The following is a 288358-nucleotide window of genomic DNA, read 5'->3' as shown; positions in this document are numbered from 1 at the left end:
GCCTGTAGCTGATTTTGGGGATATAGAAGTGAGTTAAGCCTTTTGGGTTCCTAAAACTGTGTCATGCACCAGTCTGTGAGGAAAAAAAGAGCAAAATCTTAGAGAGAAAAAGTAGATTAAATCTGTTACTTGTGAGGGCAAGGGAGTGCTGTGTTTCCAAGACATATTGCAGTGGCAGAATTAGAGCCATCCTTACTTTATTTTAATTCTGTGTGACAAGAACTGGTGAAATGAATACACAGGCAGGTAAAACACAGGGAACAGTTTGATATGGTTATGAAGCATGCAAGCCTGATGCATGTGCTACAAAATACTGCTAGGAACTGAAGAGATGTGCAAAACAACTAGAAAACACCTTTAATTTCACAAATAATGTAAAATTTCCACTTCTAAACTCGCAGATTTTATAATTTTGCAGGAAATAACTCTTTCAATCTGTGTTGTTTTCTGAACTCTACTTTTCAGTACTGAATCCTGAGCATTGCCCTAGGGTGAGAGTCGGGCATTTTCCACACCAGTGCTGGCTTCTCCCAGACTGGGATACACAAATGGGGTCTGCAGGGTGAGATGCAGTGGGAGATAAAACAATATTATTATTTGTGTTGTTGATGAGCTGCCTGCTGATGTCTCATGGTAAATATGATTAAGAAACCACAACACAGAGAGGCTGTAGCCTGCTCTCTCTGGTTTTGGGTTTCAAAACACTAGTTTTGTGTCTTTGGCAAAAAAAAATGGGGGAGTGGTAGTGGCATTGAATGAGAGGGCAAACTTAGGCTGAAGTGTAGTTTCCTTTTGCCAAGAGCAAAGAAATTATAAAAACAAATTCTTGGCTGAAAACTTGAAAGGATAGGTTTGGAATGTTATCTTAAAGGACGTTACAATCCTGGAGCTTCCAGTCATACCCCAGATAAAGCACTTTGTTTATACATTACCCCATTTCACATACAATGCTTCTATGGGAGATGGGCTGCAGGGATTCATCCTGGCTTTGGAGGACAAAGAGTTTAATTAGAGGGGTTTTTCTTTCTGTAATCTGCTGGTTTTATACATGACACATATCATCTACGTTTTTGCAGCAAGTGCTGGTGAAACTGTTCAAACAGATTTCACGCTGTTGTTCTGGGATTTGCTCCCTTTCAGGAAGCCAAGAGAAACTTAAGAAATACACAGTATTTACATCAGTGTGACCTGGAAAATAATCCAGGGCAGAGTTTTTAGTAACGCCTTTACCATCCACTTCTGACTTTAATTCGAGCTTTTGTTTTTGTGGTTTGTTTTAACAAAAATGAGACTTTTGGAGCTGTGAGCATTAAATTGGTGTTGCCATTTCTATACTGATAAATTACCTGAAGTTGGGCATTTTCAGCAATATGGGTACCTTCATTATTGAGAGAGATCACAGTTTGAATAATGTTTAGCAAAACCAGAAAACCTCACTGCCTTGCAGCAAGTGTTGGCACCCCTCTTTATTGCTGAAAACAAACCACAAAGGGCTGGATTTTGGGTTTGTGGGCTTTGATAACAAAAGAGGGCACAGTTCTGGCTTCCAGTGGAGCTGAGAGCAGAACTCCTGCTGTCCACAGCAGCAGCAGGATTTCTCTGTGCAGCAAAGTGTGGGAGAGCTGGAGAAGATCTGTAAATGTTTTTGAAATTCAGCCCTAACTTCGGTTCTCCTACATGCTAAAGAAAAAAATTCGCTTTTTGCCTTGAATGCGTGGCATTTCCACTTCTTTTAATTCTTGTGCCTGCCTTAAGGGCCTACAGAACAGAAGGTGTGGTCTTCTAAAATAACCTTGCATTGTTTTTGTGGGATCCACTTGATGCTTTGCACTTTTGCTTTAGCAGTAAAAGTGACTTCTGCTGACAGCTGGAGTAATTGCTGTGCATGGAATAAAAATGCCTTGGTTTTCTTGCCCTGCTTCTAAAATTTAAGTGTGTTCTTGCAGATCTAAGCTGAAATACAGAGATAAATTTTTGCTCTATGCCATAAAAATGGTTTATATATTTTTCTGATGCTTGAATGTGCAGAAGACACATGTAATCATTATTGAAAGGTAAAAAAGAGAGCGGGGCAGATTTGGAGGCAATGAATTTTATTTTTATATCCCATTCTTTCTCATTGTTTGTTATTTATATAAGCTTTACTAGTCCCTTTTCCAACTCCCCTTTGAATTAATGAGAGCCAGAACAAGTACAAAGAGAGTTTTGTGGAGGTTTAAAAGATGAAACACTCTTTTCAGAGGTGACAAAGCTGTAACTTTAAAATGAGTCCTGCTAAGGGCCATCTGCTGGAGCAGCAGGTAGGCACTTGCTCTGAGGACAGGTAGAGCTTTAAGCAAATATCAATAGATGATGGTCCTGTCATGATATTCATTACAATTTTTGCCTTTTTTCACATTAGAACATTGTTAGAAATTATGGAGAATTGAATCAAATGCCATTGAAGATTGGGCATTGCCATAGTGATCAACTCGCTTTTGAACTTGACAAACCACACACTTTGAAGATCACCTTGTCCTGTGACTCTTCACCCCTCACTGGTCATTTTTACCATGTCATTACAAACTGGCTACTCCAAAAGTTCTATTTTTGGTTTTTGGCTTCTTTTTCTACACTGCTGTGTCAGAAGGTGAGGGGAGGATCTGTTTTTAATGCAGCACACTGGAGGCAGATAGTGATGCTGTTTCAGCTTTGTGCAGTTTGGCAGAAGGAAGGAGCTCCAAGGATTCTTTGCAGTGGTTCAGTTATTAGATATAGGATTATAGGATTATTGGTGTCTCTAACAGGCACCACTGGTAGCAGCTCATGGGGAGTCTTCCTCAGAAGATCCTTTGCTGTTGGCATCCCTTTGTTCACAGCACAGGAAGGTTTCAGCCAAAAGTGGGGGCACAAGAAAAGTCAATGCTTTGTGACTCTTTAGAGAGACAGAAAAATCCACAGGGACTTGAGGAGGCTTTTTGGCTGATCATTACTGATCATTGGAAATTGGTGGGAAGATCTACATGTGATAAATTTGGCAAAACTTCTGGATTCTGTTTGGCTGTGGGAGTAGAAAGCCTGAGACAACATCAAGTCAGGTATGCCCAGTATATTTAGGCTTGCACAGCCAGAAAATAAATGTGTGCTCTTAACAGTGACTTAATTTTTGTGCCCTATGATGCTGGCTGACATGAGAAGCCTTTCAAAGAATCTTTGTTTAATTTCCATTCTTTCATGTAGAGCAGTGTTATTCTGTGAAGCTATCTAGCTGAACCACGTACATGGGGGATGAATTCTTTTTCCTAGAATGTAGCAAAGCTTGTGATCAGCATAAGTGGAAAAACCCACATTCTTGCTGCCTGCTGGAATGCACAGCTGCATTCCCAGAAGAACCAGCCAGTCCCAAACCCTTCTCCTGTCTTTTCTTCTTTTGTTTGGCCTTGAGTTGGGTGGCTACTTTTTGTTTGTGGATTCCATTTTCATTTCAATTGCATCTCTTTTGTCACACATGTTGATGCTGGGGTTTGGTTCCTTGCTGACGCTTTCTGAGAAACAAGAGAACAACATTTCCCTTAGGTTTCAGATCCCTGACAGGAACAGGTAAAAGCAGCACATGTTAAGTGTCCCCCCTCTGCAAGTTCCAATAAACATTGGAACAACCCAACAGCTTGGTTTGGAGATAAAATCCTCAGGCTGTTTGTCAAGTTACTCTGTAGCTGCTATCAGTAATTTTTCCCCAAAATTATGCACCAAACTTGAGTTAGGGTACATTAAAAATAATTCATTGTACTCATGTAATTCATATGTGTGTCATATTTTCCCCTTTAAGCAGATAAAGTTGTCATTCTTTTCAAATTAAAAGAACTGTGAAAAATAAATGAGGGGTCTCTTTTCTGGTTGTCACCGACAGAACTGTAGTTTTCAGTTCCATTGTTTGAGTTGCAGAGAAAAACTTATTTGTCTAAACTGAGGTAATTTTTAGATCTCTGAAATCTGCATTTTCTCTCAGGTCCCTCTCCCCCCAATTTTAGGGCATCAAGAGAAAACCTAAAAGTGTGAAATAAATCTTCAAATGCTGCAGACAGCTGAGCATAGCTTTTATTACATACCTTTGCAATTAGAGCTAATTTACTGCCCTGTGAGATGGGGGAAATGTGCAAGGTACTCCTTGGGTAAGCAGAGCACAGTAAGAAAAGCAGAGCTGCTCTGTAAAAGTTATCTGCTTGTATTCAACAATTATCAGGGTCATTCTTACAGCTACATACCGCAGAGCATTAATTAATGGGGCTGCAGCTGGTGGTACCACTTTGGCTGCTTCAGCCCAGCTCTTATTCCATATTTCTCAGGTTCCTATGACCAGTCTTGGACCACATCCCATCACCTTTTTTTTCCCCCCCAAAGTACAAAAAGTACTTAAGTCTCTACTGGAAAACTGCCAGGCTTTCATAAAAAGAACAGAGCTGTCGTTTCTTTGCTATTTTTATCTCCTCTGCCAAAAAAGACACCATGTTGCATTGGCAGTTGTATATTTTAAATTGCTTTCTGTGTTAAGCTTCTCAGGTCAGACTCCAGGCTTTCTGCAGCCATTGGAGCCTCCAGCATCTTGCTGACTGCAGCTCTGGGGGCACTGGATTTTAGGCAATGATTCCCACACACAGCAGGACTGAGCTTCTCAATTTCCTTTAAATGTCAGGAGGCCCACAAGTTTGAAAAAGAGCTGCTGGGGCAGGTGTATGGAGAAAAGCCTGTGGTAAAAAGCTGATTCCAGTCACAGTGTCTTTGGCAAGAGGAGGGTGCAGTTGTGACTGGGCTTGGCAGAGTGGCAAGATTGCCCTGGAATTCCCTTTCCTGGAGCCAGGATCGCAAGGTCTGAAGGACTGGGGTGGATAGAGTGGTTTGTCCTCCTGTAGTTTGTGTAATCCTGCACGAAAACCGAGTCACTTCACCCCTCTGGGCCAGGTTTTATTGCTCAGGAGTTCTTGGGATGGAAACTGTGGGCACAGAGTTTGTGGTGGTTGGGAGTGGGGCTGTGGCTGATCCCTAATTGGCTGCAGCTGTGAAAAACAGGTGAATGACATTAAAAGTAACAGCCAGGGAGTGCCCAGGGGTGCTGAGCAATCACACAGAGGGCACACAGGTGCAGGGCATCAATGGCAAGATTCCCCTGGAATTCCCTTTCCTGGAGCCAGGATCTCAAGGTCTGAAGGACTGGGGTGGATAGAGTGGTTTGTCCTCCTGTAGTTTGTGTAATCCTGCATGAAAACCGAGTCACTTCACCCCTCTGGGCCAGGTTTTATTGCTCAGGAGTTCTTGGGATGGAAACTGTGGGCACAGAGTTTGTGGTGATTGGAGTGGGGCTGTGGCTGATCCCTAATTGGCTCCAGCTGTGAAAAACAGGTGAATGACATTAAAAGTAACAGCCATGGAGTGCCCAGGGGTGCTGAGCAATCACAGAGGGCACACAGGTGCAGGGCATCAACAGGAGGGCATAAAAGGGTGAAGAACAATAAAAGCAGCCTCCTGAAGGGCTGTGGTGGTACTCTGCATGGGCTGAAGCCTTCTGGAATTGTGTGGTGACACTCTGTGGATTGCGGCCATCTCAACTGTGGCATCTGCTGTGACAGGAAACAGAAATAAGGTAAATCTGTTCTCATTGCTCTATGTCCTTTCAGCATAAACGGTAATTCCACACAATTCTAATGGAATTTTAAAGATGGAGTCAGCTGCCAAAAGCACTTAAAAATAAGAATGTATGTAAGCCCAAAACACTTACTTTGTCAATGCTTTTAATTCTGATGAATTGTCATTTAAGATTCTACTTTGGACTGTGAGAGGTAAGATTTCATTGCCAAAATACAATCTGTTCCTGCAAAGACTGACACTTATATTTAAATTTGAATGAATAATATGAGTGGCCTTTGCTGTAATTGCCACAGCCTAATTTGGGATGTGCAGAAAGCTGGTGAGAGTAAAACTTTTTGGAGAGTATTAGTAATTCAGACACAGTCTTCAACTCTAAGCTGCCCTGGAAATATTTGCATTTAGTGGTACAGCACCTCAAAGTGTATTTTTACTGTAACCTATAATGTTACTTATTGTCTCTTAAAAAAAAATACGTATATGTTATAGATATAGGTGTGGAAACACAAGAGAAAAGACTGGAAATCACTAGAATAGAGAGAGATGGGGAAAGGCTTCATGAAAGCTCTTCTAGCACAGGAAACACAGTTTGCTGTAAAGTGCTCAGTGGTGAAAAATGTAACCACACTTATTCTCTGCTGTTTGAAATATTCCTTTCTCCCTCCTCCCCCTACATTCTCCTGGATCCTCCAAATCCTTGTAACAACAGGTTTTGTTCAGGTCGCTTTGATCCTACAGTTCCTACTGTGGAAAGCTTTGTAGTTGAACACCTGCTTTATATAAGTAAAGATGAACTAACTTTCACACTTAAAGAAAGGCTTTATCATCTTTGGTATTGATGCCAAACAGAACACAGCTAGAACACTCTTCTTCAGAATGGAGAGTGAACTTTCTGAGAATTTAAAATGATATTGGTGAACATCACATCTTTGGCACTCTCTGCAAAGTGTAGTGACTGCAGGGTAGCTGGTGATGCCCTGAAGAGAATTAGCAATTAGGAAATTTGAGGGATAGGAGATACAAATCTGATAAACTTCTTAGATGCTGCTTTAAACCTTTTCCTGGGACCACACTGTGAGGAAGCAGATCTTCCAGCTCTTAACCCACATGCAAAGCAAACACTCTGGCTTTTATTGCCTTGTTTTATTCAATCTGCTCCATGCTAGCTTCTGTTAATGCAGGATTTGGTGCTGGGAGTTGAGAGAGGGCTCCTTTGTCTTCCCCCCTGTAAATCAGCTAATCCCAAGCCCTGGGCAGCCTGCCTGCCCCACTCACAAGTGCTGAGAGGAGGGATTCTGGAGGGAGCTTGCAGGTTTGGTGTTTTAACTGAGCGCTGATTTATGGCTTCTCACTGAGCTCATTGCTTGGCACATGGTGATGGCCAATTTGATGGATTAGGAACTCGAGCAACTCAAGGGCCCTTAACATTTGTAACCAATCATAATCTGGCTGGCAGTGACCACAACAAAAACCCCACATATTCTTCTTTGGATCTATTTTAAACTAGTTTAGCTTGTTTGCCTCTTGGAGACCTACTGCTGCCATTAGATACTCTTTGATTTGGTTCCAAGGATGGGTCAGAGTCACATTTTTCTTTGATAAACCTATTTTGGTCCCCTCATTGATGTATGCTGCTGAGAGTTGCACATTTCTTTTTGGTCTACTATTGCATTACCACATCAAGGAGAGCTGCAGGAGGGTTTTGCACAGCATCAGAGGGTGCACTTTTGTGTCATCTGAGGATTAACAGCACCTCAGGTATCACCAGGTCATCAGTGTCTGTGAGGTGTGTGAAACAGCATTAGAAAACTGCACTAAAGGGGTGGGGAAGAAGCTCTGAATGAGGCAAACTCTATGAACAGACATTGTTCACATATTTAAAATTAAGCCTAGTTCAGGAATGAAATTGTGAGATCAACTGTAATTCCTAGCCAGGCTGATGCTAATGGCAGTGAAGGTGTAATAAATACCCTATGACTTTGATATTGAATTGAAGTTAGGCTTTGAAAGTTGTCTTTGCTGTTTTAAAAGTGTCTTGCTGTACTGCATGGAGATATTTCTGTCACATTTACTGTAGGCAGCTCAAACAACAGCAGTAGGAATCGATAGTAATCAATAATTATATAGCACTTTTTACCCACTGAAATAGCATCTCCTGCACAGGAAAGTCCTGTTTTATTTAGGAAGAGTTGCTCTTAAGGTGGTGATTTATTTTTCATCTATGGTATTTCACAATCCCAACAGTTTATTAGAATATTGATATATCTTTGGGGTTTCACTCTTCTCTGTTACATTTTGAATTACTGAAATATAGGTTGAAAATAAATTGTCTAAATGCTGGTGTTTTCTGTGCCAATGCCTTGGAGCCATGCTGCTGGCTCCCTCTCCATTGGTAGGGGCTGTATAAATGCAGGACAAGGTGCTTCAGACAGAATGAAAATATATTTCTGTGCCATGCAGAGGAAGACAAGTACCAGGATGGCTGTTCTTTTGCTCAGTGCAGCTCTTTCAGAGTGACTTGCATGGATGGATGTTTTTGCTGAGAAGATCCTCTAGCTCAGAATTGTGTGAAAATCCATGCTGGAAACACCAGCATGGGCATGCTATACTCCTGAACTAAAAATGCAATGTTCCATGCTGGAAACATCAGCATGGGCAAGCAATGTTCCTGAGCTGAAATTCCATGCTGGAAACATCATGTTCATGCAATGTTCCTGAGCTGAAATTCCATGCTGGAAACATCATGTTCATGCAATGTTCCTGAGATAAAATCCATGCTGGGAATATCAGCACATGCATGCAATGCTCCTGAGCTAATTCCATGCTATAAACACCAGCACATTCATGCCATGGTCCTGAGCTGAAATTCCATGCTGGAAACACCAGCATGGGCATGCAATGCTCCTGAACTAAAAATCCATGCTGGGAATCCATGCATGCAATGCACCTGAGTTGAAATTCCATGCTATAAACATCAGCATGTGCATGCAATGCTCCTGAGCTGAAATTTGATTCTGGAAACATCAGCATGTGCATGCCATGCTCCTGAGCTGAAATTCCATGCTGAAAACACCAACATGGGGCATGCATGGCTCCTGAGCTGAAATTCCATGCTGGAAACATCAGCATGTTCATGCAATGTTCCTGAGATAAAATCCGTGCTGGGAATATCAACACATGCATGCAATGCTCCTGAGCTGAAATCCATGCTGGAAACACCATCCTGTACCTGAAACACTTTTGGGCTCCAACTCCTCTGTTTCCTAGAGCTAAGAATCCTCCTCCCAGAGCGCCTCAGATGTGGATGTTCGTGTTGGAAAGTGCACATCCTCCTCCCTGCAGATGAAGGGGGGAACCAAGCACACTTTGACTGTGGCCGTATGAGCTGCTGCAGCAAGAGCTGGGACCAAGACCTGCTGCCTGGTAACCTACTCACCTCTGCCTTATTCTCAGAAGGGTGGGGATGAAATGAGTTTTCTTCAGATCGCCAAAAATGTCATCAGACTCCAGAGATCTCCAAGCCTAAACTGTCTCCAACGCCTTCTCATGAGTCCAGGGCCTCACCTCTTCCCCTCTGTGCAGCTGCCAAAACCTCTTGCTTCCTTTCACTGACAGCTTCACCAGTGCAGCTGTGTATTTTCAATGAGTAGCACTAGGAAAATTTGGGGATGGAATATAATTAAATTTTTAAAGCCCACAGGAAAGTTTCTGGTTTGAACATATTAGTCACTCATGTTCAATTAAAGCTTTGTTTCGAAGGATGTTACCTGATGCTACCACAGAAGATCCAGAGAGCTGCAGAATGATCTCTGCTTTGTCATTCACATCCAAATTTGAATCCATAGGAGAACCACGGTGCTGAAGGCCAGCGACAGATTCATGGAAGGATTTGTGTCAGAACCAATTTGGATCTCGGGAACTTTTGGTTACAGTTGCTGTGCAGAGAGCCAGGGCAGAATTCCCTTTCTGAAGCACAGCAAAACTTCACCTTTCCTTGTCATCTGATGAAGGGAAGGTAAATATTAAAAGCACTTCAGTTGTGGGCTATTCTGAGCTAGGATTCATGCAAGTCTTGTTCAGCAGAAAAAAAGTAGTGTTTCAAATGCCTTGTAATCCCCTTTATCCTTTCAGGCAGCCCTAGGTGCTGCTGCATAGAGGTAGATCTGCTGCTGAAGCACACCCCTCTGGAATCCTGCTGGCTTCCTAAACAAAGGATTCTCTAGCTCCTATGTGGCATTTTCTTAGCTGGTGTCTCCTCCTATATCTGTTTGAACATAAGGGGAGTTAGTGCTGCATCATGTGAGACACTGATATACTCTGAATTTATTTGCTGGCTGTGGAGTTGTTCAGCCCTGTCAGAGCCCTGGTCTGGACTAAAGGAAATGTAAGAACACAAGTGCCAGGTGAGTGATCTGGGCCTTCTTCACATGTTCAGTTGTAGCTCTGTGCGTGTGTCAGTTCAGATGGAAACCCAACGGGGAAAAATTGCCTCCAGCTCTGACCACCAGCAAAGCAGCTGTGCATTCTCTGGTGTGAAAGTCACTCCTCCCCACCATGACCACCTTATGGTTTTTATCTTTTTTCCTTCCACCACCCATTAGGTGGCACCTAGAGAGCAGAGAAGTGACGGGCACACTCTGGACAGGAGATAATGGCAGGAGAGTGAGTGCAGCCATCTCCCACAACTGTCTTTAACTTCCCCCCAGAGCTTGCATCTCTCCACACTCCTGGAACAACTCTGCTTCTCTTCAGCAAAGACTTTTTGTTCACTGTTAGAGGTCCATGAGAGAGTTTGCATGGTCCTTTCTGCTCCTGCACCTGAACTTTCCCTTAGCTCTGCAGAACACAGAACCCAAGTGATAACACTGTTCATGGGCAAATTCTGCTGCTTTTCTCTCTAGGAAGGTGTTGCATGGTACATCTGAACTCACTGATCAAGACTCTTTTCCTCTCTGCAATGCAATGTGCTTTGGCCCCTTGTTCTGAGAATAAGTGGGAGAAAACTCTCTTTTTCTGAGAGAGCTGGGCACATATCAGTATTCTTCATTTTCTCCTATTCCCACATCTCAGCTGCAGTTGAGAAGGAGCCCCCAGAGGTCCTCTGGAAGTCAAATTGGTAACTCAGGGCCAGGTTTTCAGGACAAGCTGTAGGAGATACCTTCAGAGGGTTTAGGCAGACACAGCACTGGCATAGGACAATTTATCAGGAAGATTTAGACTTTCTAGGCCCACCCAGTAGCTGGCAAGGCATGGAAGAATGGCCCGAACTTCTCCCTCCCATGGGTATTGAACCTGCTCGTTGGGAACCTCAGCCACTACTGGTATTGGAAACAAACCTTGGGGAAGTTAAATTTCTGCACTTAAAATAAGCAGAAAAGGCTTTCCAAGAGTTTGTACCACTCCTTCAGGGATTCTTTTTTTAAAAGAAATAACAGCTGAGCTGGAGTTTTAAGAGCCAGCTACTGATCTGATAGACACTAAACTCATAATTCTGATCATTCTGTTTCTGTCCTTGTCAAGCACCCTGTTAATGGCTGGGTCTCTGCCCTACCTGGAGCAAAACTGAAGCTGATTTTTGGATATCACTCATGCTTAATGGCATTCAGAATGAGGGGTACCATAATAATGCAGCTGGTGTCACAGGTCTTGTCACATGGGAAAAATTGAGAGATTGTCCTTGCAAGACTTTATATTCTAGAGTGACCTGGCTACTTTTATAATATCTAGTCAGTTTTTGACAGAGCAAAAAATTTATGTGTAGCTCACAAATACATGTGTCTGGGGTGGTTTCTGTCAACTGGGCTATTTCTTTTGTGGATGTCACAGGACAACTTTTTATGGGGTCCTTTACAAGAAAAGGAGGAGAATCAGTTTACAGCCCCCTTAGAAAAAATGGCATCAAACAACTTCTTCAAAGTCCAGCATGTTTCTGTAAGAACAAGTAAAAGCCTCAATGGTTAAATCAATCCCAACTAATTCAGCATTTAGTAAACTTTTTCCTTACTCACACATTCTACTATTCCCAAGCAGAGTAAAATGTAGGGGGACATTGGTGCAGATGAAAAGAAACAGAAAATACCCCCCTTTGGAAGGAGACATGTTCTCTGGCATATTTAAAGCAACCTGATGTTTTCACCTCTAGATTGATATCATTATGCATCTTTTCCTTCCCCCACTCATGCCAATGTTTGGTTCAGTTTGCTGAGGACTGATCAAACCTTCTCCCTGCACAAGCCTCCATGGGTGGAGGCAGGATCCAAAATGCCAGCAAATCGAGGTTTAGAAAATGCAGTATCAACAGAGCTGTGCAAATAACTCCTTTCAGTGCTTTCTTGGCTGAACTGTAGTGCTGAGAAACAAGTTGTTCTGTGACAGTGGAACTAATGAATGCTGGCTGCCTGGATTTGAATCCTTGCCTCCCAGCTCTTTGCCCACCCCTCAACCCCTGCTCCCTCCGTGTCCCCTGTGATTCCCTCCCCTCCAGCCACCTTTGCTTCCCTCCCTTGTCCCCAGCTGACAGCTGGGCAGTGGTAGCAGGGATTGCAGCTGGCCCTGGTGGGGAGCTGGCCAGGGGGAGCACGGAACTGCTGAGCTCACTCTGCAGAGCTGCTCTGGTGGGGGCACTGGGGTAGCTCCCTCTCTTGCATGGAGCTGCCAGCTCCTTGAACTTTGTGCTCACTCAGCTTTGCTGGGAATGTCGTGGCTGTGCAGGATTTGGCTGCAACAGGCCCGAGGTTGAGAAGTTATTGGAGAGACAGATGGACTGGCGGTGCAATCACACAAGCCTCATTTCCTAGGGGAACCTGCCTTCAAGTGCTTTGCTTGAACCAAGATAAAGTGGTTTTGCTTTGTTTTCCAAGACTTGTTAACTGCTTGGATTAAACTAAATATATGTATTAAATGATACTGTAAGCATGTGAGTGCTCTTCTGCTGGTTTATGCCTTTTTTTTAAAATAGCAGTGGCTTTATTTCTTTACATATTTTATAAGCAAAGCATGGCACAGCTAGCCCTGCCTAGTTTATGTTGGCTTCACATGACTTTTGATGTTATTGATGCTATTTATTTTCTATCCCTCTTCTCTTTCTCTGCCCTTGAAGCATCACCCAAACATTGCTGTCTTTATGGGAGGAATGCACCATGTCTTTGAGCACTTGCTGCCTTCTTGAAAGGTTATGCCATTAGTCCAAAGGTATTTTTCTCCTCACCTTTGCATGGTTTCAAGAGTTTCAGCTTTACCTGATACAGAAGGTCAAAACTTGTAAGGAAATGGCTAAGTACACCTTAAGTACTGATAAACTTTAGAAATGACAAAGTATTGATAAAATTTAGAAATTACAAGGCCTGGTTTGCCATTTCCTTGAACAGACATTGTGTCCAGTCACTGTTCTAACAGACACAATGAATACTGGGATAGAGTCTTTTTCCTCATATTATCATATCATATTTAATGATAAAGGTATTTAGTTTTCCTCCTTATGAGCAGAGCATCCATCAATATTAACAGATGGCTCATCCTCATTCAAAAAAAAGGCTCTTAAATTCGCATTTTATTCACAGGACCCATTTAATATCAAATGTTTATCTTCTTTTCCTTAATTCATTCTACAATTATGACCAGCACATTGTCATACTGCACTGCAGGGCATTAAGTACAGAGACACAGCACACTTAGGGTTTCTTTTCTGACCAAGGAGTTCTGTACTGTAATATAGAGAGAACAATAACAAAAATATAACTTCAGAGGGCCATCAATGCTATCATCATCTATCTAACTTTAGAGTAAAAAGAGTTGTGCAAACTATATAGAGGATGCAGCTGGGAAAATTGATCAGTAACTCAGAATTATGTTGAAATCCAGGCCCTAATTTCATAGTACCAGAAGTTAAGCTAAGCTGTTAATATTTTCTAATAATCATCTGCTGCTGTTTTTGGAACCCTGGTGGCAGACCAGTGCCATACTGTTCTAAACACCATATAAACGCAGAGCAGAGTGAACATTCTTGCATTTAAGGGTTGTGAATTCTCTTAAAATAAGTCCCTGCTTTGAAAACCATCAGTCATGACACTATCAACTATTAATCTATTCAGGAAACTGTATTTTGTCTTTTCATCTATTTTTTAAATTTTATCTATTCATCTATTTTTTGTCTGTTCATCTATTTTTCAAATACTCATTTCCAGATCTCATTCAGAAACATTTTTCTCCTGTGTATATATTTAATTTTTGTCTTGTATTGAATTTAATGCATTGTGTAAATCTACTCAAAGAAGTTATACTTTGAGAGAATGATGTGATTGCTCCATTCAGCAGGTGAGTTTTAGTGCATCTGCATTGCCATGCAAAAGGAAGGAGATGATTAGTGAGGCAGTTAAAAAAGGAAATGCAAATGTAGATTAGTAGGTTACAGTGTCTTTCATTATTACTGTACTCAAATCCTGTCTTGACTGTATTAAATGCATCATTGTGACACTGCTGGCTGCTTGGTGCCTGGTAAATGAAGTTCACAGGGCAGGTCCTGCTCAGGGGAATAGCCAAACTTGATGCTAATTGCCAACTTTGTTGCCATGGTTTTGCAGAACAAACATGTCCCTAGCCCCCTGGGCAGGAGTCAGGCACAGCACAAAGGTAGCTAATTTAGTGCTCTCAATAGAAATGGGCTGCACAGAAAGCTGTGGTCAGCAAGGGTTTCTAATCCAGTTCCAGTCATTAAGCATCCCTGTGCAGAGAAGTGATCTTAGGGCTTACAAGCTGTTAAAAACCACACAGTTCTGTTTGGATTTTCTCTATTACAAATATCAAGCCCATTTGTATTTTCTGTTCTGAAATTTGGCAGAGACAAGACAAAGTTTGGCCATGGAATAATTTCTACACATCCATCAGGTGCCCTTGTTAATGTATAGAGGGTGTTGGCTTGGGGAAAATGTGTTGTATTTTTTATCCACCTGCTCAGCTCTACAGTTTCTCCCAGTGGTGCTGAACTTGCACAATGAAATCAGAGAGTTTTGGTTTGTCCTGGTGTCCCCAGCTAAGTCCTGGCTAAACACTTGCGTCTGCTGGAGATCCCTGTGTTGGTAACAGCAAATGGAGCTCCCAATAACAGTGGGTGAGCCACAGAGATAGGAGAGAGCTTGGCTGCTGCTTCTGGAGACAGAGCAGAGTGAAGATCTGCATTGAGGTGGTGAAGAGCAGGGCACACGTGGAAGGCCAGAGCAGTTGGTGAGGGGCTGGGAAGCTCCTGGTGGGCTGCACAGGGAACCACTGTCCTTCAGGGGGATTGTCCTCTTCTCCCAGCTATAGCTGCAATCCCTGCTTCTCCTGTTCTGCAAAAGCAGGTTTGGTAGATGCAAAGAAGATGACACTGAGGTGATTTTGATGTTTTGACCCACTTTGACAAGATCCCCTGTGGCCTGTGCTTGGAGGGAGGGCTGTGCACAGCCATGGGTGCTCACAGAATGAAGGGATGAATAAACCTCGTGCCTCCCGCTGATGAGGGCAAAACTGACTCTATCCACTGGCAGCTGTGCATGTTCTGCCAGCAAACTACACAAAAATACATTTTTAATTAACTTCTTCAGTTATAAAGGCCATTTAAATGACATATGACTTTCAAAACAAGATATTCTGTGGGGCCTGTATATCTCTCCCCACTGCTGTGTTTGCTTTTCCTGCTTTAGCATTTGACATTAATGTCTGTCATTGAACATCTCAACCTTTGTATCTCTCTCATGGGAGACACAGATCAGAGTGTTCAAGCTTTGTAATTTGGTGCTGCTGGCGTTTTTGTTCACCACAAATGTTTCTGATGATCCTAATGACATTTCAGCAAGTTTGGGAGGAAAAAAATCATTAAGAGTAGAACAAAAAAAAAAATCCCTTGTTGATGTGAAGTGCTCTCTGAATGAGTTCTGGGAAGTTTAAGTTCAGACATGGAATCCAACCTTTCCATTTGCACTAGAAGCGAGGCTATTTGTAGTTACTGTTTCAGAGAAGCCCAGTGTTGAAATCTTTAAACAAAAGGTTTCGGGTTTGTTCAGCGGAGGGATGACTATTGATCAAAAATACATTCTACGTGTTTGCAGTTTACTGAGGCACACTCATTTCCAAGACCAAAACTGCTGTCTTTTTATTTTTACAGTCTTTGTTTGAACTGAGATCCACATTCATTGTTACTGAGCTTTAATAATCTAAGGGTCACTCGAAGGGCTTTTGTTTGAGAGACCTTTCAAGCCAAGCCAAGGCAGCAGTTTAGAGAACGTTTCTTGTTTGTAGACAAAAATATATTAAAACAACCAAGGGAGCTATTACTCTTCCACATAATTATTTTTAATGTCTCATTGGACATGTATGAAATGCCTTTCAGTTCCTGTGGGAGAATTACTTTTTTGCCTTTTGCAGCGTAGCTTTTGTTAAATTTCTGCGCTGCTTTTCCATTGAGCAATGTTCACCCCAGAAGACTTTATAAACACGAACAGTATCTCCAGGAATATGCTTCCAACATAATCCACAGAAATACTTAGAGATTTGTCAGCAGTCATGGGCCTGATACCTTGCATACCTTGTGCCATCTATTTTTTTTTCTGGAGAGAACGTGACCCCAGTTCACAGGGGGAGAAGTCAGAGAACAGCCAAGAGTCCTGCAGGAGGTGAGGCACAGCCATGTGCTGCAGCAGCCCATGGTGAGGGCAGGAGGGCTAAGACTCTCTTCACCCCCTTTTTTCCTGGTAAATAGGTGCCAGGAAATCAGACCACCTTGCTGCTTTGGAATAAAAAGTGTTGGCACATGTTCTGTGCTCTGCAGCTCCTTTCAGTTCCCTGGCAAAGACTGGAATGGTGTGCACCCTTCTTTTTTATGACTGGAATGCATTTGTGGGGAGGAAAACAAACACAGAAGCGGGGGAAAGAGGGAAAGAGTAGCTTTATGAGAAGACAGAAACCATCCTGCAAAAACAGAATTCTAGTGAAAATATTTGGGCTTGGCTTGGGAAGTGCCCATTTTGTGCCATTTGTGCTCCACAGAGGTCCAGGCTTAGCAGGCAGCTGCAGGTGCTTCACTGGGATGTCTCCTCCTGTTGGGTGTCATTGGTCCTTTAAATCTGCCCGTTGCCCTTTTCACTTTGAAAGTTGCTCAGAGGTTGGGAGCTGCCACAGATCACATAGTTAGCTGTGTTATTTCTGCAGCCATCACCCTTCTCCTGGGCATGGCGAAACTTTCAGTAATGCCAAATGGACCTTCTACGTCTCATCAGAAAGCTCATTAATGGGTATCTATCTAGGTGATCATATTGTTAACTGGATATAAACCCAATTCCAAATTTATAGTGCTCTCAGGTTTCAAAGAGATAAATTGCTATGGTCATCATCTTCAGATGACTGAACTTGAAGTCTTTCAAGCTAAGCTTATAAAATTAAGTTATGTAGATGAAGCATGATTTGCTTTGTGGAATGATCTTGCCTTGTTTATGGCTAAACCCCACATTCTAGCAGGTTCCAGCAGGGAAAGGCTGTGGAAGCTGCATCTTTGAGCAGGATATGATGATAGAAGCAAATTATTGTAACTCTGTAGCACGGTGATGTTCTAACATCTGAAGCATGAATTGCTCAACAGCAAGTGATTTAATTGTGTAAAAAGTTGCCTTGACATGGACTGCAGTATACATCTTGGAACAATAATTATGTTGTAGCTCCAGAATATATTGTAAGACTGTAAGGGTGGTATGCACTTCCCAGTATCTGCCTGATGTCACAGTGGCAGAGTGTTTCTAAAATATTTTGTGCATAAAAATCACTGCAGATATGTACCTAACAACGTATTCCTTGAGACAAGAACTGTAAAGCAAACTTGGGGTTATTATTAATATATCATTATTTGAGGGCTTCCTGTGAAGTTGATCTTTCAGTGTCATCCAAAGTTCCCTGTCCTGATTTGACAATTTTATGGCTTTGAACTCTCACTCAGTTGTTCAAGGTGATTTAATCATTGGGTTGTCTCTATGTGTAGAGACTGCCAAATGTCATTGTTTGTAGAATATCTGTTCAATTTGGAGTGCTTCTATTCAGCAGAGGTGCTGGAAAAATGGGAAGGACTAAATATGTGCTGCCTGAATAAGGGGTAGGAAAAGCTTGGATGAAAGAATTTAGTGGTCTACATGTAAATGAAACATGGAGGCATGAGAGAGAGAGACAGAAGAATTATGTGGAGTTTGGCAGGAGGATGTAATGAGTAATAGATGGAATGATGAAGGGGAAATAAAATCGGCTGGATGAAGAAAAGCTTCCTGACCACGAGATCTTGTTTGATTACTGAGGTTTCCCAGGGGACTTGTGTGATTTGGGAAAAGTTGTACAAGGCTGCTCAGAGCCTCACAATGCACAGCTCTTAGTCACCTCACAACGTGGCACCCAGGAGTGGAGAGTGCTCCCCTCTTTTAACTGTGTTTGAGGTTCCTGGGATTTGCTGGGCAGCCCAGAGCATCTCCTGAGCTCTGTCTGACCTCTGGCTTCTCTTTGAGTTAGGCTTGATAAATAAAATTACAGATCTTGAAGAAAATCTACCTCCTCTGAGGTTGTGGGCTTGATCCTGGTTCTTTGGTGCTAAGGGCAGGAGGCTGCAGGGTTGGATTGAGCTGTCCAAAGTGACAGGAGCTCTGAAGATGCATTCGGTGACAATTGCAAATGTCTTTGTGTATGTCCTCAGAACTCTGAGCCCAAACCTTCCCAATATCTGCATTGATGTTAGTGATACACAGTGTTGGAGTGGAGCTTGTTGCAAGTGTTAAATACTCTGAAATCTGTATTTGGCCAGAGAACTTATCCAACTGATTCAAGAACTTTCATTCCACGATAAAGCAGATGTAGCTGTTATGGGGTGTTCGTGTTACCCAATCACAAAATTATTTCATTATAGATCTGGTGTCTGGCTAAAGCTGACTCCAGGAGTTCCTCAGAGAAAAGTTTATCAGATGAAAAATTAAGTGTGCTTGTAGCTGATATCCAATCAATTTGCTGAACTCATTTTGACTTCTGCCCAGAGGTTCTGAGAGTAGGTTTATAACTGAGAGTCCATTTGGGTTTGAGCATTTTAGGAAAGGAGCATTCAAAAACCCAGAGGCAGTGAAGACCACATGGCTTCTAGAAGCTGGGGAGCTCAGATCATGAAGTCACAAAAATGGGTTTAGAGGCTGCTTTCCTGGTGGGTCTCTGCTGCTTGGCCTTTCAGTACATTCCCTGTTCTCAGGCAGCTTCTCAGAGCAATAGGACCCATTTCCTCAAAAGCACATAGAAACTGCACAGGCTGCTGCTTCCCAGGGTGGAACTGAGATAAACTGGGATCAATGGCATGGTCAGTGGGGTGGAGGACACCAAGCTGCCAACAGCACACTCAGTGTGTGCAGGGATCCATCCAGAGGGACACTGACAGCCTGGAGAGGCTCAGGAGAACCTCATGGAGTTCAGCAGGACCTGGCAGTGCAAGGTCCTGCACCTGGGCTGGGGCAATCCCAGCACAAACAGCCTGGGCTGAGGAGGGATGGGATAGGATGGAATGGATGGATGGAAGCAGAGCAGCCCTGAGGAGAAGGGATGGGGGTGTTGGAAGCTCAGCAGGGCCTGGCAGTGAGCAGTGAGAGCCCAGAGAGCCAAATGTGCCCAGCAGGGCAGGGAGGGGATCCTGCCCCTCTGCTCTGCTCTGCTCTGGGGATCCCAGAGGAGCTCTGCTCCAGCCCTGGCTCCCCAGCAGTCAAAGGGCCCAGAGCTGCTGCACTGGGTCCAGGGGAGGCCATGAGGGGCTCAGGGGGCTGCAGCACCTCTCCTGTGAGGACAGGCTGAGAATTGGGCTTGTTCAGCCTGGAGAGCAGAAGGCTCTGGGGAACCTTCCAGCAGCTTTCCAGTTAGGAGAGAGCTGGAGAGGGACTTTCACAAGGACAGGAGGAGCAGGACATGGGGGAATAGCTTCACACTGACAGAGGGCAGGGTTAGATTGGTTATTGGGAAGAAATTCTTTGCTGTGAGGGTGGTGAGGCCCTGGCACACATTGCCCAGAGAAGCTGTGGCTGCCCCATTCCAGGAAGAGTTCAAGGCCGGGGGCTTGGAGCAACCTCATGGACTGGGAGGTGTCCCTGCCCATGCCAGGAGGTTTGGAATGAGGTGACCTTTGTGGCCATCTCCAACCCAAAGCGTTCTGTGATTCTAAATATTGCTAAGAACTCGATTTTGAAACTGCACACGATCCAATGTCTACTTTGCTCCTGGGAACTTTCAGAGTTTTGAACTGTGGAAGCCCTGAATTTGAAACAAATCCCACAGAAATGTGAGATTTTTCATGCCAGTTCATCCACGAATAAATAAAACCAAATTTATTGTGAAGATAGTTTTGAAATATCTTCTTATTTGAATTTAATATTTGTTATCTCATGGGTGCATGATTAACTCCATATCAGTAGGTACATAACTTGTACATTCTGAGATCTATCTAATGTTACAAAAGGAACAAAAATAAATCATTTAGATCTGGAACAGTGATCACAATGGAAGTTTCATTTGCAAAGGATTTATGGGGACTTGAAGTGAGTATTATGTTTTGAATAAATGCACCATTGACCAGTATCAGATTTCCATAGGCTTTATCTTGGTTTTCCTAAGCAACTGCTCATAAACTTTTTAATATCTTGACAAACATGATGGTGCTACTTGCAAATCTGTTCATAGAGCTATTAATCTATGATACTGCAATCTAGAGAAAGGAATCACACTTACTTGCTCATTCCTTTCACTATTTCATTTAAAAAACATAAATAACAAGGTGACAGGCTTCCTTTGTGCTTCTTTCTTTCTGGCTAATATGTGATAAATATATCAGGAAAGGTTTGTCAAGGCATCACAAAGCAGGTCTTGGTTCCGATGTGAACTTTACTGAACTCTGCTTTCATGTAATAGGAAGAAAAACAAGAGGTAGATTTGATCAGTCTGCACCCCTGACTCAACAGCTACAGCAAACCCTCAGTGCTTTTAATTCCTGTGTCACAGCAGTACTCAGATGAATTTAGTGCTCTCAAACAGACATAAAATCTGAAGGGAAAGGAATGTCCTTCTCGTGAAGAAGAAATTTGACTTCTGAGGCAAGTTCAACACGTGGGTTCCCTCCCTCCTCTCCTTTCTTCCCCCACCTCTCCCTGCAGCTTTGTCCGTAGCTGTCCCTGCACAGCCCATCTCAGCGTGAGCTGTGGGGGCAGCAGAGGCTGCAGCTGGACAGTGACAGTCACAAATCTGAAAACAGCAACAGCTACAGCCCAACTGAACTGTGTCAGGTACTGAGATTTCTGTCCCTGCTTGTAGCAGCTCTGAATTGTGTCAGGTACTGAGATTTCTGTCCCTGCTTGCAGCAGCTCTGAATTGTGTCAGATACTGAGATTTCTGTCCCTGCTTGCAGCAGCTCTCTCTTGGGGTGATGTCCTGAAACCATGGACTTTTCCCACTCAAGTCCACACCAGATATCCCCCACCCACACAAGGGAGAGTTTGCCCGTAAACCTTCAGGTCTGACCGAAAGCCACATTGAGTGGGAAGCCTTGGAATTAAGAACTGGGGAAGAACTCTTCTTTCAGTTGGGGGTACATTTTTGCTGCCTGTTTTTTTCCAGCAATCTGGATGAGTAAAATGAGCTTCCCTGTGGATTGTTGCTGCAATCTACACATAGCAGTAGGTGCAGTCCAGGGAGAGGAGAGACACGCACACCTCCGTGGAGCTGTGGTTACAGAGGACTGGGTTTGCTCTGTTCCCAAGGAAGCCCAAGGGCTGTGCTGGAGACCTGGGGGCAGGGGAATGTCTGCCCAGGCTGGGAAGGAGCTGTGGGTGTTGGCTGTGCTGTGCTGCTGGCCTGGCAGGAGGGACTTGCCGTGTTGCAACAGCCCTGCCACCCCCTCACAGGTCACATCACTGACGCATCGCACAGGGCCGTGCTGCAAAATGCAGCCATCTGCCTTTCTCTGCTTACACAAGGTCTCCAAGCGCTCCAGAAATGCTGCAGGAGTCCCCCATTGTTCTGGCAAAACTGCTGGCACCTCTTCCACTTCTCTGGGAAAGTATTGAACAGAACCCAGGGGGTTTTGGTTCTCCTCTGCTTTAGGCATTAGGCACATTGTCCCCATTCCTTGTCTTCTACGCTCCCCAAACATCCTCAGGCAGGGGCCATGCTTGGCCTTCCCCACGGTGTGGTACAAGTCCTGGAGAGCTGACATCCTGTGGTTTCAGTGGGAACACTTGCCCTGCAGCACTTTCAGCCAGGGGCTTACGTGGATGAATTCCTCGGAGGTGTGTACAGTGAACCAAACCCAGTGAAAAGGGGTTGAGACCCTCAGCTAAGACAGAGCAGCTGCTGGAGCCCTCTTGTTTCCCACTGAGGAAGAACTGATCTCTGCACAGGGCTGCAAAAGGGCTTTGCCAGAACAAAGGGAGATTTGGGGTTCACATTGTTTAAGTGTGCTTGTTAAAGAACTAAGTTGATAGATAAAAGGCACGGATGGGTAGTGTTTAGGATAACGTGTTCATGGCCAGTCTGTGAAGAAACTGGGAGAGGACAATTTATCTTCTGTCCCTGTGCTGTAATACCCCACAGTTAGTGAGACCTGAGGCTGTGGGTGCCTTCCCTTGCCCGTGAGGTACCGAGGACACTGCAGTGTTTGTCCACTGCAGCTGGAGCCTTTCTAATTCTTCTGAATGTGTAAATGTTTGGTTTACATTTCCAGTATCTACCTGTGCTCAAAGATGGTGTCCCCAGGTGGCACAAAGAATTCTTTGAACTGGTGCCCATGCCAGGTATTGTTAGTGATGTGTTTGTATATCATTGCATTTAGAGTTCAGTGTGCCTTTACAGTGGGATCTGCATGCTACAACCTGGGAGGAATTAATTCCTCAAGTCTCAGTTACCAGACACCCATTTATAATACTCTGCATTTTAGAACATTTTTATTTTCTCCTGCCGAAATAATAATTGTATTACTTTCAAAGCCATTAGCGGTAATGCCAAGAACTGAGCATATTACCTAAGAGCTTTTTTCCCTAAAAATTTCTTTTGTATGTGAGTAAAAAATACTTATAAAATTCCTATGTAATGGTTTTATTATTTATATATATAAATATAATAAGTACATAAGTACATCCCTGATTATATATCTAACTGTATATTGACAGATTGTTGTATATCGATACCTAAGACTTCAAAAACGTCACATACTCCAGATCTAAAAGACGTTTCCAGCTTTCCATGAACTCCTCTTCACCAGAGCCCCGGCGAGGGCGGGACGCTCAGGGATGCTTTATGGCCCTATGCAGCTCGCTGATTTATACCGAGCCCCGTCCTAGCAGCACGCTAATAAATTTCCTGGAGCCCGCGTGGTGCTCCCGGCCGTGGGCACCGAGGGGGTGCGGGCCGGGCCCCGCAGGTGCGGGAGAGGCGGAGCGGGGCCGCCCCCGGGTTGAACGCGGGGTCAGGGCCGCCAGTCCCGCCGGGGCCGGCCCGGGCCGGGCCCATCAATTTCCCGTGCTCGGTGCCTGCGTCCCGGCGCGGCACTAATGCGGAACAAATTGAGACATATCCTCTCCGTAATTAGTTCCAGCGTTTCCAAGATTTACGGTACAATAATGGCCCGAGCCCCGTCGGCCGGGCCCGGCCCCGCCGCTCGCCGGGGCCGTGCTGGGAGCGGTCCAGCGCCCCTCGGGGGATGCTCGCATCATCCCCGCAGCCACCGCAGGGATCCCCCGCCATCATCCCCGCTGCCTCGGGGGCACCGCAGCGCCCCGCTCCCGTCAGCGCGTCTCTGCTTCTCAAAAATACCCAACAAAACTCTTTCACCCTCAGGGGATAAACAAAATGTCCTCTAGGCAGCTGGAAAGCGTTCCAGTGCCCACGTCAGCCCGCACTGAAGGGGAAGGCTGGTCCCGCCGCGCCGGCTGCCGTGGTGCTCGCAGCTCTCGGCAGCGAGGAATGAGAGATTGGGCCCGCCGTGATGAGTTCCTGCCCCGGTGCCCTCTGCGCTCCTGGAGATGCTTCGCAGCTTTGTTTCTGCGCTTAAATAATCAAACTCCGATCAGCTCCCTGAGTGAAAGGAGACAGATCCCCCTGCGTGCCGTGAGCGCCGTGAGCAGGAGGGGAAGGGCTGGGGATTTATCTCTGTTTCAGTCAGTCTCGCCCACCTCCGAACCGCGGGGGGATCGTTCAGGAGTTCAGTGAGAATTGCCGGTCCCTTAGCTGGTTAGCACAGCAGAGGGAAAACGCCGGCTGGGGAGGGAGGTGCGGCGGCGGTGCTCAGGTTGAAGCAGCTTCCCGAGCCCGCTTTTCTCGGGATCTCGCTTTTCTCGCTGGAACAATCCTCCTCCGGCTATTGCTTAACCTTGTAGAGCACAATCGAGGAGTGAGCGTTATCAGAAATTAGCTATGGAACCGCGGGCAATGAAGCCTGTCAGAGTTTTGGGTCGGGCCGCGTTTGGAGGGGACGGGGCAAAATGCTCCGGACCGCCTGGCTCTGGAAAGCGACAAAGGAGGAGCTGTCCCCTGAGCTGCCATCTCCTGGGCACCCAAACCCCTCGATGCAGCGCAGGGCTGAGCTGGGCTGAGCCGAGCCGAGCCGAGCCGGCAGCTCCGGGGCCCACCCAGCCTCGCCAGCAGCCGCGGGGAGGAAGGATGCGCTAATGGCCAATGGGTCGTGTTGTTTCACTGCTGGAAAGTGAGAGAGGAGGAGGTTTGGAAGGACTTGGGCAGTTCTTCCTCCCAGGTGGTGTAATGCAGAGCTAAGCGATCAAGAAAACTTTATTTTTTTTCCTTTTCAAGATGATTTATCAAGCTAGGTTATTTCAAGAAAATAGAAAACCCCTGTGCTAGCTCGAAAAACAGCCCTCTAAGGGAAACGCATTTCTGTTTGCTCCTAGAGAGCTCTAGTTTTTATGGGAAATTAAATACCCCGCTTAGGCTGGCCAAAGGCTTCCGTTCCTATATGTAAGGTGTCCATCGCCGAGCCGGAGATCATAGAACCAACCATAAAATCGTTTAGGTTGTGAAAGACCTTTAAGGTACCGAGTTCAACCAACCTGGTGCGTCGGTCCGTCACGGAAAGGAGCCGAGCCAGCAGCAGCCCCTGTCCCGATCCCGCAGGGCAGGGGTGCCCGCGGTGTGCGGGAGCCCCGGTGCGGCCAGAGCGGGAGGCAGAGCCCGAGCCCGCGGGCAGCAAGGTCAGCGCGATGTCCCCGCATTCACAAGCGCCGTGTCTGAGTTTGCCGTGGGCTCTGAGGTGGCACGTCCTCCTGTGAACTTGGAGGATATTTAATATCGTCAAAAATAACGAACAGATATTTCGCCCTTAAAAACACGTGGAGTTTTGTAATAAATAGATGTATGCGCCAAAAGAGAGATTTTTAAAGAGAATTCCATGAAATAGTTAGTGAAAAAATAATTTCACTAACAACAAAAACCCGACCGTTATGACTAATTACTTTTAAGAGAAAATGAAATTATACTCGGCTGCTCCAATAACGACCTATTTTAATTTCTTTTGTTGTAGCATTTACCCTTTGAATCTTAAAAACATCTCTCCGACGCTGACGGTGCCGGCGATAACCTTGGATGCCGCGAGGGATAGGAAATCACCGGGAACACAAGGGGCTCGGCGTGTCCTGCGGCAGGTGAGCCTTCCCGGCGCCTCTGTCGCCGCTGTCGCCGCAGGGGAGAGGGTGAGGGTGCGCGGGGGTGACCCCGGTTTGCGGTTGTGACAACGCGCACGGGACGGGACCGGTGTGAGAACCGCGCAGCCCTGGGTGATGGATTATCTCGGTAATCCATGGGTAGCTCTGCAGGAGGGCGGCAGGATTCCCCTCCTCGCCCTCGGAGAGAGCGCGTCCTGCCCAGGCAGGCACGGCGGGGCTCTGGGCAGTGGGGCTGGGTGCGCTCCCGAGCCCTGCCGTGTGTCCTGGCAGCGGGACGGTCCGGGATAGCGCGTCCCCTCCGGCCGCCGCCCCCGGGATGGAGGAGCCGCTGTCGGGAGGCTGGGGAGGAAGGAGAGGCTCCGGGCCTCCCCGGGAGCAGCGCCAGGTGAATGTCCCACAAGCAGGTTACTCCCAGCGCTGCTGTCCTCCCCCGCCCGCCCAGCTGCTTCCTTCCCCTCGCACTCAGGCAGCTCCGAGGGACGGGGCTGGGGCCGGGCACACGCCGGCCCCGGGGTCCTTGTAAAGGGCTCCCAGCCCTCGGTGGCCCGGCCTGGCTATCCCCAGGGACAGGCGGCTCTCAGGAGCTCCTGGAGCCGCTGGTTCCTCCCGCAGCGGGAGAGGCACCTGGAAAGACACTTTCCCCTCTCGGGAACGGGGTCCGCCCGGCCCGGCTCGTGTCACCTCCCCTGGTTCCTGCAAGGGCGGAGGCTTCTCCGCGCGTTCCCCGGGGCCTGGGGCTCGCCGCCCTCGGGAATCCCCACGGACACGCACGGAGCTGGCGGGGGAAGTCAGCCAGCACGTACTTACTGGCCACCTGGATCCCTCTAACAGTCCCGCCAGCCTCTCCCAAAGCGGAGGGACGTTAGGGTGAGATTTAGTGGCGCTTGCACCAGGAGAAGGGTGGGAGTGATGTGTAGGGGAGATATATTCTCCCCCAGCCGCCTCTCCCCCTCCATCCCCGGCCCGGCCGTGCCTCCCCTCCCTCCCCCCGCGCGTCTGCTCCGGCCGGGTTCCGCAGAGCGGGCTGTGGGCAGCCCCTCGGCGGAGGTTGTGTGAATGGAGGATCGGCGTGGCTGACTCCTCCTCCCCTGCAAGCGCCTCTATTTGAGCTTTGCAAACTTGAGGGCGAGCAGGCATCCGAGGTGAGGCGTGCGCGGCGGCTGTGCCCCCCTAGCTCGGACAGGCGGACATTCGTACGGACAGACAGACACACAGACGCACGCACACCGCGCTGCGAGCGGGTGCAAGCCCGGAGGCGATCCTGGAGAACAACCTTTCCCTGTCGCTGCTGCCGGCTCCCGCAGGGCTGGACCCGGGGAGCTGCGTCGCGGAGCAAACTTCCCCCAAAGGGCTGAGCTCGCCGGCCTGGTGCCTGCAGCCGGAGCCGGCCTCCGGCTTGGCGGGCAGGGGCCAGGTGTCCTGGAACAAGTGCGGCCCGGGGGGAGACTGGCTGCCCGGCGGCCGGCAGAAGGTCTGCGAGCAGATGGGCTCCGACGTGCGAGACCTGAACGCGCTGCTGCCCTCCGTGCCCTCCCTGCCGGGCAACAGCAACTGCACCATGCCCGTGAGCAGCGCGGCGCAGTGGGCGCCCGTGCTGGACTTTCCTCCGGGGGCCTCCTACGGCTCGCTGGGGCCGCACTCCTTCATCAAGCAGGAGCCCAGCTGGAACGGGTCGGACCCGCACGAGGAGCAGTACCTGAGCGCCTTCACCGTCCACTTCTCCGGCCAGTTCACGGGCACGGCGGGCGCCTGCCGCTACGGGCCCTTCGGCGCCCCGCCGCCCAGCCAGCCGCCCTCGGGCCAGGCTCGGATGTTCCCCAACGGGCCCTACCTGCCCAACTGCTTGGAGAGCCAGCAAGCCATCCGCAACCAGGGTAAGGGCCGCGCTGCCGGCATCGGGGGGCGGCCCCCGGAGGAGCCCGCTCAGCCCAGCAGGGCCGCGCCTGATGGAAACCCCGAGCCCGGTGTTTGTCCGAGCCGGGTTTAGGCGAGGCGGCCCCGCCGTGCCTCCCTTTCCTCCCTGTGCGGCGGCCAGGTCGCTCCCTTTAGGAGCTTTAGGAGCTTTAGGAGCCGGGAGTTGCTCGGCCCCCATCCCTCCTGCGGGGCAGCGGATGCAGCGGGGGCTCTGCCAGGCGGGCTGGAGTCCCCCGGCCCCCTCCCCGGCCTGGAGCAGCCTCTCGCCTTCGCAAAGGTTTGTTCGGGCTGGAGACAGCACAAGTCCTGCAATGGAGCTGGGGCCCGTGGCCCGAGAGAATTCCTGCTGCGTATCCCGGGGCTGATGGGGTGGTGGCGGGGGTTAAGCTCCAAACTTCGTCCTGAATCCGAAAAGCGCTGTGTTTTCAAGCCCCTTGTCGAATTAACCTCGGGAGGGATGAGTATTCCCGGGCTGGAATGCTCAAGCGGGGATGCCTCGTAATTCCTTGTCCGCATCTCCGCGGCCGGGAGCGGCTGTGCCGTAACTGCCCGCGGTGCCCTGCGAGGCTCCCGAGGGTTGAGCGGCCGGGCAATGGGGTCACCCGCGTGTGGCGCCGGGGGCAGACCTCATCCTTCTTCTTCCAGCGCCTGCAGTATAAACATTTGCGCCAGGGAGAAAGGAAAAGGGGTCAGAGACCTTTGGGGTCTCGCTCGCCCTCCTTCAGCTGGGCCCGGAGCGAGCGGGGTGTGCCGGGCTCGGCCCGCACTGCCCGGCCGAGGGCAGCGGGGCAGCCGAGCCTCCGGGCACCGGGATGGGCAGCGAGTGCCAGAGGGGCCCTGCCCGAGCGGGATGACCCGGGCCAGGGTCTCTGTGCTTCCAAGATGGGGTTCCCCGCACCCAGCTCGGGGTTGCTGTGCCCCGCGGGGGCAATCGCGTACCCACGGAGGGGCTGGGACACACCGTCCGGGAGGGCCCGGGGGGTTCGGGCTGCAGGGCGAGGGGCAGAGCAGCGGCCGAGGCCCGGGCGATGTTTGCAGCGAGGGGCAAGGGCTGTTCGGCGCACACCTGCCCCGGGCAGGGGCTGTTCGGCGCACACCTGCCCCGGGCAGGGGTTGTTCGGCACCCACCTCACCCAGGCAGGGGCTGTTCAGCACTCACCGAGCCCGGGTTATTCAGTTCGGCACCCACCTGCCCCGGGCAGGGGCAGTTCAGCACACACCTCACCCGGGCAGGGGCAGTTCAGTTCGGCGCACTCCTGCCCCGGGCAGTACCGGGTCGCGGTCCCGGTGCCACCGCGCTGCTGCCCTCGACTCCCGGCCCCTGCCCCATGTAGCAAACTGCAGAGCGGGGTTCCTGGGCCTTGCTGCCGATGCCGGCCGGGAAAATGGGCGGCATCCCTGGAGCTGGGGAGAGGCTCGGCCCTGCCGAGGCCCCGGAGCCGCTGCGAGCCCCGCGGGGTCCCAGCTCCAGCTGCGGGACGGGAGGGGAGCGGCCCGGAGCCGGGACAGGGACTCTGACGGGGAAAGATGTATTTCGAAATACAGCTGAAAAGATTTTAGACCTTGCAGGGGATTCATAATCGCCGGGCGGAAATAGGGACGAGAAAGCGGAGAGAAGGGCGAGGGAGATAAATTTGAGTTGGCGAGGGACAAAAATAGCTGCGAGCCCGCTCCATCCTGGCGTGCGGGTTTCCCCAGCCCGGGGAGAAACCGAGCCTGTAATGGCCCAAGCCACGGAGCCCACGCTGGGCTCTCCTCGGGCAGGCACCGCACCTGGGGCTCAGCCACAGCTGCGTTCGGTGACACGCACAGAGAGGGCTCCTACGGCAAGGAGAAATTCGGCAAAGGGTGTTTGCTTATTTTTCTTTTTTTCTTTTTTCTTTTTTTTTTTTTGTTTTATTTTCTGGTGTATGGATAAAATGTTCCTGCTTTGACTCTCCTCAAGGTTGAACTCCTTTTTTTTTTTTTGCTTTAGAGGTTCCTCCGACCGTGGGAAAGACGCTACCTTGGCTCTGTGATGACATTTCTGCCAAGTCTGGGATGGGATGGGGTGGGGGGTAGGAAGCTAAGGCTTTGAAACCTCTGCCCAATTTCCCTCTTCTCGTTTGCCTGCCTCTTTCATCCAGCTGGGCTCCTCCAACAACTGGATGCCTCCAGCGGGCCCCGTTCTCCACCAGATGTACAACTTTCAATTATTTTCAGCACATTTTAATCAGGCCTAGTTCTGATAACGCCCTAATTAAAGAGACCTCACTATCGGCAGCTCGGTTCAGAACTCAACTTTCTTATCACATTCCTGAAGCTTTGGGTCAGGCAACACCGGAAAATGCGGCCAAAACCTCGTCCTGCTCCGAGCTGAGTTTTGAAGGTCACCGAAACTCTGTGGCGGGCCAAAAGTAACGTAGAAAGTGTCAGTGTTTTCTGAAAGCGAAAAAAGAGACGGAGGGAAACGGGGAAAAGGGAGGTGAAGGCTGAGCCTCTAGCCAGAGGGCTGAGGGAGGAGATAAGGGGCGAGAAGCAGCTGTGGGATGGGAGCCCGCTGGGTACCGGCCTGTCATCGCTGCCCGGCGAAAGGAGCTCTGCTCCCGGGGTCAGCGCGATGCGAGGCACATCTGGCCGGTCCCGCTCCCATGCCAGCCCCGCAGCCTCCGGGCCGGCTGAAAATCGCAGCCAAGGCGAAGGTTTTAAAGCCTTGTGGAGGATTTTCATTCCTCCGCTCCTCCCGCTCAGCCGCGCGGGTTAATGAAGTCCCGTAATGTCGCTGGCCCCAGCCTGGCCGCGGAGAGAATAAAACGGAGAAGCAACATTCGAATCGCTTTCATTGCTGCCTCTCGGTTTCATTCTCTCCGAAAGCCGCTGTGATCACGGATCGTTCCTGGAGCACAGACCTGCCCAGCGCCGAGCATGCGGCGCCGAAAGGGAGCCCCAAAACAGCCCCGAGTGCTCCCCCTCGAGTGACAAAACCCCAAAATCCCTCTCCAGCCACACGCTCCATCCAGACGGGTCCGTGAGGGACGCCCGAGCTGGAAAAAGCGGGTTTAGGGAGAGGAGAGTGACGGAGAAAAGCGCTCGTAGTCCCTCTGCTTTCTTTCCCCTGTCCGCGTCGGACTTTTTGTTTTGTTTTGGTCGGGGTTTTTTGTTTTGCTTGGTTTTGTTGGGTTTTTTTTGTTTTTATTTTAAGAGTGACTCTCGGAGGGGCTTGGTTCTCGGAGTAAATGCTGATGAGCCGAGAAGCCGCTGAGATAATATTACTTTGTAATTACTTTTTTAGCTGAAGTTGTTTAGCCAGCTCCAAGTCATTAATGAAAGTTGGTGTCCAAGCACCTGATTTACGATTCTGTGCCGGCCGGGGTCAGCAGAGGTGGTCTCTTTCCATCTGAATCTGCTCGGTGTAGGAAACAAAATAGGCTGTTTATTATTTTGGAAGAGCAATTTTCGCTGAAAGGAGGAGTTTTATTTTTGCACGTAATATTCCGCCTCTTTATTGCAGACTCTTCAGAAAGCCGCCCTTAACAAAATAAAAAAAAAAAAAGCGCAAGATTAAAGGCTGACTTCTAAATTGGAAGCGCCAGATGACTACACCGAGCAGATGGGAATCTTCCACTTTTAATACGAGCAACAATTAACGAAAACATCCTTTTTATTACCGAAACCGAGCTGTTCTCTTTAAACACGAACGAGACTTCCGACTTTGCGCTCCTGGCCGCGGGCTCGGCACGGCTCTGCCCGCACAGAGAGAGATGTGCGGGCGGTGGCACAGGGGACAGAGGGGCTCAGGGGGCCTGGCCCTGTCCTTGTGTGTCCCCAGGGGGATCGGAGGGACCCCGCTAACCCCGCTGTGCTCTCTCCGCCAGGTTACAGCACCGTGGCCTTTGACGGCACCCCCAGCTACGGGCACACGCCGTCCCACCCCGCCGCTCAGTTCACCAACCACTCCTTCAAACACGAGGACCCCATCAGCCAGCAGCCCTCCCTAGGTAATTTCTGCCTCCCGAGGAGCCCTGGCACGGAGCCCCTTTGAGCCGCAAGGGTTAACCATGTGCCGCTCTCTCCGCAGGGGACCAGCAGTACTCGGTGCCTCCGCCGGTGTACGGCTGTCACACGCCGACCGACAGCTGCACGGGCAGCCAGGCGCTGCTCCTCCGGACGCCCTACAACAGGTACCTCGGCCGGCGGGGAGCTGGGCTCGCCCTCCTCCTTGTGCGCGGGTTGCTGCCGGGACGCGCTCTCTCGCCCCCGCATGCCGTTCGAACAGCTTTTCCTTTATGCTAGGAAACGGATTTAGTCTTCCCTTCTCAGAAAAAAAACCCAACCAAACAAAACCTTAAAAACCCCCAAAACACCCCAAAAAACAAAACAAAACCAACAAAAAAAAATCCCCAAAAACACTCCCCCCCCAAAAAAACCCAAACCCACCAATAACAACCAAACCCCAAAAAAGAAGATTCACACGTAAAAAAAACAAACCATACCAAGGCAAAACCGCCCCAAACAAGCAAACAAGCAAAAAGCTAACAAAAAAAGAGAAACCAACAAAAATACCCCCAAAAAATCGATATCCCCAAACCCGCACAAAACGAAAAAAGGATGCCACGCCTTCCGTGGCGGGCCCCGCTGTGTCCCGCAGGTTTCCCGGCCGGCCGGCAGAGCATCCCCGCTGCAGGTGCCGTGAACGGGGAAACGGGAGCCGGGCTCGCTCCCCGCACTCCCCGGGCCCGATGGATTTGGGGTTTGCCCTTCCCGAGGCCGGGAAGGTGTGGGAGTGCTGGCTGGAGAGCAGCAGCCATGGGCACAGCGCAGTGGTGCAGGCAACCAAAACTCAGCTCCGACCGAGAGTTTCGTCCTGGGAGCCGGCCTGCAGGGAGGTTATTTATTGAAATCGGGGCAATAAACCTATGGGATTTCCTTGCTGGGAGAAAGGTGCGTCTGGAACTTTGCTGCGAGCAATGAGACGTCTTTGCCAACAGACGGGCCCGTGGCAAGCGCTGCTTCCCGGTTGGTTTTTTGTTTTGTTCGGTCTGACATGGGGGCTGGGCGTTGGAGTTTTACAACGTGTTTAGTGAGTGAAAGAAGTTCCCCAAAAATTTATTCCTCAACTTTTTGTGAACTTGGAGCCAGTCCCGTATCTCGGAGTTGCTAAGTAACTCTCGCACACAAAACAATGTGCGCCTCTGCGAAGGAAGCCGCGAGCGGCTCCTCTTGTAGGCCACTTCTATCACCTCACATTAATCGACACTGGACGTGAGACAACAAAATTCTGTCACTTCCAGAAGCCACTTCGCTAATGAACGTGAGTTGACGTCAAGGGAAGGAGGGAATGAGGTAATGAAGGAAGGAAAGAAGCCTATCCAGGGAGATTAGCTTGCAGAATAATTGGCGGGGCGAACTCCTGCGCTGAAGTGACAGAGATTGCGAGCCGCGCAGGGAAATCTATAAATATGGTTCGGAGGGGGCTTGGGGAGGGCAGCTCCACGGGCAGCGCCCCCTTCCCCGGTCCCCCCGGGCCCCGGCGCTCGCCCTCGCCCCTCTCCTGGAAGCGGCAGCGCCTGCAGGTGTGAACGCGATAGGGGAACGCTGATAGCGTCGAGAGCTCTCTCTTGCATGTGCCTCCGCTGCGGCAGGGGTGAGCAGAGGTCGCCTCCTAACGCTGCCACCTCCCTCCCAGCCCTGCGCCACGGGGACCGAGCTCCTCCCGACCTCAGCCTTGATCCTGCCCCGCTCGCTGGGAGGTTTACGGCTCACTCCAGTGAGATAAGGATTTAAGCCTTTAAACCTCTCAGGAGCCAATACTGGTGCGTGGGGGTGTGAGCGAGGCAGCGCTTGCTCCACTGTCGAGGGCAGCCCCGGTTGTCCAGGGACGGTAGTAGAAGGGCTGGGAATGTTATTGAGATGAGGATTAGTGGGATTCCTAGGAAGGATGGACTTGAGAATTGGTCAAACAAGCTTACGTTCATGGTCAGGTTCAGGGGGTAGCCCCCAGGCTGCTCCCGCAGCGGGGCCCGCACAGGTGGCTGAGCTCGGCACGGCCTCTCCTTGTCCCGCATTGAACACATCCAAACCCGCCGGGAAAATGTGGCCAGGAAAGCGAATGAGTCGTTGCGGTACAGAAATGGGCGGGACTCCTTTCCCGCATCGCCAACGCCCTGAAAACGGCCGCACTGTCCTTAAGCATTTATCTTGATTTGGCAAAATCGTGATTATTTTTGGTTTTATTTTTCCAAGACCGTATTTATCCCGCGCCTCCTTCTTGAAGATTTCTTTTGCTTTTCGCAGTTCAGGTCAAGCTCGACAGCTCTGCTTTGTCAAGTGATTGCTCGGTGGCCGCATCCAAGCCCCGGGGCTGGCGAGCCTGCCCACTCCCAGAGCGCTCAGGGGATGGGGCTCAGCCCGGAATGGGGTTTGTCCGTCCCCACACTGCCTGGGGACAACAGGCGCTCCCGTCCGCCTTTAGCAGTGGAGAGGGGTGGGATGTGGTGGAGAATACGAGGTGGCGAATGGGAGGTGGCGCTGCCTCTGCCCCCGGCGGGATGCGGCGGCCGCTGTTTCCCTGCCCCGCTTCCTCTCTGCGTCTTTCGGGACGCCCGAGCAGCGCTGGTTTGGGGTCCCTCGCCCTCTCACCCCAGCCAGGGCTGCGGGTCCGCTCCTCCTTGCAGCGCCTCGCAGGGACGGCCACCCCAATTTTGGGCCAGCAAGGCCCGAGGGGTGATGCTTCGGGGGGCGGAGGGGGAGGCAGAGAGCAGAGGGAGAGGATGCGGAGGGAGACACCTCCACGTGATGCTCTGGCTTCTCCCTCATGGCCGTCTCTCCAGCTGGGTGCGAGGGACCCTCCCGGCCCCAGCCCGACCCGCGGGAAGCAGCGCCGAGGGCAGCCAGGTCCCGCCCGTCGGCAGTGCGGGGACTCTCGGGGCCCAAGCGCCTCGCCCTCTGTCTCAGCAAGAAAGAAATGGTTGAGCCATCGTAATTCTTAGGCTGGAAGCAAAACTATCTGTGAAATCTCTCGCCCCGGCCACTGCTCGCTCCGTGTTTATGGCCCGGCCCGTGGCTGGGGCTGGACGCGGGTGACAAAGCCGCGCAGATCTCAGGCAGGGCTTTGTGGCTCCATCACAAACGGTGATGTGAACTTTTCTACCTCGCGCTGTTTCATGTAGTAAACATGCTGGATGTTGAAAATTTACTGTGAGTCACACTTGCAAAGACTTTAAAAGTGGAGGAGGCTCGGTTCAGATTATAGCTCTTTCTGTGCAGAGGTCAAGAACTCGGTAATACTGCAGTGCAGGCCAAAACAAACTCTATATGATCTACTACTGGTTTCCTTTTAAGTTCCCTTTTTGCTCAGCGTTGACTTCCTTTTATTCCACTCCAACTTACATTAATCCCCGCCGTAGAAATGTTCCCCCCCCTTCCTCTCGTTTCTCTTTAAAAGCATCTTTGTAATGAAAATAAGTTATTTTTAGTGTCTTCTTTGTGGCCGCTCGAAGGGCCAAGGATTCAGATTGGAATCAGCGCAGGCAAATCCCTGGAGCCCTCGCTTTCCTCCTCCCCATTCAAACCCCATCCAAAGCCGAGATTCTGAGCGGAGCTGTTGGTTCCATGAGATCATCTCACGGTACCGCCGATAATAAACCGCGGCGAGGCGTAAATAGCGTTAGGGATGTCCTGTTCTCTCTCGCATGTCAGGTGTGAGGTGTTTAATCCGAGGCGCTGCTGCGAGCAGCGAGCGGACAGGACCGTTCTTATCTCCGGGTTCAGGGGCTCGAAGCCCCGCGGTGCTTTAACCAAAGCTCCGGCAATTCCGGAGATGGGAGAATGGGGATTGTTCGAGATGGGAACCTCGCAGCTCCGTGGCTCAGCACAGAAATGTTCCCCTCGTCCGCTGCCGGCTGCAGGGATGGCTCAGACCCCGCTCGTGGCAGGGGGTGCGGCTCACCCAGGGGGTGCAATGGATTTGGGGACCCTCCCCAGACCCCGTCCGGGCTGCTGTGGGGTCCGGGCCAGGCCGGGCACCTGCTCGTCCCTCACTCAGCCCCCGGCTCTAGTGGGAGGACAAGGAGGGGGCGAGGGCCGGGGGTCTCTCCCCGCTCGGGAGACCCCAAACGGGGCGGACAGAGCGGGGATTAGCGCGGATAGCGGAGCTCTGCTCCCAGCGCTTCCCACCACGTCCAGCCTGCCCCGCAGCCGCTCCGGGCTCCCTTCCCAGGCTGGAACCGGCTCGGGCTCCGCCGGGGAGCCGCGGCCGGCGCTGCAGACCCGGGAACGGGGCTCGGGCAGCGCCTTTGGCCGGGCGGGCACCGGGAGAGCTGCGGCGGCACCGGGGCGCCTCGTCCCGGACACCGTCACCCAAGGGCGGCACGGAACACAGTGGCCCAGCGCTGTGACAAGATGAATAAGTGTATTGCTTTATGAAAAAGAAAAGGAGGAGAAAAAAAAAAAAAGTGGATATTGTGGGGGAGGCTCTTATAAATGAACTGTCAAGGGAAAGAAAGTTAAAGGGAAATCTCCTGCTGTAAATGCATCGGGCGGGCACTTCTAATAAAAATCAGGGTCCTGGAGGAATTAATTACAGCAGCATTACAGGAAGAATTCGTGGAATTGCAAAACGTAGTTGGCACAGACCAGCACGGACTGCTATTGCAAATGGGGAAACTGCAGGAGAGTTTAACAATTCCTGAGCTGATATGCAGGACATTGTAGTAGCATAATAGCACTTCAGACACACTAATGAATAATAGTGTCCAGTGATACTGACAAATGATATTACGCATACTTCGAGATTGAAGTCACTTCATTTGTTTTTATATGCAAAAGCTTCCCCCTGGATTCTGGCTTTTTTAGGTCGCTTCTACCTGCCACGAAGTTAAAAAAAAAAATTAAAAAAGGAAAAAGAGAAAAAAGGATAGATATAAATTCACGGCGTAAACCCAGCGAATTTAGGTGTAATTAATCAGCGGGGAGACTTGCGTTTATTGTGAGCGGCGGTGCCGGGCATCAATCACCGGAGGGGCCGGGGAAAGCTTGGCCCGGGGGATCTTGCGGCATCTCCCCGGCCCTGTGGGGACCTGTCCTGCAGGGAGAGCCTGCGGCACCTCCCCGGCCCTGTGGGGAGAGCGCTGCCGGGGCTCCGTGCCCGCCTCCTGCCGCCTCTCGGCCGCTGCTCCGAGCGGGGAGCGGGGAACGGGGAGAGGAGCGGGGCCAGGCGCGGCTGCATCCCGGCTGCCCATGGTGTGTGCCGGCCGGGAAAGAGCGGGACAAGGAGCCCTGCATCCCGGGCTGCCCGCGGTGTGTACGGGCCGGGAAAGAGCGGGACAAGGCGCCCTGCATCCCGGCTGCCCGCGGTGTGTACCGGCTCCAGCGCTCAGCTCCGCTTATCGCTCAGCCACTCCATTTTTCTCCCGCTTGTCAAGCCCCTCTGTGTAGCAACATCCATCACGAGTCACGATAGCTGTTTCACTCCGTTACCCACGTGGTCTCTCACACTCCTGGTTAAAACAGTTAACAGATTCGGGTTTTTAAAACGAATAATCCTTTGCGTTACCCCGCCGCGCTGCTTGTATTCGTTTCAGTCATTTCGACGTATCAATGTCGGATATTATTTTTCGGGAAGGAAAAAGTTTTATGTTTTGATTTCCAGCTCTTTACAAAGCGTCAGGCTAGCAGATTTAAAGTGTCTTTTCTAGCCACAGAGTTCCTTTTATTTAATTTTATTTTTTAAAATTCGTAATGCATCGAAAAAAGGGATCATATAAAACAAATTCACTTACTACTGTTATATACTTAAAATAAATAACAAAGAAATCGTTGACATTCTGATGTTTTGGTTTTTATTTGATAGCTGCAATTTTAGTCCTAACCCTACATCTTTTCACAACAGTGACAATTTATACCAGATGACCTCACAGCTTGAATGCATGACATGGAACCAAATGAACCTGGGATCCACACTGAAAGGGTAAGCAGCTCTGTTCTCTCCTAACCTGTTGCCCTAGAGAAGCTGCATCGCTGAGCTAACTTCATCTTGGATTTTTGAATTCGAAAAATTGTACGGAAAAAAAAAAAAAAAAGTACTGTCCGGTCCTGAGAGTGGCTCATCACATTGGCGTGTTTCTGATGATCCTCGCCCCAGCCTGAGCGGAGCAAGCTCTGGGTGTGCCGGGCTCCGGTGGCACCGGGCAGGGCAAGGCAGGGCAGGGCAGTGCCGGGCTCCGGTGGCACCGGGCAGGGCAGGGCAGTGCCGGGCTCCGGTGGCACCGGGCAGGGCAGGGCAGGGCAGTGCTCTGTCCCGGTGCCCGGGCCCCTCCCGCAGCCGTGGCCACTTCGCGCTCCGCTCCTTGAGCTGCCGCCCCTTCCTACCATCCCTCTTCCCTTTCCCTGCCTCCGCCAGGTCCCGCGTCCTGTTTCCCGGCCCGGCCGGCTCCCTTTTCCTTCCTCCCGGCCATTGTCGCCCTCCCACCTGCCGGGAAGAGGCTCCGGCCCGCCTCCCCCGGGCGCTTCCTGCGCCCGCCCCGCCAGGAAGGCTCCGAGGCGCCGCGGGGCCCCGCCGGGGCGGCGGGCAGCGCTCCGGGGCTCCCATCCCCGCACCCACCATGCCCGGGGCCGGGGGTCCCCGCGGGAGCCGGGGGAGCAGCGGGGCTGGAGCGCTGCCGCATCCTCACCTCGGTGGGGCAGAGCCACCTTGTGATGTTGGCCAAGGGAAAGGCATTGTGCTCAGAGCGGATAATTCACTGCTCTGAGCAGATAACCCACTCTGCACACTCCCCCGCTGAAGGCAGGTATTGGGGTGTTCTCAGTGTCCAAGGTGTGCAGCCTCTCTTCATCAGCAGAGGCTGATGAAAGCCTGCACAGATCTGTGCTTTCAGCCATAGGTGTGAAAGTCTTGTTCAAGATGGACTTTGTGTACACTGCTGTAGTGCGATAAAGGAAAAATAAATATTATGGGTCTCCTTGTAGCTCATAAAGCAATGGTGTTTGAAGGTTAGAGGGAGTAGTGTAGTAAACTGTATTGAGGTGAGCAAGGGAGCTGAGCCTGGAGAAATCCATCAAGGAGGATTGTTCTGGTTAGAGAAGATCTCAAAATCCAAACTATCTGTATTGAGGTTAGCAAGGGAGCTGAGCCTGAGGAAATCGATCAAGGAGGGTTTTTTTCTGGTTAGAGAAGATCTCAAAATCCAAACTATCTGTATTTTAGTGAGGAAGGGAGCTGAGCCTGAAGAAATCCATCAAGAAGGTTTTTATTTTTCTGGTTAGAGAAGATCCCCAAATTCTACACTTGTGCACAGTTCGCTGTCTTTGCTGCCTATCCCCTCTTTTTAAAGGTTATTCCTACTTTACTTTCATAAGTCTTTTTGGTTTCCTCTTGAAACTGGAGCCTTTAAAGATCAGTCATTGCAATATTAGACACTGTTTTGTCTCTTCTGAAGAAAATATCCTGTAAAATGGAGAAACACATCAACCTTGACCGAGGTCCAAGTTATTAAAGCAAGGAAGAGGTTATTCTTTGGGGAACTCAGTGAAAAAAATAAAAAGTCACAATAGAAATATTAAAGGAGCACTGAACAAAATAAATGGCTTCTTACTTGTCCAGGAGTCAGACTGTTAGCAGTGTAAAGTATGTGACCTAGGATGCATGAAAAGGGGGAAAGAATCAAGATGAATGATCTATGGTAAAACAAAGCTGAAAGTTTTGGTATAGGCCAAGATTGTAGAATCTGTGGAAAATCAGTGCTAGACATAGCCTCATCACTGGTAATATGAGCCAAAATAGTTATCTGTCTTTTCTGGCTGAGAGTTACAATACACAGTACCTCCAATCTCAGTTGCCATGAACATAAGGTATTCTTCCCAAGATTTACATCTTTAAAATATATGAACTGTTCATAAGTGATTCCCAGGCGTTTAGTGTTTCAGATGCTTTTCTCAATCTCCTAGTTGTAATTTAAGAATTTTGGAGTCAATCTTCCTGTTGAAATATGGAACTTCTAGATTCTGTCCAACGATGACAGTCCTGTTTAGCTCCTTGCCTTCAGTTCTCCCCAGCACTTCTTCCTGGCTTCAGTGAGACTTTTGCACATTCTAAGAAGGAAGAAAACGTTGCCAGTAAGTTCTGCAAACAGTTAGAGAGCTCTACAGTTATATAAAGCTTATGGGTCACACACTTTATACTTGACAGCAGACCAGGTCAGTAGCTTGCTTTTCTGGGTTCCTGTTTAACATGAGTTTAACAGACTGAGATGAAGCTTTCGCAGTGCAGTTTAGGTGGAGTTAGTTGGCAGTGTCTGTGCTGAAATTGTTTTGCAGTTTATCTGACAGCATCCTGGTTCTAGCTCTTGTAAAGAGCCAATATTTGAGGGACCAGCTCCAGAATTAAAAGTTTGAAATTGGCCAAAGAACACTGTCAGGTGGCCAAAGCTGATTGTGAAAATCATTCCTGTTGAGTTGCAAGCTTATGGACTTGTGTGTCAGCAGCAGCAGCAGCAAAAGCCTGGCACCTGAACTCTTGAATGATTTTATCTGCTCGGAGCCTGCTTCAGCCTGTGGCTTTAAGGCCATGGAAGACTATTTTTCCTGAATTATTTTTCATTCATGGCTATTTTAATGTTGGATCTGAGAGCAGGAAGTTTCTGTGTATGAGTGGAGTTTGGTCTGAGTGCTTTGAGTAGGGGGAAGCATCAGGAATTTGTGGAAGGCACGGCCTGAGAGAAAGGCAGAGGTGGGCAGTGAAAGGTGTGGAGCAGAGATCCTGGCCAGCCATTGCTGGATGGTGAAGAGAGACACCTGAGGTGGGCTGAGATGTTGTCTGAGACACCTGAGGTGAGCTGAGATGTTGTCTTCTGCCAGAGTAGAGCACTGTGATGGGCTGGCAGGGGAAGGGAGAGCTCAATCAGAGCACAATCAATTTGGAATTCATGACCCAAGTGGAAATCTAAAATGCAGATTCAGGTCACTTGGACTGCATGGGAGCAGTAGTGGCTTGTCTTCTTCTCAAGGGGCAGCTCTTGGCAGAGGGAAGGTCATCCTGGGCCATCAGACATCCTTTTGGTTTGTCAGTGAGCAGAAACCCCCAGAACTCATGGCTGCAGCCTTTTCTATCTGCTGCCCTTTGGCACCACTGTTTGCTGATGATTTGTTCCTCATTTGTGGTATTTTGTTTGGAGCTGCTGGGATCAGATTTATTCTGTTGCAGGAAAGTCAGTGGGTCTCAGACATCTCAAAATTAATGTTCCACATTAGTGGACACTTTTGCCATTGGTTTCTCTTTCATATTTTTGTGTTGCTTTTTAAATTGTCCAATATGAAAAGCGCTGCTTCCTTCCACAGCAGTTCTAGAGGAAGTTCTCAGGGAGTAAACCCCTCCTTTATGTTTTGATGAGTTAAGTGTAAAAATGATATGGAAATAACTGATATCAAGCAGAAAGTGATACAGCATGGTAGACAAGAACTGTAGCTACATTCCCAACAGCAAGACTGCATGTAATTTTCTCTTCAGCTGCTCGAGTAAAAAGCTTTGATCCAAATTTCTAACAGTCATCTGAAATCAGGCATGGAACCAGACAACATTTTGGTTTTCCTCTTTTGGTTTTGCTTGGATGTTAAACACTCAGCATGTTCCATGGAAATTGGTATTTATTGCTGTTTTCTCAGGCTCACTGTAAGGAATATTGGGTATGATCTCTGTAGAACACTATTAAAACCACATCTTAAGCAATGCAGGGAAAACCTTTCTTGTTTAGGAGTGGTTTGTAAAGGCTTTTCTGTTTAGCTTTGGTGGTATTATTAGTAAAATTTGGAGGTGTGAAACTTGGGTTCAGTTCTGCAATCAAGATGAGCTGAAAATGAGCAATAACCTCCAGTAACATGGAATTTATCCTTTCCCACCAGTCTTGTCCTGAAGGGAAGGGTTTGGTGAAACCCCGATTCCAATCAGGTCTGTGGTAAAAAATCCCAAACCAAAGAAAGACTGTTGTAGTCAGAAACACAAAGATCCCCTGAAAATTTGGAGCCTTCCTTTCATTAGGCAGCTGATTCTCCCACTGAGGATGGCAGAAGGGCTCAAATCTGTGAAATTGCATTTTTTAATATTCCTTTGCCTTGAAAAGGGCAGATAAAAATGCAGCTTCATACTCCACCCTCCATAATAGCATCAGACAAAAACCAGGCAGAAACAGGATCTTCTATATAACTAATCAGGATCTTTTTCTGTCTCCATACATGTTTTTCCCAGGGTGCTAGGATGGTAAATATTTTAGCCGAGGGAATTAACTCTACTTCTCTTCCTTTATGTTCTGTTATCAACGGGACTAGCCCACACCCTCACTTTGCCTCATTTTTGGCTCTGTTTCTAAACCCTAAAATTCCTGTTCCTGCAGTGAAACACAATTAAATTGAAGCTTAATGTGGTGCCTGTTTTATGTAATCTTGCTTTCTGGCTTTTTTTTTTTTATTCTTCCAAGTCTGAATCTCATGAATCAATGTGCATTCACGTTTCATCTGAAATTTTCTAGCTCTCCTCAGTGTGTCCTAAAGCTTCCCTTTTTTGGTTTATGAAATAATAATAAAAAGCTTAACTCTTCAGATTAAGTTGTAGCTGCTTTATACATTGGACAGGCAATTTCAGTTTTACACAGTAAAAATGGTGTGAGAGAGAAATTGCAGCTTGATTATTTTTTTGAAATATTCAGATTAGAATGTCATCTTTTATGAGTTTTTTTTTTATAACCACTTAGATTGATACAACTCTCTAAAGCTGCTCTGTTTTTCATCACACATTCTCATCTGTAAACCCTTCATTTTTATTAATCTCTGTACAATCTGTACAACTCTGAGATTAATCATTTTAAAAGAGCTACTCTGCGAGTGTTAAGGATTTGCTGGGCTAATGGTAAATGCAAGTGCTTCTAAATACTCCACAGCACAGAGCTCTTCCTTTGCAAGTCTCAGCCTTTGTTTCCCAGTTATCTAGAATTCCATTTTATGGCTGTGCTTCCAGCTCTGGCTGTCTAGATCCAAAGAACAAAATACACCAAGTCCTTTTTTTCACCAGCTAACCCAAACTCTAAATATTTACAGTGCATTTCTGGCTCTGAGCAGTTCTGATTGAAGTTACAGGGAGTTGTATATTTACGAATAATGGCAGAGCTGGACTGAGTGAGGCCAAATCCTTCAGTCCTTGCTCGAACAAAAATTTGTGTTGGATCCTGGCAGGGCAGTTTGGCTGCATCTGGTCCTGCTGAGCTTTGAGTCCTTTTAGGACCTGCAGAGAGATCACCCCAATGTCTCTCTTAAGGGTGACTCTGGGCCTCACTGGGGGCTTTTTCTGGCTTTTTTTTCTTCTTTGGTTAACTCAGCTGAGCTTATAAGGCATTGTCTCTTTGCCTGCTTTAACACAGAGTGCCTTACTAGAAAAGATGAAAGTTAAGGACTGTGCTACCCTCTGGAGATTTCCATTTAGTTAATGTACTGCAGGTATAAATTCACCAGTCACTTGTATTCCTCGTGTATGTGGCATTGCATTATCTCCTGCATGCAATAAAGCAGGGGTTTGAGTTTAATAATGGATCTAGATTTGTATCTCCCCTTCTATCCCTGCCTTTATTGTGGGATATAAACTGCAGCCATATGAAACAAGCCAGCTGTGCCAGCTGTGATGTACACCTTGTGGCATAAATCATGGCTAAAGCGTGGAGCAAAGAGGCTGGAAGGGAAAGAACTCTAATTTCCCCACAAGGATGCAGAGTGAAGGCTGAACTTCCAGAGAGCAGCAGTGCAGGGACAGCTTGTGAAAACTCCTCCTTCAGTGTTCCAGTTTCCCACTAAAAGGAGTATCCACCTGTTAATTCCTATCTCCCCAAAGTGCACAGCACTCCATAATGAATAAACAGTGTTTTAACCAAGAAATCTCTCATGATCCATTTTGCTGTCAGCAGCCATATGGCCATGCTGAGTGCCAGCCAATGCTGATGGAAATGTGCCCAAAGTAAAATGGGAAATAGGGCTCCTGGTTATTAAAGCATCTCTCCTAGGGAGCTGGTTAAGGACTTAGTGTATTGTGGGTCAAGGGGCTCAGAAAGCAGATTTTAATCTTCATGGATTCTTGTATGTGCAGTTTTAGTGAGGTACAATTAGAAATAAGGGGAGGAAATGAGTAAAAGGCTGGTTGTGCAGGAAGGCTTCCTAACTGTGCAGTAAAAACTGAGCTGGAGATCACCTGGGGGATACCTCTCATTCATGGAGCCATTCCTTAGGGCACAGACAGGGGCTTTGTTCTGCCTCTCATTCCTGAGAGGAATTATTTCAGAACTAGCTGGTCCTTACAATAAGGGTTATCACTGAAAGATGAAAACCATGGGAATTTGGAGGGAAAATGGGGCTGTGTTTTATGGTATAAGATTTTACTACATATTCCTGCTTCTTCTTACAAAGTTTGTGTCCTGGGAATTCTTATCAGCCTTTGTGCCTGTTGTTTATTGTGGTGTTTAAGGCTGTCAGGACAGGCGTGAAGGGGAGGTTACACTCGGGGTGACCAGTGCTGAAGTTCACATTTACCCTTGATTTACTGCAGGTCAGCAACAGCTTCTGCTGCAGAGCTTCCTCCTTATCAGTGGTGGCTCCCATTCCATTCCATTCCATTCCATTCCATTCCATTCCATTCCATTCCATTCCATTCCATTCCATTCCATTCCATTCCATTCCATTCCAAAAAATGCACAGTGTAATTTGTGATCAACGTGGGTATCACCATGGCTTGGAGGATTTCAACACCCCTCTCCCCATTTTTAAAAAAAAAAAAATTATTTATTTATTTATTTATTTGTTTATTTATTTATTTACTTGTACAGACTTGTTGCCTTTAAACAGAGAGGAAAATTTTGATGTTGGTGGGGAATCTGTGCTGATCAAATGGTGATAGCAGATGGTAATTTGTTACTTGAATTAGGCAGCAAAAGCCACTTGTGGGCTCTGGGCAGAGAGGAGACCCCATTTATTCGGAACATGGTGCATATCTACAGCATGATTTAATCCATTTAAATCAGCTAATGGTATCTTTATCTATTATTACAGAATTAATTACAGATATTACTACAGAACAGAGATTCTTTCTTGTCACCCCCCATTAACTAATTCCATTATGACCACCTTAAAACTGAATTAAAATTGCACTAAGCAGAGCACGCCTTCCCAAAAGATGTGGCCTTTGATGTGAAGGGACAGGTGGAGGCAGGATTTGAAATGAGCTCTGCAGAGCGGTGGAAGAGCTGGCCTCAGAGAACACCTGTGGCAGGTCGAGCCAGGGCTGAGGAGGGCAGCCCGCCCTGGGCAGGCAGAGCTGCTCTCATATTGGAATATGAATCCCAATATTACCAGTTAGATTGTGCCTGGGCCAGTCTGACCCTCGCTGCTAGGCCGAAGGCGGCATCTGTGGTGTATCACCCCAGAGACACCTTCAGCTTGCCGGTGGTTTCAGCTGGGCTCTAAACAAGTCCAGGCTTGTTAGGAGCTCTGTTTACCTCAGGAAGAGGCTTCAGGCGAAGGTGAAGAGAAAAAATGAGAGGATTCTGCTGGAGGGTTTAATATCCAGAGGTTTATTCCATGGTTACAGAGGTCTGAATCTTAGGAACAGCTCCAACAGAATCTCGACCCCATGGCCTGATTCACCTTTTAAGCTCAGGGGGAGGGGAGGGGACAGGTGAGCCACCAACCAGGTGGGGGGGCGGGGTCTCAAGGGACGAAGGACACCTAGACAGGCCAATGACCTCTGGGCCTGAGGGGCATCCTTTGAACTTGCCCAACCGCACGACGCCTTGTTGGAATGTTAAGCCTGATTGACAGGACTCGCTCAGCAAGGGGGAAGGGGGGAGTGGAGACCTGTATTGGCACACACACCTGGGGAAGGGACCTGAAAGTTTAAAACACACCGCAACACTCTCAGACACTGCTTCCCTCCTCTGCAGCAGCCCCACAAACCCTGTGCACACCTCCTGCATTCCAGCTCCACTGCCTGCTCTGCAAATCACTTAAGAGCTTTAAAACTTCCTTGTAATTCTACTCTGCACATGAACTTTGAGTGGAGGGAAGGGAAGGACCAGTGAAATGAGAGTCTGGACCTCAGGGACCCCTTCAAATTGCTATTGCAAGCACTTGGCAGAGGCTGGGATAACATCCTACATATCCATCTCTGTCCCTAGCTGTGTGCCCTGGGGTTTTGTTCTGGGCTTTCCAATTTCTGGTGCTGTGCAAAACATGTACACTTGCCATTGCCAATGTGCACCTCCACAAGTGATAATGTAACATGCTCCTTCAAAAATTAAACCTAAAATGCAGTTATGTGGTTCTGACATTAGGAAGGCTGCAAACAGGAGACACAGCAGTGTTCCAACATTCAGGATTTTGAAGACCATAATTAGACAATGGCTGTGGCAGCTCCAAAACACACCAAAATTTGCAAATTCTTAAAATTATTCTGAAAATTTATATCCAGTGGGGATAGCTTGTTTTTTTTTTTCCCCAAATTTTATTTTTATAAAGGGTTAATTTGTAGCATATCCTGCAAGCTGATACATGGGATAAATAGTTTAGACACTGATTTGTAATCTCTGTTTATGAGTACATGACTGCTATTCTTATAAATGTCATCACTTGCTTGGTAGTATCAGGTAATATCTGAGTCATGAGGTGCTGACAAAAATCCACTGCACTTAATGTGAAACTTGAGGCATTTTGCTCATTCCAAAAGATATTAGCAATAGCCAGCCCCACGTTTGACTGATAAATAATGTGAACATGTGCACATGACACCGTTGTGCTGCTATGTGAATTTTCCCCTCTTACCTAAAATCTTTGTGGAAATACATCAGAGTTGAAATCATGACCATTTCTTTTTTTTGCTGTTGTTTTTTCTTTTTCCCCTGGATGTTTTAATGGATGCTAATAGATGTATGTATGGAGTCAGTGCACTGTGCCAGTGGGAGCAGATCCATGTGCATGAAGGCAGAGCAGGTTTCCTTTGGTGAATTTCACTTGAACTTGAATATCATGGCTGCAAAAGCAAACTCTGCATTTGTTACCACTGACTTAAGGAAAGAAACCTCTCACATGGAGCTGTGTACTGAAAAAGATGTGATTTTTTTGTTATTGCCCTCTTTACTTGCAGACACACAGCGGGATATGAAAATGAGAACCACAGTGCTCCCATGTTGTACAGCTGTGGGGCCCAGTACAGAATACACACCCACGGGGTCTTCAGAGGCATACAAGTGAGTATTGGGGGGCATTCCTCACAGGGAAGCAAAACTGCAGCCTGTTTGTGGTGTTCACTCACTGCTTGACTGGTGTTTGTGAACCCATCCTGATTTGTGGCTTCCCCACCTTGTCAAGAGATGCTTTATGTGAGCATCCTGACCTCACTGAAGCCATTGCACTCTAACATAAGATTTCCTCCTGACACAGTCCTTTAAAATTGCTCATCTCTTCTTCTGAAATAGTCTGCAAGGCAGTGTTCCTTTCTGTGCTTACTTACCTTTCCAGCTTCTCAGCATGGCCCAAAATGAGTGATCCACTGTGCAGCTTCCAGCTCCAGTCACTCTGGCCATGAGTGATATAACCTCTGTGGTTATATCTAATGTGACCACATATCTAATCTATGTTTATAGGACTATATCTAATAATTACATATATCAAAGTGTCAGATTTCATTTTGCTTTTACGTGTTTCTCAAACTTTACTAATTCAAATGGATTTCCTTAAAACTAAATATGTGATTGTTTCCTAATAACTAAGTAATTAGTGAATATTTGGGAGGAACTTACCATTCACGGGAGTTCATTTCCTCCCTTTCTGAGACAGTCATATCATTATTAAATACCCCTGTAAAAGACATACCTTGTTAAAACTGATGGCAAAGTCATTACAGAGTGTCTGTCTCTTCTGTGTTGCTCTGTGTTGTCCACGTACATCTGTGTTTTTAGATAGCATCTTCTCTCGTTTTCCTTTTGTGTGTAGTTTAGCAAGTCATTATTCAGTGGCAAGCTCTCAGAAACAGGCTTCTGAACCGGCTTTTGTTGGGTGAATGAAAGTAAATGGTCAACATTGTTTAAGGAAGTTAATTATCCCAGAAGGAGGAGATCATCTTTGATGGAACATTGTGACAGTGGCCAAAATGCATTAAGGCTGACCTATTCACCAGCTCCACCTAGACAGTTGTTTTTGTTTTGTTGTTAATCAGTTTGTGTTAATCCAAGATATCCATTTCCTTGTCCTTTAGCTTTATATGAGTATTTAAAATAAAAAGGACAACACTCGTCTGGCTCACACTCTTTCCTCTCACCCTGGTATAAACTTAAAACTATTTTCTGTGGCAACGGGAGTTCTGCCAGGGCTGTGTGGTTATACATGAGGTCAGTGTGGGCCATTCAATCTCTCATAGAAACACTGGTGAGAGAATTCACTGAGCAGAGCTCACTGTGCTTCACCTCCAGATGATTTTAACGCTCTGCAAAGAACCAGTTAAGGCGCACTAAAGTCGCTGACATAGAATAAAGCAAAATTTCCCGTTTCCAGCACGATCCATCCAAGCATCCCTTTGTGAGGGGTGTGAGCTGGGTGTGAGCTGAGGACCCCCAGGTGGGCTCAGCAGGTCTGTGTCCCCGCAGGACGTGCGGCGCGTGCCCGGCGTGGCTCCCACCATCGTGCGCTCGGCCAGCGAGACCAACGAGAAGCGTCCCTTCATGTGTGCCTACCCTGGCTGCAACAAGAGATACTTCAAGCTGTCCCACTTGCAGATGCACAGCAGAAAGCACACTGGTGGGTATGAATCACAGCACAGCAGAGTGGGCAGGGGGGGCTGGAGGTGGCACAAGGGGCAAGGAATGCGCTGGCAGGTCAGGGAGCGCGAGAATCCGTCAGATCACAGAATCACAGAATCACAGAATGATGAGGTTGGAAGAGACCTCCAAGATCATGGAGTCCAACCTGTGCCCTAACACCTCAGCCAGATTACAGCACCAAATGCCATGTCCAATCATTTTTTAAACACATCAGAGATGGTGATTCCACCACCTCCCTGGGAAGAGCATTCCAGTACTTTATTATTCTTTTGGTGAAAAATTTCTTCCTAATATCCAACCTACACCTTCCCTGACGTAGCTTGAGACTGTGTCCTTGAGACTGTGATGAGTGAGCGTGTGCTCTGTCACCTGGGCAACCCCTCTTTGTCACCTGGGCAATTCCTCTTTTTGTCACCTGGACAACCCCTTTTTTTGTCACCTCCAATCCCTCTCTTGGAGCTGAAGCTCTCTGGATCCAGCTAAGGAAAACACACAGCAATCAGATCACCTCCCTCCCTCTCTCACTGTTACAGGGCTGCGAGTTGTTTTCTCTTTTAATTATTTTTTTTTATTCTTTCCCCTCTCATTTGAGATCATTGAATCTCACTCCAGATATCTTCTAATGTTAATTATGAAGAATTTTCATCTGCAAGAGGAACTTAGACATTCAGCATCCTCTGGCTCTCCTGTGTAAACCTTTTCTGGTAGGCAGGGATTGGCAAATCCTTCATGGGATCTTTCCATGAGGGATTGAGCCTGAAGCCAGTCATTTGCAGGATAATGTCTGGATTCTCTCTGAGTTCAGGAAATAAGACCTCAAAATGTGGAAATCAAATACTCTGCTGCACCTTGCCAAAGAGCAGACAGAGTTATTTTCCCTGTTGGGAGATTGATGCTGTTGGATGTATAAAATTATGATAAATCTTTTGATTTATCTTACGGGTTCTCTTTTTTTTTTTTTTTTTTTTGATTGCCTGCCATATTTTTATTTAGAAAGTTCTTTCTGTGCTTACCTAGAAGTCTGTGGATGTAGTCTGTGAATATGGATGTATGGATGTTGAGTTAACCATTGATGTGATGGAAGACCAAAGGGATGGAAGAGAGCAGGAGGGCAGCCCATGCTGGGTGACCTGGCAGAGTGTCTAACACCTCATAAAGACAGCTGCAATCTTCTCCTTTTGGAGGCCATTCCGTCACTTAATTGTGTCAACTGTGAGAAATGCACACAAAGCACTTTTAATTAATGAATGGGCAAGTCAGAAAATATTGAGACAGCTGTCTTCAGAGCTGCTGAAATGAAAAATTTAAGATACTTCAGACTGTAAGTGCAAGCTCATCTTTAGAAGGGAAGGTCTACAGGAGTGCTATTCTATTTCCTATAAATAAATTGGAATCAAGAACATTGGGAAATCTTTTGAAGGCCATTAAATTCAGTATTGCCTAAACAGTTCTGAATTTTTTTCCTCATAATCCCTGTTTCCTTCATTCCTAAATTGATTTACTCTGTGCTTTAGCAGTCATTATTTGTTTGCTCTGGTCCTGTATTTTATTCCATTTAGTTGCTTGGCTTTCCCAGTGTTATTTCTGGATCAATCACAAGGACTTCAGCTTACATATGTTTTTTCCTTAGCTGGAGAAGATTTTTAATATTATATAATATATAATTTAGGCTTGTGGAGTCAGAAACCCCCAAAAGACATGGGGGATAGGCCTGTAGAGGAGGGTTAGAGGGGTCCCATTGTCTTTGGGGCCTCTCTGGTTCAGGCTGCAGTGGAACTGGGTAGGGAAAAAACACTTTTTTCCTTTCTAACACCTTTTCTGTACAGGTGGGCACAGATCCTTCTGCACACACACTCTGATATGCAGACAGGAAATATTATTTGTTTCTCAAACCTTCGGAAGTTTCTTTCCATAAGAGGCCAGCTTGTTTCCCGAAGCAAAATTTGGAACTATTTTTTTTCCAAAAAGAATGTGTCTGTGTTTGTCACACCTTTCCTAATCAATCAAACAATCAAACAAACAAACAAATTAATCTTCCTGCAAGGGGATTCTGGACTCACTTACGGGTTTGGAGCTCTTCCACCTTATGCTGTCTGTGTCTAGTGCTAGGTCAAAGATTTTGGTCATTTTTTAAAATGATGAACACATGATTTGAAAACAAGCTGTTACATATATATGATATGAAACCAACAGATTGTATCTTTGCAGGATACTGCTGGCTCTAGGTTATATTTTTTATTTCTGTAATAGATACATACAAAGGACTGGCTCATCAGATCTTCCATCCTTCTTTCCCACTTGCTGTATTGCAAAACCAAGCAAGGCCCTGAAACACAAAGTTGGATTCTGTAATCAGTTTTTACCAATGTTTCAAATAGCCTCAGTTGAAAATATGTTAACACTTTGTACCCTCTGAGGCTGCTTATCTGTTCTTAACAATGCCTTCATTGAAACATGCACAGCCAAAAAAGCTTTTTTCTTATCTTGGTGTATTTTGCTGCAGCAGATAGGCCTCTGAAAGGAAATGCAGAAATACATCTAACTTTTCGACTTTGCAGCAAATAATGTGAGTTGTCATTCCATGGCAGGCTTCAGGCTCTTCCCTGCAGAAACAAATTGATGTCTAGACCTCCATAAATTTCACTTTGGGTGGAAGCATCAGCATTCCTGCCAGAGACCCTTTGGATTCAGTGCCACTCATTGGGAAAACTGGATTTATCCCAACACAAAGCTGAGCAGGAGAAAATCCTGCAGATTTTCTTTGCAGAGGGAAAATCCTTTGCCTGTTTGCCAGGGATGTTCTTTAGCCTAAATGGGTTCATGCTGGCAGGTATGGGCTGCAATGGAGTATGAGAATCATAGCTCAGGAAGGTTGTCCTTTATGGGTGGGTGTCAAGCTGCACCCTTTCAGGCTGATATTTCTACAGCATAAAATAAAAAATACTTCAGGAACTAAAGTGCAAAATTAATTTCAGAATAGTAATGACATGCCACAGCTGAGCTATGGTGTGAAGATGACAGAAAATGTTAACTGTAAAGGCTCCCTAGTAAATAAATCAAGATGTATTTTCTGTGAGTTTGCTAAAGCAAATGATATTAAATAAAAATGTAGCATTAGCAAGGCAAAGGTGTGATCATGGGACTTGTTTGATTAAGTGAGTACACTTATTTAAGAAAAGGGGTTTAAATTGGTGAAGGATGTGTAGACCAGCCTTTGGATTCTCATTCCCACTTGCAGGCTCTGGTTTCAGAATCAGCCTCCTTTTCTCATCTGTTCTTGTTAGCAGCCGGCTTTTACTCTTGCAGAAGTCCTTAATTAAAGCAGTGACTGTGAATATTTTGTGCAACTGCTACAGCAGTAGAATTTTCTGTTTTCCCTGCATGGGAAATGAATTTGCTCCAGAGAAAACATGCACACTTCCCTCAGTTTAAATTAACTGCTTTTGACAAAAATCTATTTTATTAGGAACATTTCTTGCATTATGTGCCAAGGCAGATTCACGCTTGTTTTACAATTCTTGACCTTTTATTTTAAAAATTTTTTTCCTAAATATTCAAGGCATGCCATATTCAAGACATGCCATTCCCTCTATCCTCTCCCATCTTTATTATTTCATTATGCCCTTTTTTTGCCACTACTTTCAGTGGTGTAAGGGATGATGTCTCAGGCAGAAGGGCTGGTGAAGCTCCATCTGCATCTCCTGGCCTGTTTTGGGGCTGTGTGTGCTCACAGGAGGAGGTGACAGCATCACTGGATATTTTCATACACAAAGAGACTTCAGCCTTTTACTGGAGAGGCTTTGGCAGGGCTGGGGAAACGAGACACTCTCACTGTGGGAATTTCATGGGGGACTGACCGACTTTTTCTCATCTGGGATGTTTCTGTCGTCCTGTTCTGAGGAAATTTATGTGGCAGTCAGCTTTGGCAGCTGACACAGAAGATGAAGAAGGAAAGGGGAATTAGGATTTCAGTCTAATGTTGTGCCTCTTTTTGTTTATTTGCTTTTTGTTTTCTTCCCAGTGTCATCATATCCCTATGTAAACATTTTAGATTGCTTCCTTTAATATCTTCATGGGTTAAATCTGACTTTAATGTAACCAAGATTATTTTCCAAAGTATTTAAAGAAATACTTTCATGTGCATGCCATCAGAGCCTCTATGCTGCTTTATTCCAATGCCTCCTTAGCCATCTTCTAAGTTTATATTGCAATTAGCAGACAATCATCCTGTCACTGCACTCTGCTCTGCTGACATTCCCCCTCTTAAATCTGCCAAAGGGCTGAATTCCTTGGAAGTAAGTGGTTTCTGGAAAGCAGGCACCCCCCAGGGAGTCCTTGTGGTCAAAGAGTATGGAACTATTTCAAACACCTGTGGCAACTTTAATCTCCTATGCTAATAAATTAAGCCCAGCAGACATAGAAATTGTCCACACCTCGGTTTGAGAGTCACTAAACTCCTTGGGGGTGGCTGCCACAGGAAGTCAGCTTGCTCTTGCAGATTTAGTTGCTTTTGTAAAATTTTTATTTTCGCTGCACCAGGATGAATTTGGAACGCTCTCCTTAATATGTTCTCTGTCACCTGGGTCCAATGCATCTGCTTTAAACTAAACTGGTTTGCTCTGGTGTCTCAGAATACCAGTGCAAGCAGGATGAATGTCCTCACCATAGAATCAGACATGCAGACACCTTCAGTGGAGGTTAAAATGAAACAGGGAGAAACCAACCCCTCTGCCCACTCCAGGTGGTGTTTTCCTGTAGGAAAAGGTCCCACAGGACCCTTGGTTTACATCTCAGCTTCCCACAGCAGGCAGAGCTGCTGCCTCTCATTTAATAAAAGGGGTTTAAATTGGTGAAGGACATACAGACCAGCCTGGATTCTCATTCCCGCTTGCAGGCTCTGGTTCCAGAATCAGCCTCTTTTCCTCATCTGCTCTTGTCAGCAGCAGGCTTTTGCTCTTTTTTGCTCTTTTACTCTTGCAGAATTCCCAGACAGATTCCAGCATCCTCCCAGCTCTGCAGCTCCACTCCTGCTCCTCCTGAGGCTCTGTGCTCTGCCCCTGAACCAGACCTTCTGTGGGCAGAAATGCCATTTCATGGAATTTAGATTTAGTAAGACATTTCTTAAATGTAATAGGTGGCTGAGGCTTCAGCAGGATTCCAGGGCTGTGCAGAGGGATCTCAGGTTAGGAGTGAGTCAGACCTGGAAGATCATGGAGCTGCTCCTGTAGCAGCATAAGGATTGTTGTGGCTGAACTTTCCCAAATTTCACCCCCCCCTGTGCTCTGCTGGCAGCATTTCCCTCTTTCCTCAGACTCCTCAGCTGCTGCATTTCTTTTTGCATGTTTTTGTGCATTCCCTTGCATTGAAATCCATGTCCATTTGAGACACTGGCTCGTCATTTTCCTAAAAATCTCATCCCAGAGGAATCCCACCCTGAGGATCTCTGCTGAACTGCATGGCAGGAGGAGAAGAGTTTATATTTACATGAGGTTTTGCAATAATTCATAGCTTTGCATCTACATGAGAAATTCTATTTAATAGCACTTTATGGAAGAAACCTAATTTGTGTTTTGGGGAAGAATATGTCTTTTTTCTGAGGTTGAATTTTTTTTTGCTCAGTTTTTTTTCTAATTTCTAATTCTAATGTGGTTAAAACTGTCACCTGTGTGGATGGAACTTATTTAGCTTTTTCTTTAAACCCAATTTAGTTCAAACTGTGATTTGGTCCTCTGTATGAATTATGTGCTGCTGAGACAGGTGATACTGAAAGAGTTTAATGGGGTTTTTAGGCAAATATAAACCAAGACATTCCTGTTCTTGGTTTCCAGCAGAAAAAAAAATTAAAAATTTTTATTTTTGCAGCTTTAACTTCTAATTTCTTTAGAGTGAGCAGATTCAGTCTCAGTGTCAATGCAGTAGAATTTTGCCAGCCTTTCCAGCAGAGCTGTATGGCTTTATGACAAATCAGTCCTGGTGTGCCACTAGACTGCTTCAGGCTGCAGAGAAATCTTTCAGAGCAGCACATTTCATCTTCTGGTTCAGCTTGAGGTGCTCCCTCATTTTGCCACATTTTCTAACAAACTGTTTCTCCTGCCCAGGTGAGAAACCCTACCAGTGTGATTTCAAAGACTGTGAACGAAGATTTTCTCGTTCAGACCAACTCAAAAGGCACCAAAGACGACACACAGGTTTGTGGACAAGACCTGCCTGCAATTAGAGTTCATACAGGAACTGTGATCCTGAAATTACACTCCTCAAATTTCTATTTTTCTGATGTTGTCTGCTCACAACACCAAATTCTTGAAGTTAATTTTAGGGGAAGGCCATGGCTAGGTTTTTAACTGGCCTTTTAGCACTACTGACACCATCATCCTGACACCATCTTTTGAAACAACTTTCACAATGGAACTGTCTGCTCTATATTCTGTGAGCATTAATTAAGAATAGATTGTGCTTAAAACTAAACGGTTCTGCAAGAAAAATTTGCCAATGTGTAAAATTTGCCCAAGACCTATGTGTTGTATGTGAAGTAAGTTAAACCTGTTGGGAGCACATGAAAATAAATTTCTGCACGTTGATTTTCTTCTGTCCTGTTTGCTCCTGCAGGATACCCTGAGTGGCAAACCTCAGGGTCAAGATTAACCATGTTTGCAGATGATTTCAGTGAGGGTTTGTTTATGGTGGAGCTGTTCAGATGCTTCAGAGCCAGGCACTGGCAGGGGAGGTTACAAAGGGTGGGGGCCTCACCAATGACCAGCTTTCTGTAATGTGTAGGCACAGGGATGGGAGGAGCAGCAACTAGGACAAAAAAAAAAAGAAAAAAAAATAAATCCAGGCTTTTGAAACTTCAGAAATATCTGATTTCATGCACCCTTTCAAAAATGTTGGGACGCAAGAAGAATAGAATTTTTTTTTTTTTTTGTCTCTTAGGTGTGAAACCCTTTCAGTGTAAAACCTGTCAGAGAAAGTTCTCCAGATCTGATCATCTGAAGACTCATACCAGGACTCATACAGGTAAAACAAGTGCGTAAACTTTTCTTCACATTTATATTTCTTTTTTTTTTTTTAATTTTAAATCAATGTTGTTGTGAATGACATGGTTAGAAAGTGTCTTAACCAAGATTTAAATATTCAAAACAGCAGAAAGAATTTCAGTGTGCTGAGTTTTCAGTGTGGCTGCTTTCCCCAAGTGTGAGAGTCACTTTCCACAAAGGGATTTAGGTGATTTTAGAAACTATGCTTTCTTCCTTTGTGTTTAAAAAAATTTCAGCTTGGCAAAATAAATTCTGTCAGTTATTATGAAATGAGCATCACGGTCTCAGCCCACAAATGTCAAGTTGATCTACTGCCTTTACTGAAAGAGCCCTACAAGACAGAAATTTTAATTCTAGCTTTAGCCACAGGTCTGTAATCTAAAGTATTTGTGCCTACTCATGCTTCTCCCAAGTGTCAGCTGAGCCTAATGCAGGATAGCACAGCAAAGCTCCTGCTCTTGCTGCTGCTGCTCTAATCTCTCCAGCAGATAAAAGCAGTGCCTTTTGCAAACTCACACTGACAGACACTAAAGTAAAAGCTTACTCAAATATTCAGGGGCCTTTTAATTTTTTTTTTTTTTTTTTTGGTAGAAACCGTAGTATTTCATCTAAAAAAGGGGGGAAAAAAAGGGAGGCCATTTTAGTCTACTCTGCCCTCACATGAATGTAAACACCATTAAGGAGCAACTGCAGCAAGTTCTGTATTTTAGTTTTAAGTTTTAGAATTAGTCCTGTGTACTGACATCTGCTGTTCCTTCTGCTGTGCATGCAGTGTTTTTACCAAATAATTGTTTACCAGCAGTGTTTTTACCAAATAATCGTTTACCAAGCACTTTGGCATGTTGTTGGATGTCACGGCGTTTTCCATACTGGTCTTAACCTTTTAAATTCAGTCTCTGTACAGATGGACAAGGAGCCTGAAAATCTTTTTCTCCCTGCTCAGAATTCTTTTTTCTCTTCTGGACCATAAAAAAAACACCACACATTTCAGACTTCCAAAAAATAAAAGAGAAATTTTAATAAAGGAAATGATTCACCTGAGAACAGTGGAATTTTCTGTGGCTCTGGCCAAATAAATGCTTCACCCAATGGCCATGTCTACACTTGCAATCTGCAAATGGCAAAGGCTGTGCTCCTGGGCTGTCCCCCCGGTCCTGGTGAGCTGCAGGGCCTGGCTCTCTGTGCATTTCCATGAAGAGAGATGTTTTCTTAACCAGCGAGAGGTAATGTTCTGGGAGAGACAAAATGGCACGTGGTGGTAACACTGGGATGAGCTGCATTCCCCATCACATTTCACTGCTAACTGAGCTGCTAATTCAGGACTTGCATGACTCCAGCCGTTTTTTATAGCCCAGATTAGCTACAGTGAAGAATTTGCTCTCTTTGGTGCCAGTGAAGCTCCTCTCCCTTACCCCAGCTCCCCCTGGGATCTGAGCCCCACCAACCCTGCTGTGGCTTTGCTGCCTGCCACTGGCACAGCACCTGGGCTGGGGTCATGGAGCCAGCACTCCATGACAAGAGTTTTGGATGTGTCATCTCCTGAGGGGGATGAGCACGAGTGGTGGGTGGGGATTTTTCATCCCCACCTTGCCCTGCAGCTTCCTTTTCTTTTCTTTTCTTTTCTTTCTTTTCTTTTCTTTTTTCTTTTCTTTTCTTTTCTTTTCTTTTCTTTTCTTTTCTTTTCTTTTCTTTTCTTTTCTTTTCTTTTCTTTTCTTTTCTTTCTTTTCTTTTCTTTTTCTTTTCTTTTCTTTTCTTTTCTTTTCTTTTCTTTTCTTTTCTTTTCTTTTCTTTTCTTTTCTTTTCTTTTCTTTTCTTTTCTTTTCTTTTCTTTTCTTTTCTTTTCTTTTCTTTTCTTTTCTTTTCTTTTCTTTCTTCTTCCTTTCTTCCTTCCTTCCTTCCTTCCTTCCTTCCTTCCTTCCTTCCTTCCTTCCTTCCTTCCTTCCTTCCTTCCTTCCTTCCTTCCTTCCTTCCTTCCTTCCTTCCTTCCTTCCTTCCTTCCTTCCTTCCTTCCTTCCTTCCTTCTCCTCTTCCTCTCTCTCTCTTCTTTCTCATAGCCCTTGAATGATGTGACAAAGCACCCAGCCCAAGTTACCTTGCTCCACATTGAGGAAGAAAAGCAAAAGTGGCTGCCTTGCAATTCTATCCTAATTTTACTCAGCTCCCAAACTATTTGTTAGGATTCAGGGATTTTTTTCTTCACAAGCAATTTCACTGTGACAGCAATCTTTGCTGTTGAAAGCAAAAAAAAAAAAAAAAAAAAAAATAATAATCAAAGGAAGTTTTATCCATCCATAGACATGTTCAGTAATGGAAATGTGATCCCTGATATTTGCACCATTTCCCCCCACTCTTTTATGCACTTGTGGGAGATAGTTGATGCTTTTGCCAGTAGATAAAGTAGATTTTAGGAATTCCCTTTCAACTTAAATACCTCACATAGGAGTTTGCAAACAGAAACACACATTTATGCAAATCTCCTTTTGTCTGAATTTGGATCAGGTTTGTGAAATGCCCAGAGTGTGAGGTAAATAAGAAGAGAAGATGCCTGGGTGAGGTTGTACCACCATCCCAGCCTGTCTGGAGTGTGTTAGAGAGGATGAGGTGTGTAGACAGCACTGAAGAGCCCAGATCCAGAGCTCAACATACTTTAAAATATTGCATTTATTTTGAGAGGAAAAAAAAAAAAAAGAAGAAGAAGCATGAGTCACTGGGCACTGCTCTGAGCTAGTGAAAGAAGCATTCCATCAGCATTCCTGCAGCATCACAAACACAGCCTGAAATTCCACTTACACACTGCAGGAAATCAGGAGACCAGGTTAAACAGTGAAAAAGTGGTGGCATTTCTTGTTAAATTTGAATGTGCTTTGCTTAGAGTTATTTGCAGTGAATATTATGCCCATGAAAATGTTAGAAAAATGCTATTTTGAGCTTTTGACATCTCCCATAGCTGTGAATCCACTTTATTTAGGTAGGGCTGGAAAACTTTGCGTTTGGCTCAGCAGACTCTGTGCTGAACCCCGTTGCTTCTACCATATTCACTTACACTCACCAGTTTCAAAGAACTTCAGCCAAAACTCGTTGAATTAGCTGGGAAAAACTCCCCTTGACTGGAGGTCAAGCTCTAGAAAGTCCCTGACAGTTTCCACAGTGACTAACAGTGTGCCTGCCCCGCCGCGGAGGTGTGACTGAAGCCTGTGCGGATGCCAGGGTGACTCTGAGCCTTGGTCATTCGAGAGCTAAGAGCAGCATAACGATGGCAGCAGGGTGCTCAGCAAGGGCCTGTCCTCAGGAGTGAACCACTGCAGAGTGTCCTGCACCACCTGGAAAGGCTGCTGGTAAACATCAGCTGAGGCAGAGGTAGGAAGGCGCCGAGCGCTGATGTGAGCAGGAGCTGGGGGCACTCCCAGGCCCTCTCAGGACAGCCCAGGGTGCCTTTCCTGCTGACAGGGGCTCTGCCAGCTCCTCACAGCCCCACAGGAAGAAAACAACCAGCAGTGTCTCGGATGAGCTGTGTGCTCAGCTAATAACAGGGTGTTTTGTTAACAGGTGAAAAGCCTTTCAGTTGCCGGTGGCCCAGCTGTCAAAAAAAATTTGCCAGGTCTGATGAATTAGTTCGTCATCACAACATGCACCAGAGGAACATGACTAAACTGCAGTTGGCCCTTTAGACAGTTCAAACAAGTGACAAAACCAGATGGGACATTATAAGCTACTGCAAACTTTCTCAGCCATCCTCGATCACCTCTGTCAGAGAGCTGCAGCTGCCTTCGCATCCTATCTGACACAAGTTAACTAAAACGTAGGATTCTGCTCAGCCTGCCCTTCCTTTTGGAGCTGCACCAGTTCCTAGCCAATAAGTCCAAGAGATTTTTACTTGTGGTTTTGTACAGAAGTAGGCAAGACCTCCACAGTTTCAAGATTACTATAAACTGTGCTCAGCTTTCATGTCCGTCTCCAGCTCTTTTGTGTTGTTTTCACTTGAACTTTTCCAGGTACAAATTGCTGTACCTTTTTAATTCCTGCAGTGGGTAGGATGATTCCTCCCTGTTGAAGGTCTGCTCTACACTTACATCACCCCTGCATTTGCTGAGGCTCCTGAATGCTAGTACAGCTTTCCTCACAAGATGAAGGAACAGTCACCTGACACACTCCTGGTAACCCTTTTAGAGTTGGAAGCTCTACTTTTTAAATTTCACTAGTCAAACCTTTTTTTTAAGGTTGTCTTTCTAGAGCAGCTAAAGCCAGATGAACCAGAGCCTCTCTGTACAAAAAAATAAGAATCTTACCATTAAGTTAACTTGGTTTTTAAAGAATTGCATAACTGAACCCTTAAAACTGTTTTGTTTGTCAATTAGCTCTCTCTTTCTCTCTCTCTCTTTTTAATGTATTGGTTTAAATTTATTCTATCATGAGATGCATAGATCTCCTTTACACAAAACTAATTTCAATCATTGTAGACATTTGGGATTTGTTTACAATGTAAAGCCACACTGGTTATGTGGCTAGCAAGCTGTATAAACTTAAAACTGAACTTCTAATGGGGCTGGTCCAGGATCTCCATTAACAGATTTCTCTTAAGATAAGTAACTTAAAAAAGACTCTTTGTCAAGTATATGTGAAAAAGACATTATTAGTGTAAGGAAATATATTATTTCAGGGTTTTGGGAGGAGGGGTTTATTATTTACTTTTAATTGCTTGAAATTGTGTGTATATATATATATCTGATAATGTATTGCTCTTAGACATCTCCAACTAGAAAATGTATAAATATTAGAAGCATCACTGTTCTGATGTTGTTGCTGTTACAAACTATTGATAACACTAAGAATGTAACCTGCATTTTTCACTGAGCTTTCAATTAAAGCCCATTCAAAGAGAAACAAATGAGAGTCCAACAGATGTCTTGTTTCATGTCTGGTATTAAATTTCAAATGCCCTGTCCAATAGTATCCTTTTTTTTTTTCTTTTTTTTTTTGTATATAAAGGTACCACCAGCACTGATGACCACTAGTTAACCTGTCCAGGTCTTGACCACAATTTATCCATCTCACTTGGGAATCATACTGGCAGCAGAAAACAGTGTCAAGTTTCATATTGTGCTATAAAGCAGTTGCTTCAACCCTTCGTCTCCTTAGCCAACCATTCCTTCTCTTTCGAGCCGTGAGATTTGTGCAAGAACTTTAGGGAACAAGCAAAATCCCATTTATAAATAGCAGAACTGGCCTTCTGTAGAACTGGGCTGAAACCATAAGCACAGATAACTTCTTAGATTAGGATGTCATAGAGTGACTTTTAAGTAAAAGTTAATTTAGAGTTGGGGTGGCTTAAATCAGTTCAGCAGGTTGGAAAAGACAGTCTTTCATAGATGATGAAGTGTGAAAACGAAGATAAAGAAATATTACTGTTTCTTTGTCATCCTGCCTGCTTTTCTCTGGAAGTAAGTACAGCCTGCCTCAGCGCCCTTTGCCCTTGCAAAATATTTGTATCTCTTTAGCAAAAAATCTTTAATGTATCTTGCCAAGCTTTTTTTCTCTAATGTACACAATGGAGTCCTATGATGGGTTGAGCTTTCTCTCTTAGAGTGCAGCTGCATCGTCAAGAAAACTCAACAGTTAATTCTTCAAGTCCTCTTTTTCGCCTGGGTATTGCATCACTGTTAATTACTGTTGGGGTACTGTGACTCATTTGTATCAGTCAACTTTATCTTTTGCTGCCAAAAGACAGCATCTCTCTGGAGAAACTCATAACAAGTGTGGCAAACATCAAATATTTGGAGCGAACGGTGTACGTAAAACTGCAGAGAATTAAAAAATAAAGCAACTCCTCCTGCTCTCTTGAAAGAAAAGCTCAGCTGCAATAACAATGTCCTCTGGTTTACCCAGCAGTTCTCGGCAACTACAAAACAATCTGTTTTTCAGTCTGCACCCAAAATAGAGAGCTGCCATGAGTGTTTATACTAAAAGCCAAAAAAAGAAAAATCAGCCTCCGGTTTTTGCCTGCATCAGTCAAACATAAATAAAACTATCTTCTGTGAAATACAACCAAAACTCCACTGCAGCACAGGCCAGACTTCCAGTGACCTGTAAATAGCTACAGCCATGGTTTGCTGCCTGGGGAATCACATGCCAAATAATAATAGTAGATGGCTACAAAAAATGGAGCGTGGGTTGATGAGTGACAGAGCATGTCCTTTTGCTTGTGCTGTCACCACTTTCTCAGTCAAAGACTTACTGCTGCTCTGCTGTTTGATGGCCGTTGTGCCCCCCAACCTGCCAAGCACAGAGAGGATGATGGTAAACATTTACAAGATTTTTAACATTTTTATTCCCGGTTATTTTACGGTGTTTGTTAAGAGAGGCATTCACGTCTCTGCCTTTCATTGCCCTGTTTTTGGGATTCTATCAGCAAGGTAAGCCACTGTTATGGAAGTGCTTTAGTGCATGAATTTCTCAGAAGCAGCCCCCAGATGCTGGCTCTTGCAGCATGCAATTCCTCTTTTTGGGACATGCACAGATTGATCAGCCGGCTGAGTTTCTGTGAGCTTGACCTCCCCATGAGCGATGAGGGGGCTGCACTCTATTATATCTTACAAGTATCCTCAGCTCTCTGGAAAATTTTCAATCCCACAATTAATTGAGCAAATCTTTTGTGCCTCTGCCCTGTGTTCTTGAACTGAGCATGGTGACTGATGTTGTTTTGGCTGATGGTTAATGTCTCAGTGGGATTGGCACCCTCTTCCTGTCCCAGGGCTTCTGTAGCTCCCCCAAATGGAGAATGTTCATTATATAGAAAACATTTCTCCTTTTTCTTGCCACTTCATGAGATACCATATGTTGAGTAGGAAAGGGAATGTGATCTCCTCCCTCTCTGATGGTGTCAACCATCAGAGCTGACTTGGATGAATATTTTTGAGGGAGGTGAATCCAGCAAAGCACCAGAGTGAACCTGCCTGGGTTTGTAGCCCCAGGATCTGCTCCTGGAGCATGTCTCCATGGCTATGGACTGTGCTGGCCAAGCAGGAGGCTGCTGCAGTTAGGGAACCCACCTGGAGCTAACCCATCCTGCAGACAGGTGATGGTGCCTGTAAGGGAAGGGGGGGCGTGTAAAGAAGCAGCCCTTTCCTTCTCTTTCCTTCTCTTTCCTTCTCTTTCCTTCTCTTTCTTTCTCTTTCCTTCTCTTTCCTTCTTTCCTTCTCTTTCTTTCTCTTTCCTTCGCTTTTCTTCTCTTTCTTTCTCTTTCCTTCTCTTTCCTTCTTTCCTTCTCTTTCCTTCTTTCCTTCTCTTTCTTTCTCTTTCCTTCGCTTTCCTTCTCTTTTTTTCTCTTTCCTTTGCTTTCTCTTCTCTTTCTTTCTCTTTCCTTCTCTTTCTTTCTCTTTCCTTTGCTTTCCTTCTCTTTTTTTCTCTTTCCTTCTTTCCTTCTCTTTCCTTCTCCTTCTCCTTCTCCTTCTCCTTCTCCTTCTCCTTCTCCTTCTCCTTCTCCTTCTCCTTCTCCTTCTCCTTCTCCTTCTCCTTCTCCTTCTCCTTCTCCTTCTCCTTCCCTTTTCCTTTTCCTTTTCCTTTTCCTTTTCCTTTTCCTTTTCCTTTTCCTTTTCCTTTTCCTTTTCCTTTTCCTTTTCCTTTTCCTTTTCCTTTTCCTTTTCCTTTTCCTTTTCCTTTTCCTTTTCCTTTTCCTTTTCCTTTTTCCTTTCCTTCTGTCTTCTTCTCCTTGGTGTGTTAAGCACGTTGCCCATCTCAGCAGCCACTCCAACCAGGCCTATCTGTTTCAGGGTGTCAGTAGGATTCATTTCCCTGCTCCACCAACCCACCTTTCAGCAGCTGGGGACAGTTCCTGGAGGTGCAGGTAGGTGCCTTCAAACCAGTGTTTTTTTCCTCCTCCCTGCTCCCCAGAAAAGGGAGTTTTCTGAGAGAAGCCTGCTGTGTTTTTGTCACCCACAGGACCCCACAGCAAACCCAGCACGGTAAGCAAGCTGCTCCCTGCACTTTCTCTAAAAGCCCAAGGGAAAAACTCTGGAGCAGGTCCTCAAATCCTCAGGTCCCCCTAGCAGCACGAGGTGGCACCCAAAGGCCACCAGCTGGCACAGGTGGCACCAGCTGCCAGAGGACCTGGGGAGGTTCTGCTGCTCTGCCCTGCTTGAGCCCTGCTTGTAAATTCCCCCTGGGACAAGCAGGAAAAATCACTGAGATTTCCCTTGTTTGGGGAAGACCCTCATTCCCCTCCCTGCCCTCCAATTATCAAAAAAGTAATTAAAGGCAGTGCATGCAGTTCAGAATGGCACTAATGGACAGGAAAGTCCAGCTGCAATATTTGGGAAGATCCAATAAAAGATTCATTAGGATTCTTTGAGTTATTGGAAGCCCTGATGACACAAGGGAGCCTAATGAAACAGAAGAGCTGGTCACAAGAGTGATGAGTTAAAAAAAGCCCAAACCCAAACCCCAACCCCACTGACACCATTCTAAAAATTAGACAATTAAGAGTAAAACCAGGAATGCAGCCAGAACTATTCCACCTCAAATAATAAACACAAGGATAAGTTGCCAAGCGAGGTCAAAGAAGCAAATGGTAAAGTGAGTTTAAGAGACAGCTAGACACTTTTATGGGGAGAGAGGGGATTGAAGGATACAGTGACAAAACTGGGGGTAGAGCTGAGATAAACCCAGAGGACAGTGGTGGGCCAACAGCCTCAGGGAGTGCTCGGAGCCCCAGCTGCTCAGCAGAGATGTGGAGCAGCTCTTGGTGCTCAAGGGAGCCTTACCAGGGCTCTGGCAGTGTCCTGTGAGGGATGAAAAAAAACTAAAAAAAATTAAAAAAATATCCCAGGAAGAAAACTCCCCCTTTTTTTTTGTTTTTTTTGTTTTTCATGAAAGTCTACTCTTAACACGGGAAAGAAAAAGGTTGACTAGAACATGATTCAAATGAGGCAAACCCAAAATATACAGAGGTTGTGTTCTCTGCTTGTACAGAGCTTTGCATAATTTCACGTTTTCAGCACAGCTTGGGTGGATCCCACACAAACAAAAGCTGGCAGACCTTCCCTGGCTCCACACAGCAGCATGGTGAAACCTGGTTTGAAGTGCTTGGCTTGGCCATCCCTGCACTGGCCAGCAGGTGCAGGGTGGTAAAATGAGGGTGGGGGAAAACCAGGGAAGTGAGGCAGAGAATCAAACAAACAGAGTGCAGTTTTCTATCTGATTGCAGTCCAAAGACAAATGCCAGTTTCTGGGGCTAAAAGAAGTTGGCTCTGGTGCCCCAAATTGCTTTGAGTGGTGAGGATGGTCTGAAGGATGGTGTTCTCCCAGAACACACATGTAACATGGACAGAGGTCTGCTGGGTGCTGCAGGAATGGAGCAGCAGGAAGACTCTGCCCCAAAGAGGCCACAGATAAGGCTTGAAAAGACAAATGTTTAAAGGCATGGAAAATCTTGAATGAGAAAGTCTTCTTGCAGGCAGGACTTTCCTGTTCCTGATAGCTAAATAACTATCCCATAGGTATAAATATAATTTAATTGCATCACTGTTTTTTTCAGTGATGAATAGACTTGTTATGTTCTGATGAACTCTGGCAGAACTGAGATCCTAATCTTCAAAAATAGGCTGAGCAGTGACAGAAAGACCTGGCTGACCATCCTGACTAGATAAATAAAACTAACTGTTCTTCCCCAGCATCAAAAAAAAAAAAAAAAAGCCCTTTTAATGCAAAGGAATTGTAAGAAAACACAGGGCACTGAGGCACCTTAGTATGGAGGTGCAGGAGAGAAATACAACTGTATTTGTTCTCAGGCTGTTTCTTTTTATGGCTCATTCTCATCTGAGTCATGCCCCAGAACTTCCCATTCATTTAAATGAAATGTTGAAAAACATAACCACAAAAAAAAAAAAAAAAAAAAAGTAACATCACTGCCTGGAAAAATCCTGCCCCAGGATTTCTTGGGAAATGGCGTGTCCTCCTTCACGTGCTCTCTTGCTTCAGGAATCACATCTGCCTAATGTTTCCTCCCAGGAAGGTCTCTGACATTTTTAACTCTATCACTGAAGCCTTGAGGTTCAGTTCTGGTGTGGCTGCACAGCAAAGGTGCACTGGAAAGGCAAATAAAGGGATTTTATCAGCTCTGTGGCCACCAGAGCACAGCCCAGAGCAGGAGGGTGCTTTTCACAGAATTCACAGAATTCAGAGTCACTGGGTTGGAAGAGACCTTAAAGATCATGGAGTCCAACCCAGCCCCAACACCTCAACTAAACCCTGGCACCCAGTGCCACATCCAGGGATGGTGGCAGCACACCCAGGGATGGTGGCAGCACACCCAGGGATGGGGACAGCACACACAGGGATGGGGGCAGCACATCCAGGGATGGTGCAGCACACCCAGGGATGGTGCAGAATATCCAGGGATGGTGGCAGCACATCCAGGGATGGTGGCAGCACACCCAGGGATGGAGACAGCACACCCAGGGATGGTGGCAGCACATCCAGGGATGGGGACAGCACATCCAGGGATGGTGCAGAACATCCAGGGATGGGGACAGCACACCCAGGGATGGGGACAGCACACCCAGGGATGGGGACAGCACACCCAGGGATGGTGGCAGCACATCCAGGGATGGGGACAGCACACCCAGGGATGGTGACTTGTGCTCCCAGCCACAAGATGGCCTGGCCCATTGGGATTGATGGCCCTTGGAACAGCTGCCTTCCCGGGAATGTGGGGCCACCAAGCCCCTGCTGCAGCTGGGGGAGTTTCCAAACTCGCAACACAAAGCTCCAGCCTGACAAGCAGCAGGCAGAGCTGGAGGCTCTCGTGTGATGTGGCTCCAAATGCAGCTCAGAGCCCGCGGGTGCTGCTGTGCTGCTGTTCCAGCCACACATTGACAATTAACAAAGCTCAGATCTGTTTGCCTGGGGTGTTCTCCAAAGGCCGAATGCTCTGCTGTCCTTGAGGCTCCCTGGGCTGGTGCTGCAAGCTCTGAGGGGCTCCAAAGCTCTCAGTGCTGGTACCTCAGAGCTGTGGGGATGGCTGCTTCTGCTCTTGGGAGGAAAAATGACAGAGGATGGAGGAAAGGGAAGGTTCAGGGCGCTGGTGTGGCTGTGGGGTGGGTGAAGCCCTTGGTGAGCTGCTCCCCTCGTGTGCAGCCAGCCTGGGAAGGGCGAGCTGCAGTTTGCAACACTGAAGGTCACGGCACAAACAGCCTGACAACAGTCCAGCGTTTCTGAGCTGCAGAAATTCCTGGTGTCTGCTGCAGGCAGGATCCAAACACTTGTGTCAATTCTGTACCATGCCCCAGACTGCCAAAAAACATTAATATAAGCATATTTATCTGGGCTGCAGTGTGTTACAAGAATTCATTAGGACAATATGTGATATGGTGCTGAAACAGAAGGCTGGGTTTCTCTGGCCAGAGATGAGGAAGTCTAGTCCCTGCTGAACTTTTACTACTGATAAAGACAATGTCTGCTGGCAGCATTCATTTTTTACTAGGCCATCTGCATCTAGTCAAGGATAACTTGACTTTCTGAAAAAGTCATTCATCAGAATCAACCCAGCACAACTTTCTCTTGATGAGTAAAGCAACACAAAGAAAGAGCAAGATGGTTAATAAACTTCTCTGGGAGCAAAAGGTCAATGCTGCTGTAAACAAAGCAGTGTCATAGTGCTACACAGAAGCATTGAAGTTCCCTGTGTGTTTATGTGGCTGATGCCCCATTTATTTTTTTATCTGTGTTTGTTATCGTTTATTTTGCTCTGCTTTAGCTGATCTATAAATCTTTATAACAGTGCTCTTTATTTTCTTAATTTTTTCGTCTCTCTTATCGCCCTTTTATCACCTGTTTGTGTCCAGTGTTTGCCACTCTCTGCTGCTTGACGGCTGCTTTTTAACCCTTTACCTCCCATCTGCCACACACAGGTACAATGCTCAGGTCTTTCAGAACTTCCCTAATCTCAAAGAAATAAAGAAAGTGAATTTTTCATAGGGAAGAGTCTCTAGACTTCACTTTCCTTCTACTGGTGTGCTATTCTGTTATATCTAATTAGATTATGGGAAGTTTTGTATGGACCAGATATCCAAAATAATATTAAAAACTGTGTAACTGAAATCAATTTTTGAGGGATAGGCTCAGCAAAGCATATATTGCTCTTTTTAAGGTTTTACATCTTGAAACATTTTACTTAGTAGACTCTTGTGCAATGTAATTACTAATAGCACTGGAGTATTTATTGAAACTGGATCCTATAGGGAACCAAAAATGCATAAAGGCCCTGATTTAACCATTAATTTTGAGATAGCCAGTTAAAACATGAATCTCCTTTGTTAATAAATGTAATATAATGTAATTTACTTGTAACAGTGTGAGCCTCTGCTGGAATTGCAGCCTTAGACTCCTACTTAGAAACGCCCCATGTTCATTGATTAACACACATGAGACTTTTACCTGAGGGAAGAAATTGCTGGGTTGGATTCCAAAGTCAGTGTTTATTCCAGATTTGGTGTCCCAGCTATTGCACATGAGCAGATTGTTGGTGGCTGTGCTGTCACAGGGAAAGCAAGACCATAGGAGGTTCTATGTACTGGGATTATATTCTGTATATTTCATAGTTCAGCTGCATTCCAGTACCTCTGGTAGGTGTTTCTGCCTTTAACATGGTAACATTTGTAAATTAGATACAAGCAAAATGAAATTCCAGGTGACAAGAGAAACCTAGGGCAGGTTTTTTGTTGCTTTTGTTGGTTTAGTGTTTTTGGTTGTTTTTTTTTTAACCTTCCCTCTCTGCCTGGAAGGATTATTAAATTTTAGAAGATAGGGGTGAGCTAATTTTCAGACCCATACTGTCCCAAACCATGAAGTCACTTTAGAAGAAATGTAGTGAATAATCATGAAAAATATAACATTGTTCTCAGTCAGAGGATATTTTGTCAATTTGTATTGTTTAACTTGGCCATTTGCTGGAAATAACTTAGTGCATTCCTGGCTCTTTTTGGCATCATCTTTAGATGCAGGGTTGTTGGTTTAGATTTTAAAAGTTTTTATTAAGACATATACAAAGCTAAAAAAAGAAACCCTCAGAAACCTAAGTAACCCAAAGGTATTTTTCAATTATACGTTTAAATAAAAAAATATTGTGATTGAATTTTAAAATCTGTTTTATATCAGTGCATTTGGAATTCTGACCTTCTCTCAAAATGTTAATAACTGGTGAAAACAATTTTGCCTTCTATTGGAGACTCTTCTGCCTACTGCACAGATTGCTTGAGCTGACTGGCATAAAATTTAATTTGCATTAATTAGCCACAGACAAGGGCAAAGTGAAATGACTGTGACCTAAAAGGGTGGGATTTTAGAGTGAGATGGGCTGCAGAAATGCTGCATGTGAGAAGGCTGGGAGCCTTGAGTTGATCTAGACATGAATTTTCCCACCAGCTGATAAATCCAGCCCATATTTACCCTGCAGGTGCAAGTACCTGCCCGACTGAGCTGCTCCTTGAGAACCTTTCCAACCACACCTGATTTAATTTCCATACCTTGCCTGGGGTCTGCACCAGCCAAGAAGTGACAAGTGGAGGATAAAGACTGTTTTAAAGCCACAGAATGTAACTGTGCACTGACAAAATCATGTATTTTATTTAACCATTTTTTTCCATTTTATTTTTCCATTTAACCTTTATTTCCAGCTCTGTGAATGCTCCACATAGCTCAAAGTTATGATGATTGTTTTTTGCATGTGGTCCTGCATTTGGTGCTGCTCAGTGTGAACATGCAAGGGAAAAACATCACTACTCTGTTTCCATAAGGAGGAAATTTCCTGATTTTTAACTAATTTCCTAAATTTTTACTAATTTCCTAAATTTTTTACTAATTTCCTCCATAACATTAATTCCTCCTGGCTTCTGGTGTGGAATAAATGCATTATTGTGGTATTGATATGGCTATGAACTCTGATACATTGCACATTTCTAAGTTAATTAGGGTTATGAATTAATTTTTCAAATGGGGCATCCAATTCTTGATATCTATCCCAAGTTTCAAATTAATTGGGCCAAATTTACAATTAATCTTTTGGGGCCTTTTTTTTTAGTTTTTAGAAGTAAAATACTGGAAACAGTTCTGTCGAGTTGAACAATGTGTTTCTCTCAAACCCCAAACTAAATGTTTTGTTTCAGTATCTTGAGAAAAAAAGCAAAGGGATTGAAGGGTACAGATCTGCTCAACAAAGAAGTCTTGTGTTCAGAAATATGGAATGAGAGCATTTGGGCTGCAGAAAGTGCAAGTTCAATTTTCTCCTTTTCTTCTGGTGCAACTCCAGTGAATCATTTTCCTAACAAACAAGTACAGCACGGAGATTTCCACCAGGCAAGCAAATCACATTTTTATCTACAGATACAGGAATGCTGGGTTTTTTATTATTTTTTTTTCTTCATTACACCAGATAAATCAGAAAAACTGATCCTGCTGGTGCTGGGAGAGCTTGGTCAGTGCCCACCTACTGCAGACCACTGAATCTGTCAGGTAACAAGGCTGCAGACACTCAGGGCATCATTGGTGAATCAAACCTTAAATCACTTCACTTTTGATTTACAAGTTGAGCTCTCAGTCAGCCCAGAGAAGAACAAAAACTGCTGCTCTCTGCAGGATGCCTGAAATGAGGCTTTTAGCCTGTGCTCTGCTCTGCAAGTTGAATTCTGGCTGACAGCACAGTGAAAACTCCATAACTGAGCTGCAGAAGCCCACAGGTACCTGCACTTAAGGAACTGCCTTGAAATTAAAAATATAAGAGATGCAGAATTTAAAGCCATGGAAGAGTCACATTCCATGTTTCAGAGACCTGCTGTTTCCCACCATAAACTAACCAAAGTGGGTCCTGGTAAAACAGGGATGTGGGATGCACTGGGAGAAGTGTCTGCTGCAGAAAACTTGAGGGAAGTGCTTATCTCCTTTATTTGTTCCCATTATGTAATGAGCAGTCAAAATAGCACTTCAGCATCCCATTGTGCCTCAATTATTTTCCAAAATAAGGCTCTATGACAGTTCTCTGCAGCAAAAAGAATTTTCTTCTTTGGGAAATATCTCAACGTATCTCAGCATTTTAATAAAAACTAGGGAATGACCTGAAAGGCTCTTTCCCTTTATAATTAAAAAAAAAAAAAAGTCATGGAAACAAACAGTTTTTGTAAATGGCATCTCTCATTGCACTCTGCTCTGTTTGTTAACTTAAGGCTCACAGTCATTATTATTTCAAAAGATGAATTCTGTTTAAATAATCAATTGAGCAGAACAAGATGTTAGTGGGGTAGTTAGCTATGTGTCATAATATACTAGATAAAGGATTATACCCCACTTCAGAATTAATAACATTTTAAACCTCTACATAAACTATTTTTTTTATCAATAAACATGTCTCTGACAGAGGGCCAGATGCACTCACAGGTCTTAATTGTTCAATCCAGTGACTAATCCCCTCTTGATCAAGATTTTACTGACTTAGCAGCTGTCAGGAGAGTGACAAATTTATGATTCAATTGCAATTTCATCTTCAGCTTGAAGCTGCGTGATCATTTGTGGGAATTAGCCCCTTGATAAGATAAGGAGGGTGGAAGAAGTGCACATAATTCTGTGCAGCACAATCGGGGTGCTGCAGAACTCCTGAGGATGCACTGCAAAGGCACAAATGGCCATTAAGGGATTAGCCCATCACTGATTGAGTTGGGCTTTGCTAAATCACTGCAGTCCCAGGTCATTATCCTTGGATGCAGGAGACACTTGGAGCTGTGTCCAAACACACCAGCAGTAAATTGGAGTGAATGGATTGTGCCAAAAAACGAGAAACGAAAACCGCTGAACCCTTGTTCCTCAAGTGTTCACATTTCCAGGTCATACCCCAAGTTTTTTTTCCTTTCTTGGCATAAAAAATATTTTTTCACTGCCTTTAGTATCAGCATATTCTTGTCTCTGTAATCTCTTTTGAGTGTATTGCTTACCCTCACTATCAAATTTGTGCTTAGTTAACAAATGCTGAAACTCAGATAACATTTCAGGAACGGATTAGGAAAGCAAAGTTAGGAGTTTCCCTCTCTGCTTTCCATGGCTTGTGCACAGTTCCTACTAAAAATTTAATTAAAACAAATGAGTTTCCCTCATTTGGGTTTTGTAATGATAACGTTTTGGTAAGCCCCTCCATTGCTTTGTGTGCCATTGACATGTGAATCAATAGTGCTCTAATAGCTCTGCTTATTTTCAGAAGTTTATGACAAAAGTAGTGCTCTTGTTAAAAATAAACACAAATCCAGTTGTTTTCTTTTCTGAAGGAAGAAATAATAAAATTATCTGCAGGAATAGCACAACATTCCTGCCTTCCTTGACCATGTGTTGACGCAGCTGATGAGTAAAATTAACCAATGAGCAATTCCACTTCAGGGCTCTGTAACAGTATGCCTAAAGACCATTTGACAATTCAAATGAATAACTTAAATATGTCAAATTTTGGAATTTTTGCAGTGCTGGCCGTGGCCTTTGGCTAGCCTGAATAAGCCCAGGGTCCCTTGGGGCTATTTCTCTGTGAGTTGAACTTAGTGATCTCTATTCCCAGGGTATAAATGCATCTAATATTGCTCAACTTATCTCAGCCTAGAGGGACACAAAAGTTTAGAGGGGCTCGTTTCCTGGAGCATTTCACCAGAAATTTGTGAGCTGGTAGATTGGGAAAATCACCTTCACAGAAATATGCTTAATTTTCATCATGCAATGAGCAATTTTCACTTCTTAACATGGCAATAAAATAGGCAGTATGGAACAGAGATGGAGGCCAAACTTGAGAGAAGGAAGGTGAATGTGTTCAGCAATAAAAGTCTAAGGCCAGGTAAACTTTCCAACCTGAGCCCAAAAATGTTCTTTTTGACCCAATGTCCAACAGGTGGGCAATGTTTTTTTTAATTTTCCAGTTCTTCTGCCCTCTACCAGCCCCAGTTTAAATGTCAAAAATCTACTGAGGTGCTGAGTCTTTGGGAACATGCTAATACCTTAAATAGAAATGAGGAGAATTCAGTCCAATTGACTTTAGTGGGAACAGGAACAAGATAAAACAGGGACTAACATAAGTTTGGGGGAAATAAATGAAAAGGAAAAATTAATATGCAAAAAAAAAAAACAAAACAGAGGAAGTTACTGTTTTGTAGATTTGCACATCAGTCTAATGGCAAGCCTGGAGGTTTAAACTAGCTGAAAATCTTTATCCACATTTTGAATGTTGAAATCCTTGGCCTGCTCTGCTTTCTAAGATTCAACTTCTGACCAGAAAATTTGGATGGACTCAGTAGGACTCGGAGAACAAGCTAAAAGGAAGGAAAGTGCAAGAAGAAAATCAATCTGCCAAATTAGACAGAGCAAAGGAACAGGAAGAAAAACAGGAAATAACCTAATAAAATATAGTGGAAAATAAATAACTTCCAGTGCCCCAACAATTTCCTCTTACAAAAAGTATTGGCGGTACAAAGCAAATCGCAGGCACATTTCTGTCTGGCTGTGGACAGTCAGCTATTTGGGGACAACATATGGCATTTCCTGCTCCATCCAGCACCAAATGCAGATAACAGTGCCCAGCCTGGGGCTGGGAGTCCCTCAGGTGAAAATCAGAGCAGAGCTGGGACCCAAGCAGGGCAAGCTGGAGGGAGAACCAGATGAAGGAGAAATTTGGGGGTGCAGCCACGGAAATCTCCACCTGTTTTAATTATCTCTGCCTCAGGGTGACAGAAAATATGGGAAAACTGAAGGGATGAAGGCAGCACCTCTATGCCACAGCATCCTGAGCTTCTGGAGGTCAGACAGAGCTGGGCACGGTGGCTTTGGGGACTAGAGCAGAGAAGGTGTCACAATATGTCATAAAATTATGACATAGACATAGGGACATAGAAGATTTATGAACTTCCTAGGTGCTGATCTCTCTCTGTTGATGGCAAACGACAGCATTTCTTTGGGAGTGGTGCCACAGCCAGGGTTTGAAGCAGTTTTCCCAGCAGTGAGGTGTGAAGATACCTGAGTGAGAGCAGCAGGGCTCCCCCAGCTGCAGGAGGCTGGGCAAACCAGTAATGGATCTGTTTCCAAGTGGAATCCAGGCTCTGCGGTGTTTACAGCTTTTGCACTCCACAGAGTGTGATTTTAAAGGGGCTCAGCGCTTACTTCAAATTATTAAAGTAAACACTGGAGCATTAGATTTTAGCCAAAACCAACAGAAGTGTAATTAACTTGAGTAACTCCGTGCTGAGCAGCAACATACATCATTTACTTATTTCCCTGAGTTTAGCTGACCCTCCATGGAAGCAGAAAGCACATTGGAAGTGCAGCCCAGTCTCTTGAAATTTAAAGTGTGTCCTTTAAATGAGCCAGTAATTCCTTTGAAGGATTCCACAGGTGAATGAAAACACAGTTGTAATGGTGTGGTTTATTTACATATATTTCATCCTATGTCATGGAGATTAATTTGTTTTCTTCTATATCCCCAGTATAGGGGATATAGAAGAAAACAAATTAATCACAAAGTGAACACAGACTGTGGAATGCACTTCATAAAATCAGAATCTTTAAAAATGTACACGCATTTTCAGCTCTGAGTTTAAGTGGAATAAAATTACTGTCTTTCACAATACTAAAGGAAAAAAAGAGAAAGAGCTGCTTTTTAATTTACATCATTTCTAGCTTCAGAATGACAAAATGAACCAGGGCGTACCATGCTACGATTTCACCCGCTGACACAAAGGGAAAGGATAGAACAGACATAATACATCTGCTTTACGACTTTTAATTGCCTTTGTGACCCAGTTCATACCAAATCCTCTCAAGGCAAAGTCTCTTTCTTTCTATGCATCGTGGGGCTAAATCTCTATCTGAAATATGTTGCTTAAAAAAACACGGCCATGGTAAAAAGTAACAATATTTCTTGCTCACATAAATCTCCAGTGCTTGCAGGTGACCTGAGAAAGTGAGAAGTGGAGAGTTCAGTTGTCTGGTGAATGAGTGTGTTCAACTTTCCAAATAAAAGCTACTCTTAAAGCACCAGATTCTTTCAGCAATTAATCACTATGCTGTTGTTTATTAGGAAGACACGCCTGGAATTTTTTAGTAACTCAGGTAACCTTTCATGCTTTGATGGATACAAAAGATAATTGTGTCTGCAGTGATTTAATGAGGCTCTCTGATGTAATATAGCAGGCTGTGACTACTGAGTTGGTATCTCTGTCCTGGGAATAGGGAAGGGGTTTTGGAGGAGGGCATGTGTACAGAGACACACCGTTATAAAAACAATCTATTGCTAATCAGTCACCAGAAATATTTTCTGTGTCATGCAGCAAGCCAGGGCAGGGGCAGCAGCTCTGAACCTCACCAGCAGACTGGAAATCCTGTGGCAATGCTGAGGGACTGCAACACAGAGGTTTGGCTGGATCAAGAAATGAACAATGTGGTCAGTGCAACGTCCTGTGGACACAAAATCCTTGGGCTTTCCTGAGCTCTGAGCGCTGCTGCTCCTTGAAGGGATGGATCCTCAGCATGGATCCTCAAAAACTCTGCTGCAGTCGGGAGGTGAATCACTGCATGCACTGCATCAGATGATGGTGATGATAGTTATTTTTTGTAAAAATATACAGGCTTCTGAAATGTAGAGAGTATTGTCCTCCATTGTGACCACCCTCTCTCTGAGCCAGGCACTGAATCTCTGCCCCACACACAGCAGAGATGGATTTAACCCTGCCCTGTTGGCAGGTTAGATGGATTTAACCCTGCCCTGCTTTCAGCAAGGTTGGCTTCCTAAAAACAGGGCCATCCCTGCTGCTACTCAGGCTATCAGAACATCAAATGTGATTTAGCAGAACCTTACTGTCTCCTGAAGCAGCCTCTCTAAGTTCCTTCTTAGCTCTCAGTTTGTAAAGTCTGCTTTCAGGCAACTGAATGAGTGACAACTATTTGTTTTCACTCAGCTGCTCAAGTTCCATCTGACTTTCAAGTGGCAATGTAACATTTAAAATGGCAATGTAAAATTTCTCCTTCAAGGACCCCATTCCTTCAGTTGTTTCTAGCAAATTTACTTCTAAACAATACCTTTCCTCCAGGGTTTTGTCCTTTTTTCTTGTTTTGCTCTTCCTAGAACAGCCAACCCATGTAATTCTAGGATGTAATTCTTTCTTGTGCTGTGTGGCAGTGAGTATTCAGCAGGTTTGTAAGAAAACATTCCCATTCACAAATTTGCTGAATAAGTCTGCAGTCCACCCACAGTTCAGAGTGATGGATTTGCTGAAGTGCATTCCTGGATGAGGAGCAGAGAGGCTGAAATGAAGGTGGTGAGCTCTCACAAATGTACCTGAACAATTCCTGTCTGCAATCATGTGAAAAGGGGGAAAAGTCTCCTCTTCAAACATGAGCTTGGAAAGCTGTGTGTAGAGAAAATCAGGTTCTCATTTCCAACCTGAGCCCTTCTGGATGTGGAACAAGAAGCTGTTAGCATAAGAATCCACAGTGGTTTTGGACATACACAACCTATCAGTGGTAGCTAGAAGCCTTGAATGCTCCCATTTTCAAGCAGCCAAATGGAGACACACCAAAGATATATTGTTTTCTAGAAGAAAGTTATCTTTCTAAAAAAGAAACTACTCATCTGTTCTTTGAAAAATCCCAACCTTCATTTCATGCTGTGGAACCAAAATCATGACCAGCATCAGGAACTTTGGCAGCATCAACATCAGGACAGTTCATACTGTTTTTATGTGCTCTGAATTGCCCTTAACAATGCTTTCACCAGCACTTTCTTCAGATAATTCAGTGTTTCCAAATATTTAGTGCCCATATTCAGAAGCAAAAGCTTTAACAGCCTGCAAAATCCCCAAATTCACAGTGATGGTGATTCCAAGAGATGTGACACCCATCAGATCATTGACATTTTAGGGAAAGCAGAGTGTTGAACCCATTTGGATGAAGGAATTCTGCAGATTCCTCAGCTTCTCTGCCTTTGCAATACATCTGTACCCCCTTGCAAAGGCATTATCTGCCAGTGCTTTCTCAACTTCGTCATTTTAGAGCATTCCTAAAGCCAAAAATACTAGTTTCAGATCTTGGTAGGTTAAGAATGAGTCTAAATATTTTTTAGAGGATGAATGTCTGAAAACATGATTTGGTCTGAGAGCAAAATTGACAAAATATGTGCCCTGAAGAAAAAACCCCAACTAAACAACAGCAAAAGGATAAAACTTTGAATACAGTATAAAATGAAATACACCCATCTAAACTTATGTCAGAACTGCTGCCCACTGTACTTTCTGGGAAATTTGGGAGAATTTGAAGGATTTTTGCACAATTTGCAAAATCAGGAATTCCTGGTATGATTTCACCATACTCCAACTCTGACAGTTAATATAATTATATATTAAACAAATAATCATTGCTATATTTCCTTTTTCTTGTCTCATTTAGATATTAGCTGTAGATTTTCAGTGCTCAGGTGAGATTTTTCTTTTGGTTTCAAACAAACATGGATTTATCCCACAAGGTGCTGGACACCATCCATTTCCATTCACCCTTTCCCAAGTTTTGCTGCTTTCCTGTGGGAATAAAGCCTTGGCAGGCCTGAAGGGGATCTCAGGATCTATTGTTGGTGTCTTTCACAGAGCAGCAACACACACTGAAGGTGTAAATGTATTTTCAAGTCATTACTTTGTAGTTACAACCTGTTCAAACTCCTTGCCCTATGCCAGGATTTTATTTGCTGGTACTAAGGGAGCATCCCCCATCCTGTGGATTAGGAAAATGACATTAATCCCTGTCAGCTATGCATTGTAATTTCTGTTTTACACAGGGAAGTTAACCTAATTCAGCAGTTTGAGCAAATGAAACTTCACTTTCCATTTAACTGTGCAAATGTTACAGCATTGGGAATTTGGCACCAGTGGCTGAGCTGTTTGTGCACAGGTCACCTTCCAGGTCTTCTCCAGCAAACTCTTATGTGACAAAATGGTTTATATCCCAATGCAAGAAATTTAGTTTTTTTACTGTAAAACAAATGATTATGAGTAGCTCTTTAAACTAATGTTTTACTTCCAGTGAGTCAAAGTTTTGGCATTAGTTTCATGGAAAAAGCATTAATCTTCACCATTGAAATAGAGAGCTGGTTGACCAAATATGACCTGACAAAATTAATTTTGAAGAATCATTAACAGATCTTTCTCATCAAATTTTAAATGGTTCCTATTTGCTATTGACTTTTAAGGACTAATAAATTTTTTTTTCTATTATCATTAGTTCTATTTTTAGTGGGGTTTTTTTCTGTGATTAGTAGTAATAATAGGACTAGTAATTTTTTCTATTATTATTTCTATCATTTTATTCTATTATTCTAGAATTATTTATATTATATTTATATTTTCTATTATTCTATTTCTATCATTTATTCTATTATTACTATTTTTTTTTCTGTTCAGTTCCAGTTGCCATGTCATTCTGGCTACCAGAACCATGAAGGAAGAAATGTTGAAGCATCTGCTGAGATGTTTGTGTATGTGCAAGGAACTGTCAGTTCAATAGAAACAAACATTTGTTACTTCCATTTAACCTTTGCTTAACTAATAATGCTGCGAGTTGTAGTTCACAGGAGCAAAAAAAATGTTTGTTCCCAGCTGTGCAATACAGACGAGCCTTGAGGGCTGTGGGGAAGTTCTTTGAATTATTTTTTTCTCTTCTGTCCTGCTGGGAAATGTACAGAAATTGATAGAAGACCCCGCTATCATTCATGTGGCAGCAGACTGGGAATGACTGCTAGAATGTCCAGGACATGTTTTATGTTTAGTGCTGACAAACTGAGCGAGACAAATATGATTTATGGCCCAATAGTTCAGATGGGGAATGAATGGAGATGTCTTGGTGAAAATATCAGCCTAAGTAGGCTGTGAGAAGGAAGTGGTTTTAAGGAAGGATCTAAAGGAGATTTGGCATGTGGCAGATGGGAAGTTATTCAAACTCTAAGAGGCAGCATGGAAAAAGAAGTGAAGCTGGGAGGGGGAGAAAAATATGAGAGGAACAGTAGGACAGAAGGGCACTGGAAAAGACTGCAGTTCCTTTCCACATAAAACTAACCAAAACACATCTTCATGGCCTGGAAAGGTGACTAATGAACTTCTGGTGTATCCCCCTAGACAACAATTAGTAACATTTCAAATATCATCAAACTCTTTCAAACCTCCTTAATTAACCATGAATTTACTGAAATCTAAATTTAAAAAAATCTCAGGAATCAGTATTTTGATTACTGTAGCACTTTTATGCAAGAGCCTGTTCTTGTTTGGAAGAGTTTATTGTCTGCTTGGACAAAGGGAAATATTACCAACAGATTTCTAATACAGAAGAAGGAAGAGACCTGCCAGAATCAGGTGATTTCCCCAAAGATGTGAAGGAATCTGAAATGATGATGAAACTGAGACTCAGCATGCAAACCTGCAATGCTTCCATCAGGTTACAGCTGCAGCTCCAGCTAAAAATCATTCCCAGCCACTCCTGGTTTGATAACAGCCTCCACACACTCACACTCCACACATTAGCATTGTCCTGCATCACTCTGGAAGTTTAAATGTATACTTGCAGATAGGTCTACAGGAAACATGCAATTTTACTGATTTCTTAGTAGACTTTTATTCTATTTTAACTTTCTTTTCCTTGGCTTAAAAGCCACGTGCAGTTTTGCCTTTACCTTCCTAAGTAACATTTCCATGCCTTGTCTTGCAGGTGTCACAAGCCTTGGCAATCCATTTGCTTTCTGCTTCTCCAGTAAATTTGAATTTTGCAGGGTGTGCCATGCTTAACAGGCAGTGAGGAATCTTTCTCTGAGCTGAGCCCTGCTGTCTCCCTTCCCAAGCTCTCCTTCTCCCATGTATTCACTGATGTATTAACCAGGCCAAGATGTAGATGGGTAATGAAAATAAAGAAGAAAAGTTAACATCACTGGCATGTGAGAGGTTACAGAGTGGCCATCCTCTCTGTGTTTTGAGAGAGAGCTAAAACCAGAATGTCTGAGGTAAGGAACATAAAGGGATGAAAAAGTGTGATGTCCATGCACATAAAATCAGATGGATGTGTGAAGAATATAAGAAAAAGAATATAAAAAATTCTACCAGAGCTCCAGACCAAAGGCTGCCAGAGGTATAAATGTGCCAGGACTGGCACCCACAGCAGCACACCTTGTGTACAGCAGGCACTGGGGCTCAGTTTACCCTATTACTTAAATAACTCGATGAGGAATCTTCTGGCTTGAGGATAATGCAGCCATAAAATCTTTCTCTGCACTATTCTGAGAATGAACTTTATTCCATATCTTATCTTCTGCTTGAAAATGAACATCCTTTCTATTCTTATCATGTTTCTGCTTTTTTTTTTTTGAATTGTTGAGTGTCAGCCATATTCTGCTTGGCAGTTCTGCAAAGTTGTTCCTGCTCAGCTCTCTTGCGCTGAGTTACCTTTGAAATTCAGCCTTCTTTTTATGACTACAATCCAAAGGGCCTTTTAATAACCTGCCCAGGGCTAATAATGCTTCCAGAAAAGCCAGTCTTGCTCTGATACACCCACCCCTTTCTCATTAGATGGTACCAACCCTTCAGTGTGATTCAATGGGGTCCATGGAGGAGAAAACCCCAGGTAACCACGTACCAGAGATCTGCTTTGTGCTAAAGCCTTGGGTGAGGTGACAGCATGGTGTTCACCTCCACGCCATCTAATCTGGATAAAACAAGGCTCTTTTTCCTTCATGAGCACATTAGGGATGCCAGATTTGGATTCATTGTGTGGTCAGTGCTGTATCATGGACGGTTTGGAACACGCTCATTTTATTTCTCCATCGTGTTGATGATATTCATCTTTAGAACAAATTATCCTCGAAAATACTGGGCCAGTCCTTCAGATTACTGCTTTTTCCCGAGGTAAGGAGGTCAAATGCAAGGCCTGAAGAGACTGCCCCTTTCCTCAAAACACACACACACAGGTCAGGACCTTTTCCCTACCCTGAGCCATTTCTCAGCCCTCTCTGGCAGCGGGGTCTGTGCTCCCAGCACCAGGGCCATACCCATGGGAGGCCATGGTATTTCTGAGCAAATCCTGGGCTCTTCCTCACAAAAAATGCCATGGAACAAGCAGAGGGTTGTGGAGTCCTAACTTCTTTTTGTTAGGGTCGGGATTAAATGTGTGAGATGGTTGGGACCCGGATGTTTATTAGTTTTTTCTGTGTTACAGTCTCACAAACTGTGAGTTCTACAGCACTTCACTCTAACAAGGTAAAATGGAGCTGTATCTCTCTCTCTACAAGGCTTTTAAGGATAAACTGTCCAATTAAGAAATGACACTTCCTAAATTATTTTTACTTTTAACTCAGTAATCAACCATTCATAGCCCACAATGTGGACTTTTTATCCAATTACACAAACCCACCCAAACCCACGGAGAAGAAGGTGAAGAACAAGGACCAGCCTCTACCCTAAAACCTCCATCTTGCTTTATATATGTTACTATATTCTAAACCCTTAAACTCTAAGTTTTGATATCACACGTTTCTATTCAAACTGCACACCCACAATCCCAGTCCTGTCATCCCACTTTGGAAGCTTTCTCCAGGTGAAATGCAGTGTTCTCTTGGGGGTCAGTGCCTGAAAGTCTGGAATCCTCAGCACCCAGGGCTCCATCAGTGGGTCACACTGGCTGGCCTGGGCTGTGTCACAGTGGGGACACGGGTGCCAGCCCTGTCCTGGAGCCCCTGGATGCCCAGGGATCTCCCTGTCCTTGGGGAGAGGTGTGTGTTTGTTTGCCTTGGGCAGCGTGCACACAGAATCCTCAGGAGAGAAAATGAATTCCAAGGGAAATGTCTTTTTTTTTTCTCAAAAAAGAAAAAAACCAAAAAACTGGATGGATTTCCTTGCTTACTGGTAAAAGCACAGTTCTTGGCAAGCTGGACCCTGTCAAGGCTTTACTTGGAACTTCCAACAGATACTTTGGTTAAAAACTCTTAAATCTTTCCTTTGCTTAACAACAGCATGCAGTAAGTAAAAAACAAAGAGGAGAACGCGAATTTAAATGATTAAACTTCTTCTTCCAGATGAAAATCTTCATGCAACCTACAGAAGTAAGAATACAGCTTATGTTCACTTTATTCTGAGGGAAGCCTGTAACTAATTGGCCTATCTGTAATGTTTTTGGAGTGATTCCACTATAAATAGACTCTTTATAATTAAACTAACTGGCTGATTTATAGACCTGCAGTTCAGATACTGCTGCACTTAGGGGATTTTGTTGCATTTCTTTTAATAATGATCATGGTCTTTTCAGCTGGCAAAATTTAACTTCAGCAAATCTTTGGAGATAAAAATTGCTTGCAGGTGTTGCAGAGTAGTAGTTTCAAGGTTTAGCTGGGGTGATAATCCTTTCAATTTATGAAAAAGCTTATGGAAAACTGATTGAAAAGGTGTGGCCTTTTTGAAAAAAAGTATTTAGTGTATCCTACCTTGAGTATTTTAATGGCTTTCAAAATTCTAATGGGCAGAATGTGGTTTGTGGTGCTGTGAGAAATGTGGAGTCAGTGCAGCTCTCATTGCTTCTGTGGAGGGAGTCACACTGGCTTCTGTGGAATTTGGGTGGGGTTTTGTGCTTGTGAATTTATTTTATAAAGTTATCTGAGAAGTGGAATAAGTACTTGTACGAATAATCGCTGGGTGGAGGATTTTTCTCTCTGGTAATTTACAGTTTTCTTTCTCAGAGTTGTTATGGAGACTTAAATATTGTAATAGGATAAGTAACTTTTGAAATATATGTGTTATATAAAAATAGTTATTGATTGAAACTCTGGATTAGAAGTGAGCTCTGCCTGCTTCTCTGCTTCTTATCTTTTTTTCTTATCTATTTTCTTGCTTGGTTTTTGATTTCTGGGGTTTTTTTAAATCTTTAGGCATTTTGGTATAAAAGAGTACTTCTTTTACAGTGACAATTACATCTCAAACTCTTTTTTGGAAACACTGTTTAGCCGCAGTGGCAAAGATTGCTAATCACAGGCAGGAGGTGGTTGTACTTAACTTGGTGTTTTGCAAATGTGAAACTAAAAGTTTTCTTTAAGGACCTAAAGAGGGAATAGCCCTGGGTATTGGAGAAGGTGGCTTCCAGAGAGCAGACTCAGGAAGTGCTCCAGCTGTGCTCATCTGGAAGAACGTCACAGCAAACTGTGGCAAGGAGCTGGGCTTGAGGACCTTCCAGATTTCTGCAGAAGGAAGGATCACTTTTGTCCGTAGAACCACTGGGTCCACCAGGCTTACAGATTCCTCTGGGTGCATTTCAGCGGGCTCTGCAGTTTCCTACTGCTTTCCTCAGGGTGTAAGAAAACCTGTACAAGCAAGCTGACCTTCAGTATTTCCTTAGAGCTTTGAAACAAATCAAAATGCAGGAGCACCCAGAGGCTGCTGTGCTACCCTCTGATGGAATTCACTTGGTTCGCAGTGCAGCTGCATTCCCAAAAATGAAATTACTGCACCCAAGTCCTCTCCTCCCCCAAACATCTGCATATTGCAGTGAGGGGGGATAACAGCAATCAGCTGCAGCTGCCGCTGCTCATTTTGCTTTTACAGGGAGCTGCACACCCCTGGGGGACAGGGCTGGGCTGGGTCACTGTGCTTGGGCTGAAGGGGGCTCTCATTTTTGGTGGGGTTCTCATTTTTGGGCGGCGCTCGGGGGGCTCTGAGCAGCTGCTGTCCCGCAGCATGCCGAGCTTCTGTGACCCTCTCTGAGATCTTCTAGTTTCTATTTATTTATATTGAGTTTTTATTTTATTTATTATTTATTTATATTGAGTTTCTAACTCTATGTCTCACTCGGAGCCTCGGCAGGGAGGGTCACACGCTGCCCGACTGCTCCCTCTTGTGCTGGCTGCCAGAGGCTCTGTCACACTGCCCTGGCCCGGGGCTGCTGCTCTCCGCCTGCTTTTGGCTGTCTGAATGGGTAATTCAAGCCGCATATATTAGCTCTTTTAATGATTAATTAATTATAAATCATTAATTAATTAGTTATTAATTAAGTAGTTATTAATTAATGATTAATTATTATGATAATATTATTATCGTTATTCTTATAATTATTAATTAATTATTAAATATACATTAGTTATATTAATTATATTAACTAATATATAACCGTTATTAATATATTATTAATATTAACCAATATACATTAGGTATATTATTATTAGTCATGATACATTATAACTAATAATACTATTAGTTATTATTAACTGATTTTGGTAAAAAATTATACGTTATACATTATTGTATAATTATTGTATTATATATTATTGTGTTAATAGTTTAATATAATTATAATTATATATTATACCATTATGATATACATTATATAATTATTATTCAATATAATCAGTAATTATAATAATTAACAATAACATACTAATAATTATTAACAATTTATAAATATAATTGTTAATATAATATAATATAATATAATATAATATAAATATATGAAATATTTATTATATTATATATAATATATTACATATTATATATTATATAAATATATATAAAATATATGAAAAATATAATATATTATATATAAAATATATATAATATTTATCATTATATATACTATAATAAATAATAATAAAGATTATATGTAGTATTATTATATTTATTATTTTATTTTATTATTTTCTTATTTTATTAGATTATTATAACATTATTATCTACTATATTAATGATTATTAATTAATTATTAATTCTATAAATATTAATTCTATGTTAATGCCAATATAATAATTCATTATAATGGCAACCAGGCCGAGTTTATGCTCAGCCTGGCTGCCATTAATAATTTTACATGGAGTCAATGCATCTCAGATTCTCTGGAACAAAATGCTGCTTGCTGCACTTTGTTCTGTACACTTCAGCTGCCAGGATTTTCTGAGACATGAGACAGTTTGATATACACATAAATATGAATAGAATTATTAAAAAGAACAGCATATTGGAAAAAACCCATATTTTTAAAAGCAGGGTAAGGTGTGCATACCTGCCTTAGGATCTTGTTCCTCAGTGAAAGGACCTGGTGTATTCCCAGATGCCAGGAATAGTCTGGACGCAGCTTGAAAAGATGATAGTGATAGACCCAGGTAAAAGTGACTAACAAGAAATTAATCTCATTTTTAAGGGCTGTGTGCATGGGGTAACTAATGGTTGTAGTACATTTATTCTACTATTGTATGCCTTAGATGATTCCTTTCTCTTTTTATGATATTTTATTGCAATATCTTTTAGGAGATTGGAAATACCTTAATACCGCATCAAATATTACTTTTCATTTTTATTTTACTACAGGTTATTGAGGGACACAAGATTTTTGGAGCATACTTTATATACTTGGTGTAAAGTTGATTTGAGCTTGGGCCCTTTTATATTTGAGCTGATAAACATTTGCTAGACTTAAGAAATATCTGTGAATATGAGAGACCATATCTGTGTTGTATTTTTAGACATTACTGGAGTTTTTTATTTTTACAGAGGAACAAGTTCCTGGTTATTGTGTCTTGCCTTTGCATTTTACTGCTCATAGGACATGTGTATTATGCCAAGATCCATCCACTTAGTCCTTAAGTACTTTCATGAAAATTAATAGGTTTTTATTTAAAACCCGGTTTTATTTATTTTATTCCTTTATTTAAAGCAGCAGCACTTTATTTTATGTAAGTAGCTTTTAAATATCAATGGTTTTCAGCAGTGATTTCTGATTAAAAGCCATAAAATGCATTGCCAGCTGCTGTCTGCCCCTCCTGCCCAGACAATGTCAGTTTTTTGAAGTGACCCTTATTCTTGAAACCAGGTGTGGTTACAAGAAAATAGAGATGAGAGGAGATACAAATGCAAAGAGAATAAAAAGCAGTGGCTGTGTCATAAAAAGAAACGTTTTTGGAAGTGGAAGAGAAGTTTTGAAAGTTACACAGCACATCACACACTTCTCAATCATTAAAATCAAGGCGAAAATAATTGACTTAATTGATATTCTCTCAATGTTCTTTAGTTAAGAGTCACAGTTATAAAACTGAGTTTTAGAACTAAATTTTAAGACTCATTTTGTGTTCCTGGAGGTCGGGCAGTGCTGAATATTCCATGACAGCAACAGCAGCAGTTAAAGCCATTAATGCAGGACAGGAGGCAGTGCACACAGGTGCAGGGATCCTTTGTACAGCGCTTTTTCACCAGCTAAAGCAGACACTCATTAATACAGCATGCTCTGAAATCTGATGGTGTGTGGTTAAAACATTTGGATTCCTCACAGCTCAAGAAGTTTGGCAAGTGACAAACAGCACCTTTAAACGCTTCCAACGAATTCGTGCAGTGGATTTCTTTTCTTAAGAGGTAAAGGGGATACTGCATCCATTTGGTGTCTTTACTGCTGTAAAAATAATGATGAGCAGAAGTTTTTTTGTGTTACCTTGGTAAAAGATCCTCTGGAAGTCAAACACTATTAACTTTAACGAAGTAGCTTTGATGGCAGGGAAGAGACAGCTGATACTACACTTCCTGAACAATAAACCACAGTGACAGATAAAAACAAACATGTGCACGATAACATATAGCATTTCAGAGAATGGAGCCAGAAACTAATGCAGACTGAAGTGATCTTTGCTTTCTTTTGAAGCCTGTTACTGCTTTGGAAACTGTTCTTTCTCAAAAAGAGTTAAAATTAAGTTCTGATTCTGTGACAAATTTTTATCATGCTGTTGAAATAAACAAAAGCAAACAGATGTGCCTCATACTGTCTTGGGCTTCAATTTTTGAGATTTGTTTCATTGTGCTTGAATTATACACCATGAGTGATAACTTAATAGGAAGAAGCAGTCTGTTCTTTCATGTGTTTATTCCTTCCTCTGTTTCCTGTCCTCTTTCCCTGAACTTGCTCACTTTCTGCCCTCAACTCTGCATGTCATAGAGCTGCTGCTCATTATTTTTACCTGAGCTGGAGAACCATTTCATTTTCCAGTTATGTTTTTATACTGAGGACAAACAGACATAATAAACTTGCCAATGTAAATAATAATGAGGAGAAAAGGCTGGTTTTTGTTTCAGGTGATCAGAACCTGTGCCTGTGCTCTCTTAGGAGAGGTGGCAGATTCCTTCCTTGTCCTGCTGCCTGCAGCCCAGTGGTTTAGGGTGTTTTTATGGAACACCTTTTGAATTCTTTCTCACGGAGGAGTTTTTATTATTGAGTTTCTTGTGTTTTGGACAACCTGATTGCTGTTGGATGAAGTGGGTTGTTTTCACTGGGCTTGCTTTCAAGGAAAAGTGAACCACTCATCTCTATCCAACAAGATAACTCAGGCATCTGAAGCTTAGGTTAGGGTTTTGAGATGTGAGGAAGAGTCTAATCTAGGAAGAAGGTGAAGTTTCAGACCTGCAACAAAGCATTTTGATCCTGCTGGCTGCCCTGTTCAAGTCTTGCTCTGATGTCTCATTGACAGGAATGACTTTCCAGCCCATTTCCTGCTTTTAAACATTTTAATATCAAAGTATTTATTCAGAGAAAAACAGTATGCTAAGGTCAGCAGTGTAAAAAAGGTTTAAATGCTATGGCCAAAGCTGTTTTGAGATTATGATGTATCCTAGAACCTGCAGCATGTGTACTGGCTTATGCCCCAGTCATGCCTGTATTTTACAGAGTTTTTTAGAGCAGATTTCCTCTGCACACTTGCTGTCAGCCCCTATTTTCATTTGCATGATTCTTGTGAGCTGCTTTTCAGACTGCATCTTCCTCATCCAGACCTCACAGTGAATTTCCTCAGGCTTTACCTTCCCCATGAAAAGACAGGTTCTTTTAAGCCAACCAGACAAAGCCATTCACTGCTTATATGAATTGTCAATAAGTGCAAAAAACTGCTTGGAGATTTAAATGTGGCACCTGGGGACATGGTTTAGTGGTGGATTTGGCAGTGCTGGGTTGCTGTTAGACCTGATGTTCTCCAAGGTCTTTTTCAGCCTGAATTATCCTGTGATTTATTATTAACATGATCATGTGCTCTAGGAGCACCATTCCTCTTTGGGCAGGTGAATGGATGGGCTTGGCTCCTCTGAAGGCAGGAGGGATGACTGTCAATAATGCCACTGGTATGGCAAAAGGTGCTCTGGCAAAGCGTGGACACAGAGTTTGTGGTGGTTGGGAGTGGAGCAGTGGCCCAGCCTCATCCCTAATTGGCTGCAGCTGTGAAAAACAGGTGAATGATATTAAAATAACAGCCAGGGAGTGCCCAGGGGAGCAATCACAGAGGGCACACAGGTGCAGGGCATCAACAGGGCATCAATGGCAAGATTCCCCTGGAATTCCCTTTCCTGGAGCCAGGATCTCAAGGTCTGAAGGACTGGAGTGGATAGGGTGGTTTGTGCTCCTGTAGTTTGTGTAATCCTGCCACAAAAACCAAGTCACCCTGGGTCAGGTTTTATTCCTCAGGAGTTCTTGAGATGGAAACTGTGGGCACAGAGTTTGTGGTGATTGGAGTGGGGCTGTGGCTGATCCCTAATTGGCTGCAGCTGTGAAAAACAGGTGAATGATATTACAAGTAACAGCCAGGGAGTGCTGAGCAATCACAGAGGGCACACAGGTGCAGGGCATCAACAGGAGGGCATAAAAGGCTGGGCTGAAGGACAGGAGGAGTGGATGCTCCCAGCCCTCTGCAGTGCATGGTGCTGCTCACCATGGGCAGGTGCCTGAAGCCTTCTGATGAGGTAAGGTGTTATTCTGGTTGGGGAGTGCTTAAAACCTTCTGAAATTGTGTGGTGGCTTAACTCCAACATATGCTTAGGAAAAGGGACCAGCCTTCCTGCTGGGAGCACCACTGCCCTGATTTTAGGGACAGGGGGATGCACAAAGTGCTGCCCCCACACCCCTGTGAGTGGAAATTTCTGTGCTTTATGTGTGTGTGGTTCTTTTTTTTTAGTCCAGGCTCTTCACAGAGTGGTGAGGATTTGGCCTAGAACTTGGATTTTACCTGTTCTGGTTCTCCAATTACTGGGAGATGTTTGTGCAAGGTATTTGAGCTGGCAGTGGAAGCTGGAGTAGAATAATGCAGTCAGGTATTGAAGGGAGTGGAAAAGCTGTAGTGGAATAACTCAGGTATTGAAGGGAGTGGAAAAGCTGTAGTGGAATAACTCAGGTATTGAAGGGAGTGGAAAAGCTGTAGTGGAATAACTCAGGTATTGAAGGGAGTGGAAAAGCTGTAGTGGAATACTTCAGTCAGGTATTGAAGGGAGTGGAAAAGCTGTAGTGGAATAACTCAGGTATTGAAGGGAGTGAAGCTGTAGTGGAAACTCGGGTATTGAAGGGAGTGGAAAAGCTGTAGTAGAATAATTCAGTCAGGTATTGAAGGGAGTGGAAAAGCTGTAGTAGAATAATTCAGGTATTGAAGGGAGTGGAAAAGCTGTAGTGGAATAATTCAGTCAGGTATTGAAGGGAGTGGAAAAGCTGTAGTAGAATAACTCAGGTATTGAAGGGAGTGGAAAAGCTGTAGTGGAATAATTCAGTCAGGTATTGAAGGGAGTGGAAAAGCTGTAGTAGAATAATTCAGTCAGGTATTGAAGGGAGTGGAAAAGCTGTAGTAGAATAATTCAGTCAGGTATTGAAGGGAGTGGAAAAGCTGTAGTAGAATAATTCAGTCAGGTATTGAAGGGAGTGGAAAAGCTGTAGTAGAATAACTCAGTCAGCTCTGAGCAGTGTTTCTTATCAGCCCTGACTTTGTCCAGCTTCCTGGGGCTTGCACAGGGCTTTTGAATACATGTGTTCAAAAATTGAATTGGTATTGCTTACCAGCCCTACAGAGTTAATTTTTCTCCCTTTCTGACTCAGCAAAGGTTGTTGTGTTATTGACTATCAGACAGGTTTTATAACTGAATTTTAAAATTGCTTTGGATTATCTTAGAGCACAAACATTCTATGCAAGGGGAACACCTGATTAGCTATTGTGGAATACAGAAACTACTGAGCCTTCCAACCTCTGACTTTTTTTCCATAATCATTGTGTCAAAAATAGACTGATAAGCTTAGTCTCAAGGGGTTAGAGCAGAGAAGAATCCTATATTCTCATTTTGTTTCCCCACCCTTATCAGACTGATCCTTTTCCTGAGCCATTCTGTGTTTCCTTTTCCAGGATGCTTTATATTCAGGACCTTCAGATGTTAGTTGAATCAGTGTCAGATTTCCTGAAATAGATCCTTCAACTTGTACAGGCTGCACATTGCTCTAGAGGTCCTGATTTACTTTTATCTTATGGAGATCTTCTGTTATTTCACTTACAGCATTTCAGTTCTCATCTAGTACCTGAAATTATTTGTGTATAAGATTTCCTGCCTCTGCCTTATTTTTGCATGTGAGCTTTGCATGCAGGAAGAATTGATTTTAATTTGGCATGTACTGGATATGAATACAGCCTGAGATTGCACATGAGCTGTGCCCTCTTGTGTTCACTTGGAAAAGCAACCGAAGTGTAAGAAAATAAAGCAAGCCTCCTGAAACTGAGTTGGTTGGAGTTGATTCATCTCATGTCCCAGCAAAAATCTCAAACTCTGGAAACACTGCACTCAAGGACTCCAGAGTTTGATGATTTCTCCTCTTCCCAGTGCTGGGCAGCACAGGTTAGATCACTTTCATTTAATTTTAAATAGAAAGAAAAGTGAAAGACCAGAAAAGACTAGAGTGTAATTATAAATAAAAATATTATAATATTATAAATATTATTATGAATTATAAATAAGAATTATTATAAATGAAAAGAATTATAAATAAAAATTCATAGTTGGGTCATTTTCCTGCTCCAGGAAAGTAATATGCATGAACAGAACTTTTGCAAACAAAACATTCCTAATTGTATTCTATCAGTCTCCTAGAAGGTGATTTGATATGCTCTGTGCTTGCCTAATGAAACCATTTGATCATGTGCAATCATTTTGTTAATTAAATTAATTACGAGGCTAAAAATATGGTCACAAAGCCAAAACTCAGTGAATTCAGCTTGTTTTCAGTGGGGCTGTGTTTCTATCTTGTCTCCATTAGTTAAAATCTACAAAATAATAGCTATAAATAACTTGTTTTAATGTTTCTCACAATTCTGGTTTAGTTTACTGAAATACCTAGTGGCACTTTTCCAATGCACATTTAACTGCTAATGTTATATTGAGATGTCTGCTGTGCCCCTTCTTTCATGTTTTTTAGGTTTATTTCCTGTAGAGATCTATGATATATGTAAGCTATGTCTTAGCTTGACCTCTTCTTTCATGTGGAGAGTATATTTTGGTTTGCAGGGATCATTTTGTCATTTTTGCTTCATCCCTTGATGAATCATTGGTACTATCATTGTTATGTTTAGTGAGCATGAAGTTTTTAACTTGTGATTTTTTTGGGGGAATGTTATGATTACAACAGACTTTTTTTGTGGCCATTGCTAATTATTGATATAAATGCTTTTATGTGTAGCATCTCAGTAAGGATTTGGAATTTCAGGTCAGTTGTTCCCTCCTGGCTCATGGCACTGTGGTAGGGAGTCAGTTTGGAGCAGGAACAGGGCTTTGCTTCCACTGGAAGGATTTTAGGTGATTTTGTTAAAAGTCAGAAACAGCCAATTTGGAGGAGTCTTTGTGAACCTTTTGCCGAGTCTAATCTGAATTTCTTGTCACCCTGAGTAATTTCAGTGGTTTTCTTTTGCAGGAAATTGCATTGTGTGCTTGCCTTGTAGGGACTTGGACTCAGATAGGGAATGTGTGTAAGAAATGAGATCATTCCTGGCTTGGGATGAGTGTTGTTTCATAGCTTGTGTTGATACTCTGGTAAAAACTGAGATATAGCTTGTATAAATTTTGAAGCCTTGAGTGAATTGTCAAATACTGTGGAAAACAAGATTTTAAAGTAAGACTTTTGAAGTAACCAACTATAAACGTTGGATGCTTTTATAAAAATTAAAAGATATAAATATACTTAAGGTTCAATATTTAGATTGAGAGTGTGTATATTTGAGCATTTTGTATACTTGTGATTTTGTATATTTGAGTGTGTAGAAACACTTTGTATTTTGTGATTTTTGTATATTTGAGTTTGAAAAAATACTTTCCCATTTGGAGAACAACTGATGTATCAATGTGTAAAAATCCTTATGCAAGAGAAAGAATAGGAACCCAGAAGGCATCAAACTGATAATTCACTTTACTAATTGTACCCAGCACAAGAGAAACAGCTGCAGCAAGAGGAGTTTTTAATGGGGTTACCCTTTTCCCTTTATCTCGGTGCAATTTGTGCAATCAGTTTGCTTCACATTTATTTACTTCAATTGTGGGACAGTTTTGCTGTGCCTTATTAAAGTGAGAGCCCATCTCTGAGAAATTCACTGTGTTTAATAGAATTCTGTGCAGCTCAAATCCTTAGAGATATCTGTAGATCACACATGCTGTAAAAAAAAAAGACCAAAAACTCCAACAAACTTGAGGCTATTGGTGAAAACATGGACTGTGATTTAATGTTGAGGACATGCTGAGGATGAGTAATTTGTGATCTTTGCTTTTGTAACTGGAAGGAAAAGGTAGTTGAAGGTGTTTGTTTCCTCCCAAAGCCTGGAAACATGGATGTTGTAGAAACATGAGAGGAGGAGTGGCTCCCAAAAATGTTTACTTCCACTCTTTGCAAAGCTCAGTATTTTTTGTGGAGGCACAGGATTGATGGCAACAGGATTTTCTCCTTTGGGCAGATTGGTTTGAATTGGTTTTACTGCTTGGATCCAGCGTGGGCACATCCCAGGGTAGCAATGCCTGCCTGTCCCATTCTCACATTCCTCACCTTGGCTGCTGGTTTGATTCTTTTGTTTGAGCTGTTCAATTCCTGCACCTGAAGAGCAGATGTCTGTGGTACCTGCCAGAATAATTGGTGTGGTTTTTATTGTTTTGGTTACTGCCAAGATGTTTCTGTCTGAGATTGTTAAAGTTTCTGTAAGTAAAGGCAGTGAATTGCTGTCAGCAGGAATCCAGAGGAAGATGGGAGAGGAGTGCCAAGTGGTATCAGTGTGGGGCATTTTAGAAAACAAACTGCAGTTTCCTGTGTAAGCCTGCTTTTTTTTTGCCTCTTCAGCTGTTTAAAAGCAGGTTAACTTTGCATAAACTTGTTTTTCTTCAGGTATCCTACATGATCTCTTTAAGTTGCCCACATAGAGCTAAAATGATCTTGTAATCTTTTGCTGTGAACTTCCTGATCCCTGTGAATCACAGCACTTGGAATTGCTCTGTCAAGACAAAAATGTTAATTCTGAGAAGCAGCACTGAGCTCCTGTGTTCTGATGGAAGGTTTTTAGTCTGTAAAATGAAAATCACTGGGACTATACTCAGATAATAATGTCGAGGCCATACCCTGTGCCTTGAAATGTAGCAACATGGCAAGACCTTGAGAAAGGCTACATTGGGAATGGGAGCTGAGGAATGCCATTGTACAGGGGAGTTTTGTCAAGTTTAGGCATTGCAATGGATCCTTTGCTACCTGAAAAAGAGCTTTTGGTTGCCTGTGGGTTGTGGTTAATCAGGTAATTTGAGCAGAACTCTTTCTAAAGCAGAGGGAAAATAAATATATTTACTTATGGAATATTACCAAAGGCATGGGAAAACACTTTGGTAGTTTGGGGCTGAACTTAGTGACCCTGCAGTCCATATATCCTTTAACAATGTGTGTGCTTTGTGCATATAGATCACTGCAGAGCTGATACTCAACATCCTTATGTGGCTTCAACAGAAGCCCCAAGGGTCCTTTTACTCTGTGCTCTGAGACAACTCTAGAGCTAAGGGTTGGTTTGTTTGCTTTGTTTTGTGGGGAGAAAATCATATGCTGCAACGTTTTGCCTTTTAATTTTGAGCTTTTCTTAACATATTCTTAGTCTGCCCAGAGCTCTTGGTTCATCTGAGCACGAATGTAGAAGGAGCTGCTCTAGTGGCACGTTGTCCCTCTGTAATTTCTGATTTTATTGAATTGATTATAGTTGGCTTTCTTTGTCAGCGACACAGATGTGATCCCTCAGAGTAAACAAACAAATAAACAAATCCACAAAAAAGATTAGATGAGATCATTTACATCTCTTTTCTGCTCTCTGAAAATAAGTAAATGCTTGTGAGTTCTCAGGAACTCACAAGCTCTAGAGCTAGAGTTGGTTTGTTTGCTTTCTTTTGTGGGGAGAAAATCATATGCTGCAACATTTTGCCTTTTAATTTTGAGGTTTATCTTAACATTCTCAGTCTGCCCAGAGTTCTTGGTTCATCTGAGCATGAATGTAGAGTGTAAAAGGACCATGAGTGTATGAATGTAGAGTGTCAAAGTGGCACCTTGTTCCTCTGTAATTTCTAATTTGATTGAATTGATTATGGTTGGCTTTCTTTGTCAGCCACACAGATGTGATCCCTCAGAGTAAACAAACCAAAAAAAATCCACAAAAAATATTCGATGAGACCATTTACGTCTCTTTTCTGCTCTCTGAAAAGATGTAAATGCTTGTGAGTTCTCAGGAGCAAAAGTGTAAACCCCAGCACACGTGCTGCTTTGGTCTGGTGATGCTCCAGGCTGTGTACACCTTTTGATGTTTTAAACTCTGCAGATGCTGGAATTGCACGTTTCTGTGTGCCACAAGCTCCCCTCTCTCAGTAGCCTGGGGCATTTTGGGGTGGCTGGATCCCAGAGGAACGATCTGGGAGCTCCTGGTGAGGGGTTGGATGCTCAGGCTCTCCACAAAGCACAGGGCTCAGCAACACTGGTTGTTTGAAACACAAATGAAGGAGATAGCAAGCAACTTCTGATATCAAAAACAGGGGCTGGAGCCAGTGCCCTAAAAGTGGGACTCACCACTGCAGCTTGGCAGTAGTCTGAGCTTCTAGATCTGCCTGCTGAGTCCAAGTTTTTACATGGTTACTGCTTTAGCACCCAACTTTTAGCACATCTTTTATGGGATATAACTGTAATTCTGCTCCTAGTGTGCTACTGGTTTATCCTCTTTTCATATGTAGGTCTGTAAGAAATCAAAACATGCACATTGGTGTTAGCAGCAGCTTTCTTCTTGCCTGCATACCCAGATTTGATTTATCATCTTGATGTTGTCAGCATCTGACTCTAATTAACTGGATAAATGAAGCTGAGATCTTGACTGAATTAGCAGTTGAAGAATGCATCTTACCAGAAGCAGATGGAGAGAAAAAACAGTGTATTTAGTTTATGGCCATTCCCCTGGTTTATGGCCATTTCCTATTTTTAAGGGAAAAAGTTCTGCCAAATCAATTCTTGTCAAATGCTAATTAAATTATAGTGATGATTAATCCTGATGTAAATACATTATTTCAGTGTTTAGGAGAGTTATAAATAGTTTAAAGACTTAAGAGACGTTGTGAATACATACTTAATCTGGAGTGCATTTGGGAGAGAGAAAATGCCAATTAGATAATTCAGTGACAGTTTATACAGTTAAATTTATCCTTTGTAAATAATGTTTGTTATTATTAGCCTCTGTTGCAGATAGAACTCAGCTAAATCTTTTTGTTGGTAGAAGAATTCCTCATAGTGACATTTATGCTGTCCTCTTTAACATCTTTCTTTTCTTACTAGAAATCTTAAAAAAAAGAAAAGAAGGAAAAGGCAAGTGCTGTCATTTCTAGGCTGTGGAAAAAGAAAGTGAAGCAGGAAGGCATTCCCTAGGGTCACTGAGCAGGCTGAGAACAAAATCCATGTCTGCTAGCTAGCTCCATATGGTGCCTTAAATGCTGTGGAAGGAATATCCATCCATGGCATATGGTAAAAGAAAGTGGGCAAGCAGTGACAGTGGTTGCATTACCCTGTGTCTGGTCTGGACTTTGATAAGACCCTGGGAAAGGTGAATCTGTAATGTTGTTAATTAAAAAAGAACAATCCCAAGTGCTGCTTCCAGCCTGTTTTATGTGCTGCGAGGAGGGGTCAGCCCCTTACTCAGCGCTGGTGAAAAGAGATCCTCAAAGAGCTGAGGAGCTGTTAACACTGCTCCTGGGCTGCACAACTTGTTTTCTCGCAGCCAGACGCTCTGGTCACCAGTCAGTGCTCCTCAGGAATGTGTTTGGAGGCAACCTTCAGGGAAAGCTCCATTTGGGTTCCAGATTGATGAGGCAGAGCACCAGACCTTGGCGTTTCCTTAGTCCATCACAATGGCGCCTGCAACACCTCAGTTCACCACTGTGCTGGCAGATGGAGAAAACAAAGCTGGAGGTTAATTTATTGGTGGTGGAGAGAAGAGATCTCTGCTCCTTCATCTGCAGTGTTCTATGAATTATGTGCTTTTGCAAGGTGAAATGCTGAATTTTTCTGTGCACCGTAATTTACGGTGCAGTTGCTGCTAACACACGAGGAAGATTTGCCAATTTTCAGTCGTGCACCTTCTCTATACAAGCTGGGAATAAATATTTTTTTTGTCTTTTGAGGCAAGGTTCAAATTTATCTGGAAATGAAATGTAAGGTAACGCTATGCAGCACCCGCATGTGTAGCCGTTTGGAAAAAAGATTTCTCTCTCTTGTCACAATAAATGGTTTGCCATTAGAGGTAGAGTTGTTTTTAATAAACAAAACAGTTCTGGCAATAAAAGTAAAAAATCCTGCCTGTGGTGGTGTTCTCAGGGGTCCCAGGACAAGGGAAGAGATGAGAATATTGACTCCATGTTTCAGAAGGCTGATTTATTATTTTATGACATATATTATATTAAAAGAAAATTATATATTAAAACTGTAGTAAAGAATAGAAGAAAGGATTTCATCAGAAGGCTAGCAAGGAATAGAAAAGAATGATAATAAAATCTTGTGACTGCTCACAGCCTCCACACAGGTGGCTGTCATTGGTCATCAAGTAAAAACAATTTCACATGCTGGGTAAATCTCTAAATCACATTCCAAAGCAGCAAAACATGGGGAAGCTGAAGCTTCCCAGCTTCTCAGGTGAAAAGATGCTAATGAAAGGATTTTTCATGAAATATGCCTGTGACATGTGCCATCCTATTGGGACAAACAGCGAGTGTGTGGAGGTGCCAGCCATGCAGGGAACACACCAATATCCCCTAACGGGTTTGCATTAATTCCTCAGGGCCCAGCTCTGTGTCACTGAGGGAGCATTTTCTGGTGTTTTCCTCGGTGAAAGGGCAATTATTTGGCTGTTAGCTCTTGATTTATGAATATCAGCACCAAACAGGAGGGTAAAGGATTATTCCACACAGAGAATTATGCAAGTGACAGATCAGCTGTGTGGAAGAGGCAGTGATTTTGCTGCTGATAAGAGAAGCTATTAGTGTAAAGACAAAGGTCAGCTTGGAATCTGACTGCTGTTGAGTGACATTTAGGGAAAAATGAAAACAGAAATGAAGCCCTGTACTGGTATAACCTGGTACAAGTGGAACTTCAGGTTGTCATTGCAGCTAATCATTTTGGTCATTTGAGTTTTATAAAAGAAAGAGCCGAAAGCCTGATCTAATATATGTGTAAATCAAAGAATTTCAGACTTTGAGAATTTGGATTGGACCTTGACAGTCCTTACACAAAAGCAGATTTTACTAAAGAAGATACACTCAATCCTTTACGGTGTCTCTACTGTTTCTGTTTTTCAAAAGAGTCTGATCAACCTTTTGTTGTTTTATATTTTCTGGGAGGGTTTTGTGATTTTTGCCTTTTTTTTAAATGATCATGTCAACCTTTGAAATTGAAATAGCAGACATTTTGCTTTAAAAACCAGCAATACAAACACCACTATTTTTGTGGCTGTAATTCATTGAATCTATAATAATTTCCCTAACTTGCCATGGATGTTGTATGTTCTGCAAGCGGTGCTCGTGTGTTTCCATCAGATTTTTCAAAAGGATGAACTGATGAGGAGAATTTTGGGGAAGGGCCTTCAGCTGGGCTAGAGTTAGTTTTCTTTGCAGTGGCTGCAGTGGGGCTGTGTTTGGATTTGTGCTGAACACAGGGCTGATCACACAGAGATGTTTTTGTTGTGGCTGTTGCACAGAGCCAAGGCCTTCTCTGCTGTCTGTGAGCCCCATGGTGAGGGAGCTGGGGGTGCCTGGGAGGGGACACAGCCAGGACAGGGGACCCCACTGACCACAGGGACATTCCAGACCATGTGGTGTCATAGAAAGTGGGGGGAAAAGGGGAATATTTGGAGTGGTGGCATTTGTTTTCCCAAGCCACCATTCCCTGTGATGGGGCCCTGCTCTCCTGGAGAAGGCCGAACTCCTGCCTGCCCTTGGGAAGCAGGGAATTAATTCCATTCCTTCCCCCTTTTCTTCTGTTCTTTCTTCCCTCCTTTTTTCTATGAGGCTTTTGCTTTCCCTGCTAAGCTGTCCTTATTTCAGCCCATGAGTTTTCTACTTTTTATTCTTCCCATTCTCTCCCTGAGCCCACTGGTGGGGAAGTGAACCAGGAGCTGCCTGGAGCTTGGCTGCTGGCTGGGGTTAAACCATGAGAGATGGAAAGGCTTAAAAGACCTTTTTTTTTAATATTGTATGTCTGAAAAATCAGATGGGCCACTTTATTCAGGTAATATAACTCAAAAATTTCTGGCAAACCAAATGCTTTTAAAATTGTGCTAAACTTCAATGTAAAGTACATGAGATGGAATTGTGGTTTGCCTAGAACGACAGCAGGTTCATTGAGTTCTTCTTGACTTTGAAAAACAATCTGGGTTTTAAAAGTCACTTCCCATTTACTGCTCACCAACAGGATTCTGATGATGCAGCCTTTGTTTTTTTAATGAAGAAAATCTGTGTTGTATGAGCTGACTTGGACTTTACAGATAAAGAAAATGAGGAAAAACTTGGTTTGCATTTAGCCAAATGTCTGGAGCGTTATTTGTGAGTTACTTAATTTGAGCAGAACTCTTTGTAAAGCAGAGGGAAAATAAATATTATTGCTAGTACTACTAAATAATAATACTGCCAATAAATAATATTATTAGGAGTTACTTATATGGTGGAGAGCTGTACTCACACATTGCATGTACAGAACACAGCTCCTAACACCCTTTGGTACATGGACAAACAGCCAGGGATCTTTGGGTTGTGTAATATGAAATATTTTTTAACTGAAACATCTATAAAATTCATGAGTGGGTCACAGAGAATTGCTCTCAGCTCCATTGAGAGTCCATTTCAATTCCTGAGCTCAGTTTGTTTGCATCAGATTAAATCAGGAATAACTTGGCTAATACTGAACTTCCAAAGTGGAATAAACAAAGCTTTCAGAAACCTAGAATTGAAGGGACAGTCTCATGCTTGGAGTAAAGCTATTTACTAGGTTATTCACCTGAAGAATATTTCAATTTGCTGTTGTTGCTTGATTTTTGCCTTCTGAGATCTGGCCATAAGCTAAAATCACAACCTTTGCTGGTAGCTGGCATAAAGGAATTTATTTATCATGTTGCACCAACCTGAAAACAAACTTCTGCTCAGTTTCTCTGGAGATATTTGCCTTACTGCGTGGGGTGAGCTGAGCAATCTTGCCTTCACATACTGTGGGTTTTTTGGTTTAGTGACAGATTTACAATAAAAAACTTGAGAGCCTGCACGGGATATAGTGGGAGAGGAAGCGAAAGATATATGAAAAGCATTATTTGAATTCAAACCCGTGGAGTTACTTCATCTCATGAGGAAGGTCAGGAAAGGCATTGAGAAGCTGTTGCCTCCTCAAGGCTGTGGGACAGAATCCAAGGGCTTTGCCCTCTTGTGAAGGGTTAGAGGGGATGGTTGTGCACAGAGCCCAGGGAAGAAGGGGCAGGGAAGGTTGGGGGACAGGGATGAGCTGTCTGGGAGGAGGAGTCACCTGGGAAATATGAGCACAGCTCAGGAGGTGCAGCTGGAGCTCTCCTGAAGTCTCCTCTCTCTCATGACCTCTTCCTTCTTAGGAAGCTGGCACTGCATTTTAAGCATGTGTTGGGAAGGATGAAAGTTTGACAAGAAAGTCTCACAGGTATGTGTGCTTGGCAGAAAGATTTTTAAATATAGAGTCTGATGAAGGAATAGAGATGGAAGCAAGTTTTGATATAGAAGAAAAGAATTGCTGAGCCAGTCTTATTGGATAACCAAGGAGGCAAAGGGTGTGCGAGTTAGAAGGGGTTTTTATGACAAGATGTTTTTACCAAGCAGAAAGATAGCACAGGCAAATAAATCAGCAAAGCTGCAAATAGTAAAAAAGTCTCAGAATTTTCCACTGCATGAAAGCCAAAAAACAACTTCTAGCTTAAACTGTAATGTACTAACATTGAGTGATTGGAGAATAGTGACATGAATATGGTAATTACAGTGGTTATGATAGGCTAGAGATAAAAGTTAAGGTATAGATTGGTTCTACTGTATGAAGATGCTCAGCAAAGAAAATGCATTGTAACCTAAAGAAAAGGATATAATGCATTGTAACCTAAAGAAAAGGATATAATGCAATGTAACCAAAACCAAAGGGTCTCCAGGCCTGCCTGCAGCTGGAGCTGACAGCTGTGGGCACAGCTCTGTCACCCACCACCCTGGACTGCTGTAACCTCTTGGGTGGAATAAACTGCATTTTGGAGGGCCCCTGGAGTCCCACATCCCTCATTCAGTTCGTACAAGCCTGAGTTTTAAATGTCCTACATTTCTTGATGGTAGTGAGATTTTTTTCTAAAATATCCAAATTCTATGTGGTAGGGTAGGAAAAAAAAATTTTCCTGCACAAGTGGAATTGACTGCAAAAAGGTGCTAAGTTTGCGAGATGCCATCTTCCTTGTCATAGACTAATATTTCTTCTCTTTTCCTCTCCATTTCTTCATTTGTAAAAAAATTTTTGCAGTGTTTTCGTTTATGCTGCTTGGGGATTTAAAAAAAAAAAATACATTATTTTAATTCCAAAATGTCTTGGTGCTGGAAGTTTGGTCAGGATTAGCCATTTGCTGACTGCCAATGAAAATACCACGGGGGCTGGCAAGGTTATTGACAAAGCCTTTTGCACTGTGAGCACAGAAAAAACAAACTGGGCATTGCCCTTCCTTCTGTGTGAGTGGAAAAATCACCTGTGAATTTACATGAAACAACAAAACAGCTGCTGTCGAACTGGAGCTCAACCCACAACCTCACCTGAAGAGCTTCTGATGCCCCTAAAACAGCTGCATAAATGTAATGTAGGTGATGGCTTGAGAGGATATAATGCATGTGATAATTGCATCACTTTCTGTTGCAGTTATTCTAAATTATTACATGGAAAATAGAGTATTTGACTTGTGGTTTGCTGCACTAAATGCAGTTAAAGAGAAACTAATGGCACTGTGGTACTACGAGGGCAGGAAGTCCAACAGGTCACCTGGATTGCTGGTAGGATGAACAATTCAAAACAAGCACAGCTGAGGAAGGGATAAGTTGGGAATTCTGCATTTAGGTGCTTTAAGTGCTGGAAGGAATAGTAATTTATTTATTATGTATTATATAAAGAGTATTGGATATAAAGAGTATTGTCTAAAAATATTGTCTAAAAATATTATGCATTATATATGGTATATTATATATAATATATATTATATGTATAATATAATATATAATATTTATTATATATTATACATATTTTATATTTATATTTATTGAATGTATCAATATGTTAAATATATATTTACATATTACATATTTATTCATTATATTATAATGACTGTAATAATTATAATATATTATAATTATAAAATACATTGTACTATATTTTGCATATGTTATAATGTAATAATTATACTATTATACTATTATAATTATACTAATACATTTCTTTATATTTATATTTTAAATTTATATTTATATATATTTTTGTATATTTTTATTTTAAAATTTATTTATTTATGCAAGGCTTACATACATTGATGCAGCCCAGGAATTCCACAGAAGGGATGCTGCCTTCCAAGCAGCTTGGCCTGCAGGAATGTTTGACTTTGGCACAGCTGGAAGTGTCTCAAGGAGCACTGGTGACACATGCTTGGCTAGCGAGTCTCCCTGTAAGAAGTTATTTTTTCAATAACTTGCCCTGCCATAAAACAAGTGCATGAACTGTTAATGGTCAGAAATTAATTAATTTTATTAGGCTGAAAACAAATGCCAGGGCAGTCACAAAGGCTTGTTTTAAAGCCTTGCACTCCACAAAGGGTTTTTGTTTTGAATGTAACAACTGCAGGGTTTTTTTGAAGGCTATTGTTTGATCGTAGTGCTAATTTGTGATCATAACACTCTATTCCCATGAAACAAAATACAGAGAAGATGTTACCACAGAACAGGATATAATGCTCGAAAAAATATTCCTTTCAGGTAAGCAGAAATGATTCAGATTGATTCAAATGAGTGAAAAAAATAACAGGAACCTGTACAAAACCACCACAGATGCAGAGCCATTATTCTGTTCACTCAGCCTGATGAATTTGCTCTTTGCAAATTATTTTGAGTGCATCAACGAGCATAAATAAACCATATTTTAACTGAAATTTCAATTATCAGCCTGGAAAAACATATCAGAGGTGCTGCATTGCTAATGCTTACGGCACAAAGGTATGTTTTAAAGAGTGAGAAATTCAGTTTTTGACTAGGGTGCTGTCAGAGATGTTTGGGTTTTCAAAGACCAGTGGGGCCCTTCTGTTCAAGTGGCTTGACCTGTGTTCCTTGGAGCAGGCATTTTTGATTAATAAATCACCATGGAGCTTGCAATTCCTGCTTGAGCTATAGCAGCTCTATTTGGAAACAAAAAAATCCGTTTCTGAAAGAAATATTTCTGGTGCTGAAGAATCTTGAGTGTATGGTGCCAACAATTAATTACTGCTGCTGTTACTCTCTGTTAGCCAGAGTTTTCCTAGCTGTGACTTTTGGATATTGCATCCCAGTTAGGCCTTTTGCTTCTGCATTCAAGATCCCTAGCTGATCTAGATTAGAAGATTTTACTTGTGCAAATATCTGCTGATCTCTGATGAATTCTCTTCCTGTGCCAGCTGAGACAGCACATTGATTAGACCCTTATTGGGAACTCTTTCTGGGCTCTTAGTTAAATATCTAGTAAACCAGTACTGTACAAGGGGTAATTTCAGTTCTTTGCACTGGTTCACTCTCATCACTGCACCCTCCTCAGGATTTTTTGCTGTTTGTATAAAGCAAGCTTTGCGCTAGGAATTAATTTTCTGGTTTTTACTAAGCATTACCACCAAGTAATGTCATTATTTGTGGGTTTTTTAAGCTGTGGATGAGGTTGCCATCTTAAAAGTGATTTGTTTCTTACATTATCAAATTAGCATTTAAGTGGATTAGCTGGCTTTTGTAAGTGATATGGCTCAAGCCAATGGCTTCTGTTACAGTGATAATGAATATATTGCTCCCAGCAATATTATATCTAACCATTTTCGTCCAGTCATTGATAAAAATAGCAGCACTAGCCCAAAGTCTCTGAGACTACTAAAATACCCCTCAAATAATTCCACATTAACATATTTTTTGTCATCTCTCTTCACTGGTTCTCGGCGTTTTTGGTGAACCTCGTTAATTTTGCGTAGTGACAAACTATGGAAGTTCCATGCTTTAAAGAAAACACCATGCAGTCACACTTGTTACAGAGCGTGGTTAGGGTCAGCCCTGTTACCTTTTCAGTATTTTAAACAGTTGGCCAGGCTCTGCTTTCCATGTAACTGTGTTGGTTATTTTTAACTATCCTGCTGTGCTTTATTCCTCTGTGCATGGGCTGCCTTGTCATGATTAAGCTTTGCAGTGATGTTATTCTGAATAACCTGTGGTGCCTTGGATTGGCTGCCTGAAACAGAGGCTAGATAAGATTAAGAGCATAAAATGAGCTGTTTATTGAAGGCCTTTAATAGCTTCAGCTTGGGCAGTCTCTGGGATGGATAATAGTCATGAGCTTTTTATACAGTTACAAGTTTGGTCCAATACTATATCAGAGAGAAATTCTCCAATTTACAGTTTCAGGCAATGAAATAATTTACTCCAAGTTTGTCCCTCCCCAATTCACTGCTGTTTCCATCTCTGGGGGCCTGAGACAATGAGGTGTCCTTGAGTTTCAGGCCTAGAGAGGAATTGTCCTGCCTGAATAAAATGGGAGAGCAGCAGCTGGCAGGCCATGGATTTTTGGAGTTATACATTAAAGCAGTACTGGATCTGAAAAATAGAAAAGCTAAATCCTAAGGCATCACCTGTAGTTAATTGGGTCATTTATTCTTCACCATTTGAAGGTCCACGTGTTGCCTAGAGAGTGGCAGTGTAGAAAACACTTCCCCTTCATGATAAGGGAGTAGTATCTAATTTATTTTCACTCCATCTATGGCTGTGGGAACCTAAGGGCTGGAAAACAAAGCCAGGACAAGGAAATGCAAAACCAAAGCAGGGGCAAAGGATTGAGCCCAGCAAAGCTATATCTGTATTAGTAAATGTGGCTGCAATTCCCTTCAAAAGGCTGATGTGGTGTGCAGTAAATGTTAATAGACTGATTTGTGATGGTGTTTGGCCTCCAGTAAATGTTAATACACTGATTTGTGATGGTGTTTGGCCTCCCCAAAGTGGCTGTGGCTCTTGGATTGTGTGCTGTGTGAAACACAATGAGTGACTGTGCTGGTAACTCTGTGTGCTGGGCTCTGGATGCAGGCAGTGACCCACACTGTGCTGGGAGAGCAGGCTGCTGGAATGTGTTAAATGTTAAATATTGGATGTCCTCACAGATACATTTCAAAATCCAGGTACCAGCTCACGTTCCTGCTGTGCTCTGGGAATAGGCATGGTGCTACCAAATATGCCAAGTGGGTTTGGATCCCTCTGAATCCTTTATGGGGGAAAAAAATTGCCTTGTTCTGTGCTTTAGTCAAGCTCAAATGTTCTGAGTCCAAAATTGTCACTGTCATATTTTCTGAAAAATCCATTCCCCAGGATTTCTTCTCCTGGGAAGACGAGAAGCCTCAGAGAAAAAACATGATCTCATTTGCTTCTCCCTGTTTTGCTGCTTTGGAATGTGGTCTGGAGATTGTTTATCCAACAGGTGAATGTTTGATTGGTTCCATGTGAATTGTTCTTAATTAATGACCAATCACAGCCAGCTGTGTCAGACTGAGGAGTCAGTCACAAGTTTTTATTATCATTCTTGTTAAGCCTTCTGATGTATTATCCTTTCTCTTTCTTTTAGCATAGTTTTAGTATAGCATTCTTTTATATAATATCATAAAATAATAAATCAGCCTTCTGAGAAGATGGAGTCAGATTTTGAATTCCTCCATCATCCTGGGGACCTCACAAACACCACAACCAAACTTTAGCTTGAAATATCTCTGCTAATTCTTTTACTGGATGAGAGTGGTCATGGCATGCTCTGCAGTCCCACACTGAAACAAATTTTCTCGTGGAAGTTGAGGTACACACTGAATAATTAATGAGCTGATAATTTATTTATGACAGTTATGGTTTCATTAAAAATGGCACTACCTGCTGGGCAGCACAACTATGCTTTTAACAGTTTTTATCAGGCTGTTAAAATTACACAGATGATGAATATTTCAATAGGGAGAGAGAGCAAAGCATTTAACAAACTACATTGGTCTGAGAGTCTTATGCTGCCTAAAATGGCAATGCCTGTTAATTTGTGTAAATAACTAAAACTGCTTGTTAAGAAGGGGAAATTGAAGTTTCCCAAAGCAATTTCAGCAAGTTAGAAAGGTGAGTTTTTTGAAAAGCCAAATCAGTGTTAAGATAATGTTTTAGGCTGCTCTGGACATAACAAAATGAATGTTTCAAAGGAGCAGATCCAGCCAGAGGGAAAACTAAATACCTTAATGATGTTGAAGTTATTCTTCCCTCCAACCCCAATCAATAGTGTGATTAGTGTACACTGGTAAAAATTATGAGTTATAGGTATGGATAGCCTACTTGTTACTCATTGAATATAATTGGATTTTTGAATATTGGTTGTAATTATAATATGAATTTTTGTTCATGAATTTGCTTAGTGTAGTTTTAAGGATTTCCACTTGGTGGAGCTTTATGATTGAATTTTTAATACATAAAATTCCAAATATTTGTGATTCAGACTTAATAACTTCTCCACTGCAGTGAAAAAAAAAAACTTGAGAAAATGTAGTGAAGAGTAAGTGTTAGGTATTTATTGTTCCTTTTCACTTGGATCAAACAATGATGTTTTTTTACAAGGTATCATTATGCTATTTGAGACATCATTTAATACAATTAGTTTTAATAATTTGAAAACAGGGTGGCATAATAGCTTTAATAGGTGCTGATATGTATATTCTATTCACAATTAATGTTTCCAGTTTGTAAATATGTGTATAGGTATATTGGTTTGTCCTAAATATTTAAAAAAGGCCACCATCATTCTTAGTTAAACTAGTGAAATAGTGTAAAATTATCTTTTATTCTTACTGCATAGGGGTTTATTAAATTCTGAAGAAGTTTAGAAATTACTTTCTCAGATGCCTGAAAAGATAGAAGACTTCACACTAGAATGTAGGGAGGGACAATGTGTAAGATTTCTGTCCCTGGAAGGACTCAAAATTAGACTGGGCAAGCCAGAGGACAGGACCTTTCTTTTGGAAACCCCTTTCAACCTAAATTTTTCTGTGATTCTGTAAAGAAAATTTTTACCTATAAATTGTGATAACAGACACACAGGCACCAACTGTTTTTTGGGGTTTTTTTCGGGGGTGATTGACTTGTTAAGTGGAAGATTTTGGAACAAGCAGCATTTTGATAGCACTGAGGATAATTCAGTTTATAAATGAGTAGAGAGCTGTCTCCTGGGAGCAATTAATAAAAGCAGTGTGTGATGGCGTTGCTTTACCCATCACCAAAGCAGATCTGAATAAACTGCAGCAACATTTCAGCAGCCATGGCAGGTAATGTGTGAGATCCTGCTCACATCCCTGCAGCCTCCAGGAGAATTCTCTGGGAGATTCAGCTCCCACTTATCCACATTGGAGAGGATTTGAGGAGAAAGTTGCTGCTTGCCTCTTTCCACCCTGGGTTTCCCATCAATTTTCTCCATTTTCTGAGAGATATTTCCACTCCTTGTGTTACTGATGCAGCCTCTGATTTCCCAGACTTCTGAGTTGGTACCTTGTGTTCTCAGAGTTTAATATCATTTTTCTCAGATCGTGGTTTGGATTATTTTTAATATTTGCAGTATAAAAAAAATACATTTTTCACTGAGACTTACAAGCAAAAGGACAAAGGAAAGTTTAATGTTCTGCAATACTTAGACATAAATCTGACAAGATATTATCTTTGTTTTACTTTGCCCTGTCTGCCTCTAAGGTGGCCAAAATTTTTATGTCTATATCCAAGAATTTTAATTAAAAACTCAAACAAGCAAAATCACCCCAATAAACCAAAGAAAATCACCCAAAGAAGCACCCCTCAGAAAACTCCAACTAAACTAAAAAACTAAACAGAAATAAACAAGTTTGGGTTATTCTTGTCTTAATCTTTGAAAATTAATGGCTGTTGTTTCTAAATATTCTTGGCTTTAAAATCTGAATGTATTGGGGAGGAGGTCTAATAATTATAAAAAATAATTCCTGCTTTTAAATATTAATAATAAAATAATAATAAATATAAAACATAATGAAATTAGTTTAAACAATGAAATTATTATATTATATAACTATTCATTATAAAAAAGACTATTTATTTATACAGTATTATATATTATTTAAATATATTATATATAATATATATTGTATATTAATGTGTGTTATATATTTATATAACTTATATATTTTATATATTCTTTCTATTCATATATATTATAAATAATATATTCGTTGTATACAACATTGAAATTATTAATAGTGGTTAAATAATAAAATATTAATAAAATATTATTTACAAAATTAGTAATAAAATAATAAAAATACAAGTAGTTAATAATAAAACAAAATAATTGAAATAAAATAACAAAATAATGTAATGAAACAGTACAATAATAATTATAAAATAATAAAAAATGAAAATTAATACATATAAAAATATCTGTGGGAGATAGAAACACCTTTCTGATCTTTCTCTGCTCCCCTCATTCTTCTGAAGATACACAAGTGGGGTTCTTCCCCAGGCATTGTTGACATGGTTGAAGTGTGGGCAGATTTGCTGACTGCATAAATAGGGATTGGTTGTATAAATTTTTAATATTTTAGGGTAGTGACTTGACTTCAGCCACTTCAATGTCTGACCCTTTTTCCTCCTCTCCAAAAATTCAATTAAGGCAAACTGAGGATAATTGGAAATAATTGAGGTACTGAGTACTGTTCAAGGGACAAATCAATGTATCATACCAAGCAGTTTCCCAAAACTTTTGAAGTCTTTTCAAAAGATTTCAATTTCAATTTTTTTCTTCTTTTTTTTGAAATCTTCTTCAGCTGCTGGCCTGTGAACTGAGGCTAACCAAAGAAAGGTGTTTGCAAAGAGAGGTTTCCTCTTTGCTGTGCTGTTTTTCATGCTGGTATTGAACTACTGGTATTATTCCCTGTGAAGGCAGAGTAGAATCCCCAGGTTCTGGAGTTTCACCTGCTGTGATGCCCTAAGGCACGGGACAGCTACATTTTCCAGCTGGGACAGAGGAAAAGCAGAGTTTAAGCAAAGTTTGGGGACCTTTGTGATCCTCACAGACATAGACTGTGATCAGAGAACTCACCACACACAGATTGAGTGTTTATTTAGCGCAGATATTGTATAATACAATATAACTGCACAAATACCGTGAGCAGCCTCCCAGCCAAGGTGCCTGGGGAGCTGCCACCTCCTGCTGACTTCCCTGGCTCCAAATTTGAGCCCTGAAAGTGTTTCAGGCAGCATTGCTGTGAGCTTTGCCTCTTCATTCCTGGTGTGTGTGTGTGCAATAGCTTCAAAAATCCCTGCCAGAACAGCTGCTCCAATAGCTGCCAGGTGCTGCTGGATGGAATATGTGGCACTCAAGTGGGATCTTGCAGGAAGAACTCATCAGATGAGATGTGCATCCTTGCTCTTGTGCAGTCTGATATTTGGGATCTGGTCTTTCTCCTGAGATATGTGTAACTTGGCCAATCCTGGCTCTGTGTGTGAATGGGGCATTACTGCCAGTCTTGAATGTTTAGGGCTTTTAATCCAAATTATTAGGCACATCTGAAATTATAAAAATATCACTGTTTTGGGTTTAACTTTTCCTGTTTAGTAGGCTTTTGTTGTGTGTCTAAGATTCAAAGAGGAGTCTTGATCACCTGTACACCTGGGCTGGTTTTGGCTGGAATAGAGTTCATTTTCTTCACAGGGGCTTGTTTGGGGCTCTGTTTTGGATTTCTGTTGGAAATATTTTGAAAATACTGGGGGATTTTTGTACAGCTGAGCAGAGTATACACAAAGTCAAGGCTCTTTCTGCTTCTTAGCCACTCCAGCAGTGAGGGGCTGGGGGAGCCCAGGGAGTTAAGAGGGGGCATGGCCAGGACTGCTGACCCCAACCAATCCAGGGATGTTCCAGATCTTATGGCCTCGTGTTCAGCACATGAAGTGGGGGGAAGAAAAAGGAAATGCTTGTGTGGAAAATCCAGAGCGATGGCATTTTTCTTTCCAAGTCACCCTTAGGGGTGATGGAGCCCTGGTTTTCTGGGAATGGTAAATGTGTTCTTTGTTTTAATTTCCTTGTGGGTGTGGCTTTTGCTTCACCTATAAACCAGAGGGTTGAGATAAACAGAGTTTTTCTCATTTACACTTTTAATTCTCTCCCCATCTCGCCAAAGGGGGAGTCAGCAAGTGACTCCCTGGGTTTTGGTTGTTTGAAATAAAACCACCACAACACCCTGAGTGTATGAAAATGAAGATGACACCTCTGTCTTTACCTCTGCTCCATGACTTACCCTACTTCTTTTCCCAGCCCCAGACCTTTCCCCATTCCTTTTTGGTTTTTTTTGGAGGGCTTTTTTTTTTTTTTTTAGCATTTTCACCTTCTTTGTGGATGGTGAAGATTTGGAGTGATGCACTTTGCCTGTAGCTGTGCCTTGTCAGTGCTGCTGCAGTCCTTGATTGGGTGACAGAGGGAGATGGATGCCGCTGCCTGCATTTGGTGAATTTATTTCTAGGTGGGAAACAACTGGGCCAGGACCCTGTTGCCTACAGCTGCTACCTCAAAAACCCACACCCAGCCATACCACTCAGTGAAATGCCCAGAAATGGGGATATTTCTGAGGAGCTGCAGTGTAATGCTTGGAGTAAAGGCAGAAGCTGGGCACTGTGCTGCAGCATGGCAGGGTTTGGGGCACGGGGGACAAAGGCAAGCTGGCAATGCCATCAGCTGGGATTTAGCCTGGATAGAGCAGAAGCTGGGCTGCAGGGACACCACAGGACACGGTTTTAGTCTGGAAAGACAGATCTCAGTGCTGGAGATAACTCTGCAAAATGCTCCATGGGATCACACCTGGAGCAGGTTATTAGGAATTATTGACAAGCCTTAAACAGGGCCTGGGAGCAGGGGTAAGGGCACCTGTAGCTGAAGACTTGAGAAATTCCCAGCTCTGGTTTTGGTAGACTGATATGTTATATTAAATATATACACTGTATACTATATGTTAGATATACACACACCACATGATATGTTTTTTTATATAGACACTATATGTTATTTATATATACACTACATGTGCTTATGTATAGACTATGTTTTTTATAGAAATAAACTATATACTTATTTATTATACTATGTTTTTGTAGATAGACTATATTTTTATAGATATGCTATAAGTTTTTTAATGTATAAACTAGGTTTTTATATATACACACTATATGGTTTTTATAGATATACATGATATGTTTTTTATATATACACTATATGCTCATATATGCACTATATGGTTTATATGGTTTTGTATATGCTGTATATTTATACAGATAGTATGTTTTCATGTATATACTATACTTTTATGTATATACTATATATTTTATGTCTAGATTGTTTTTATATATACACTGTGTTTTTATATATACACTGTGTTTTTATATATACACTGTGTTTTTATATATATACACTGTATTTTTATATATAATATATATTTTTATAGATATATAGTATGTTTTTTTGCATATACTATGGTATTTTATGTATATAGTATAATGTTTTTATGTCTAGATTGTTTTTATAGATATAGACGTTTTTATATATACTATGGTTTTTGTAGATAGACTATATGTTTTTATATATATGCTATAATTTTTATGTATATACTATGGTTTATATATATACACTATATGGCTTTTATATATACACACTATATGTTATTTATATATACGTGATGTTTTTTATATATATTATATATTTTTATAGATATAGGCTATGTTTTTTATGTATATACTATGTTTTTATATATAGCATGTCTGTTTTTATGCATACACTATAAGGTTTTTATATATACTATATATTTTTATAGGTCTATACTATGTTTTTTATGTATAAACTGTTTTTTATAGATATAGACTATAAGTTTTTTGCGTATATACACATTATTAAACCTGCAGGTTTGCTGAACACAGAGGCTGTGCTGGTTTTTCACTTATTTTGTTCATTGCAAATTAAGAATTGCCATAGCAACTGTGTGATGTGTGGTGCAGGTTTTTGGTGTTTTGAAGGTTGATTATTTAACTGGGATATGAAAACTTAAGGGTGTCTTTGCTCTTCAGATAATGGAACAAAATTCCTGTAAACAAAATTGCTGCCTTGTTTCTGTATTGTTTTTCTGCACAGTGATATCTTGACTTTTCTTTGATTTCCTAGTTTGTTTTATTTATAATTCTTTGCTTGTTTCACTGTTTACGTTACTTTTAATCAGCCAGTTAGGAAAGGAGTCACAATCTGGGATTTTTCTGGTGCTCTGTTGGTATCAGCTGCAGCTAATGAACTCTCGAATATTTAATGAAAAAATATGCAAAGCTGGGATTGGTTATTAATAATTGCAGAAATTAACAGAAACCACATCATAAATCAGCTTTTTTTAAAAAATAAAATATATGTATATTTATTTTGGACACCATTTCATTTCTTGCGTTACTGCAGTTTCACTTTTTCTTCAAAAGCAGAACTTAAAGAAGTAAGAGCAATTTAATCTGCAGAAGCTTTTCCAAACTCAGAAGTGTATTTGAAGGCATTGGAATTTAACAATATAAATTACTGATTCACATATAATCTAAGATTAACACATTTAAATATATTTTAAGTTGAGGGAGAAGTTATCTGATGCTGATGATATTAAAACTCTTCTGTGTGAGGATTTTGGGGGCATTGCTTTGGCATTCAACAAGTTCCACCTCAAGTCAGTGTTAAGCACTCAGCAAAAACAAATAATTGATCCGTGTTTGAGGTTTCTAGTCTAGATTTTTGTTGAGAAATATTTGTGTTGCAATATTTGGATGAAAATATTGCCTGTAGAAAGCTTCTTCAGGGCTTTGTTATCATCAAATCCAGAGGATGCTCCATCTGTCCAGACAGGAATGCCTACAAATATTAACAAATGAAATATCTGTGGGGTCAGGGAGAAATATTACCTGATTTACAGTTAAGAACAGTCATAGGGAGGACTGGTTTCTAAATTGTGCTAATACAGCCAGTCTCTGAAAGAATTGGGAAATTTTTATCTGCTAACTCAGAGTTTTCTGCTCTAGAGATTGCTCTTTCTCATTTATGATTTTTTCCTCCCCTTTTTGCTTTTTCTTTCATAGCTGTTTCATGTGCATACAGGATACTGCAAGATTGTGTCGCAATTTTATAGTTATGTTGATTTAAATACCATATACCATATATAAAAGATACATTAAAAAGATAAAAATGTAATATATAAAGCTATATAAAAAATATATTTAAACATAAATATTTATAAAATATAAATACAGGCACAAGTAGATAATTGCCTTTTTTGGGTATCAATTTGAACCTACACACATAAAACCAGCAAATTTCAATCCCCAGGAGTAGTAGTTTTAAGGTTTTTTTGCATGCTGGTTATCTTTTCTTTTCTTTCAGCTGCACTATCTGTGCATTTCATAACTGAACAAGTAAAATATCTGTATAAAAGGTAGCATTTTTAACACCATGAATGAACTAATGCTTAGCCAGCAGAACTGCAAGACATTTGGATACATAGGAATTCGAGTTAATGATGTAGAAATTGTATATATGCACTGCCTGGAAATTAGGCTAAATGGCATTGGGTCAGCTTTTGCATAAAAATGAAAAGAAAATTAGTTTATTTTACAGATTTTGAGGAGTTTTAACTGTAGTGATTGTAGCTTAGAAAGCTACAATCAAATAATTTTATTTAGCATGCTATTAATGGAGAATTTTTGGCATGCTTGGGGACTGCTTTAAAATGCTCCACTGAGGTCTAGATATAATTTTTGTGTCTGTATATCAATTTTTGGTGTGAAGTGAGAAGTTCTGTTAGGATAAACACAAACTAGAAAGTCTGGTACATGAACTATTGGTGCTGTAAAAGTCATATTGCTAATTGTATATGATACATTATTCTTACCTGGAATACTGAATGCATTACTAAAATAAGAACATTTCTTGCTGTGTCTTTGCTAGGTATATTTTTTCCTGGTTCCCTTGGTCAAATTTTAGTCAGATAATTCATAATTTCCATGGCTTTCTAAGTCCAGGTATGAACAGTAAAATTTTTTCACTTCAGCTTTTTGCTGCTGTTTAATGAAATGTAGATCTGGTGTATTGGTGGCAGAAAAATTAATTATTTTTATAAATGATCCATTTTTTTGTTTTCCTTTTACACATTTTGGACAAAGTACTATGACTTTTCTCTTAGAGCTAATGAAAGATTGTTTGCTATGATTTGAAAATGCAGAAATAAGATAGATATGAATTTTCTTTAGCAACTACAATATCATGAATTGCAAGGCTGCTCAAATGTGTGTTATGATGTTACTTTATTGAGGTGCTCCAGCCTTCATAGGCAGTTTAGATTTTGTCTTTATTCTGTCCAGATTCCTTACTCAAATGTAAAATTGTTCCAGGAATAGTGAAATTTCAGGGATTATGTGTGTGTAGGGAGCACAGGTGCATGCCTTGGGAAGAGAAGAGAGCTTTATTTGCTTTTGGTTTTGTGTCGTTGCTGAATATAAGAGAGATTTTCATTTTCCTCTGGTGGATTTTATGAGCTCACACTATGCCAGCCTGGAATGAAATGAACTCACAGGGTGGTAGAACTGGAGAATATTTCTGTCCTGAATGTTGCAGATGCTCAGATGAGGGAGCTATTGGCCTAGAGACACACTGGTACTGGGGAAAGCTTGGGAAAATATTCTATTTAGAGACCCCTCTGCTTATATGTCATTTTCTGTATTTATCTGACCTTTTGCTCATTCTTTATTACTAGGGCAATTTACATAAAATAGGATCTATGCCATTTATGAGTTCATGTGCTCCTGCTGCTTATTCTTCCCTTGAAGTTCTAATCCTTTGTGGCATTTCACCCCAAAGCACTTTACAGTAATTGCTAATTGATATAAAAGGATCACTCCATCCACCCCTGACATGCAGCACCTCGCTGGTGAAACTCAGAAGCTGTTTAACACTGAGCACTAGGACTGAATAACATTTTTAGAAGGGGAAGAAAATATCAACCCATCAACCTGAAAATGGGCAGGTTATTTACATAGCCAGGAATTAGCTGCAATATCCATTTCAGGATTGTGTTAGCATGCCAGGGTTCATATTCCTGGCATTCAGAAAAGAGCCCTCTGGTCACAGGGAGTGAAATACAAAATAAAATGTCATTTTATTCAGAAAATTCTTCATTTTGTTTTGTTTCACTCTGGAAATTTACTGCTCTTGCAATTCAGTATATTTTTTTACAGCTTGTGAATTGGATCAGCAGGGATTTAGAGGAAAGGCTTTTGCTTTGGGGGATGACAGCCTGGGTGTGCTGTGGCTTTTGGGGTTACTCAGAGCTCTCACTCAGGGTGCATTTGCCACCTTGGCATGTAAATTGTGGCGTTGTGGGGTTAGGTGAGAGAATGCCTGGAAAGAAAGGTTGTTCCACACAAGCTTGGGCTGGGAATGGCAGCCACAGAGGCAAGAAGGCACCAAGAAAATTCCTCAGGGAGTAATGTGGGCTTTCCAAAACTCAGCCTTGAAGTGTGGAAATCTTCGTGGCTGCTGTGGTGGGTTAATGTTAATTAATGTCAATTAAAGTTAATTAAAATGAATGTCTCTTGTTAATGTCATGGAGACTTCTTCACAAGTAAAAAACCAGTTTTCTCATGGTTTTCTCACAAATAGCAGCTGGAACACTGATGCCTTTTACCTGATTGTTTCCCTGATGCTGTATCACTTATAAATAATCAGATGATATTTGCCTTGTTGCAGCAAGGTTTGTCAATCTGTAATCATGAAGGTTTTTTTTTTTTATTTTCTACAAGTTTTTCCTCATGGTTGTGTTAATTTATGGGGTGCTGTTTTAAAGATGAGTTGTTCAAAGGTATAAGCTTTCATTGTCTGTTTCTAAAATTATTTTCATCTCTGGGAACAGAGGTCTTCTTTTTCTTCTCCAGAGGGGCAGAGGATTACTTTTTTCTCTTTTTTTGTTTAAACTTACAGGATCACAGTTAGTTTAACATTTCCTTACTTCGGTTTGGAGGCTTTTTGCCTCCTGCACAACCAGCTGCATTAATCCAAGAGGTGCAAAGCTGATTTTTAATTTATTGAAAGAGAGAGAACACAGAACAAGCCTGGCATGCCATCAAAATATCTGCTTGAAAACTAGGAGAAAACAGCCATGGCCAGGGCAGCAGAGCTGCTGAGATGTGAATTAATGACTGAGGTTGGTGAAGATGCTTAAAATAAGGAGAGAGCTGTCTTTCATGGTGTACCCCCTGGCTGCATGACAGGTTTGATGGCACATTTGCCCCACTTGTTGGATTCAGTATTATTTATGCCTATATTACCTGTGTACTCCTGAGTGATTTCATTAATTTGCTGTATAACTATGTAGCAGTCAGTGGCATTTAATTTATTTTACTGATTTATGTCTACCATTTAAAAAAGAAAGCCTGTACAAAGCTTTGAGTGACATGATGGTAATTAAATTTTAAATAACTATAAATTAAAATATAACTGCAAGTTAAAGTTAACTATCAGTTAAAAATAAACTTCACAAGCCAGCAGTCTCTGCTATTCAGAGAGGTGGTAATTTATCAGCAGTCAGTCTGCAGAAGCTGATTGGGTCTTAAATGGTACTTGAAACCTATCAAAGTGGGTGACTTGAAAGTGTTTCTACTTCTTACAACTTTGATATCCTCTTGGTGTGAAATTACCAGAGTTCCAGGCATATTTGGGATTTCCAGCTCTTAAGGATGAGTCTCTCAAAGACTCCACTAAGTGTGGAAGTGGTAGCCAAACACAAGGAGAAAACACTGCCCTTCAATGAAGTTGATAGATATTTATAATTAATCTATAAAGCTCTCCCAGTAAGTGACTCATGCACATTCTGGCATGTTTGTCACACACTCAGTGTTTATGGAGTTGAAAATTCTTGTTAAAGCAGGAGTCAGCCTGTGAGCCATTTCTTTTAAAAGTGAAAATTTTATCCTGTCCTTGGAACTAAAATTATGTGAGCCTGGCAGAAAAGCTTTGATTTAGAAATCTGAGGAAACTGAAAAAAAATGGAAACTTTTATTGTACTTTAATAATAATAATATTTTAAGAATAAAGTGAAGGCTTCTTTTCCTTTAAATGAAGTTTGACTATTAAATTATTAGGATTCTTTCAAGCTACTCCTAAATTCTTCTATCCTAAATCTAAGAGAGGAATGGTTCCAGGGAGAAAAACATTGCAAATGCATTAAAAGAGATGTAATGTCAAGAATGGCCATGTCTGTGAAGGGAAAATATCAGCCTGTGCCTATACTTCTTTTTTCAGGGACCTCAGGATTTCTTTAACCGATTTTTTTTGCCTTTTGGGGATGCACATTGTGGTATTTTTTCCATTGGTTCATCTTCTACAGCCCAGCAGGACCTGTACAGTGAAATTCAGTGTCCTGGTGTGGTCAGGAGGGTGAGACCCCAAGGAAGGAGTCAGCAATTGAATCAAAGTGAGCACATCCACCAACTAAAATCAGGAAAATTGAAGGGAAAGGAGAAACTTAAACAGTAAATGCACCTCATTGTTTGTGGCACTTGCACAAATAGAAAAGCTTAGGGCTCAGAAAACATCAGGCTGTAGAAAACAAGGTTGAGTTTGTGGAGCTCATTTGTTGCTTTTTCCTGGTCTGTTTGTTGTAGTACAAGTTTAGGAGTTAGTGCCTGATAATACCAAGATATTATCAAATATATTCAAGATTTTTTTATAGCTTTGTTTCATAAAACAACAGCTTTTTTTCTCTGGAATGGAGGTGGTTTGAGCTGGAGGTGGGAAGATAGATGGTACATTGGGTGATGGTGATGTGAGTGCCAAACAAGAAATCTGGAGACCTAGAAGTGATTTTTTTTTAAATTTTTTTTTAAGCTAAATTTACTCATCTGTCCCAGTCACTGGTCAGATTAGTGGAATCCACTTTTTAGTTTTCATCTAACATTTAGAAGATGTTCAACTGCTTTGTTCTTGCCAAATAAATGATTCCACGGTCCCAGTAATGACGTGTAAATATTTCAAATGGGAAAACTTACATTTTGTGTAATGGTACAATTGTTTTATTGTAGGTTTGAGTAAAGTGGTATGGATCACATAGTACCTTTGGCAAAAATCAGTTTCTGACATGAAATAGGTTATTTGTGAAATTAATTTTGAGCAGTGTGAAACACTGATGCCTTTTACCTGATTGTTTCCCTGATGCTGTATCACTTATAAACAATAATATTATATTTGCCTTGTTGCAGCAAGGCTTATTCTGTTCCTCTTTTGGTTTTAGTTTCTACACACACCCCCTCCCTCTCTCCATATTAGCATTTTTAAAGCAACAACGTTTATGCTGAGTTTCAGGTTTCTGTTTGGCCAGAAATCCCATGGGAAAACTGTGGAGTCCTTCAAACCTCCAGTTTTCACAAAATCATGTCCAAAAGAAAAGAAACTCAGATCAGAGAGGCAGGTTTTGCTGGAGAGGTTGCTGGTGGGTCTTGCTCCAGTAGAAAATATTCATTTCAGTTCCTTGTGTGGCTGAACACTACCAGATGTTTATATTGTGAAGATTTGTTCATATTGTGAAGATTTACACAAAATTCCATGGGTGTCTCAATTCCTTCTGAGCAGATGGGTGTTTGAGTCATAAGAACAGCCACTAAGCACTCAGTCTGGGCTTGATGGGGAAAAACCAAAATTTCCTTCCTAAGAAGTGAGTGGGGAGAGTGGAGGGTGGCTGAGTGCAGAGTTGGGCACATCCCACCTCAGCAGAAATTAAGTTCATTTCCAGCCTGTAATAAGCACATGTTTGGCTACTCAGAAATCCCTTGGCAATTCTGCAGTATTTCTTCTGTTTCAGCTGTGGTCTTCAATAACTGGTAGAGGAGTCCTTGTAAACATGAACTGTAACAAAGAAACCTTGACGCATAAAGAAATGTTTATTACAAACCCATTTTTAGCATCAGTTTCTTTACAGAAAATTGCTGATTTTTTTTCTCACTAATGGATTGTGATGGTGCTCTCTGAGTTCTTCACTATATGTGGAATATTATGACTCCTCACTGACTTCAAAACTTGTACAAGATCAGTAGGAGCCTGAAATAGTCCAGGCTGAAATTCTTTTTACTAGCTTCAGATATTTTGAATATTGTTAACTCACACCAAGCATTGTGGGGAGTATGTTACTTAACAAAACTGCTAAAAAGCTTTTTTCTGGTGGTCTTTAGACCTTCTGTTTACATTCTCTCCTATTATACACACGTAAAATATACATACCCTACACATAAGAAGGATGTTTCTTCCTTCCATTGACTCACTGAGTGTAATATTGCTTTTTTCTTTCAGCATCAGTGGCATGCAACAATCAGCTGCAGTTAGCCACACCTCAAAATTTCCAAACTTTTTAGATATTTCAGTAAAATTTAGGCTTGGCTGAAGGGCAGCTGGATTCCCAAATGTCTGAGGTGCTTTAGTGTTGGAGTTAGATTCAGGTGTCGTGTTCAGCCCCAAAACGTGGGGCATTATTTTCCTGGCATCATGATGACAAGTTTTTCATAGTTTCTAAGTTTAATTGAAGGCTTTTGGTAGCATTAACTGCTTGAATCATCTGCAGGTAGGAGGATGAATTAAAATAATGCCACAGAATCCTATTTGTCTATTAACAGTGCTGCTTGGGTTCTTTTCCTGGTTGTGACACAACAGAATTTGGAAATCTTGTATTCTGTTTGGGCACTTTGATGCTACATTGTCTTCATAAAAGACATAAATTATGCTGCTTTTCCACACAAAAAATGTTTTGGAGCATGTGCTTTCTGAAGTTTTTGATCACTTAGCACCACTGTTGTAATTCAGGTACACCAGTAGTAGAAATCAGTCTGTGGTAGAGGTTTGGCACTCAATATTATGTAGACCATGGAAGAATGGTCTCTTAATTAAATCTACTAATTAATATACCATTTATTTAACTAGTATATATTTAACTAGTATATATTTAACTCTTAATATATTAACAGACCATGGAAGAGAAAACCCAGCTATGTAAAAATTCACTGCGTGACCTCAAAAGTCAGTAATAGGGAATGTCAGCCTGTCAGATTGCATTATTAGAATGAGCTTATCCTTATTAGGTGCACTTGAGTTCTACAAATGATGATTCAGCTCCCAGCATGCCCACTCACTGGACCTCAGTAAAAGTTTTCCTTGATAGAAATTAACTGTCAATGACTTTTGCAGGAGCTCCAGGTAATTCACTTCTAGTTACAGCCTCTGTGTGGAGCTTTTGGAACATGGGATTGATTTTTCTTCTCTTTCCCACCTTTTCTTTCTCCCTTTATTGGTAAGTCTAACCTGGAGTGAATCTGAACCTGAAAAGAACTGGGGTCAATAACATCTAGGAAAAGTAATATTTGATTTACTGGCTTCTTTCCTCACACTTGTGATGTGGCTGAGGCAGTTAAGGTAATATATTCCCTTCTGAATGTGTAATTAAGTGTCCACTGCTGCTTAGCAGATCTCCAAGCAGAGTTCCAAATCAGCCTTGGATGCCTTGTTGCTTGAGCATGTCCTCAAAGGACCTTCTGCAGCCTTTCAAGGCTTTTAATTTTAGCTAGTTTTCATTTGATTTTGATAGAATTAAGCAGCTGGACTCCAGAAGCCCGCATAAAGGAATTTCATCAATTTTGCCATGTTTTCTGATCTCTGAAAAGTCCATTTGTCACTAGAAAATGCACCTAAAGAATTTCTTGCTGATATTTGAAATAACACTCAATATATATTTGTCACCTTGCCAAAGCATGATGTTTGCCAGTTCTCACACTGTAATTGCAGTGTCTGGGTATTAGAAGTTGTCCTATTTTTAATATTTTTTTTAAGAAAAGAAATTAATTCTCTATCTTTGATAGTGTGATGAGAGATCAGCTTGAAACTTCAGTTGCTTTCTTGAGCTCCTATTTTAACTAAGCTTTCATGCTGGTGGCACCTCCCTGCCCTGAGGACAGGCAGAGCTTTCTTTTCTTGGCAAATTCTTCCATCAGCTCCTTTGTTTGAGCTGGTGATTGACCTTGGATTAGCAGCGCTGTCCAAAATAAGAACTAAATAAAAGGTGTACTCAGAGATGGTGATGAAGGGACCCTCTAGCAGATTGTAGCACCAGGAGATTGAGGAGAGGCAGCTCTCACCCACCTTCCAGGTGATCTGCTCAAAATGAGCTCAAAGGAGAAGAAAGATTATAGATTTGCTGGATTATAGATTTCTTTTTCCCCATAGATTTCTGCCTGCCTTTATTTAAGTGCACAATGACCCAAAGCCTTTGCAGTTGCTCCTCTCGTGATCTTTCCTATTGACTTTGGAATCAGGCATGGGGAATGGTGTGCTGTGGGTTTTTTAATGCTGACACTAATGCAGTAAATGATGAGCAGTGATAGAATTTCTTCACTTGACTGAAATTCATTATTAAACTTGGATACGGTTTTAGGAACAGATAAATGGCATTACAGCTAACTTGAAATCCTCTGTTGACTTGGAAACTGTAAAAATAAAGAAAAATACTTGAAAAACCAACAAACACAAAGCCCAACTAGGCACAAAACATAAAAACCATAAAAATCATGGATATATTGAAAGAAAAGGACTTTTATCACTGTCCTGGCACTGCGTTATTAATTCAGCTTGCAATTGATTTGGGAGAAGGCACAGGGGAGCTTGAGACTGTTATCCATTTACTTTGAGAAATAACTTTTTGCTTGTGTATTACAATCCAAGGGGATAATACCTCCTTGTTAGTCTGTATAGCTTGTGTAAGGCAAATTTTCACAAGAAAAATGCATTGCATGTTAGTAAGTTACCTGGTAGGCTTTAGGCTTGCAGGCTTGCTTTATATTGAAGAATCAAATTAGCATCACTTTGTTTAATTTTTCAGCATTTGTGCCATGTTTCTAATAGTAACCCTACTTTTCTTGTCATTTGACTGTTTTGAGATTTGCCAAGGAAAACAGCTTGGAAAGGACTGTACACTCCTCAGTAGCATGTTGAATTTCTGTTGGGGAAAAAAACCCGAAGGTCACGTATAAATCTGTTAAAGAGATTTATGTCTTAATGTCTTATAAGTAGCTCATGTGGGTTTAGAGTGTATCTGTTATATAGGTGATTGTTTTCTGTGCTTACTTCAATATTTGACACGCATAGAACTTCACAGGGGAATATGAATAATGTCATTGTGTGTCTTTAATGGCTGTCAGCTGGATTAGCCTTTCAATTAATAACATATCATTGAGAACGTGAAAATAAATTTAGGCAGATGTAGTCTGATTAACTCCTCTACCATTATGAGAACGGGGTGGGTTGTGAAAATTAGCACTGCTACAAAAGCAGGCAAAATTTGGATCAAGAAATCTGTCCTGGATATAACTGCAGGATTCTTGTTTAAAGAATATTGATCTTTATGTTGCATGAATTAAATGAAAATTAAAATGAATTTAAATGAAGGTCTGATGTCTGAAACCTCTGACTTTTTTTTTTTTTTACAAGTAAGCCCTTAATGCTGTTTTGTTGATAGTTTTCAGGGAGACATTAACAAAACCAAAACAATGTAAATTTCTCTCCATAAGGTTCCTACCCCTCCCAAAAGAAAAGTCATATGGTGACAATCAGAATTTTCTATCAAACAGAAAGTTTTCTTCTTCCCCTTTTCATTGCAGTGTTTAAAAACCTTTTCTAATTTTTTTTTTTTTGGGAAATGAAATATTTAAATCATCCAATACATTTTTCATTTCAGCTTTAGAGGATGATAAATAACAATTTCCCAAAAACGTTATGGAGGGAGAAATGAGGCTTAAAAAAAAAGAAGTTAATCATATCCAGGCAGCTCAGTATGATGAGAGAACAAATGACCAAGCCTCCCTTTGGCAAACAAAACTGAATCATAGTGAGGAAATGAGGTTGCCAAGGCAGTGGGGAACAGAGCTGGAAACTTGTCTTGCAAGCCAGGTCACAAGTGGGGAGGCATTCAGAGCCTCTGGGAATTGGGGAGACCCTTACCCAGGGGCTGCAGCCCCCCAGCTCCTCCTGCCAGAGGGGCTCTGGGGTGCCCTGCACAAAGGACAGGCTGTGGAGGGGCAGGGGGTTTGGATTGCACTGTGCTTTTGGGGGCAGGGGGTTTGCATTGCACTGTGCTTTTGGAGGGCAGGGGGTTTGCATTGCACTGTGCTTTTAGGCCAGGGGGTTTGCATTGCACTTTGCTTTTGGGGCAGGGGGTTTGGATTGCACTGTGCTTTTGGAGGGCAGGGGGTTTGGATTGCACTGTGCTTTTGGAGGGCAGGGGGTTTGGATTGCACTGTGCTTTTGGAGGGCAGGGGGTTTGCATTGCACTGTGCTTTTGGAGGGCAGGGGGTTTGCATTGCACTGTGCTTTTGGGGCAGGGGGTTTGCATTGCACTGTGATTTTGGAGGGCAGGGGTTTGCATTGCACTGTGCTTTTGGAGGGCAGGGGGTTTGCATTGCACTGTGCTTTTGGGGCAGGGGGTTTGGATTGCACTGTGATTTTGGAGGACAGGGGTTTGCATTGCACTGTGATTTTGGGGGGCAAGGGGTTTGCATTGCACTGTGCTTTTGGAGGGGTAGAAGGTTTGGATTGCAATTTCCTTGGTGGTTCCAGGGAGGAACCACAGTGGTTCAGTCCAGCAGTGGTTTAACCGCTGTTAAACCTGCCCTGGGTGAGAGTGGCTGTTGCTTTGAGTGCTGTAATGCTGTGTGCGAGAAAAAAACTGGTTGGAGTTCATGAAATCAGTAGAATATACCCTGTTGATGGCTTGCTCTGTAGTGCTTTCTGCTTTCCATCTCTCTGTTGAAAAATCCTGCCTTATTGTTGATTTTCACTATATTCAAGACTCTCCAACTGCTTACTTACGAGTGAGTCAATGAGGGCTCTACTCTTGACTGTACCTTGAGGAGGAGGTGACTGTGGCAAGTTGCCCTCTCAGCTTCCCTGCTTGCAGGACAGGATTGATAAATGACAGTTTTATAAAAATTACAAGATTGTAATGAATCTCGTATTATAGTGTGTAATACACACTATAAACTGTGTAAGTATTTGGTAGCCAGTCGCTTGCTTGTCATTTGACTTTGTGAATTTTTTGCAAAGTTAGAGGTAAGAGAGAAAAGATTCTTAGGATTTTATACACAGGAGGAAACAGAATTTCTTTCAGAACTCAGCACTGCAAAAATAAATAAATCTATGGATACATGTGCCAACCTTTTTTGAGCTGTACAAGTTATTTTTCTGTTAAACACCTCTTTGAAACTCTCAGTGAGGTCTGTAAGGAGAAGAATTCCCCAAACTTATCCTTGGAGCAGTTCTAATTCCCTAACACCTCTTGTTTTGTTTTTGGGATGGGGACACTGCCAAGCTCTGTGTCCTGTGGGTGGCCCTGCCTCCCCTTCTCTGGGAGCTGCAGCTGCACCTCCAGAGCTCACAGAGGGGTCTTCAGCTGGGTTTAGCGGGGATTTTCACTTGTTCCCCCTCCCATGCAGGGCTGCCTTCCTGGATCCTCTCCCAACAAGTGGGTTTCACTCTGCAGGTGGAAGGTAATTGCATTTTGGACAGCACTGAGGTGAGCCAGCTCTCTTTCCCTGACGTTTCTCACTGCTGGCTTGGGAAGTCACAGAACACCCATGGTCACTGCTGTGGTGGCTGTGTGGCTTTCTGAAGGTAAGGTGAGATATTCTCTGTATTCACTGCCATTCACTATAAAAATGGTGACCTTTTCCAGTGGTATTAAAGGTTAAAATGCAGGGATAGACTACCAGGAAGAGAGCTCTGCCAGAGAGCAGTGGTTAACCAAAGATGCTAAATGTCTCTTTGGGTCTGTGTCCTATTGCTGCTCAACCTGCTCCACTCACAATCCCAAACCAGCCTCATACAGAACCTCATAATTTGAAGAAATAAGGCTTTTCCAAGGGGTGTAAAAAGTTAAAATGCAGGGATGGACTGCCAGGAAGAGATCTCTGCCAGAGAGCAGTGGTTAACTAAAGATGCTAAATGCCTCTTTGGGTCTGTGTCCTATTGCTGCTTAACCTGCCCCACTCACAATCCCAAACCAGCCTCATACAGAAGCTCATAATTTGTGCATGTTTTATGCTTCCTCTTGCTGCTGGAATACCGTAGCATGTGTTTTGTCATGCTTTTTGCTGTAAAAATTTGTTAGTAGTTTTATTTTCTTTCATCCTTCATACTTTTAAAAATCATTTTATGTGGGCTGAATATGTCTTTATTGGTTAAAATAAGTGTGCTCCAAAGCATGTCCAACATGACCCTGACTGCCTATAACTTGTTGGCAAAAACTGTGACAATATATATTGCCTGAGGAGACACCCTCATTAACAATTTGTTTCTTTCTTGCAAATGGATAAAATTTTTGGAAATCCAATTAGATTTGATGCTTTTTTTTCCTTTCCAATTAATTTTGTAACTGATCCAAACCAAAATCAATTATGACTCCCTCAAAAACCCCATACTTTTATAAAGTTAAAAAAAGGCTTCAAGAACAAATTAGTGCAGTGCAAAAAATTAATACATGAGAAGTAATGCAAGCACATGGCACTTTTAATTTTTCAGTGGCCTGGGGGTACTGTTATCTGGTCTTTTCTGGGAAATCACTCATCATGTTGCTATCGGGGAAAGCGAGAGCTGCAGCCCCCTTTCTGGGAGCAATCCAGTGCAGTATGGATATTAATTAAATTTATTAAACAAATAACACAGCGACTCAGGGAAGCAGGGGTCCATCTGCCAGCTCTGCAGATTGATCTCTGCAGAGACTCGAGCTGAATGGTAGTTAAAGCTAAGTTGCAGAGCTCAGCAGATGGGCTCTTGTCTCTAGTGGGGGGAGATTTGGTGGCGGTCCAACAGCTTTTTTCCCCCTCCAGGTTTTTGTTCCTTGCAACTGTGGCTGAAGAAGCACTCCTCTGCCTTTTCTCAGCCTTGCCTCCCCCACCCCTCCCCTTTTGTTTATCTGAGCAATGTTTAAGTCTGAGTGATTTGTTAGAGAGGCAAGTCCCGGCTGATCTCGTTTTGTGTATGTGATGTAAACCTCAAGCAGAAAATAATTAGGAAAATGTAATCCCATTGACTTTACACCCCACTTGTGTACACTGCTACATCTCTGCCTGGTGCCTTGGAAAAAAAAAAAAAAGTCTAGTAGCAGCACTGCACTTGCTATTCAAAACCCCTGCCCATCGTGCATATATTGTTAGAAAAAACCTTTGCTGGAAGGCTGTGTACAGAGTAGGAAATTATTTCTGCCTGTAGGTCCAGGCTGCAGTGGTATTCTTTTGATTTCACTTTATTTTATTTCTTCCTGTTGTGTTCTCTGGCTCTTGAAAATGTGTATCCTTTGAATGAATCCTTCTGCAATCTTCCTGCAAGCCGGTATCAAGCAAATACTGATCTAATGAATAGTTTGCTTTATGTAGGCTACCTAAAACCTATGGTGTTGTCTATTGTGGATTAAAAGCCCTTGTAATTAATTATGCAATTAAGCTCTTTATTTATTAGATATTTGCAGGTGGGTAGGTCTTTAATCAAGTCTTGAGAGTGATGGGTAATATCTGCTGCTGGAGACCAGTCATAATGCCACTTACATCCTTGGCAAAAGTCCCACAGACTGTAGTGGGAGCAAGACTGGCCTTAATGCTGCAGGGAATCCTGCTGGCTGTGGTTCAGAAAGCCTTCTGAGAAGGTTTTGTAATGTCTAATCAGAGTTTGACTGTTCCTCAGCGAGTGCTTGCAATGGGAAAATCCCAGGCACACAAAAGTCGCCGCTCTCCTGTAGCCTGCAATAATGAAGAGAGGATGAGCTACATGAGAGGGTGCTGCTGTGTGTCACAAAAAGATTGCATTTATCTTTCCTGCAGGGGGAAAAAGTAGGAAAAATGGCTTCTGAACTTGGTGGGAACTTTGACAAAAAGAAGGCCTATGGGGTTTGGCTGTGATAATGTGTGCTCTGCGGAGTAAACAATGCAGAAATCTTCTCTGGCTGGTAGTTTATGCTTTTGTAGTGCTTGTTCATTCCTGCAAATCAATTCATTATTATTATTACTATTTGTATTTTCTTGGATCAGTCTTGGTTGAAAGAACAATATTGGTGTTTAACTTCAGGCATGAATAATACACAGGCTTTATCTAGAGAAAAAAAATATTAGTTTTCCTTCCATCAGTTTCCTGTGTTTTGCTATGGATGTGTTTTTACTTTTAGACCATGCTGACATTATTAACATGAATGTTTCTGTTACTATGGTAAAGGCCAGAATTAGTTGATTTTTTTATTAGTGCTCTACCAAACAATATTCTGAACTCTAGGAAGGACATGAGTATTCTGTGGTGCTCATGGTATTTTAAACTGACCAAATTTGTATAGAAAGGAAAATATTATTTTCTGAGAGGCACTTGTTACTGATTTGTAATAAGTGATCTAGTAATTTATTTATCTATCTGGCTTGTTGGAATTGAGACTCCTCAGGATTATGCAGCCTGTATTTAAATTTATAGACCGTTGTTTTATACTGGTGCTAATTCTACTCTCTAATTTGAGTAGCTGTGTTTAATATTTAAGAGAAGACTGCCTGTTGTTCATGACAAAGTTCTGGGTGGGATTGTCTGGAAGGAAATTTGTGTTTAATCAGAGTCAATTTTAGAATAAGTGGTCTCAATGCATTATGTAGGGTAGAAATAAAATGGTTGAAATTCTATGAATTCCCACCAACTGGAAGGGAAGGGGCAGTGAAGGGACATGGAAGGGAGATGCACAAGTTGTTTGCCACACTTAACAACAACATGTTGCTTGAAATCGTGCCTTTGAAATGAGCCTTGCATGTTTTAGGACCAACAGAGGGATGTGCAGTAGGGCTTGTGCTAAATGACTGTCACTTACCTGAACTATTCTATGTTATTACATTTACTAGGGTGCTTAACTACAATATTTTTAAATGAATAAAGCCTCCACCACGTTTCTGAGCCTTCTCTGACAGAGACCAGAGTACCAGCTGCACTTGGATTTTTGCTCTCAAACAGTTCCTCTGGGGTGCTGTTAATTAGGATGGAGTAGAAGCAAAGGATCCTCTGAAAGTAATTTTGCTATATGTATAAAATATACATATTTTGTTTGTGATTTTAGCAAAATGTTCCTTGGGTTTAGTTATTTCTAGATTCTCTTGTGCTTCCATTTCTGCATTGTTTCCTTGCCACCATGAATTCTGTATATTTACACTGAGGAAGGCAAATACCCTCTCATAGTTAGCAGAAGCTTTCCCAGGAATTTCTCAGTGTTTCCCAAAAAACCTGTAAGAATTTGAAAATGTATAGCACCTTGACACTGCAGTGGTAAATGCAGTAGAGTAAGAAGTTGTACCATTTACAGATATTGTATCATTTCTGCTTTTGGAGCTTTACCTGGACACAGAGAATGGATCTGCTACATCTCCCTCTTTGTCCTCCTTGAAACACTATTGATTCACCCATGTAATTACCAGTAAATGTGGGAGAAATTGAGCAACTCTTGAGCCTGGAAGTGGCCTAGACGTGCCTTGTAAAATATATTAAGAATGATGATTTTTGCATTAATGTGAATAGTCTCTAATAACATGATGTATCTTTAAAGAGGGCTTTGGCTTTATAATGCCAAGTGAAGTACACTTAGCTCTTTAATAGCACTTTCCAGTTGCAGGCTTTTAATGTTGACAGCTATATTTAGTACATTTGATATTCCATAGGGTGTTCTTAGAAGAAAGGAACACATCTGATGGAACAAACCCACTCTCCATGTTCAATTAGCAACAATACTGCTCAGTGGAGGTTAGAACAGATAGGTTCTTAGATGTTGCTGGGAATATGTGGATCAGTGCTTAGGGACAGCAGATCATTCCACTTAACTTTGAACTATCTGACTTTTACTAGTAGCTGCCTTTGAATATTAATAGGACATTCCATTTTGGCTTTGTATATTTCAGAAAAGATCAAGAATTTCAGTCTTTAACTTGGAACTCATTTCACTGGACTAATCAAGGTATTAGATGTGTAATTGTTCTAGCAGATAAATTAGTGAGTATGTGGCTTAAGTCTATGCAGATAATTAATATTTTAGTGTAGGTATTACCATTTTGGAAACAGATGCTGCTAATATTTAAAGAAGGACTTAAGAAAAACATGTGGGCTACTGGTAGACCTATCTTTGGAAATCATCTGTACTCTTAACTGTTCCTGATTTCACAACACTAAACTTAACAAAATAAGTAATTATAATCTATTTGGATTTGCGTGCCTGCAGTGGCATTTATCAGAGCTGTGAACTTTTTTTTTTTGTGTGTGTGTGGCACTGTTGATGCTCGGAACCTCAGTTTCTGTTCTGGGGCTGCACTGGTCTGTCAGAAACACGTGAGGCTGCCCCACAGGAGGGTTTGACACCTGGGGGATTGCTGACAGCTCAACATGGAATACCCAGGGGCTGCTCACAGCCCTGCAGCGAGTCCCTCTGTGCTCTGGGGCAGGGATGCAGCTCCCATGGGATGCTGCAGATCCCTGTTTTTCCTGGCAGCTTGCAGTGCAGCCCTGCCTGGGTCCCTGTGGGCTGCCAGGCTGTGCTCCCAGGCTCCCAAAGCACAGCTTCAGGGACAAGGACACTCCTATCGCAGACATCTTTTCATAAAAATCCTTTCTTTAGGATTTTTCCTTCTTCTGAGAAGCTGTGGCCTCAGCAACAAAATGTAAACAATGGTCTTCTGCTGCTGTGGAATGCAACAGGTGGATCCGTGATCGGCCTCGGGTGAATGTTTGGATTTGCTGACCACTTACGGCAGAGCTGTTCTCACTTTCTGCCTGGACACAGAACTTGTTATTCATTCCTTTTCCATTCTTAGCTTGGCAAGCTTCTGAGAACTTTCTCTCTATTTCTTTTTAGTGTAGTAATAATGTAATATATATCATAAAATGATAAATCAAGCCTTCTGAACATGAAGTCAACATTCTCGTCTCTCTCTTCACCCTGAAAATCCCTTGCAAGCCTTGTAACACACTCCCAATGCTCCTGTGCCTTTCCCCTGGTCCAACATCTCCATGAGAACATTCCGTCCTAAATCTACTGCTTCATCTCGGCAACAAACGGGTTTAAAGCAAACCTCTACTCTCTTTCACTTCAGCAAGGCTCACTGTGGTGATGCTGATGCATAGTTAGAAGTTGACCGAGAAAATGAAATACAAAGAATTTGAAGTTTGACTATTTCCAAAAAATGCCACTTGGTCGTCAGTCTTTTGGTACAATGCACTGCTTGGAAAGATGAGTGATGGGGTTTGTCACTGTGATATTTTCTGAAAAATCCCTTTGCCAGGATTTCTTCTCCTGGGAAGATGAGAAGCCTCAGCTTCTCCGTGTTCTGCTGCTCTGGAATGTGGTTTGGAGATTGTTTATCCAAATATGTGAATTGTTTTTAATTAATGGTCAATCACAGCCAGCTCTGTTGGACTCTGTGGAGTCAGTCACAAGCTTTCCTTATTCTTTTTTAGCTTTCTGATGTATTCTTTCTTTTTCTTTAGTATAGTTTTAGTATATAATATTATATAATATAAAAATATAAGAGGAAAATATAATATATAAATATAATATATATTTTATATATTATATTTAATAGTTTATATTTGCATATTTATGCACTAATTTTATAATTCTATATATTTTATTTATATATATTATACTGTATATTTTGTATATTATATAATATATAATATAAATTATAATATAGACTAGAACATAGTATAGACTATAATATAAAATATAGAATATAAAATATTTATATATATTATATAATGTAAAATAAATATATAATATAAAAGATAATAATAAATCAGCTTTCTGAGAACTTTGGAGTCAGATTCTCATCTCTCACCTCGTCCTGGGGACCCTCACAGCACCACAGGGGTTTGATCCAGTTTCACATAGCCACCTTATATTCTGTGAGCAGTCAGATCAGCTCTAGAGAAGCCTTTCACTGGTTGTACTGGGTGTGCTAAACTTGGCTCCTGTACAATGCAAAAGCCACCCTAATTGCTCATGGTGGCTCATTGTTAGTCTATTATCTTCTAGCCAATGGAAATGGCAGTGGCATCTCTGGAGACCGAAATGCAAGGCTGTGTTGGCATCCAGGGTCACAAGTGACACTGCCCAGCTCAGTTTTAAAACAGTTTATATCCAACAGTGTGGATGAACACTTGCCCAAAGTAGCTCTGAGCTGCTCAGCACATTTTCCTTAACCTTCCCCTGGTTCAGTTTCCCCTGATCTGAGCTGCTCATGCAAGGTGTAACGTGTGGGGTTTTCAGCAGTGGTTTTCCATCTGGAAAAGCCTACTTAGGACTATGTGACCAAAATTTATTTTCCTGGTGCTTTAGCCCATTGAGCCTAGGTTTTTAGCTCCAATGAGAACATCTCTGTTTTCATATTTTCACAGCTTGGACTGTAGTACTGGGTTATATTTCAGATAATGAAGGGTGATGTGATTAACTGCGTCCTTGAGGAAGCAATGGAGGTGACTTTTTCTGAAAAAATATTTTGGTTTGGGACAGGCATCAGTTTTGTGCTCGTTATGTCAGATTCACCATTCTCAGGTTCTGGGATCTTGTCACTCTCTGCAGTTTCAAATATATTGTGCTTTCAGGCTGCTGATTTTTGGGTGTGCAGTGAGAAGACCACAACCAACAGTCAAACAGCATTTATTCACATTTGTTTGCCCCATATTCTCATACAAATTTTCTGTGTATGTGTGTATAATTTACATGTATGTAAATATGCCACTTATGAATGTGTATACACACATATATACATGGGAGAAATGTGGATATGTGTGTATAAATAAATATTTCCAAAATATATTTGTGCGCACACAAAGACTTGATTTTCAGTGTGATTTAAATGGGATTTAAGACATCAGATCTAGGAGTCTTGGTGTCCAAAATCACCTTCAAGGCTGAAGATGTAGAAAGAGTGATGGCAACCAACAGATTGGTGTAGACCAGTTCCCCACCAACTTTATTTATTAATTTACTTCAATTACACATTTTGCTGTTGGATATTTGGGTAGGGGTAGGAATTTTTAAGGGTGTTCACACAGCTGTAGTTGATAATAGTTTTACCTACTCCATAATCTTTTATCCCCAAACCCCTTAATTTTGCTGTAACTTGTTCAGTGTCTCATGCAGACTGAACAGACCAAGACTTATTTAGGCTGATGGAGATCATGATTTTGGACTCTTTTAAAACCACTTTCCCCACTTCCTTTTTGTGGCTTTGTCCTCATTTTTATTGCACATATTGACAGAATGAAAACCTCCTCCCCAGTGCAGAGCCCTTCCACTGCCTTTAAGTGCCTGGACTGCAATGTGCACAGTGAAGTTGTAAAGTCATTATTAGAGTTGGACCTTTGGGGAGAAAAATCCATCTGCCACAATTTTTGTATGATTTTTCATACATCATTCAGTTTAAGGAAATGGGAAATGTTACAGTAGTTGTTCCTGAGATGCAGCAATGCAGATGTGCAGGCCATTTTCTAAACACAGTCTATGTGTTGCCCAAGTTTTTTTGAAAAATATAAATGCTGTAAAGTGAATAATTCAAGCCAGATTTGCATGTTAATCTGTTTTTAAATTAGGTTTGTTTCTTGTCACGGATCTATGCATAATTCTCTGGAGGTTTCAAGCAAGACTGAACTGGGTCAGATTGGCTTGTATATTTTTCTCTAAATAGGATGGAAATAAAGTCTAGTAGAGGATTGGTGATATTAATCATATGACTGCTGAATTAGAGTCATTATTGGACTCTTGAAGGACTGTAAATTAGTTTATAGAACTCTGTAGAATCGGCCATGCTAGTGCACCCACTCAAAGGCATTTATGTTCAGTATTTAAGTCCTTCACAGCTTCTTTTGCATTATGAAAGGTATGCAGCATTTGTATTCATGTACTTGGAGGAAAGTGGGGAGTGCATCTTAAAAAAAAATAAAAATTAAGCTATCTATATGAGGACCTGGAAGATCTTTATGCCTAAACTTTATTATTCTTCACACTGCCTACAGTGGTATATCTGAGATATTAATCATATGACTGCTGCATTGGAGCCATTATTAGGCTCTTGAATAATTAATTTATAAATTCTATAGGATTGGCCATGCTAAGGCATGCGCTCAAAGGCACTTATGTATAGTATTTAAATCCTTCACAGCTTCTTTTGCATTATGAAAGGTATGTAACATTTGGAAAATGCATCTAAAAAAATAAATAAATTAAGCTTTCCATATGAGAAACCTGGGATATCTTTATACCTAAACTTTATTATTCTTTACTGCCTACAATAGTATATCTGAGCCCTTCCCTTTTCTGTGTTAACTATATTAACAATATTAACTATGCTAATACAATTTTATCTGACTTAAAGATTGGGATACATGGAGGGCTGCTGCCAAGTTCCTGAAATTGTACAAGCAGAGAAGTTTTTTAGCCTTAATATTCAACATAAGTGGAAATTATTTAAAATTGTCGTCATGACAATTGATCAGCTTCTATCTGGCTGTGCAACTCAATCAAAATGGATTGGGTAAAACGGAGTTGGAGGTTTATTTCTGTGGTCATGAGTTGGCTTTCAGGAATACTAAGGCTGTATTTTCTTTGGCAAAAGGAATACTTTGTGTAAGAAACTTTGGTTTTGTGTTTTGAGTCACTGCAGTGTGATTAACACAATGCTCAGTTAAATCTACATAAGAACATCTTTCTTTTCTGTTTATGACAGAATAATGGTTAATTATCACCTATCAAAAAGATGCTTACTTTTTCATTAAATTAAATAAAACATTTTTTAAATGTACTATTTCAGCTCCTGAACAAATTTATCAAAAACAAATATGCATTTTCAGCTTCCTTCTTCTCGCTGAATTTCTCTTTGTAAAAGTGGAGCATAATTCTCTCAGGAAGGGAAAAAAGCAAAGCCATGGATCTGTTTTCCAACCTCTATTTCTAGGTTCTCGAGGGCTGTGTTTTTTACCTCTAATGGAATGAAAAGGCTCAAACTGTGCTAGCATGCAGTGCTACTGTCCAGCTTGTCTTTTCAGCTACTTTTTATGAGGTAGCCCCACTGCCCTTGCAGCACTTGTCTATCAAAGCTGCCTGCTGCTCTTCAGACACATGCAGCTTTTCTTTCTTCAGAGCACTGATGTGTCCACATGGGTGGACATTAGTGTGCGTGTCACCTGCGAGATGGATGCAAATTGCTTGAAAATGATTATGGTAAATATGCTAATTTTTAAATATTGCCTCTTTTAAAATCCCACCTGGAGTCCTAATCTGCTTGAAATGCTGAAGGATGAAATGGAAGTTCTCTCTTGCAGATGGACTTGATTACTTGTACATTCTGTACAGAAAAAAAAAAAATCCCACAAGGAAACTACAAGCACTGGAGTTAGCATAGAATGCAAGGTTCTGATGGAGAGTTGAACTCCTCCAAAATTTGGGGCATTGGGATCTAAACCCAATCTCCTCTCCCTTCAAATCTTGTACACTACCTCTTATCCCTCAATTTTTTTGGTTTTAGTGAATGTAATAGCCTTTGCCTATCTGAAACTTCTCCAGTGCAGGGGAAACTTTCAGTTTTCTTTGCCAGAGCCCAGGCTTTAATTCACATCCATCCTGATGACCTGGTTTGTTTGAGTTTGGGGGGGTTTGTTTGTGTTTTGTGCGTGTTTGTTTGTTTGTTTAACCTGCCTCCAAGTGCCCTGTGATTCACAAAAGGTAGATGTGCCAGACAAAGGAATTTTTGCCCTGGAGCACGTCAGGCTCTGCTGAGGCATGAGCAGTGGCACAGAACAATTGCAGCATGGCCAACAGGCATTGCATCTGGAGTGCTTCATGGAGCAGATGTGGTTTTCAGGTTTCTTTGTTTGTTTGTTTGTTTGGATGAGGCTTTCTGTTTTTAATAGAGGAGGGGGAGAAGCAAGTTGAGAACGGGCTTTCACTTTATGCTTAAACTCTCTGGAATCAGAGGTTGTATGGAGGATAGCAGGAGGTGAAGAATACAAAATAAAATATTCAAGACCAGAAGACACAAATAGATCAGTATGAAAGAAGAAGTATAAGATCAAATCGGTGGCTGTCTTTTTTTTCTGTATAAATAGCTGTATTTTGGGTAATGTGTGCAAGAGTTAGGCACATCATGTCTAAGAAGTGATGGATGACAAAACAAATGTTGTCCCTCCTCAGCCAGAATGAGAGCAGGGGTGAACAGTGCCAGAATAAAGTCAATAAGTGTATGGAGGAGAGAGAAGAGAGTGGTGGAAATGTTTTGCCTGTGAGCCAGCAGGTGTGTAAGACATGAATCTAAACCCATCTGATGGTGAGTGAGCTTGGTTTCAGGTTGTTCTGACATCACTATAGGCTGAAGTGTGAGAAGATGGTGGTGCTGCTCTCTTAGAAGTTAAATAAATCTGTTGCTGAGTCTCAGATGTCCATGTCAACTTTTTAAGCAGGTTCAGTTAAATTATTTGGTTTCACCTTTGGTTTATGTTGTGTTGTTTCATGTGATAGATCTTGCTGAGACGTGGCCACGAGCACTTGAGTTATCATGTGTGGGACTGGGCTGCCCCCAGCTCTTACAGATACACCCAGGACAGGGTCTGGGTTGGTTAAAGGATGTCTGTGGCTTGTGGCACTCAATGGGGACAGGGCAGCCCCTGGCTGTTCAAGATTTAGGAGGGAAGGTTGGGGATGAGTGGCATTGGTCATGGAGCAACTCTGGTTTCCACACTTTGCATTTTCTTGATGTCTCATGTGCTACAGAGACCCACATTGAAAACCAGAGGATTTCCTGTCCTATCCTTTTCCTACCCCACAAGGGGATTTCTCAACATCTTTTATCTGCCAGGAGGTGGCACAAAGAAAAACACTGTTTGTTGGGGCCAGCCTGTCCTGATCAGCCTTGTCTCTGTTTTGTTACACATGATATTAAATTCTGTAGGAAATAAAACCTAGATGGTGTGGCAGATTGTTTTTTTCATGCACCATCCTTTACCAGAATGTCATAATCTACCACGAGATACCACTGCACCCCCAATTTCTTTGTGTAGACATTTGTGTTCAGAAAGCAGGGGCTGCTGAAGGACATCAGTGATTGGGTTGGAGGGGCTGATTGCCCTGTGCCCTGTTTCAAGGGTGGAATTGAGGGCAGGAGGGAGAATTTGGGTCTATGCCACATCTAGTTTGTCATTGCTCACGTATCTGCTGCCAGTTAAGTTAAAATTAATTCTTCAAAGAAAGCTTGGTTATATTTGATTTTTCAGACCTTTTTATTTTTCATATAACTGTAGAATGGTGTGAGTTGGAAGGGACCTTAAAGATTAAGCACAATTAACAGCACAGAGCTGATCTTTCCTTGACCTTCACTTGCAAATTTTGCTTTTTGGCAAAAAAAAAAAAAAAATAAATTTGCTTTTTTGATTTTTTTTGCCTTTTTTTTTTTTTGTTGTTAACATTAAGTCCTGAGTCAAAATTCACCAGAAAACCTGAGAGAAATTATTGTGTGTCCTGCATCAGCCACTTGAGGCTGAAATCTGCCCTCTCCTTCTATGTTCTTGCTGAGAGAAGCTAACTGTGCAAGCTTTGAGCAAATTCCCACTTGTTGGGGAATGGCTGGAGCATCTGCACAGAGTCATTGTTGTGTACCAGAAACATAGATTCTGTTTGCTCTGTGTATGTATAAAGTAGAATTTGGTGTTGGTTTTGGCTGCCTGTAGTTCAGAAGAGTAAGATTGTAGGAGGAGCTGTAACTCCAACAGCATAATTGGTTTTGACCTTCCACAATTAACACAATTTAACACAACAGCAAAATTCACATAATGACAAGAATCCAAGGGTAAGAAAAAGCAGATCATCAAAATTTATCATTCAAAGTTGTCAGTTTGTTCAGACCACATAGTTAATCTTTCTGTAGAAGTGTTATCTAGAAATCACGTTTGATGCATTTGGGTTTTTTTTGTTATTGCTAAGTTTAAAGTTCCAAAAATTGAAACCTTGAATAGATAATGAAACAAACACTTAATATTTATCCTATACTAATTTGCTTTCCACCAATGGAAGTACAACTCTAGTTTACTTGGGATTAATTTTACCTTATGAAAGCTTAAAATGTTTATAAATTTTTCGGAATTTTTTTTGTAGGGCTGAAAGGAGGCCTTGCAAATAAAATGATTTAATGAACTGTGTTGATGGGATAACAAGTTACAGTCACTGTTCTATTGAGATCACTGATGGTGCTGACACCCAGAAAGGGACAAAAATTAAGATGATTTCTTTTTTTTTTTTTGGAAGAAACACAGAAAAACTGTATTTGTAATAGGTAAAAATCTGTTCAAGTAGGTAACACTCACTATCCTTCATTTATCTACATCTGTGAAATGACTCATTTGTCCACAAGTGTAAAAAGAGTGATTAGAAAATAAGAGAAGGGGTGTGGAGGAAATTAAGCTCTTCATGATTTCTCTTGAATTAATTCTATTGAAAACTGACTTTTCCAAAGGGCTCATTATTTTGAGCATCTCATCAATGGTAGCTGTTTGTTTTACAGCACAGACAAATGATACAGTTTTTCTATATATCTTTACCCTGGGAAGTGTAATATATGTTGCTAAAGAAGTTTGGAGCAAAGAGATAATAGTGATTTTTTTTAAAGAAATCCATTATCATTATCTGAGGTTTGTTGAAATAAAGGGCTGGATTTGTATAGGAGCTTTTTAATAAAAATGGGAAGTGCTCATCAATTTCCAAAAGATGTTAATTACCTTTGCTGATCTAGTAGCTGTGAGAGATATACAATTTAACCTTTTAATCAAGGGACTGAAACCCCTGAGCATCCTCCTTGGCATTCTCTCAGGTGTAATATTTCAGTGAGGTTTTTTGGGTTTTAGGGGATTTTTTTGTAACATGCCACCTCACAGGATCCCTGCTACACTTATTTGCTTGTTTGTTTTCCAACAGCCCTGTACACAATTATGTGATCTACTAGATGCCTGTTTTATTTTGAGTGGGAAACAGAGGAACAGGCTCATAAAAAGGTGATTTTACAGTCTCAGCAGAGACATTACAGCTGGGTGAGCAAACTGCAGGATCTGTGCTAACTGGAACTGTCTGAACACTGTGTGGGCTGTGCACTACACAGGTCCAGGTGCTACAAAAATATCCTGTGATTTCTGCATAACTGTAATGATGGTTGGCCTGGGAATAATGAGAATTGTGGATGTTTGAAGCTTTGCTTTAGGTCTGCTTTTTCTATTTTTTTCTGAAGCAACCTAAAGGATGATTTCTTTCTTGCCTGTTTGAAGATGGAGAAGAAAAAGTTTCACTTTTGAAAAAAAAGTGACAAATTATATTTAGACAACATATGCTGTCTTTTGAGATCATTTTAGTTTCACCTTTCTGACTTTATGGAAACAAAAGCTAATACATGTTTGACCTAAAATGTACTTTAACGGGTTATGCAACGTGGCTAGTGCACATCATTTTTTCAATTTTTATTACTCATATTGCATGCCATCTTCAGGATCACAGAATACCCAGCTTCTCTTGTCTGTGGGTTTTTTTAATTGATCCTTTCAAATGAAAAAGTCCCAGATATAAGAAGATTTTTATGTTTGAATATATATATAAATATATATTTGGTGTCGATCAGAGCCAATCTTTGGCTTTTTTGGATGCAAACATGAAAATATTCCTGCAAGGAGAGGCTTAAGGAGTTCTCTGACCATGGGGAGAGTCAGGCAGGAGCCCAAAGGCAATAATGTTTTTATACACCTGCATGGCCAGACCATGCTCCTACAATATGCTGAATTGGAAGGGACCCATCAGAATCACTGAGCCCAGCCCCTGGCCCATCACTTGCTAACCATCATTTGGCTTTTTAACCATCATTTGGCTTTTTAACCATCATTTGGCTTCTTTAACCATCCCCCATGCCTCTTGTGATGTTCTCCAGTAGCTTAAGCAACCATCTTCATTTTCTTCCCAAGAGAGGAATGAACTTGTGCTGCAGTAAGCTATGTACGGACACAAACAGAGACGGGGCAATCTGAATCAGTGCCATGAGCTGTTTATTTAGTATATCAGTCTCAGGACAATGGAAACAGGATGTTAACAGCTCTCTGATTTAAATGGAATGCTAAGGAAATGTCACATTACAGGGTAGCATAAAGCCATCTCAGCTTAGGTTTCAGCCAATCACACATAGAGCAAAACATGCTGACAAAAATTCTATGAAATCATATGAAACACACGTAATGGTAGTTAACACAATAGGGACTTATTTTCTAACACAATGGCTCGTTTATGGGAGACAAAGCACCGAGACTCAATCATACTAACCTTCTGAAGATATACATTAAATAACCTTGTTGCAATCTATAAGGACCCTCTAATTTTATAAATCCCAACAAACTTGCCTCATTTCCACCCTCCCCTGCCACTGCTGACATTTTTTTAAGCTGTACTGTTCTTGTTTGGCCCTTCCCAACCCCAAACAGATTTGCTTGGGTGCAGAAAGGAAACGACAATGCTGAGCAGAACCAGAGCAAGAGGGATGGAGAAAATTCATGGTTAGGGCCACCAACTTCCAGGATCAGCACTGCCAGAACTGTTTGGCGTCTCATCCAATGACTTTTTCAAATACACCTTGCACTCTCGGAGCAGGTCCTTGCAGCTGGATCCATAGCTCAGGCAGGAGCAGAGGCTCTGTGCTGCCCAGCATTGATAAGATCAGAGGAATTGAGAGCATCCCTGGGAAAACCACACAGGCACCACGGAGCTGTAGATGCCTCAGGCTTGGGTGGCAATTGCTGTGGAATTTTGGAGACAGCAATTTAGGGCTTAGCTGCAATTCTGCCTAAATGGAGCCAGCCTTGAATTCTGTAGTATGCTGGCAGTTTTAGCTTGTTTTTAAATTAGAATTTTTTAAAATGTATCAATAATTCACCTTTCCAGGCACAGAGTTTTCTTAAAATCGGAGATTCCTAACCTTTCATACTTGCCTGCTCTTAAAGTAGAAAGATATATATGAAGTTCCCATCATTTTGACATGTGTAAGGGGTTAAGTCATTCTTGAACAGTTTATCGCTCATCAATTGTAATTAAATATGTTTATATTAAATTATGTTCTGTAATTAATGTAAAATCTCTTAGCCTGTGCTGTTATTAGAACCAGATGCTGAAGTATCAACAATATTTCAACATGACTGTGCTGCCTTGCCAGCTGTCTAACTGTAATTACTTTAATCTCAGCTTGTTATCTAATTATCACCTTTGTAAAGGGAAAAGTACTCTCTAATGCGTACTGATTGTTTCAGATGATGATGAAGAGCGTGAAGCAGCTGTCAGATATCTTAGCCCCGCTTATCTGGATTAGAAAACTTATTGGGAGGCCTACTTTGCTTCAAACCTCGCTGACAGAAAATGGGACAATGGGGAAGAGGGAGTTTTTTTTCACCTTGTTTACCCTGGAAATGTGATTCCAGTAATCACTGGAGACAATGGGGGAAACAAGGTAAACAATTGCTGTTCCCAGGATAAAATAGCAAGACCACGATAAGGCACAAAGTGTGAACCGTTTATGAATTTTCTAGTGGACAGTGTATTTGTCTTTTTTTAATCTTTTACCTTCATTGCAATGCTGGAGGATTACTCTTAATTTAGTGACATGGGTAGCGCTGAAATGTGGTGGCAAAGTTTGTTATTTAATGAGTTTTATAAAACACATCAGTATAGATAACCTCTTCCTGGGGAGTCTTGAGTGTTTTAAGCACTGAACAAATTGCAGTAAGAATTGTAAGATTTGCTGTTCTCTTTGGAGACTTCATTCATGGCAATGCTCAGGTGATTTTACAGAGTATTTTAAATATTGTGTAGTGCTTAAAGCCAAAATCCAGACCCTGCCCCTAAATGAAATTCAGGGGAAGAAAAAGGTAGAATGCTAAAGTAAAAAATTAGTAAATTACTGGATTAGTAACACTTGAGTAAGAGTGATTTTTACCTAAAATTTTGTTTATTTTTTTTCCCCCTTCCCTTCTGTTTGTCTCCCACCTCCAGACACTGCTGGCAGTGATGCTTCTCCAAGACTTTTCCTGAAACAGTCTGGATTTTTTAGCTGGAGTATTTTATTTGGTGGCAGTAATAAAATGGGTAAGAAATAAAGAAATTTGATAAGAATGTCTTCATAGCAGTTGTAGCTATTGAAAATGGAGCTTTAGCAAGGCTTCTTGTGATTGAAGTTTATCATTGTTAACGCTGGCATGGTTTGAATCTTGCTGAAATATGTGAATGTAGATGTGTCTTCTCTTTCCTTGGCACTTTCTGTACTACACCACAGAAATTTGCTGCTCTAGTTCTAAAAATAAAGGGGTTTTTATTATTATTATTATTTTCTAAAGGGGAGGGGAGATTTTTTTTGCATGCTCTTTCTCAGTCTGATATCAGGGCACAACTTAGTAGTTACAAAAAAAAAACAAAAAAAAAACCAACTTCCTGCTATTGATTTGATTGTGTTTTCATTCCTGCAACTCCGATTGTCCTTGTAGCCCAGCTTGACTTGTACATCAGTGATAGTTCAGTCCAGCAGAAGGCTGAGTGAATAAAAATGAACTGTAGCTTGGTGCTCTCTTACTTATCTCTAATATTTCTGGAGAGATAACCCAGCTTCAGGTTGCCACAGAGCTGCTCAGTCTTGATTTCTCTTAAAAGCACGAGAAATTAAGTTTTGCTAGGGTTGAAAAGGTTCAGAACAGAAGCAAACTGAGGCAGCAGAGTTTTGCTGAAAGGCTTTTGGCTGGAGGAGAGGAACACCCTGCCAGGACTTGAGGAAAGTAATTTCTGTTTGTGTAGAACCATGAGCCTGGGCAAATGGATGGCTGTAAACACAATTTCCACGTGGTGTAAATTAGCATTCAATGCTCAAATTTAATACATTCCTTAACAGTTGGATTTTTTGTTTTTTTTGGAAATAAAATCCTTCAAGCAGAAATGTATCTGTAGCACTTTGAGATGTCAGGGTAAAGCACTAAAGGAGAGTCAGTGATCCTCTGTCAGTGGAGACTCCTCCAAAGTACAGATGGACACTGAGTTCTCTTGATGTGATAAATTTGGGTGAAGAACCTCAAACCTCCCAATTCCTCTTCATGCAGATGCAGAAATGCAGCAAAATTCAGTATTGCCTTAAATGTACCAATATAATAATGATAACAACAATAATAACAACAATAATAATAATGCACTAGCTTTTGATTTTCCTTTCTAAGCTTTTCTGATTTAATGTAAAATTGATTTACTTTAGAAAGTATTCTATATTTTGGGCAATCACCTGATGCAAGGTTACTTGCAGATGTTGTAAGGTGTTAATTTTTTTTCATTTCTTTTGACCAAGAATAATAATTTGGGAAGTTTTAAGGTGCCCATCTGAGGAAGATGCTATAAAATATTATATTATTTAAAACTATTTTTGACTGACACCGTCTTTTCTTGGAAATATTTTTGAAATTAAGCTGCCATCTGTAGTATGTAGATCTTTGCTTCTTGTGTAAGGGCTCCATATTGGCCTGCTAAATTATAATGGATCCTTTGTTTTATCATGTCAAGAAACCCTGAACTCAGGGGTCTCCTCCAAAAACAAGACCATGACTTCTGTAAAACAGCCACTCCTGTAGTTCAGGTCAGTGACTTCCCAAATACAAATTCCCAAACTTGCTGCAAGTGCAAGGCTTGGTGAAAAACACAGAACACAAATTGCCATTACTGAAAAATGATACTCTGAGAGACTGAGTGAAATAAAGCTTGAGGTGGACTCATTCTGGATTTATGAGCTTAAAGTATGGATGTACACAGGGGTAGCTTGAATATGTAGCACTTCATTGGGTTTTGATGTTTTAAAATGACATAGGTCCCTTTAAAAGGTGCTAGTTGCAGAATAATTTCTTGAAAATAATTACCCCTGCATGAACTCCCTTGATTTAAGGGTTGAGGTATAAATACTATAGATCATATATTTTCATCTGTACTCAAGTGCAGATGCTGAGGTTTTGTTTTTGTTAAATTATGCTTTATTACACTGGAATAGAAAAAATATTAACATGTTTCTGTGCAGATATGCACACACACACTAGGTGGGTGTCCATAGATATGCAAAATACATATTTGATATATCCATAGCATCTATCTATCTATCTATCTATCTATCTATCTATCTATCTATCTGTATATATTAGTGTATATATCTATAGATTTATTTGACACAGTGTATTGATTATTTGTGTATAACTGTAGATGACTGTAGATTAAGCAATTGTGATGCTTTTGAAGTTAATGTGAGCTCTGATTTCACTGCACCCAGGATGTTATTGTGTCTGGAAAAGAGACTTTCAGTGTTCAGTCTCTTGCTTGAACTGTTTGTGTCAGTCTGGGACAAAGTAGCCTGAAAGCTCCTATAATTTATTTGCTGTCTTTAAATCAAATATTGGAACACTAAAACCAAATGATGTGACAGAGCAAAGTGTTTCCCTCAGTTTGTAGGGTCTTTTCTACTTCTATTAGCTCTCAGGATTAAAGGCTAAGCTGTTGAGGTTGAAGAGGTTTGCTAATCACAGGGAAATAATTCCAGAGGTCTGTGGGTGAGGGCTTCTGGTGTTTAAGGGTAAAGCCAAGGATCAGCAGAGGAATGTGCAACTGCAGGGATGGTGAGGAGGGGTTTGGTTACAGTGGTGAGATTCAGTCCACACTTTCCCAAAGGAAAAAAAGAAGGAATTTTTTGGTCTGGGGCAGGATGGTGCTAGACAGGTGTGGGAAAGGAATATGTCAATTTTCAGAGACATGGAAAGAAGTGAGCAGGGACACAAATGCAAATAAAGAAATGGAGCATCTTGTCTGTGAATCAGCCAGGTTGTCTGGTCTGCTTGACAGCTTACAGCAAAAGGCAGCTAATCTTGGGGCTTTGGTTCATAAATAAAATAGGGCGTTGATTCAATTTTGCTTTCTTCAAGATTTATGTATTTCTGGAAAACATAAAGAGTAACATTTTCTTTACAATACTTGGGAAAGCATAGGTGTTGATCAAGTGAATGTAGGATATATTTGTTGTTGCCCTGGAAGGCACAGTTTAAACTCAAGAATTTAGATGCATGCTTTGCATGGCAGATAAATAACAGGGCTGTATTTTCAACTAGTGACTGATGACCTGGATTATCTTTCTGTGATTCAAAATTTTTTATATTCAAATATAAAAAATTACAGTTTCCCTTAATAATGGGATTTTGGGTGGAAGAGCCTCATTGAAAGTTGCTGTCTGCAGCACATGGATCTGCACAAGTGGTGAGGAGCCAGTGCAGCAGGGCTTGGCAGTGAGGCTGTCAGCTTAATACATTGTGTGAAAATTGGGGCCGGAGGTCACCAATCTCCTGGTACACAAATCTCCCTCTGAGAATCTCATTTCATTCAGACTATCAGTTAGATTAGAAATACCCTAATTATCCCACTGAAATTAAATTACTTTATGTAAGGGTGATATAATGAACAACCATAAAGAAGCCATACAACCAATCATCCTATTAGTCACAGCAAGACTAGACCATACACTAAATGCCTCTGGTTTGATTATTGCTGGCTGCTCTGTGCCACATAAACTGGGGGGGAAGGGAAGGACCTAGGGGAAGATTAGTTTTGATTTCCCTTTCTATTTCACTGGAAGGAAGGAAGTCACATTTTAATTCCCAGTGCAAACCTTCTAGGTGAAAAAGGTGTGTGGTTGCCTGGCAGAGAAGCCACGAGATGATGAATTATGGAAAGGTGATTGGGACCTCTCTCAGCACATGGCGAATTTTGCTGTTCCAGAGAGCTGTAGGAATGCAGGAAGGCTGCTCCAGCCCCTCAGCTAGCAAACCTTGTGGCTTGGTTTGGAAAGACAGGAGTCTGCTAAGGAAGGCAGGAGCCTCCCCTGAAATGGAGAATGTAAACCCTCCCCAGCCCTCCCAATTGCTATACATTTTAAATTAAGGGGCTCTCAGGCAAAAATATAGGAACAGGAAATAATAGTTCTTTAACAGGGAAAAAAAATAAAAGAATAAAATAAACAATGCAGTACACTAGAACAACACTGACAGAGTCAGAACCCAACCTGACACCCTGTGGGTCAGGGTGTTGGTGGCAGTCCCATTGGAATTGTGGCTCAGCCCTCCTGCAGTGTTCTGTTGGAGCAGGGGGATCCTGTAGAGAAGGATGGATTCTTCCTCTGAAGATCCAGGGGGAGAAGAGGCAGCTGCTGTTCCTCTGGGGAATCCCATGGAGAAGCCACGCTGGTGTCTCAGAACCTCTGGATTATATCTGGGTAGCAATGCTTGGCTCCTCCCTCTGGGCTCACATCTCCCAATGGGATGCTGCAGTTCTTATCAGCCACGCAGTGACATTCAATAGCTGTTATCAGCAGGGAGGAGTGATTGTGGTCACTCAGAGAGAGAGATAAGGCAAACTGCCCACTTGACAAAGGTAATCTGCCATACAGATGGTGATAGAATACATCTTGCATTGCAATCTTCAGCACCTTGTCACAGGGTCATTCCTTTCCAGATACATTTGCAGTCACCTGCAGCCATCGCTGCTGGAGGAAGGTGAGGGTTTATTATCTTGAGGAGTTGCTTCACTGGCATAAGTAGGTCAGCTCTTAAGAGTAAGCAGAAAAAGCTGCATGTTTGATTTTGACTTTGTCTGGGACTGAGAAAACATTCTGTTTGAGCTGGTGTTGAAGTGGCAGAGCTGGTGGGTCAATGACCAGCCCGTTGTGGGTGTGTGTTTCTGTCAGAAAAGCCACTCCTGGGACGAGCTGTGATTGTCACTTAGGGTGGAAATTCCCTCAGAGAGACCAAAAGGTGCAGAGAGAAAGCAAAGCAGCCGCTTGCTTCCTTCTGCTGCTGGAATTTCTCAGCCAGAACTTCAGAGCTGCTTCCAGAGTAAACGTTTTGAAGAACCAAGGGATGCTGCTGTATAAACATCCCCAAACTAGCTGGGTATATTAAAAGGGAGGGGATTGATAGCCTGAATAAATTCAGGTGTAAATGTTCAATGACTGTTTTAAAAGATGGGCATGAAAGAAACCCAGGTCTAGAGGAGCATCCTAGGAAATGGAAGAAAAGCAGGGAGATCTTGCTGCTCTGATCTTCCTGCAGTTTCTTTATTGGATTTATTTCATGCTGTGCTACAGGGCAGCACTGCTTTGCTCAAGTTCAGTCCTGCACAAATGCAGACTGGGCATTGAAAGCATGATGCATCTTTTTCTAAGTAGGGCTTTAAGTTATTTGTCATAAAGCATTTATAATCAGAAATATGGTTTTTTGAAATAATAATTTATAATCAGAAATATGGTTGAAAACTGAACTTTAGGTTCAGTTTTCTTCTCTTGGTCTTATATCATTGGTCAATAGAGTAAAATGTGCTATGAGGCAGTGCTGACCCAGGAGCATTTCCCTGAGTTTTTATCTTCTCTTCTGAAGATAATTGAAAAAAATAATTAAATTACATTATATGTTATTCAGAGTTTACATTCTAACTATAGAACCATGCTTTGGAAAAGGTGCAAGCCATCTCAATACTCTAAATATCACAGAAAATGTTTCTTCAAAATTCTAGGATACTTTTTCTTTTATTCAATTAAATACTGGATTGTTAAATGCCTTATCTAAATGCGAACAGAATGAAAGTGGGAAATATATAATTTCTGCTCATCAGAATTGCAAAGTTTAATTTGTGATGAACCATATACCTCAATTGCTGATACAAGTTTTTTTAACTCAGTAAGTAATCTGCACCTATACATTAGAAATTAAAATCACTTTTCACCTCTCAGACAATACCTCAGGAATAAATTATTTCAGCTATGAGATGGCAACGAAGGAAGAACATTTTCAATGAAAAGATTAAAATAAAAAATATCCAAGTAAATCAATGCTGATGCCAAGAGAAGTAACTTGACTTGTGTGGAATCTCTGAGGGAATATTAAGCTTGCTGGAACTGAGCATATGTTCTTCTATCCAATCCCTGCATAGGCAGGGACAATGGCACTTAAAAAAAATTAATGAAACTTTGTTACATTGGAGTTTTCAATTTAAGCAAAATTGACTAAGCTGGAACTAATATGCAGTGTTTTAATCATGGTGTCTGGAGGAAGCAGAATTTCCCCATTGCTTTGAGCAGAAATTCATGCTGTTTCCATAAATTACTCACTGAACACCCCTTGAAATCTTCCATTTTTTTGCTTTATTCTCTTCTGCCTATCCTCTAATTTTCATGTGTGATTGGAAGAGAGGGGGATGAGAAATAAATATTGAGCCAGCTGGTGAGTGGAAATGCCTTCAAATGAAGGTGCTTTTGAAATTAAAATAGTGCTACCAACAAAGAATATCAATTGGGGTTTACTTAAAAAAACATTATTATGGACTAGCACAGTCAGCAGCCTGTTCTGTGAGGCTTAGTGAGATCCTGTGGAATAACCCTGATTTGGTGGTTAAACAGCTGGAGAGAGCCACCAGCACTGTCAAGGACCTCCAGAAAATGTCATTATGATCATTGAAATGGATCCCCTGCCCCAGAGGCAGCTTCAGGGCTATGATTTATACCTCAAGGCATTTTCTTCATGCCTGGGTCTCCCAGAGACACTGTTTGGACAGCCACAGACCTTTAACATCTTAGTTTTCAGGTTTGCTTTGGTGGTTTGTTTTGTTTTTTTGTTTTCTTTTTTAATGTTTTGTTTTGATTTGGGTTTTTTTGTTGTTGTTTCTTGGAGGATTTTGGTTTTTTTGGGGGGAGGGGTTTGGCATTGTTTTGGTTTGGTTTTTTTGGGTTTGCTTTTGTGTGGTTTTCTGTTTGTTTTGGTTTTTGTTTCGTTTTTCTGGGGTTGTTTTTTCCCCCCTCCAAAGAAACAATCAATTATTTCCCTATTTGTGTGAAATTACCTTTAAAAATATATTTAGTGTAGATGTCCTGTGTGACCCTTTGGAGAGGGCAGGGAAAATAGTGCCTGGAACAGGGTGAGCACAGTTTGTCAGGGTACAGCAAAGCCAGATCAGGCAACAGAGCAAAATAACTAAATGTATGATTGATAAGCAACAGTTGAGTAGATGGGATATTTAGAAACCCAGAAATATTTAATGGTGCAGCCTAAAATGAGTGCATAAGTTTATGTAGTCATCTATTTTAGCATTAAAAAAGAAGTTGTGCTCTGTAGGCACTTCTGGAACATGCATTAACCTGTCAGATGTGTTGGTGTGGATGGAACTCTTCACAAGAGAATGTTGGTGCAGGATTTATTTACAGGGCTGAGGACTTGGACAGAGAGAAACCCAATGAGGCCCAACAAGGGCAGGTGTAGGGCCCTGCACCTGGGCAGGAATTCCTCCAAGCACAGGACAGGCTGGGGAGCAGCTCTGCTGAGAAGGACCTGGGCTGATCCCAACCCTCACTATTCTGTGATTGCACCTGTGTCGAGTCAAAAGTTACCTACAATGATCAGAAATTAAATATTGTGAATGCAAAACTCCAAGCTGAATGTCAAGGCTTAGGATGGAGATGCCTCTGGGTTTGGGACCGTGTCCTCCTGAAATCTGGCAGTTTAGGGATGCACTTCTGTGAGCAGGACTGGGGCTCTGGGATGCTCCCCTAAGAAAAGGTGATGGATTGAATAGGTTCTGTCAGGTTGCTTCTTTTAGTGCTCTCAAAATAACAGGAAGAATGTCTTGTAAAGAATGTGGTGCAGAAAAACAGAAAGGGATGGTGAGCAATTTTCTTAGTTCAGAGTGTTAAACCTATGCTAAATCAAAATTAGTTGCACTTACAAACATAGATGAGATGGCTGTATGAGAAGTTCTACCTTTCGAAGTGGCACTTTGATTACCAAATTTAGGTGAAATTGAACTTTTATTTGTCTTATGCCAGTGTTGAGGATGTGTTGATGCCTTTTCTGTAGATTAAATGCCAGTGTTGATGCCTTTTCTATAGGGTAAAATGCCAGTGTTGATGCCTTTTCTATAGGATTAAATCACATCAGCTTTCCTGTGCAGTTCACTGTTGGAAAGAACAGGTTGCATTTAAACAAAGCTGTATCAAGGTGTAATTATTCCCACGTGCCTGTGGAAATGTCTTGCTGCAGGGTGGTGGGAACAAGAATTCCTTTACACTTCTGCACCCAAGCAGAGATTTCAATTCACATGCTATGAGTTTTGATTGTGAAGAAACCAATGACATTACTCCACATGCTTTCAAAGACTAAATAATTTTATTTAAGCATTTTATGTTGCTTCTTGCTTTGTATTCTGTCTCTGATTTATTTCAGAATGCTAGCTAACTTTTAGGCCTTCTGATTTTTAAAGAGAAAGTGTTTGACCTGCATTTTTGAGTTGCATTTGCTGCATGAATTTTGCTGACCATGGAGGTTTCTGGCAGCCAGGTGACCCTGTTATGCACTTTAATGTAAATTAAGAAAGGGGTGCTGCCCTTTTTCAATGTCAACCCAAGTGGCAGCTAACCCTGGTTTGACTCAAGGAAGGATTTTGTTTTAGGATCTAAAGGGTGACAATTCTGTGGGTAATTCTTGACATGTCCACCTTCACCAGCTCTACATTGCAGAATGGTAGAAAAGGGGATTAATCCAAACCTGAAGACTTATATTTACAGAAATTGGACATATAAAATTCACATAGAAGTGTGTTGCAAGAAGTAGTTGTAACAAAAAAGGGAAACGCTTCCAAAACATTTTGAATGTGGAGATATGACGTGTATATATAGAAGATAAATAATATATCTGATATTAATATGTGAAAGAAAATTTCTCAGTGCTAAGTATTGAAAAATATCACAAACAGTTAATCTTTGCATCATCACAATTTACCTTCTACTCACAAAAATCTATCTAAACCCTTTTGTCCTCCTTGCTTCTTTTTTTAAAATGTCACATCATTTTCATGTCATATAACTCAAATTAGTTTATCATGAGTGCTAAATAAATCTGTGGTATATATGGGACATTTAAAATCCCTGAATGTAAGGAAATAGTATCATCTTGGATTTCAGCTAAACATTTTTACTATGAGGGCAAGATGATTGCTTCTGATGGAAAGAATTTTTTCTTCTTGTTTTTATTTTTTTTCTTCTTTTCCTCTCTCTTCTTCTTTTCTTCCTCTTCTTCTTTTCCTTCTTCATCTTTTCCTCCTTCTTCTTCTTTTTTCCCTCCTTCTTCTGCTCCTTCTTTCCCTTCTTCTTCTCTGCTTTCTTCTTCTTCTTTTCCTCTTTCTTCTGCTCCTTCTTTTCCTCTTTCTTCTGCTTCTTTTCCTTTCTTCTTCTTCTTTTCCTCCTTCTTCTTTTCCTCTTTCTTCTGCTTCTTCCTTTCCTCTTTCTTCTGCTCCTCCTCCTCCTCTTTCTTCTTTTCCTTTTTCTTCTTCTTTTCCTCTTTTTTCTTCTTTTCCTCTTTCTTCTTCTTTTCTTCTTCTTTTCCTCTTTCTTCTTCTTTTCTTCTTCTTTTCCTCTTTTTTCTTCTTTTCCTCTTTCTTCTTCTTTTCTTCCTCTTCTTCTTCTTTTCCTCCTTCTTTTCCTCCTTCTTCTGCTTCTTCTTTTCCTCCTTCTTCTTCTCCTCCTCCTCCTCTTTCTCCTTCTTCTCCTCTTTCTTCTTATCTGCTTTCTTCTTCTTCTTCTTTCCCTTTTTCTTCTTCTCCGCTTTCCTCTTTTTCTTCTCCGCTTTCCTCTTCTTCTTCTTTTCCTCTTTCTTTTGCTTCTTTTCCTCTTTCTTCTGCTCCTCCTCCTCTTTCTTCTTCTCTGCTTTCTTCCTCTTTTCCTCTTCTTTTTCTTCATCTCCTTTTGAAGTTCGGTGATTTATGCTGAGCTTTAGGAATAACTGCCTCTTGTTTCTACTCTGTTCATGATAGAAGAGCAGGGAAAGAGACACTTTGGTGGCATAATATGAGAAATTTAAACAAATCAGAAGACAAGCACGCAGGGACAGTATTAACACCATGCGTAGTAAAACTCTAAAATCAATTGCCACAGAAAGTTGCAGGAACACAACATCTGCAGGTTCAAGGAGGGAGTAGTCAAACAGATGGACAACAGGGTTGTAAAGAGATATACTGAGAGGATTAAGGAGGGTTGTGCCTTAGAAATACACCAGGATGCTGGGGGAAGCACAGAAGACAAACCACAGCAGCCAGTCCAGGCTACCTGCTTGTGTGAGGGACCATTCCTTATTTCCTGTGTGAGGCAGGATGCTCCCCAGGAGGGAGCCTTTATCTGGCACAGCAAGTGCTGTGTGTGCAGTGCAGAAGCCACAAGAGGCTGCCCTGCTGTTGAAGCCTTGTCTTTCTTCCTTATTCCTGGCTCTGTTTGAGTCAGTGCTTTGCTCCTCTGTCCCTTTGCACTTGAGAGGCAGGAGAGAGCACCAAGCAGCTCCCTCACTTTGTGCTCATGTACCTGAACTTCCCCTGCTCGTGCAGAACCTCCAGAGGACATGGAAACTGATCTCCTTGTTTTATCTGGGCTTCCAGGAGTGAACCGAAGGGGATGAACATGCCCTAGCTTTGCACAAAGAGGAGGAGTGGTAGCTACATGGAGTTTATTACGCCCCATCAAGCCTGCCAAGTTTAATCTGCCATTACAGAGGGAGAGCTGGCTGTGAAATGGTTGGGATTGACTGACAACACTTAACTAACCACTGAGAGTGATTTTGTCTTTGTAGTACAATTCATGTCCGTGTGTGCAGCATTTTCAAATTAGTTTAATTATGAGTGATGAACAGTAGCTTTATGGATGTGCCTACACTCTTACTGATTGCTGCTCATCTGGGCTTGTCACCAGTATTCACAACTGTCCCAGGTCTGCACTTACCTTCTCTTAGTTAAACTACTGGGGCTTTGAAGGAGAAGTTGAATTATTGTTCTGTCCTGATTTGAGGTTTGTTTTTTTGTTTAATTGTTGTTTAAATTTTGAGCAGAATTTTCGGGTTTTGTTTCGTGATTACCCGAGAATATTTCTGGTTGACTAAATGTGAGTCAGTGCCCTTGTTTGCCCTTGTGATTTCTCAAAGTAGATACCCATTTAGTTTCTAGTCTCTTGGGTGCTTCTCAGCACTGAAGGAAAATGCAAAAGGCATAAATTTTTCTGCTAAGAACTCATTTTGCTGATATTTGTGAAGTAGTTGCTCTGTGCATGTGCTACAGAATTGCATCAGGTATCTTCCTGTGACATGAGAAACTGAGATCATGAAGTTTGCTGCTTGAAGCAAAACTTGATCTTCATTTTAGGAGAAACAAACTTATTTTCTATTATTTACTGGTCTATTGATATTTAGCTTGACAGCTTTTAGATTGTGAAAAACAACATCAATAGGAAGAAGGGTAGAAGACTTTGCAGAGAACACAGAAAGTCAGGATATAAAATAAACGTATAGAAATTATTGCTATTACTGTATTACTGCACTGTCATGTGCTGTTATATTCTTCATGTGCTCAAAAGAAAGTGACGACTCCTTTTCCCTCCAGTGTGTACAATGTTGGCATTTGCTTGCCTTTGATTCCATTCCTGATGCTAATTTTGTACAGGAGCTGGGGTGACCTTTATGTGTACCACTTTCCCAGGTGTTGCCTGCTTTCACCCATGCAGTAACCACTGCTTGCATTTCTGATGAGGTAGAACACCAGGGACTGACTTCTGCCACCTTCTCTGCTAAGCTTTACTTTGACAATTATGCTCCTCTAAAAGGAAAAGCATTTGTTGGAAGCTTCTGAAATTGGTAGGATCAACTTCAGAACAAGCCCTTGAGCTGGCTCATAAGGGTGTTAGGAGAAGGCAGATGGATTGTGGACTTGGAGTCCGTGGCAAAGATCAGATTTCTTCTCTTTACAGCACTGCTGACACTGAGTAATGTCTGCCATTTTTCTGGAGTTTCTCTCCAGGTGAAGTGGTGCATGTAGGAAAGACATTTTGGTACATCTTGCAAATGCAGAGAGCTTTTACTTGGCAGGCAGGATTGCTGCTCTGCTCAGCCAGGTGAGTTAAACATGATCCATGTCAATTTATGAATGTAAGATATCTTAGATTAGTTAGACTTTTTGCTGTTGGGAAAGGGTTTATTTCTAAAACTGCTAGTCAAAAATCAGTAATTGTAGAAGAAATTTAACTTGAGTGCAGCTCAAGTTGTCATTTGGGTATGGGCTCAGATGGACCTCCTGTGCACTCCATCCAGCAAGCAATGTCCTGACAGTATTTGTAGTCTTCACTGAGGGAGGAAAGGTGGGAGTTGTGTTAATAACCAAACTCATAGGGCCCTTTCCTTTATCTTGATAATTTTAGTGAAATGTGTAAGTCCGTTTGTTACATTGGTGGTGTTGCCTGCTTTTTTTTGTGAACAGAACTGCTCATTTTAGCTGTTGAAAGGTGGTTTAGGCCAAAGGGAGGACTGCAGAGATTGCCAGCCCAGTTATAAACGTGGACATCTGCACAGAGCTTGTGAGACCCTGGTCCACAGGCCAAAGTGCCAAACTCCTCTTTGTGTCGTGCTCTCACAAATTTGTTTTGGCACCTGTTTTGCTCCTCTGAAGTGTAGACTTGCTGAAAGTCCATATCAGATGGTTACAGGAGGCATTATAAGGGTATGAGTCTAATTGGTTTTTGAGTTAAGAGCCAAAGCATTACGCTGTTATTTTTATTAAATACAGCTGTAGTTTGCAATACTCAAAAAAAAAAAAAAACAACCCAGAAAAACAAGCAAAAACAACAGCAAAAAAAAAAAGACATTTTTGTTCCTAGCCTTGTCCATTCATCAATCCTTGTCCATCCTTCTGCTCCCTCCCTGCCCACCTGGCAGCAGATGTGCTGCGTGTCCCAAGCCCTGCGAGTGGCAGAATGCAAAATCTCAGGTGACATTCACCTGGAAGCTCTCAGCCCTCAACAGCTGCAGCCCCTTGATTACCTTGCCTGCCTGGGTGGCTCCGTGCTGCCACTGTATCAATGGCTTGTCAATTCAGCTTAGCCCTGACTTTGACTGACTGGAGGGAGGGAAGTGGGAGTGGGCTGCAGGCGAATGGTGAAAATTAATTGCTACATAGGAAAAAATTGAAAGATAATTATTCCTGCTTTCCTGTCAGTGCTCGAGGGTAGATGACCTCATTAACTTGCAGCTTGTACACAATTCAATTACTAGGAGATGGAAAATACATTTTTAATTACCTCGGTGGCTTGTGCTCCATTCATCTCCATTTGCGTGGCTTTTTTACTGTTGTGTTCTGAAGGAGCAGCGTGGTCTTACCAAAGCTACCCTAAGACCTTGGTTCTTGCTACAATTATTCTTGTTTGAGGCAGGATTTTAAATGTGTGAGATTAACCCTGTGGTGCCAGGTGAGTTGGGAGGTCCCGTGATGGCACTGAGGTGTTTTTTGTTAGTTTGGCATGTCAGGATTTTGAAACTTATCCTGTCAAATAATTACAGAGGGTAACTTTGTTCTTTTGTGTGTTTTGTTGCTACATAATTCAAGAAAGAATTAAATTGGTGAATAATAAGCAGATCACCTAGTTAGACAAATATCGTATCGATGTATGTCATGGGAAAGGATTCTTTTGTAATTTCTAAAAGCCTATTATGGCATTTACTGAATTAATAATGATTTAATTGTTTAAATCCATAGCTAGGCAATTATTTTAATGTGTCAGTTTTTAAAACTGTCAGTAGCGTGTTGAAGTATACAATACACCTGAAAAGAATATTTGTTCATCACAATAATTTAAATTAAAGCCACTGCAGTACTGAAAGGCTTGGAGCTGAGAACTGAGGAACTCTGTGACTTGGTGCACAGAGTCTTTTGGGGGTTTTTTTCAGGAAAGACTTGTCAAGGATTGCTCAGAACTGATCTGGAGTGTTTCATAGCATGGCACAGGCTAATTCCCTGCTCTGGTGGTGTACCCTGTGTTGATGGGGAAATAGGAAGTAAAGTACAGACCACAAAGAATTTGTTGATTGTTGGGTCAGGAGAAAGTGTTGAGGGAAGTGGTGAGATCCAAGTTGTGATATTTAGTGGTGAGAACTGAATATGTTTTATGTGATCTATGCTTGGTAACTGCTTTGCTGTCTGAAAAAATACCTGTAACATAATGCAGGCATTCTTGAACCACTCATGTAAACTTCACTGTGAGTGTATTAGCCCTACTTAATTCTTCTCTAATGAGCATTAAAGCAAGATAAGGTGCTTTAAAGGCTGGCTGTCAGAGAGCCTTTAAAGCTGTTTTAAGAATGTGCAAACTCTGAGTCCATGGTGACCTGCTAGGCAGCATCCTCGGGGGAGAGCTCTGAGAAAGTGGTGGTGGCAATTGAGACACTCCTCCTGCAAATAAATAAATAAATACAGTCTTCTTGCTGTACAGGAACGTTTAGGATGTTTTCATATGGCAATTTTACAGAGTAAAAAACCCAAACTAAAAAACAATGGTTGGACTACTACATGCCTTCTCAGTCTAGCAAATTTATGGTGGTATTTTTCTTCAAGGATATCTGCTAAGGAGCACACACAGGAGAGTTCCTGCACTGAGCAGTCAGAAGCCTGCATGGCAGTAATTTTCAAGTGAAAGACTGTAAATATTTTAAATCCTCTAGGTTGGTTATTGTATTTTTTTCATGTTTCCAATATTTCTTAAGGGAGGAAGACATCTAAATAACCAGCCTTGCAAGGATTACCTTTCTGGGTTTGTGCTCTCCTAGTATGGGACATAAAAAATGCTGTATCAAGGAATCACTCACTTGCAGGCCTGGAGAGAAATTGTGTTGGATTTTGCTTATATATTATGAAATACAACTGCAATTTCTCAGGGATGTTTTTAGGTGTAAGGATTTTATTGATTATTTTTAATGCTTTACTGTTAGGTTTGGTGATTCTGGTGCCAGCAAAGTATCAAGTGCAGCCAAAATTCATGATATTTGCATGAGATGCAATGTCTGTTACAAGTTGCACAACATTTATTTTGATATATAGCATATTTCCACTGTTCTTCCAGACATTAAAAAAAAATACTGTAGCTCTGAACTCTTTTGGTTTTCTAGCAACAGGCAGGCCAACACAAAGATGTAACACAAAGTATAAAAGCATTTTAAGAATATAGATACATGAAAGCAAATGTGACTTGAAATAAGAGTTGGAGGAAATCCACACAAGCATGGATTGTTGGGAATACACCCTTCTCTGCCTCCACTGATTGTTATTACATCAGTTTATGTGGATCAGAGAAATTTAGGTCATCTGAAATACAGACAGGGCTTCTGCAGTTGTCTGGCCTGTCAAATCTTTGAAATGTATGTGACCACAGCAGAATTATTTACTGTGCTATACCCATGCTCCACTTAGGGAAAATGAATGTAAATGGTAAGATAATAATTGGAAACTGACTCAAATGGGACATTTGGGCCAACATCAGGATTCTGCAGTGTTAATATATTTTCAGATCACACATAGGAAAAAGCAATTGAGGATCTAAGAAGAGAGGCTGATTTAACTTGAATTTCTCTGTGGGTTTTTTTGTGTTGACCATCACCATTGAGCAGCAGACATTTTAAACTTTATTTCTGTCTACTACCACCTATAGACTAGAGACATCTGTACCATTTGTAAAGGATAACTCCTATCATGACCTCTAGGTCTGGATTTTTCTCCAGTCAAGAAATATCCCCAAGACCCAGTTTGAGTTTGAGGTTTGCCCCAGCCCCAGTGCAGGACCTCACACTTGGCCCTGTTGAATTTGTTGAGGTTCTCCTGAGCCTCTCCAGGCTGTCAGTGTCCCTCTGAGTGGCATCCCTTCACTGCAGCAGCTGCACACACAGCTTGGTGTTGTCAGCAAGGCTGCTGAGGCTGCACTCCATCCCACTGCCCATGATCCTCAAGTTTAGCTTTTCTATTTTTCCCATTCTGTGCTGCTTTAGTGTGTGGGTCTGGGCTTCACATTCAGGGATGGTGAGCTCTGTGCACAGAGCAGGGAGACAAAACAATTCCTGCTCCAGCTGGGCACCAAGGACAAATGATCCCAATCTCAGCCCCAGAGCACAAACCCCGTGGGCTGCAGAGAGAAAAACAAGCAGGGTGGGAGTGCCTGGGCTAAAGCTGGAATGGGACAATGAACTGCAAGGTGCAAATGGAGCAGAACTGATCCCAGGGAGAGAGCCCGGGAGCGCTCCTGCATTTTGGGGCCATTTTGGTTCATCTTGGGTGCAGCCCTGGCTGGGCTCTGGTGCTGCCCAAGGTGGATCCATGGAGGAGATGCTTTGAATCAATCCCTGCTTTATTCTGTAGCTCTGCCCAGCCTCTGCTGCTCCAGGGCAGCCTGCACAAGGCATCCCCAGGTTGCTGACAAAGGTGTCACCTGTCTGATCCCAGCAGGGATCCCTGAGGAGTGCCCATCAGGTCCCAGGGACCTCCTGTGCGCTTTCAGGTTCTTGAGATGCTCTCAGACCTGATTGTCTCCTACAGTGAGGGACCCTTCATTCTCTCAGCACTGTGGCTGAAGGACTTGGAGTAAAGCACTTGCCAGTAAAGACCAAGGAAAAAAAATTGTTGAGAACCTCAACCTTCTCCCTGTCCTGTGTTTTTAATTTTTTTCTATTCTTGTCCACCCTTCTGATGAAATCCTTTCTTCTATTATTTTAGTGTAGTTTTTATGTAATATATATCATAAAATAATAAATCAAACCTTCTAAAACATGGAATCAGATCCTCATCTCTTCCCTCAACCTCAGACCCCTGCAAACACCATCACACTAGTATTACTTTTATCACCAATTTACTATGGAAATTTTCTGGCTGCTCTGACATCCCTGTCCAGATTTAATTCTGCCACGGCTTTGGCTTTTCTCACCCGATCCCTGCTGCTCCAACAATTTCTCTTTATTCTTCTCATGTTACCTGTCCTTGCCTCCACCATTCGCAGGCTTCCTTTCTGTGTTTGGCTTTGCTCAGGAATTCTTGCTCATCCATTTTTGTCTGGCTCCCACTGTGTTGGGATGCATCACTGCTGAGCTTGGAGGAGATGATCCCTGAAGATGAACCAGGTTTTTGGGCCCTTTTTCTCTTTCAGGGCTTTGTCTTGTGGTGCATTATCAGGCACACTGCCTGCAGGGTGTATTTGGAGAGTAAAGGCTCAGACACAGATTCCCAGCTGAATGCAGGATGTATGAGGGGTTCTAGCGTGGTTCTGCAAGTGTTTCCAGCCTTGACACACAGGGATTTGCTGGCACAAACCTGAGGGTGCTCACCTTTTCCTACTGAAAACTCAGGCAAGGAAGGGGAGTAGCACATTCCTTGTTTTAGAAAGCAAGGGGAAGTTGCATGTTTGGAATGAAATTTCAAGAGGGACAGCACCTCAGGACTGTTGGGAAACATACTCTTAAGATGATGTCATGGAAGAATTTTTCTGTTGAATGATGTGTTTCTGTGCTCACATAGTAGTAGTAACTTGTAGTTAACTTGTACAAAACAAACAGTAACTTGATTTCTTGCAAAAAAATCCATGTTGTTCTAGTCTGTTGGCTCATTTCCAAGAGAGATTTGCACATGCTGACTATTAAAGGCTTTCTTTTAATCCTCTTCTGCTCTCCTGGTTGAAGAATTATTGGAGGTATTTTCCTTTTTTCTTTTTTTTCCCCCTCCTCCATTTGCAATCAATAATATTGCACTTACTGCCAAAGTAGTACAGGATTCAGATATAATATCAAATACACAATATTGTCCAATTATTCTGTTTGGTTATAGTAAGGATATTGCAGTCTCACAAAATGTAGTTTATGGCTCTCAAAATCTTTAGTAAGTCTAAACTGATATAAATTAGAACTCATAGTTTAAATTACAAAGCCCAGATATCTTTTATAAATGCAGAAAAATGGTTCATTACAAAGATATTTTTAAAGTCATATAAAGAAAGGGAATGGGCTCATTACAAAATATTTCACACATAATCTAACTAATTAACATAATAAATTGCGGGGAACCATATTGGATTATCATACAATTAAATAAATTCCATATGGGCCACATAAGTTAATGTTTTCTTTTTGGAAAATTGTATGCCTTGGCAAATAAAATATTCAGAGGATTAACGATAAAGAAAAAAATGGCTTTGTGTAATTATTGTCTCTTGTAATTTGAATTAGACTTAATTACATTTCCTAAATATGAAGAGAAAATAAGTGTGATCTGTAGAGAACAGACAACACCACCGAGACAAGTCTGTCTTTGTTTCCTGACCCATTAACTGACAATTATGATACTTGTGTTAAACATCTTAGAAGTGCTATCAGCTTGCCATAACTCTTCACTCATTCTGCTTGAAAAGATCATCATAGGAAACGCTTTTACTCTTCTGTTTTTAAATGGGGGCCATCACTTGTGCAACACAAAAAGTTCATGGGAAGACGTCAGGTGCGTCAAGCGCTGATTTCACCACATAGGCAAAATAAAGGATTGCTTTTCTTGCACCTCCAAATCCATGTAGCCTTCTAGAAGGGGTAAAATGTGTAAAAAGTGTGTCCTGAAGTGCTGTCATGGGCCAGTGGTCAGTGCTGGGTGGTTTTGGTGGAAGGCACGCGCTCCATTTGCAGGTGTCGAGTGAGTTCCTGCACCTCAGGTTGAATTACTGATGCAAGTTGTTAACGTTCTTAGTTTCTCCAGGGTTGTTTGGGTTTTTCTTTCCCTCACCATTTATTTGTTTAAAGTAAAGGAACTGCCAGACAGCATGAGATGTGAAATAAATTCAGTGGGGGTTTTATAACACATTTAATACCAGTTAGGAGAAAATGCTTCCGAATTTTTGCACACTTGTGGAGAGTTATGTTACCTAAACTCATAAATGTTTCATCTGTTGCTGGATATCCAGTTAAGGGCATTGTATGAGTTTAAGGATCCTCACCCAGAGTTTACAAACTGCTTGTGTTGCTCAATCTGTGCTAGACTTAATAATTTATATTGCTGAAAGCAGATCTGCTCACACACTCTTAGATGGGAACCATACATTTTGGTCTTTGCATGGAATTTATCTGTGAATCACCTGCTTATGGTTTATTCTGTTGTGACAAAGGCAAATTATAGGCATGAAATATAATTATGTGGTTTAACTAAATATTTGCTGAGGTTACTTCAGCATTATTTATCATTTACTTTTCGATAGGAAGCAGTCTTACTTAAATTAAGTACATTTTTTCCTGAAATTCTTTGAGATGTGCTTCTCAGAATGGATTTGTTGCTCTATTATGATTGAATTTGGTTTTTTTCTTCCATGCATGTGATAAAAGTATCTTTTGATTGTCTGCTCTAAGTGTTGATGTTTTCTAGGCAGATTTAAAATTTTTTTTTAATGTAAATTTTTGAGCTTTGTACAAGAGGTTCTGTTACATATTAGGCTCTAGTGTGTTTAGCTATTACACTCTGATTTCTCCTTGGATTTTTGTCACATCGATTATGAGAAAGGCCAGTGGAAAATTCTCGTGCTGCATGTGTGCTATCTGCTGTAATTTACAGCATTTTGCTGATAATCATCCTGATTTTCCTAATTTTTTTCCATGAAAAAACTATCTCCACCCATAAAATGTTGTGGGATCCTTTAATTTGCAGCAGCTAAAGCTAAAATAGGCAATTGATGTAAAAGCAGTGGTTTTATTTCTTGCTTACCTGGAAGGCCGTGTGTCCTGGTATTCCTCTTGGTCAAATAATTGATTTTATTTGCAGTGCTTCTACAGTGGGAAAATGTTATCCACACATGTATGTGCCCTGAACATGAGCCATGGAAATTAATTTTCAGCCATTTTTTAGTATCTAGTGTTAAAATGCTAAGCAGCTTATTTACTGGATGTTCCTGCCCTGATTTTCCTGAAATTTGGACACCATTGTGTGTGTTTGAACTGCCCTTTGCAAAGCTGCACAGAGGAACTCTGAGGTTTCCCAGAGTTATACCATGTTGAATGTACAGACACCTGTCATCTGCATAACATTATGTACCTGTTTTTTTCCCCCAACTATTTGAAAATAAATATACAAATTGGTTTGGAGCAAGTACTTTGCTTCTTCCACCTTTTCCTGGACTATTTGCTGAGCCTTACTCAGGTTGGAAGGCGACCTCAAGGATCATCTGGCTGAACCTTTCTTGGCAAAAGCATGGCCTAGACAAGATGGCACAGCACCCTGTTCAGCTGAACATTAAAAATGCCCAAAGTTGAATATTTTTACCCCATTTGCCCATTCTTTTAGTAGCTGAATGTTCTCATAGTGAAAGATTTTCCTCTTGTGTCTAACTGGAATGTCCCCAGGTGTGACTGTGTTCACAGAGGTCCGAGGATGAGGGAAGAGACGAGGATCTGACTCCATGTTTCAGAAGGCTTGATTTATTATTTTATGATATATATTACATTAAAACTATACTAAAAGAATAGAAGACAGGATTTCATCAGAAAGTTAACTAAGAATAGAAAAAACAAGAATGATAACAAAGGTTTGAGGCTCGGACACTGTCTGAGCCAGCTGGGCTGTGATTGGCCATTAATTAGAAACAACCACATGAGACCAATCACAGATGCACCTGGTGCATTCCACAGCAGCAGATAATCAATATTTACATTTTGTTCCTGAGGCCTCTCAGCTCCTCAGGAGAAAAAATCCCAAAGAAAGGATTTTTCAGAAAATATCACAGCTACACCCAGGATTGCTTGTACCTCAGCTCTTTGAAGAAAGGGAGTCTCCACCTTCTCAGTACAGGAAACCTTTAAATGCCAAACATTAAATATTTCTAAATATTGTTGTAAGGTCTTTTCCAAGGCTGAACAAGCCCGGTTCTCTTTGCCTTTCCTCATGTTGCAGGCTTCCCTCTCTTTAGGGCCTTGTCCAAGCCATCCACAACTCTTTTACGTAGCAGGGATAAAACTCAGCAGAGTTCCAGGTGTGGCCTGACAAGCACTTGAGTTTTGACAGTAGTTTAACACTCCCTGCTCACAACACCCATCCTGACGTGTTTAGAGTCAATTTGGTTATTTCATCCGATCCTTACGCGGCACTTTGATCAAAGGGAATTTTCAATGCCGCCCAAATAACAACCCTGTGTGCTTGGTTTGGCAGTTTTGGCAATTCCTGTCAGTAGGACAGGAGGTTTTGCTCCTCTTCCCAGATGCTGGACTTGTTTGGCTTCAGCTGATGTGTTTCTGTTTGGCTTCATGGTGATGTCAGGAAGACTCAGCCAGAGACAGAATTTCAGCCCCTCCTCTCTGCTGCTAGAGCACACAGAAACACATCTAGGTGTCTTTTCAGACTCAGATCCAGTGAAATGCACAATTGTGATGCACATTTTCCAGGCCAATCCATAACACCTGGCTGTTAAGCTGGTTTTAAGTATGATCATCCTTTTGGCTTTTCCATTCCTAATAAAGGAATAGCCATATTCAAGCCAAACTTCCTTTAATAACTACATTTTCTGCTTCTTTGTAAATCTTTGTCAGCCTTGTCTGATCCTAATTTTTAATGAAAATGATTGAAAACAATCAATTCTTTTCTTAGATGTCTCGTATTTTGGAGCATTTTATTGTATGTGAATAGGATTTTGGGCAGATCATGCCCCCAGTATCTGTGAAATAATGAGATTCTTTTGTGCTAAAGCCAGTTAGGAGAAATATTTTATATCTCTGTAGCCTCTTGATTCTCCTGTTCTATTTATGGATTGCTGGTTAAATAGTTTAAGTAGTGAGAAGCCTTCTGCAACTTATTATTATCCTCCTTGCTTCTCTAGCTTTGGCTGTCCTGCAAATCCATCTTATTTTTTCTCTAACATCACAATCCTAAATTTATGTCTTGCTTTCCCGTCCTTCAGGTATATTTTTTATTACCACTGCTTTAAATACATTTTTACTTCTTTGGAGTTTCCCACTATGATCTGACTTCCATCTTTGCAATAAATTATAATTTCCCTTTCTACATATACATATATATATATATGTAGTTTTCTACATATACAACTTCTCTAATCTCTGCTATCAGATGCAGAATGGAGACCACAGGCAAATATGAGTGGGTTTATTTCATGGTTCTCATGAGTCCTTATTCCAAAACTAAGGAACATAACACTGGTTCAAAACTGTTGTTAAGTGATGGTAATAATCAATTCTGCCAGATGTTTAAATCTGATATGGACAGACACTGAGGCACACAGGGTTGTGTGCCCAGATGCCAAAATGGTGGAAGAAGAGCTGTAAATCTTGTTAAGGTTAAGCTGAAATTTCTGACCCAAGTAATTCAGTGCTTATTTGTATTAGGCTTCGTTTTGCCTCTGCCAAACACAGCTGGAACACCAGGTAAACAGATTTCTGTGTTCTTGCTCTGGCATTTAGGATTCTGATTCCAGCAGACTATGCACAAAGACTCAGAGATTCCTGTGTCATCATAACCCTGAATTTGTCATTTTTGTGGCTATGACAGTGGGCAGCATTTTATTATGTTTCCAGCCTGTGTAGAGCAGTGCTCTTGGTTTTTCCTGAGCTCTGGGCCCACCCCAAGTTGGGATTGAGGTGCTGCTGCCTGTGCCACATCCAGGTGCCATTGTCCCACAATATCGTGGTGCTGTGTGAGGTGTGGATCCTGCACATCAGGAGCCACTCCACTGGAATGCTTGATGTATGAAACACAGCGCTGCAGGTGGGAAGGGACCTCTGGAAGTTACCTAATCCAATCTCTTGCTGAAGACTCCCATCGTGTAAAAGTTGCATCAGGTTGAGTTTTGAATTTGTGTATGTGGAAATTGCATGTTCTTTTTTGGGTTCCTGTCCTGGTTATCTTGTGAAAAATATCTAATTCCAGCTCCAGACTCTTCCCATGGCTGTGGATGTTGCTGGTATCCACAGGCACAGTGGCTGTAGCTTCTCCTGCCCCACAGACTGCACTGTGGGAGTTGTGGTGTAACAGTGAGATCTCCAACCAACTACAGGTGTGCTCACCTGCATTTATCACAAGATAATTCCCTATCTCTGTCTTTACTTCAAAAAACAATTAATACATGAAACCTAGGAATCCATGGGGCCATTCTCCAGTCACAAGACCTTTGCTATTTCTTTGTTATTTGACAGTTAATCTATCTCTGTGTAGACCTTGGTCACATCATTCAGATAAGAGGTGGAAGGGGTCTGTTTTTACAGTGAGTGGTTGATCTGAACCCCCTAAGATACTGCGTGAATTTTTTTAATGTGGTGAACAAGAGGTCTATGGATAGTTTAGTGATGTAAGAGAGCAGAAATTTGCTTTTCTCCCTCTTCCTTCCTTGCTGTTGACTTTCAGGCCTCCTGTGAAGCAGCTCTGTGTGTGCTCACATGGCTGGTAACTCTCCTGGTGCCTCTCTGCACTGGGAATGATGCTCTGCCCTATAACCCATGTGTGGGGGCCTGATCCAAAAATCACAGAAGTCACAGAGGGTTTCTTACTTTCTTTTGTTACTGCTTCAGCCAGGCCATCCAGCAAGTCACTTCTGTTCAGCTTGCCCGTGGTAAATTTTAAAAATATCCTTTCTTTTCTTCACCTTTGCTTTGTCTTTTTGGCGCCCTTCCTAATCCTCTTATTTCTGCCAAGGAATTGGCAAGTACAACATTTTGAGGCATAGCAAGAAGCTCTGGGCTGTTTGTTCTCTTACCAAAACAAATGACACAATGGAAAAATAACATCGGGACATGAAAGGGAAGGAGGGGAGGAGGAGAGGGAGGCGTCAGTGGGCGAGGGCAGAGGGAAATGTCCTTGGGGAGGCTGCTGGGGTTCTGTGGGATGGGGCAGGGCGCCGTGCCCGCCTGCTCCTTGCTCCAAGCATGTTTTTCTCTGTTGCTGCCCTCTTGGCTCGGGATGGTTTCCGTCCTCTCCATATTTCAAAGCTTTGTGGTAAATAATCAATTCAAGCCAGGACCCAGTCTCTCTTTCTGTAATTCTGAAAACCCATTAAATTATATTGTTGGGGGAAAACAATAGTTGTGCTAATCATGCTCTGTGCATGTGCATCTTAATTTCCCCGGAGACCCGAATATGAATTTTTACTAACATGTTAATTTTGTGTGTTAATCAGTAGCTGTGGGCCGAATGAATGGATTGACTATGTAAAACCGTTTGATATTGAAACAACTCCTTTTGACCCCCTCAAATTGGCTTCATTCCACTGAAGACGGTTAAAGTTAATTAAGCACTCAATAGGTTTATGGTGTTTAAATTAAAATATATCACCGCTCATTGTGCACTCATCAAGCGGGGACGGCGCTTCCGCACCCCCCTGTCCATCCCCCCTCATTCCCATCCCCAGGGCTTGCTTCCTTCCTTCCTTCCTTCCTTCCTTCCTTCCTTCCTTCCTTCCTTCCTTCCTTCCCTTCCTTCGCCTTCCTTCCGCCTTCCTTCCCCTTCCTTCCGCCTTCCTTCCCCTTCCTTCCCCTTCCTTCCGCCCTTCCTTCCGCCTTCCTTCCCCCTTCCTTCCGCCCTTCCTTCCTTCCGCCTTCCTTCCTTCCGCCCTTCCTTCCTTCCTCCTTCCTTCCTTCCCTTCCTTCCTTCCTTCCGCCCTTCCCAGCCTTCCACCTTCCTTCTCTCTTTCTTCTCAGCCTTCCCTTTCACCTTCTTCACAACCTTTTCCTCTCCTTCTCAGCCTTTCCTTCTCTCCTTCTTCTTCCCAGCCTTTCCCTTTTTTCCAGCCTTCCTTCTTTTCCTCTCCCCAGCCTTTCCTTCTCTCCTTCCCAGCCTTTCCCTTCTTCCCAGCCTTTCCTTCTCTCCTTCTTCCCAGCCTTTCCCTCCTTCCAATGCTTTTCCCATCTTCCCACCTCTCCACGCTCTTCCCAGCTTTTCCCACCTTTCAGCGCCTTTCCCTCCCTCCTTCCCAGCCCTTCCATCCTTCCTTCCCCACCTTTTCCTCCTTCAATCCCACCTTTTCCCTCCCTCCTTTCCAGCCTTTCCCTCTCTTCTTCCAATGCCTTTCCCTCTCTCTTTCCCAGTTTTTCCCACCTCCCCACACCTTTTCCACCTTCCCAGCCTTCCCCACCTGCCCAGGCCCCCCCATCTTCCCTCACTGCCCTCCCCTCCCCTTGCATCCCCCTCCCACCCTTTTCAATTAAACTTCTGCCATGAAATGCCAGAGCCCAGGGATATATGTTTACTGAGAAATAACTGGAATTATGCATGGAAAAAAAATTTATAAAATAACACTTAACTCTTCCTTAAAAAAAAAAAAAGAAAAAAGCAAAAAAAAAGACGTGCTGAAAGCTGTAACAATTGATGTGCTGGCTTTCCCCTCTGGGCCCTTTTAAAGGGCTGCTGGTGGCTGGGGGTTGCCTTTGCTGCTTTTCAGAAGCCATGGCAGTCACGTTAAGATCTCCAAAAAAAGAATTGTATAATAGGTAGAGTGCAAAAAAATGAGATAATGGTAATTCTCAAAGGAATACATGCTTTAAATTAAAAAGCCACGGTGCTGCTGATGTGAGCATTATTTTAATGCTTGTATGACACAATCCTCAAGGCTCTCTCCTCTTCCTCAAGCTGTTTACTTCACCCTGGGAAGTGAGGGCTGTGTGGCATGGCCAGCACAGATTGTCATTTGAGTTACGACTGCAGGTGCTTCACATTCTTAGAAAAACTCAAGCTTTTGTAGTGCAGTTTCCACAAATGATTGGTGCAGAAGGGAGAAGGTGTTGGAATGTGGGATTTTTAAATTTCTTTTTATTTATCTCGTTATTTCTTTTCAGGCTGCAAACCTTCTCCATACCTGTCTAACTGCTTGCACATAGTGCTTAAACAACAGAGAACCACACACTGCTCTCTTATTATTACAGGGATTTTGCTGGTCAAAATCACCGTGGTCAGATGCCCATTGCTTGCATAAAGGATAAAAATTATTGTCTTCATGTTGGCCTTCCTCACCTAGGAAATGTTTCTGCGCTATTCAAAACTAGAAATGCTCTATAGGGGAAGAGGAGTGATGAAAAGAGGCTCAAAGAAGTATCAGACTAAATAAAATAATGATATAAAACAAGAAGTTTGTCCTGAAGGGGGAGAGCCTTGTTACTTGTGTTGGTCAAGTATAATGCTAACTTTCAAAATTCATCTTGTCTGTATGATAAGAACCAATAAGTATATCTCACTTTATAAACATTAAAAGGGCATGAAATCCCATCACACACAACTTTGTAGTAATATAGGATTAATTTGTCACGTTCCTCTGTTTACCTTCCCAAAACAGAGTTGATACTGCACCTTGGTGTGTGTGAGTGAAATGTTCTTATTTTGGGTTTCATGAGGTGAGCAGAGTGGGTTATTCTTGTCCGAGTTAGAGGCTAAACAAGGGATTTGCTCAATTCTCTCACTTACTGTGCAGAGCTGTGGAGGAGCCCTGTGCAGGAGAAAATGTCAAATCCTGCCCTTGCAAGGGCTTGGCTGACAAGCACTGTCTCTGTTGTGGCACATTCCTGCCTTTCTGCAGGCAACTGAAACAGTAAATTGTTTCCGAGTGGGTTTTACATGTGTTTCATGTTTCCCCACCTGTGCCAGCCAGCTCTGCTGGATCTGCTGCTGGGCAGGTGAGTCAGAGGCAGGGCTGCTGCAGTTGCATCCTCTGTGGTATTTTCAGGATCCCCTGTCATGGGGAGGAGAGATGAATCTGACTCCATGTTCTTAGAAGGCTGAGTTATTATTTTAGGATACATTATTATATTTTATTATTATATTTTATGATCTATCATATCATATCATGCTCTATTATGCTAATAATTAATGGTAATAACTAATATTATTAATACATATTATTATAATAATTAATATATTAAATATCCTATTATGCTATATTATGCCATTCTATATTATGCTATGTTATATTATGTTATATCATATCATATCATGCTATATTATGCTAATAATTAATGTGAATAATTAATATTATTAACAAATATTATGATAATAATTAATATATTAAATATTCTACTCTATTATGCTATATTATGCTGTTATATTATATTATATTATATTATATTATATTATATTATATTATATTATATTATATTATATTATATTATATTATATTATATAATGCTATACTATATTATGCTATATTATAGAATGCTATGCTAAAACTATACTAAAGAATAGAGAAAGGATACAGACAGTAGGTTTAACAAGATACTAATTAAAAACCCATGACTCACTCCAGAGTACAACACAGCCTGACCGTGATTGGTCATTAAGTAAAAACAATTCACATCAAACCAATGAAACCTGAAACTCTGTTTTGGATAAACAATCTCCAGCCACATTCCAAAGCAGCAAAACACAGGAGAAGCAAATGAGATAATATTGTTTTTCTCTGAGGCTTCTCAGCTTCCCAGGAGAAGAAATCCTGGCGAAGGGATTTTCCCAGAAAACATGGCAGTGACAGCATCCTCTGTGGTGGAGGCTGAGAGGTGATTCTTGCCCTCTGAGCCCTTCACAGAGCAGTCCTCCCCAGAAATGCAGCTCCCATCTGTGCTGGCTGCTGGCAGGACAGGAGGAGGTCTGGCCCTGCTATCAATGCTGCTTCTCATTCAGGCTCATAGTTCGCATTTATAGCTGTCACCACAAAAGGCAAATGACATTTTTACATGGAAAGCTTTCACAGGAGCACTCAGAGGGCTGATAAACGTGGCTTTGCAATTCTGGATGAGTCCTGACTGACTGTAGGAAAGATCTAATGCAGTGCACCGGCTAAGTGTTTTTATTTCTTAAATATCTTCCGATGTGATTGTATCTGCAGTGGGGATTTTATCCAACAGGGTAGCTGTGCAAATGATGCAAGTACTTAATAAGTAGGCATAAATATTAATATAAAATGTGATTTTCTTTTTTTCCCTGACTGAAGTGCCTTTTGAAATCAGGGCTGTGGCACTGGCACGGTTGAAGTACACAGATGCTCAAGGGTTTGGTGCTCTGCAGCTCTGCCCATTGTAACCAAACCTTGAGATCAAAATTTTGCAGTGATTTTTTTTTTCCCTTTGTACATCCCTTAGACAGCACCAGTCCAGCTACAAAAATCCACTTGTTCTGTGAGCCTATATTCAATATCGTGTTTTGCACACAGTGACAGTTCACCCAGATATCTGCAAATCTACTTTGCAGCAACACAATCTGCTTACCAAATTAAATAAGTGAAATCAGGGGGATTTCAGTAATCCCTTGAGAGCAGCTTTGGAATGTAAATGAGTTTGATTGCCACTGATAGCCATTCCCCAGAGGAGCCTGAGGATTTTGGAGATGCCACCTGAATAATCCTTGGAAGGCTGGCTGGGCGCAGAGCTGTGTGCCATCAGCACTCTAGCCTGAGGGAACAGTAAAAAAGTTTGAGGGTTTTTTAATATTAAATTCTTTCAGTGAATCGTGGTGTTTAAAAGAAAATGAAGTGTGGAGTTCCTAGACGAAGGGAGGAATGATGAATGTGACTCTATGTTCTTAGAAGGCTAATTTATTATTTTACGATGTGATATTATATTAAAGAATGCTATGCTAAAACTATACTAAAGAATAGAGAAAGGATACTTACAGAAGACTAAAAGATAAATAGTGAAAAACTTGTGACTCTTTCTTCAGAGTCTGGCACAGTTTGATGGTGATTGGTTATTAAGTTAAAACAATTCATATGAAACCAATCAAACAATAACAATGACCAGTTGATAAACAATGTCCAAACCACATTGCAAAGCAGCAAAACACAGGAGAAGCAAATCAGATAATTATTGTTTTCATTTTTCTCTGAGTCTTCTTAGCTTCCCAGGAGAAGAAATCCTGGTGAAGGGATTTTTCAGAAAATATCACAGTGACAATGGAGGATTAATCCTAAACACTTTCTCTTTTTTTTATCTCCTTCTTGGGGTTTTTGTGTAGAAGTTGATAAAGGGCTGTCCAAGGAAGAGCTGGAGTTTCACAGGCAGATTTAATTAAGGCATAATGTAGAAATCTGATTTGCAGAGCTTGCTCTAGAGCAGCTGACTGGGATTTGCTCAGCAAATCCACCTCTTTCTTTGCTAAGAAGACACATGAATATACATTTCATCAAGCAGGTATGATGTGAAAGCAAATGTCTGCTTCAGGAAACAAACATTTAAAAATTGTAATAGCTGTGTCTGTTTTTTTTATCGTTGGCTAGTTGATATGGAGAAAAAAAGCCTTTTTTCTTAGCACATGTAATGTTCTGGGAGGGGTGCCAAGCATGTTCTCATTTCTATTTTGTTTTTGTGCAAAGGTGTTCTAAATGAGAATAATCAGCCCCACGGAGGATATGACTGTAGCCATGTATTTTCTGCCTAAGGATTTTAAAAAGGGCTTTCCCTCAGATTATGTTTGATTATGTTTTCAACTTACTGAAGTCTAGCATCTGGCCTTAAAAATATGTCCTGATGCTCACATACAGGCCTTTAACTACTACCATTTCAACCAAATCTACAAACTTGTTTTAATGCATGAGGTACTTTCCAGATTTGGACGGTTCTGGGGCTTCACTCTGTGTTTTCACACATTTGTCAAGGAACAATAATATATTTGATGGATGCTGGGTGTTAACACATGCTGAGGGAAACTTTCCTCCAGCCAGAGCACTTGGAATCCAGTTGTCATCGTTCTGTTCCTTCTGGATTGATGTTAATTGTCTCTGATGTTGCTGGGGCTAGGAGTGGACTCAACAACTTTCAGTTCATGTGTTCTTCCATGCAGCAAGTGAAGGAAAGAACATTTCTTAATTCAAGTTGTTCTGCCATATCATTCCAGATATAGTTATGAACAATCCTAGGAATTCAACACTTATTAACTTTTACTTTCCATCTCATTTGGGTAATCGTTTGAAATGTTGAGAAAGAGCAGAAGATTGGCAACCCCCAAGGGTAAGAGGGCATGTGTAACTCAATAGCAGATGAGTTTTTATTTATTTTTTTCCTGGTTTTATTTCTTTTTTTTTTTTTCCTGTTTTCCTGCATTGTATAACCTGTCCGTGAGAACTTTTTGGCCCATTGGGTTTTTTATGTTTTGCTGCTGGCTCACAGCTTGCTCATGTCCTCTGGCTTACTCTCTTCTGATAAAACATGACTTGTAATTTAGAAGAAAATTATGTAAATTAAGATGTTAAGTTCTCACCAGGGCATTGTAAACTTCAGTTTTAAAGGTCAGCTTAAAGAAAACATAATCTTTTTGATGTTGTGTTTTTCAAGTTATTTCAATTGGCAGGATGGGCAAGGGAGCACCCTGATGATGATGATATCTAACAGATAGCAGCCTGAGCTGTGCTGAGTAAAAATGGGCAATAAAACCTTTCATTACCACTAGTTTTTCCTCTGAAATTTTAATCTCAGACTAAACCAATTTATCATGGTGCCAAATCAATCAGTTTAGCACCTATTTTTATAGGTATATTGCTTTTTGGCACAGAATGTCGTGGTCTGGTCGGCAAGGAGGATGTGACACTCCCAGTCCTACAGCAAAATGTGCTCTCTCAGAGCAGTCTCAATGAACATTTTATCTGCTGCAAGTTTCATATTGCTGCTGAGGATCAGCCTGGTGCCACCTTTGAGACCCACAAAAATGCTTTGCTGGTGTGGGGTTGTCTCTCTCTCTGTTGTGTCTTTGCTGGTAGCACTAATCTGTTTTGATACACCTTTGCTTTTAATAATTCTAGATGTTTTATACTTCTGTATTTAAGGGTCAGAAGTTTCTTTGCTGGGACGTTAAGGGTTTTTTCAGGTAGCTGGGGTCTCACTTGAAGGCTGTGCGGAATTGTGATTTTTGGATTAAATTGCCTTGAAAGATCGCTTCCAACACCACTCTTTGCTGCCTGCCATCTGCTCCGAGGGCTGTTTCTTTTTTCAGCTGTGAAACTCAGCCAATTTGGCCTTTGCTCCCCAGGGTGTTGGGAGGGAGGAACCTCTCCCCAGTCTGCTGCCAGGGGGAATCCCCTGCAACTCCGAGATGCCCCAGAAAAGGGGTGAAAGCAGAATGAAGCCTGACAAGGGGCAGCGCCAGGCAGGGCTGTGCTCAGTGAACTCAGCTCACAATTTCTGTCAGCTCTGGGCTGAGCCGCCTGCCTGAGGAGCTTCATCCTGGGTGTGTGTCACAGGCAGAGCTGGAGATTTTTGTGTGCCCCTTTCCCCGCCCTGGCTCTGCCAAGCAAGGTGTGTGACACAGGGAGAGCAAAGTTTTGCATGCTTGGATCTGGCTCCGGCCTCAATATTGTATCTGACTTATTCCAGGTCCATGAAAATAAGCTCAGCAAGACCTCCTGGCTGAAGTATTTTTCTTCTCACTCAGAAACTTAGTAGATATGAAAATCTACAAGTCCCCAAAATCCCTGAGTTTATTTTTGAGCAGCTCCCCACAGTCCTTGATGCAGAAATAAGGGATTTTTCTAGGTAGGAATTTTTTTGTTTGGTTGTGTGTTGTTGGTTTTTTTTTTTTTTTTTTTTTGGTCTGCCAGAAAAATACTAGAATCTTAAAAATTAACCTGTTATTTACTCTGCTCCTATTAGCTTTCCATGCCTAATTTTGGTACAGTGAACAAAACCAGTCAGCAGTTTTCCCATTGTACAGTGCTGCCATGGAGGACATTCACACTTTTTTCTCCTCATGTGAATGCTCCCAGATGCTACCTGTAGTTCTGCTGACAGTAGATAATGTTACTATGTTATAGATTTAAAAAAAATTATATATAATCTGTATATATTTGTATTGTGGTATATTGTTGAAAAATATATTTCTATATACATCAATTACATTTTAATATAATATACATCTTAATATAATATATATTACATTTTAATACAATATACGTATTATATATATTTAATATAATATACATTTTAATATAATGTATATATTACATTTTAGTACAATATACATATGATATATATTTAATCTAATATACATAAGCTAAGTTATTCTGCTGAAATCCCCTGAAAACAAAGCAAAAAGAATGGCAATGCCAGAAAACGAGAAAAATACTATTTGATACAAACCAGAATATGCACTCTGTTTAATCCTAGAGCTTTGTATATCATAAAGTTAAAATTACTTTGTTTTTTACAAAAACTACAAAAACCATTCTTTTACAAATTACAAAAAAAAAAAAGGGAAGAACTTTAAATTAAGAAAGCTTCCTAAAGTAAATTTGTATTACTGTAGTAAACCCAGATTTTTTTTGTTTGTATTTTGCCAACCCTCCTCAAGGAAATTGCTCCATGTTGCTGCTCTTATCCTCATTACTTAGAGAAAATAATAACAATAATAGTAATAGTAATAATAAAAAACATGTAATTATATATGATATAATAATATATAATTATGTAATATACATCATTATATAATATATATAATTATATCCATAATATATAATATATTATATAAATTATTATATATTGTAATATGTCTATTATATATCCATAATATATATAATATCCATAATATAATATAATATAATATAATATAATATAATATAATATAATATAATATAATATAATATATGAAATAATAATAATAATAATAATAATAATAATAGAGAACCTCTCTAAGCCTTTAAAGGGCAGAAGCTGTTATTAAGCAGGTTTTTTGCTACCATTCACATCTTTGTTTTAAGTCTTATTTTAAGGGAAGAAGAATCCACATTGCTTAAGAAGTGACCCTCATTGTCTCTTGGAGGGATTAGCCTGGTATTATTTTAGCTTTAGGCTGCCATGAATAACCTGGAGTGCGGTTCTGGCTGCTGCACACAGTGTGTACCTGTGGGGCAGTGAAAATAAAGGAATTTAGGATCACCAGTGAGGCCTGGAGAGCATCCAATATTCTGCTCATGGGAATACATCGAATATCTTGTGGTCAGCAGCACAATTTTCCTCTCCTGATTTCCTTTCCCTCTGCCCCCAGAATGGTTCTGTACCATGATCAGCCTGGCTGTGGTGAATTTGAACAAATATATACATTGTTCTTTCACAAAGAACTTCCATGTACAGTTTCTAATTAAATGATTTGAATCATTCCAGTTCAATCAGCCTACATAAACATCAAATATCAAAAAGGAATCTCTGCTCCTGTAGTCCTTTGCTGCCTCCACAGAATGGTTTTCAGCGTTATAAATGATGTTTGCTCTCCTGTTACTGCATCTCCAGATAATGAGCAGCTTTATTATAGTTGGAGCATTATCCCAGCATGTATTTGCAAGAAGTATATGACAATGAAATAGCAATTTTTCATTATTTTTCTTAATATCTTTAGACCATCTCTGCCTCTGATAAATATTTCTACTCAGCTTTGTATAGAAATAAATTCCTCTTTTCTAAATTACCCTCAACTGCAGTTTCTTTATATGACTTTTTAAATCTTTTTATCTATTAGAAAGGTCATCTCAGTACTTTGCATCAATGCTTTTTCTTCCCTATGTTTGTTAGGAATGCTTGCTATGGACAAAGGAAGGATTATCTATCCAGGGTAATTTTCAGTTTTACTTTAGATCTAATGCAGACTGCTGAAAAGCATTTTATTTCTTTTAATCTATATCTTAGTGATGAAGTGGTAATGACACTTTTGGAAGCATTACTTACTTATCTTGTTTTCAGGTAGACTGTGTCACAAAAAGGGGTATCATGAGATATTCAAAAGGATTCTGTTTCTTGCAAGATTTGTCCCATTTTTATTTGAATGTCCCCCTAGAACAGAAGGTTCATAACAACTGATTATTTGGTTACACTTGGATTTATGATGTAGTTCCCAGAAGGAAAAAAACCCACAAGCTCTATTTTATCCTATTGTTTATTGTTTTCTTCAAAGAGAAAATTTGGCTGATCTGGGGGAGTGAGTGCACCAAAATACTTCCTTAAATAATAATGTCCATTAAATTTCCATTAAATAATAATGTCTTCATCATTTTCAGGGGTAAGAAAATGAGAATGAGAGAGATGAGTGCCAGAGGGATGGGTGTGGGTCTCCTGTTTCTCCTTACTTTTTAACCTATATCCTCTTTCACAGCACATATTGAAGATGAAGCCAGTTCTGGTGCGGGCATTGTTTCCCTTCTACTGCTTTGTTATGTTTGTGTTGGTGATTGTCAGGCTGAGGATTCCCATGAAATGCACTCTCCCATTTCAATTTTGGTCTCAGCTAAAAATAGAGATTCCATATCAGAAGAAGAGTGTAATAGAAGATAATGAGATGATACCTTGAAAGGAAATACCAAGCAGCAAGAGAAAGACCAGAAAAAAAATTCGTGTGGCACTCAGCACTAATTTTGAGGAAATGAAGACATTGCCCTCTAAAACCTTTGCAGTTCAAATCCAGCTGTTTGCTGCTGCATCCTAATCCTTTTTGCTCTATAGGTTTCTGGAATGATGGAATTTTGATTTAATGGGTTTTTAGCGAGTTTATTCTCAGAATTGTCAATGTTCCTGTCAGAAATCTCATGAACACAGATTAGATGTAAGGAACACTGATCAGAACAAGTTCATGTGGCTGCCTCTTGTTCCACACAGGGAAAGAGGCATTGGCAAGCTGGGCAACATAGAAAATGCACGTGCAATGGGTCTGGTTTCTTTCTAATTTAAGAAAGTTAAGATTTGTGTCATCATTGCAGGTCTTTTCAGGCAGTTTGAACTGCAAGAAGTACATATCTCGTGTTTATTTGTGATAGTTTTCCATATTTTTTATGGAAAATTACTTGTAATGTTTGGATAGTTATATATATAATATATCTATATCTACTATATATGCTATAAGATACTGTTAATGTTTGGATAATTCTCAAGTGCAAAGGTAATTTGCTGTTGTCTTTTCTCCTCAAGTGCATGTTAAACATGGCCTTGCACAAATCCTGGTACATGAAATGTAATTGGCAGTATTATTGATGTTTGCAGGTATGCACTGATTCAAAGGATTGCCTCATAATGAGAAGTTTTTCACTTAATCATCCTTTTTTCCTCTGCCAGCGTGGCCCAAGTTAACTCCACTGATTGCAAAATGGGAATCTGAACATAGATTTTTATGGCCAGTGATGTCAGAATTCATATGAAAGAATTAATATGAAGCCTTTAATGTACCAACTGGAAATATATAGTGCAGTGAAAGCAACCTGTTTACATGGCGCTCTTGGTATTGAGAAAAATCTGTTCTGCTTCACAACTCCTCATTGTATTATGTGGGACCCAGGAGAGTTTGATGCCATTAGCAAGTGTAGGAATGAATGCAAGAATGTTTCAACAGATGCCAGAATCGGGCACTGTTTTGTATTTCTGCTGTTTTCAAATATTTTTCTTTTAACAACACCTTTGTCCTGCCAGGAGGAGAAAAAGCCAAATGTTTTTTGTGTGGGTGTACAGTGTTCACCTACCAGTGACAAGGCAGCCTTGTCCTTCCATGGTGCACCCCACACGAGCAGAGAAACTGAGGTTTATGAAGCCACAAAGTGAAATAGGAACATATTTCTGTTGCTCTGTGGCAGCTGCAGTGACACAGAAGTTGTTAAAAACAGCAGCACAAAGCCTGGATTTAAAACTCCCAACAGGTGGAACAGATCTTATTGCATTTGCCAACACATCTCGAGGCTCTCCACCTACTGTAAAGAAAATCCTTTTGTTGCTATTTTCAAACAGAGCATAATTTGCTAAGGAGTTAATGATATAAGAAAAATCAGTAGTTACTAAACAGGAAAAAGCTCTAATTGTGTGGCAGCTGTAAGTGAAGAAAGGAAATAATGTTAAAAAAAGGTAGAATAACTTGGTAGGTATATGTGTAATATTGTGAGCCTTGCATGGGGCATAGAAAGCATTTAACTAATGAATAATTTGCAAATTTCCCAAAGCACATGCTTTGCTTGCTTCAGTCCACATTATAATAATAGAAGTGTCATAATAGTTGTATTTTTGTTTAATTTCAAATGATGGCTGTTAGCAGAATTATCTTAAATCAGAATTTTGCAGATGTTGAACTGATGTTCTGTGAGTCATGAACCTGAATTTTATTTTTTTTTTTACAAGGAGAAAGATATTCTGTATCAGAAGAATCGAATGGAAGATAATGAGATGATAGATAGAAAGGAAATACCAAGCAGCAAGAGAAGGTTTATATTTTATAAGCACCTAATTATAAGTTGATCTTTTTATGAACCTGTATTTTGTCTGCAAATTAATGCTAGAAAAAGTTATTGCCTATGCCTTAAAGAAAGATTTTTGGATTCTTTTGAGGATTGTTCTAAGCACAATTTTTTTAATGCCTAGAATTGAAAATAGCTTTGATTATAAAGTGTATTTTTATTATGTTTTTACTTTCTGTCACTGTATTGTCTGGATTTTGCCTGTGCTGATTAACAGAACTCTCCAAGGTTTACGTTAGCCCAGAATTTTGATTACAGAATATAAACTTATGGACTTCAGAGAGTGAAGTAAGGCTATAGAGATGATTGAACAGTTAGATGCTGAAATGGTACCATTGCTCCAACATCCTGTCCCTTCCCTCTTGCTGTGTGTGCCAATTTCCTTGAGGAGCTGTGAGCACTTTTGTTGCCCACTGCAGAACACCTCGAGGTAGCCTCCATCATTTATATTGCATTATCTCTCTTTTCAGACTGCTTTTTCATTTTTATGTTTGCCTAAGGCCTTGCTCTGTATTTTGGCTTTTTCAGCCTTTTTGGCTTTTTCATCCTCTTGCTCCAGAGCAAAGGGTAAAGATCTGAAATGAATTGCAATAGTCAATATTTCTTTATTCCTTCAATAATTCTTTACAGAACTCTGAAAACTGAAAAGCTGACTCCCAAAGGCGACTGAAACTTGTAATTTCGTTTTGCTCAACGTGAAGTTCTATAATCCTTCAGCACATTACCTGGTTCTCCTGTGGCATTAGGGTATTAGTACTAATGGAAAGACATAGTTATTACAAACAATTCCAAATTTCATGGTGTGGATCTTAATAGCAGAAAGGGATTTTCTCGTGATTAAAAAGAAAAATGGGTGGCGAAATAAAGAAGGAATGCTTGTTACATAGGATGATCCCCTGGAGGCTTAATTACTGAAAAAACAAATAGGAGGTAAATGTGCAAGATGTTTGCAGGTTAAACATTCCATGAGTATCTTTCAAATAAGAGTATCTGCAACCTTGGAGCAGCTAATTGCTCAAGAATCCCAGCCATTTGTGCTGCCTCGTTTTCCCCTGGGATCGACACTCACAACAGGATAATTCTTACCCTGATATAAGTGTCACAGTAGGAACTCAGTGTAATTTGCTGATATGATATCAAAAATAGCATTAAGGTAATTACATTTTGCACTTGTAATGTTTCACAGGCAACAATATAACTGAAAAGTACTCTTTTTTACTCTTTTTTTTTTTTTTGCTTATAGTAACCTGGCCATTCCAGAACCACAGTTTTCTACTCTTTTTCCTTCTAGGGTTGAGCAGTGAAGTTACTCAAAAGTTTTGGGGCTTTTTTAGCATTTCCAACACAGAATTGTATCCAATAATCAGAGCTGAAGAACAAAGTAAAGTATCACACTCTTTGACATGGGAAATGTTCTGTAGCCTAAGATGATCCATTGTGGGATCTTCAGTACTCTCCCACTGCAGTTTAATTTAAACTCTTTGTTCCTCTCATTTTCTGGAGGAAAAGTAAAACAAGTGGATTGTTTTATTGTTGTCACTTGGATGTGTTCCTGTAGATTAAATTGAACCTTTGTGTTGAAAAATTTAATTCCCTGTCACACTAACCTTTACTTGTGCATTGTGAAACCTAGGCAAGGAAGATCAGCATTTGCAGCCCTTCAGTGGTAAAGTGACTACAGCAAGAAAACCAGACCTCAGTTTGCTGGAAATTGCCATGGAGATCTGGATTTAAACTGACCTCCTCCTGAATCTACCTCAGGTGACAGAATGACCTAGGTGCCACTCACTTGGGTCACCAGGGACAAAGGAAATGGATTTAATTATGATTCAGACTCAGCTCAATTATGATTTAGACTCAGAGGTTTTGCAAAGCTTTGTAGTAAGGTGGTGGTGCTTCTTTCAAGTCTTGTATCAGTTTCTGGGAAATGCTCAAGTCCTGGGAAGCACATCTTTATTTACATGTGATGTCTTATTTAGATGGTGCCTATCATCTTATTTAGACATTTTAGATAAGATTTGCAACTTTGGGTCGTTAAATCCTGGTCCAAACACGTTACCCAGAGCTGACAAACACGGGGGAATCAGAGTTTAGGCTTTTGTAGCTACAAAAGACAAGTTGAAGCACTGGTGGCAGCTTTCAAACCAGCGTAACTGGTTTGTAACTTTTCCAACCTGGTGTAACTGGGATGGAGGTTGGCCCACATGGAAAGCTGCTCTAGAACCAGCTGTGGCTTGGCTCTGCTTCATCCACACCTCCAGTTCTTGCAGAAAATAAAAAACCAACCCAAACTATTTGTCTACCTGGCTTTGAGGGGCTCCCTGACCAGGCTGCCCATGGGTGACTGATTCCTGCCAAAGCTGGTCATGAAAATGTGTAGAGGAGCCAAGCTGGACTGGTAATTTATCTTTGCAGCTGTTAGAATTTCAATATACAGAAACAACTGTTTAAAGAGAGATTGTTCTTCAATAAAAAAGGCACTCTGGGCATCTCAAAATGAAAGCCTGGAAATGAAGATGAATTCAGATGAAGTATTTGAGAGCTCTCCTGCAATGGGCTAAATCACACAGAGAAAAAAAAAATAAAAATAAAGAAAGGCACATTGGAATATAATTTTATTTTGCCATTGAACAGTGCTAGAGACCCTTTTTGTAGATAGACAAATGCTTGTCATTACTTTATGCTCAAAGGCAACATTGAAAGTGACCTGGAACAGGCAGGAACTGACTTTTTTCTACTAATATGATATGAAAGTTTTATCGTATTAGGAATTTTCTGTCATGGTGGATTAGTATCAGGTCATATTAATGTTCCTTTTTACTAACTTACAATGAAATGTGCTAACGTGACTACACTTCACTATCACAAGAGAAAAAAAGCAGAATGATTTTATATTAATGTGATACCATAGAAAGATTTCAATACCTCTGTCCCATGGTGAGTAGGAAGAAGTTAAAAAAAAAAATAAAATTTAATGGCTTGGGACAAGGAGTTTGTGGGATTTTTCTCCCAAGCATGAGAATCCTTCCCTCACCTTCCCTGCCCCCAACATCATGTCTATATTTGTTAAATGGTTTCTGGATTTTTGAAGTGATTAATTTTGAAGCAGTTTGGGCTTGATTTCATAATTATGGTTGCTCTCCCATTTCTAACGAAAAGTCATTTGGAGCAGCAAATACTGAATACCTATAAAAACAACCCAGGATGCTTCAGGCTGACCATCCCTTTACTTTCAACAAAGCAAGTGTTGACTTCTCAAAAGGTTGATCTAGAAGCCAAATTAAAAAAAAAAAAAAACCAACCAAAAAATAGAGAAGGTGGGGGGGAAAATAAGGGGGAGGAGGAAAAAAACCAAAAGGAAAAAGAAAAGCCATCATATTGTGTCCATGCTCCATTATGCACTGAATGCTGTGGCCAGAAATAATTAACAGGCACAAAGGGTGGCAGTTAGTCATTTGGCTGTATGACTGTACCTGCAAGGTTTCTTTCATCTGGAGCCAAAATCTGATAAAAATGGATAATGTTTGAAATGTTCTGTCTTATCTAAATTATGACCAGAAAAAGCCTGGGTTTAATCTTGGCTCCCAACTTTTACAGGACAAAGCAGACGAGTTTGGCTCCTAGATTGAAACTCAAGTCATCTCTAATTCTGAAAATCTGTAATGTGGTTTTCAACATTTCCTTTTTGATGCAGCTAACATTCCCTAAAAGCTTTGGTCTCAAATAAAAAGGGATCAAAACCTGTCAAAAACCCTAAAGAGGTGATAAATTAAAGCAGAGTTATTTTTAAAAGGGCAGCATTGCTTCATTGGGTGACATGCATGAAGAAGAGTGGGTTCCCTGCTGGAAGGTGATGAAACACATTTACACCAGCTCAGAGGATTTGAGAACATTCTTCTTGCTGCTGGTACAGCCCTTTGTTTCAGGTCCTTGGCAGGTGAGTGGAGGAGAAGAGACCCCATCATATTCCCATTTCCTGTGAGAGGAGAACAGATGTATTTTCCAGTTGTTATTTTAAGTGATTGGTCTGGAGCCCCTTGTCCTTTTGCTGTTTTTTGAGTTGGTTTCTCACCCTGGTGCTGTCCCTGTGAGGCTCAGCAGCTTCCCATCAGAATGGCCTCAATTAAAACAGCATCTTTTGCTGTTTTAAATGCCTGCTTTCCATCATTTATGTTGTGTTAAAGGGGAAGGGTCTGGAGCCCCTTGACCTTTTCCTGTTTTTTGGGGTTTTTTTCTGAGTTTCTCACCCTGGTGCTGTCCCTGTAAGGCTCAGCAGCTTCCCATCAGAATGGCCTCAATTAAAACAGCAGCACCACTATCTGTAGATGACTGCTTTCCATCATTTATATTGTGTTATCTCTCTCTTCAGACTGCTTTTTAATTTTTATGTTTGCAATTATAAGTGATTTAAAGGAAAATTCATTGCACGACCTGTCCAGAGTCATTAAATTCACCTAGGTTGAATAACCTGACACTCACCTGGAAATAACCACATCAGGGACATTATCTTACTGAATTTTCAGCCAACTTAGAAGTATAGTCCTTATCTCTTCTTCCTTTTTCTCTTCCCTCTCAAGTGTAGTGGTGGGGGAACATTTTTAATTCACAAGAGATAATTAGCCAAGTCTGAAAGGTGTGCACTAATTACAGAACGCTCTATATCTCCTGTAGCTGACTGCAGCACAGGTTTCTGAATAGTAGGTATGATTTTTTCCAAACACTGTTCAGTAATTTGAAATGTTATTAGGGGATTAACTTTCCATATGAAAAGCTAAACTAATACTTATTATACAGATTATAGCAGCAAGTGGCCTGCAGGCTGTTGAGGCCATTATTTTGCAGGCTGCCATCACTGCCAAGGGCTGAGGAGGGTGCAGGAGAACCATCCCCATTCCCAGGGGAACGTGCAGAGCAGCATCCTCTGCTGCTCCCCATCCTTCCCACCAGCCAGGCTGATGGAGGAACTGAAATGGAGAGGCAGAGGAGGAAAGGTGTGAGCATTGTTTGTGCAAATCAATCCAACTCTGCTGACCTTCTCAAGTTACTAGGACCAATCTTTGGGGAAAAGCTATTAAATGTTCACTGTATTGAGAAAACTCAGCAGCACAACTTTAAGTATCTATTTCAGCTTGCTGGACACGGGGTGAAGTCAGTTTCTGCATCAGTATTTTTAAACCCCATTAAACAGCTTGTTGTGATTTACTGTTGATGGTGGTAGGTAGAAGCTGTTGCTGGTTCTTCTCTCCTCCTCAGTTTTTATGCTCTTATAAGGTCACATATTCTCTCTTTGGGTGGCCTCTGATATTTGTCCAGCTCATGGGAAATCTAACTGGATCTCTCCAAGCTAAAAGCATGAATCTGAAGCTTGTAGCTCCAGTAAAAACCTCCCATTCCCTATGAACAAGGCAAACCAGACCTACTTTTAAATGGAGGCCATGCAGCTGTGACCATGGAGAATGGAGGATGGGGAGCAGGAGAAGGAAGAAGCTCTTTGATTTCTCTGCTGAATAAGTCAGCACTTAAGTGTAGGGCTCACACTGGGGCTGTAAAATGCACACTAACCAGTGGATGGAAAATACCTTGTGCTTCTAGGGGAAATGTAACCTGGTTTTGGGAGAGAAAGGGATAAAAGATAAAATTTGCTCATCTTTTTAAATCTGTACGCTGGTTTAGTGTTAAATTCCAACACCGCTTGTCCACCAGCACCTCCCACAAAGAAGAAAACAACCCTGCTATTGTTTTAAAAATAAATTATTTTAATGTAAAATTGTACTAATTGCATCCTGTCATTCACACTGAGTTGCAAAGTACTTGGTGAACTCTTGGTTAATGATTTAAAACAGATTTCATTGTGACTTTTTTCTCTGCCTTTTTCTCTTCATTTTGCATTCTTTGATAGATCAACCAGCAGAGTTCTTCCTAAAAGGACTTGCGTATTCTCTCTAACAAATGTCCAAATTATTTATTAAAAACCAAATTATCTATTCTCACATCTGCCTACCTTATTAATCAATGCTTCCTTTGCTTTGCATTTCAGTTCTTTTCTGTTTGTAGAATTATAGCTTCAGCCCCTCTGTTTGTGCTGATTTATGATTGAATAGCTTATTGAATGCACTTTGTCCACATTTCTGGAATACATTTGCTGCTTTAAATTTTTTAATGCATTTAGCTTCCGATATGAAACTTGGGGAAATGGTTCTGAACATCTCCGCATCAGGTTCCCATTGCATCCCTTTGTCTATCCTAGCAGGAATATCCTCTGAGATTTCCTCCTGCAGGCATCTCTGAAACCCCTAATTGAACCACTGGTGTGCTTGTTTAAAGTGTTTCCCTCGCCTGGCTTTCTAAAATGATTTTTAAGCTTTCCCGACACACGTTTTCATCCTCCCCAGCCTCTCCCCTAACTAATGGCATTATGATGGTCTCCTGCCTTCAGGGATCTCTCTTGAACCACATGAACTCCTGGAGTGTCAGTGAGGACTTCTCTCACTTTCTGTTCCCACTTTTATTTCTCTCTTGGATGTCTGATGCTCAGCTGTGCATCCTTTGGCAGGAGAAGAAAAGGGTGGAAGTCACTGCTTTGCTCCCCTGCATGGGCTGCCACTGAGCCCATAGACAAACTCATTTACAAGGGAAAACTTGGCATTGATGCCATTAACAGTGCATCAAATACTGAGTTCTTTTGGCTTTTTATATCAGGATATGCCCACATGGCCCTTGCATCCTTAATCATGTAACCAAAGCTCAGACTGAAGTGCCAGTGAAGCTTTCAGGTTGTAGCTCTGGTTTAGTGTAAAGTCAGAGATCTGGGAAGATAAAGGGAGATCTATAAAACACCCCAGTATGATTTTTTAACAATTTTTAAATTGTTTCTCCTAGCAGTTTATTTTGATTTAGTGAAAGCAAGCAAAACCCAATTCTGTCGTAGGTTTTTTACCTAAGATCAGCCAAATGGGGAGACTGCATTGTACAAGGGAAAACTTGGCATTGATGTCACATCAAACAGTGAGTTCTTTTGGTTTTTTATATCAGGATATGCCCACATGGCCCTTGCATCCTTAATTGTCTAACCAGAGTTAGAAAGCTCAGACTGAAGTGCCAGTGAAGCATTCAGGTTGTAGCTCTGGTTTAGTGTAAAGTCACAGATCTGGGAAGATTAAAAAAGAGCTATAAAACACCCCAGTATGATTTTTTAACAATTTTAAATTGTTTCTCCTAGCAGTTTATTTTGATTTAGTGAAAGCAAGCAAAACCCAATTCTGTCGTAGGTTTTTTACCTAAGATCAGCCAAATGGGGAGACTGCATTGTACAAGGGAAAACTTGGCATTGATGTCACATCAAACAGTGAGTTCTTTTGGTTTTTTATATCAGGATATGCCCACATGGCCCTTGCATCCTTAATTGTGTAACCAGAGTTAGAAAGCTCAGACTGAAGTGCCAGTGAAGCTTTCAGGTTGTAGCTCTGGTTTAGTGTAAAGTCACAGATCTGGGAAGATTAAGGAAGATCTACAGAACACCCCAGTATGATTTTTAAACAATTTTAAATTGTTTCTCCTAGCAGTTTATTTTGATTTAGTAAAAGCAAGCAAAACCCAATTCTGTCGTAGGTTTTTTACCTAAGATCATCCAAATAGGGAAACTGCATTGTACAAGGGAAAACTTGGCATTGATGCCATTAACAGTGCATCAAATACTGAGTTCTTTTGGTTTTTTATATCAGGATATGCCCACCTGGCCCTTGCATCCTCAATTGTCTAACCAGAGTTAGAAAGCTCAGACTGAAGTGCCAGTGAAGCTTTCAGGTTGTAGCTCTGGTTTAGTGTAAAGTCACAGATCTGGGAAGCCTCATGAGGAAGATTAAGGAAGATCTATAGGACACCCCATTATGATTTTTTAACAATTTTAAATTGTTTCTCCTAGCAGTTTATTTTGATTTAGTGAAAGCAAGCAAAACCCAATTCTGTCACAGGTTTTTTAGATAAGATCAGCAACCATGGAACACTCCACCTTTGCAGTTTCCATTGTAATGACAGGGTGAGAAAGCCACTTTGCCCCTGCTGCAAAGCACCAGTGTTCAGGTAGGAGGCATCAGATACAGTTATCTCTTGGAACAGTTCAATTAAGGCAAATTAATTCTTTAGCTATTCCAAGTAGTCATTGGATTTTAGTTTGATGCTTTCCACTCTCTTTCTGGAAAGTGAATTCTTAAATCTTTGGGTTTGACCCAACTTAAAAAAAAAAAAGTAAAAAACCCAAACCAGGAAAAAAACCTCAGACTAAGAGATTTTGACTGTCTGATTCACTTTTGGTTTTGTTTCATTTGGTTCAGCCTTTTTGTTTTAATACTTGATCAAATCTTTCACTTCTAATATTCTATGGATGGGTTCAAAAGCAGTTTTGTTTGTCTTACATATTGTTCCATGTATCTGTCTTGAGCTATGCTGGCTTCTCTTGTCATTTTGACACTGATTTACTGGAATGAACTTATACTTTAAACTCTGTTACTGTTCTTTAAATGCCTTCCATTCCACATTAACATTTCTCAGCAGTGGTTAGTTCTAATTAGGTTTTTATATCTAGCCTGTTTGCAAATCTAACCCAATATATTTTGAAAACAAACTTACTGAAGACTATCAGACATTTGAAGAAAATAAGTGATCAAGTGGCTTTGCTGCTGGTAGTTCATCTATGTTCTGTGTGTGCTTGTACGCAGTTATATAAATCATTTATATATAGGCATTTAACTCCTAAAGGAAAAAATTAACTCTGTTGAAAGATCTGCTGCAGAAACTCATTTTTCCAATGACCTGTGGCAAGCAGAGATTCAAAGGCCCTGGTTCTGTGTGAGTGATGCTCAGCAACAATAAAACCACCCCTGACTTACCAACACTGACCCCAGCAGAAATCCAAAGCACAGCCCTATGTCAGCTATTATGGATAAAAAAAATCACTCCATCCCAGTTAAAACCAGCACACATTCCTGTTGGCATGCTTTGATGGCTTTCTACCTGCCCACAAGTATGAGTGTGCCAGGGTTTGTCTGGATCTTAAACAGGTGTTCAGTTTTTCTAGAGACAGTGGAGAGACAGAGCTCTACCAATAAAAATATATATTTTGTGTGTGTGTATATACACATATATACATATATATATAGAATATATTTTATATATAGAATATATTTTATATATATAATATATATAATGTATATAATGTATATAATATATAATATATATTATGTATTATGTATTATGTATTATTTATGTTATATATACATTATTATATATTAATATAAATATTATATATAATTTACATATTAAATTATATAAAATATAATTTATATATAAAAATGTTTTATATATGTAATATATTATATATTATATCTATTATGTATATTATAGAAAATGATATAATTATATAAAACAAAATATTTTATATAATTACATAATTTTATTATTTCCATTTTATTAATTTATTCAATAATTTAGTATTATAATTTATTTAGCACTTTTATTTTTTTTATTTTATTTTATTTATAATTATTTTTATATAATTATATTGTTTTATACACAATAATTTTATATATGCAATATATTTATATATATATATATAAGTTTCAGTGAAAGAAATCTGCTTATTTGTTAACATTTTTGCACTGTTTTAAACCTAACAGCTGAATAATTTGCTTCTTCATGTCTTTCATGTGCTTCTATACAGACATCCATTGCATGTCCTCTACAAACCTGTGCAGAGATGTTTCATTCAGTGTTAGTTGTTTGGGTTTTTTTAACCTAGGAGAACTGTTTGCAGACAAATTTATTTTAAATAGTGCCCCTGGATGCATTGAAAGAGAGAGAGAAAATATCATTTTTAGAACCATAAAATTAATATGAGCTGATGGTTGATGCATTTGTGGTGTGCCATTCTGATCTGTGTGATTATTTTCTCTCTCCCTTGTACGCTATTTCTTCATGGTTTGGTGCTCTTGAGGTATGAATTTTAGTCAAATGAGGACAAAACTGGTTGTTTTATTACTGGTATTACTGTAATTCTTAGGAATCCAAGTCATGAGGAACAATTTCCCTGCCCTAACCAGTGCTGGTCCAGAAGAGGTGGCTGAGGAAACGACAGCACCAGGAGAAGGGAGGCAGAGGAGGGATCCAGAGCCTGAGTTCAGCACCCTGCATGGGACTGAGGAAGTTTTTTCTCTCTGAAATGTCAATTGTTCTCTTAGGTCTTCATTTCTTGCTCTGTTTAGTGCTGCTGATGGAGGAAACATAATTAATGTGCTGCTGATGGAGGAAACATAATTAATGTGCTGCTGGGCAGTTAGATCCCTCAAAGCTGTGGCTGAGGAGAGCATTGGGAGCTAACTAGAAATTCAGAAAACCCTCTGAAATATGAGGAGCAGCACGGGAGCATAGTCACGTTTTTTGGCTTCTATTTGGCCTTTTAAAAAATAATTTAGTTGAGCAAGAGTAATAAAACTTTCAGCAGTGGGTGAGAGATCAAGAGATGAAGAGAGAAAGAAATGAAGATCTAAGAGAACATCTTGGGGTCTGTGAGGATTTTTGGAAGTGAGGATGAGTTCCTGTGGAATTGGATGGATTGGAGGGAGTGAAGTGGATTGTTGCTGTGCTTTGCAGTGGTGCTGGGAGCTGTGCATTCAGGGGAAAAAATAAACCACTGTAGTAGTAAAGTTATAAATGATGAGGGACAGCCTGGCTAAAAGGCTCAGCTGCGAGGTCTTGTATGAAAACAACCTGCAAGGCTTCAAAGATTGCATTCCAGACTCTGGGTTTGGATGGATGTTTAAGAGAAGTGCAAGCGCAGCTTGATGAAAGAAGGTAAACCTTGACTGAGCAAATTTTACAGTAAATTTGGTATTCATTTTGGTTTTAATGCTACTCAGATGTTTTAAGGGGAGCAAAGCGCCAAAAGCCAAGCAGATTTCACCTGTGCTTGATTTCCAGGTTTGATTGGAGAGCAGAGGACAGAGAAAATTCCTCAAAATTCATGCCTGCTCTACCCCAAGCCTTAATGCCAATTTCACAACATTTAGGTGACCTTCTGTGCATTCAGGGAAAATAAAACCCACTGTAGTAATAAAGTTATAAATGATGAGGGACTGACTGGCTAAAAGGCTCAGCTGTGAGATCTTGTATGAAAACAACCTACAAGGCTTCAAAGATTGCATTCCAGACTCTGGGTTTGGATGGGTGTTTAAGAGAAGTGCAAGTGCAGCTTGGTGATGGCAGGTAGACCTTGAGTGAGCAAATTTTAAATTTGGCATTCATTTTGGTTTTAATGCTACTCAGATGTTTTAAGGGGAGCAAAGCACCAAAAGCCAAGCAGATTTCATCTGTGCTTGATTTCCAGGTTTGATTGGAGAGCAGGGGACAGAGAAAATTCCTCAAAATTCATGCCTGCTCTACCCCAAGCCTTAATGCCAATTTCATAACATTTAGGTGACCTTCTGTGCATTCAGGGAAAAAAAAAAACCCACTGTAGTAATAAAGTTATAAATGATGAGGGACTGCCTGGCTAAAAGGCTCAGCTGCGAGGTCTTGTATGAAAAGCTTCTGCAAGGCTTCAAAGATTGCATTCCAAACTCTGGGTTTGGATGGGTGTTTAAGAGAAGTGCAAGCGCAGCTTGATGAAAGAAGGTAAACCTTGAGTGAGCAAATTTTAAATTTGGCATTCATTTTGGTTTTAATGCTACTCAGATGTTTTAAGAGGAGCAAAGCACCAAAAGCCAAGCAGATTTCACCTGTGCTTGATTTCCAGGTTTGATTGGAGAGCAGGGGACAGGGAAAACTCCTCTCCTCTCACAGAATATTGCTGTCTGTCCATCTCTGTGCCTGCCTGCTCTACCCCAAGCCTTAATGCCAATTCCATAACATTTAGGTGCCCTTTAACTGTGGGTTTTGGCTTGTTCCCTACACACCAGCAGCTCAGGGAGACACAAGGATGACACTATGTATAATTGTATAATTATATATATCATATATATAATATATATCATATATATTCTATATATTCTATATATTATATATAGATATATAGATATATAGATATATAAATATATTATGGGTGAGAACAGCCTTGAGAAAAGAGGATATTTTGGAAAAAAGAGCTGTGACAATCTCAGCAAGAGAACTGCCTTGCTCCATTCCTCTGTGTTGTACCAAGGTGCCAAAGAAATGCTTGACACAACTGCCACGTTACCTTTGCTCCCAAACAGCCTGCAGGACCTGGAATTTGGGCAAAGCACTCAGATTAAAGAAGCAAGCAAGGCTCCAGGCTGCTTCTTGAGCTGCTGTGAGAGTTTTGTGCATTCCTCATCCCTGTGCATTGTGGCGTGGCTGTGAGAAATGGGAGCGACTCCTGGTGCCACTGCTGAGCTCTGAGAATCTCTAGGCAGGAAAAAAAAAACCCTAAAAAATGAAAAAAAACCACAAAAACCAAACAAAAAATGCCTCCAAACAAAACAAAAAAACCCCCAAACTCCCAAAAAGCAAAACAAAAAACAAAATCACAAAACAACAAACCACCCCAAAAACAAACAAAAAAAACCAAAACAAAAAAACCCCAAACTCTCCCAAAAAACTGCCAACAAAACCAAAAACAAAACCACAAAACCAACAAAACAACCGCCCCAAAAACAAACAAAAAACCTCCAAAACAAAAAAAAAAAAACAAACTCCCAACAAAACCCAACAAAACCAAAAACAAAACAAAAAACAAACCCCACAAAACAAAGAAAACAACAGCAACCACAAAAACCACCCCAGAAAACAAACAAAAAACCCCACAAAATCCCCCCCAAAAACCCCCAAAAAATAAAAAAAGAACCAAAAACCAAAAAAACAACAACAACAACAAAAAAGGCTGTCTGGGATTGTTGTGGGTTTCACCAGCAGCAGGGAGGGATGGTGCAGAAAGTACAGGAGATGTGAGGCTTTGCTTGCCTCCACAAGCCTGTCCCAGCTGGCAGTGATGTTGTCCCCTTGACTTAAAACTTTGCTCACAGTGTGTAATCTTTTCCCATCACACATAATTTTTAATTTTGTTTGAAAGTACGTGTTTGGAAGTAGTGTAACCCTGTCTACAAAGCACATGTGACATTTCAGCATGCAAGTGAGTGTAAAACATTTGATTTGATGCTGTTCAAAGCAATGCCTGTTAACAGCATGGCATACAGGTAGAGAAAGTATAAAAATATGGTGTAATGCAGTGGAATGGAAAAGTATCTTTCCAGTTCTATTCTGAGAATGCAGCAAAAATAGCCTGATGTCAAATGCTATTTGATATCACTTCTTAATGTGTCTGATACACTTATTCTTTATGTGAGCCCACTGCTATCTTGCTTATGCTGCAAAAATTCCACATACCTATATATATATATATATTTTTTATTTTGTTTGGCTCTAAGTGTACCAAATTAGTTTCTTGGTTTCATTCTCAGCTCCTCATGGTTTTTGTGTTGATGAATTAATGGCATTCCTACCTTCGTGTTGTAGAAGAGAATTTGAAATTAACAGCTCCACGTACTGATTACAAAATCTTGTGTCTCTGCAGGGGAATGAATTCCTGCAGCTTCACTTCTGGCCAAACTGAGGGAAGGTGGCTGCAAGGAATTGCAGCACTGGCATGTCTGCTCTGACACCAATGCTGGACAAGAAGTAGAAGTAAAAAAGCAACACCCAAAGCTTCTCCGTAAACACTGGCAGACCCAGCAGTGGTGAGAGTTTGGATTTTATTCTAATATTAAAGCAAGGAATGGTAATATTAAAGCAAGTAGATAAATGGGAGTAATAGGTATTAAACATATATTGCATATTTTAATTGCATGTTGCATATATTGCATATATAAGTGTATATTGCATATTGCCCATTTTAATTGCATCTATTAAAACTGAACAGCATTTTTAGCTAAATTAGTTGGTCTGTACCCCCTGTGCTGCTGTGTTGACAGTAACCTTTAGGCACAGCTGGGGTTGTAGGCCTGAGCTCTGTGCTGACCACACTGTCTCCATCACTGACTTATTTTGACAGTTTATGTCCTGTTGCATATTGCATGTATATACACATATTGCATATTTTAATTACATGTTGTATATATTGTATAGATAAACATATATTGCATTTTTAAATTGCATATTGCATATATTGCATAGATAGACATATATTGCATATTTAAATTGCATGTTGCATATATTGCATAGATAGACATATATTGCATATTGCCCATTTTAATTGCATCTATTAATATTGAACAGCATTTTTAGCTAAGTGAGTTGGTCTGTACACCCTGGCAGGACCAACCAGGTGCTGATAATAACCACACTGTCTCCCTCACCGAACTATTTTGACAGTTTATGTCCTGTTGCATATATTCCATTGATCTATATATACTGCCTATTTTAATTGCATGTTGCATATATTGCATATTGCATAGATAAACATATATTACATATTCTAATTGCATGTTGCATGTATTGCATATATAAGCATATATTGCGTATTTTAATGACATCTATTAATATTGGATAGCATTTTTAGCTAAGTTAGTTGGTCTGTACCCCCTGACAGGCCTGAGTTCTGTGCTGTCTGGAACCTTTAAGCACAGTGGGGGTTGCAGACCTCAGCTCTGTGCTGATAATAACTACACTGTCTCACTGACTTATTTTGAGAGTTTATGTCCTGTTGCATATATTGCATATTGCATAGATAAAGATATATTACATATTTTAATTGCATGTTGCATATATTGCACAGATAAGTATATATTGCATAGATTGCATATTTTAATTGCATCTATTAATATTAAACAGCGTTTTTATCTAAGTTGGTTGGTCTGTACACCCTGGCAGGCCTGAGCTCTGTGCTGACAATACCCACACTGTCTCTCACTGACTGATTTTGACAGTTTATCTCCGGTCACTTTCAGTGGTTTGCAAAGCTGACATTTCCCTTTAGTGAACCTGAAACTCCTTTCTGCTGTCTTGCCCAGATATTTTGAACGTACCAGGCACTAGTGAAAAGCAGGGAAAAGAGGGCTCCTTTCTCACTGAGCCTGGGGAGGGGTGGAAGGAGCTGGATTAGTGTAGTTGTGGTCAGAGGTTTATTTCTATTAATTTGTCATGCTATAAATGCCACACTACTTTTCTGTTCCGTAGCAGATATTCTCCTGCTCTTACAGTATTTTCCTTCCTTATGGTAAAGTGTATCTGATTGAGCCAATTTATACTGACAGCTTTCCTAAGTTAACTTCTCTGTGAATTCCCAGTTCATTTAATATATTTTCCTCATGCTTCCCACATTTGAGTTACCTTTGTTCTGTGTCTGAAGGATAGGAAGCTGATAGTTATTTTATATTTATATTTCAAGGCTGCTTAATGTTTAATGAGGCTGAATATGTTGTAAAAAGCTTCAGAACACTCAGGCTGGTTAATATTTCATGTCGATCTACAGAGACAACTATATTGATCTTTTAAGCATCTGCTAAACAAGACAAGGAATAAATTAGATTTTGGTCAGTTTGATTTGGCTGGCGAGTTAAATAGCTTTTAGAGCATTATCACCTTTTAAAATGTTTTGTTTCCAGTTGAATAAAGTAGATTTTGAAGGCAGTATTTCATGTCATTTCTCATTGCTCTTCATCTTGCCTGTCTCATTTCGGCTGTGTTTGTGTGTGTTAGGAGGGATGCAGGATATAAAGACGGGATGTTTGAACTGGCTGCTTTATGCACCCATAATTAGACCTTCCAAAGCCACAGTGGAAGGGCCCTACTTGTCCCTGTTGACTGCATTTTGGACACAGGTTCCCACTATTAAACTAATGTTTATTTGCATCACAGTTACATGCTTAGAAAATTCTCTGCAAAGCTGGACCATGAATACAGTCTGATCCAGGGGAAAACCTGCTTTATCCCCAAGCTCCTTATCCTAGAGGACCTATTTTAACATCTTGGGTGCAAGTTTACTTTTTACTAGCTTTGGAGGTAACGAAAGCAGAAAATGGATTTCCTTGCAAAAAGAGGAAAAATAAATTATCCATTGAGATGTTTACAGAATTGTCCTGTACACCTACTGCAAGGGGATAACAAGGCTTTACAAAGGTCCTTTCACACTGAAATAATTTCACAGCAGGTTTGTGATGATTGAAAATTTCCAAACTCCATGCTCAGAAGATGCAGCACGTGTAGAGCTGATCTAAACCAGACATTTTTATTAAGAAGCTGAGCTGGCAGCCTTGGCACAGAGCCATGGGGTTTGAATGTTAGCTCCAGAATAGGTCATGCAGCTCACCCTATAGAAAGACCCATGCAGGAAACATTTGGCAGTTTGACTAAAGTGTAAATTATTGCATTTAATGTCTCCATGCAAACTCTCTAGCCTGCAAGTATACAAATACTTTTCTGGTACAGAGCTAAATTTTAAATTATCTTGTAGTAAACTAAATATTCCAACTCAGTATAACCCTAAGTAAATCTGTTTCAGGTTAGATATATTAATGTTTATAAGTATATATGGGAATTATGGAATCATACTTTTTTAGTCCCTTGCATTTGTGGAGTTTTTTTAATTGATGGTTTAACTATAGTTTGCTGTATCCAGTTCGGAACAGATGTAATAGCTGGGAAAACTTCATTTCTTTGGCAGAAAACAATTAAAAGTTATCAGTTATCAATGACTTGGGGAGATCTGGGGGTTCCTGAAATGTTACACCTGTACTATTAACTGAATTCAAAATCTAAGGACAAAGATAAAAGGCATAAAATTGATGCAAAATCTGTTAAACTAAGAACAGGAATGAAGAGACAGATACCTCTCCAGCAATTTTTAATTCATTCCCCCTGGAATTTCCTTGTGAATTCACTCTTTAAAAAAGATGCTCCCTATGATTTTAAAATGTCTCACCTACGTGTTACCCTGTAAAGATTTCAGGAAGTTTTAGCCATCTGAAATCTGTTCCACTTGTCATTTGATGGGTTCTCAAGTGGCATTCCTTCCTTTTGTGTCCCAGCAACCTCTGTGAAGCAGTGAAAGCCATATTTAAGTTTAAAGATGGAGGGGGCATTAGGAGTGATTTTGGGGAATTTCTCTGACCTGTCCATCTCATCAATGCTGTGTTCTGTTTGTCTCTGTTATCTTACAGTTGATCTAATGATCAAAGCTCATCCCCACTTTTATTTCTTCCTGAAACATTAAATTCTCTGGCTTTTATCCAAACAGGAGGTATGTCCTGAGAAGCCCTGAGAACATCAGGCTCCTGGGAGCTCAGTAATTCCTTCAAGGTACATTTTTAAAAGCTATACTAATGTTTCATCTTCAGTGCTCCCATTGGTCCTTTTTAAAAGCTGTCAGGCTCTTCCCATATAAAGAAAATATTTTCTACACATCTCAATGCATATCTAAATTCTTGTTGATAAGATGGAGCATTTCTAATGTACGTGTCCCCCTTAATTAGCACTCAGATTCTAATAGTACTCATTCTAATTAGCACTCAGATTCAGGATCCTGCCATGAATTGTTCTATTCAGCTGTTCTGGAATTTCAGGTATGTGCTAGCTTCAGACCACAAATGTGGCCAACATTACAAATGAGGCCAACTAAGAAACATTTAAAAACACTAAAACTTCAGAAGTTAGCCAGATCATATCTGGACCCTTATGAAACAAATTCTTCCACAGGGAAAACAGCTAATGTGCAGTATATGAAATTGAGCTCTGCTGCCCTGAGCCAATACTTGTGCTGAGGATGGCCATCCCTTAATTATCAGTAGGAATAGTAATTATCAATAGGATACAAAGGATCATTGTATCCTTGTCACTGCCAGAGTGAGGAAATGATTCAGTCAGGTTGAATGTGTCTCCTGTTCCAATGAAAGGGACTGTACAGAACTCCCTGGAGAAAGGAGATCACAGCCCATCCTCTCCTGTTGCAAGGGTACCTTACAATAGTTGCAGAATGTTTAATTATTTGCTTTTTTACCTTTATCCTGTGGAGAGGCAGCATGCAGGTGTGAAATGGGCTGTTGTGTCATGTGCACGTGTGTGCCCTTTGTTCACTGTTTCACACTAGGGGAAAGCTGGTAACTTCTCAGGTTGCTTTGAATTCACCATGCCTGGGATAATCTATACAGCACTTGAGTCTCAGGGACATTCAGCCTTCCTGGTGCCTGAAACTTGAGTGGGAAATAATCCTCAATTCTCCCTTTGAGAGTAGTGGGAATGGTTAATGTGCTGGATACTCTGAATGGAACACAGCACAACTAAACTGCAGCCATGAAAAGAGAAATGCTGGATGCTTCCAAGTGCTTGGCTATAGGCCAAGTCAGGCTGTGCAAAATTTTTAGCTATGGAATCTTTTTTTTTTTTTTGTAGATGCTTCTGTCACTCTGTAAAACTCACTTCATTTGCTAAGGGTGATGCTACCATGACTCAATAAAACGCTTCAGGCTCCCTGAGCAGGCCACAAAGACTTTACACACTGCCTTCCATGAACTAGATTTACACCCTATCTCACAGGAGTATGAACTGTCTAATTCCCAAATGTTAGTGGTCAGTGGCAGTAAGGACATCAGGATCTGCTGGTTGTAAGGTAATTTCTGACCTCCAGTCCCACCACCCCATTGTTCTGCTTGCCTTTGTGTGGCCAAGGCCTTAGAGTAATTCTTATATTCCTTAGGAGTTCATGATAACTTCACTGGGATCAAGATCAGCTTCTGCACAGCAAATAATTAAACATTCTGCAACTATTGTAAGGTACCCTTGTAACAGGAGCAGGATGGGCTGTGATCTCTCTCTAGGGAGTTCTGTACAGCCCCTTTCATTGGAACAGGAGACACATTCAACCTGACTGAATCATTAAATGGAATTATAAGACAATGAACATTAGCCACTTAGCTCATTTCATAAATCCCAATAATTAAAACTGCATGGGCAATAATAATGGGCTATTCCAGATATCTAAGTAAGAAAAATGCACCTTTGATGTATTGTGGCATAGTCATGGCAAAACCACTGAGTTAATGGAGGATCTGTGTAATAAGTTACCATACAGATCCTGCAGCTGCAAATATATAAACATGCTTCCCAACAGAATTTCACTGTGTCACAATTGATTAAGAAAATCGGCAATAACTGACAAGATAGGCACAAAATGGATTTTCATGTTGCTGGGATGAAGTATGGCTCCCAGCAATTAATGGTTTTAGTCATATTAAGAAGATAAATAATGCTATCTGACATTTCAGTATTTCACATTACACTAAAATTTTGTAACATTTGCTCATAATATGAGTTGAAATATGTTACCTAGGAAAAAAAATGTTATCTCTGGAACAGTCAAACCCCATTAGAAACCTTAGGCTTGAAAAATCACAATGTTAACAGTTATATCCCCTAGCAAAGGTTTGCTTTCCTTAAATAGTGTTAAATTTAAACCCAGAAGCTCTAGTCTCTTTTGGAGTTACTCTTCCATAGTGCATTGAGCTTGAAAGGGAAATTTAGAGCATGGAATGTACTGTGCCATTACTGAATGCTGGTAAGAGAAACACCATGGAGAACTGCAGAAACAGGGGAGCCTTTAAAATGAAATCACATCAGGGACACTTATGTTCTCCAAAACTGCTTTATTAAAAAAGCTCCTAATCTTACTATGACCCCATAACCCACTATTGATAAATAATTTGATTATTTTAAACATTTTAATTGGCATGTTTGCCTTTTTCCTAGCTGGATATATGCTACCTGAGTACCATTCTTTTGAGGAAAAAAGAAAACCTTTTTCTGGATCTGAATTTTCAGTCACTGTTTGTGTGGAAAGCTCCTCTGATTTCAGCATTCTTACTCACGTAAGTACAGTTTTACCCTGGAAAATACCAATGTGTTCCAAGCAGTAACAGGAATCAAGAACAAATATGAGAACAGGATTTTTCTCTTGTGTGCTGCTAATTCTGTTCCAAATTCATTTAGTAATGTGGAAGAAAATGTGATTGCTTGTCAAAGCACAGATGTGGGTTTTTTTTGTTGGGACGGTGCACAGAGCATTCAGAAGTGTCATGTTTAGCTGTGGGCAACAATGCTTAGTGTCTCAGCACCCAACTCCCACTGAATTTCAACAAGAGTGAGCAAACAACCTTCCCCTGGGCTCCAGTGAAAATCCTTGGCTTAGTATCCAGCCTGAGCTGCAGTTTCACTTGCAGGAAACAAGCGTTTTTTTGAGGTCTTTTAAGGTATTGTTTCCTGAAACAGCAGAAGATAATCTGAGTACTGAAAATCTGTTAGCAAAATATGTTAGTTTGATAAAGATTGTCAGGATTATTGAGTACAATAAACCTTTCCAAATCCAAGCCATAAAGAAAATATATAATCATTTTCACGTGCCAAGATACAATTTTATTGCTTCCCAGATAGCACTGCATTTAGGCTTTTATTTAACTTGAGGGTACTGTAAAAACAAAACCAGTTCACTTTTATGACATTTGCCCTGCTCTATGTTAGTGGGAGAGGTGGGGATTTTTCAGAGACATTGCTGGCAATGTCACAAGATGTGCACCCCAAAAGCTTAGTGGTGCTGCCAGCAAGCACATGTAATTTCTGTCAGACTCAGCAATCTACATTTAATTATCTTCAACTGCAAGATGTAAAATATTGCACCAGGGTTCTTCCATGACCTTATAAAAATGGCACTGTTCACAGAGGTCACAGTTCTGCACTGCCTCCTGATGATTTTTACAAATGTGTTGAACTGCTGAAGTGTCTCACAGCCTGGAGTCTCAGAGCTCCCCTCTGGATTGTTCAGGGTGTGATGTTTTACACAAAACCTTCCAGGAACCAGAGAATGCTGCTGGGGAGTCCTGATCCCCAGTACCGGTGTCCAGAACAAATTCTAGTTACAGCTGCTATGTATAATGCACTTCTTTTTGGCTTTTCTTTTCTTAATTTAATGAGGTGACAAAGAACAGTTGAGGTTGTATGTGCAGATACTTTTGGAAATGACCATCCCAGTGCTTTGGGAACTGCTGGCTTTAGAGGCTTGGTTTGTGTTTTCACATCATCTCTCTGCTAATCTGTGCTAGTGTTACTGCACCTTCACAGTACCAAGAAGAAGTATTGGTTTTATTGTGCTTCTTTTCAAACCAGTACAGATAAAAACAACCAAACTTGGAGAAGTTGGTTATATAAAAATATACATGTAACAACTCACATTATACAGTAAAAAATAAAGCACCTATGCGGAAAACTTCCCCTTTTTTTGGAAGGAGAGCTGTCTCTAGAGTTACAGGTATAAACACACAAACCCAGAAGTTCAGCCACAAGAATCTGTCCTCTTAGTGGCAGAGGAGACACAAGGCCCAGAGGGATGACATGTCTCATTCCTTCTCCATCACAGAGCTGCTGCCATTCACACTGTGTGAACAGGAGCAGGGCTGGGGTGAAGTGTGAAAAGCAGGAGATAAATTATGCTCCATGTGGCACAACTCCTCCCAGGAAGCAGCCAGGCCAAGGGCCCACAAACAGCTGTACTTTACCCTGCTGTGGAAGGAGCAGCTGCCAGGCTGGACTCTGCATCCCTGCCTGGGAACGCAGGGTCAGGGACAAGGGACCTGTGCATTTGCACATTGGAGCAGGAGCCAGGGGGCTGCAGCAGCACTCACCCAACACAGCAATTCTGTGGAGACAAAGCTGGTATCAAACTCTTCTCTGGGCAGGAGGCTCAAAGGATCACCTCTAAACTATTAGAAAACACAACTAAATAACTTAAGTCTGATTAAACATTAGGGTTCTAATCCTAGGTGCATTTCACTATGGTAAAAGTGGGTATTTGAAGAAAATACTTGGCTATTAAAGATCTTTGCAATGTTTTTACAAGTCCCTTTTCCATGCCAGGCTCTAACCTACTCAGAAAAGTTACCCTCTTAATTTTTTCAAAAATAAAACTCTAGTAACTAAAGATTGTGTTTAACCATGTGAAAGGAGTAAAAAAGCTATTTCTATGTGGTTTCTGAGGTAATAAGCTGGCATGTTAAAAATAATATTAATGCAAGTCATTCAGTTGTGAGTGTCCCTTGGCCATCTTCCCTCCTGGAGGGGACGGACACAGTGAATTCAGTAAGGTGGAGAAAAGATGTGTGGCACACTGGCTGGCACACTGGATCATAGCTCATCATGGTTTCTTGTGAGGTCCTCCCCATAATTGGTAGCTTGACTGCCAACAAACATGTTCCAGTTGTCTAGAATTTCCTCTTTTGTTAGTTTTTGATCCTGGTAGAAGAAAAAAAAAAAACAACAACTCTGTAAGAATATTTTCAGAACTAAGTCTAAGACACAAAGCCACACCAGCACAGACTTGCAAGAGCCCTGCGAAACAGACAGTTCTTCACAGCAGCACACTGCAGGTTCAGCAATCATTTGTAGGTGTCACAGTGAGGGAAATTTGGGCCTCAGTGGAAGACAGAAGCCCCACAAGCTTCAGGTAGGTCAAACTGCTAACTGAAAGCTCTTTGTAATGCCAAGCAGTAGGAACAGTAGGTTAACAGTGGATTACCTGGTGCACAGTTTTGTGGTTTGGTTCATCTTCCTGACTGTAAAAACAAAAATCCTCTGGTGCACTTTGTGGAAGGTGGTTGCTTATGTTAGCAGTTTCTGTGTTCAGAGCATTTTGGCTTTCAGGTTCCTCATATGCTGTCCCTGATCAGAGCCAGTGTTTAAAAGAAAGGTACGTGCCTGAGTATAGAACTGAGAGTGGGTTTGCTACCCCTATATTTGAGTGCAAGGAGTAACTAAATGTAACTTTATTTTCCTCTTTTAGTCTATATTAACATACAAAAGTAATGACCACTCTTAAAGGAAAAAGAGTATTTTTTGCTGTGTTAAAATAGTGACAGTTTCTCATCTTACCTAATGAAAACCAAGGGACCTTCTAGAGCTGATAAACTGTATTGTAACACTTTGTAATTCTAACACTACCAACTGAGATTGGCATGGAAACATAAATCCACCAGCAAATCTAGCCTATAAAGAAAGGTATTAGGAATAAATTCTTGCAAGCTGGTGTTTTAAAAAACCCACAAGACCCTGTATAACTTCTTTAAAGACAACACTGGAGCACCACATACCTTGTCTACATCAGATTCATAGACTAAGTGCCTGGCTTCAGCTAGTGCATGGTCATAGTCCTGGGGGAGGATCCAGTGCTGGATCTCATCTTTGTCCATCTTTCCATCCTTGTTGAGATCACGGAAATCTGCGAACTGCTCACGCTCTGTAATCACCCAGTCGGGCTCTGGTCCACCCTCTTCATTTGCAAACATATCAGCTGGAGAGGAAAAAAGGGTCTTACTTGAGTCCTATTTACTTTGCAAATTAAGCACAAAATCAAGATTTTTCACAGTGTTCCTCAGAGGGGACTGAACTTTTCATTCTTTGCACTGAACAGAGAGGACAGAACTTTTCATTCTGTGTCTCTGCACAGAAAGAGAAATGTGGGGTGTAGATGGAGTAGCTGTATCTTCTCTCAGGCCTATTTCTTCACTGCTGGTGATTCTGCCCATTCTCACAGCACCCTGTATCACACCTGTGCACTTCTGGTGGGGCTAACAGGAGAGCTAACATGTTCAAAGGCCATCATCTGAATTTCAGAAGGAACAAAATCCTCTAAGGATCTTTGGCTGAACAGCAGTCTTAAGCTTTAGTGCTAGGCTTGGTCACATGGGGAGAAAGAAACTCAGCCATTTTATCTTGTCCCTGCCAGCAAATGTCTTTGTGGATAAGATCAGATTCCAGCCAGCAGAGTGATTACAGGAAAAAAGGCACAGGGGGAATTTAGGCAAACAAAAATTGCTAAATGGAACCTGCATGCATTTTAGAGAAGTCTTGTGTGAGAGACATTCAGCTTAGGAGATCAGCTCTCTTTTAACCACGCAGTGCTGCAGCACATTCCAGCAGAAGACACTCTTGCAGGAAAGAGCTGGAGAAGTCAGGAGTCATGGTGCACTGTGTGAGGAGGCACAGGCACAGAGCACTGGTCACAGCCTGGGAGCTGGGGAGGGAGCAGTGTGTGTGCCAGGATGCAGAGGTCACACACCCCAGCTGCTCTGCACATCACTCCTGGGCTGCATTTTGGGAGCCACAGTGGCAGCTGCTTTCTGCATAAACACAGCACAGCAGCAGTGATTATTCAAACCAGTGTTCTTTACATCACAGGGCTTTCCAAATCATGACTGGTGTCTCTGTCATCCTTCTGGTCACTGTGGCCAATCCTTTCCTACTCATCCTCAAGCCTTCCACTTCTCTATTTAGAATTAAACCTGCTTTGTGATACTACTCCTCTCCAGTGCCTTCTGGATTTGGTTTTCAAGGACCCTCATGGATGGTGTGAGGGTCAGAGGCTGGCTGGTACCTGTGGGAAACACAAATGCTGAATTCCAAGGCAGGAGTAACTACCCCTGACACTGGGCTGAGGCTCTCCATTGTCACTGTCCCCAGTGTCCCTGAAATACTCTGTTACCTGCCCATGCACAGGGAGAATTTAGTTCTCTCTGCTCAACACTTTTATAGGCATTTTGCTCCACTGCTTGTGTAAATCTAAACCAAATTTTGCAAAAGACAAAATGGGAGCAAAGAAGGGAATGGAGGGTGGGATCATTCTATAAGCTTCAACAGATCCCCCCAACAAATACTCCATCTAGAGACTGAAATTTTTGGACTTCTTTTTGTTGCTCCTTAATAACTACCAAAGAAGAGATTTAGTTTTCTGTTGGTTTCTTAATCCCAACTTCATCAAAATTTAAAAAAATTACATCTGAAAAAGGAAAGTAGGAATATTTTAAGCATAGTTTTCTCAACTCAGGAAGAAAACTTCAGACAACACATTCACTTTCTTTTTTTCATTTTTAAAGTGCAAATTATATTGTTTATTTGAAGCAACTGACATGTCCTGTCAATTTGATTTTTATCATCCTTGCCAATGTGGGGTGATCGTGACTAGAACATTCTATGTTCCTATCTATAGAAGACAAGAAAAACCAGCATTCACATGGTAACAAATGTTGACAATTACCTTATAATTATATGTAGGTAATGTCACTGAATGAACTGAAATTACTGTGGAAATTATGCTGCTCTGTTATTTCAGTCATAGATGAATAGCATTCACTTTCTGGGCTAAATATAATTTACAAGGAACAGAACCCCCTGCCATTAATTAGTGTGTGTATATTGTTCCTGATTCTATGTGAAGTGATCTTTATAGCACCACTAGAAACAGAAAGCTTCATCCAACTTTGCACTAATGCCTTCTTAGTGCTACTTTCTGGATTTAAAACTCATCAAAATAGAATGGTATCATCAGTACAGAAGTATGGGCTTTACTTACTAATTAAACTAGGAAAAAAAATCTAGCAGGAACAAGGTGAACTTTCTCTTTTTGCAATGGTTGATTCCCAGGTGTTTTGGATATTTGAGCACCATCCAAAACCATTTATTTGGGAAAAGACTAATTCATTTTCTGATCCTCCTGCATTTCTAAACAGTGCCTTCAAACAGCAGTTAGCATGGTGCAATATACAAAGAATATCCATGCCATGAAAAATATTATTCCAGATTCTCTTCTTTTATTCTCATATAACTCTTAGCTGAGTTAAATAAGAACAAGAGGAGAATTTTGTGCTGTGAAGCATGAGGAATTCTTCCTGGTCATGTTGCTATCTACCTAAAATGAAATTAAACTTTCTGAGTTGGATGGTTGGTATAAAACAGTTGAACTGTTCACTCTGGGTTGTTAATGCTGCTGCCAGTTTGAGAGAAGATGGAAAAATGGACTGGAGATTATATAAAAAACAAGTGACAACACTTACCAATGTATTCATCTTGATCCACAAAACCATCCTCGTTTTTGTCTATGTCTTCTAAGGTTTCCTGGAAAACAATTTTGCCTGAAAGTCATCAAGAGAAAACTGAGCTCTGATTACTTGCCTTTGATAATTTAATGTTCTGAGGCCTTGACCTGGCCCTGTACACAAGTGAATGTAGTCTCACTAAACCCAGTGGGACTGTTGTTTACACAATGAATATAAAAATATCCTTTCATGTTGAAAAAATTCCCTGTATGAATGAACTGCTTATGATAGGGGCAGATACCAGCCTGCATGAAACACTCAGCTGCTGTATGTCAGCACACCCTCCTTATATTTTGGTTTAAGTCAGTGCCCCAAGATTGTTTCTTGATTCAATTTAGGAGCTGTCTAAGTGCACTTAAAAAGTCTTTCTTATGTTGAGACTTCTAAACCAAGTGAGTATCATGAAAGGCACCCCTTTCTGTTCCCCACTTAGCTTTTATGTGTGTGTCTCTTTCTAAACCCTGCCTGGAAAGGTGAGAGAAGCCTTCAAATTCACCCATAAAAGCAGAAACAATGGCATTGATTTTGCTTTGCTTACTAAGACAACAATGTTTTTCATGTGCTCAAACTCCTCTGGGTGCAGGAAAGCAGTGAACTCCTCACGAGTGGCAGCCAAGTCTCCATCCAGATCTGCAGCTTTGAATCGCCTTTCATCTCTGGGCAGCATTTTCTTAAAGCTGTGCTGATCAGTGGCATCTTGGAATTCTTCTGGATTTTCTGCAGACAAATCAAGATGATCTCAGAGGTGTTCTCCTTTAAAACATACTAGCAAAACAAAGCTGTTTGAGTTTAGAAATAAAAAGGTTTATTGCCAGAATAGCTGTTGTTCTAAATGGAAATTCTCTTCCCCATGAAGTTTACTCAGGGGTCAAATACTTGGTTTGATTTTTAAAGGTGACAGTAGTAGGAGGTAAATTTCTGAGCAAGCCTTCTGTTACAATCCAGAATAATGGATTTTGCAGTATTCCCTCACAGATTTTTTTAATCTGCCTTTACAAGTACCAGTGAGGAAATATTTGTGGTAGACTTCATTCACAGTAGTTTTCTTCATCTTTAGGAATCAGTATGATCCACACAACTTTTCAGTTTCAAGAAGAGCAAACCAAGGAAATGTGGTTCAGAAGGTGGCAGACTGACTGAAATTATCTCAGTGCTAGACCTCTGCTACAGGGAACCTAACAATTCTTTTCAGTTTAAAACAATGGCATTTTTTCAGAGTGTTCAGTGGCATAAAAGGATTGGTATTTGATATAATTTTTAAAATAGGATCAGTAAACTGACTTTAAAAATGAAAAATACTCATAACAATTTCACAATTCACATGTTGGGAGACAAACACATGTGAAAAAGACTGGGTCAGGAATTACAGATGGGAATTTTAAGTATTCATTAACACAAGCCCACAATGCTGCTCTCCAAATCTTGGGGCTTAGAGGTAGCAAAGACAAAGGGCTGAGAAGGGTTCCAGGGATAATTCTGCAGGGACTGTGTGTTAAATATTTCCTTTCACAAATGTAACAAACTCCATTTAAATCTAAGGTAGACTATGGAATTATTACTGCTACAGGAAGCTTGCTCTAGAAACTGCCTCTGTGGTAGGTAAATATTGTTTTCTCATTTCCAGTAAGTATAAATGGTCAATTAATACTGATTTGTTGCTCTGTCAGTATTGCCCTTTAGCTTAAGTGATCTCTTCTCCTCCTCTTCCTTCATTAACTTATAAAAGCAAAGGGAACGTGGAGGGGGGTGGGGGGAATTCAGGTATATTTTTTAATAAATGTTTATTTTGCCTGATTTGTTAAGGATTTTCATTTGCTGTTGATCACAGTCTGAAGCATGTTATTCTGCAAGAATGACTTTAATCAATAACTTTGCTGTAGCTTAGACACAGGCTACATTTTTAACATCTAGACTTGGGATTTTAGAGACTAAATTCACAAATACAGTTAATTAGACAATATATTATTTTTTAATTAAAGTACCCTTTTCAATGCTAAAAAATAATATATTTCTAACTGGAGGAGACTTTAATTCAGCTGTGTCAGTATATTTAATGATACCTCTACAAAACCTTCTGTGTGCTGGTGACCCATGTGCAAAGGGCTGCAATAAATAACTAAAAAGTGCTTTTGACCTCTGAGCATCCATAAAAGTTAATGTGAGCTTCAAGAGTCCTAAATGTGACAGCAACCTCCAGTTGTCTGCAAGGCAAGAAATCATATTTTATAATCTTAAAAATCCTTGATCATACAATCTGTTCTCTTACCTAGATAATACCCATATGTGGCTTGCTTGTATTCTTCCCAGGCAATTTTATCATCCTTGTTTAGATCATAATCTTTCCAAACTTTGGCCACATTTTCATAGATGTAGCGTTTCTGCACTCGTTTAATCCAGGTTTTTAACTCCTCTGTTGTGATATAGCCATCTTTGTCATCATCTATTCTGTCCACAATCTTGCTGTAAAAAGAGATCAGCATCATTAAAACCCTACTGCATGTCAGGCCAATTTTAGTGATCTTTAGCCCTGATTTGCCACAAAAACACAGTGCCCCAAACTCCTAAAACTGCCCTACTGGTTAAGGTTTTCCTGCATTTTACACATCATATAAAGGAATGTGTCTCTGTTTGTTATTCAGCATTGCTATGAATAACTCAAAGGAAACTTGCACAACTAAAATTAGTGAGCAGAGAATACCTGGCTTTGTTTTTCTTAGGTTGTGCCTCCTGTCTTAGGGGCATCTGTTCTTCACTGCCTACAGGGAGTGGCTGTGCTGGCTCAGAGCAGGAGACACCTGTGGTGGTGCTGGCAGGGGTCACAGGATGAGGGAAGAGATGAGAATTTTGACTCCATATTTCAGAAGGCTGATTTATTATTTTATGATATAGTAAAAAGAAAATGATCTATTTTATGATATATTAAAAGAAAAATATATTAATCTATATTGAAATATGTATTTTCTATATTTTAATATATATTTTAATATATATTTTAATATATGTTATATCTTTTATATATATTAATATAATTAATAATAAAATGTACTATATAATATAATAATTATTATTAGTAATATTATATGTAATATAATTTTAATTATATATAATATATAATATATAATATATAATATATAATATATAATATATAATATATAGAATATATTTAATTCTAATATTATATATTAGAATTTTATAATAATATTATATATAACATAATGTTAATATAATAAATAATAATATAATATATAATAAAATATATAATATAATATATGATTTTATATATTTTAATATCTATTAATACATATTAATATATATATATTAAAAGAAAATTATTAAAACTCTACTAAAATAATAGAAGAAAGGATTTCATCCGAAGGCTAACAAGGAAAAGAATGGTGGACCTGCAATTTGTCATCAAATAGAAACAACTCACATGGACCAATCAAAGATGCACCTGTTGCATTCCACAGCAGCAGATAATTATTGTTTTTCTTTTCCTCTGAGGCTTCTCAGCAGGAAAAATCCTAGCAAAAGTATTTTTCAGAAAATATATCCGTGACAGACAGCAACTTCGCTTCAGGACAACGCCTGAACTCAAACTTGCTGGAGGCAAGCAGAGCAAAAATCCAGGATTTGGTGGACACCTGCAGTTTGTCCTTTGGCTTTGCAGCAGGCTGACATCAGGGTGCAGTGAGTATGAGCGTGTAATGCTGGGGATGCACACCAGGTACAGTCTCCCCTTCCCAGCCTGTCCCTCCCCTTGTTTCTTTTCCTTGATTCCCAGTGGAAATCAGTACTGCTGGTGTTGCCAGGAATGCCAGTTACTCACTGAAGCAGCATCAAGTCTGCAGCCATGGCTGGAAGACTTGGGATTTTAGTGACTAAAAGGGCTATAAACCTCTGTCCAGTGTAAAGCTGCCAGCACTGGTGAAACCAGCAGGAGTGAAACATTCTGCACACAGCTGCAGTTCAAAATAAAAAAAAGGACGATGCTCTCTCTACCATTTATGTTCTGTGCAACTAATCTCACTGCAATTAATCTCTCTGCAATTGATGAACTTCACCATTTTGGGGCCGAGCTTGTAAAACTGCCTTCTGTGCCTGCTCTTGGAATTGAGCACATCCACCTTGGCTCTCTGGCACATCCAGGCTGGCTTTGGGCACACCAGCACCCTTCCCCGTGCCCATGAGGTGCCAGGGCAGCCTGCCTGCAGGTGCCCTGTGCCTCATCCAGTGGCCAGCTCATGCCATGCCCATGGAACACTGAGGTGCCATTGCAATGCAGGGGGAAGAGCAGGAGCTGACCTGTCTAAATCCTGACTTGACACTCAGCAGGTGAGCTCCCTAAACCTCAGGGAAAACGATCTGCACTTCTAAACATTCTTTGCAATTCCACATCTTGGTTCTCCACAAAGAAACCACGTTTGGAACTGCCCAAGTAGTGAAGCAATGTCTCTGCCCAAGCCTTTGTTGCAGAAGTGGTTGCTGAAATAGCAGCAGCAGCTTCTGCTGAACTTCAGCAATGTTGTGTGAGCCTGACAGTATCAGATTGATTTTGTGAACATGTTCTTTGAGTTACGGGGCAAAAAAGGGGCTGCTGAATTTCATTTCTGAATTAGTGAAGTGTGGATGAACTGACTAGAAAATCTTTTCTCTTCTGTATCCATTGCCAGTGGTCCCTTTCCCTGCATGAGGGACTGTATTTGTCACCAGATTTTCCCCACAATGATTTAATTTCATTTGTTTAACTGGTATTTCTTTCTACTGTTAAGGTATTAAATGATTATGCTGGTAGCTCTTGGCAATGTGTAACATGAAAGAAGTCAGGAACACATTTTCTGTGTACCAGAAAATGTTTCATGTCTTCTCCTTTTCACCTGTTTTTATAGGTCCATTGCATCCACGGGCACTATTTCATCCACTTCTCAGCTGAAGCTGGGGACAATAAAACAAGCCTATAGGCTCCCAGAGGCACAGGTAAAAAGCTGTTGTGTGGACTTCACTTTTTACTGTTGTTATTACTGGGATGACCAATGTGCTGCCACATTTCCTAAGCAAGGTAAAATGCCTTATAAATACAGCAGCATGCACTCTGGTTAGAGCAGCAGACTGTGTGTTTCTGTTTTCTCCCAGAAATAATTTAAAAATAGCTTTTAATTAAATCTACCTTCTTCCTAAGAGCAGCCACTTGCTGAGAAGTGACTCTGTTTGTAACCCACTACAGAAGTTGCCCATAACAAAAATGGGGAGAAGGGGTTCAGCATGTGACTATTAAACCACAAGATGTTTTTTTAAATCCTCTCTTTACCTCCCAGTGTGCTGCTATCCAAGATTACAAGGTTGGGGAATGCTGGAAGTTATGAAACTTTCCCAGAAGTCCCCCAGGAGCCACATCCCTGATGCTGAGATGCACAGTGCTCACCCTCAACGTGTCCTCAGAGAGACACTTCAGTCACCTCCATTTAAAAGGTAATTATTGACTCTGTACTTTGATGTGCCTGTGTCACCCCTCCAAAGGGCAATCAGTGAGATCAATTAGTTAAAACTTCTTCCCTTGCTTTACAGTTTGTAAAAATCGTTTGAATATACACCTGTGTTGTTAAATCATACCCCTGACTGAATTATCTGTACCAGTAAGTGCAGACCAATATTAGGAGACACATTTTGGTGACACAAGTGATGAGAATCTAGGTCATAGCCATGTATGCTGAGAACATGGTTTCCTTTGCTCCTTCTTGAAACAATGAGGATGGAGTTGATAATTTCTGGTAATCATTTCATCTGTTTACTCACTGAGACATACAAATAGCAGTGACAGCTTTGAGAAGGATCAAGAGTGAGATTGCAGTGCTGCTGCTTATGGTAGGACCAGACAGAAAATTAGCAAGTGCAACTCCCTGTGGGAGAGAAGGCAGCGGGGAATCTTAGTGAGAACATGCAGGGTATTTTAAGCTATCTTCTTTGTGGTAACTACATTAAAGGATCTTTCTTTAACTCCTATTAAATTTAGTTCTGCTTAGTGATCTGGCTTCCTGTAGGTGTAAAGGAGGGAGAAGCAGTAAAGTAAGGCACAGTCCCTGCCCTTTGCATGGAAATAATAGCAGCTGAAACACTGTGAGCAAAGAAGGCACAAGTGGGAAGATGCTTGAAGTGCACTTGTAAACGTGGCTGTAGAGAAGGAATGGTTGAAACTCATTAACACTGATGTGGTGTGGGCAGGTGTCCCAGAGGCAGGGAGCAGCAGCAGCAAAGCCTCCAGCAGCTGGTCCAACACAGCAGCTCCCTCTGAGAGCCTTGCTGCTGTGGGGCCACAAAAGGCAGCAGGGAGGAGCACCAAAGCCATGGACTGCTGGCTGCTCCTTTGCAAAACCAGCGGGGTGGGAGAGAAGCCACAACCCCGAGCTTTGACCTGCAGCCACTCGGATACAGGGTCCCACTCTGGGGTACAGAGCATCACACGGGGGTACTGTGGGGTACAGGGTCCTACACTGGGGCTCAGGGCACTACTGTGGAGTACAGAGTCCCACTCTGGGGTAAAGAGCATCACAGTGGGGTACTGTGGGGTACAGGGTCCCACTCTGGGGTACAGAGCATCACAGAGGGGTTCAGGGCACTACTTTGGGGTACAGAGCATCACACTGGGGCTCAGGGCACCACTCTGGAGTACAGGGTGCCACCCTGGGGTACAGAGCATCACAGAGGGGTTCAGGGCACTACTTTGGGGTACAGGGTCCTACACTGGGGCTCAGGGCATTACTCTGGAGTACAGGGTCCCACTCTGGTGTAAAGCGCATCATAGTGGGCTTCAGGGCACCACTCTGGGGTCCAGAGCATCACACTGGGGTTCAGGGCGTTACTCTGGAATACAGGGTTCTACACTGCAGCTCAGGGCACCGCTCTAGGGTACTGAGCCCCGCTGTCCCCTCGGACACTCAGGCAGCCCCAGGCCGCCTCCTCCGCCCCGGGCCCAGCTCGGGCCCTCCCCCTGCCACGTCTCCCGCCCGGGCCGGGCGCTCACCCCAGGCGCTCCCGGCTCTCCTCCGGGCTGAGCTGGTCGAAGCTCCGCGCCTCCTCCTTGCCCAGGAAGGCCTCGTGGTCGTACTGGAAGCCGGGCAGGTCCTCGTGCTGCGCGGCTCCGGCCCGGACCCGCTCCTGCCGCGCCGTGGGCTTGCCCAGCGCGCCCGCCGCCACCAGCAGCAGCAGCAGCGCGGGCAGCGCACTCAGCGCCCCGCCGCCCGCCATGCCCCGCCGGCCCGGCTCGCACCCCGCTCCGCTCCGCTGCCCGCCACCGCCCCGCCCCGGCCCGCTCCGCCCCCGGGCCGGCCTTTGGCAGCGCGCCCGGCCCGGCTGCGCCACGTCCGCACGGGGCCTGGCGGCGGGGCCGGGGCTGCGGGCAGAGCCGGGCGGGCAGAGCGGAGGGGCCGCTCCATCGCCGAAGCGCCCCGAGCTCAGCCTGACAAACACCGCGGCAGCTCCAAACAGCGGCTCGGGGCTGTCCCGCCGCTGCTGCTCGCTCGTCAGGAGCGGCGGGTTGATGATGGTTGCTGCTGGCATCCTAAATCGTTTGGGAAAAGACAAAAAGTGTGGTTTGAACACAAACAAACAAACTAACCCTGCACGCTGTCTTGAGTGTTGATACCCGAAAAGTGCGAGGGGAAAAGCATCATAGTGGGGCTCAGGGCACAAGTATGGAGTAAAGGGCACCACTCTGGGGTCCAGAGCATCACACTGGGCTTCAGGGCACCACTCTGGGGTCCAGAGCATCACACTGGGGTTCAGGGCACCACTCTGGGGTACAGAGCATCACACTGGGGTTCAGGGCACCACTCTGGGGTACAGGAAAGGTTGCCAGCACTCTCACAAAGGATATTTGTCGTGATGGGGTTGGTGTCACGATAAGGGAACCAAACTTGGGATCCTGAAAATGTGGGAGATGGGAAGCCCAAACCATGTAGCAAAAGAAAAAGTTTTTGTTTGTTTTGCCTAAAGTGAAATTTATTTTGTTGACAGTTGTGAAAGTCTCTAGGCAGAGGAAATAGATTCCTTCTCCCGGTGTGATCCTTTTCCCTATGTTACACAGTAATTCACAACTCCAGAAACAGAGTGCAGAGAAGATTGTCATTGTGTGCAGCACACTGCAGGGTAATGACCCTGTTGCTAAGGGGTCCTGTGGTGAGCTGTGCTCCACCACCAAGGCTGGTCTGTCCATTGTTACTTTTTCAAATTGTGACAGCTGGTTTGTCAGCCCAGCCCACAGGGTGTATAAACCACGTCTGATGTGGCCTTTGGGTGTACCACTGACACGGGTGTGCAGGGTGCTGCACCAAGCCACAGCTTCCCCTTGTGCTCTTGTTACACTGGTAGAACTCCTTTTGACCTAAAGCTCATATACAGCTGATGCCTGGTAGAGGATTTAGTTGTAATGACCACAAAAATGTGGTGTTGGAGATTTCCACGTGTGCTGTCCTCTGCCTTTTGTGACTCGTGCAAGGAGTGAGTGAAAGCCTTGCAGGGCTGGTGCTGGTTTGCCTCAGAACCACTGGCAACAGCAGCAGATTTCAAAGGTTTAAACAGTCAGATATGTTGGTTTGTTGGTTAATTAGACAGAGAGGAGCACTAATGCACCCTCTGAGCTCAGTCACTCGGTGGGCTGGGCAGTCTGTCCTCTGGGGCTGTTTGTGCATCCGCAGCTGGGCAACTGCTCCAGTGCCGTTTGGTGAGAGCTGTGATGGGCATGTGGCAGCTTGAGAATGGCTCAGCTGATCCGACCAGCTGCGTTTGAGTTTCCAAAGCTAGTGAGATGTAATCCTTTATAGTAGTATAGTAGGAGTCCCTGTAATATCTATGTACTGTATAAGTGGTTTTGCCCAAGTTCTAGTTATTCTAAATGAGCTACAGCCGTGAAGTCCTTAGTTGGGCAGCAGCTGTGGCTCGAGGTTACTAGGATAAAAAGGGGGTGGGTTGAGGGCCTTGGAGGAGCCCTGATAAAGCCACAAGGAACAGCACTGCTGGGAAGAGCTGCATGTGAGAAGGCCACCCAGAAGGTATGGACTTTAGAAATCTAATAACAACAGTATGAATGCAATAAGTGGTGACCCCGACGTGATGGAGATATGCAGCCTGAGAGCTGTGGAAGATAGGACAGCCGAGAGCTGTGGCAGCCTGAGAGCTGGGACTCTAGAAATATGATTACAACAATCCTTCTGCTGTGTTTGGGTTTATTTGTTATTGAGCATCTACCTTCAGAACCAAGTTTTTGTTAGCGTAATCAGGAATCTCATGTTTGTGCAATAATTCAGATATGGCTCTTTTTTCTGTCTTGGTCTTCTAATATTCCTGTCTCTGCTTCCTACATCTATAGGATGGAAAACATGACTAATATTTTTATTAACCTTATTCCAGAGGTGGGTGTGTGCTGAGGTGCTGAATTTTTAGTTTGCCTATCCACAAGTGCCAGAGTGTGCTGCTAGTTAAGAGACAAGTCATTTCCATGGGTAACAGGTGGGCTTTACTGCCCATTCACCCCATCAGTGTTGTAACCAAACATCAGCTTGATGCTTGATCTCAGCAGCAGAGGGATATGAAGTTATTTGAGAGATGTGGGAAATGAATGTCTGTGTTTTGTTGTCAGAACAATTAGGAGGCACTTGTGTGAGGAGAGCAGCAGTAAGAGCAGTGCAGGATGGGCTAAGTGCATACATGGCTGATCACTGGAAAGCCTCCAGACACCGTGAGGCTTTGCCTGAGGGATGCGGGTTCTGCCCGTCGGAACATCTTAATTCTGCCCTGTGTTTGGGTTCCAGTGAGAACGAGCCCTGAAATGCAGGGGTCTTATGAAAGATGGGAAATCATGAGTGTCCTGATCCCTCCAGACTTGGTTCGGGACCATTGGTAACAACAATAAGCATTTGACTGATCCAATATGACTTTTTGTGGAAAAGGAATGATATTGCCATTACTTGTCCTTAGAGGGCTGAAGTCTGGGATTGTAATGCTGAGAATAGGCTGCACATTCAGTCAGAACAGTTGTTGATCTGGTCAGTCTTAGCATTGCCAGATCTTTGTATCACTCGGATTAACATTTACAGATTTTGCTGTTGGGCTGTCGTGACCTTGAACTCCTAATCCTCTGTGAAGACATGCCTTCCACTCCTTTTACTCAATTCACAAAATGGTAGTTTTCTCTTAAGTCCTTTATCCGCTATGCCTGTTTCTCAAAATATTTGTATTTTCTGGTTTAGAGATATTACTTCAAACATCTCCAAGAGAAACTTCCTGAATGATTAATTAGTTTTAGAGTTTGTGGGGCTATTTTCACCATGCCCACATTCTTTCAATAATGCATCTGAATTTTATACACATAAGGTTTCTTTGAAACATTGCAAAATACAAGATCTGCAGCATCAACAGTGTTTTTAGCAATACATTTATGCAGGAGCAGGCATGCTGGGTAGTTCATAAGCTTTTAATGAAATGCTGGCAGATATTAGGGTTTTATGGGCTGGAAAACAGTGCAAATCAAAGAGCTTTGCTTACTGTTTATAGCATTTTTCCTCTGAATCTAACAATATTTATCTCACTTTTTCCATCTTGCATTTTGCTCTTCACATATTTACTTTCCCTTTCACTGATATATTTAAAGCCAACAAACTCTTCTGTATGAAATATATTTAGAGTTACAGTATTCCTGTCACCATGGGTGTTCAGTCACTGGGATAAAGCCTGAGATGACTTATTTCAAATCTCTCTTTGTCTTCAGCCTGCCTTTATCCTAATGAGGTTACACATATCTTGCATCTTTGGCCAATGTTTCTGGACATCATTAATTGTGACTTCCCTGAGGCCATGCAAATGGTCCCTAAGGGCTGCTGTGCTTTCTGACTGCCTGCTGGCTCATACCTGCTCTTGTCACACTTCTGAAGCGCTTCTCAGAGCATACCTCTATGTTTTTCTAGCCCTAGCTGCTTAAATAGTCAAAATATTTGATGGCATTGTAGTATCCTGGTACTACTTGGAGGTAAAAATATATGTCTGAGAGAAGCAGATGATTTCTAAGTAAACAAAAGAACTTGTTTTTAAGAGAAGCTATGAATGGAAAAAAATACTTTTTCTTTCTTCTTAGTTCTACTGTAGTTTGTAAATCTGGAATAATTACAGTATTTCTCAGTACATGGAAAACATGGTTGGCTTGAATGGATATGAGACTTGTGTATGCCGCCTAAAATTAAATTGAAGAAATGTTATTTTGTGCTTTTCAGAATTATATTTTATGTTCTAGTTAGCCTAATGTGGTTTACTCAGGTCACAGTATCAGCACTATTTTTAAAGCTTTGTCTTTTCCTGAGGACACAGAACACCTTCTTCAAACTTGTGGGAAGGTTTCCATTGATACCAGTAGACTGCAGCTCAAGCTGTTAGTTTAGAGCATAGCTGTATTTTATTGGAAGCATAACAGGATCAGTATTTCAGAATGAGCTTTTAATGTCTAATTTACTTTGTATGACCTAGCATTAGATACTCTGTATTTTTACTTTCATCCAAATCCTGCTGGGTGTTAATTGCTCTCTTCAGCTTGGGTGTACAAGTGTATATGGACTTTTGTCTCAGCTCCCATGGGAAGCCACAGGGAGCACAATCAGATCCCAGCCTGCAAACAGCAGCAGAAACTTTACAGGAGAGGAAATAGGGGAGCTTCTAGAGAACCACTTTGATCAGGCTTAGTTTTGGCTTGTCCTGACTAGCTGCTTCATCATAACACCACATCTCTTGTCTTTTTTCTTAGCATGATTGTAGTCCGCATCACTCTCTCCTCCTTCTCTTGTGTTCGTCTTTTTGTATATCCAAAATAATCATGGCCTGTGCTGTCAAGGAAGCTGAAAATCTTATTTGCTCTGTCTGATACACCCCTTCCCCTTCTCTTTGCCTTTCTCATCTTTAAACTCTTTGGCAGGGATTTCTGCTTTTCCTGTGGTTGGTTTCTGCTGACTGCCACTGGTGACTTTCTGCTGATTTTCTACTGAGCCTGTGCAGCATCTCTCTTCACCTGGACATGGCTTGGCTTGGTCCTTAAAGTGTCAATAGGCATAGTTAACAACAATTTTGGAGCACTCCCGAAGTTTTTCTCGTATCAGGAATCTTTGTGATTAGTGGTTTTTTTCAAACATGTACATTTTCAAGTGTATAAAAAGATCCTTTGCTTCTGACAGCGTGAATCCGTGCGCTGTATGTGCAATTTGCCCTGGTAATTACTTATGTATGGTGATAACCATAGCAACATCCCAGGTAGATAATGTCATGCAAATTACTGCAGCTCCAGGGATGGGAGATGTTAATACAAGTATGTACTTGCACCCCTGGTCTTCAACATTTTGCAGTGACTTTCCCTTTCCCTCCCGCAAAACACGTTGGGTTAAAATTTCCTTTCCTCCCTATGATCAGGAAGCAAAAGGAAACCTCTTTCTATGCTTCTCATTGGTATTCACAGAGGGAGGGGGGAGGATGGTCCTTCAATGCTTCTGCCATGAATAATTTTGTATGCACAGTGGAAATTCCATGGTGTATGTAGGGCATAAAAGTCTGGAGACTTGGACGCACTGTTGTGCTTAAAGCAAAGTTCCTGCATTTGCAAACACGGGGTGTGAGCACGTGGGGGTGGAATTGCAGGCACAGAGGTGTAAATGTCCTCAAATCAGTTACAGAAGATAGGGGAGAGCGGCTTTGTTGCTCCAAGCAGACGCTGATGTAGCTGAATACTTATCAGTGTTGCTAGTGAAATGGGGACATAGCAGAGAAGGAGCTGGAAAAAGTTATCCCTTGTTTGGTCATAAGCAAAAGCAACAAAATTGAATCTCTAGGAAAGCTGATCTGCATATACACTAGCCCTTGTGTAACCTTAGAACCCTGGATGTGTGAAAGTAAGGTACAACTTTACTTTATGGTATACCTCAAACTGCAGCTGGAGTCTTTTGTTAAAAATTGAGAAAAATCAGACAAGGAAATTGGTTAAGTAAAGATTTTGCATTTTTTGGTGAAGAGTGAAATTGTTGCTGAATTTGTTGTTCTTTGGACTTAAATAGTGAAAATATGGTTTCAGTGCCACAATTTGTGCTGAAGTTGCTGGTTACTGAAAGCTGCACTGGCCCAGCCTTTAAATGAGGAAATACCCCAACAGAAGAGAGTGGAGATTTGTGGAGAGTGATGGAAGGACTGGTGCAGACAACCACAGCTGGATCACAGTTTGTAAGGGACATATCCCAAAGTAGGCTGTGCTGTTCAATGGGCCAGCACTGAATAGTCCTCATCATAAAATCATGATCTGATGTGGGAGAGCTGTGGGAGAGAGTGCAAACAAAATTATTGAAGTCACAGAGAAATTTTGTTGTGCTAAAGGTAGTAGACATGGAGAGTATTAATTAACTGGAGATTAAAATACTGCTAATCTGTATCCCTTGATATCTGTACAGGAGGGTTTGCCACTCCTACAGGTCTGCCTGCAAATCCCTCATTGTAAGGTTTCATCTTTTCCCCTCTAATTTCTCTGTGATTTAACAGTTCAGCGCTGCTCAGCTGTGCCGGCCTCCCAAGCAGTGCAATTTGAAATGTGTCCATGTTCAGATCATCCAGTTTGCTGTCAAACCCTGCCACAGCACCTGAAGTTATGGACACCTCTGATTTACACTGGAGTATATTACTGGCTTTTGTAACTATTAAATTATTAAAAGTGTATTGTAATTATTATTAAATTATTAAAAGTATATTCCTTTCTTTCAAAGGAAACCACCTGTTAGGATGCCTACCTAAGAAGAGCAAACTGCACCAGGAAGAAGTACATAAGGTCAGGCTTTTCAGTCATCTGACAGAAACTATTGAACCTAATCTGCAGGAGAACTTGTCTGTCTGCCTGCTTTGCATTTAATGGATATTTCTTTGTCATTTCTATTTTCAGCATGTGATTGTCTGAGAATGGCATCTCCTTAAACCCCAAATCACATCAAAGAGAACAACAGGTGCCTTGGAATTACAGAGGCCCTGGCAAGTTAAATACACACTTCTTCAAAATAATATTTGTAATAACTGCACTGCTAGACCTACTGAAACCCTGTTCATGGGCCAGTGTTTGACCAGCACCAGAGTCAGAGAAAACACTTAACTGAAGTTATCCAGTCCTCTGCTTCCCCTGGCCAGGATGTCTCCTTCAGGACTGAACTGACCTCCTCCTGAGTCTAGAGGATAGTGGGGATCAACACTGGCATAATTTTTGTTTACTGGTGCCTTTGTTGTGAAACTCTATGGTTGTGATTTACTGCTGTTATTCACAGAGCAAGGCATGATTAACAGTGGTTAAAAGCCAAAAGGCTGTGAGCAGCCCGAGCAATGGTGTCAGCTGTTAATGAAACTCGTAGCAAATGCAGATCTTAAAAGTTCATCTCAGAATCTGCTGACATTGCAGAGCTTCCCTTAGAGCTGCAATACCATTCCAACACAGAGGAAAAAAGTGTGCGTGAGAAAAGACCTGTCTAGGTTAATGCCACATGCAGGGCTGGTGTTGGATTTAGTGACTCTGCTTGCCTCCACCACATTTTTTGGTTTGCTTCTAGCTATCCACACTATGGGAAACCCTGCTGTATCAGCTAGCTGGGCAGTTTGTATTTAACTGGTGGGTATGTGTTATCAACAAGCAAAGGAAATAATAACATCAAAGTCACATGTCAAAAAAGCAAGTGTTTAACAAGTATTATTTGATGTACATTATTTTATTTGCAGTCTTTTCTCCTCACTTCTTCTGCATCAGCAGTTGCTCACCTTTGCTACGTTATGACGCAAAGTTCAAGGGGTTGCATTGCATTATCACAGACATCAGTAGAGAGAAATTGGCTTGCTATTAATAAAAATTGTAAAATCAACCTTACAATAAACCCTGCTTTTGGCCACGACCTCTGCCTCCTGGATGCAGCAGTGAAACACAGCCCAGAGCTCTCACTGAGTATTTTTAACCCAGGGTTAAAATCTCCCTGTGCAAAGGTCAGCTGTGGAAAGGACTCATCACAGGGCTGAGAGATGCAGAAGTGCTGATTTACCCATTCCAGAGCAGCCTGGAATGGGGATATCCAGGGGAATGGACGAACTTGACTCTTTTCTGGCTCTTTCAAAGGGGTCTCAGTGTCCACCAAAATCAGCTGAAAGCATCTCTGTAACTTTATTTTGCCAACCATGCAAAGCAAAGCCACGCAGCTTTTAGGGCAGGAAGTGCAGTTTGCTGGAAGCAATGTGAATTCCTTTGGCTCCTTTTTGCATCACTAATTTTTATTTATCACACAAAATCATAAACTGCACATAAACTTAAATGCAGACATAATGTACATTACTGTGATAATAGAGAAGCTGTGCTCCTTTAATCAGACAGATGAAATAGAAATAGACATATTGAATGAGTTCTCATCGGTGGAATGTTCAAATTCCTTCTTTTTTCCAAATCTTTAAATTCTAACTGGTCTGTTAAGGATAAAAAAGTATAATTACACTAAAATGTGCTTTCAAAAGCAACACATCAACTAAATTTCTTCAGACAACAGCATATGAATGTCTAAAGACTTGCTTGAAAGCCTTTCACATAGGGCCCTGCACTCGGTATCTTCTCCAAGTTTTGTTGTGGAGTGACTATTTGGAATTTACAAACCATTCAAGCAGAATACATGACTACAGTTTTGAATGTATATAAATAGCACTCCTGTGAGTTAGGTTAGCTGCTTAAAAATGTTAATTAAGGGAAGTCCACGTTTCCAGTTATTGTTTTGTTTTGTACAAGGTCACAGCGTAGCAGGGCTTAACCAATGACAAGCACAGCCAAATTTGATAGGCAAAGCCAAAACACCTATGGAAAAACATACAAACTAGTGCCAGAATTGTGAAATGCAGATTTAAATAAACTGAGTTATGAACTGGAACTGGCTACAGTATAGTTGCAAATGTCAGTGAAGCAAACAAGCTCATTCTTTGCCTGTGAAGTAGCGTTGGAACACATCCTATACACAGCCTGTATTTAAATGTAAATATGGGGTTACCTTTTAGGTTGTGAGACACAATCGTACAGGCAACAGACATTACATCTTGTGAGTGAAAACTGTTGTGTCAAATATGGCTTGATTAGTAGGGTTGATGGGCTTTATCCAAGGTTCCTAGAATTTATCTGCCAAGCATAAATAATTATTTAACAACTAATAGGATGAGGCCAGAAATATAATAGCTTTTATGTTGAAATTAACATCAAGTGATCTGTAGACATCTGCTAAGCAGGCCAAATGTGGTCTCTGTGCTGCATGTTTTGCCTCACTGCCTCAAAATAACAAGCAGTGCTTATATTTGGAGGGGCAGTTTTCCTTGTTGAAGTGGAAAAAAAATGTTCTGATAGAAAATCATTTGCACTGTTAGGATCAAATGTGTGACAAACATTAAATAGCCCTACAAATTTAAATAATGCTTCATGTTGAGATTTCAGCCTTGCAAATGCTCATTTCCTGATGTGAGCTTACTGTTGTTTGGAGAGAAACAAAAGTTCTTTCTTGTTAGAAAGAAAACAAAGTATCATGCAGTGTATTCCTGCTCTTAGCTGTTCCAGCTTTCTGGGGCCCAGTAATTTTATTTTTTCCATAGTGGCCAGAAGGGTAAGGGAATCCTTAGAAAAGCCACAGTGTTAAGAAAGCCTGAAAAAGTTCCAAGTAGCAAAGAACCCTTTCCAAGCAGATTCTGGGACCTGCATTGTGTGTGTGTGTGTGTTTGGGTGCTGTGGATGCCAGGACAGAAACTGTGCTTCCTTTCCTTGAGAGCACCACTGCTGGCATGGCCTCTTTGCTTTGCTGCCTGCTGCACTTGCTCTGCTTTCAGGGCCAGCCATTCAATCTTTGGCATCTTCTCTAGAGAGGTCTTGGCCTTTCCTCTGTTTTAAAAGTATTAGAAGGAGGTTGAATTGCTGAGTGGGGAGTGTAATCTTTGTGAGGCCAAGTCTAAAGATGTTAGTAAGCTCAAAGGGCTGTGCTGGCAATTTACTCTGTACTATGCAGGAATGAATGAGGGACTCATATTCATTGTGCTTATGTATGCTCAAGTTCTTTATGTCCATATTTAGATCTCTTAACACGAGAAGATTAAGCCAACTTGGATTTCTTGCCTGAACAAAGCACTAAATGGCAGAGCCTCAACAACAGCCCCCATAAACGTGTACTGCCACCAGCAGCACGAGTAGCAGTGGACCTGAGATCCTGTGGGGTTTGGCAGTGGCACAGAAGGCGCTGTTGTGAACAAGCTGGATTCCCTGTCCTACAGGAGCCCTGGCACCAACCTCCCTGTAAGCTGGCTCAGGCTTTTATGGGGGCTCTGTGCTGCACTCAGCGTCTCTGCCCCAGAACGTCAGAGTGCAGCCTCAGGATGCTCTGCTTCACCCTGCCAGGAGTGCCTGGGAGTTTGGCTGCCAGCTGGGTTAGCCAGAACACACAGTGCCCCTGCCAAAGTCAACTTCCCCCTGCGAGGGTGACCTCAGGGAGGAAATGGCAGATGCTGCCCGGGCCAGTTTTCAGACCTCACCTGACCCTCCTGTAGGCACACACTTTGTGGTGATTGGGAGTGGGGCTGAGCCCCATCCCCAGCGGGTACAGCTGTGAAAAGCAGGTGAGCAGCCTTGAAGATAATGAGACAGAGTGCCCAGAGGTGCTGAGCAATCACACAGGTGCAGGGCATCTGCAGGAGGGGATAAAAGGCTCAGCTGAAGGACAAGGACAGACATTTGCAGCCTTCTGAAGTGGTCTGGTGCTGCTCTGTATGGGCTGAAGCCTTCTGGAATTGTGTGGTGACACTCTGGGTATCGTGGCCATCTCAACTGTGACCTATGCTGTGATACCTTCCCAGCAGGGATTTCCCCAGAAGGTAAGTGGCAGAAATTTCTGCCCTGTGTTGGCAACTCTAGAGGACAGAGTTAGAGAAACAGGGCAAAACACGTGGAGGATGAGAGCTGTTGTGTTTGTGTTGGCAAATCATGGAGCAATAGAAACATAGGAAGGTTTGAGTTGAAAGGCACCTCTAGGGGATCATGTAGCTCCAAACCCCTGCCATGGGCAGAGACACCTTCAGAAGCCACATTTAGGCTGTGACATTTTTCTTCAGTGCTTCAAAGCACAAATGATGAGAAGGAAGAAATTCTGTGTGGAAAGGCCTCATCTTAGCTTTCTGTATTGAAGTAGTCCACAAAGGAGTTTGGAGTTTCCTGAGGTGGGAATGCTTCAGGAATTTCGTTCACTGATGAGGCTCCTTGTCCAGCACAGGTAGGGTAGACAATATCCAGGCTGGATAGAGAGTGGACAGCCTGGTCTGTTGTTTGAATGTGGTGGCTCTGACTGCTGCAGGGACTAAGCATGGACTTCATTGTAGGTGGCAGAGTTGGGCTTCATTGCCAGCATTCATCTGATGTGAGTGAGGAAGTTTCTCTGTGCCCTTTGGCCTTGGTTTTCTGAGGGAAATGTGAATTGCTGATTCCAAATAACAACATGTAAGAGCTCCTGTGATGAGGGTGTAAAGCAACCCATTCAGCTTTACTCTGATGATTAAGCTGCTGCTTTTAGTACAAAAATACATAGCAAGGCAGCCATTTCTATGCATGTTCTAGGGTGGTGTATTATTGCATTTTAACACTTGACATGAGTGTAATTAACACACAGTCACCTCTTTGTCTCCCATGAAAAACAAACTTCTACCAGCAGATGCAAGAAATCTACTAAAGATTTCCTGTTATTAATGTTTACAGCATTTGTTGTAGTGCTGCCTGTTAATTACCACATCTAAGAGTGTGCCCTTCTGCTGTGAGGGGTAGGCATCTATTTGGAATGATGCTTCTGGAAAGAATGTTGACACAAATTCAGCAATGCTGCATCTGGAAAGATGCTGCTCTCAAGCAAAGTGCGAGCTGGGGCTAAGCCTGCTGTGAAAAGTGACACTAACTTGGTGTAAAAATGGCTGTGGGGGAGATGCAGACCTCTGGTTTCAGAGGCTTCTTGCAGTCCCTGTGCAATGCAGGTCAGTAAGAAAATGGGCCATGGGTTGGAGAGAGCACATTTGCTAAGGCTGTGAGCAGACACTGCTCAAAGGAGGGTGTGTGTAAATGTGAAACTCTGTCTCTAGCCCTTACCATCCTCCAGACAGCAACTTCCTCCTCCTCCTCTCCCAGAGGAGTGCCTCTGCTGTAGCCAGACATCTTACTGGGAGTGCCAAACTTGCTGGGCAAAGAGCAAAGTGCTTTCTTCTATCTGTGTTCCTTCTGAAAGTGACTCTAAATGTTTATTTATTCTTTTGGCTCTCCGTCCTAATTCTGTTTCTTCCTGTGTGAGTGGAAAACCCTGCTGTGTCTCCTGTGTTCATCCGGGAGTTGTGCGTGGCCCTGCAAAGGGGCATCACACAGGTGGCATCATGCAGTGAAAAGAAAAAAAAAATCAAGGAGTCCCCAACTTGGCATCATGCCCTGTTAATACTCTTGTTCCCTCCCCACCTTGCTGTCCTGGCTGGCAGGGAGGAACCCTGGGCCTGATGAGCTGCTGTGCACTTGTTCAGGGGCAGCTGTAACTACCTCAGGGGTGTCTGAGACATGGCCAGCCCCCAGCTTGTGTATTTTGGGTCTGTGTGCTGCCCTTCAAAGAGTGGAATTATTAGGTTCTCTGGAAAAATTACAGTTTGGCCTGTCTTTATGCATCTGTCTCTTGCTGTGATCAGGGACTCTCTTTTGGTTTGGGTCTGTCTTTATCTCCATAGGTCTACCTGTCAGAATGGAGGTGTGATTGTAGCATGTTGGCCTGTCTTAATTTAGCTATCACAGGTAATAGCAGCACTGGCCAGCAACCAATTTATAAAGTCTCCAGAGACCTCGTGTGTGTGTCTCAAGGTATGTTGACACTGCAGCAACTGCTGCTTGCAGAGACACCTTGAGATGGCTCTTAATAATTTCCCAGTGACTGAATGGTTACTTAGCAGTGACTGAGTTCAGTAATGGTCACAGAGTTTGTTCTGTGCCTTGGGTGAGTTTTACAGCTTGTCCTGAGTACTGTGCTGCTGTGGATGGGATGCATTCATTTTAGCTAGCAGAAAACAGGGATTGTGTTTTACATTAATAATATGAATGTCCATCCAGACACATCCTCAGCACACATGGAACCAATGCTGAGAGACCAAAGATGGAAAATGAGGCAAACATAGGGAAGAGTAGCTTTATCTAGAGCTACTTTATGTCAGGGTGTGACGGTGGTCACAGGGGTCTTAGGATGAGGGAAGAGATGTAGAATTTGACTCCATATTTCAGAAGGCTTGATTTATTATTTTATGATATATATTACATTAAAAATACACTAAAAAGAATAGAAGAAAAGGTTTCATCTCAGAAGGCTGGCTAAGCTAAGAATAGAAAGCAAAAGAATGATAACAAAGGGAGCTGCCTCAGCTCTCTGTCCAAGCCAGCTCTGCTGTGATTGGCCATTAATTAGAAACAACCACATGAGACCAATCACAGATGCACCTGTTGCATCCCACAGCAGCAGATAACCATTGTTTACATCTTGCTCCTGAAGCCTCTCAGCTCCTCAGGAAGAAAAAACCCTAAAGAAAGGATTTTCATAAAAAGATGTCTGCGACATCAGGGGAGGGATGTCCACAAAGCAGTGGACACTCCAGTGCTGAAAGTGTGAGCCCACACCAGAAAAATGATTGAAACCTGATTGGACCAGAACTGTTGAAACCTGTAGGCACACAGTTTGTATCCCCATCCCCAGTGGCTCCAGCTGTGCAGGACAGGTGAATGCTGTTGAAGGTGAGGAGTGCCCAGGGGTGCTGGGCAATCACACAGGAGGAGGGCATAAAAGGCTCGGCTGAAGGACAAGAAAGGCAGAGCTTGCAGACTTCTGAAGTGCCATGATGTATTCTGTATGGGCAGATTCCTGAAGCCTTCTAATGAGGTGAAGTGTTGCTGTGTTTGGGAGAATGCTTAAAGCTTTCTGAAATTGTGTGGTGATGCTCTGTATATGGTGGCTGTCTCTGCTGGGACAGAAACCCTCCCACGGTGCCTAATTCTGGAAGATACAAAGTGCTGGCAGAGCCTATCTCATGTAGCAGACTATAAATTTCTCTGGGTCTGGATTGAAGGCACTTGAGACAATAGTTCATGTTTGGACTCAGGTGTTTATTATTTCTTATCAGTAAAACAGTCTTACAACTGTGAGTTCAGCAGCTTTTCATTAGAGGGCACAAAATGGCCAACAATCTCTTGTTACAAGGTCTTTTAAGTCTAAACTATCCAATTAAGAACTGACACCTGGATTATTTTCCCTTTTGACCCAATAACTGATCCCACAGAGCTGCAATGGGGACTTTTCTGCCCAGTTACAAAAAGCCACCCAAAACCATGAAGAAGAAGCAGCATGAAGGAGAAACCCAGGATGACACCCTGTGCCCTCCATCTTGCTTCCATCCACAACATACTAAAAATCCCAAAACCTCAATTTCTCAGCAAGTGATACACCCACACTACTCTCTGTAATCTATTTCACACTTTTGTGGATTCTAGCCTATTAAACAGTCTAGGAAACTTTCTCCATGAATAAGTGTCAAAGTCAGGGCACCCCAGGGCAGACAGAGAAATATTCCCGGTGCCCTGGGTTTCCACGGTAGAACATCCTGCCAGTGCCTCACAAGTGTAGAAGCAGAGCAGCAGAAGTGCCCCTCCGAGCCCTCCTGTGTGGCTGTGACCTGGCACAGAGCAATTCCAGGGCTCTCCTGCTGCTCCTGTGCCATGGCTCCTGTAACCTGTCAGCGTCATGAGAGCTGAACTCAGCTCAGGGCTCTGCTCTGCCGGCCAGTGCTTCTCACTGAGCTCTGCCTGCCAAAGCCTAGAGCTTGCTGCTCTCATCCTGCAGTGCGTTTGGGCTGCCAAACCAGGCGCCAACTTTCTGTGCCCATTCTCTTCCTGGAAAAAGGGCTCAGCTTCCCCTTCAGTCCAGCATAACTGGACCTTTGGGCTTGAAAATAATATCAGGCTTGCAGCTGACAAGATTTGTCCTCAGGACTTTTTCTTGCATTCTACTTTGAACATGATTTTTACATGCTCCTAAATGTGATGGGGCAAGGGGAGTGTGTGACCGTGTTCACAGGGGTCTCGGGTTGAGGGAAGAAATGAGGATCTGACTCCATGTTTCAGAAGGCTGATTTATTATTTTATGATAATATATTATATTAAAACTATGCTAAAAAAATAGAAGAAAGGACTTCATCAGAAGGCTAGCTAAGAATAGAAAAAGAAAGAGTGATAACAAAGGCTTGTGGCTCAGACAGAGTCTGAGCAGCTGACTGTAATTGGCCATTAATTACAAACAACCACATGAGACCAATCACAGATGCACCTGTTGCATTCCACAGCAGCAGATAACCATTGTTTACATTTTGTTCTTGAGGCTTCTCAGCTTCACAGGAGGAAAAAATCCCAAGGAAAGGATTTTTCATATAAGATGTCTGTGACAGGAATGACCTGCACATGGAGATGGCCCTTGGATTAAAAACACCTGGCTGTGGTCTACACCATGTTCTAAATGCAGTGCAGTTTTTCAGAGTCATTCAAGTGTGCTCTCCATAGGTGTAGGCTGGCTGTGTATCACTAGCTCTGCCACAGGAGATGTGATCCAGATTTGGGATGAGTGTCTGGCCTGGATCTTTCCAAATCAGTGCTTTTGTCACACACAGAAAAGCACTCGGGGACTTTGGCTGAGGCTTGCTGAGGCCAAGAGGAGCAATGAAATGAGCCATGTGAAAACCAGGCCTGTTCTGAATTGAAGCTGTCAGTTTCCTGCAGGTTGGGAGCTCCAGAGCCTCCCTCCATCATTCTTGATGCTATGGGACAGAGAGAGAGAAATGGCAAGTGTTTCTCACAGCAGCTTATGAGAAGTTTTAGGGAGCTGGAAAGATATGATAACTTGTTGACTATAAACAACTTGTAGGTGGTGTTTTTCTAGCTTATTTTTCTGTTCCTGTCAAGGTCAGTGCGTGAGAAAGATGTTTCTGTTAGTTAGCCAGTAGAATAGAACCTATCATACCGCTCTATAAAAACCGTAAAGGTTCTTTTGAATAAAGCCTTCTTTGCCTTTGCTACAGTCCTGCCTCTCGCTGCTCCTGCCCCGATCCTGGTGCACAAGTGACACATCCTTGCTCGCTCCTTGCTCGCTCCTTGCTCGCTCCTTGCTCGCTCCTTGCTTCCATCCTTCCTCGCTCCCTCCTCGCTCACTTGCTCGCATCCTTGCTCGCTCCTTGCTCGCTCCTTGCTCGCTCCTTGCTCGCTCCTTGCTCGCTCCTTGCTCGCTCCTTGCTCGCTCCTTGCTCGCTCCTTGCTCGCTCCTTGCTCGCTCCTTCTCCCTCCTTGCCGCTCCTCTCGCCCCTTGCTCCTCCTTCTCCTCCTGCTCCTCCTTCCTCGCTCCTTGCTGCTCCTTCATCCTCCTCATCCTCTCTCTCCACTCTCCTCCCTCCATCCTCACTGCTTCCATCCCTCCCTCCCTCCCTCCATCCTCACTGCTTCCATCCCTCCCTCCCTCCCTCCTCCCTCCATCCTCACTGCTTCCATCCCTCCCTCCCTCCATCCTCCCTCCATCATCCTCTCTCCTTCCATCTCCCTCCATCCCTCCATCCTCTGTCCTCCCTCCCTCCATCCTCCCTTCCTCCTTCCCTCCCTCGCTCCCTCCATACCTCCTCCTCCCCTTGCCTCCTCCTCTTCCTCCATCCTCCCTCCCTCCCTCCATCCTCGCTCCCTGCATCCCTCCTCTCGCCATCCCTGTGCCCGCTCCCCGCAGCCTCCAGCCCGCACTGCAGCAGCCCCACCTGCTGTCGGCCGGGCGGGACGCGCTGCCTGCGCTGGGCAGAGCCTCCCGGCGCATCTCTGATCCCCCTCTCCCGCTCCCTCCCTGCCGCCCTCCTGTTTGCAGTGCCCTGTGTTGACTCTAAGGATATCTTATCTCCGCTTGTAAAGCGCTGAGTAAATTTACACACGCCCCCGAGTGCTTGATAATAATAACAAGCGCTAATCTGGTGCTTTTACAGGCATTTGATTTCAAGAGCTCTCAGTGAAGGAAAAGTGATGAAGGCAGAGATATAGCTATGGTTCTTGAGATGGTTTAATCTAAACTTCATGCGTTTTGAATTTTTTTCTTTTTAGAAATGAGAACACCGCATAAAAATCTGCCCAGGCTTTTTCATTGGCAATACTTGTAAAAAGGACAGGGTGGTAAAGGATGCATTAAGGTACTTTTTCTGAAGTTATACTGCTGCTTTTATGAGTTTGAGATGAGAACAGTGATCAAGAGCAAGAATATTTACACCACAGATTTACTTTGAGATGAGGGTGCTTTTGGAGGAGGAGGAGACGTTATGTCTAAAGGCTTTTATGTTTGTGCGTATATATATATATATAAAAATATATATCTGTTATATAATTATACAAACATATATAATTATATATTTAATATATAATTTATATATTTTAAAAATATTAAATGCATTTATAGATAAAATATTAATATATTTTATATAAATATATATTTATATACCGATATATAATTTATATATAAAATATATCATTATATATTATGTAAACATATTTTATATTTGTATTGATATATAATTACATATATAATATAATATATATCATATAATATGTATTATGTAATAGATATATTATATATTATATATTATATAATATATGTTATATAATAGATATATAATTATGTATAATAGATATATTATATATTATATATAAATATATAATATATGTGTGTATATATATATAAATTTTAATATCTAATTTTTATATATATATAAATTATATATATATTTAAGGACAAACTCCACAACATACCTGGCTCATGCCTGTTTCCAACAACAGTTTTGTTTTAATCAATTTGGGTATTGCTGGATCAGGATCTAGACCATCAACTTCCCCTTGGAAAAAACCCTACACTTCAAATGATCACTTATCTCCTTATTTTAGAAGAGTTTGTTAGCCTACAGTGAGACATATTGCATTGAATTTGAGAGTAGGGAGAGATTCAAACCAGCAAAGCTTGCCTATGGAATGAGATTCCAGACACTTTATTTATGAGGATTGTTTGGATTCATGCAATAGAAATGTGGAATTGAGAGTGCGTGTATGTGTTGTTATTCCTTCTTGTAGGGGATGGTATGCACAGGTAGAAGTAAAGTAAAAAAAATGCTGTTAATTAGTTTGAGGTAGTGTGGGGATAATTGATATGATTTGTTTCCAAGTAGAATTCAAGTTTAGGCATTATCTGATTTCCTCCAAGATTCCTACTCTGCAAAAACCCAGCAGAGCAGGCTCCAGCTGACATTGGGAAACCCTATTTATTTGTGGCATAACATGTGTTTTACACCTGGACTTCTGAAATTTTTATTTAAAATCTGCTATTAAGCTTCCATGTGTCGTTTTGATGGGTTGATAGGACAGTTAATAGACAATGTTGAGCATCTGCTCGTTTCATACATATTGAGAGCTGGATTCATCAGTGAAGCAAGATTTTATAATACTATAAAAGAAAAAATGCTTAACCACACGTTCTGAACACATAAGAAAGGTGTTTCTTTTATTCATGAATATAAGACACTTCCTCTCAAAAGATAGTTTAGACCTTAATTTTTAAAAAGGCTGTTTGGGTTTCTTAGCTGAGGAGATGTTTTTGCCTGCTCTGCTCTGTGCCTGTGTGACCCAGCAGGGAGAGCACAGCACTTTTGGATGTTCCCAGCCAGGGTGGATGCACCTTGCTTTGGAGATGAGGGAGGCACAGCAGTGGTTCCTGTGCCATGTGCAGGTTCTCCACAGGGGTTACACTTTACCCCACCAGAACTCAAAATGTCACAGCCGCCACCAAGTCCAGAAACTCAGTGCAACACGTGCAAAATAAAGAGGAGAAGGGAAAATGTAGCTTCTGCTTTTTGTGGTATCTTTTGAAATACGACCATAGGTCAGATCTACACATTGAGAAATTATAGGTGGACCTATAGACGTGTAAGTAATGTTTCACTCAGTGTTAAGTTGCTGGAATTTGAATTGTTTTCTTACATAAAGCATCTTAGTGGGTACCTGTGATGCCAGAGTCATTGCAGTGGTGTGTAACAAGAAAGAATGTGCCCTGGCTTTACCTCCCAGGCAGGACAATCCTTCCCTTTCAGGAATATTATTTAATATTATTTATCTTGGGATCCAGCAGCACCCAGGCTGAGCTATCTGGAAGCAACAGCTGTGTGGCAGGTCCATGTTTTGGTGCCTGAAATGTTCCTATGTGAGTGCAGAGTGGATTCAGATGCTTGGAAATGGGCAAAAGGGATGAAAAAATCCATTTTTGTGAGGTGAGGAATTCAGTGGGCAAGCAGGTCATCCTTTACTATAGTTCTAAGTAATGTGGTAAAGGCTGATGAGCAGGTATCTGGACCTCTGAAGGATGAAGCTTGATGACAGCCTCTGTGGAAAGTCTTGGTTTTGTTCCTAGGCACTGCTCATAACCAAATAGAGGACTCTGAAGTGATTAAATATTTTCTTCAAGTGGTTCTAAATAAGTTGGAGACTTTTTATAAACATGGCAGTTAAACAAATGTATGGTCAGGTCTATGCACAGGCTGCTTGCTCACAGAATGTGCATTGAGTGGTACTGCACTGTTTACCCAGGGCTTCAGCTAAGCATCTTAGAAAGGTCTGAGTTGGCCAGCAATCTGACTACCCCTAGATTACATGGCTGAGGTGAGATTTGCAAGAGGAAATTTTTAGTTTATTAAATCTACAGCTAGGGTTGGGGGAAAAAAAAATCTGCAGCATTCTGGGCATATGAACCATCCTTTGGGCACTTGAGAGGGATTGATGGCAGTATTTGCTACGTGTAAAGCTCAGTGGATGTGAACTTATGTCTGTTTGGCTCAATTACTGTGCTCTGAGCAGTGTAATTTAAATATTGTGTGTTTCCAGAAGGTTAACGTTGCTGGTACACTTCATGCTCCTCACTGTAAAAAGCAAGCACTTTAAAAACAAGTGACAATCTCCCATTTGCCACTCTGCAATCAGGGAAACTGCTCTGTTCAGAAAGAGATTTTCAAGGCTAAAGTCAATTCGAGGGCGGAGGGGGTTTCTTAAATTTGTTATCCTATGTAAGACAGACAGAAATGACACTGTAAGCTGGCAATAAGGGACAGGCCAAACTGGGGGCTACATTTATTTATCCAAACAATACTTTGAGGGGAAGGGCTGTGCCCTGGGGGCAGAATTGCCCACTTTGGGTGGTTTAGAAACTTGTCAAAGATCTGCTGTCACTGAGGCAGACACTTGCTGAGTGGTGTGACACAGACATCAATTCTGCAGCTTCCACTTTAAACTATTTATATTTTATATAAAGAAATATATTTATATACTTATTTTAATATATATTTATATATTATCTTTATATATTTATATATACAAATATATATAATAAATATGTATTTATATATTATATTTATTTATTATTTATATTTATTTATATAAATTTCTGGTGCAGCTCTAGCACAATTCCAGCGAAGCTGAGCTGATCACTGCCCAGTGAATTCACCTGAGCTCTTGCATTCATTTGTTAATTTAAATTTAATTTAAAGTCAAGCTCATTTTGTGCTTTTAAATTTTAGATATTATTACCAGTTTGCTAGCAAAGCTTTGGAAGTCCAGCTGCAAGTAGCAGACTTCACAGAATGGCTGTAGATAAATATATAAATTATATATATATATATATATTTAGATTATCTTCTTGACTTCCAATCACTTCAATGAAGTGGCCCATGATTTTTATGTTATAGGACATAGCAAAAGATGCACCTGCCAGTTTTATTTCTGTTTTTATATTGTTGGAAGAGGTTTGGAAGTTTGATCTAAGAATATTCCCAAAAGTTGAGATGCTCCTCTGAATCTTTCCAATTTGCTGGAGGAATATTCTGATGGGGATTTATTATTTTTGCTGGAGGGCAGCCCAGAGTCTTAAAGGTCCTTTTGAGACTTACAACCTCTGATTCCTGGAACTGAAATGTAGAGCCCAAATTATGAGCACCTATGTGGGGGTTTCTAGTGAACTCAATGGAAATCTTTTATGAAATATGTGCTGTCACATGCTGTGTTGTCTTCTGGGCAGATCAGAAATATCAACATTTCTCATGGAGTATCTCTATTTTTGACTCAGTAGCAAATGAGCAGGAGCTGGACATGACATAGAATGGGAAAGAAGATGAAATATGAACACAAAGAAATCTTTCTTTAGCCATTTGTCAGCATCTCCTAAGTTCATATCTATTTTAAAGAGTAGAAGAACATCTGAAATGTGCCACTCATATGTGATTTGAGTCCTAAATGTAGCTTGTGGTTATGAGTGTGTCTTTAGCATATTGCAGTGCCCTGCCCCAAAGCCTTTTTGGTCATATAAACTTATCTCAGATTTAATTTTCTTTTGGTTGTGGTATTAATTTGGCAGTTGTTTCAGTTTGTTTGCTTTTAAAAAATCTGTGATCTTTTTCTTTGCATTTTGCAAACCTCATCATTTTGGAATCCTAAATAAACTGTTAAAAGAACTATTTATTATAACCCTATTATATGGATATATTTTGACAAAGAATGTGCATGAGCTTGATGGTGCATCAAAGCAAAAAAGCCAAATTGGGCTTTGACTTTCAGGAAAAGACTTGAAAACCACTGTCAAGATCAAAGTCTATTTCATGTACTGGAATCCTGGTTCAGCAAAGCATGTAAGAAAGAATTTCAGACACAGTGAGCTTTGGTGGCAGCCAGTGAACATGACTGCATTTACTGCTGGAATTCCTGCTTCTCAAAAATCCCAACAAACAAAGAACTTGCCAACAATGAAGCCACCAAAATATTGTAATCTTTCTTCATTTTCACATCCTTGCACAGCATTCCTTACGCAGTTTGCTTGATTCATAATTAATTGCTTTGATCAGAAGGACTTAAAACTTTTAAAGTTCCTCCATTTGCAGATCTGTTTCTCTTGGTGAATGTGCTTGTGTGACAGGAACTAGCTTGTGTGCTTTTCCATGTCCTAGTCATCTTTTAATCAAATAGTAATGTTTCATGCAATAGCCTTACTGCTCTCCCTCCTTCTCCATCACCAGGAGTCTTAGAGTATGCATGCTGGCAGCAAATAAATGTAAGCACCACTTTTATTCTTATTGGGAAATGCTCTGGTTCCCCACATCCCTCTTTGTTCCTCAAGGAGAGCAGTGAGGGCTTTCAGCCAAATGTTTCATGGCAATAGCACTTTGTTTTCCTAATACCCTTCTTCTGGAGGTCTGAAATGCTTTACAGCACTAATAAATTAAGCCTTACCCCGTCCTATGTGGTAGGTAACTGTTCTGCCCCTTTTACAGGGGCCAGACTTTGTGGAATAAACTGCGTTCACCATGCCAGCACAGTGTGAGCAGGGTTTCATCCCACAATGCTGTCTACAATGGAGTCTATAAAAGAGATATCTACAAGGCAAAGCACTTGTAGAAGCTGTGTTTGTCTTTGGACCTTATGCAGAGAGCTTAGAAAAAAATTGTGAACTGTGATTAGACACCAAGAAAAGTCTTGGAAATAATTGAAGGTGAAAAAGTCTAACGAATGATGAAATGAAGGTTCATCAGTCTGGAAAGAATGGTAGTGTTGAGGATGGTCTGAGGAATCAAAGGAAAGGTTTAAGAGTGGAGGAACCATGACCAGATTTTCTTGGCTGCAATTAAAAGTGTACAGGAGCATCTGGTCACCTTGTAATAGTTCAGCTGAGAGTTAAAGTCATAACATTGTTAACCTTGCTCATTCCCAGCCTGGAATCTAAATAACTCTAGGCAGCTGCACTAACTCACTTTTTAAATCACAACTGAGCTGCAGCTCTGGGTGGTAAAATGAACAGCTAGAAGACTTTCAGCAATGCATTTGTGTCTGAAATCTGACTGGTGAGACCCCACAAACTCGTGCAGGTGTGCTAAACATCTCAGCACCTCTTTTGCTCGTGCCCCTTTGGAGTCTGCAGGGACAGGGACCGCTTAGGTTTGAGGCAACACCAAATCATGGAAGAAACTGTGACACCAAACATATGAATCCTCAGGAGCAGGAAAATGTAAATTACTTTCAAAATTAAGTTCAGTCATTGTATGGGCAGGTATGTGGGGTGTGATGGTCTGGATTAGCTGGGTTCAAGGCACTGATCAGGGAAGAACCCCTCCTAAGATAAATTAACAGGTGATAAACTCAGTGCTTCATGGCATGCTGTTTGTTAAGTTGTTAAAAAAATCATATCATACAGGGATAACCTCATTATTGTGTTAAGATGAAGCACGGAATACAGGCACCAAGGAATATCTTCTGTCCTGAAATATTCATAAGTTTTTTTGTTTTCTTTTTCTAGTGACACAAACAGTCAAAAAGCAGCCTGGAGGAAATGTCCTTCGCTTTTGGAAAATGAGTTGGTAATTTATTCACATAAGGCCATGTAGTCATTTTGAATTAGCACATTGTGGAATCTACTAATAAAAAGAAGTCAGTTTACATTTTAAACAACCTTTAATATTTGTAAAAGTAAATATCCCTTAATTTCTCAGCAATTTAGATGTAATGGGAATTGTCAGAAATTTTAATTTCTCCCCGTTTAGCTCACTCACAATGGCTGTCAAACAGTCAAGTGATATGACGTAAAGTACTGCTAATCGTTTCAGCACAAGACAGTGCTTCAAAGGTAAGGCAAAGGATGTGCAGACACTAATGAAATTTTATTATCAGAACATAGAATTAGAATTGTGACAAGAGACAATGGTTGCAGTGACATGCAGCTCGAATGTTAAGCTTCTGAAATCTCCAGGCTGAGTCTGGCAGACAAAAATAGCTAAAGCTACAGACTTCTTAATAGTCTGAAATGGGAATGGAATGGGCTCAATTAATCAGATGAACAGACCGTAGGAGATCACAGAAAGGGCTCATTCTGTGTTTTCAGGCTGTTAACCCTCATGGCCGCTGTGTCCTGGTTGTGCTGGTGTGGTTTGGAGCCCAGGTGTTGCTTCTCTGAGAGTACATGATTTTGGGATTCATAGGAAAACGTGGGAAGCTCGTAAGGCGGCGTGGCGTGATGGTTTTTGTGTCACCTGCTTTGGCAGAGCCTGCCTAAACTGAGTCTGATTTCACATGGTTGAGCCAGTTCTGTCTGTGAAACAGGACTGCATATTTCTGGATATGTGAGCATAAGGAGTTTGCCTCAGAGCAGATCACTGGTGCCCCCCAGCTTATCCAAGGCAAAACAATAAATTTAAATTAATTATGGGCATCTCTTACTATTTTGGTGTTCACTAAAAGAGTATCTACTTTACAGTAACCTGTGAGAATCTCTCAGGTGTTAAAGACACAGGTTTGATGTTAGTGGGTTCACTTGAATTCAGTCCTAAAGTATTTGTAAAGGAACTGTCATTGTCCTTTCCTCCTCATTCTTCTAATTCCCTGAGCTGTGCTATGTGTCCTGTTGCCTTGTGAACCTCAGCAGCTGCAAGGGTACATAAAAAATACCACATGGAATTTATTATGTTTGCTTCCTTTTGTATGTGAGTTAAACTTGGGTAAGAGGGATCAAAGCCTGGGGGGGGACCTGTACACTGATATTAGGAACTGGGTCTCTGATTCTCAGTCCTGTTTACAATGCCATCAGAGATAAAGTATTTGACAAGGGTTGGAAACCACAAATACCCATGCTTATACTCTGTAAGTGTGTTTTGGGCCCTTTTAGAGAATGTCAGTCTCCCTGGGGTTCTGTGCAAGGGCTTTATGAAAACTCAAACCCAGCGTGGATGTGGTGATAAGGAGCTCTGCTGCAACTTGCACAGGACACAACCCTGCAGGAATTCTGCACTGGCTTTCCTTCCTCCACCTGCAGAGTAGCCCTTGGCACTGGGGAGGACACAGAAGTGTTTTGAGTGTCGAGCTGAGACTGGAAAATTGTCAGTAAACCCCTCTAGTTGCACTGGTCTCCTTATAGTACAATTTCTAGCTTCATTTTAAATGGGGGTGTAAGGGGTATTGTTCTATTTAGGAGAAAATCCTGCACTCTTGGCCGGAGGGGAGAATTTCCTCTGCATGAGGAAAAGGTCACAAAAATAATGGAATTTATTCGTCCTACCACAGAATTCCATGACATTGGCAGTAACAAATAAACAGGCAGGGCCACAGTGTATATCTCTAAGTGTATATCTCTAAGTGCATCTTTCTCATCTCTAAGATGTTGGTTTGGCCTAGCAGGAAATTCCAGGTTTTGAGTCCTGGTCAAGACTGCTTGTACCTGGTGCTTTCTGCTCAGAGCTGCTGCATTTTTGTTCCAGGGATTGGGGCTGTATCCCACTTTCCCTGTTCTTTTCCTACAGTAGCTGCATTTTATTTTCCCCTTTTTCTCTTAAAATCTCCCAGGTTTTTTTTCTTTCTCTCTCCTTGATTTTCTATCCGTGCAGTTTTTATTCTTGCAAAGGCCATCTCCAGAGCCCGAAAATATATAATTCACATTCCCTGTGCTGTTCCCTGTGCCACAGTGCCACTCCCCTGCCAGTGTGGAGTGTAAACATGTAGGGATTCAAGCTATGCTAGTACAGATTGCTTGCCAAGGGCAAACTGCAACCCAGAGTGCTTGATCATTAGCTGAGAGCAAGCTGCACGTCGTACATGCACATATGTTGTCTGTTTACAGTTTTGATTCCATTGCTAAGTTATGCAAGTCTACCAGTCAGGGAACAAAACCAATGCCCCATATGTTTGGTGACTAATCAAAAATGTGATTTGTGCTTACAATAAGAAAAAGAAGAGTCCAAAGCTTGTATTCCGCTTGGTAACGCAATTTGGAACGGCGGTGACAAGTGGTTTGAAAATATTTTGGTTGTTGTGTTCACAGCAAAAGCAGAGAAAATTCTGAGTGGGCAACACTCAGCTGTGTTGCTGCAGGGAGAGCAAACATTGCCACATGGCTCGTGCCTACCCTGAATATCTGCACCAAACTGCTCCACAGAATTTGCCTGCTGAGGAGCAGCCCCCACTCAGCTGCAGAGCCTCACAATTAGTCCATGTGCAGCAGAGTGCTTTGGAAAATTGGGCAGGAAGGGAATCCTTATGCCTTTTTTGTTCAGGAAATAAGTTCTCTCTTCTCCTGGCCTTGCCCTGGAGCTGAAGGTTCTGGATCCCTCAGCTCCAGTGTGCTGGGGCAGCAGCTCTCTCCTCACTAATGAGGGTGTGCTTGTAGGGTCACAAAGATGTTCAAAATGATTGGATCTGTAGTGCTGCCTGTTGTATTCAGCTCCTGTGATAGCTTAAAGCCCCCATCAGTGATGGCAGGGAAACTTTCTGGGAATGTGGAGGTTCACCACAGGGGAAAGGAGAGTGTGGCTGACTGGTAGAAAGCTTCTTCTCTTTCTCTGGTACTCTTGAACAATGAACTTCCCTTGATCTGCAAAACCTCCTCCATCTAAAATTCACATATATCTTGGAAGGACTGTTAATTAGACAAAAGGGGATGCAAGGAAAATTCAGATTAAAAATGTGTTCTTATTGGGAGCGAGAAATTGTTGTCCTGGCAACAACAAGCATCTGTGTTTTCTCTTCTTTTTTTAAATTCTTCCCTCCTATATTTTCCCTTTTCCCTCTTTTTTCTTTGTCTCTTTTTCTCTTTTTTTCATCTTCTTTTTTTCTTTTTTCCTCCTCTTCTCCCTCTTTTCTATGTCTTTTTTTTTGTTTATCTTTTATTTTATATCTTTTTTTAATTTATCTTTTTTATTTTATTGGGAGAGGAACCTTGCCTTGTGTTTGCAGTGACAAGAGGGCTTTCAGGTTTTAGCTGTTCCTGTGAGTTCTAATGGTCAGGGTTTAGTCCTTTAAGCAGAATTTCATGCAGCACTTTGCAGGGGGGGTCTTGATGCTGATTTTTTTTTTTCTCATGGGACTCAGATTGATACAAAAGTGGCCTTGCAGAATCAAGTTCATCCTTGGATGAGAAGGTCTGTCTTAGACCTTCAAATTTTAGTTAAAATGCACTTACTTCATGGAAACAACAATTCTTGGGAATAAAAAGCTTTATATGCAGAGAGAAATTGCATGAAGCTTGCTTATGTTGAAATTAAGGAGGCTCTTGGCAGATGAATAGAAAACTGCAGAGCTTAGTGCACTGGTGCTAGTATTGTGCATTGGATTGGGATAAACTATTAATTATTAATCCAAACCTTTCCTAACAGAGTTGAAAAGGCACAGATAATATTTTGGTAAGGGGAAAAACCTGGAAATTGTCATAAACCTCCTCTCTTCACCTTTAATACAACCTCTTGGTTTTTAATTACTCCTGTAAAGTGGAGCAATCACAGCATCCTCCTGTGACATTTTCAAGTTTTCTGTCTGCTCCACTTACGAGAAACAAATGGGTCTGCTCAGCTCCATCTAGATTGAGTTTTTCATGAAGTCATTACTTCTGTCACAGGGACTATTTTCAAATTGAAAAATCTGAAACAATAAATGATGGTGAAGCAGTTAATAACTGTTAAGAAATCACATTTGGAAAATTGCATTTAAGCAATAACCTTTCTCCCTGTAATTAAATGACAGAAAGGTCCTGGTTTTAATTAAGTCAGCAATTTATAGTTATGAAGCTATACTTCACTATGCAGATTAGAAGATGATAGGTCACAGAACACCCTGAGTGCATTTTTAGCAGAGCTGATCTGGTAATTACTCCACTGTTCAGTGGTGACCACAGTGAACCGTATCTCTAGATTAAACAATTTTCTTTTCCCTGCTCCATGATGTATAACCAGGATGAGTAAATGTACCACTAGGACTGCGTGGAACATCTTTAAATTAAAATGGATTTTAAATGAGGGGGCATGAGCGAAGGAAGTAATGTTTGAAGAACAGCGGTAAAAATGAATGGGCCACTAGGCAAGTCTTGCAAGCAGAGAATATATCATTGTTTTACAGGGCTTTCTATCTTGTGCCTGAATGTTTGCTGCAGATTTATGAGGAAGTAAAATGCTAATGTTAGTGTATTTATAAACATATGATGGGGGTTTCATCTATAATTTATTCCCAAGCCCTGCATTATGCAGCCTATGAAAGAAAATGAAATGCTGTGTTGGACAGCGAAAGGGTTCATTAATACAGCTTTCACATTTTATTTAACTAACCCCTAGCTCATATTACACATTGATTATTACATTGTGAGATGGTTTTGAACGCTTATTGTGTTCTGCTCCTCAGGCCTTTTGCTGGCTCCTTCAGGAAGATTCCAGCAGCATTCCCCTGCCTTATTTCAAGTAGCACTAAGTATATTCATTTGGCCTTCAGGCATATCAGCAATGTATGTATATTTATGGATTTTATTTCTTTTTTTCCCTTAAAGATCTGGGGGAAAAGAGGTAGAGCACAGTGTTGCAGCTTATTAGCAAAATGTGTTATTTTAGTCAGATAAACACAACCTGTACTTGGGTTGCACCACAGAATCAGTTTGAATCAAATGTAACTAGTGTAAGCTTTGCTGAACCAGAGTTTGTAAACAAGGAATATTCAAACAGCACTTTAGTTCACAGTTACTACTTCCTTTTACTTGTAAACAAACTAATTCATTGACCAGAATAACTTCTTTAATGGCCAAATTAGCCATCAGTGTAAATTGCCAGCACTGTGTGGAAGTCTCTTAAGATTTGCCAGCACGGTCTGAAATTTGCTTCCCAAGCTCAATTTTCCCATACATTACAACCGAGTGCTTGTTGAGGGGGAGGGGTGCAGTGTGTGGAAAGGGAGGAAAAGCCACTTACAAGATGATATTTATGAAAGTGGACATCAGTAACTATTGACATTAAGTGGAGACAGCAGATGATGGTTTTCAAGTTTACTGATACAAATACTTGCTTGCAGTTCCTTTTTACCCTGTTTGCTGGGTGATTGTTTTATTTTTATTCCCAGGGTTTTTTAAAACCTTATTCTGATTCTCTCTGACTTTAACAAAAGGGGCTTCAGCCCCTTCAGTAAGCAGTGGCAAGATTATGTCAAGGTTGGATTTTTCTAAAGAGGGCAAGGAAAGAAAGGCAAAAGTAGCATCTCTCAAGCACAGTTACCTTCTTCCAGGTTTTGAGAGGGGTTTTTTTTTGGGGGGTGATGGGGTTTTTTCCATACAGTCATAACTTTATATTTGCTGGGAGCATCAAGGAATAATATACATCACTGAATGCCAGGTTCCTTAACTATGCAGTTGTTTAACTAAATGAGAAATTGTTTGAATAATGATAAGCCTGAAAAAATCTCATAGAGTCAGATATCTTGGGAAGTTTCTTCTTTTAAAAGAGGGTAAATCTCCATTATAGAAATTCTGGAATGCTGAGAGAATATGAAAAAGAAGGGAAAAACTCATTATTTATTTTTCCTTTCTCCTTTATTTTTTTTCTTCTGATGGGATTGACATTTAATCAGTTTAATTGATGACCATGATTTGTAGTTTCCTCACACACACACCCCCCTCCACCATGTTTATCCTGGAAAGAAACAAGCTTAGCACCTCCTTTGTGCACCTACCTGTGTATAACTTTATTCTGAGGCATCCATGTGTTTACAGTGGTGGTTTGATTTGGGTGAAATGTGGCAGCAGAGCAAGGGGACAGCTCTGTGGCTGCTCAGTGAACAATGGGAGTTTGGCCCATTGGTGATCCAGCACAGAGAATGTGTTTTGTACACTCTGCACAGTCCTGGGGAAGATTTTTGGGCAGACAAAATAAGCAGCAGTTATTGAGCAGAGCCATGACACATTTTCACACCACTCAGTTGTGAACTCTTACCAGAAGCCCCCAGTTTATCAGGGTAAGAAAATCTTTATTTAACAGTTGGCTTATCTTCCCTTTCCATCCTTGACACTTTCTTTTTTGTTCAATATTTTTATAGTACCCCTTTTCCTTTTTTGTCCTTATCTCTGTTGCTCTTTACAACCTGCAGTGGGTACCACAGCATATCAGGGTGAAGATATTTCAGAAAGCTGCCATCTAGAAGCAATCCAGGGCTGCAGACTGAACATTTTTAGGTATTTTTAAAGATTTTCTTTAGCAATATGTGACATTTGGAGTTAAAAGGGTAGAGATGCAGAGCTGCAGAGCCCTAATCCCTGAAGATGTGGCACAAATAATGTTTTCTGTATAATGCTGGGGACAGTCAGAATAACCAAAAATTCACAACCATCACAAATAATGTTTTCTGCATAACACTGGGGACAGTCAGATTAACAAAAAATCCACAACCATCCAAACTTCAGGGTCTCCAGGCTGTTAGAGATCTATGAAACTAGAGATCTGTGAAGCACAGAGATGAACATCTCTTTTCTAGCAATTTCTGTCTGACACACCAACTTCTTGTTATCAGCAGAGCTTCTTATCAGCTCCCTGGAAGTTGTTAAAGACAAGTGGAAATATGTGAGATTTTAACTGGCCTCCACAGAAATGTGAAGTTGTCCTCAACTCCTGTGCTAAGCAAGTTATCTAAATCAGGATTTTTGTTGCTCCTGAGGAGCATGAATTTACCATTTTGCTTTCTCCTGGAACAGCTGGAATTGCTTACTCTTGGAGGTGTGGATTTCCTGTCACTCCTTGCAGAGCCTAAGGAAGTTCATGGCAGCATTCCCTGTGGACAAGGCCTTTAAAATATCTGTCATGAGGCATGGAGATGTAAAGTAAATTGATGACAGAAGAATTATGTGTGGGACTTACCCTTCAGTGATCATGTGCACCTGCCTTGTAAGGGCATCCAGGGCAAGTCTCCCTTGCAGACATCCCATTCTTCCTGTGTTCCATCCAGAAAAGAGACACACAATTAAGGTGGGCAGGAAAACATTTGAATTATGGAGAGGTACATCCTTCCTGATGTGTTTGACAGCAAAAATCAGGTAAGGAAAGCTGAGGAATTCTTATACTTCTCAGGGGAAGAAGTGAATTTGAATCAATGTGACAAAAATTTGTCAAGTGGTGCCGGCATGCTTTGGAAAAAAGCAGGAAAATCCTTTTCCCTTCACTTTTATTGTGGAGTTGTTGAAGAACACATTTTCAAGTTCGCTTTAGGCATGGTAGCTCTGCAGAGAAGCCTGCTGGAAAATGCTGGAGTGCTTTTACCACCCCATAAATCAGAATATGATCTTCTCTCTCAGCACTCTACCTACAGGCAAGGGTGGTGATACTTAACAATGAATTTCCAGCAGTATCTGCAGCTGCTGCTCGGTTTCTGATCTGAAATTCTGCATCTAGTGTTGAAACAATTACACTGATCACTTCTAATTCTTCCGCTGGCTCACTGTGGTGTTGAGCAGAGAGCAGGGATTAGCATGATGGGTATCAGCGTTTTCCATTTCCCTCCTTTGGCCAGCCTCTCTTTAATGGCATAGAGGTTACTATTAATAGTAATATTTATTATTTCAGCTAGGAAAGCCCTTGTGGGAGGGGCACAACAAAAAACTGTCTCAAAGTGCAGGAATATTGGAGATGAAATTTGCAGGGACCTCGATTGCTCACAAGCAGCAGAGTCCTGAGCTGGGATGGGGAATGGAAGCTGTTATTAGCAAATAACAATTCTGCTATTAGCAAATAACATTTCCCTGGGTGTGCTGTGGGCTCACACGTCCTCATCTCCATATTTAAAGGCTCCTGGGAGGTGTGAAGCCTTACAGCATTTTATTTCCAGGATTGCAATGTCACCACTATGATGTCACCCTGGTTTTTTAAGATTTTCTAAGCCTTCTGATGTTGACATTCTTGTAGTGAACTTTCTCACACACTTTCTGTAAATAACTCATTGTTTTGCATTCTTTTATGGAAGAAGAGAAAGTTGATGGACTGTTGGTTGTCCAGTGTCATTGGAGAGGTGGCACTGTCACCCTCCAATCCACTGTCAGTTGTAGAAAACTATAAATGTTGGAGTCAGAAAATAAACTTCTCTTTTTCTTCACCTTGAGAACAGCGGTGTGCGCTTGTGTTCTTTCGTGCCCTTTAGCGACATTTTTGAAAATTTTTGTTTCTGTCAGTGTTAACAAATTTTGGGATTTGGAAGTAAAATGTGAAACATTTGGGGTCTAGGTAAACTAGATTGTGCGCTGTGGGGAGATTCAGCCTGAAACATGAAGCTCAACTTTAAAAAGCTTCAATCAACTCTCTTCAGGAGGTCAGTCAGGACATGAACTTTTAGGGCTCTACAGTCTGTTTGGGTCGGTGTGTTTTGGGGAATAAATTAGAATAACTTTGCAGAAACTTCAGCGGATGCTGAGGTTCACAATGGAAAGCCACAAACATCAGGTTCTTGTGCTCTCCATTCTGTGCTGTAGTGCACCTAGAGCTGTCAGTCTGGACTCTGCTGAGTTTGAGCAGCAAACTCTTGGATTTCTTCCCCTTAATTTTGATGGGGAAAACCATGAGGTTTGTTAAGCTGAACCCTCCCAATTTTTTATTTTTTTCTGTCAAAGATAGCAGGTTTTCCTTGTGACTATAAAAGTATTCAGCCTCCTCATAGGAGGAACCTCAGAATCATATTTTTTGGTCTCTGCTTATAAGGCAGTATTAAAATATTGTGTGTTTTGCTGAGCAGCCTGACAGTGCCACCAACAGATCCCTTAAATTCTCTCAGATTTTTGAAATCTCTCTTGGAGTATTTTGCTGAATTTCCTGCTGTTGCGCTTGAAGAAAAAGTGACCAAAGAAGCCATCACACAATGTGCTGTTGAAAATTGCCAAAACAAGTCACTTTTACATCAAAATCCATCTGTTCTTCTATTCTTAACTGTATTAGTTTGAACAAACAGCAGGTAGCAGCATCATCCTGACATTATAATAAAGACAATATGTGAAATTTCAGAAACAGTGCATCGATGAGAAATTGCAGCTCCTTGTTCATCCAGAGGGGTCTGTGCCAACCTTGTTCCAAGGGCAGGCAGCAGTGTCATGGTGTGTAAGTGGTCCCTGTTACACTCTGCTCCCTGCTTGAGCTGCAGCCTTCACAGCAGGGAACTTTATCTGTGACTGCATCACTCGTGTCTGGCAAGAGCAGGACATCTCAAATGCTGTTTTTACACTTGGCAACACCCAGATGGGAGCTGCAGATGATGTTTGCTGTGTCTCACCTCAGGTGTGGTACTGGAGTGCAGTTGTCTTCGTGCAGAGTCCCAGCTTTGCCTGGCTTGGGGTGGAATTTTTATCCCTTTTTATCTGGCCACAAATATAATCTAAAATGGCAGCATGTGTTGTCAGCTGAGCTTTTTTAATTTTAAGTTTTCTGTCTGTGCTGTGAATGTATAAAGAACCTGTTTAAAGCATTTCTTCTGTGAAATGCCCAATGTGGGTAAAGCTTGAGTGTAAAATACTTTAGATAAGGGATGATTTTCACCTTTCTTTGTCCCAGCACCTTGCTGTGTTTCCCCATCATCTCCCTGGGACCTGGTGAAGGTCACAATCTGTGCCTGAGTCACCTATTGAAAAGCAAGCACAGCAGCACACTGGGGGCACAGCACTGGCTGGCTTTGGGGTCTTAAAGGGATTTTAAGTGTTAAAGGGCAGGGGTGCCATGGCAGTAGCCAGGGAAGGGACTTGGGGGCAGTGGTTTTGTATGGCATCTTCAGGAATGGGTTGCCTGAAGTCTACAGGGTGAAAAATGTTCTCTGCCTCGTTGCTGGCAGCAATTTGCAGCCATTTCTGGTACAAATGGGCACGGCTCTGCTCTATTTATGGAAGGTTCCTGTAATGTGCTCAGGCCTCCCACTGGCTTCAGTGAGGCTGTTCCCACTCACAAGGCTGGTGAACCTGGTCCCTGAACTCTGCCAGTCACTCATCAGCTCTGAGACACAAAGCCAGCCTGAATGCTGACAGTATTTATGGAATTCTGCCTGAAGATTGCTGTCTTGGGGTGAACCCAGCAAGGAAGAGAAATTTTGCGTGCTCAGACCAAAAATCAAGTGCTTAATTTTTCCGTGGAAGATTTGTCCATTAACTTTAATGAAGCTTTTTTCTAGGCTTACCATTCTGAAGAGAGCTATTAAACAAAAGGGAGAGAGTTTGCTTGCCAGGCATTTTCTCTACTCCCTGGGCTCTGTTTCTTTATAGCCAGAGAAACACTTTCAGCCATATATCTTTAGAGCAATGCTAACACTTAGTGACCAGTTAAGTAAATCCCACTTGTTAAATTCTTGTGGCTGCATTATGCTGGGAGCCTTACTCTAAGGGCCCTGTTGTGTCACTGCTTGTTTTTTTCCACTTTAAATGAAGTGACTTGGATGGGATACGCAGATTGGTGATGCAGGAGAAATCTTCTGCAACTGGGAGGTGGCACAATGTGGCACTGGAGCTGTTACTTGCCTCCTCTGTGGAAGGTGCGATGCCTTGGGAAAGCTAGCCAAGAACAGAGCTACAGAATAAAGCAGGGATTGATTCAAAGCATCTCCTCCATGGATCCACCTTGGGCAGCACCAGAGCCCAGCCAGGGCTGCACCCAAGATGAACCAAAATGGCCCCAAAATGCAGGAGCGCTCCCGGGCTCTCTCCCTGGGATCAGTTCTGCTCCATGTGCACCTTGCAGTTCATTGTCCCATTCCAGCTTTAGCCCAGGCACTCCCACCCTGCTTGTTTTTCTCTCTGCAGCCCACGGGGTTTGTGCTCTGGGGCTGAGATTGGGATCATTTGTCCTTGGTGCCCAGCTGGAGCAGGAATTGTTTTGTCTCCCTGCTCTGTGCACAGAGCTCACCATCCCCGAATGTGAAGCCCAGACCCACCCCCTAAAGCAGCACAGAATGGGAAAAATAGAAAAGCTAAACCCTGAGGCATCAGGAGCAGTGCCTCACCTCTGTGAACCTGCAGTGCCCCCTTCCCTTCACAGTGGTGGACACAAATGTCCAGAAAAACCTGACACGTTCACCTTTGGAATTCCAGCTCTTCCTTGGGACACCACCTGTGCCCGCCAGTGTCTTTCTCCCAGACCAAAGAGACAAATGACTCCTCTGACCATTTGCCTGCCTTCTCCACAGGGAGTGTGTCCCTCCTGTAGCCCCTGCACTTACCAGCCCCTGCCTGCCTTCACAAACACCCAGGCACCACATTTATCTTCCCTTCTTCCATGGGATTGGGATGTGCTCCGGACTAAGGTGAGCACCTTACCTCTACAGGTATTATCTCTCTTATAATCCTGCAAAAAAAACCAAAATGCCCACAGTTTCTTGGTGTACCAGATCTCTCATTTCAATTACAAAATACTGTTCAGAAGCCATAGCTCAGGAGTTCTGGCCTAATTTCTCTCACAAATTGCTTGTACGAATTTCTCTCCCTGGAAAATTAATTGACCATAGAAGAAACTATTTTCCCTTGAGCAGGGACTATTCTGTTTCCTATGACGTTGCAGTAAGCTGTCTTTGGGCCAAATATTTAAAGGTATTTAGGTGCTTAAAGATGCAGGTAATGTGAATTTTCCAAAATACCTAGCTGCCTAATACACAGCGCTTTCAGTGGGAGTTGCCATCTCAAAGAGCTTCTAAAAATCCCACTGTGCACCCATCTGCTCCTTTGAGCACCTGAATTCCTTTAAAATACAGGTCCTTCCCTCCATCAGTGGAGACAAATTTAATTTTTCCTAATGTAGACGGAGCTTCTTAATACATTTTCTTGGATATTGCCTGCCACCTTTAGCTTATTTTCATTGTTTTGATTATGATGTCAAATGGAGTTGATGATCGTGTTTGTGCAGTTCCAAGCAGAGCGTGGGCACACAGCATCTATCCTTTATGACACCAACTTGGCACAGCAGCTGATGTTAATAAATCAGGGCTAAGAGGTTTGGAGGCAAGCAAACTGTCAGGAAGTTCCTGCAACTTTTTGCAGTGTTATTAAATGATCTGTGTTTTTGTTCTAACTTTTTAAAGCCTCTTGGAGGACCCGTGTTCTGTTTCTCATTAGTGGGTCTTTGATCCAGTGAAAATATCAGTCCCTTGAGTTAATATTTCATCTGACTGTAGGGCCATGTAATTTGCCACGACACTAAGTCAATAGGTCTCTGCTGGCTTACCCCAGCAGGACTTGTATGTGTAGGCAAAAAAAATTCTCTGCAAAACAAGAATAATGTGGGTCTAATCAAGAATTTATTTCTCTGGTTAACCAAAGGAAAAAAGCAGAGTGTGAACATCCGTCCATCTAGGCACAAAAGGGGCTTGAGGGAAAGAAAACATTTCACTTTGTATCAATTCACATTCTCAATTTAATACATGAACAGGAGTGTCAGGACGTGTACATCTTGCAGAGCTGCAGAAATAGCAGCAGATTGATCTATCATTATTTACTGGCTGGGCCGTGCTATCTGTGTGCTTTCTGTTCTAATGTACTTGGAAACCTCAGAGGGTCCTTCTGCATTAACCTCCACCTTCTGTCCTCAGCTCTCCCTCTGGCCACCCCGTGCTGCATCCTGAAATTTTAATTTCCTTGCACAAGGTGCTAGGGAATGAAAATAAGCATTTGTCTGCAGAGGGTTTGCTGAGTCTGGAATATTCAGTGTGGCTAAAGCTAATTTAAAAACAAGTGACTAAAATTGTGCTTTTACTTTTTAAGGCTTTTCCAGCAATATTTCATTCTGTGGTCTCCAAAGGAGTGAAGCATTTACGAATATGCATTAATCCTCACTGGGAATTGATCCAGAGCTTGTTTTAAGCATATGCTTAAGTGGTTTGTTGAACTGGGGCCATGGTGCCCAGACCCATCTCTGGATGAGATTTAATTGAGCAATGAGAACATTTGAATTCATTTACTTGTACTTGTGGGATTTGAAATAGATAGATTTATTTTTAAATAGTTATTGATGAGATTTACAAGGATTTGTGCGCATCTGATATTTGGATTCACTGTGAGAGAAAAGGTCTGATCCTTGCTATGACTTTGCAAAAAAAAAAAAAAAATCTCTTTAGTGCAATACCTGCCTGATATCATGTCTAAAAAACAAGCAAATATTTTGTTATATTTTCACTGTGCTGAAATAGACCTTTGTTGCGTGGCTTTTTCTTCTTGCTGGGTTTTGGTTTGAGATTTTTAAATTTTATTTAATTTTTAAATTTTTTTTTAATTTTAATATTTTTAAAAATTTGTTTAATTGTGTGACTTTCATTTTTGTCCTGGCTGTGTGAGGAGGAAGAGCCCTGGTGCTGTGGTTGATGTGTGAGCTCCTCACTGACCCGCTGCAGCTCATTCATGAGTTTTCAGCTGTGACAGGCTGAGTGCCCAGAGTGGTCACTGATTAGTCTGCCACTCCTAATATTCTCATCCCTGCAGTTATCAAGCAGCAAAACAGTGACAGGCAAATCCAGGCAGCGTGGGAAATGCAGAGTCTGAGAAATCAGGGACTTTGGCACCTCCTGAGCCCTCAGTGGCATTGGGTGTGATAGCACCACAGTCTGGAGCAGAAAAGGAACCGAGAACCTGGCAAATCTCACATTGTATTTGTGACTTTTATATTGCTTTTATATTTAAATTGTGACATTTATATTTATATTTATATTTATATTTATATTTATATTTATATTTATATTTATATTGTGGGGTTTATATTCATATCATTATATATGATGTAAATATAATATAGGGTATATAGAGAGGGTATATAATATATAAGGGTATATAGTATATATATAATATATATAATATATATTATATACCCTTATATATTACATATAATATATATATTCTATATATAAATATCAATATATATAAAAATATGTAAAAATATATATATTTTATATATATTTAACAAATTTTATATGTTAAAATTTATATATTTTATAAAATATATAAAAATATATAAAAATATATAAAATATATATATTTATATACCCTTATATATTATATACCCTATATATATGCCCTATGTTAGGGGGTAGGGGAAGAATTTCAGAGTCCTGGGTGGTTCCTCTGAGCTTGGTTTGAGGTGCTGAAGAGATCTGACCCTGAAATTTCAGGTCCACCTCCTGAACTCCAAAGTCTCTTTTCATCAAGACAAAGTTCTCAATAAAGTCACTGGGAGTTTTCCTCAGACTTGGGGATATCTGGATTTAATGGTCCTTTTTTTTTTTTTTATCAAGAAGATGGTTTAGAGCTTATTTTTCATCATAAATGGGAATTTGAGACCTCATGAAGACATGGTTTTATAGTAGAGGAACTCAGCATTTTCTGACTGATGTGTGATAAAATGAGATCTTTGATTTCCTGTTGGCAATTTTTTTGCACCTGTTTTTCTTTCCCATTATTTGTGCAGATTTGGATCCCACTCCTGCCATTGTCCTGATTTCTTGATGAGTTTCCAAGGAACATTTTTAATGTCTTGGGCTCCGTGAATTCCCTGGGCCAGTACCAAAGGCTGAGACGTATGCACTTGGTCATGACATTCACCTGGGATTTGCTGAAGCCAAAATTAAATCAGATAAAGCTCCAGGTTGAATCTGGGTCTCTTGTGTTTCAGGTGAATGTCTTTATTCCATATAGCTTTTTTTATTCTATATAGCTATATTTTTTATTCTATATAGCTTTATTCTATATAAAATAAAGACAGTAATGTCTTTATATTGTATAGCTTTTTTTTCTTTACATAAAGTTATAGTTCCAAAAAATATTTCTCTGACCTTCTCCCTACGAAAAAAAACATAGAATAGGAAAGGGCAGGATTCAATGAATTAGTATTTTCCAGAGATTTTTTTGTCAGAATACTCCTGATTGATTATAGTTGTTTTACTTAAAAGCTCCTTTGCTTAGGCTTGTGTCTAAAAATACAAATTCTCCTTAGAATATGGGAAGTGCCAGGTACTTTAACAAACAAGGAACATGCTCTGAAGTTCCACACACCTAAACAAGGTGGCCCAATGAATGTTTTATGGAGCAGAATTGGGAAAATAAGCACAGTAGTAATCCAGATGGATAAATGTAAGTCCCCTGGCTATGGAGAGCACTTCCCTGTGCTCTTGGCTGTCGTTTCCCCCTCCTCAGTGCAGTTTTTTAAGCTCTCTGGCACAGGGAGTTTCAGAGCTGTGCTAATGGCAGAGAGAGACAAATTCTCTGTGTTTTACCCCACCCAGGGCAATGAGCTCCCTCCCCATCCCTCTGAAAGCAGCAATACCTCAAACTCCAGGGCTGGTCAAATCTGTGAATATCTCTTTTTCTGGTGGAAGTTGAGGAGCAGTGTCCAGGCACCCATGTTTGATTCCATACCCTGGTGAACATCTGGATGTGTGGCTCTTGCAGATGTGCACATGAACCCCGTCCCCAGCACCAGCTGGAACCCAGGCTGGGTGGAAAACAAAATAAAACTGTAATCATTGGTCTTAAAACATTCTGATATGAGTTAAACCTTAACAACAACTTTCCCCTTTTACAACCAGAGATATTCCCTGTGTTTGGGGCAGGATGGTCGAGCATTAGGAAATTCCCTGTGTTTAGCATCTGAAGTAACCCTGTTATAAAATCAGTTTGCAAAAGCCTCCCAGCTTTGTGCCCAGGTTGTGTGGTGTGCTCCACAGCCCATCCTGCCCCTTTTGCTCCCTACAGCTCTCAGCCCTCCCCCTAAATAAGGGGAGGAAGGTGAGGCCAGTGATCAGGGTGGAAATCCTCAACTTGAAGAGTAAAGAAAAGAAATAAGACAGGAAAATTGGTAAAGTGTAGCAGGTCCCACATGGTTTGAAATAACCATTTTAAAATTACTCACCTGTGTGGGGAGACATGGGGATAAAATGAGTGTGGCTCTTGTTGATTTTGTGACCATTTATAAAGTGTTGTGGTAGCCTTAGAACAGAGGGTGCTCCGGAAAGGTTTGGGAGCAGGGAAAATAATGGTGCAGAATGTGGTGGTGGTTTGCCTTCTCCTTCCAGCTGTTGCTCTGGGAAGGGAGGCAGTCCCCATCTGCACATGCCTCTGGCCTGGAATATCAGGGACTTTGGGCCCAGGTGGCTGAATGCTCCCTCCAAAGCTCTGCTGTGCACCAGGAATGTTTCAGGATCCTCCTGCAAGCCTGAGTGCACTCGTAATTCTGTTTTTTAAAGACAAATCATTTCAAGTAGAGTGCATAGAGCTCATGACACAAACACATCTGGATTTCAGTTGTTGATGTGAAATATTCACAGTCCAATATGGTAGGAGCAGATGCTGGATTGACACTCATTGTAAATGTGAATGATCACATCACAAATCCCATATGTAGCTTAGTTGAGAGCAGGAAAGCCTACCTGCCCATCTCAGTTTTGCTCTGGGGTTAAAAATATTTGCTTGCACACCTGATGTTAGTCACCACTCCTTTTTTTAGGCGTAGGAGATTTTAATAAACCTCCAAAAGGTTTAGATGTGAACTGTGGTAGGAATTGAACTGACTGCCTTAATAAGAAGTGCTTGGTTTGAAATGAAACATAAAAAAACCTCTTTAAAATGTTGAACATTATCGTATTTTGTGCTTAGTAAGCACTGCTGCAGAGGTCAGTGGCATCAAACTTAATAGGTTGATCATTAAAAGGCATCAAGTGTCTGTGCCTTCTGCTGAGGTGTGTAGAGGCTGAAGAAATTTTGGTGCCTTTGAGGAAAAGTAGCTGGGGCAAGAAAAGTGCAGCCAAACAACTGAGAAAAGGCTCCACAGAAAGGTCATCTGATTTTCCACAAGCTTTTCACTCCCACAGCATTTTGAATGTGGGTTCTCTTGGCGTGAGCACTGCCTATATGGCCTTCTTTTGGTATTTACTGGTGTATCCACCAGCTGGAGGACCTTGAAAATTATTTTGGATTCTTAAAATGTGACCATCTTCCAGAGCAAAATGCTCCCAGACACAACAGCTGGGGCCAGAACTTTTGCAGAAGAAAAGCCCAGGTCCCCTTGTCCCCCTCTCAAAGCCTTGTTGGTTCTCTGGATATTCAAACCACGTTCTGTTGTTGGTGCAAGTCACAGTTCTCCAGCACACTGAGGGCTCCAAAGCAGGGTAACGACAATGTGGGATTTCAGTGTGTGACCAAGGATGAGAGAAAGGTGTCAGAAAAGAGATTAAACCACCAAGGAAATAATTAGGCACAAGCCGAAGGCAGAACCCTCATGCCAAGGTGTGGGAGAAAGAATCCTAGAGATTCAAGAGGGAGTCAAAGACAGGGTTAAACCAATGAAAATTGTGTTGGTCAGTGTTTTAAATAAAAGAGAAGTCAGGGCAAAAATGAGGAAGTTTTGAGGAAGAGCTGGAGTGCAGGGGTAGGAACAATCTGAGTGCATTAGGAAAAATGCACTGGGGAACACGGGCAGCAGGGAATTGTGGATGTTTTTATGTTACAAAGAGCACATCCTCAACTGAGCCAGCTCAGGGCTTAAAATGATTCAGCCTTCAGCTTAACTTCCTTTCCTAAGAGAGGATTTCATTTCTGAATAGGCAAACATTTAAAATTGTAAAGAAGAAAAAGCAAGTCCTTTCCTTGGAAGGATGGATGAAACATAAATCTTAAGCAGAACTATAAACTGTTGAGACAAGGCATTTTTGTTGGATTATGTAGCTCATATCAGATAGCAATAAATCAATCCTTCAAAGACAAAAGCCCATAGAAAGAAGAATAAACCAAAGACTCTCCAAATAACAAAGGCCAGATACACAAAAGTAACTAAGGAGCTGAAGAGGCAAATAGATGCCTGGCAGGATTTTAAATGGGATCATTCAGCACAGACAATCATCACCTGCTAGTGATTATTGGTGTCTTTGGGCTCCTTCAGGCCTAGACACTTCCTTGACTGAGGTTAAAATTCCCATCAGCATCAGGGAAATTTAACTCACAGCCTTTAAAATCTGCATGGTTGGTGCATCATCCCTCAGGTGAATGAAAACTTTACCTCGAGGATGGGTTTGACCTATTGTGAGCTTTCTCAGCACACATGTCTTAACATGGTTTTGTCTTTAATCACTTGGGTCGTGGCACTGAGGTGGGAAGTTCTGCACAGATTTATTTACCTTGCTTCCTGATCCAGGACTTCATAAAATAACAGATTTTTGAGCCAGACTCAAAATATTATTGGGTACGATGACAAAATTCTAGTAGTGGGTGTAAATCACTAATGCTAGTTAATGCTCACTAGCTCTCACACTTCAGAAATTAATTTTCTATATTTTGGGCAAAAAAGGCCCCATTCCAGTACTGGAAACAGCAAAATCCATGTCACACTCTGTGCCTGTACTTTGTACTCCCAGTCCCCTCTTGTTCAGATCATCCAGGCTTTTTACAGCATGCTCTGGCACGTTCCTAACCTGCACACACCTTGGCCTTCTCCCTGGGAATATCAAAGAATAAAAGGAGATTAAGACTTGGGACTCGTCCTGACTCACAGGCAAACAGTCAGAGAAGCTGGGAAGGATTTTATTTCCAGGTCCCCTGGCTGGAAGTACTGGGGACAGCCCTGTGCTGGTAGCTACGTTTTCATCCAGATTGAAATTTGGCTGCTTTGTTTGTTGATATTAAATAAAAGGATGGCTCAAGTCTGAAACTGTTGGGGGTGTGTGCAGGAAAGGGATTCCTGCCCTTCCTGAATCAGAAGAAGTAAATGTAATGCAGATAAATAAGAGAGGGGGGAAAAAAGAAGAAAACTTGCTATACATCTGTTTTAAAAAGACAGGCAAATAAACACTGAGGGCACAGAAAATTACCAGAACATGCCAGACATGGGGAATAAAAGGCAAGCAGGCAATGTTGCTGCTGGAACAAGCAGAGATGTGAAAAATGTAGGAAAATTTGCAAGTCTTTATTTGCCACTAGTCTGACAACAGATGATGATGACATATCTGTGAACATATGTTATGAGAAAAAGGGCTACTATCACAAGCTATGCAGTGATTGGGTCATTGATTATTTTTAGCTCCAGTTCTGGTTCTGGTTGGCCTCTATATCATCTTGAGTTAGTTCAGTCTCCCCATGGAATTCTGTTCTGCAGAATACTTTAAATGCATTTATTGAGAAAGGAGCCCTGGCATTTGAATACAATATAATTATGATTGTGATCCAAGCCTATACAATTTTAGGTTTGCTTCATCAAAGATTAATATTCTGTTTCTTGGACTTTGCACACTTCCAGAGTTCAGCTGGAAAAAATATCAGAGTGCATATCTTACAAGTGAAATGGTACTTCTGTGTTCTCCTCTCCCCTTTGGCAGCAGAAAAGTGCTTTTTTCCATTCCACATCTTATGACATGCAGTACTTAAAACAGGGCAGTGTGGAAACACCATGAGAATAAGTCTTCCTGCCTCGGTTCAAAATACACTTACCTGTTTAAAACAGAAAAATATGCTTTTCCAAAAGCTTGTCCATACATTAATCCTGCCCAAGGGCACTTTTAGTATGTGCTTTCACTACTTACCTGCCTGTTATACACAAGTGCTTGCTTTGGTATTGCTTAAAAAGTGAATTTTTTTACTAATTAGGCAAAGACTGGACAGTGCAGCAGGAGATTGTCCACCTGCTACTCCTGATAATTTTTTCTTAAAGGAAACACCTCACTGATGCATTCCTTTCCACGGATCTCCCCCAGCATGGTGATGTATTTTTGCTCTTACTGCTGTTACAATCCCATTTCCCCCCCCTCTTTTTTAATTAGACCCCCTCAGCAGAGGAAGGGGTAAAAACTAAAAAAGAAGGTGCTGTTTGCAAATGGCAAACCAGTCCGTGGGGACTGCTGGGATTTTAAGGGCAGCTGCTGTTCAATGTATCTGGTGTGTCACTTTCTGTTCTGTGCCACTGTTTTATTGCTGCTGTGGGAACGGAGCAAAAATAGAGGCTACTGCAGTTGTGTTGAATAACCATCAACGTGATCCTAGCCGATGTGTCAGTCCCTCACTGGGCACAAAAATGTCCAGATTTGATCCCCACCACCCACCCTGGCCTGGAAATGAAAACAGCAACATGCTAAGTAACTACAGAGCAGCATCATTAGCTGATGCACAGGGATGTGTTAGTGCTGCTGTGCATGTGTGGGTGTGAGAATGCCCCTACATCTCCAGAAAGGCTGCTGTAAGTAAATAATTCATAAGGTGCATGCAGTGTATTTAAATGTTAAATACATTGCCTTTCAGATTCAGTGCAACAATTGAAACCTGCGTTTGGCTACCGCTGCTGCATCTTTAAAGCGAAATCGCAAATTTGAAGTGAAATCCACAGCGTGGAAATGCTGAGTAAAAACCACCCAAGCCCTAGTTTTTGATGGATCACCTAAGCTTGACAGCCTGGCCCTTTGTGGAGCTCAGATTCCCTTCCTCCCATGCAGGAGTGCTGCGTGTTTCCATTTGAGTGCAGAGTTTTGCCGTCAGGAGTGCTGACTCACGGGACAAGGAGGAAGGAACATTTCTGGCCAAAAGTGGTGTGGATTTGCCCTGCTGTGACTTCCCATGCCCTGTGCCCCATGTCCTGTCCCCAGGCACCCTCACCTGCTGCTGGAGAGGAGCCCAGGGCAGTTGGACACATCCCACAGCTGCTGTGCTCCACGCTTGAATCCACCTGCAGCGTTTCACCTCTCCTGCCTCTTGGGCACCAAAAGTTTATCCCACATCAGGCCAGGGTGCCTTGAAGGACCAGGTGAGCTAGGAGAGCAGTTGCCCCAGCCATCCACAACCAGCTGGAAGGCTAGGTGGTTGAGTTAAGCAGGTAAATCCCCTGGGCTCCCATCGGGAATGGGGGCAGATGCAGTCCAGAGGACAATTCCTGAACTGGTCGGTGAATTCCTGGATAGGTAAGTACCTTAGGTAATGTAATAAATGAGATCTCTCAGCAGCCTGTCTCTCACAGTAAAAAAGAGAGAGTTCTGCCTGTGGCTGTCTGTAAGATAACCATGTTCTTTGAACTTTCCTGTTATTTACATACAATACACTTTTCTTTGTCCTTTTGCGCTGCAACTTAACAGAACCAGCTGAAGTACCCATCCAGAAAAGCAGCTGTCGAAATTGCCCGTCCTCTTTCAGAAGCAGCTAAAAGCAGTACCTAAACCTGTAGTAGCATGCGATTTCTCTGAGGAGGAGATGGAAAAACCCCAATTTTGAGGCTCTGGGAGCCCGGCCGGGCTTTTGTTCTCCCCAGGGCGCAGCAGCGCTGCTCCTGAACCAGCCGCGTTTCCCCGACAGATGGCACTGCCTTTCTCTCCTACTTCGCCCAAAGTTTAAAAACATTTCGTTAAAAATAGCTGCCCCACATTCTTAATTGGCAATCCTCTTTCTGTTTATTGTTAGGCACAAATCAAACGCTGTTTAGCTCTTGGGCGAGCTGGATGCACAATACATAAAACCATAATGTGAGACACGCAGATTTTCTTATTCTGTTCTGTATCTGCTTGCTACAGCAGAAAATACTGAACAATTTGTGGTTTGTCACTAATTTAGTTCTGATAAAATGTTATTTTTTCCGTCATGAAGATAGAACCACTTTGTTTAGTCTTAAAACTTGCTGTGTTGCCTGCACGTCGCCCCTGTTTTCACATAAACGAAGCCAATGTTATCCCAGCATCTCTGGACTTCAGCTACAATAATGGAAGGCATTTGAAAACGCCCTGAATCAGGGTTCAAACTCTTCTGTGCTGGCTGTTCTTTCTTATGTGAGGGGATGGAGGCCTCACAGTGAGTCCTGGGGTACTGAGGGCTTGCAGTGTCCCTGGGCCGAGGCATGGGAACGCTGCAGGAAAACTGGGAGCACTGCAGGAAAACTGGGAGCACTGCAGGAAAACTGGGAGCTGGGAGCACTGCAGGCTCCAGCACACCCCTTCTCCTTCTCTGACCTCCCCTGGTCCCAGGGTGATCCTCCACAGCTCCTTACCAGGGTCTCCTGGTGCCAGCTGGGCTCCTGCAGGGAGCTGGGGGTGATCCTCCCTCTGCTTTCTCCTCAGCCAGCAAATCCTTCCTGTGGCCTCTTCTGGGACCCCTCTCACTGCTGCAGTTCCTTGGGCTGTGCTGGGCAGGAAGGCCAAATCTCTCTTTTACCAAAGGAAATCCTGCTGGCCTGGCTCTCTCCTGGTTCGGCCTGCGCCCCGTCTCGCTTTCCGCGCTCGCGCTGCTCACGGTGGAGCAGGAGGAACGCGTTTTGTTTCGTTGTGCTTTTATTTCTCTGCCTGCTCCTGCACATGGACAGATTGCCAGCCAGCTGCCCACGGCTCCGGCCCCTTCCACCTCCCCCCTCAATGGCCACAAACCCAGTGGAGGTCCTGATCCACACAGGAGCTCTGTTCCCGACCGGGGCTCTCCCAGCTCTGCCCCAAACACGTTTTGTGTGCGCTCCAAGGCCTTTTAGCACAGATGCATGGGAGAAATTCCTTCTAATATGCATTCACATGTCTCTCTCTCTCTCTCTCCAGTGACCTTTATTTGCCATCTCCTTGCCTATTTAGTTCATTTATTCGACCCTTCTGAAGTGGTTCGTAATATTCTCCTAATACTGGACAAGTCTCAATAATTGTATCAAATTCCAGTGGTATTGGCTGAATTTTTAAGCCCCTTCTCCTGTTTGCTAACATATTAAACAGTGCTGTACCTAACACAGTTCTTTGAGTCATTGTCAAAGCAGTTGAAAGCCTTTTCTTCTTCTTCTTCTTTGGTGATTTTTACTTCCCAAGTTGGTTTTGTTCCCTTTGTCACTTTTTGTGATGAAGGCTATCAGCTGTTTTTAGAAAGAGCAGTAGAATAATCAGATGTGCTTGCACTTGAGGCAGTTTACATTCTGAGCCTCATTTTCTTTTTAAAAACTCTGCACCATTCTCTCCCTTTTATATAATGATGGTCTGGTTCTTTTCATACTTTATTTTTGTTTTAAGAGATTTGTTTGCCTGGTGGTAAACTGCAAATTTCAAGGCTGGCTCAACATGTTTTTTAAAAGCTAATACTCACATAGCAGCTTCCAGCAGCTGATGGTAATGGGCAAGGATGTAGGGGTTTTTAATTAGTTACTCCAATGCTTCCTTGAAAATATTTGCATGCACACAAGCCAGTTCTGGAGATCTGTTGCTCCTAAATGCAAATGTTGCAGCACTTACTGCCTTGATAACAGTCTTTAATATTGATTTTTTTTTTTTCACATGGGAGAATAGATGTGCTGAAATGGCAGCTTAAAATCCTCTTTTGAATACAGGTGTGAGTGAAATATTTGGGATTTTTGAATACATCATCTTTAAATGCTCATTTGTCCCTCCTTCAGTCCTCCTGCTTCTTGGCTCTGTGTCTCTCTCTGTGTGCAGGTAAAAAGTGTTGCTTCTTTTCACAAGCAAACAGTCAAAAATATTTTTTTCCCAGACCTAATTTCTATCCTGCATTTTTTAAGACAACAGCATGTGTGGTTTTGTTTCGGTTTCACCTGCTTTGAAGATAACTGGTAAACAGCTGACCATGTCAACACAAACATTTATTTTCCCTTGACTTCTGTTTCTTCTTTGTGTCAAAATATTCATAGTCTAGTGAATGTATTATGATTTTGAGGCTTTCTGGTTATTAAGAACCTCTGGTGTTATTTCCTGCATCATGCCAGCCATGTGATTTCAGCCTCAGGTCCCAGACAAGCTGCAGTGCATCTTTTGTAAAGGCACTCATCCTTACTGGAAAGACATCAGCTTATTACATTGCTGCTCTCAAGCACTTAATTTTAACCTAATACTTTACTTTTTAAAAGATCAGATTTTTTTTTTTTTTTTGGTTTTTTGGGTTTTTTGGGGTTTTTTTTCCCCCAACCTGCATTTGCTTACCTTCTCTTTGTTAATTACTTACAGTCGTGGCTTTGCTGGCTAATTACAAATTCCCCTGGTGTCAGGAATTTTGCTCCCAGCACTCCACTGACACTGTGGTGAATTATCCCTGCCTTTTTTGGGGGGGATGCCTGGTGCAGTGTGTTATGCACAGGTGAGGATTCCACAATTGCCAATAATTTCGTGACTCATTTTGATCCCTTTGCAGCATCCCAGAATCACCATTATTAGAAAATTGGGTGCCAGGAGTGGATGCAGGAGTGCAGTGAGACACACCTGTAATATCATGGCCTCCTGCATAATCATGCAAGTATTGCATTAACCTTAGCCCATAGATTGCATAGGGAATTCATGGTAAATTGATTTTCTGAAGTCCTTTTCAGTGTCACTGCATTTCAGGATATGGTATTCTGTGTTGTTAGTGTGACCTACATTCTATCTCCTGACATATCTGACTTGGTGTCAGCCTGTATTAAAACCTTTTTAAAGATATTACTTCATTTTACAAGCTGATTCAAACAGCACATTATAACTGACCAACCCCAAACTCTCCAATTGCTATTTGACCTTTTTTTGGTTTTTAAATATACCTTTACAGTGGCCAGTTTAAAATATTTGAAGTATTTTCTTTCCTTGATATTTTCATAAATGCAAAAGGCATTTTTTTAAAAAATACTAGGAACACTGGAAATGCTACTACATGCACCCATATTCATACATGATGACCACCAGAAGTGCTTTTTCAGGTTTTAATATGTTTTACTGTTGCACATTTTTAACAGTGTTGTTCTTTAACAGAATATAATGCAAAAACTCTCAGAAAATATGAATCCAAAATGTAAATGCAATTACCTTTTTAACAGCCAAATATTTTGAGAGATGAAAAAATTTACATCAGCCTTGTTAAAAAATATATATATTTTATGTATATTCTATATATATTTTAAATTTATATATATTTTTATATTTATATATTTTATAGAAATATTATATATTCTATATATGTTTATTTATTTATTTATTTATATTTTTGTATATATATTTTTTTATATGCTTCCCATATACTGACTAGGCAGTATGACCTCATTTTTCAACTTCTCTTTTTTTTTATCACAACCTGTGGTAACTTCTCCAAAGGGTCATCTTAGCTCCAGTTTCTTATCCCAATGGTTCTGTGAATTTCTCTCTGCCTGCAGCTCCTTCATTTTATCTGGGTAAAAAGCTGATTTGGCCACCTTTTACTCCACCTACTCTGCAGGTTGTATTTAAACCTTTTCCCTGACCACATAAATTCAAATGGCTACCAAATCCTTTTTCCCCTCCTTCTCTAAGTCCCGTGCCATGAGCCACCATCAAGACTGGTTTTCCCCGGGTTTTCTTGGGGGTTTTTTTGGTTTTTTTTTTTTTTAATCTTCTCTCATGACTACAGTCTGTGAAAGAATTCCATAAAAATCTCTTTAAAATTCCCACCAGAGAAGAGACTTTATCACCCATCCTGCAGAGGGGTTCACTGGGGTTAGGCACAGCTTCTTTATTTTCTCAGAAGGAATTTGAATTCTGAGCAGTTCCTGATTCAGTAATTAATAAATGAGAGCACCCTCCACTTTTCCACCTCTGTTTGGAAAAGCACAGGGTTATTTTCACACAGGTATTTATGGTTTTTTTCTGATAGCTACCTGTCAATTGACAGATGAACTTTTGGATTAGTGAAGCCCTCAGAAGGAGAGGCACCCGCCCAACCTGTTCATTGTTTTTTTAACGATAACACAAGAGCCTTGGCAAACCAGTGTTTCCTCGAGGAACATCCAAATATCCACTGACTCAAAAGATCAAAGAAAAGAGCATGGGCAGGTTATGTGGGACTCTGTTCTTGCACAATTATTGGCAGCTTTTCTGGATCTCTGTGCACCAGACAAGGACCTGCTTGCTTGATTCTGTAAGCAAGGATTAAGGGTAATAATTCCTACTTAGAAGACAATTCCAGATGCCAGTGAAGTCACCTCAATTACTGGCTGCTAAATTAATTACTGGCTGTTGTATCAAGGCCCTGTCTTTTATTTTTAATAAAATTTGTTTCACCAGGGAAAAAGTAAGAAAAACAAGGCAGTTTGCAGTGATCACATTGGGTTTGTGAGAGCCAGGCTGGGCAGGGACTGAGGTGGCCACAGGCTGTGGCATCCTGGCTAGGATTTTGCAAATGCACAGCAAACTGTGGCTGCACATTGAGTGAAGAGATGCCTCAAACCACTGTGGGTTGAGGAGGAACAGCACAGTTTGCCAGGACAAAGCAAAGGCTGAGGAGGAGCCCAGCTCCTGGCAGAGGTGCTTTGAAACTCTCCAGATGTGCTGCAGCTGCCTCGAGAAGTGTCTTATGAAAATATTGGGCTGTTCAGCCTAAACATATCTTTTAAAATTTTCCTTTCAGAAGAGAAGAAGTGCTGTGCTGACCATGCATGAGGAAGCCAGTCTTGTTGCTAATGGATACAGGATAAAGTGTGAGGTGATATTTGTTCAGCTGAGTCACTTGCAGCCAGAGGTAAGTGACAGTTCTGGGAAGTAATAAGCTGTCATGTAGTGTTTCTTAAATGCATGGATTTTTCTGAAACCCTGTTCAAGGGGTCAATAGCAGAGCAGATGCAATTGTCTGCTGTAACACAGAGACCTCGAGAGTCAACTCTGCATTTCCCTTTATTTTCATTCCCCTGAAGTGGTAAACTTTGAGAATTTCCCCACAGAGCAAAGGAACTATCACTAGATGTTGGGGATAAGAATTGCCTGTTTAGTTTTAGAAATTATCTTCTGTATTATTATATTTTATTCCACCTGTTTATTTTGTCGTTTTGTTACACATTATTCCTTGAGAAAGCAGTTTGCTTATTACTACTACCATTTGTTAGACAATGAAATTTTAATTTTTATTTGGATTTTTGTCCTAGTGGTGTACTTGCTAAGTACAATTTACTCACAATCAAGGCTGGTCAAATCTAACTGTCAAAATCTATGCTAGGTACAATTCTAATGTGCCCTCATTTTGCATCTTGTGTTTGGTTGATTTCTGTGTTTCAAAGGGGTCAAACTAGGGAGGTATAAGGAAATACAACAGAGAGAGAGAGAATAAATAATCCAAACCCTTCAGAGGATGCACTAAAGGGAAAAAGACAGAGATGTGCACAATAATGAGTGTCATGGAGAAAGTGATTAGGGAGTGACTAATGCATTGTTTCTGACAATACAGGACCTAAGGGGGTTCCAGCGTTATAATCACACAGGGAATTTAAAGCAAACTTTTGTCATGCAGGGCATAATTATTTTGTGGAACTCGTTGCACAGGATGTTACAAGTTCAGAAAAATCAGATATATTACTGAGGCTAGGTCCATGGGGGACTATTAATGTGATGGAACAGTGGCAAGCTCCAGTTCCAAGTGCCCTGAGCAGCTGATTGCTGGAAGCTGAGAGGGTGTGCACAGGGATGTCATTGTCATACTTTTTGAAAAATCTCTTTGCTAAGATTTCTTCTCCTGGGAAGCTGGGAAGCCTCAGAGAAAAAATGAAAACAATAATTATCTGATTTGCTTCTCCTGTGTTTTGCTGCTTTGGAATGTGGTTTGGACATTGTTTACCAACTGGTCATTGTTTGATTGGTTTCATGTGAATTGTTTTAATTTAATCACCAATCACAGCCAGCTGTGCCGAGGCTCTGTAGAGTCACAAGTTTTTCATTAGTATCTTGTTAAGCCTTCTGTCTGTATCCTTTCTCTATTCTTTAGTACAGTTTTAGTATAGCATCATAACATAACATAACATAACATATAACATTAGCTTTCTAGGAACATGGAGTCAGATTCTCAATTCCTCCTTCATCCTGGGGACCCAGGAAATGCCACACTGAAGTAAAACAACAATATGGTAGCCAGATACTGCAAGGCCTCCTGGAGTAGGTAAATATGAAATAAATATGGTAAATATGAAATTTCTCCCCCTGAGTCATGAAAAGGATTCAGGAAGGATTGTGTATGGAGAAGTGATCAGCATGGAAAGGAAGAAATCTCCTCCCTTCCTCAGTAAGGAGGGAACACAGCTGTCTGCCCTGGCTCTCTGTCTAGAGACAGACTTTGTCCTCAAAAAATGAGAAGGCATTTTTTCTGCTGAGATACTTAATGCTTAACAGCATGGCATAAACTCATCTCTCACTCACAAACCGAATTCAGCAGACACACACTAACAGGTCCCAAATGGGCAAGAATCAGGTGTAGGAAAGACCTGTGAAATCCTTTGGCTTTGGCAAGAATTGATGGGTGGAACTTGTTTGTCCTTTTGTGATTGTTAAATAGAATCACAGAACTCATGGGCTGGTAAGGATCATCTTGTCAGGGACAGCTCCCACTGTCCCAGGTTTCTCAGAGCCCCATCCAGCCTGGCCTTGAACACTTCCAGGGATGGGGCAGCCACAACCTCTCCAGGGAAAACACTCAGTTGTCTCACTGCCCTCATAGTGAGGAAACAGTTTTTGCCAAATTTATTTGCCTTGCAAAATACAAAAGCAAATATTAAATTGGTACATTTATTTAAAAATTACTTACAAGAAGCTCCGGTTAATACAGCTGTGCATTTTACTTCTATATTAATGGTCACATATTTATGTTTTGTAAATCTCATGACTCTAAGTGTGTTGAGCTAAGTATATATTGAAGGTATGTATTCTAAGTATATTGAAAGTTATTGAGCTACAGGAAATTCTGAGAGGGGGTTTGAGTGCTGTAAAAAACCTGTGGAATTCCCTTCCTCAACCATGGTTCTACCAGAAGGGTCAGCTAGAATGTGATTGCAACAGTTTCACTTTAAAATCCTCTAAATGCATATGAAAATCAAGATGATAACATCTGCAATGCATTCCATCTTGTGCAGAAACAAATACCTACGTGCATTTAAATCATAGAAAAGAGCATGACTTTAATATTAGATTTCTGTAATCACAACTGTAAAAGCCCTTTTGTACATAAACATAATAATAATGGCTGAGATTGCTCCCCAGAAAGCAGAGTTTCTCTCAAATCCTCTGTTCATTCCTGTAAAAAGAGTCAATATGTAACAGCTGTATATGCTGTTATATGTATATATGTGTGTGTATATATATATGCGTATGTATATATATATGTGTGTATATGTATGTATATATATCTCATATGTATATGTCTGTAAATGCATCTCTGAGCTGAAATTAGCACCTTGTATCACTGGATTTCATTTTAAAAGGGCTTTCCAACAACCTATCAGGTATTTAAAGAATGCACAGTGCAGTTGTAATGGTACAGGTTGCTTATTTATTTAACTTGAAAGCCTCTCTCAGCTCCCCATATCTATTTCTGTGTGTAGGAATTATGAGACCTTGAATAATGAACGTGTTATTTAAATTGTGCTGTGACACTACATAATGCTGAGAAGTCATTTTACACAGTTCACTATTCTCACAGTCAATGGTGCTTGACTTGATTGCCAGTGCCTCATAGCCAGAGCAGATCTGGGCAATGTTTTAAATTTGTTAAAAATCAGTTAGACAAAATTGTCTCGAATGAAATAGAGCAGGCTGGAGAGCTTATTCCTTCTGATAGTCTCCTAAATGAGTCTTAATTGTCATGCTTAAAATTTCCATCATAAAGTACATTTTTTATTAAAAAAATTTAAAAAAAAGAAATAGAAGAGTAAAGGAAGCTTAATGTTCTACCTGGTCTCTGCAAAACAGTAGTGGAAAAGGCAAACTCAACCTCCTTAGGTTTCTAAACCACAATTCAGGACAACCATGGTTAAGGAAATATTGTGCCCAAAATTTTTCCATCATGAATAAGGAAAAGGTGAGCAGAGCTAAATTCTTCCTGTGCATCTTCACTATGCTGGGATCCAGCAAGTGCCCTGCTACAGCTCCAATCTGCCTCCCAGAACTGCTTTTACCCTCCAATATTGATTTGTTCAGCAATGCTACTTTGGCTTTCCCAGCATCCACCATGTACATTCTCATGAAGTAAGAAATGCTTTGCTAGGACAGCACATCACATCCTGTGTGACAAAGCACTCAGAGGTTCACTTCCAGCTTCTGGGAGCCTGGGAAAGGCAGATTTTAACGTATTGGGGGCAGGGGAAGCTTTTCTTTGAGCTGGTTTGCCAGGGCTGGTGTGCTCCTTGTCACCTGGGAGTGGGCATGGCCATGTCAGAGTAGAGCAGAGGAGAAAAACTCCACAAAGTTCCTACCTCCAGGCTGTAAGACTCACTTGAAAGGCAGCTCTGAAACCCAGCCTTGCTCAGATCAAGGCAGGATCACACTGAAATGTCACTAAAAATGAGGTTGCCTTTGGAGCGTGCCTGAATGTTCTGGGACGCAATCAGAATTTCTCTTGGGAATGGTTTGGCCCAGTGTCCATGGAGGTTTTCAGGTTTCACAGCTGTATCTGAGGGCTCAAATCTGTGATGTGGGTCAGGGCTGGCTGCAGACGTGTCACCTATATGTCTTCTTCTTTTTCAGGCATTTCTTATAGGTTTTGATACCCTCCTCTTTGCTTGTCCATTCTCTTCATTCCATGAACCATGAATAATCCATGTGTTTTCTTCCCCACACCTTTTTGATCAATTTAACTATCTAATGAGGTCTTAAAGATTCCTTTCTTTCATTTTGTTATTTCAAGATACTAGAGTTCTTGTGACATGGATTTGAAGCAGTTTATGATCAAATAGTATTTTTTAATTTGTCCTGATTCATGTGAAAGTAATTTGAATCCACATTAGTATTCTATGAACTGATCATTAACACTTTTCAACTGATTTAGTAAACATATATTGCTTCCAAAATAAATAGAAACAGGAAAGGAGTACAGTTAGTGTAGCTGAAGCATGAAAACATACACATTAACATGCAAGGCAAAACTCCAGTGTTGAAATGGGGCAGCACATTAAGGTTATTTTTTCTGGCCATGTTTTCACATCTCCAGAGGATCCTTAAAAACAATGCAATGAACATCCCAAAGTACGTCTTTTAATAATTCTGCCTCGTACGTCGCTACAAAATGGTGAACTGGGTGTGGTAAATGAATTGTCACAGCTCCCCTGAAAATATTGGGTGGTCAGGAGAAGATGCCATGGTGAAGGTAAAGATCACATCCTCCAAGGGGCTTGGCTCTGAGATAAGCCCATCAATATTTGCACAGCCCTTTGGGCATACCAGGCTTCTCTAGGGGCAGAATCTCTCTGTCATAGAGGAAAGCCAGGCCAGCTCTGATCCACAAGCCATGAAGTGACAAATTGCTGTGTCCAAACCCACCCACCAGGCTACCTCAAAGCGTGGGGCTGTCAGTGCTGGGCTGGTGCAGCTCTAATCTGTGCTGGGCCCTGTGCTGAGAAACACACAGCCCCCAACAGAGTGGAATTTATTCCTCTTGTGTCATCTGCTGCTGAGTTTCACCTGAAACAGAAGTAAAGATCCTTGGAAATGGGCTCTTCCCTCAGAAGCTGAATTTTTACCTCTTGTGATGCCTTGAACAGGCTGCCCTAGAGCAGGGGCTGGACAGAGCTACAGAATAAAGCAGGGATTGATTCAAAGCATCTCCTCCATGGATCCACCTTGGGCAGCACCAGAGCCCAGCCAGGGCTGCACCCAAGATGAACCAAAATGGCCCCAAAATGCAGGAGCGCTCCCGGGCTCTCTCCCTGGGATCAGTTCTGCTCCATTTGCACCTTGCAGTTCATTGTCCCATTCCAGCTTTAGCCCAGGCACTCCCACCCTGCTTGTTTTTCTCTCTGCAGCCCACGGGGTTTGTGCTCTGGGGCTGAGATTGGGATCATTTGTCCTTGGTGCCCAGCTGGAGCAGGAATTGTTTTGTCTCCCTGCTCTGTGCACAGAGCTCACCATCCCTGAATGTGAAGCCCAGACCCACCCACTAAAGCAGCACAGAATGTGGAAAATATAAAAGCTGAAACCTGAAGCATCAATAACCATTGAGAATAAGGCTGAGGGAACCCTCTACTTCTTCCTTAAAAAAACAAAAAAAGGTAAGGGCCCATTTTGAAAGATTTGTCCAGTTAGCTCATCTAACACATTCTGCTCTACCTGTGAACTACCTACAAGACTATTGAATTTAACAATCCTCCTAGGGCTGAGGCATTAGGAAAATGTTGAGTTGCCCAGCCCTGCTAACAGCATGAGGCTTCTGAGTGTTTCCACAATCAGAGACACACAGCAAACTAACAGAACATAGGTGCCTCTTGCTTTGCTGACTTGAGCTCTGTTTCTGGCAAGCTCAGTCTAGGTTCTTTTTGTAGATCAAATGCAAGTGATTTGCTGAAATCTGTGTGAACTGATACTTTGGATAAAGCTGGGAATGGAGCACCTATCCCCACACCTCTGGGAAATTCAGCCTCGGGCAATTTGGTGAGTGAGGAGTGCTTATTGCTGGGAAGGAGTATGTTAAACCTCAGCTTGTACTACTTGGGCATCAACTCTCTCTGAAGTCTCCATAATAACTGTTCTGTGAAGGCTGGAGAGGTATTTGGTGCTAGGCAGCTCTCTGGCAGCTCCCTTTGTGTGCAGAAGGGAGAAGGACATCATACTTGTATTTCCAAGCCTTGTGGGGTGGTCCCATGCTGCTAAAATGGAAACTTTTCCTAGCAGGTTTCAGGAGGGATGCTGACAGCAGCTGATGGACGTTTGGCACAGCTCAAGGACAGAAGGGGTGACAAAGGTGACAATCTCCTTCCCACCTGGCTGGGGCCAGCAGCTCCAGTGCTCCAGGACAGGCAGCGCCTCCTTGGCTTTGGATTCATCTGGATTGAAAGGTACCGAGAAGATTTGAATTCAGCCTCATACCTCATGCTGGGAGAATGATTCAGCCTAGATCTGCTTCTACTTACACTATTCTGCTGTAATAGCTTCTAAAAGATCTTGTAGGAATATGGTAAATACCTGCAGGGCCACACATGGGTCTGTTTATCAAATCTCTCAGGGTCAGCCTTGTCACAGTGAGGTGTATTCCATATTTTTCCTTTCTGCTCTGGTGCATCACTGCTAATGGAGTATTCCCTTGCCAGAGAAACCAAGCACCTTCGTTTGAAATCTTAAATTCTGGTTCCAGGTTAAAGCAAAGATTTTTGCAAATGCTGCAAACACTATTGCTGACTGGCAGCTATGTCTCAGCTGCACATATGGAAAGATGGAAATTTTTAGTGAAGAGGCATAAAGTGCTTCTTGAAGCAGAGATGTGAGTTCACATCAAATACAATGTATGCAGGGGGTCCTTTATTTTTATTTTTTTTAATTTTTTTTGCACTGCATTATAGAAAAAGGTTCATTATAGATTATAAGTAGTAATGATATGGACCCACACTCTTGTGGGTTTAGTTCTAACTGGAAATGCACTGAGCCACCAAAAATGATGCACCCCAGCCAGCTTCCTTGGGACTGTGGTTGTCTTCTCCATAAGTGCATCTTTAACCAACAGCATATAAAAAGAGCAATGATGACATCCAGAGGACAGATAGTTTAATCATAGGTACTGTAGGTATCCCCAGCAAATTTCCTGGGGATATATCTCTCACCTATTTTTTTCTGTTTAAAGTCTGTTCCTATTAAATCAGTTATTGACAGCCTGCTGAGCTCCTTTAAATCATCGTTTTTATGAAACTGACCTTGTAAAGTTGAGAGATTCACCCCCAGTGCAAAAATTACATATATATGATAAACTTTTATTAGTTTCATGATTTTTTGTGTGCATTATCATTCTATGTTTTCTCTGAGTCCACCTGCAATGTGAAGCATTGCCTTAAGCTACTGGAAAACTTCAGGTTAATAGCTGTCTGGCTTACCTCACCTGTGAGGGCTCCTACTGTGGAACCTCTCCCTCTATGTAGGTTTTTATCTAATCTGTCTTAGTAACCTTCCATACTCTGCCTTGGCAGGTTGGTTTTGTTTTTGTTTTTTTTTGTTTCAATTTTGTTTGCAAGTGCAAGAATATCGGCCAGGTGCACCATATGTAGAAGCCACTGCACAGAAAAAACCTCTGAGTTCCACAGAAATATCCAGGGATGGGTGTCTATTTTACTGGCAAATTTGAAGGAGATCCATTACCAGCAATAATCTGAGCACATCTCCACAATCAGAATTTAATTGAAGCGTGTTACCTATAATAGGTTCAGATATTTGTGTTCTTCAGCACTTTATAAATTCACAAACAGATGGGCTATGACCAGGAAGCAGTGGAGAACAGACTGGCATAAAGCAGGTTGGCTCTCTGACAAGAGCAGGTACAGCTGTGGGATGTATTTTATTCAGCATGCCCACCTACTGTATCAGCAGCCTGCCCTACCAGCAATTCAACTACCACTGACTTAATGAAGAGTAGAAGTAAGCATGAATCCAGACTTTCCATGGATCATAATATCTGAGAACCCAGAAGGATCAACATGAATGAAATCAAGCCAAGTAATTTTTTTTTTTCCTTACCTTTTGAGGTAACAAAAGCATTGGAAATTTGAAGAGGGGGGAAAAAAAACCCCACAAAATGTAATCAGTTTTTAGTATGTACAAATGTCCCCCTTTTGGTCTTTCTTTGTTTGTTTGGGTGGAGATTTTTTTTTTTTTTAATTAAAGGAAGATTTTTTTTTTAATTGAAGAAAAATGTTAGGAAGTATCAGCTTATAGCTTAAATCACCCCAATTGTGCCAAGGGACATGATGAAGTGCTGGCTAAGGAGGCTTCTCTTAGTAAAAGACAATTTATGTGGGTGAGATAAGGGCCAGTTCTTGGAGGCTTCATGCAGGAAGTGTGCAAAGGGTGTTTTTGCTCCCATTTGTGCCAATCCTTGCAAGCCCCATAGGGAAAAATCCTTCTGTGGCTGAAGAGGTCATGGAAAAGAATCCTTGATTTGAACATTCCCATTCCTTAGTTGGGAATGTGGTATTTGCTGTTTTATGCATTTAAAAGAGGTGCCTCTCTTTGTCTTTTGACGTTCCTTATACATGAATAATCTCCTATTTAGGTTTATTGTACCTCTTTATCTCTGTTTCTATATCTATCTTAACATCATATATTCTAACCTACAGTAACCCACAAGGGGAATTTGGAAAAACAACAACCCATAATTATTTTATATGGTGATTGTCTGACTTGAAACATTGAGGTAATTATCAGGTTAAATTCCTATGATCCCTGCAATTTCCATGAAACCTGGAGATGTCAGTACCTGAGTTCTGGCATATCTCTTAAAGCAAAATTATACCAACCTCAACCTAAGGTCGTAATTAAAGATGTAACAAAGCTAAGTGGAAAAGGGCTGTATGATTTGAATCAAAAGCAGAACAAGCCCCATAATTGTAGAGGGTGGGAAATGAAGTGAGCTGGCCATGAACTCCACCCTCCAGGGGCCACAGGCTCTGTTTGATGCAGCTGGACACAGGAAAAGGGGAAGCCAGGGCTGTGGGACCAGGACAGAACCCTTGGAGCACTTGCTTTGGAAAGGGAATGGCTTCTTCCAGAATGCAGGAAAGACTTGGGAAAAGCCTGCATGAGAGGGAGTTTTATAAATATACCTCTACTGGGACTTTTGTTTGGGAGGTGAAGCTTTGGTCTCCCAAGTGAGACTGTGGAATGTGGTGGCATAAATTACTTTTATTTGTAACTGGATTTCTAAGAAAAACTTTAAAACCCAGCTAAAAAGGATTTTGAAGAGTTCTGATGAGCAGGAGGAAATGCAGCCTGGTCTGTATGTGCACGTGTGCCTCTGTGTGTACACACGTATGTGGAGTGGTGCTTCCATCTGAAAACCTGGAAGACTTGTGGCATTTTAATGAATATTTAATGAATAAGGCTTTATTTTAAGGGCTCTTAAAATGAGAGCAGTGGAAGCCATCAGGGTTCATTCAAATGGCAGAGGCATGACTGGATTCCCACTTCAAGACAGTCAAACAAAGGGCTGCTGCTCAGGAATTCAGTTTCCAGAGCCCTTGTGCTGGCTGAGCTGTACATGCCACATATCCTTGCTTACATCTTGGTCTCTCAAAGGTTTTCTTTTCTCTGATTCTCTTGTCCAAGCTTCACATTTAACCTTTGGGGCAGTTCTGAATGTATCCCTTCACAAACCGCAGTCCAGTAGCACTAACCTCAGGCAGCTCTTTAGTGTTTCTGACTCCCTTCTCACACTGCTCCTCCTCAGGCCTCTGCTGGTCATTCTCATTTCTCTCCTGATGATTTTGTCACTTCTCTTCAATGTAAAACTCAGGGGATCTCTGCACACTGCAACTGTGTTTGTGATGTTGGGGCCTCTGCCTGATGCTGCCCTTCGCTTCATTTACCTTTCTCATTTCATTGCTTTCCCATCTTCCAGCCCCCTGCTACCACTATAGGGCTGACATACTGTCCATCAGCTCCTGTCCCCTCCAGCCTCCACCAAAATATGGTCCCTTTCATGTTGGTGACTCCCTCAAACACACTAAATCCTCCGTGTCCTCTGGAATTTTTTCCTGTTTGGTTTTAAATGTCCCCCAGCTGTTCTGATGCTGCAAAAACACCTCTGGACCTACCGATCCTTCACAAGCTTTTTAAAACCCTTCTCTGGTATTTCTTCTGTCAGCATTTTTACAGCATTTCAAGACTAGTTGGTGTCACAAAAGTGAAGAATATTTCACAGTGGTGAGGGTAAAATACTACAGTCAGTTCCATACAGGCTTAGTTCTGAGAAGTCACTTAAGCAAAGTGTGATGTTGAAGGAAGGGATAAGTGATAGCTCAAGGAGGTTTGTCCAGAAAAAAAAAATGTACCTAAGATGTACCTCAAATTTTATTTATAATTTTTTTCGGATGACTGGGGGAAAATCAGCTTTATGTAAACAAAGAGAGGGGAAAAAAAGAAAAGAAAAAAAAAAGGTAGGAAAAATCTGTAGTCCTGTCAGCTCCTGAGGTACAGAAATGGTCCCATCCAATACTTGCCAGAAGGGACCCTTGTCTCTTTTCTGAAGCTGTTTCCCTCTGCCACCTTGTCCCACAGCCCATCACACTGAATATCTGCAGTGCTAAAAGTATTGCTCCTGAAGAGAGCTCAGTGAAATGGTTCAGGAAAACTCCTTGATTAAAGGAAACAGCATTATTTGAGACCTGCATTCTTGTCCTAACTACAACAACAGGCACAAGTCTGCCTTCAGATACCCATAGGTGTTTGCAGGGAAAGCAGGTGGTGAGCTGGGAGATTTGGCTGAGGAAAGCACTCAGGTATTCTATGGAAGAGAACAAAATAAAATCTTCAGAGGAGATGAAAATCTTAAAATCTACATCTTAAAATAAAAATCTTAGGAGGAGATTCTCTTCAGCACCAGGGCATAGCAGACAGGAGCATTTGTTGGGATCAGCACTGCACTCCCTGGTTCTGGGTGCAATATCTGATCACTGGGATGGAGAGCACACACACTGGCATCCTAGCTGTCCAGAAACATTAGTGAGAGCTGGGAAAGCTCAGGGAGCAAGTGCTGCATCTGAAGCCAGCCTCCCCCACCTCCCCACCCAAGCAAAAAGCTCCATGGTCACTTTGAAGAGCGTTGAAGGGAGATGACAAACTGAAGCTTTAAAGCGAGATTTGAATAGTGCCCCATTCCTCCTGTGCAGGATCATTCCCCCTCCTCCTGGAGAAGAGCTGGGGTGCAGGGCTGTGCCCAGGTGAAGCTGAGGCAGGGAGCAGACCTGTTACAAATGGTGGGAATTCACATTCCAGAGGGTTATTGGGGTAAAGGGTAACTAGAGGTCCAATTGTGCCAGGAACCCACGTCTTAAGAGATTAACCCACTTGCCGCGGCAATAAGTCCAAATATGGACAACACTGGACAAAGCCAGACCAGGGAAGAGCCTTTTTTATTGTTGGCACATCAGTCTCAGAACATTGTTACAATGGAGATAGGATGTTAACAGCTCGCTGGTCTACAGGGAAATGCCCCAGAAGGTGGGGTAATACGGAAGGACATAAAATCATCTCAGTCTAGATTTCAGCCAATCATACACAAAACAAGACATATTGACAAGCCTTCTATCCAATCTTATAAAACATATGTAATGGTAGTTAAAACAAAGACTGGTTCATAAGAGACAAAGAACAGAGCTCTATTCATGCTAACCTTCTAAAGATATACATTAAATAACCTTGTTGCCATCCTAAAGCCAATTCTACAGAGGCCTATTGTTATTTGTCACGTATGCTCTACTCCTTGGGAACCTTTTCTGCTGTATTTTCAATGCTAACAGAACTTCAGGCTAAGGCCTATATACCTTTTAACCATTTCCTAAAAACCCTCTAACTTTAGGGATTCCAACACAGAGTGCCTGGTGTCCTGTGCTGAGCTCAGCAGCTGGGCTGCAGAGTGACACTGCAGGTTATTCCCATTCCCTGGGTGAGCAGTAAGTGGGAATATTAGGGAATATTATATTCAGGGTGGCCTGTTAAGGACTGTCTCAAAAGTTCAGAGCAGAAAAAAAAAAAGATGCCAAGTGATATTTGGGAAGATTTCGATGTGTGCACGGAGAAGGGGCAGGAGCAGAGAAGGTGAAAGAGAAGCCAGAGGTTTTGCACAAAGAGAGTAAAAGAGATGAGTTCAAATTAAGCAGGGCAGGGTTTTCATGAGGCAGTGTGCTTGTAGTGGGGGAGATAACATTTTAGGTGCTGTCATGAAGTGAACAGCAGAAGGATGTGAGTGAGCAGATAAGAAGGAAACTGTGATGGCAGTTACTATTTCCTTATCCTCCTTTTGGCTTTGGGTTTTTGAATGAACAGGTGGAAAACAAGAGTCAGAGAAAATTCTGTAGCACTTGAAGGGCTCTACAGCATCCCTGCCAGACAGAGCACACTGCTGCTGGGCAATAACATCTTTTTGGTAGTGCTCAGACCTGAACATGAGAGTAATATCTGACTCCATCACAGGCTCTTGTGGAGGGAGATTAATGCCAGGATTCATGGCCAATTGTCTTTTTATTTTGTGTCAATCTGCTTTCAAAATAAAGCATATGCCAGTTATTTCTCTTGGAAGGGAAAGAGAGAGAGCTGATATGAAACAGAGATAAAATCTGGAGCATAATTAAACAGGCATTTTTCATACCTTTATCATTGTCTTCTTTCTCTGCCCTCTCATGCTTCTGTGTCTTGTTCTCTCTAAAGCCATTGCAAGAGGGATGGATGCTGAAGGAAAAGCAGCTGGGTTTGATGCCAAATAGGTACTCCAGGTTTTATCTGACACGTGGCAAGATGCACTCAGACATTTTTGTTGTGCATCTGATTATGTGAGGCATTTTGTGAGTAGCCCATCCTATAAAGACATGGTGTTACTGTAATTGTCACATCTTCACAGCCATTTTCAATTCAGTTTCCTCACACCTGCAGCAATAAATACCTAAAACAGTTGTGAGTAACAAAACTGAGACTGCAGTGGCTTTGACTTGGCTTTGAGAGGGGTGAGCCTCCTTCCACACTCCTTGGGCTCCTGTAAAACAACATGTATGCACTGTGTTGGTACATAGAACTAACTTTGGGAATATAAAGAGTTATACAAACAACTTCCAAATCTGTCATTTCATGAGGCAATGGCATCTTTACTGACCCATCTTGCTGAAGCTCCTCCAGGGATTTTGGCACCCATCCTGGAGCTGATAACGTTTGCCATGTGCTGCACAGGAGCCCAGCACAAAGGTTGCAGGTGTAGTCTAGATGCTGTGGATGTCATTTGCCTGCTCTAATAAAGTGATTTGTGTTTTGGAGGGCATTGCTCTGGGCTGCTGTGGCTCCCAGCCCTCTCCAGTAACATCAAAGGAAAGCTTTGAAGTAACAAGTTGTGATTAATTTTCTGTTTGTTTTGTACACACTCAAGAAAATGCTGGGATGTTTTGTTTGGTGATGAATCATCCTGTGTGTGCACACTCATCTCCCAAATGCCTGAAACAGGCATTTTGTATTTTGGGACCCACTTCCTCATCAGCTGAGAGAGGTCTTACAAACCTTCTCAGAAACTTGATAAGCTTCATCCTTAAAAAACCCAGTTGGATTTTTGGCCTCTAGTATTCCTATTACTGGTATCCATGTTATGACAGCCAAACCTATTTTATTTCTGACTTCAGATTATTCCTTGCCAATTAATGGCATGTGAAGAAATGAATGAATTATCAAACGTGCCAGATTGCAGAATAAACAAAAGTGGTGTCACTAAACACCATATCCAGCATTTAGGAAGCAGACCTAAAGTAGATTCAGAAAGGAAAAAAAAAATCAATGCAGAAGGCCATATAGCTAATTACCAAGTACAATAAATGACTACCATGAAAAATAGGCCATGTCTGGAATAATCTCTGTCAAATGTAGCTAAAGACTGTCCTCCTTAATCCGTTTAAGAATTGAGAGGGTATTAAAACCTGGAACATGTAAATCAGTTGTGAAAGTTTACAATTCACTGCACCTCAAGGATCTCCAGGTTGATAGGCGTGGAGGGAATTCCAGCATGTCACTTTAGGAAAACTTGAGATAGCCAAGCCCAGCTGACGTGGAAGAAAACCTCGAGCAGCAAGTCCCAGGTCGTGTTAAAAAGGGTGCTGTGTTTCACAAAAAAACCCATTCTGGTGATGGGGGGTGCCGTGACATGATCCCTCCAAAAGGTGCAGGAGGTGAGATAAGCATCTGTCTCAATCCTTTGGGTTTGACAGGAGTGAAACATATGCTGCCTGGCAGGTGAGCCCACATTTAATGTACGTAGCACTTTCCTTCCGTGCCGACGGTCCTGGCAAGGGCTGCCTGGCAGTAGGGTGGCTTTTACTGAGCATAACAGGGATTTTGCTCCCAGACACATGGTTTTGCTGCAGAATAATGAGTGGGTTTAGCATGGCAGGGTTTCTGAGAGCTGCTGAAAGTCTGAAGGTCTGGGTGTTGGAGCGTTTTGAAATAGTCACAGTCCGGCGTGATGGTCGTCAAGTGCTCTTATATCCATGGTGGTCTTGTTTCACAGGGAGCAGAGTTGCTACAGAGGGTCCAGGAGTGTGAGCAAAATTGGAAATTATATTGTTTCCTCAGTGGTCACCACAGAAAACCCTTGTGACAGCACCATCCCTTCACAGTTATTTGTCAATAATGAGCAGGTTTTCATGATCGTGTTCTTGAGCAGAGCAATGTGTTAGCACACTCCCACATCCACCCCAAAAAAGACACCAAGTCTTCAAAACCAGGGAAACTTTTAAATAAATGAATGAAGAAGAGTAAAACATCGTCTATTTGAGGTAGTCAGATTCATAGATTATTTAACTTCTCTGCTGCTGTGCTGACTTCTCAGTTGTAATGCAAAACCCCCTAATTTCCCATCCAGTACCATGAAGATATTTATTATCACTTACTTTTGTGACTGTTTGTTCATGTTTGTCTCTTACAGGAGATGCAAAGAGCTGTCTGTACTCCAGCCTTACTTCAGGATGAAGCTTTTCTTTGCATTTTGTCCTTTTAGACTCCTTCATGTTCTTAATAAATTTCAGCTCCATCAGCTTTTCAAGCCATCAGGAATTTTAGCCCAAGTAAGTATATCCAGTGTATATTGGGTCATTTGGAAACAAGGTTAGTAATTAATATATCTAGTTTGGGAAGCAATGCAAAAAGCCTGAGTATTTGTTGCTAGAATAACTCAGCTCTTTGTCTGTTTGACTGGCTGCAAATGGAAATATCCCTGCCTTTCAAAGGATTCAGCATGGATATAAAGTTCCACTTGCATGGGTGATGCAGGAGAATCAGGCACACAAAGTGTGCACAAAATAAAATGAACTCAGTATGCTGCAGGTACATAGATATTAATAACTCTTAGCCTGTCATAGTGCAAGATTGGCTAAGTCTACAAAAATATCTATTCTAATTTTTTTTACCTGAATCCTGGTAAATACAAAAAGATATTCTCACAGAGAGTGTAGTGTGTGTGACCTACCTCAGTTCTCCTCATCAGCTGGATGCCCTTAAAATGTGTGTATTAGGAGATGATGCCGAGGTTTATTCATCAAAGTATTGCTTCATTCTCAAACACGCACAGCTCAGCTGGCTTGCAATTAATAGCTGAGAAGGCAGTGTCAAATTGGACTTTAGATAGAGTCCTGGGCTATGAGGAACTATAATAAGGTTACACATTAAATTACCTGCTTAGAGATCAAAACTCATAAGCCAGAACTAATAATTGCCAGTCACAAGACAACAATTTGTTATTTCAGATGACAAAATATTTCTGTGCTTTGAAGGGAGCACAGAAAAAGGAGTTCATGTGCAGTTTTAGCAGATATCTCACAAGAATAAGGTAGTGGGCAGCCCAGATTGCAACTGTGAAATATGGATAAAGCAAACTTGCAAATAGAAGGAAATGGGATTGTATGAAACACTGCCAAACAAAACTAAGGAAAAAGAAAATAGGCTAATCTGGTAAAATGTAGAGCACAGACTACAGAATAAACTAGAAACACTCCTAAATTAATAAAAGAGAGGTAGAGTCCAGCAGTTGGTTGAAAAGCACATATTGATGCTCTCCTTCCCTCCAACACTGCTTTCTCTGCCTGGAGCAGCCCTCCTCAGAGACTTTTGTTTCTCACTGCCGTGGTTGCTCATTTTTTCCAGCAGAGATAGTGAGATGGAGGCAGGGATAGCCTCCTCTCACCCTCTTAACTCCATTTCCTTCCTCTCCTTGAATTTGCACCGCGGCAATGGCAGCGAAGGCATCGAGGGGACGAGTTGTGAGCAGCCCATGGTCAGCAGTGAGGAGATGCTCAGCAGAGGCTCCTAGGTGGGGATTCAGCTGGGGCTGGGACACATTTCTGTGCTGGCACCCAAGAGAAACTGAGGCAGCAGAAGGAGAAGGAGACAGCCACGAGGCTTTGTGGATGCTTGGCTCTGTTGCTCCATCCACCACCCCAAAGCAGTGCAGGCTTTGTTAGCAACAACCACCCCAAAATCTGCGTGGTTATTGTCAGGATGAAGTGCTGAGGTGCTTACAGTCAGCACTCAGAGTGGAGACTCTGCTCCTTAGCTGCTTCACCTGGAAAGCACAGAGCAGGAGCAAATGCTAAGGAAGGTGTGTGCCCTGCAGTGCTCTTGTGCAGCCAGAAGCCAAAATTAGCAGGGGGACCATCTAATTGTGTTTGTTCTGCTTGCAAATAGATACCCCCCCTGCTAATTTCAGCTTCTGCTCACAAAAGTGCTCTGCAGTGCTTACTCCCCCTCCCTTCCTCCTGCTCTCCCCGTGGTTTGGGTTTGGTTTTTGGTTGGTTTTTTTTTTTTTTTCCTTCACTCAGATGTGATTTCTCTACATTTCCAGCTCTATTTTCTCAGCCTTTACATCAATATTTCATATGTGAGTGGAACAGTGGGCAGTTAGTTTCTTTTTTTCCTCCCTTTTTTTCCCCTGTAAAAGTGCTGGTGCTCTTGGCTCCTGGGAGCTCTCCCTCTCTTTGCCTGCATTAAGGAGCCAAAGCCTAACCTGAGGCTGCCAGAGGGGCTTTAAAAAAGGCAATAATGACTAATTGACCTCTTTAATGAGCTTAGGAGTTATAAAGTAGATAATTGCAGTGCATATGACATATTTTATCTAGGTTTTCAGAAAATCTCTGATAAGGATCTACATGACAGGCTGCTTCTGAAGATGAACCTAACAGGGGCTGAGAAGGACGTGGCATAGAAATACAAGAAAGAAAATGAATTTTCTGTGCTGAGGGTTCCCCCCAAAAGGGAAGAGTTAAGTGTGATTAATACCTGGTTTCATAGTTTGATTTTAAATAAATTACCTAGCTAGAAGGGCCCACCATAATGCACTGTATGTGCTGATGATACTAAATTATGATGCATACTGAGCACAAAGTGAGTGGCAAGAAACATCCATCGTGCCTTAGATCAGCTCAGTAATTGAGCTGACACATGGCAAATTAGATTTATTACTGAGGAATGGGAAATAATGCGCATTGTTCTTGATACAGGAATGACAAACATAAAGACCCCCTAGAATATTTTACAAAATAATCTTTACTAGATGATGGCTGTCCTGGGCAATGCACACAAGGAAAAGCTGAAAACAGAAAGGACTGGCTTTGGCATTTAATTTCCTCTCTGTTGCAGTGTATTTCTCCTGCCCATTCATTACTTGTTTTTCCAGCTTGACCCAAAGCTGCTGAGTTCCTCAGGTTTTCTGAAATCTCCTCTCCATAACCTCATGGGTTTGTTAGGATGAAAACCAAAGAAGTGAGGAAAAGTCCCTCAGTCTTGAAGCTTAAAAAAGTCTTGGAGCTTAAAAAGTGCAGCAACTGAATTTTAAATTGTGCTGGAGCAGCCACCCTGGTGGCACCATCCATTTCATCCATTTTTTGGTGCAGTAAACAGAAATGAAAATAGATGTTTCATAGGGCAGTGTAGCAAGACTCAAGGGAAATGGGTGATGTGGGTTTGGTTACATATCTGGCTTTTCACCATGGACACACTCTGTGGATTTAAAACACGTCATAGCTGAGGTTTGAGGCACACAGCTGGATCTGGGGGGATCTGATGAGCTAATTTTACTTAATCCAGATCCAACAGCCCAGGGCAATGTCTGTGATTTGTTTTGGTCCTCCAGAGTTAACACCAGCATTTCTCATTATCCTCCTGTGTGGCTGCTGTGACTCCCAACACTTTATTTTCACCTTGTATCTTGGAATTCGCTGGTTTAAGTCAAGCTGGAGCCCACTTTTCTGCTTCAGCTTCTCAGTTTCCAGCTCATGGTGCCAGGTGTGGTGGGCACTTTCCTGCTGAGATTTAGAAGCTGGTGCCAGGGAGAAGGCCATAGAAATGTGGGATAGATGGAAGAGATGGAAGAGAAGGAGCATTAGAATTAACATCCTATTAGAATTAGTCATTTCAGTTGCTGCTGGTGGGTACTGTGGCAATATTATTATTATTATTTTTATTATTATTATTATTACTATTACTATTACTATTACTATTACTATTACTATTACTATTACTATTATTATTATTATTTCTGTGGTGTATGCTCCACCTCCTGTTTTAGCCATTATTATTGTTAATAATAATAATAATAATAATAATAATAATAATAATAATAATAATAATAATAATAATAGTAATAATAATTCTATGTGTGCTCCTTCTCCTGTTTGTTAGCCATCAGGATGGTTTGAGTTCCAGCTCCCAGTGTTATGCTGATGACACATCTATGTGTTTTTGTGGTTTTTTTTCTTGACTACTCAAAGCCATTTAATCTCTTTGAATTTACTTTGGATGTCAACATTTTGAAACGTCTCTATGAAAATCTGTCACTATCCTCCTAATGTTTTACTTCATTTCTTTTGCCATCTGAGCTGTCCTTCTTGAAGGCAAGGAATTGCCCCTTTTTCAGGATCATGTTACACTTTCTGTTTACCAAGTCATCTTTTCATTACTTGGAAACATCTCACAAACCAAAGACACAAAGAGGAAGAAATTTAAAAGCTTACCTTGGTAGCACATTTTACTTTCCTCTGGATTTACCCCTGACAGAATTCAATTGCAAACAAAACACCCTTTGATTCAACTCTTAGAATGTATCTTATGAATAATGGGTTTCTCTCTCAACAGCACAGGTCAGATCCCTTCCTTCTTTTGCAATTTTCAATGCAATTTCCTTATGATTTAATTTTAGATTGGACCTCTCCTGAGCTAAGCAGGCTGATTTAAACTAAAAGCCTATTTTTCTGAATGTCTGAACACTCTTGGTGTCTCAATATTTGAGCTGTCTCCTTGAGATCCTTGAATAATTTGGCTTCCAAAGTTTTAAGTCACAAAATTTTCTGGTCATAAAATTTTAATTGGAAGTTATCATTGGGGTGAAAAGAATGGATGGCTTTCTTTTGTGAAGAAGAAGAATCTTGGCTACTGTTCTGTTAAAAATTGTTCGAATGGAAGATTTTTTTCAAGTGTAAGGAAATGTGGGGAGAGGAAATTTAATAAGATAATGGATCCATTAGCACTGGAAACAATGTCCTAAAGTGATAAGGTATAGCATTTTTTAAGAGGGATGATATATGAACTAGAAGTTGGGAATTGATGAATTTGCCTCTCACATCCAGCTCTACAAAAAGTCCATTGGAGTAACTTCTGTATTAGGCACAGCAATTTTTTGGAGGAAGAAGTCTTTCAATGAAGTTTTAGATATTGTTACCTGCTGTAACTCTTGCTTAGATCTCTTGTGGTAATCCACCTTCAAAATTTTGCTCAAGGTACCACCTACTGCCTAATTTCCATTTTCTAAGAAGTCTAACAAACCAGAAATCCGACTTTTTATCCTGTACCACTGCACTGAGTTGGTCTGTTTGACCCATTGTAGGTTATGATGTGGAAAGTGCCTTGTTATTTAGTAGATGAGATGTCCCCAGCATTTGAAAAAGAAAGAATGTTTGTATGAAATGCTTCCCCATGCCATTTGATAATATTGATCACAGAAGCTTCTCTCTTGCCTCCAGGAAGCTTGAGGGGTAAACAGAAACACCCTTAAATGACTTAGACCCTTCATCTCAGATTAAAGCCAAAAATTTGACTGGGGCAAATGGTTTTCCATGTCAGCAACCACCCCTTGAGAGCCTCTTCCAGGGTTATTCCTCTTCTCCCTTTGCAAAGCATCTATTCAATTCCACTGAAAATTGGTGCGTATGTAGCCTGATGATTTTAAAAGAAATCATTTATAGGCAACAACTTTTTCTCATGGGTTCAGCATTTAAAATCCTGTCCTTTTCCTCATTACCTATTTTTTGGGTTAATGAGGAAATAAGCTCTCAGAATCCATTCCTGCTGCCATCATGCAGAAAAAAGACTTGAGACAAAATCCTCTGAATCCACCTCTGAAATCTCCTGTCCTCCTCAGTTATTTTCCTCCACTGGGTCTCCTCTGTGCCACACGAGCTGTGTGATCATGGCATGGCAGTTTTTTGTTATGTCCACCAGTGGTTATGAGATCCTGCTTGTCTTCTCTCACCATGCTCCTTCTGAACTGGTAAACTGCAAGGCCACTTCCTTTTTCTTATATGAACCACCATTTTATTTTTTACCCCTATATTTTTGTTTTGGTTTTTTGGGTTTTTTTTTTCTTTTTTATTTTTTCTGCAATGCCCACAGGAAATCTGTTTAAGTACTGGAACTATCTTTCATAAAGCAAACATTGCCATCAATTTCACCACAGGTTTGACTGTAAGCTTGCTCACTCATTATCTACATGAATTTCAAAAATATGTCTAATTGGTTAAAAGTCAGGGGGACCTGCTTTTCCAAGTGACTTTTGAAAACTCCTTTTCACGAGGGATGAAATCAGAATCCAAACCTGCCTTCCACAAGTAACCACTCTCTGTGCCTCTCCTTGCTGCCTCCTCTTTCGTGGCTTGTTGGATTCCTGTTGAGTCACAATTTAATGTTTGAGCTCCTGAGGTGTGCAGGACAGACACTGCAATCTCTGAGCCCACCATCTCTGATGGGTCTTTTAATCTTCCTCTTCCTCCTCCTCCTCCCCAAACCCAGCCAAAGGACAGCAGTTGCCTTGCAGTCCTCCAGAGTTTTTGCTTCTGTGGAGTAAAAAATGACCCTTTCCCCATGCCTCCTGCTTGTTTGCATCCAGGTAAACATTTAAATGTCACCTAAATGTAAAAATAGGAAAGGAGGCGCATTAAAGGAACTTCATCTCCGCTTCACATCAACACCACTAAACACATTGTTACAGGAGTGACTAAAACTGTCTGATAATATCATCAGTGGCAACTGGTCAGTTAAAATGTTTTTTAATTGTGACTTGAATGTGTTTATCAACCTCTTTTTGTGACATTAAAAAGACAGCAAGAGAAACACATGGAGACATTGTCCTCGAGGGAAGGGATTAATCATCAGTGAGTGAGCAGGCCTAAGCAGATGGTCAGCTATGCTTTCCTGAAGTCATTCCTTCTATCCACCATTCAGTGTCACTGCCAGAAATGAGAAGAAGTGTTATCTTGACATTGAACATCTTTATAATAAAACCACTAATTGGTGCCTAATACCAAAGGCTTTATAGCTGTAAAACTGCAGCAGAGGTAGCTGAGTGGTTGACTGGGTTTCATTTTAATAAATGCTGTTTTCCAAACCCTTCCTTGGTGCTGGCCACACTGTGCTGTCCCTGGCAGACCTCTCTGCTGTGGTGGTGTGTTTGTGTTAGCTCAGCTCCAAACACAGCAGCCAGGAGTGTTTTACCAGCATAGCAGACCAACGTGGTGCTGCCATTGTGCTGCTGTTTCTCGTGTATTTCATGTAAGGCTAATATTCTGCAGGAGATGTTCTTTAGGATTTAGTTCTCAGATTATTTTTTTTACCCTGTCTTTTTGGCAACCAGAAAGGATCTGTCATATTAAATTATCGCTTTTGGCCTTGGAAATATATTTTTATGAAAGCTGAAAATGTGTCAGCCTTGGACATCCATGAAATTCTCATGGTTTGTTAAGGATTTCTTTTTCTTTTATGCTTCTCATTTTACCCAGGAGCATTTAGAGAAAATATTTCTCTCCTTAATAAACCATCCACTTTTCTGTTAAGGTGCAATCATTTCTGGGATGGAAAGAGTTACACATTACAGCAGTTATGTGAGTATACCTGCTGGTTTTAATATTATTTGAACGTGTGGGTCTTGTTTCCTTCACCCACTTCTTCATTTAGCAAATCTTCCATCACATGAACAGTGAGATTTTGGCTTCTGCACGGCAGAGCCAGTCTGGAGCCATTTGGGCACTCCTGGGCTGTGTTTTGGTGTGCTCAGCAGCTGCTCTCTTGAGAGGACCTTTAGTGGTGCCTGACCCCAAGGCATCCAGTGTGGTGCTGCAAACTGGGCCTGACCCCAGGTCCATCTCAAGCAGCAGAAAGAATCTTGTAGGCATTAACAGGCTCTCAGACCAGGATTTTGGTTCTTCCACAGTGAAATTTGAAATTTGCAGAGAGGGTTAATGCCTGGAAAATCATATAAATATGCTATGTCATAATATTATATCTCCCAAAATATTGGTAAAGGGTGTTTTTCCCAGAGATTAGAGCATTAGTGAAAAAATAATGATTAACCTTTAAAATCAGATTGGCATTTCTTTTTTCTCCAAATGTAGAATTAATACACATTTTTTAATCATTAGTGTAATTTTCAGGATGATACTTTTGTTCTTTTGGCTGTTGAACTGTTACGGCTGCTAGTAACCCTTCAAATTGTTTGCTTCATTCAAGCATTCTTTTTTGAATAATTCATTAGGCATTATTATCCAAGCGTGGAACACCTCATTTAGCACTGGTGATCTTTTCCTTATGTGTAGCTGACAGGCAATCAAAGTTTTTATCAGTGCAGAAAATTTGCAATTCAGAAATGTAGTTGCAGCAATTAGTAGCTATCAGGTAGCATAGGAAGGACAGCTTCATAAAAAGAGAGAGTTGAATGAGCTCAACTGATGTTAGCACAAAAGTAATGGATAAAACTAACCAGCTGTTTCTAAATTTACCAAATGGAACATTCCTTTTTCCTCAGAATAGAGGCTTTAATTAACTTTGTGTTCTGTGTGGCTTCACCAAAGGAGAAGTGAATAGGTGACAGAATGTCCCTCTTTGGGTGCCCTTCACTTCATTTTGTAACTGTGTTGAGGCATCCTGTGGATGCTCAGCGCCCTCCTCACTGCAGGGCAGACCTCCAGGTTCCTCATTGCTCACCTCAGGCCCACTGGAGAGCAATAAGTTTTATTTTAATGTATGGCCATTTTTTTTCCTCTTTCTCTGTCTCCCTGGTGCACAAGCACTGGTGGTTTTATGCTTCTGCAAGAGGCCTGCTGGGGTTTGGGCAGCAGAGGTGTTTTTCAAGCACTCCCAGTGAACTGCCTGCACTGCCCTCAGTGGCAGAACACAGGTAAACAGCTCTAGAAATAAGTTCTAGAATTAGTTCTAGGAAACAAGGTGGGAGGAGAGGAGGTGGAAGCAGGAGGAAGGAATGAACTCTTGATTTCATATTTTACCAGTTACTCTGGTTCATTCCCAGCTTGCAGGTCAGGTGAGGTTTATGCTGGATTTAGCCCAAGGAATATTCTGGAAAGCTGAGAGAGAAGAAGAAAGCCTTTGCAGTGCTCACTGGAGTCCTGCAGGAGACCTGGGCATTGCTCTTTTTCCTGGGATGACTCTTGTGCTTTGCAAAGGATTTTTTTCAGGATTTAACTTCAAAGACACTGGGTCTGCTGAGCGGATCCCAGACCCTCACACGCTGCTGAGTGCTCTGCTTGGCTGGTGGCTGAACAACTCCATCAGCTCCTCCCATCATTTTAGGAAGCAAGATTGCTCCCTGATGTTCTCATTTGAAGAAGTGTCCTGGCACTGGATTCCAGACATGTTTTGCCTCAAACATCTCAGCTGCCCAGCCAGGGTGGCAGGTGGGAGAGGAAAGAGAGGAAAGCCCTTTTCCTGGGCTCTGCCTCCACACCTGGCAGGGAGGGAGGCTGGATCCCCCAGTCCCACCAAGCACTGCAGACAGAGGATGCTGAGGGCATTTTCTGGGGCCAGATCCCCTGGAAGCAGCCATGGCAAAGCTTGTGGCTCCACTGTTGCAGTGTGTTACAATTTCCTGTTTTACTTCCCAGCCCCTTCCCAGGTGTGGCAATACCCCTCTCCCTTCCCCCTTGCCCCCTTGCTGAGTGAGTTCTGTCAATCAGGCTTAACATTCCAGCAAGGCCTCATGTGGTTGGTCAAGTTCAAAGGATGCAATCCAGGCCTGGGGTCATTGGCCTGTGTGTCCCTCGTCCCTTGAGACCCTCCTCCTCCCACCTGGTTGGTGCTCACCTGTCCCTTCCCCTCCCCTGTCCCTGGGCTTAAATTGAGCCAGAACCATGTGCTCGGGATTCTGTTGGAGCTGTTACCAAGATTCAGATGTCTGTGACCATGGAATAAAACTCTGGATATTAACCCTCCAGCAGAATCCATCTCCTTTTCCTCTTCACCCTAGCCTGAAGCCTTCCCACCTGAGGTAAACTGAGTTTCTAACCTTGCCTGGACTTGTTCCAGTGCCTGCTGCAACATCCAGCAAGCTAAAGGTATCTCTGGGGTGATACACCACAGTTGCTGCCTTTGGCCCAGCAGCAAGGGTCAGACGAGCCCAGGCACAATCTACCTGGTAATATTGGGATCATATTCCAATACTGCCTCCACACCTGGCAGGGAGGGAGGTTGGATCTCCCAGTCCCACCAAGCACTGCAGACAGAGGATGCTGAGGGCATTTTCTGGGGCCAGATCCCCTGGAAGCAGCCATGGCAAAGCTTGTGGCTCCACTCCTGTCCTGGCTGGTGGCCTTTGGTGGGTGAAGCTCCAACAGTGTTCTCTTGCTCTTTAACATGTGTCCTTCAGAGTCCAAGAGGAAGGAGAATGCCCAAAGAACAGCCCAGCTGCTGCAGGAAAAAGAAGTTATGTGGAGCAAGGCACTGCATCAGCCACTTACATGCCATGGTGATGGAGACTGCAAAAACTGGTGGCAAACACAGGGAATTCATTGCAAGGGAATTCAGAAGCATTTAACAGCTCTGCTCTGTGTGCTTATTGTGGGTGCACAGGATTTGAATAATGCTTTGAAACACCGGTACTGAGCCACGCATGGGGGCTGCAGCATTATTTTATCCACTGTGCTATCTGCTTCCTTTCAGTGAGATGAAACCATGCCATGTTTCACACGCTGTTTCTCCCCCTGACAGCAGCCACAGGGCTCAGGAAGCAGCTCAGAGCAGCGTGGGCCATGCACAGCAAACTCTCCCATCTGGGGAGGCACTTGGGAGGCTGCAGAGGAGGCAGGTGTGCGGCTGCCAGCCCCCATTCCCCACAGGGAAAACTCTGCATTCCCAGCAAAAGGAACCTCCTGGCATGCTCCCCTGTCTCAGGGGTCTGCCTGGCCTTTTGCTGACAGCAGAATTTCCTCAGGAGCTCCAGAGGCTGACATCTCTGCTCACAAACCCTTTTTTCCTGAGCAATGTTAATATCTGCTGCAGGTCTGGCAGGTGCAGCCTCCCCACATTGTGTCTGCATGGCCAGCCCTGATTCAACATCTGAATTTCCACCTGGGCAGTGCACAGACCTCCTTTTCTCCAGGAAAGAGTGCACTGCTCACTCTGAGCCCTTGACCCAGGATCTCCAGACAAGGAGAAAAGGGAAATTGGCCTGAGCCATCCTTGTGGGAGCTCATCAGCACGCCCCATGGAGCTGAATAGCATTTGCCAGTCTGAATTATGGCTCCTACCACCAAAGCTCTTTTGTGAGACCACCAAGGAGACAGCTACCTCAAAAAGCCAAAAAATGGGTGATATAAACTTGACTGAAGTGGCCATCTGAGGTGGGGAAAGGCAGCACAGTGGGAATCCACGGTGACCAGACACTGTGCCAGGCTGAGGGTGAGTCTGGGCTGAGGAGCTTCCCATCCCTTGGAAGGCACTGAGGCATGCCTAACCTGGCACTGATTACTCATCCCTGGCACTCGTTACCCTGCCCCAGTTCGTTGCTCAGAATTAAATAAGATTTTGAGAACGCGCTCAGTTCGTAATACAGAATAAATGTGTGATCTGCCTGTGATCTCTACCCCAAACTAGCCACTTAATTAAGGTGGAATTTTAAGCATAAATAGTGTAGTAAAATAACAGTTAATCAACTGTTATTATATATATAATTATATATATATTATATATACACTAGATTTGTGTCCCAGCTGGTTCTCTCCACCAACAAATGCTGAGAGGCTTCTGAAATCCCACATTTTTCTTGGTGTCACAAATACATTGCGACATTGATGTATTGATTTTAACGTTGGGAGGAGCTTAAGAATTTTAGGGAAGGTAAACAGAGAAAGCTCAGCATTTAAAATCCTGAGATTTTTTTTCCCCCCCAAGACTTAAAATTCTCATTATTTCTGATTAAACAAGCCGGTATAGCTCATTTGGACTGTGAACTTCTGGTGCTTCTAAGATCGGAAGGAATCATCTTCTGCAGACCCTGGCTTTGCTAGAGAGTGGAATTAGACCCTAAGTGCACCTCCTAACGTTTCTCCATATTTATTTTTTTTAATTTGTTTTTTTTTTTGAAGGCGAGGGGGGTGTGTTGTTTTTGATGAAACCTACTTGATGTTGTAGGAAAATCAGGCTTCAATGGTGAAACACAAGGGTGAATGAGAACCTTCATCCGTGTATCTCTCCCATCCTTCCTTTTCAACTCTGTTGCTATCCGAATTCCCAGCTTGGGCACAATTAGACCCTAAATGCAGCTCCTAATGTTTCTCCATTTTCTCCATTATTTTTAAGTTGGTTTTTTTTTTTTTTTGAAAGGGGGGTTGTTTTTAATGGAACCTACTTGATGTTGTAGCAAAATCAGGCTTCAATTGTGAAGCACAAGGGTGAATGAGAACCTTCATCTGTGTATCCCTCACAGGCTTCCCTTTAAACTCTGTTTCTGCTGCTCTCCGAATTCCCAGCTTGGGCACAAATCCTCCTGTGACATTTTTCAGAGCCCTGCAGGGCTGGTTCCAGTTCTGTATGGCTGATGCAATCCAATATGTTGGATTTAGTCATTCCTTGTGTTTAAGATGAGATGAAACACCCTTTTGGACCGGTCAAAGAAGCCAACACCTCATGCCCTCACTAATGAGACATGGGGTTAAGAAATGAACTTGGGGTAACTCTGCTGCTCCCAATCCTACAGGAAAGGTTTTTTTTGAGGCATTTTGAGGTCTGTTGCAAGCTGTGCAGTCTTAAATCCATAGGCCTGAAGTGCAAGGTGCTGATAGATGGAATTGGGTTGGTTTTGTTTTTTGAGAATCCCCTTTGCTTCCTCCTTCACCAGCAGCAGAAGCGGCTGAGCACAAGCGCTTACTCAACACATCTCTCCTTATTGTTGTTATTATTTTGGCAGAGGTTGGTCTGCATTCACTCCCACCTGGGTGTGGAGATGCCAGCAGGATGATTTGTCCTCTGAAACAGAACCAAACCCTCTGATAAATACCCGAGTTATGGGGAAGGACTTCCCTGGCCAGCCCAAAAGTTTTGGAGAAGCTTGACTCAGATGAACCTATTGGCCAAGAAGGACAAATTTCCCTAATGAATTTCCCTCCTGAGCTTTTCTGGTGATTTAGAAGAGACACTGAGGTCGTGGTAGAGCCAGCAGAGCAGGAGAGCAGAATCCCCCAGTGGTTGTTTCCCAAAATCTGCTGTGGAACCATTCCCACGCCCAGGACATACCGTTCCATCTGCTCTCGTGGCTTTCTCTAAGGGCGGTTTCTTTCTTTCTTTCTTCTCTAATTATTTTTTCACAAATCAAATGAAGTCATTACACAGTCACAGAGCATTAATCACCTTATGTAACTTCCCAGTAGTGACACACAAAAAATATAAGTAATAAAAACAATAAGGGACGATGATGCATGTGTGGAAGGAACTGCAAGGCAAAGAAATTGCTGTGGATGTGTCACCACTTTCTCAGGTGTATCACAGGAGTTTAAGGAAAGTCATGTCACCCTGAGGTTGTCTGAAACACCTGAGATGTAATCCATCTATAATCCAGCAGAAAAGCCATTTATGTATTGTTAGGAATTAATCACTTTGTAGGTACAGATATTTGAGAGGTAGGAATTAATCACTTGTAGGTATAGAAACTGAAGCACTAAGGACTATGAAATCTATTTTAAAGAGAAACCTAAGAGCAGCCATAAGGGCTCAGAGGAAGGCACATTCCAGCACCTGGTCTGCAGCAGTGCCTGGGGTAGGTAGGGTGGGAGCAAGGCATGCATTTATGATATTTACATACTCTCCTAGGCTCAGGCTGGGTTTGATTCAAGAGCCTGCCTGAGTCTCATGCAATTTGTCTGGTTTTGTGCCCTCAGAAAATCTCTTTCAACTGCTTGTCCAGTCTCCCCTTTCCAAATCTGCATCATCTGCTGGCAAGGAGATCATAGGGTGAGGAGCAGATTACAAGATTCTGCATCTTGCTTCCTTTCAGAAAAAAAATCCCAACACTCCTGGAGACCCACTGGGGTCAGCTGTCTGGAGACTTTTTTCAGTCATTTCTGAATGAAAAACTCTTTTGAACTGCTTTGATAAAATGTCTTTTAGATGACAGGAGATATTTCGAAAAGTCACATCAGGTTTCTATTGCTCATTTCATTTCAGCATTGATGTATCAGCAAATATGTATCTTTAAGTTTTACCCTTATTTCAGTGGATACCAGGCATGGCAGTAGCTCACAAAATGTTGGTAGCATTATGATAAAACTCAGATTGCCAGGTGGTCTATGACCTCCATCCTGTACCTTTTGGAATTGGGATTTTGGAATTGCTTGGCATTTGTATGCACAGATTTTTACAAATATGCCAAGGAGGTGGGGGAGAATGTTGTTTCACTTCTTTAATCTGAATTCCTTGGGGTTTTTTAGTGTTATGTGTTGTGCCTGTAGTGAGGACTCAGCACAAAGTTCAGATTTGAAGCAGAACTTCCACCTGTCTTTGATTGTTATGGTCCATTCTTTTTGTGTAGGTCCATTCTTTTTGTGTAGGTTCTTCCCCAGAAATAGACAGGGTTCCAACAGGCATGTTGAAAAAACCTTAGCATGGTTAAGGATGCATAACTGAGCAGCCCTGT

The 288358-nt window shown here is 41.7% G+C and overlaps 2 protein-coding genes and 3 long non-coding RNA genes across 15 annotated transcripts; 4 read left to right on the top strand and 1 right to left on the bottom strand.

Moving 5' to 3' along the window:
• The first annotated feature begins 5516 nt into the window (after nt 1–5516).
• On the top strand, nt 5517–60914 carry WT1 (WT1 transcription factor). 10 transcript variants are annotated; one of them, XM_064715638.1, is made up of 10 exons: nt 5517–5617; nt 25169–25289; nt 31079–31201; nt 31282–31384; nt 37093–37170; nt 46366–46468; nt 47864–48014; nt 54136–54225; nt 54968–55060; nt 58619–59969. In XM_064715638.1, the coding sequence occupies exons 5-10, from the start codon at nt 37109–37111 to the stop codon at nt 58738–58740; spliced, it is 621 nt and encodes a 206-aa protein (XP_064571708.1). In that variant the 5' UTR covers nt 5517–5617; nt 25169–25289; nt 31079–31201; nt 31282–31384; nt 37093–37108; the 3' UTR covers nt 58741–59969. The 10 variants fall into 10 exon arrangements, with proteins under 10 accessions (XP_064571708.1, XP_064571709.1, XP_064571702.1 ...); XM_064715639.1 differs by lacking the exon at nt 5517–5617 and adding an exon at nt 23501–23751; XM_064715632.1 differs by lacking the exons at nt 5517–5617; nt 25169–25289; nt 58619–59969 and adding exons at nt 25897–27184; nt 55965–56100 and having other exon boundaries at nt 54968–55051.
• Nucleotides 60915–87787: 26873 nt separating this feature from the next.
• LOC135449105 (uncharacterized) lies at nt 87788–189693 on the top strand. The gene is made up of 5 exons (XR_010440645.1): nt 87788–87837; nt 123274–123451; nt 139151–139347; nt 139890–139982; nt 189542–189693. It is a non-coding gene; the product is annotated as an uncharacterized LOC135449105 (long non-coding RNA).
• A 5965-nt stretch (nt 189694–195658) lies between these two features.
• RCN1 (reticulocalbin 1) lies at nt 195659–209135 on the bottom strand. 2 transcript variants are annotated; one of them, XM_064715627.1, is made up of 7 exons: nt 208891–209135; nt 204571–204678; nt 204139–204332; nt 202411–202589; nt 201831–201891; nt 199092–199291; nt 195659–198237 (listed from the first exon to the last, which is right to left on the bottom strand). In XM_064715627.1, exons 1-7 carry the CDS (start codon nt 209112–209114, stop codon nt 198130–198132), a joined length of 1074 nt encoding a protein of 357 aa, XP_064571697.1. In that variant the 5' UTR covers nt 209115–209135; the 3' UTR covers nt 195659–198129. The 2 variants fall into 2 exon arrangements, with proteins under 2 accessions (XP_064571697.1, XP_064571698.1); XM_064715628.1 differs by lacking the exon at nt 204571–204678 and having other exon boundaries at nt 195661–198237.
• Nucleotides 209136–210820: 1685 nt separating this feature from the next.
• Nucleotides 210821–217936, top strand: LOC135449104 (uncharacterized). The gene is made up of 3 exons (XR_010440644.1): nt 210821–210916; nt 215645–215706; nt 215818–217936. It is a non-coding gene; the product is annotated as an uncharacterized LOC135449104 (long non-coding RNA).
• A 1706-nt stretch (nt 217937–219642) lies between these two features.
• Nucleotides 219643–254389, top strand: LOC135448779 (uncharacterized). The gene is made up of 3 exons (XR_010440573.1): nt 219643–219788; nt 247245–247448; nt 253055–254389. It is a non-coding gene; the product is annotated as an uncharacterized LOC135448779 (long non-coding RNA).
• The last annotated feature ends 33969 nt before the right edge of the window (nt 254390–288358 follow it).

This window comes from Zonotrichia leucophrys, chromosome 5 (genome assembly GCF_028769735.1).
Source record: "Zonotrichia leucophrys gambelii isolate GWCS_2022_RI chromosome 5, RI_Zleu_2.0, whole genome shotgun sequence".
Taxonomy (NCBI): Eukaryota; Metazoa; Chordata; class Aves; order Passeriformes; family Passerellidae; genus Zonotrichia; species Zonotrichia leucophrys.
This window is presented reverse-complemented; position numbering and strand designations above follow the sequence as displayed.

Excerpts from the sequence above, each read along its gene's own strand:
- WT1 (XM_064715629.1), top strand. The coding sequence starts at position 26,794 with ATGGGCTCCGACGTGCGAGACCTGAACGCGCTGCTGCCCTCCGTGCCC. Across the intron at positions 31,202-31,281 it reads CAGCCAGCAGCCCTCCCTAG|GGGACCAGCAGTACTCGGTG; the intron begins GTAATTTCTGCC and ends CTCTCTCCGCAG. Across the intron at positions 55,061-58,618 it reads GACTCATACAGGTAAAACAA|GTGAAAAGCCTTTCAGTTGC; the intron begins GTGCGTAAACTT and ends TTTTGTTAACAG.
- RCN1 (XM_064715627.1), bottom strand. The coding sequence starts at position 209,114 with ATGGCGGGCGGCGGGGCGCTGAGTGCGCTGCCCGCGCTGCTGCTGCTG. Across the intron at positions 202,590-204,138 it reads CACATATGGGTATTATCTAG|AAAATCCAGAAGAATTCCAA; the intron begins GTAAGAGAACAG and ends ATTTGTCTGCAG. Across the intron at positions 198,238-199,091 it reads ATGAATCTGATGTAGACAAG|GATCAAAAACTAACAAAAGA; the intron begins GTATGTGGTGCT and ends TTCTTCTACCAG.